The sequence below is a fragment of the Salmo salar genome, chromosome 19, assembly GCF_965601325.2.
Source record: "Salmo salar chromosome 19, fSalSal1, whole genome shotgun sequence".
Classification (NCBI taxonomy): domain Eukaryota; kingdom Metazoa; phylum Chordata; class Actinopteri; order Salmoniformes; family Salmonidae; genus Salmo; species Salmo salar.
In genome coordinates this window covers 28504833-28748625 of record NC_138309.1, presented here as the reverse complement: position 1 = coordinate 28748625, position 243793 = coordinate 28504833, and the positions used below count along the sequence as shown (strand labels likewise).

The 243793-nt window shown below is 42.8% G+C and overlaps 3 protein-coding genes and 24 non-coding genes across 29 annotated transcripts; 1 reads left to right on the top strand and 26 right to left on the bottom strand.

Annotated features, from left to right (window-relative positions):
* Nucleotides 1–462: 462 nt before the first annotated feature.
* On the bottom strand, nucleotides 463–12277 carry LOC106578708 (GTPase IMAP family member 4). 3 transcript variants are annotated; one of them, XM_014157840.3, is made up of 4 exons: nucleotides 12154–12277; nucleotides 10568–11326; nucleotides 7090–7129; nucleotides 463–3682 (listed from the first exon to the last, which is right to left on the bottom strand). In XM_014157840.3, the coding sequence occupies exons 1-3, from the start codon at nucleotides 12182–12184 to the stop codon at nucleotides 7104–7106; spliced, it is 816 nt and encodes a 271-aa protein (XP_014013315.1). In that variant the 5' UTR covers nucleotides 12185–12277; the 3' UTR covers nucleotides 463–3682; nucleotides 7090–7103. The 3 variants fall into 3 exon arrangements, with proteins under 3 accessions (XP_014013315.1, XP_014013316.1, XP_014013314.1); XM_014157841.3 differs by having other exon boundaries at nucleotides 463–3663; XM_014157839.3 differs by having other exon boundaries at nucleotides 463–7129.
* An 8399-nt stretch (nucleotides 12278–20676) lies between these two features.
* Nucleotides 20677–20749, bottom strand: trnar-ccg (transfer RNA arginine (anticodon CCG)). Its single transcript has one exon. It is a non-coding gene; the product is annotated as a tRNA-Arg (tRNA).
* Nucleotides 20750–23201: 2452 nt separating this feature from the next.
* On the bottom strand, nucleotides 23202–23274 carry trnar-ccg (transfer RNA arginine (anticodon CCG)). The gene has a single exon. It is a non-coding gene; the product is annotated as a tRNA-Trp (tRNA).
* A 2452-nt stretch (nucleotides 23275–25726) lies between these two features.
* trnar-ccg (transfer RNA arginine (anticodon CCG)) lies at nucleotides 25727–25799 on the bottom strand. The gene has a single exon. It is a non-coding gene; the product is annotated as a tRNA-Arg (tRNA).
* A 2452-nt stretch (nucleotides 25800–28251) lies between these two features.
* On the bottom strand, nucleotides 28252–28324 carry trnar-ccg (transfer RNA arginine (anticodon CCG)). Its single transcript has one exon. It is a non-coding gene; the product is annotated as a tRNA-Arg (tRNA).
* Nucleotides 28325–30776: 2452 nt separating this feature from the next.
* On the bottom strand, nucleotides 30777–30849 carry trnar-ccg (transfer RNA arginine (anticodon CCG)). The gene has a single exon. It is a non-coding gene; the product is annotated as a tRNA-Arg (tRNA).
* A 2452-nt stretch (nucleotides 30850–33301) lies between these two features.
* On the bottom strand, nucleotides 33302–33374 carry trnar-ccg (transfer RNA arginine (anticodon CCG)). The gene has a single exon. It is a non-coding gene; the product is annotated as a tRNA-Arg (tRNA).
* Nucleotides 33375–35830: 2456 nt separating this feature from the next.
* trnar-ccg (transfer RNA arginine (anticodon CCG)) lies at nucleotides 35831–35903 on the bottom strand. The gene has a single exon. It is a non-coding gene; the product is annotated as a tRNA-Arg (tRNA).
* A 2452-nt stretch (nucleotides 35904–38355) lies between these two features.
* trnar-ccg (transfer RNA arginine (anticodon CCG)) lies at nucleotides 38356–38428 on the bottom strand. Its single transcript has one exon. It is a non-coding gene; the product is annotated as a tRNA-Arg (tRNA).
* Nucleotides 38429–40879: 2451 nt separating this feature from the next.
* Nucleotides 40880–40952, bottom strand: trnar-ccg (transfer RNA arginine (anticodon CCG)). Its single transcript has one exon. It is a non-coding gene; the product is annotated as a tRNA-Arg (tRNA).
* Nucleotides 40953–43403: 2451 nt separating this feature from the next.
* trnar-ccg (transfer RNA arginine (anticodon CCG)) lies at nucleotides 43404–43476 on the bottom strand. Its single transcript has one exon. It is a non-coding gene; the product is annotated as a tRNA-Arg (tRNA).
* A 2452-nt stretch (nucleotides 43477–45928) lies between these two features.
* Nucleotides 45929–46001, bottom strand: trnar-ccg (transfer RNA arginine (anticodon CCG)). Its single transcript has one exon. It is a non-coding gene; the product is annotated as a tRNA-Arg (tRNA).
* A 2452-nt stretch (nucleotides 46002–48453) lies between these two features.
* trnar-ccg (transfer RNA arginine (anticodon CCG)) lies at nucleotides 48454–48526 on the bottom strand. Its single transcript has one exon. It is a non-coding gene; the product is annotated as a tRNA-Arg (tRNA).
* A 2445-nt stretch (nucleotides 48527–50971) lies between these two features.
* On the bottom strand, nucleotides 50972–51044 carry trnar-ccg (transfer RNA arginine (anticodon CCG)). The gene has a single exon. It is a non-coding gene; the product is annotated as a tRNA-Arg (tRNA).
* A 2445-nt stretch (nucleotides 51045–53489) lies between these two features.
* Nucleotides 53490–53562, bottom strand: trnar-ccg (transfer RNA arginine (anticodon CCG)). The gene has a single exon. It is a non-coding gene; the product is annotated as a tRNA-Arg (tRNA).
* A 2445-nt stretch (nucleotides 53563–56007) lies between these two features.
* On the bottom strand, nucleotides 56008–56080 carry trnar-ccg (transfer RNA arginine (anticodon CCG)). The gene has a single exon. It is a non-coding gene; the product is annotated as a tRNA-Arg (tRNA).
* Nucleotides 56081–58525: 2445 nt separating this feature from the next.
* Nucleotides 58526–58598, bottom strand: trnar-ccg (transfer RNA arginine (anticodon CCG)). The gene has a single exon. It is a non-coding gene; the product is annotated as a tRNA-Arg (tRNA).
* A 2445-nt stretch (nucleotides 58599–61043) lies between these two features.
* trnar-ccg (transfer RNA arginine (anticodon CCG)) lies at nucleotides 61044–61116 on the bottom strand. Its single transcript has one exon. It is a non-coding gene; the product is annotated as a tRNA-Arg (tRNA).
* A 2445-nt stretch (nucleotides 61117–63561) lies between these two features.
* On the bottom strand, nucleotides 63562–63634 carry trnar-ccg (transfer RNA arginine (anticodon CCG)). Its single transcript has one exon. It is a non-coding gene; the product is annotated as a tRNA-Arg (tRNA).
* Nucleotides 63635–66078: 2444 nt separating this feature from the next.
* On the bottom strand, nucleotides 66079–66151 carry trnar-ccg (transfer RNA arginine (anticodon CCG)). Its single transcript has one exon. It is a non-coding gene; the product is annotated as a tRNA-Arg (tRNA).
* A 2445-nt stretch (nucleotides 66152–68596) lies between these two features.
* On the bottom strand, nucleotides 68597–68669 carry trnar-ccg (transfer RNA arginine (anticodon CCG)). The gene has a single exon. It is a non-coding gene; the product is annotated as a tRNA-Arg (tRNA).
* Nucleotides 68670–71114: 2445 nt separating this feature from the next.
* Nucleotides 71115–71187, bottom strand: trnar-ccg (transfer RNA arginine (anticodon CCG)). The gene has a single exon. It is a non-coding gene; the product is annotated as a tRNA-Arg (tRNA).
* Nucleotides 71188–73632: 2445 nt separating this feature from the next.
* On the bottom strand, nucleotides 73633–73705 carry trnar-ccg (transfer RNA arginine (anticodon CCG)). The gene has a single exon. It is a non-coding gene; the product is annotated as a tRNA-Arg (tRNA).
* A 2445-nt stretch (nucleotides 73706–76150) lies between these two features.
* On the bottom strand, nucleotides 76151–76223 carry trnar-ccg (transfer RNA arginine (anticodon CCG)). The gene has a single exon. It is a non-coding gene; the product is annotated as a tRNA-Arg (tRNA).
* Nucleotides 76224–81196: 4973 nt separating this feature from the next.
* trnar-ccg (transfer RNA arginine (anticodon CCG)) lies at nucleotides 81197–81269 on the bottom strand. The gene has a single exon. It is a non-coding gene; the product is annotated as a tRNA-Arg (tRNA).
* Nucleotides 81270–91716: 10447 nt separating this feature from the next.
* On the top strand, nucleotides 91717–95217 carry LOC145862261 (uncharacterized). Its single transcript, XM_082965507.1, has 3 exons — nucleotides 91717–91945; nucleotides 92243–92437; nucleotides 94760–95217. Coding segments are annotated over exons 1-3 (405 nt in total). The 5' UTR covers nucleotides 91717–91944; the 3' UTR covers nucleotides 94969–95217.
* Nucleotides 95218–95852: 635 nt separating this feature from the next.
* LOC106578646 (rab effector MyRIP) lies at nucleotides 95853–158370 on the bottom strand. Its single transcript, XM_082965672.1, has 14 exons — nucleotides 158152–158370; nucleotides 126414–126550; nucleotides 114978–115058; nucleotides 114013–114110; nucleotides 113730–113810; nucleotides 113451–113624; nucleotides 110197–110365; nucleotides 109205–109896; nucleotides 107844–108602; nucleotides 104106–104297; nucleotides 100467–100628; nucleotides 99783–99881; nucleotides 99643–99703; nucleotides 95853–98052 (listed from the first exon to the last, which is right to left on the bottom strand). The coding sequence occupies exons 1-14, from the start codon at nucleotides 158367–158369 to the stop codon at nucleotides 98012–98014; spliced, it is 2964 nt and encodes a 987-aa protein (XP_082821798.1). The 5' UTR covers nucleotide 158370; the 3' UTR covers nucleotides 95853–98011.
* Nucleotides 158371–243793: the final 85423 nt, after the last annotated feature.

Genomic DNA, 243793 nt, shown 5'->3' with positions numbered 1-243793 from the left:
AAAGGAAATCATGGAGCGATTTTGTTGGGGATGTTTTTATTATGTTACTTAGATTGACGCATGGGTTAGTCAAAAGACTAAAGGAAAACGGATAACCTATACTTGGAACATTGTACTGAGGAAAATGTTGAATCACGAGCAGGCCCTAAATTTGTAGTCAACACATTGACCAGGAGATGTCAGTCTTGAAACACGCAATCTGCCATCATCAGCATGTGCCTCTGTCTCAATTAGTTATCGGTGATTCCTCGAATCCTATCTCCTTGCCTCCTTAACTGTATTGGAAGAGAATATCTATGGTCTCTTCCCTATGACCTTTTCAAATAGGTCTCAGGAGGAGAGAGCATGCAAGGAATTGAGAAAAGATTAATTGAGAAAGAGCCTGTGGCTGTTTTTCATGACCAATGCTGGTACATTTTTGCTTCAGATACTAACAATAACAAAAATACTGCAGGTCAAAAGTTATCTTCCATTTCATCAAAATATGAACTTTATTTAGATACATTAAAAAAATTGACTTGTCTACTACAGCAAGACAAAATATAACATCAGTGTGTTCACATAAACAAACAAAACAACATTAATTATATATGGAAACAAAAGACAACTTTAGTTGCACTGACTAGAGAAGACACCTACCACAAATCTATTTTATTGACTCAGAATCCTTACAGCACATGTGCATTCATGAAAGTGTAACTCACAGAATACTATGTAACAGCAATACAAATCACCAATATGAATGTTTGTAAAATAGTTTGTATACAATATCAACATAGAAAACAGTCAGTGTTATACCCATCATTGGATGCTAGTTAGTGGATGTAGCTACTACTAGTATTGATTCTCAGTATAGGAAGCAATTATAAGAGTAAAGTTATATCATAATAATATAATGATGACAATAAAGGACATAATAATAGACATCTTTGCCACAATTATTCACAGTACTAAAGGGCAACTGCACTTCTTGATTTGGTTTCAATTTAGATTTGGTTCATTTAAGAAATGCTTAGCAGCCACGACTGAATTCAAACCTGAGTTGGTTTCGGGGTGTGGGTTGATGTGGGTGTCTCGTGTGTTTGCAGGTGGGAAGAGAGACAAATTATTTCATCAATTACTGTAGCTTCAGCTGGTTGGTGTGCGACAGCGGCAAAAATTGGTTTGACTTTGGATAGCCTACCTCTGGGGATAGTTAGGGACCGTCAATATATTACAATGTAAATGGGACAATATTTTCATGTTGCACATCTTTTAGTTGTCTGAAATTCATTCAATATTTGTATATGCATTTCTACAATTTATATTTGGTTTGAGGTTAAGTCATTGAAGTTTAAAGCCATTAACTTAAAAAAAAATATATAATTGTCCCATGTGCATTGTGTAATTTACTGATGATCCCTCACTAGCCCCATAAGAATATCAAATGTCAAACCAAATTGAGGATTGGCATTATGATGGGTTCGTATGCAGCTGTGCTCCGAATTGATGATTATTTGGGTGCTGCCAGCTGTAGGCATGTGGGATGGATTAAAATAAACCCAACCCACAGATATAGGCAATTTTCTAAACAAGAAACCTATTCAATACTATCATCATGGACCACATTGCAATACTGCAACAGATTAGTTAGGAATTAAACATAAAATTACTAATCTGAATAATTAAGAGACCGAACTCAGAGGGTTATGGAAGCAGCATATAGCTGCCACAAAATTATTATATTAAAATGCAAAGTGCTATTGATTTATCATTATCCAATTTGCATTTAAAACACATTTTCAGCAGCAAATCCCTTGCGAAGAAGGTAGGGTTTGATGCATACAAATACATGAGCCTGATAAATAAAAATGCACATTTATCATTTCACACCCATATACAAAACCCAGACAACGATATGTATATTATCTACTAGTAGAGTAAAACAGTACCTGCACTTCAAGTGCTTGATAAAACACTATACACTTTTTTGGTCACAATTGGGGTAGCTTTTAACAAACTTTTTCCTGAACAACATTTATTAAAAATGTAAAAAACATAAGTGTAATCTAGCGTGTACTGTACACATTTGGTTAAGGGACTTCCTCGTCTCTGTCCCAGCCTGAGACTTGTCATGTACAGTAGTTTTCCCATGATCCTCACTTCATGAAGAAAAGGGTAGACATACAGGGCCTATATTGGTACACAATTGACCTCTAAAGTCATGTTTTTTTCAATCCTGTATAAATGTACAGTAACAGTCAAGTTTGGACACACCTACTCATTCCAGGGTTTTTCTTTATTTTTACATCGTAGAATAATAGTGAAGACATCAAAACTATGAAATAACACATATGGAACCATGTAGTAACCACAAAAAAAGTGTTAAATCAAAATATACTTAATATTTTAGATTCTTCAAAGTAGCCACCTTATGCCTTGATGACAGCTTTGCAAACTCTTGCATTCTTTCAACCTCTCCTATCACTTAAACAGCCTGGAGATGTGTTTTGGGCCACTGTCCAGTTGAAAAACAAATGATAGTCCCACTAAACACGAACCAGATGGGATGGCATATCGCAGCATGGTATCCATGCTGGTTAAGTGTGCCTTGAATTCAAAATAAATCACCGGCAGTGTCACCAGCAAGCATCCCCACACCATCACACCTCCATGCTTCACGGTGGGAACCTTATCCTATTCTAATGAACTTATCCTCTGCAGCAGAGGTAGCTCTGGTTCTTCCTTTCCTGTGGCGGTTCTCATGAGAGCCAGTTTCATCATAGCGCTTGATCGTTTTTGAGACTGCACATGAAGAAACATTTCAAAGTTCTTGAAATGTTCCAGATTGACTGACCTTAATGTCTTAAATTAATGATGGACTGATGTTTCTCTTTGCTTATTTGAGCTGTTCTTACCATAATATGGACTTGGTCTTTTACCAAATAGGGCTATCTTCTGTATACCGTCACAACACAACTGACTGGCTCAAACACATTAAGGAGGAAAGAAATTCCAGAAATTAACTTTAAACAAGGAACACCTGTTAATTGAAATGAATTTCAGGTGACTACCTCATTGAGAGAATGCCAAGAGTGTGCAAAGCTGTCATCAAGGCAAAGGGTGGCTACTTTGAAGAATCTCAAATATATTTTCATTTGTTTAACACTTTTTTGGTTATTACATTATTCCATGTGTTATTTCATAGTTTAGTTTTGATGTCTTCATTATTATTCTACAATGTAGAAAATAGTAAAAATAAAGGATAACCCTAGAATGAGTTGGTGTGTCCAAACTTTTGACTGGTACTGTATGTGATTTGCTTCATGTGCAAATAGGATACAATAAAATCCCCAAATATATACATTGCATCAGAACTGACATAGGCCTAACAGTCTCAAAAAGCAAGAACAGCATCATCAGGGATCTCGTTAGAGTTCAGAAATCTACTCATTAATCAGAAAATAGCTTCATTTTCATCAGATGACAACAGAAGTGAAACGCTATTTGGCTAGCAGCCACATCATTTTCTTAGGTTTTGCTTGAAGTTAATCTTACATTTGATCAGAGAAAAGTAGGCTACACCAATAACTGTACTGAAGAAAAGTAGCTACACATCAGTCAGAGTGCGGTCTTCTGATAGAATGCCCGTTCGTGAATTCTCATTGGAGTGTAGAATTGCAACTGAAGCAAAAAAAGAAGCCTGATGCCGAGCAGCAATAACAAGAAGCATTTTAGATCTGTGTTTAAAAAATGCAGCAAGATATTTATGTTTTTTATTTTCTTTCTCCTGTGTGAAAAACGCAGAATTCTGCATTAACGGGCATTAATCATGTTAGCCTACATCCAGTTACAGATAACTATTATATATACTGCTCAAAAAAATAAAGGGAACACTTAAACAACACAATGTAACTCCAAGTCAATCACACTTCTGTGAAATCAAACTGTCCACTTAGGAAGCAACACTGATTGACAATAAATGTCACATGCTGTTGTGCAAATGGAATAGACAACAGGTGGAAATTATAGGCAATTAGCAAGACACCCCCAATAAGGAGTGGTTCTGCAGGTGGTAACCCAGACCACTTCTCAGTTCCTATGCTTCCTGGCTGATGTTTTGGTCACTTTTGAATGCTGGCGGTGCTTTCACTCTAGTGGTAGCATGAGACGGAGTCTACAACCCACACAAGTGGCTCAGGTAGTGCAGCTCATCCAGGATGGCACATCAATGCGAGCTGTGGCAAGAAGGTTTGCTGTGTCTGTCAGCGTAGTGTCCAGAGCATGGAGGCGCTACCAGGAGACAGGCCAGTACATCAGGAGATGTGGAGGAGGCCGTAGGAGGGCAACAACCCAGCAGCAGGACCTCCGCCTTTGTGCAAGGAGGAGCAGGAGGAGCACTGCCAGAGCCCTGCAAAATGACCTCCAGCAGGCCACAAATGTGCATGTGTCTGCTCGAACGGTCAGAAACAGACTCCATGAGGGTGGTATGAGGGCCCGACGTCCACAGGTGGGGGTTGTGCTTACAGCCCAACACCGTGCAGGACGTTTGGCATTTGCCAGAGAACACCAAGATTGGCAAATTCGCCACTGGCGCCCTGTGCTCTTCACAGATGAAAGCAGGTTCACACTGAGCACATGTGACAGACGTGACAGTCTGGAGACGCCGTGGAGAACGTTCTGCTGCCTGCAACATCCTCCAGCATGACCGGTTTGGCGGTGGGTCAGTCATGGTGTGGGGTGGCATTTCTTAGGGGGGCCGCACAGCCCTCCATGTGCTCGCCAGAGGTAGCCTGACTGTCATTAGGTACCGAGAAGAGATCCTCAGACCCCTTGTGAGACCATATGCTGGTGCGGTTGGCCCTGGGTTCCTCCTAATGCAAGACAATGCTAGACCTTATGTGGCTGGAGTGTGTCAGCAGTTCCTGCAAGAGGAAGGCTTTGATGCTATGGACTGGCCCGCCCGTTCCCCAGACCTGAATCCAATTGAGCACATCTGGGACATCATGTCTCGCTCCTTCCACCAACGCCACGTTGCACCACAGACTGTCCAGGAGTTGGCGGATGCTTTAGTCCAGGTCTGGGAGGAGATCCCTCAGGAGACCATCCGCCACCTCATCAGGAGCATGCCCAGGCGTTGTAGGGAGGTCATACAGGCACGTGGAGGCCACACACACTACTGAGCCTCATTTTGACTTGTTTTAACCTGTTATGGATAGGGGGCAGTATTTTCACGGCCGGATAAAAAACGTACCCGATTTAATCTGTTTATTACTCCTGCCCAGAAACTAGAATATGCATATAATTGTTTGATTTGGATAGAAAACACCCTAAAGTTTCTAAAACTGTTTGAATGGTGTCTGTGAGTATAACAGAACTCATATGGCAGGCCAAAACCTGAGAAGATTCCAAACAGGAAGTGCCCTCTCTGACCATTTCTTGGCCTTCTATACCCTCTTTATTGAAAACAGAGGATCTCTGCTGTAACGTGACACTTTCTAAGGCTCCCATAGGCTCTCAGAAGGCGCCAGAACGTTGAATGATGACTTTGCAGTCCATGGCTGAAAAACAGTAGCGCATTTGGATAGTGGTCGATCTGAGAACAATGAGACGGGTGCGCGCGTGCACGTGAAGAGTCCATTTTACATTTTCAGTCTTTGAACGAAAACAACGACTCCCGGTCGGAATATTATTATAAATTGATTTTAAACATTGTTTGACATGCTTCGAAGTACGGTAATGGAATATTTTGAATTTTTTGGTCATGAAACGCGCCGGCGCGTCACCCTTCGTTACCCTTCGGATAGTGTCTTGAACGCACGAACAAAACGCCGCTATTTGGATATAACTATGGATTATATGTAACCAAACCAACATTTGTTGTTGAAGTAGATGTCCTGGGAGTGCATTCTGACGAAGAACAGCAAAGGTAATCCATTTTTTCTTATAGTAAATCTGAGTTTGGTGAGTATCAAACTTGGTGGGTGTCAAAATAGCTAGCCTGTGATGGCCGGGCTATCTACTCAGAATATTGCAAAATGTGCTTTCACCGAAAAGCTATTTTAAAATCGGACACCGCGATTGCATAAAGGAGTTCTGTATCTATAATTCTTAAAATAATTGTTATGTTTTTTGTGAACGTTTATCGTGAGTAATTTAGTAAATTCACTGGAAGTGTTCGGTGGGAATGCTAGTTCTGAACGTCACATGCTAATATAAAATGCTGGTTTTTTATATAAATATGAACTTGATTGAACAAAACATGCATGTATTGTATAACAATGTCCTAGGAGTGTCATCTGATGAAGATCATCAAAGGTTAGTGCTGCATTTAGCTGTGGTTTTGGTTTTTGTGACATTATATGCTAGCTTGAAAAATGGGTGTCTGATTATTTCTGGCTGGGTACTCTCCTGACATAATATAATGTTTTGCTTTCGTTGTAAAGCCTTTTTGAAATCGGACAGTGTGGTTAGAAAAAGGAGAGTCTTGTCTTTAAAATGGTGTAAAATAGTCATATGTTTGAAAAATGTAAGTTTTCGAATTTGAGGAGTTTGTATTTCGCGCCACGCCCTATCATTGGATATTGGAGCGGTGTTCCGCAGGCAGAACGTCTAGATGTAAGAAGTTAAGGACATTACATCAAAGTTGGATCAGCCTGTAGTATGGTTTTCCACTTTAATTTTGAGTTTGACTCCAAATCCAAACCTCCATGGGTTGATAAATTGGATTTCCATTGATTATTTTTGTGTGATTTTGTTGTCAGCACATTCAACTATGGAAAGAAAAAAGTATTTAATAAGATTATTTCATTCATTCAGATCTAGGATGTGTTATTTTAGTGTTCCCTTTATTTTTTTGAGCAGTGTATATTAATGGGAGAGAGATTAAGTCTTAAAGGTTTAAAAGAATCTGGGCCTGTATTCATAAAGCATCTCAGAGTAGGAGTACTGATCTAGGATCAAGACCCCCCCCGTCTCATTCATTATGATCTAAAAAGGGAACTGATTGTAGATCAACATTCCTACTCTGAGACGCTGTATGAATACTGGCCCTGAGGTTGGGGTAACGTATGGACATAGAGCTCTCAAATCAGTACTGTGGTGGCTCACCAGCTCTCCTTCAGTCAGCCAGTCAGTCCATCCACTGAATCTGAAAATGGACACATAACAGACAAGGATTACTTAAGATGTACAGTACCAGTCAAAAGTTAGGACACACACATTCAAGGGTTTTTCTTAATTTTTTACTATTTCCGTAATTTTTTCCTTCTGAATGCGTTTGAGCCAATAAGATGTGTTGTGACAAGGTAGGAGTGGTAAACAGAAGATAGCCCTATTTGGTAAAAGACCAAGTCCATAATATGGCAAGAACAGCTCAAATAAGCAAAAAGAAACGACAGTCAATCATTACTTTAACGACGGTCAGTCAAAATTTCAAGAACATTTAAAGTTTCTTCAAGTGCAGTCACAAAAACCATCATGCGCTATGACGAAACTGGCTCTCATGTGAACCGCCACAGGAAAGGAAGAACCAGAGTTACCTCTGCTGAAGGAGGATAAGTTCATTAGAGTTACCAGCCTCAGAAATTGCTTACCAAATAAATGCTTCACAGAGTTCAAGTAACAGACACATCGTAAACATCAATTATTCAGAGTAGACTGTGTGAATCAGGCCTTCATGGTTGAATTGCTGCAAAGAAACCACTACTAAAGGACACCAATAAGAAGAAGAGACTTGTTTGGGACAACACACGCAATGGACATTAGACCGGTGGAAATCTGTCCTTTGGTCTGATGAGTCCAAATTTGAGATTTTTGATTCCAACCGCCATGTCTTTGTGAGACGCAGTGTTGGTTTACAGATGATCTCTGCATGTGTGTTTCTCACCGTGAAGCATGGAGGTGTAATGGTGTGGGAGTGCTTTGCTGGTGACAGTGTCAGTGATTTATTTAGAATTCAAGGCACACTTAACCAGCATGGCTACCACAGCATTCTGCAGTGATACGCCATCCCATCTGGTTTGCGCTTAGTGGGACTATCATTTGTTTTTCGACAGGACAACGTCCCAACACACCTCCAGGTTATGTAAGGGCTATTTGACTAAGGAGAATGATGAAGTTCTACATCAGATGACCTGGCCTCCACAATCACCTGACCTCAACCCAATTGAGATGGTTTGAGATGAGTTGGACCGCAGAGTGAAGGAAAAGCAGCCAACAAGTGCTCAGCATATGTGGGAACTCCTCCTTGGAAAAGCATTCTAGGTAAAGCTGGTTGAAAGAATGCCAAGAGTGTGCAAAGCTGTCAAGGCAAAGGGTGGCTTAACACTTTTTTGGTTACTACATGATTCCATATCTGTTATTTCGTAGTTTTGATGTCTTCACTATTATTCTACAATGTAGAAAATAGTCAAAATAAATTAAAACCCTGGAATGAGTAGGTGTGTCCAAACTTTTCACTGGTACTGTATATGTAATATCTAGTGATGCACCGATATCCCATTTTTGGCCCATAACGATATTTTCCTTGGCAAAAAAAACCCGATACCGATATTTGAAATTTTAGCGGCCTTTTAAGCATTCTAGTACGGCGCGCAATTGGCCCAGCATCGTCCGGGCCGTCATTGTAAATAAGAATTTGTTCTTAACTAACTTGCCTAGTTAAATAAAGGTTACACACACACACACCACACTGACCAAAAAGTAATTTTGTTGGCATTTACATATGTCCTCATTACCAGTAAAACATAATCAAAACCCATTTCTTTCACTTGCTGTGCTGTTTCGTTGTTCATTTGTTCAGTCGTTTCATTCTCAAACAGGATTTCTATGGAACGTCGTTTGGGTCTTTGCATGTCAAAAAAGATACACATCAAATAACACTATTTGAGTGTCAAATAAGCAAGCAAGTTAACTATATAGCTAGGTGTCATCATCTAAAATAACCCTAATTTATAAGACAGTTCTTATTTGATTAATGGTGGTCGGACCCATCTATGTGAAGCTAGCCTCAATAAGGATTAGCCACAATAGTGGACTTTGCGGTTAGCCTTCAAAATAAAAGTATGGCATAATTCTACTATTTGTATTCATTTGCATCACTGTCAATGACAGTTTTATTTTGAAGGCAAACGGCAAATTCCACTATTGTGCCTAATCATTATTGTGGCTAGCTTCACAACACATAACCCGGTCCGGTCGAGCCTCACTAGCCATATGAAGCTAGATGGCTGCTTATAACGTTAGCTTTGGGCAATAGGGTTAAGTAGCTGACTAGCTATTTATTTTCATGAACTGAAGTTCAATTTCAATAGGCGAACAAAAAGTGGCAACCTAGCTAATACTTACTCACAAGGGTTCCTAAACCATTGCTAAGAATAATGAAAATGACTGCAGTTTCTACTCGTCATTGTTTTCAGGCTGGTTGTATTGGTGCTAGCTAGGTACCAAGCTAAAGCTAGCTACCCCAGAAGTTGCGGTCTAACAAATGATGCTTTATTACCAATGCGGTATTGTAAACACATCGTTCGTGGCCGGTATTTGCTTGTTTGCAGACTTTTTTGTACAGCTTTGACAGTGCTACTGTATCTTTTTTGACACGCAAAGACCCAAACGGCGTCCATAGTATGTATGTCGTGAAGCTAATAGCATTGACGCTATTACTGTGTAACTCCGGTAGGGCAACATCTGAAAAATAGCGCACTTGGTAGTGTGTACCGGTGCCCGACCAGTCGGCAAAAGCCAACATCACCCATGACAGAGAATGGTTGATTGTCAAGGGCAATGAATTCCATTACCATGGCTTTAATGGATTCCGCCTTTGAGTTGTCTCGCTGAAATTTTCTTACTCTTTGAAATGACTGCTCGACTTGTTGACTGCTCAATCCACACAGCAGACATTGTGTGAGCTAGGTTAGGAATGCTGTGTTGAACAAGTAGTGCAAAATTTTACGTGTAGCTATTACGTCATATACCTACGTTATATAGGGACGCACTGTAGCTTTGACATCGGTTTTTAACATCGGCGTTAAACTAGACATCGGGCCGATACCAATGTTGGCATTTTTAGCTAATATCAGCCGATTCCAATATGTTCACCGATATATTGTGCATCCCTAGTAATATCATTGGTATAACTATCATTGTCTTCACGTCTATGTGAAACTATCTTGTTAAAGACTTGTTCATTGAAGTGTTGATATTACTATAGAGGAATATTGCCTTGTCCTGGACAATCATCATGGATTCTTCTCTATTCCCACGCAGCAGACATGAGATAAGAGGAGAGATGGTTAGCAAAGAAAAAGGGAAGGAAAATGAAGGAAGAAACGTAAGGAGGGGTTGAGGGGAGAGGATGAGTCCCAAGTAGTGGGACTAATTCCACACTACTTGGTACAATGTACATAACTACCACATGAGTAATTCAAATACAGTTACCCTAAGTGGAATAATACAACAGTAATGCAAGTACTAGTTTTGCAGAGAAGAGCAAGGATTATACATTTCACCCCGTGTGAGGTTTAGCCTATGATACTGCTGTTACCTGGTACAAGACTATATCTGAGTTGTCAGTAAAGCTGTCACTCACTGTGGGGCGGGTCCATGTCCATTTTGGCCAATCCACCGGCAGAATTCACTTTGGGCCTTGCCCCAAGCTCCCGGTTCTGGGTTTGGTTCTGATTCTGGCCCAGAGGTTTCTCCTCCACCTCCTCTGGGTTATAGATGCCCTCCTCCGCCACCACCTTCTCTATCTTCTCCATAAGCTGCCGCAGCTGGGGGTGCTCCCCAAATATGTAGTTGCTGATGACAAAGTACCGCATTTTGCACTTTTCCAGCACCCACTGCAGATCCTTCCCCTCTCGCTTGATGTGCCTCTCGATGGACATGTTCCTCAGGACATCTGCCCAGGTGAACACCACGATGGTATGCCTCCACACGCACTCCCCGAACAGAGCCAGGTGCTCCTCGATGCGGGCCCGGTCCACCTCGGTAAACATGCCCACAGGGATGACCAGCAAGAAAGCGTGGGGGCCCAGGGGCCCGCACATGGAGGCACCCCGCACCATCTCCTGCTGGTAGACTGGTGGCGTGGACTGAGTCGAGAACCAGCCCGGCGTGTCTATTACCGTCACCTGGCGCCCCTCCACCTCAGTCTGACGCTTGACGCAGAATTCAGCCGCCCGCTCCAGGCGGAACTCCTCACGGCCCAGTATGGTGTTGCCTGTCAGGCTCTTCCCAGGCCACCTCCAGCCCAACAGCACCAGCCTCAACTCATTTAGATGGTTGGCTTCCCGGGCTGCTGCCGCCAGCCTCTTCTCTTCCTCCTCTGGGTCAGGGGCATCTTCTCCTGGGAGTACAAACATCACAAATCATTAGCAAGGACTTTTTAGCTAATACTGTTTTAGTCCCCGTTTCTGCAATTACATGGTGATAAAGGAAGCTTGAAGCAACAAGCCATACCTCCGCTTTAGCATGTTTATCAGTAATTACATATCAAAGCTCTTCCTCTGTATAGACAATATTGGCAACGATGTTCGTTGCTAACTAAATAGATAGACTAGTTACACTGACATGCCAATTAAGGTCACACTACTGGCAACATTTTTATAGGCTAGAAACTTTACAACTACACCGTCAGTGAACCACGCAGTTTAGCTACATAATCTTTAGTTGGTGGTGCATAATCATTTTTAATCAAGTTCAAATCCTTTATAGAATTTTTCAAAAATAAAGCCAGTGTATAAACGAGTCATAGCCTGCCTTTCTGCATCGCGATTAATGAGTAGTTAGTTACTGTATCATTTTCATTCGTTCGTTAGTGTCAACATTCAAATTCAGCCAGCTCATCTCCTGTGTGGCTATGGTTGAAACCGGATCTTGCTCTGTATCAGCCGAGTTATTCTAACATTTGACTCATAGTGTCCCGGTCTGAAGCAGTAAACTAGCTAGCTAAGTGCAACTGGCAAGTGAAACGTGTCACGTTCGGCTCAGAGTTAGCAAAACTGCATAGCTAACCAAACTAGCTAGCTACTGTAGCTAACGTTATTTAGCTTACGTTAGCGATGTTGTTACTGTTAACCTTCAGTGAACTATCGATAACCTTATCTTAATACGTTTTGTTCGATGAGTTGTATCGATTTACTTGAGACACCGTTTGTCTTTTAGAAGACCCACCTGTTGATTGCACTTCTTTCTCTGATTCCATGTCGCTGTTTAGTTATTCCAAAGCTTAATCACAGCTAGATGAGACAGATATTTCACCGGATGCATAAATGTAAGACATCCGGTTGGCGTTTCCTCTCACTACCAAATATGGTAGTGAGAGAATGTCCGTTTGCCGGCAGTGGGAGAAGATTGAGCTAGATGGATTTTGGCTGAAATTCTGCTAATTTTCTCATCAATGAAACATTTGATCTACATACAGTTTTCTGTTTCCAAAACTAGAATCTATAACAAACAGAGTGCACTAAGTTTTGTAGACTTGACTTACCTAATTGTTTATAGAGATTACTTTGTTTAGGACGATTGCACTAGATAGTGAGCGTTTTCCTAATGAACGTCATATCGTAAGGCTCAAATGGTCTTCATCCTCTTCTTGGCGGTAGCTAGCTTGTCCCAAGTAGATATCTAGCTGTCTAGCTAATTCACCAAAAAAAAACTTACTTGCCTTAAATAGCTAGAAATCGATTTCTTTGCAAGTTTTCCTCAATACTAGTACTCCTTCTGTGAATCAACTTTTTTTCACGATAAGAAACATGTCATCATTAAATACCTTGTTTACTGTAAAATGGAAGGGAGGAAAATCCAATTTCCAACAGACGCTGAAAGTTATGTAATAAATAATAAAGATGCATTTGGAGTAATTATTGCATTGTGAGGCACACGTCATTGGTTGTGTAATCAGTAGAGTGCTGTATCCATGACTACCCATCGAATCAATCACCAAAGCAATGTTTACTGTTAGATAAAATATGCTAGCTACCAGTAATGAAACAAATCTAAAGCTGGGTTAAACACAAATAGCATGAGGCAGCATGGCTAGCTAACATTAGTTGACCAATGTGGCCTGCCATATTACATCCAAGGCTATCCCAGGGTATGCTGCACAATCAATAGAAGCCATTTGTGACACTGGGTCATTGCAAAGTATTTTATCGAGTTGTAGAACACCATTAAGTACACCTTAAATTATGGCAGATGTCTGTAAAACATTGTATAGGCAACTACGTATGTTCTGTTGCTCTATGATCAGATTAAGTAAGAATACCACAAAATATAGTCTACTATAATTATATGCATCTTCAGAAAATAGACGAAACTCAAAAGGTTGTACATTTATTAAATGCCTGTTAACATGGTGAAAAATATAGAACATATCAAAACTATGAAAGTAGAGGATTTGATCACCTTGTGCATGCATCCCATCAATAATGGTGCAAAAAAGACATCTATCAGGTTTACGAGGGCAGCAACTGAAAATGTTTCATAGGATAAAGTGTGGGTCTTTACTCTAATGTTTCATAGGATAGGATAAAGTGTGGGTCTTTATTCTAATGTTTCATAGGACAGGATAAAGTGTGGGTCTTTATTTGTAGTGTTTCATAGGACAGGATAAAGTGTGGGTCTTTATTCTATAATATGTTCTCCGTTATTGGGGGTGTTGCTAATCAGGCAATGGTTGTTAAGGTGGTGTCTCACAGAGAGGAGTGTCAGTTTTGATTGAAGAGGAGGAGTGTGACGTAGACCTTACACACTTTTGTAATTACTCAGGAGGAAGATGTGGCTGAGAAACATCAGGCGTAGGGACATCAATCTGCAGAAGTCCTTTGAGGACCTGAAGAAAGGGGGTTACGCTGTGTGCAAGGAGCACTTTGAAGAGTGTTTTATTCCGACTATTGACCATCTTTGTCAATAAAAATACATTTCAGTCATGATACTTTTCTGGAAGACACTGTCCTCCGAGGCAGTACCTACCAGATTAAATTGCATGAATCCACCCCCTCAATCTGCAACAGATGCACGGCGTAGTAGAAAAATAAGTAAGCCAACCACAAAGTTCATAGTAATTAAAGATGCATCGTTATTGTTTTATATCAACAGGTTTAAAGTCTTGAATTGTCTATTTTTTAAGGCGAGGACAGGGAAGCAGATGTAGGAGTTTTAGGTGAGAACAAGAGAGTGAAGGAGAGCGTAGACCCAGCTCCAGCAGATGAAGCAGCAGATGCTGAATTTAGTTCAGGTGGTCTGCAGGAGGTGGGTCTGTCAGGTGACAGGAGGCTTCCTCACAAGCATACAGGAGGAGGCTCGGGTGTCACGAGTGCAATCTTCAAATTCCCTGTCATATATGAGCCAAGGCGCAGCATGCCGGTAATTCCACATCTTTATTGAAGGAAACTGAACCAAAACAACAAACAGGTAAGCAGCAAGAAACGCAGCGCAACTGTGCCGTACACACACAGAAATAATAATAACCCACAAACACAGGTGGGGAACAGGCTGTCTAAGTATGATTCCTAATCAAAGACAACGATAGACAGCTGCCTCTGATTAGGAACCATACTCGGCCCAAAACAAAGAAATACAAAAACATAGAATGCCCACCCCACACCCTGACCTAACAAAATAGAGAAATAAACCGTCTCTCTCAGGTCAGGGCGTGACATCGGGTGACAGAAGGAGTCATCCTCACGAGCATACAGCAAGCTCAGGTGTCAAAGGAAGCAGCATGTAGCACAGGTGTCATGCAGAAGGAGACCATCATCCTGTATAATAATAGTAATACACCCACAGTGATTCATTGCACACACATTGAAACAAAAATATCACAAAGTTAATCTCATACAGATGTTACTTTAATAAGAGAATACAGCTCCTGGAAAAGAAGCCCTCAAAATCACAAAAAAAAACTGGAAAATGCAAAGTAGGCATGCCACAAGACTAAAAGCCACCAAAACCAAGTACGTCGTCATCTTATAGAAATGGACGACATCATTGACCAAACCCGTAGCAGTCTCTGGGCAAATACTGGCATTGTGTAAGGACTAAGACTACTTAGATCTAGTGCCTTTGATTGCATCCTGGAAGGCCATGTCGAGCATGCCTACCCCGTCATAGAAAAAAATATAAAGAAATGCACCATGTATTGAATGCGAGCACAGCTTAGAAAAATAAATGGACGAAGTTAACGAACCAAAACCATAGCACAGCGAAAACTGAAGTGTTTCACCGAATAGTACTTTTCTTTTGGTGCCTGGACTCACTATCCTGGTGAAGAGAACAAAAACATACAGAGAAAAGGGGAGTCATCTATTCCCTTTATCCCAGGGATCATCAACTAGATTCAGCTGCGTGCCAATTTTTTCTTGAGGGGATGGTTCGGGGGCCGGAATGTAATTGCAAATAATTTGTAGACTGCAGAACAAATATGTTGGAATAAAATAATTATTTGAATGTTTACATTTGTGTACGATCAGGTGTCTATTATGCATGGTAATACATTAATAGATTCTTAAATAAAAATCACTTGGAGATGATTTCCTGGTGTTTTTCCAGTCTTTTATGTGCAATAATAAAAAATCGATATTTTAAATTGCCTCAGAAAACTTTGGGGGCCAAATAAAACCACCCATGTGCCAAATTCGGCCCGCGAGCTGGGGGAACATTGCTTTGTCCTCAATGTCACTCAGAAACGAATTCCAATGTCCGCTTGGTAATGGTTCTTTTCAAAACGATTGTAAAATTATTTTGGTTCCAACACCTGGTTCTAGCTCTTTTGAGGTGTAACAATACAGTACTGTAGAGTACATTAATTCATACAAACGCTGTTCGTCCGTGCTCATCCATGTTGTAGCGATTTCTAGCTCTTCAAGTAAACAAATAACTTATGTCCTGTTCTCTCAGATGTGTGGTTCTGAATGATTAGCTAGCTGAACTAGCTAGTTACTCGGGCTATTGTGCAGAATCGGATTTATTGCGCTACAGTTAACGTTAGCTGAGAAATATATAATAGTGTATATATCGAGCTAGCTACTATTTCGCTCTTCTTGCCCAGGAGAAATTATAACATGTATTAAGAGAAGAGTAACGGGTTAGCTATTAATAACCTCATTCAATTATATTTTACCAATAGCCTCCAGTATTGATTCGCAAAATGACAACTGTTAACGAGAATATGCATATTATTAGTAGATTTGGATAGAAAACACTCTAAAGTTTCTAAAACTGTTTGAATGGTGTCTGTGAGTATAACATAACTCATATGGCAGGCAAAAACCTGAGAAGATTCCAAGTAGGAAGTGGCCTGTCTGCGATTCTGTAGTTCTCCTTTTGCTTGTCTATCGAAACTACAGTATCCGTGGGGTTATGTTGCACTTTCTAAGGCTTCGATTGGCTCTCTAAAGCCGCCAGAAAGTGGATTGGGGCGTCTCCTGTCTCTGGGAAAAGTATAGTAACTCAGTTTGTCAGTGGTCTGCCTGAGGACAAAGGGAATGGAAATGCGCATTCACGAGACCTCGCCATTTTTTATTTTCCTCTTTGAATGAATACAGTATTGTCCGGTTGGAATATTATCACTATTTTACTAGAAAAATACCATAAAAATTGATTTTAAACAGTGTTTGACATGCTTCTAAGTACGGTAATGGAACATTTTGAAATGTTTTGTCTCGAAATGCGCTCGCGCGTTACCCTTTGGATAGTGACCTGAACGCAGGAACAAAACGGGGGTATTTGCACATAACTATGGATTATTTGGAACAAAAACAACATTTGTTGTGGAAGTAGCAGTCCTGGGAGTGCATTCTGACGAAGAACAGCAAAGGTAATCCAATTTTTCTAATAGAAATTCTGAGTTTAGGTTGCCTCGAACTTAGCGGGTGTCAAATTAGCTAGCCGTGATGGCTGAGCTATGTACTCAGAATATTGCAAAATGTGCTTTCGCCGAAAAGCTATTTTAAAATCTGACATAGCGATTGCATAAAGGAGTTCTGTATCTATAATTCTTAAAATAATTGTTATGTATTTTGTCAACGTTTATCATGAGTAATTTAGTAAATTCACCGGAAGTTTTGGGTGGGAATGCTATTTCTGAACATCACATGCTAATGTAAAAAGCTGTTTTATGATATAAATATGAACTTGATTGAACAAAACATGCATGTATTGTATAACATAATGTCATAGGAGTGTCATCTGATGAAGATCATCAAAGGTTAGTGCTGCATTTAGCTGTGGTTTTGGTTTTTGTGACATATATGCTTGCTTGAAAATGGCTGTGTGATTATTTGTGGCTATGTACTCTCCTAACATAATCTAATGTTTTGCTTTCGCTGTAAAGCCTTTTTGTAAACGGACAATGTGGTTAGATTAACGAGAGTCTTATCTTTCAAATGGTGTAAAATAGTTGTATGTTTGAAATATTGAAATTATTGCATTTTTGAGGTATTTGTATTTCGCACAACGCGATTCCACTGGCTGTTGAATAGAGTGGGACGCTAACGTCCCACCTAGCCCACAGAAGTTAACGCCCACTACAAAACATTTTAATATCTAATTTATATAACATGTATAACATTAAACTATATATTTGTAACTTACTTTTCTATCTTGGTGGCGTTATAACAGTCTGAACAACAAATAGTTACTTAAAGTTAGCTACATCAACTCAAGCGTTTGAAGTCCGCGACTTTGAAAAACCCATCTCGACACTTGATCCCAACTACTCGGCTCACTTGCCTCCCATTGGAAGCGACAGAATGTGGTCTATCTTAGTAGAACATCTTTGGTTTAATCCACCGAATAAGGATTTCCTGCTTGTTTGACAGTTGGCGCAGAACTTTTTAGTGTGGGTTTCCGGCAAAAACAAAATGCTGTGTTGCGTATTGCTGCCTTTCGCAGGTCGGAGTGCGGATTGCACAGTTTCGTCCACTGCAAAAAAGGGGAAATGGTAAAAACTTAAATTCCATCACCATCTAACCCGGTATCTATACTCTATCCCCCAAAACCCACCACCCCATCCCATGGCTTTGGCCCTAAACAATCGTACACCAGGCCATCAGCCTGGGAGGATGGAACCCCTTCTCTCAAAACTTCCTGTAGATCTTCTGCACTAAAATCTCTCACACCCAAAAATGTGTCTGCTGCTGCAACTACCACATCTATCATCTGTGATTTTCACTCCATCAGTGAAGTGCAGTTGATCACCATGGCTATAAATCCAACCTTACTAAAGCTCATCCTCCCTGGCTCTCTCTCTCTTCAGGCTTACTCACTGGGGCCCTCCCAGTCAACTTACTTACCCTTGGGCTATACTCTACTCTCTTCACTGCCAGCTGCATTCAATAGACCCAGGTGGAACTTGAACCCACACACCCCAGCTTTGGAGGATGATGCCTTATCCATTACGCCACTGGATCACTTAAGCATTAGAGAAAAATACATCTTGGTGGGGAAAATGCTTTTACAAAGTTTTGATGCATGCCAGCATGGGTGGGTACCGTTTGTCACCGTTATAGTTCATTCAGCCTCATTTACTGCCTTTTTTAAAAACAAACTGCAGCTGATATGGCTGACTTGCTTAAACAAATGTGCTTTCTACTGACAATTGAGATGTACAATCTATGCTGGGGACAATAAAAGGCCACTCTAAAATATGCCCTTTTTCACACAACACAAAGCCACAGATGTCTCAAGTTTTGAAGGACAGTGCAACTAGAAGATTGTTTTGCTGACTGCAGGAATGTCCACCAGAGCTGTGGCCAGAGAATTGAATGTTCATTTCTCTACCATAAGCCACCTCCAATGTCGTTTTAGAGAATTTGGCAGTACTTCCAACCGGCCTCACATACGCACGCTATGTGTAAACACGCCATCCCAGGACCTCCACGTCCAGCTTCTTCACCTGCGGGACCGTGTGAGACCCACCAACCGGGCAGCTGATGAAACTGAGGAGTATTTCTGTCTGTAATAAAGACCTTTTGTAGGGAAAAACTCATTCTGATTGGCTGGACCTTGACCAGGGCCAAAAGGTCTCTGTTCAAAAGTTGTGAACTATATAGTAATAGGGTGCCATATGGGGCACATCAAGTGTGTCTGAGGGTGTAGACATGAACTGTGATGGAGTTGTTCATAGATTGGGGTTGTGATATATAATGAAATGACCCACCAAGATAATACCTCATGCTGTTTTTTCCTTTGCTGTTAACAACAGCAGCTACTTATACTGTATGTCATTCTACACTGAGGCTTTCCAGCCAATTGTGTTGAAAATACCTTATATACAGTCGTGGCTAAAAGTTTTGAGAATGACACAAATATTCATTTTCACAAAGTCTGCTGCCTCAGTTTGTATGATGGCAATTTGCATATACTCCAGAATGTTATGAAGAGTGATCAGATGAATTGCAATTAATTGCAAAGTCCCTCTTTGCCACGCAAATGAGCTGAATCCCCCCAAAAACATTTCCACTGCATTTCAGCCCTGCCACAGAAGGACCAGCTGACATCATGTCAGTGATTCTCTCATTAACACAGGTGTGAGTGTTGATGAGGACAAGGCTGGAGATCACTCTGTCATGCTGATTGAGTTTGAATAACAGACTGGAAGCTTCAAAAGGAGGGTGGTTTTTGGAATCATTGTTCATCCTCTGTCAACTATTGTTGCCTGCTATTTGTGTCATTCTCAAAACTTTTGGCCATGACTGTACAGTATAAAGCAAGGGTGCAACTTTGTTTTTCGAAGTGGGGGGGGACATAACTATTATTATAATTTTTTTCCCCCAGTTGGATAAACACTCCAAACAGCCTACCCGACTGCTTGGAGGTGTCCGCATGGTCCTAAAGCACCCCGTAGCCTCGTTTTGTATCACATTCCAATGATAAAACTAAGGGGGACAAAAATGTAATTTCAGAATTTGGGGGGAGACATGTACTCATCTGGTTTAAAGAATCAATGTCTTTTGGGGTCTTTTGCATTTTATTATATTTTATATACAAGTCTACATCTTATTATTTATTTTTTTCCAGACAGAGGTCCTATTTCAATGTCTTCCTTCCCAAAGAGGGCAAAGACTCCAGCCTGCCCATGTTCTTCTGTTCCAAGTGGAGTGTTGGAAAAGTAGAGGACTACGCTTTCTCACTGGCCAGCCTCAAGAACAACAACAATGTACTAACAGCTAAGCTAAAAGAAAACAGCCACTAGCAGCAGGCTCCAAGTACACAAACCTATTCTACTGTTATCATACAAATATAAATCAACATTCAAATCAACATTTATTATAACGTGTAGTTTCACAATCATGTTTGTCACAATACATTTGACAAAAAAAGGAGTCATGACTCGCACACAGCACTGATTCTCTAGATCTATTGGAGTCATTGGAATACTTTGAAGATGTTTTTATTTATTTATGACTTATAAAACTTTGATTTACAACAGTTTTACGTGCTCTTAATTTGCTTAGACAATAAATAGCAGATTGTTTTGTGAAGTAGAGGGCTGGCAGTTTAGTCATGATCTGGAAGACGGGTCACAATTGTCACTTTTCTGGTCTCCTACTATTGACTAATGTCTCTTTCATTTGGAATTCACTATTTTCATCAGGCAATTGGGAATTTAGTACTGATAGTGATTAAAGCTAACAAATTCATGCAAGCAGATCTTAGAAAGAACTTTTGATCTAATGCTCAGCTGCTTTCAACAGACCCAGGTGGGACTTGAACCCACAATCCCCAGCTCCGGAGGCTGATGCCTTATCCATTAGGCCACTGGATCACTTATTCACTAGAGAAAAATACATCTTGGTGGGGCAAACATTTTTACAAAGTTTTGATGCATGCCAGCAAAGCCATTACACAACACAATTCAACATTAAATAATACATTCATTGCACTATAACTGTGACAAACGGTACCCACAAACAGTTAGGCCCTATACACAGCTTTCCCAACAGCAGAGCTTTCTTTTCAGCACCATGGAGTGAATCCTTACCACTGCTACACCTGGCTGGCTATCAGCAGAGCCTTGTCTGGCAGCGAAACAGTTCATTCAGCCTCATTTACTGCCTTTTTTAAAAACAAACTGCAGCTGATATGGCTGACTTGCTTAAACAAATGTGCTTTCTACTGACAATTGAGATGTACAATCTATGCTTGGGACAATAAAAGGCCACTCTAAAATATGCCCTTTTTCACACAACACAAAGCCACAGATGTCTCAAGTTTTGAAGGACAGTGCAACTAGAAGATTGTTTTGCTGACTGCAGGAATGTCCACCAGAGCTGTGGCCAGAGAATTGAATGTTCATTTCTCTACCATAAGCCACCTCCAATGTCGTTTTAGAGAATTTGGCAGTACTTCCAACCGGCCTCACATACGCACGCTATGTGTAAACACGCCATCCCAGGACCTCCACGTCCAGCTTCTTCACCTGCGGGACCGTGTGAGACCCACCAACCGGGCAGCTGATAAAACTGAGGAGTATTTCTGTCTGTAATAAAGACCTTTTGTAGGGAAAAACTCATTCTGGTTGGCTGGACCTTGACCAGGGCCAAAAGGTCTCTGTTCAAAAGTTGTGAACTATATAGTAATAGGGTGCCATATGGGGCACATCAAGTGTGTCTGAGGGTGTAGACATGAACTGTGATGGAGTTGTTCATAGATTGGGGTTGTGATATATAATGAAATGACCCACCAAGATAATACCTCATGCTGTTTTTTCCTTTGCTGTTAACAACAGCAGCTACTTATACTGTATGTCATTCTACACTGAGGCTTTCCAGCCAGTTGTGTTGAAAATACCTTATATACAGTCGTGGCTAAAAGTTTTGAGAATGACACAAATATTCATTTTCACAAAGTCTGCTGCCTCAGTTTGTATGATGGCAATTTGCATATACTCCAGAATGTTATGAAGAGTGATCAGATGAATTGCAATTAATTGCAAAGTCCCTCTTTGCCACGCAAATGAGCTGAATCCCCCAAAAACATTTCCACTGCATTTCAGCCCTGCCACAGAAGGACCAGCTGACATCATGTCAGTGATTCTCTCATTAACACAGGTGTGAGTGTTGATGAGGACAAGGCTGGAGATCACTCTGTCATGCTGATTGAGTTTGAATAACAGACTGGAAGCTTCAAAAGGAGGGTGGTTTTTGGAATCATTGTTCATCCTCTGTCAACTATTGTTGCCTGCTATTTGTGTCATTCTCAAAACTTTTGGCCATGACTGTACAGTATAAAGCAAGGGTGCAACTTTGTTTTTTGAAGTGGGGGGGGACATAACTATTATTATAATTTTTTTCCCCCAGTTGGATAAACACTCCAAACAGCCTACCCGACTGCTTGGAGGTGTCCGCATGGTCCTAAAGCACCCCGTAGCCTCGTTTTGTATCACATTCCAATGATAAAACTAAGGGGGACAAAAATGTAATTTCAGAATTTGGGGGGAGACATGTACTCATCTGGTTTAAAGAATCAATGTCTTTTGGGGTCTTTTGCATTTTATTATATTTTATATACAAGTCTACATCTTATTATTTATTTTTTTCCAGACAGAGGTCCTATTTCAATGTCTTCCTTCCCAAAGAGGGCAAAGACTCCAGCCTGCCCATGTTCTTCTGTTCCAAGTGGAGTGTTGGAAAAGTAGAGGACTACGCTTTCTCACTGGCCAGCCTCAAGAACAACAACAATGTACTAACAGCTAAGCTAAAAGAAAACAGCCACTAGCAGCAGGCTCCAAGTACACAAACCTATTCTACTGTTATCATACAAATATAAATCAACATTCAAATCAACATTTATTATAACGTGTAGTTTCACAATCATGTTTGTCACAATACATTTGACAAAAAAAGGAGTCATGACTCGCACACAGCACTGATTCTCTAGATCTATTGGAGTCATTGGAATACTTTGAAGATGTTTTTATTTATTTATGACTTATAAAACTTTGATTTACAACAGTTTTACGTGCTCTTAATTTGCTTAGACAATAAATAGCAGATTGTTTTGTGAAGTAGAGGGCTGGCAGTTTAGTCATGATCTGGAAGACGGGTCACAATTGTCACTTTTCTGGTCTCCTACTATTGACTAATGTCTCTTTCATTTGGAATTCACTATTTTCATCAGGCAATTGGGAATTTAGTACTGATAGTGATTAAAGCTAACAAATTCATGCAAGCAGATCTTAGAAAGAACTTTTGATCTAATGCTCAGCTGCTTTCAACAGACCCAGGTGGGACTTGAACCCACAATCCCCAGCTCTGGAGGCTGATGCCTTATCCATTAGGCCACTGGATCACTTATTCGCTAGAGAAAAATACATCTTGGTGGGGCAAACATTTTTACAAAGTTTTGATGCATGCCAGCAAAGCCATTACACAACACAATTCAACATTAAATAATACATTCATTGCACTATAACTGTGACAAACGGTACCCACAAACAGTTAGGCCCTATACACAGCTTTCCCAACAGCAGAGCTTTCTTTTCAGCACCATGGAGTGAATCCTTACCACTGCTACACCTGGCTGGCTATCAGCAGAGCCTTGTCTGGCAGCGAAACAGTTCATTCAGCCTCATTTACTGCCTTTTTTAAAAACAAACTGCAGCTGATATGGCTGACTTGCTTAAACAAATGTGCTTTCTACTGACAATTGAGATGTACAATCTATGCTTGGGACAATAAAAGGCCACTCTAAAATATGCCCTTTTTCACACAACACAAAGCCACAGATGTCTCAAGTTTTGAAGGACAGTGCAACTAGAAGATTGTTTTGCTGACTGCAGGAATGTCCACCAGAGCTGTGGCCAGAGAATTGAATGTTCATTTCTCTACCATAAGCCACCTCCAATGTCGTTTTAGAGAATTTGGCAGTACTTCCAACCGGCCTCACATACGCACGCTATGTGTAAACACGCCATCCCAGGACCTCCACGTCCAGCTTCTTCACCTGCGGGACCGTGTGAGACCCACCAACCGGGCAGCTGATGAAACTGAGGAGTATTTCTGTCTGTAATAAAGACCTTTTGTAGGGAAAAACTCATTCTGGTTGGCTGGACCTTGACCAGGGCCAAAAGGTCTCTGTTCAAAAGTTGTGAACTATATAGTAATAGGGTGCCATATGGGGCACATCAAGTGTGTCTGAGGGTGTAGACATGAACTGTGATGGAGTTGTTCATAGATTGGGGTTGTGATATATAATGAAATGACCCACCAAGATAATACCTCATGCTGTTTTTTCCTTTGCTGTTAACAACAGCAGCTACTTATACTGTATGTCATTCTACACTGAGGCTTTCCAGCCAGTTGTGTTGAAAATACCTTATATACAGTCGTGGCTAAAAGTTTTGAGAATGACACAAATATTCATTTTCACAAAGTCTGCTGCCTCAGTTTGTATGATGGCAATTTGCATATACTCCAGAATGTTATGAAGAGTGATCAGATGAATTGCAATTAATTGCAAAGTCCCTCTTTGCCACGCAAATGAGCTGAATCCCCCAAAAACATTTCCACTGCATTTCAGCCCTGCCACAGAAGGACCAGCTGACATCATGTCAGTGATTCTCTCATTAACACAGGTGTGAGTGTTGATGAGGACAAGGCTGGAGATCACTCTGTCATGCTGATTGAGTTTGAATAACAGACTGGAAGCTTCAAAAGGAGGGTGGTTTTTGGAATCATTGTTCATCCTCTGTCAACTATTGTTGCCTGCTATTTGTGTCATTCTCAAAACTTTTGGCCATGACTGTACAGTATAAAGCAAGGGTGCAACTTTGCTTTTTGAAGTGGGGGGGGACATAACTATTATTATAATTTTTTTCCCCCAGTTGGATAAACACTCCAAACAGCCTACCCGACTGCTTGGAGGTGTCCGCATGGTCCTAAAGCACCCCGTAGCCTCGTTTTGTATCACATTCCAATGATAAAACTAAGGGGGACAAAAATGTAATTTCAGAATTTGGGGGGAGACATGTACTCATCTGGTTTAAAGAATCAATGTCTTTTGGGGTCTTTTGCATTTTATTATATTTTATATACAAGTCTACATCTTATTATTTATTTTTTTCCAGACAGAGGTCCTATTTCAATGTCTTCCTTCCCAAAGAGGGCAAAGACTCCAGCCTGCCCATGTTCTTCTGTTCCAAGTGGAGTGTTGGAAAAGTAGAGGACTACGCTTTCTCACTGGCCAGCCTCAAGAACAACAACAATGTACTAACAGCTAAGCTAAAAGAAAACAGCCACTAGCAGCAGGCTCCAAGTACACAAACCTATTCTACTGTTATCATACAAATATAAATCAACATTCAAATCAACATTTATTATAACGTGTAGTTTCACAATCATGTTTGTCACAATACATTTGACAAAAAAAGGAGTCATGACTCGCACACAGCACTGATTCTCTAGATCTATTGGAGTCATTGGAATACTTTGAAGATGTTTTTATTTATTTATGACTTATAAAACTTTGATTTACAACAGTTTTACGTGCTCTTAATTTGCTTAGACAATAAATAGCAGATTGTTTTGTGAAGTAGAGGGCTGGCAGTTTAGTCATGATCTGGAAGACGGGTCACAATTGTCACTTTTCTGGTCTCCTACTATTGACTAATGTCTCTTTCATTTGGAATTCACTATTTTCATCAGGCAATTGGGAATTTAGTACTGATAGTGATTAAAGCTAACAAATTCATGCAAGCAGATCTTAGAAAGAACTTTTGATCTAATGCTCAGCTGCTTTCAACAGACCCAGGTGGGACTTGAACCCACAATCCCCAGCTCCGGAGGCTGATGCCTTATCCATTAGGCCACTGGATCACTTATTCACTAGAGAAAAATACATCTTGGTGGGGCAAACATTTTTACAAAGTTTTGATGCATGCCAGCAAAGCCATTACACAACACAATTCAACATTAAATAATACATTCATTGCACTATAACTGTGACAAACGGTACCCACAAACAGTTAGGCCCTATACACAGCTTTCCCAACAGCAGAGCTTTCTTTTCAGCACCATGGAGTGAATCCTTACCACTGCTACACCTGGCTGGCTATCAGCAGAGCCTTGTCTGGCAGCGAAACAGTTCATTCAGCCTCATTTACTGCCTTTTTTAAAAACAAACTGCAGCTGATATGGCTGACTTGCTTAAACAAATGTGCTTTCTACTGACAATTGAGATGTACAATCTATGCTTGGGACAATAAAAGGCCACTCTAAAATATGCCCTTTTTCACACAACACAAAGCCACAGATGTCTCAAGTTTTGAAGGACAGTGCAACTAGAAGATTGTTTTGCTGACTGCAGGAATGTCCACCAGAGCTGTGGCCAGAGAATTGAATGTTCATTTCTCTACCATAAGCCACCTCCAATGTCGTTTTAGAGAATTTGGCAGTACTTCCAACCGGCCTCACATACGCACGCTATGTGTAAACACGCCATCCCAGGACCTCCACGTCCAGCTTCTTCACCTGCGGGACCGTGTGAGACCCACCAACCGGGCAGCTGATGAAACTGAGGAGTATTTCTGTCTGTAATAAAGACCTTTTGTAGGGAAAAACTCATTCTGATTGGCTGGACCTTGACCAGGGCCAAAAGGTCTCTGTTCAAAAGTTGTGAACTATATAGTAATAGGGTGCCATATGGGGCACATCAAGTGTGTCTGAGGGTGTAGACATGAACTGTGATGGAGTTGTTCATAGATTGGGGTTGTGATATATAATGAAATGACCCAACAAGATAATACCTCATGCTGTTTTTTCCTTTGCTGTTAACAACAGCAGCTACTTATACTGTATGTCATTCTACACTGAGGCTTTCCAGCCAATTGTGTTGAAAATACCTTATATACAGTCGTGGCTAAAAGTTTTGAGAATGACACAAATATTCATTTTCACAAAGTCTGCTGCCTCAGTTTGTATGATGGCAATTTGCATATACTCCAGAATGTTATGAAGAGTGATCAGATGAATTGCAATTAATTGCAAAGTCCCTCTTTGCCACGCAAATGAGCTTTATCCCCCAAAAACATTTCCACTGCATTTCAGCCCTGCCACAGAAGGACCAGCTGACATCATGTCAGTGATTCTCTCATTAACACAGGTGTGAGTGTTGATGAGGACAAGGCTGGAGATCACTCTGTCATGCTGATTGAGTTTGAATAACAGACTGGAAGCTTCAAAAGGAGGGTGGTTTTTGGAATCATTGTTCATCCTCTGTCAACTATTGTTGCCTGCTATTTGTGTCATTCTCAAAACTTTTGGCCATGACTGTACAGTATAAAGCAAGGGTGCAACTTTGTTTTTCGAAGTGGGGGGGGACATAACTATTATTATAATTTTTTCCCCCCAGTTGGATAAACACTCCAAACAGCCTACCCGACTGCTTGGAGGTGTCCGCATGGTCCTAAAGCACCCCGTAGCCTCGTTTTGTATCACATTCCAATGATAAAACTAAGGGGGACAAAAATGTAATTTCAGAATTTGGGGGGAGACATGTACTCATCTGGTTTAAAGAATCAATGTCTTTTGGGGTCTTTTGCATTTTATTATATTTTATATACAAGTCTACATCTTATTATTTATTTTTTTCCAGACAGAGGTCCTATTTCAATGTCTTCCTTCCCAAAGAGGGCAAAGACTCCAGCCTGCCCATGTTCTTCTGTTCCAAGTGGAGTGTTGGAAAAGTAGAGGACTACGCTTTCTCACTGGCCAGCCTCAAGAACAACAACAATGTACTAACAGCTAAGCTAAAAGAAAACAGCCACTAGCAGCAGGCTCCAAGTACACAAACCTATTCTACTGTTATCATACAAATATAAATCAACATTCAAATCAACATTTATTATAACGTGTAGTTTCACAATCATGTTTGTCACAATACATTTGACAAAAAAAGGAGTCATGACTCGCACACAGCACTGATTCTCTAGATCTATTGGAGTCATTGGAATACTTTGAAGATGTTTTTATTTATTTATGACTTATAAAACTTTGATTTACAACAGTTTTACGTGCTCTTAATTTGCTTAGACAATAAATAGCAGATTGTTTTGTGAAGTAGAGGGCTGGCAGTTTAGTCATGATCTGGAAGACAGGTCACAATTGTCACTTTTCTGGTCTCCTACTATTGACTAATGTCTCTTTCATTTGGAATTCACTATTTTCATCAGGCAATTGGGAATTTAGTACTGATAGTGATTAAAGCTAACAAATTCATGCAAGCAGATCTTAGAAAGAACTCTTGATTTAATGCTCAGCTGCTTTCAACAGACCCAGGTGGGACTTGAACCCACAATCCCCAGCTCCGGAGGCTGATGCCTTATCCATTAGGCCACTGGATCACTTATTCACTAGAGAAAAATACATCTTGGTGGGGCAAACATTTTTACAAAGTTTTGATGCATGCCAGCAAAGCCATTACACAACACAATTCAACATTAAATAATACATTCATTGCACTATAACTGTGACAAACGGTACCCACAAACAGTTAGGCCCTATACACACCTTTCCCAACAGCAGAGCTTTCTTTTCAGCACCATGGAGTGAATCCTTACCACTGCTACACCTGGCTGGCTATCAGCAGAGCCTTGTCTGGCAGCGAAACAGTTCATTCAGCCTCATTTACTGCCTTTTTTAAAAACAAACTGCAGCTGATATGGCTGACTTGCTTAAACAAATGTGCTTTCTACTGACAATTGAGATGTACAATCTATGCTTGGGACAATAAAAGGCCACTCTAAAATATGCCCTTTTTCACACAACACAAAGCCACAGATGTCTCAAGTTTTGAAGGACAGTGCAACTAGAAGATTGTTTTGCTGACTGCAGGAATGTCCACCAGAGCTGTGGCCAGAGAATTGAATGTTCATTTCTCTACCATAAGCCACCTCCAATGTCGTTTTAGAGAATTTGGCAGTACTTCCAACCGGCCTCACATACGCACGCTATGTGTAAACACGCCATCCCAGGACCTCCACGTCCAGCTTCTTCACCTGCGGGACCGTGTGAGACCCACCAACCGGGCAGCTGATGAAACTGAGGAGTATTTCTGTCTGTAATAAAGACCTTTTGTAGGGAAAAACTCATTCTGATTGGCTGGACCTTGACCAGGGCCAAAAGGTCTCTGTTCAAAAGTTGTGAACTATATAGTAATAGGGTGCCATATGGGGCACATCAAGTGTGTCTGAGGGTGTAGACATGAACTGTGATGGAGTTGTTCATAGATTGGGGTTGTGATATATAATGAAATGACCCACCAAGATAATACCTCATGCTGTTTTTTCCTTTGCTGTTAACAACAGCAGCTACTTATACTGTATGTCATTCTACACTGAGGCTTTCCAGCCAATTGTGTTGAAAATACCTTATATACAGTCGTGGCTAAAAGTTTTGAGAATGACACAAATATTCATTTTCACAAAGTCTGCTGCCTCAGTTTGTATGATGGCAATTTGCATATACTCCAGAATGTTATGAAGAGTGATCAGATGAATTGCAATAAATTGCAAAGTCCCTCTTTGCCACGCAAATGAGCTGAATCCCCCCAAAAACATTTCCACTGCATTTCAGCCCTGCCACAGAAGGACCAGCTGACATCATGTCAGTGATTCTCTCATTAACACAGGTGTGAGTGTTGATGAGGACAAGGCTGGAGATCACTCTGTCATGCTGATTGAGTTTGAATAACAGACTGGAAGCTTCAAAAGGAGGGTGGTTCTTGGAATCATTGTTCATCCTCTGTCAACTATTGTTGCCTGCTATTTGTGTCATTCTCAAAACTTTTGGCCATGACTGTACAGTATAAAGCAAGGGTGCAACTTTGTTTTTCGAAGTGGGGGGGACATAACTATTATTATAATTTTTCCCCCCCAGTTGGATAAACACTCCAAACAGCCTACCCGACTGCTTGGAGGTGTCCGCATGGTCCTAAAGCACCCCGTAGCCTCGTTTTGTATCACATTCCAATGATAAAACTAAGGGGGACAAAAATGTAATTTCAGAATTTGGGGGGAGACATGTACTCATCTGGTTTAAAGAATCAATGTCTTTTGGGGTCTTTTGCATTTTATTATATTTTATATACAAGTCTACATCTTATTATTTCTTTTTTTCCAGACAGAGGTCCTATTTCAATGTCTTCCTTCCCAAAGAGGGCAAAGACTCCAGCCTGCCCATGTTCTTCTGTTCCAAGTGGAGTGTTGGAAAAGTAGAGGACTACGCTTTCTCACTGGCCAGCCTCAAGAACAACAACAATGTACTAACAGCTAAGCTAAAAGAAAACAGCCACTAGCAGCAGGCTCCAAGTACACAAACCTATTCTACTGTTATCATACAAATATAAATCAACATTCAAATCAACATTTATTATAACGTGTAGTTTCACAATCATGTTTGTCACAATACATTTGACAAAAAAAGGAGTCATGACTCGCACACAGCACTGATTCTCTAGATCTATTGGAGTCATTGGAATACTTTGAAGATGTTTTTATTTATTTATGACTTATAAAACTTTGATTTACAACAGTTTTACGTGCTCTTAATTTGCTTAGACAATAAATAGCAGATTGTTTTGTGAAGTAGAGGGCTGGCAGTTTAGTCATGATCTGGAAGACAGGTCACAATTGTCACTTTTCTGGTCTCCTACTATTGACTAATGTCTCTTTCATTTGGAATTCACTATTTTCATCAGGCAATTGGGAATTTAGTACTGATAGTGATTAAAGCTAACAAATTCATGCAAGCAGATCTTAGAAAGAACTCTTGATTTAATGCTCAGCTGCTTTCAACAGACCCAGGTGGGACTTGAACCCACAATCCCCAGCTCCGGAGGCTGATGCCTTATCCATTAGGCCACTGGATCACTTATTCACTAGAGAAAAATACATCTTGGTGGGGCAAACATTTTTACAAAGTTTTGATGCATGCCAGCAAAGCCATTACACAACACAATTCAACATTAAATAATACATTCATTGCACTATAACTGTGACAAACGGTACCCACAAACAGTTAGGCCCTATACACACCTTTCCCAACAGCAGAGCTTTCTTTTCAGCACCATGGAGTGAATCCTTACCACTGCTACACCTGGCTGGCTATCAGCAGAGCCTTGTCTGGCAGCGAAACAGTTCATTCAGCCTCATTTACTGCCTTTTTTAAAAACAAACTGCAGCTGATATGGCTGACTTGCTTAAACAAATGTGCTTTCTACTGACAATTGAGATGTACAATCTATGCTTGGGACAATAAAAGGCCACTCTAAAATATGCCCTTTTTCACACAACACAAAGCCACAGATGTCTCAAGTTTTGAAGGACAGTGCAACTAGAAGATTGTTTTGCTGACTGCAGGAATGTCCACCAGAGCTGTGGCCAGAGAATTGAATGTTCATTTCTCTACCATAAGCCACCTCCAATGTCGTTTTAGAGAATTTGGCAGTACTTCCAACCGGCCTCACATACGCACGCTATGTGTAAACACGCCATCCCAGGACCTCCACGTCCAGCTTCTTCACCTGCGGGACCGTGTGAGACCCACCAACCGGGCAGCTGATGAAACTGAGGAGTATTTCTGTCTGTAATAAAGACCTTTTGTAGGGAAAAACTCATTCTGATTGGCTGGACCTTGACCAGGGCCAAAAGGTCTCTGTTCAAAAGTTGTGAACTATATAGTAATAGGGTGCCATATGGGGCACATCAAGTGTGTCTGAGGGTGTAGACATGAACTGTGATGGAGTTGTTCATAGATTGGGGTTGTGATATATAATGAAATGACCCACCAAGATAATACCTCATGCTGTTTTTTCCTTTGCTGTTAACAACAGCAGCTACTTATACTGTATGTCATTCTACACTGAGGCTTTCCAGCCAATTGTGTTGAAAATACCTTATATACAGTCGTGGCTAAAAGTTTTGAGAATGACACAAATATTCATTTTCACAAAGTCTGCTGCCTCAGTTTGTATGATGGCAATTTGCATATACTCCAGAATGTTATGAAGAGTGATCAGATGAATTGCAATAAATTGCAAAGTCCCTCTTTGCCACGCAAATGAGCTGAATCCCCCCAAAAACATTTCCACTGCATTTCAGCCCTGCCACAGAAGGACCAGCTGACATCATGTCAGTGATTCTCTCATTAACACAGGTGTGAGTGTTGATGAGGACAAGGCTGGAGATCACTCTGTCATGCTGATTGAGTTTGAATAACAGACTGGAAGCTTCAAAAGGAGGGTGGTTCTTGGAATCATTGTTCATCCTCTGTCAACTATTGTTGCCTGCTATTTGTGTCATTCTCAAAACTTTTGGCCATGACTGTACAGTATAAAGCAAGGGTGCAACTTTGTTTTTCGAAGTGGGGGGGACATAACTATTATTATAATTTTTCCCCCCCAGTTGGATAAACACTCCAAACAGCCTACCCGACTGCTTGGAGGTGTCCGCATGGTCCTAAAGCACCCCGTAGCCTCGTTTTGTATCACATTCCAATGATAAAACTAAGGGGGACAAAAATGTAATTTCAGAATTTGGGGGGAGACATGTACTCATCTGGTTTAAAGAATCAATGTCTTTTGGGGTCTTTTGCATTTTATTATATTTTATATACAAGTCTACATCTTATTATTTATTTTTTTCCAGACAGAGGTCCTATTTCAATGTCTTCCTTCCCAAAGAGGGCAAAGACTCCAGCCTGCCCATGTTCTTCTGTTCCAAGTGGAGTGTTGGAAAAGTAGAGGACTACGCTTTCTCACTGGCCAGCCTCAAGAACAACAACAATGTACTAACAGCTAAGCTAAAAGAAAACAGCCACTAGCAGCAGGCTCCAAGTACACAAACCTATTCTACTGTTATCATACAAATATAAATCAACATTCAAATCAACATTTATTATAACGTGTAGTTTCACAATCATGTTTGTCACAATACATTTGACAAAAAAAGGAGTCATGACTCGCACACAGCACTGATTCTCTAGATCTATTGGAGTCATTGGAATACTTTGAAGATGTTTTTATTTATTTATGACTTATAAAACTTTGATTTACAACAGTTTTACGTGCTCTTAATTTGCTTAGACAATAAATAGCAGATTGTTTTGTGAAGTAGAGGGCTGGCAGTTTAGTCATGATCTGGAAGACAGGTCACAATTGTCACTTTTCTGGTCTCCTACTATTGACTAATGTCTCTTTCATTTGGAATTCACTATTTTCATCAGGCAATTGGGAATTTAGTACTGATAGTGATTAAAGCTAACAAATTCATGCAAGCAGATCTTAGAAAGAACTCTTGATTTAATGCTCAGCTGCTTTCAACAGACCCAGGTGGGACTTGAACCCACAATCCCCAGCTCCGGAGGCTGATGCCTTATCCATTAGGCCACTGGATCACTTATTCACTAGAGAAAAATACATCTTGGTGGGGCAAACATTTTTACAAAGTTTTGATGCATGCCAGCAAAGCCATTACACAACACAATTCAACATTAAATAATACATTCATTGCACTATAACTGTGACAAACGGTACCCACAAACAGTTAGGCCCTATACACACCTTTCCCAACAGCAGAGCTTTCTTTTCAGCACCATGGAGTGAATCCTTACCACTGCTACACCTGGCTGGCTATCAGCAGAGCCTTGTCTGGCAGCGAAACAGTTCATTCAGCCTCATTTACTGCCTTTTTTAAAAACAAACTGCAGCTGATATGGCTGACTTGCTTAAACAAATGTGCTTTCTACTGACAATTGAGATGTACAATCTATGCTTGGGACAATAAAAGGCCACTCTAAAATATGCCCTTTTTCACACAACACAAAGCCACAGATGTCTCAAGTTTTGAAGGACAGTGCAACTAGAAGATTGTTTTGCTGACTGCAGGAATGTCCACCAGAGCTGTGGCCAGAGAATTGAATGTTCATTTCTCTACCATAAGCCACCTCCAATGTCGTTTTAGAGAATTTGGCAGTACTTCCAACCGGCCTCACATACGCACGCTATGTGTAAACACGCCATCCCAGGACCTCCACGTCCAGCTTCTTCACCTGCGGGACCGTGTGAGACCCACCAACCGGGCAGCTGATGAAACTGAGGAGTATTTCTGTCTGTAATAAAGACCTTTTGTAGGGAAAAACTCATTCTGATTGGCTGGACCTTGACCAGGGCCAAAAGGTCTCTGTTCAAAAGTTGTGAACTATATAGTAATAGGGTGCCATATGGGGCACATCAAGTGTGTCTGAGGGTGTAGACATGAACTGTGATGGAGTTGTTCATAGATTGGGGTTGTGATATATAATGAAATGACCCACCAAGATAATACCTCATGCTGTTTTTTCCTTTGCTGTTAACAACAGCAGCTACTTATACTGTATGTCATTCTACACTGAGGCTTTCCAGCCAATTGTGTTGAAAATACCTTATATACAGTCGTGGCTAAAAGTTTTGAGAATGACACAAATATTCATTTTCACAAAGTCTGCTGCCTCAGTTTGTATGATGGCAATTTGCATATACTCCAGAATGTTATGAAGAGTGATCAGATGAATTGCAATAAATTGCAAAGTCCCTCTTTGCCACGCAAATGAGCTGAATCCCCCCAAAAACATTTCCACTGCATTTCAGCCCTGCCACAGAAGGACCAGCTGACATCATGTCAGTGATTCTCTCATTAACACAGGTGTGAGTGTTGATGAGGACAAGGCTGGAGATCACTCTGTCATGCTGATTGAGTTTGAATAACAGACTGGAAGCTTCAAAAGGAGGGTGGTTCTTGGAATCATTGTTCATCCTCTGTCAACTATTGTTGCCTGCTATTTGTGTCATTCTCAAAACTTTTGGCCATGACTGTACAGTATAAAGCAAGGGTGCAACTTTGTTTTTCGAAGTGGGGGGGACATAACTATTATTATAATTTTTTTCCCCCAGTTGGATAAACACTCCAAACAGCCTACCCGACTGCTTGGAGGTGTCCGCATGGTCCTAAAGCACCCCGTAGCCTCGTTTTGTATCACATTCCAATGATAAAACTAAGGGGGACAAAAATGTAATTTCAGAATTTGGGGGGAGACATGTACTCATCTGGTTTAAAGAATCAATGTCTTTTGGGGTCTTTTGCATTTTATTATATTTTATATACAAGTCTACATCTTATTATTTATTTTTTTTCCAGACAGAGGTCCTATTTCAATGTCTTCCTTCCCAAAGAGGGCAAAGACTCCAGCCTGCCCATGTTCTTCTGTTCCAAGTGGAGTGTTGGAAAAGTAGAGGACTACGCTTTCTCACTGGCCAGCCTCAAGAACAACAACAATGTACTAACAGCTAAGCTAAAAGAAAACAGCCACTAGCAGCAGGCTCCAAGTACACAAACCTATTCTACTGTTATCATCATACAAATATAAATCAACATTCAAATCAACATTTATTATAACGTGTAGTTTCACAATCATGTTTGTCACAATACATTTGACAAAAAAAGGAGTCATGACTCGCACACAGCACTGATTCTCTAGATCTATTGGAGTCATTGGAATACTTTGAAGATGTTTTTATTTATTTATGACTTATAAAACTTTGATTTACAACAGTTTTACGTGCTCTTAATTTGCTTAGACAATAAATAGCAGATTGTTTTGTGAAGTAGAGGGCTGGCAGTTTAGTCATGATCTGGAAGACGGGTCACAATTGTCACTTTTCTGGTCTCCTACTATTGACTAATGTCTCTTTCATTTGGAATTCACTATTTTCATCAGGCAATTGGGAATTTAGTACTGATAGTGATTAAAGCTAACAAATTCATGCAAGCAGATCTTAGAAAGAACTTTTGATCTAATGCTCAGCTGCTTTCAACAGACCCAGGTGGGACTTGAACCCACAATCCCCAGCTCCGGAGGCTGATGCCTTATCCATTAGGCCACTGGATCACTTATTCACTAGAGAAAAATACATCTTGGTGGGGCAAACATTTTTACAAAGTTTTGATGCATGCCAGCAAAGCCATTACACAACACAATTCAACATTAAATAATACATTCATTGCACTATAACTGTGACAAACGGTACCCACAAACAGTTAGGCCCTATACACAGCTTTCCCAACAGCAGAGCTTTCTTTTCAGCACCATGGAGTGAATCCTTACCACTGCTACACCTGGCTGGCTATCAGCAGAGCCTTGTCTGGCAGCGAAACAGTTCATTCAGCCTCATTTACTGCCTTTTTTAAAAACAAACTGCAGCTGATATGGCTGACTTGCTTAAACAAATGTGCTTTCTACTGACAATTGAGATGTACAATCTATGCTTGGGACAATAAAAGGCCACTCTAAAATATGCCCTTTTTCACACAACACAAAGCCACAGATGTCTCAAGTTTTGAAGGACAGTGCAACTAGAAGATTGTTTTGCTGACTGCAGGAATGTCCACCAGAGCTGTGGCCAGAGAATTGAATGTTCATTTCTCTACCATAAGCCACCTCCAATGTCGTTTTAGAGAATTTGGCAGTACTTCCAACCGGCCTCACATACGCACGCTATGTGTAAACACGCCATCCCAGGACCTCCACGTCCAGCTTCTTCACCTGCGGGACCGTGTGAGACCCACCAACCGGGCAGCTGATGAAACTGAGGAGTATTTCTGTCTGTAATAAAGACCTTTTGTAGGGAAAAACTCATTCTGATTGGCTGGACCTTGACCAGGGCCAAAAGGTCTCTGTTCAAAAGTTGTGAACTATATAGTAATAGGGTGCCATATGGGGCACATCAAGTGTGTCTGAGGGTGTAGACATGAACTGTGATGGAGTTGTTCATAGATTGGGGTTGTGATATATAATGAAATGACCCACCAAGATAATACCTCATGCTGTTTTTTCCTTTGCTGTTAACAACAGCAGCTACTTATACTGTATGTCATTCTACACTGAGGCTTTCCAGCCAATTGTGTTGAAAATACCTTATATACAGTCGTGGCTAAAAGTTTTGAGAATGACACAAATATTCATTTTCACAAAGTCTGCTGCCTCAGTTTGTATGATGGCAATTTGCATATACTCCAGAATGTTATGAAGAGTGATCAGATGAATTGCAATTAATTGCAAAGTCCCTCTTTGCCACGCAAATGAGCTGAATCCCCCCAAAAACATTTCCACTGCATTTCAGCCCTGCCACAGAAGGACCAGCTGACATCATGTCAGTGATTCTCTCATTAACACAGGTGTGAGTGTTGATGAGGACAAGGCTGGAGATCACTCTGTCATGCTGATTGAGTTTGAATAACAGACTGGAAGCTTCAAAAGGAGGGTGGTTTTTGGAATCATTGTTCATCCTCTGTCAACTATTGTTGCCTGCTATTTGTGTCATTCTCAAAACTTTTGGCCATGACTGTACAGTATAAAGCAAGGGTGCAACTTTGTTTTTCGAAGTGGGGGGGACATAACTATTATTATAATTTTTTTCCCCCAGTTGGATAAACACTCCAAACAGCCTACCCGACTGCTTGGAGGTGTCCGCATGGTCCTAAAGCACCCCGTAGCCTCGTTTTGTATCACATTCCAATGATAAAACTAAGGGGGACAAAAATGTAATTTCAGAATTTGGGGGGAGACATGTACTCATCTGGTTTAAAGAATCAATGTCTTTTGGGGTCTTTTGCATTTTATTATATTTTATATACAAGTCTACATCTTATTATTTATTTTTTTCCAGACAGAGGTCCTATTTCAATGTCATCCTTCCCAAAGAGGGCAAAGACTCCAGCCTGCCCATGTTCTTCTGTTCCAAGTGGAGTGTTGGAAAAGTAGAGGACTACGCTTTCTCACTGGCCAGCCTCAAGAACAACAACAATGTACTAACAGCTAAGCTAAAAGAAAACAGCCACTAGCAGCAGGCTCCAAGTACACAAACCTATTCTACTGTTATCATACAAATATAAATCAACATTCAAATCAACATTTATTATAACGTGTAGTTTCACAATCATGTTTGTCACAATACATTTGACAAAAAAAGGAGTCATGACTCGCACACAGCACTGATTCTCTAGATCTATTGGAGTCATTGGAATACTTTGAAGATGTTTTTATTTATTTATGACTTATAAAACTTTGATTTACAACAGTTTTACGTGCTCTTAATTTGCTTAGACAATAAATAGCAGATTGTTTTGTGAAGTAGAGGGCTGGCAGTTTAGTCATGATCTGGAAGACGGGTCACAATTGTCACTTTTCTGGTCTCCTACTATTGACTAATGTCTCTTTCATTTGGAATTCACTATTTTCATCAGGCAATTGGGAATTTAGTACTGATAGTGATTAAAGCTAACAAATTCATGCAAGCAGATCTTAGAAAGAACTTTTGATCTAATGCTCAGCTGCTTTCAACAGACCCAGGTGGGACTTGAACCCACAATCCCCAGCTCCGGAGGCTGATGCCTTATCCATTAGGCCACTGGATCACTTATTCGCTAGAGAAAAATACATCTTGGTGGGGCAAACATTTTTACAAAGTTTTGATGCATGCCAGCAAAGCCATTACACAACACAATTCAACATTAAATAATACATTCATTGCACTATAACTGTGACAAACGGTACCCACAAACAGTTAGGCCCTATACACAGCTTTCCCAACAGCAGAGCTTTCTTTTCAGCACCATGGAGTGAATCCTTACCACTGCTACACCTGGCTGGCTATCAGCAGAGCCTTGTCTGGCAGCGAAACAGTTCATTCAGCCTCATTTACTGCCTTTTTTAAAAACAAACTGCAGCTGATATGGCTGACTTGCTTAAACAAATGTGCTTTCTACTGACAATTGAGATGTACAATCTATGCTTGGGACAATAAAAGGCCACTCTAAAATATGCCCTTTTTCACACAACACAAAGCCACAGATGACTCAAGTTTTGAAGGACAGTGCAACTAGAAGATTGTTTTGCTGACTGCAGGAATGTCCACCAGAGCTGTGGCCAGAGAATTGAATGTTCATTTCTCTACCATAAGCCACCTCCAATGTCGTTTTAGAGAATTTGGCAGTACTTCCAACCGGCCTCACATACGCACGCTATGTGTAAACACGCCATCCCAGGACCTCCACGTCCAGCTTCTTCACCTGCGGGACCGTGTGAGACCCACCAACCGGGCAGCTGATGAAACTGAGGAGTATTTCTGTCTGTAATAAAGACCTTTTGTAGGGAAAAACTCATTCTGATTGGCTGGACCTTGACCAGGGCCAAAAGGTCTCTGTTCAAAAGTTGTGAACTATATAGTAATAGGGTGCCATATGGGGCACATCAAGTGTGTCTGAGGGTGTAGACATGAACTGTGATGGAGTTGTTCATAGATTGGGGTTGTGATATATAATGAAATGACCCAACAAGATAATACCTCATGCTGTTTTTTCCTTTGCTGTTAACAACAGCAGCTACTTATACTGTATGTCATTCTACACTGAGGCTTTCCAGCCAATTGTGTTGAAAATACCTTATATACAGTCGTGGCTAAAAGTTTTGAGAATGACACAAATATTCATTTTCACAAAGTCTGCTGCCTCAGTTTGTATGATGGCAATTTGCATATACTCCAGAATGTTATGAAGAGTGATCAGATGAATTGCAATTAATTGCAAAGTCCCTCTTTGCCACGCAAATGAGCTGAATCCCCCAAAAACATTTCCACTGCATTTCAGCCCTGCCACAGAAGGACCAGCTGACATCATGTCAGTGATTCTCTCATTAACACAGGTGTGAGTGTTGATGAGGACAAGGCTGGAGATCACTCTGTCATGCTGATTGAGTTTGAATGACAGACTGGAAGCTTCAAAAGGAGGGTGGTTTTTGGAATCATTGTTCATCCTCTGTCAACTATTGTTGCCTGCTATTTGTGTCATTCTCAAAACTTTTGGCCATGACTGTACAGTATAAAGCAAGGGTGCAACTTTGTTTTTCGAAGTGGGGGGGACATAACTATTATTATAATTTTTTTCCCCCAGTTGGATAAACACTCCAAACAGCCTACCCGACTGCTTGGAGGTGTCCGCATGGTCCTAAAGCACCCCGTAGCCTCGTTTTGTATCACATTCCAATGATAAAACTAAGGGGGACAAAAATGTAATTTCAGAATTTGGGGGGAGACATGTACTCATCTGGTTTAAAGAATCAATGTCTTTTGGGGTCTTTTGCATTTTATTATATTTTATATACAAGTCTACATCTTATTATTTATTTTTTTCCAGACAGAGGTCCTATTTCAATGTCATCCTTCCCAAAGAGGGCAAAGACTCCAGCCTGCCCATGTTCTTCTGTTCCAAGTGGAGTGTTGGAAAAGTAGAGGACTACGCTTTCTCACTGGCCAGCCTCAAGAACAACAACAATGTACTAACAGCTAAGCTAAAAGAAAACAGCCACTAGCAGCAGGCTCCAAGTACACAAACCTATTCTACTGTTATCATACAAATATAAATCAACATTCAAATCAACATTTATTATAACGTGTAGTTTCACAATCATGTTTGTCACAATACATTTGACAAAAAAAGGAGTCATGACTCGCACACAGCACTGATTCTCTAGATCTATTGGAGTCATTGGAATACTTTGAAGATGTTTTTATTTATTTATGACTTATAAAACTTTGATTTACAACAGTTTTACGTGCTCTTAATTTGCTTAGACAATAAATAGCAGATTGTTTTGTGAAGTAGAGGGCTGGCAGTTTAGTCATGATCTGGAAGACGGGTCACAATTGTCACTTTTCTGGTCTCCTACTATTGACTAATGTCTCTTTCATTTGGAATTCACTATTTTCATCAGGCAATTGGGAATTTAGTACTGATAGTGATTAAAGCTAACAAATTCATGCAAGCAGATCTTAGAAAGAACTTTTGATCTAATGCTCAGCTGCTTTCAACAGACCCAGGTGGGACTTGAACCCACAATCCCCAGCTCCGGAGGCTGATGCCTTATCCATTAGGCCACTGGATCACTTATTCGCTCGAGAAAAATACATCTTGGTGGGGCAAACATTTTTACAAAGTTTTGATGCATGCCAGCAAAGCCATTACACAACACAATTCAACATTAAATAATACATTCATTGCACTATAACTGTGACAAACGGTACCCACAAACAGTTAGGCCCTATACACAGCTTTCCCAACAGCAGAGCTTTCTTTTCAGCACCATGGAGTGAATCCTTACCACTGCTACACCTGGCTGGCTATCAGCAGAGCCTTGTCTGGCAGCGAAACAGTTCATTCAGCCTCATTTACTGCCTTTTTTAAAAACAAACTGCAGCTGATATGGCTGACTTGCTTAAACAAATGTGCTTTCTACTGACAATTGAGATGTACAATCTATGCTTGGGACAATAAAAGGCCACTCTAAAATATGCCCTTTTTCACACAACACAAAGCCACAGATGACTCAAGTTTTGAAGGACAGTGCAACTAGAAGATTGTTTTGCTGACTGCAGGAATGTCCACCAGAGCTGTGGCCAGAGAATTGAATGTTCATTTCTCTACCATAAGCCACCTCCAATGTCGTTTTAGAGAATTTGGCAGTACTTCCAACCGGCCTCACATACGCACGCTATGTGTAAACACGCCATCCCAGGACCTCCACGTCCAGCTTCTTCACCTGCGGGACCGTGTGAGACCCACCAACCGGGCAGCTGATGAAACTGAGGAGTATTTCTGTCTGTAATAAAGACCTTTTGTAGGGAAAAACTCATTCTGATTGGCTGGACCTTGACCAGGGCCAAAAGGTCTCTGTTCAAAAGTTGTGAACTATATAGTAATAGGGTGCCATATGGGGCACATCAAGTGTGTCTGAGGGTGTAGACATGAACTGTGATGGAGTTGTTCATAGATTGGGGTTGTGATATATAATGAAATGACCCAACAAGATAATACCTCATGCTGTTTTTTCCTTTGCTGTTAACAACAGCAGCTACTTATACTGTATGTCATTCTACACTGAGGCTTTCCAGCCAATTGTGTTGAAAATACCTTATATACAGTCGTGGCTAAAAGTTTTGAGAATGACACAAATATTCATTTTCACAAAGTCTGCTGCCTCAGTTTGTATGATGGCAATTTGCATATACTCCAGAATGTTATGAAGAGTGATCAGATGAATTGCAATTAATTGCAAAGTCCCTCTTTGCCACGCAAATGAGCTGAATCCCCCAAAAACATTTCCACTGCATTTCAGCCCTGCCACAGAAGGACCAGCTGACATCATGTCAGTGATTCTCTCATTAACACAGGTGTGAGTGTTGATGAGGACAAGGCTGGAGATCACTCTGTCATGCTGATTGAGTTTGAATGACAGACTGGAAGCTTCAAAAGGAGGGTGGTTTTTGGAATCATTGTTCATCCTCTGTCAACTATTGTTGCCTGCTATTTGTGTCATTCTCAAAACTTTTGGCCATGACTGTACAGTATAAAGCAAGGGTGCAACTTTGTTTTTCGAAGTGGGGGGGACATAACTATTATTATAATTTTTTTCCCCCAGTTGGATAAACACTCCAAACAGCCTACCCGACTGCTTGGAGGTGTCCGCATGGTCCTAAAGCACCCCGTAGCCTCGTTTTGTATCACATTCCAATGATAAAACTAAGGGGGACAAAAATGTAATTTCAGAATTTGGGGGGAGACATGTACTCATCTGGTTTAAAGAATCAATGTCTTTTGGGGTCTTTTGCATTTTATTATATTTTATATACAAGTCTACATCTTATTATTTATTTTTTTCCAGACAGAGGTCCTATTTCAATGTCATCCTTCCCAAAGAGGGCAAAGACTCCAGCCTGCCCATGTTCTTCTGTTCCAAGTGGAGTGTTGGAAAAGTAGAGGACTACGCTTTCTCACTGGCCAGCCTCAAGAACAACAACAATGTACTAACAGCTAAGCTAAAAGAAAACAGCCACTAGCAGCAGGCTCCAAGTACACAAACCTATTCTACTGTTATCATACAAATATAAATCAACATTCAAATCAACATTTATTATAACGTGTAGTTTCACAATCATGTTTGTCACAATACATTTGACAAAAAAAGGAGTCATGACTCGCACACAGCACTGATTCTCTAGATCTATTGGAGTCATTGGAATACTTTGAAGATGTTTTTATTTATTTATGACTTATAAAACTTTGATTTACAACAGTTTTACGTGCTCTTAATTTGCTTAGACAATAAATAGCAGATTGTTTTGTGAAGTAGAGGGCTGGCAGTTTAGTCATGATCTGGAAGACGGGTCACAATTGTCACTTTTCTGGTCTCCTACTATTGACTAATGTCTCTTTCATTTGGAATTCACTATTTTCATCAGGCAATTGGGAATTTAGTACTGATAGTGATTAAAGCTAACAAATTCATGCAAGCAGATCTTAGAAAGAACTTTTGATCTAATGCTCAGCTGCTTTCAACAGACCCAGGTGGGACTTGAACCCACAATCCCCAGCTCCGGAGGCTGATGCCTTATCCATTAGGCCACTGGATCACTTATTCGCTCGAGAAAAATACATCTTGGTGGGGCAAACATTTTTACAAAGTTTTGATGCATGCCAGCAAAGCCATTACACAACACAATTCAACATTAAATAATACATTCATTGCACTATAACTGTGACAAACGGTACCCACAAACAGTTAGGCCCTATACACAGCTTTCCCAACAGCAGAGCTTTCTTTTCAGCACCATGGAGTGAATCCTTACCACTGCTACACCTGGCTGGCTATCAGCAGAGCCTTGTCTGGCAGCGAAACAGTTCATTCAGCCTCATTTACTGCCTTTTTTAAAAACAAACTGCAGCTGATATGGCTGACTTGCTTAAACAAATGTGCTTTCTACTGACAATTGAGATGTACAATCTATGCTTGGGACAATAAAAGGCCACTCTAAAATATGCCCTTTTTCACACAACACAAAGCCACAGATGACTCAAGTTTTGAAGGACAGTGCAACTAGAAGATTGTTTTGCTGACTGCAGGAATGTCCACCAGAGCTGTGGCCAGAGAATTGAATGTTCATTTCTCTACCATAAGCCACCTCCAATGTCGTTTTAGAGAATTTGGCAGTACTTCCAACCGGCCTCACATACGCACGCTATGTGTAAACACGCCATCCCAGGACCTCCACGTCCAGCTTCTTCACCTGCGGGACCGTGTGAGACCCACCAACCGGGCAGCTGATGAAACTGAGGAGTATTTCTGTCTGTAATAAAGACCTTTTGTAGGGAAAAACTCATTCTGATTGGCTGGACCTTGACCAGGGCCAAAAGGTCTCTGTTCATATGTTGTGAACTATATAGTAATAGGGTGCCATATGGGGCACATCAAGTGTGTCTGAGGGTGTAGACATGAACTGTGATGGAGTTGTTCATAGATTGGGGTTGTGATATATAATGAAATGACCCAACAAGATAATACCTCATGCTGTTTTTTCCTTTGCTGTTAACAACAGCAGCTACTTATACTGTATGTCATTCTACACTGAGGCTTTCCAGCCAATTGTGTTGAAAATACCTTATATACAGTCGTGGCTAAAAGTTTTGAGAATGACACAAATATTCATTTTCACAAAGTCTGCTGCCTCAGTTTGTATGATGGCAATTTGCATATACTCCAGAATGTTATGAAGAGTGATCAGATGAATTGCAATTAATTGCAAAGTCCCTCTTTGCCATGCAAATGAGCTGAATCCCCCCAAAAACATTTCCACTGCATTTCAGCCCTGCCACAGAAGGACCAGCTGACATCATGTCAGTGATTCTCTCATTAACACAGGTGTGAGTGTTGATGAGGACAAGGCTGGAGATCACTCTGTCATGCTGATTGAGTTTGAATAACAGACTGGAAGCTTCAAAAGGAGGGTGGTTCTTGGAATCATTGTTCATCCTCTGTCAACTATTGTTGCCTGCTATTTGTGTCATTCTCAAAACTTTTGGCCATGACTGTACAGTATAAAGCAAGGGTGCAACTTTGTTTTTCGAAGTGGGGGGGACATAACTATTATTATAATTTTTTTCCCCCAGTTGGATAAACACTCCAAACAGCCTACCCGACTGCTTGGAGGTGTCCGCATGGTCCTAAAGCACCCCGTAGCCTCGTTTTGTATCACATTCCAATGATAAAACTAAGGGGGACAAAAATGTAATTTCAGAATTTGGGGGGAGACATGTACTCATCTGGTTTAAAGAATCAATGTCTTTTGGGGTCTTTTGCATTTTATTATATTTTATATACAAGTCTACATCTTATTATTTATTTTTTTCCAGACAGAGGTCCTATTTCAATGTCTTCCTTCCCAAAGAGGGCAAAGACTCCAGCCTGCCCATGTTCTTCTGTTCCAAGTGGAGTGTTGGAAAAGTAGAGGACTACGCTTTCTCACTGGCCAGCCTCAAGAACAACAACAATGTACTAACAGCTAAGCTAAAAGAAAACAGCCACTAGCAGCAGGCTCCAAGTACACAAACCTATTCTACTGTTATCATACAAATATAAATCAACATTCAAATCAACATTTATTATAACGTGTAGTTTCACAATCATGTTTGTCACAATACATTTGACAAAAAAAGGAGTCATGACTCGCACACAGCACTGATTCTCTAGATCTATTGGAGTCATTGGAATACTTTGAAGATGTTTTTATTTATTTATGACTTATAAAACTTTGATTTACAACAGTTTTACGTGCTCTTAATTTGCTTAGACAATAAATAGCAGATTGTTTTGTGAAGTAGAGGGCTGGCAGTTTAGTCATGATCTGGAAGACGGGTCACAATTGTCACTTTTCTGGTCTCCTACTATTGACTAATGTCTCTTTCATTTGGAATTCACTATTTTCATCAGGCAATTGGGAATTTAGTACTGATAGTGATTAAAGCTAACAAATTCATGCAAGCAGATCTTAGAAAGAACTTTTGATCTAATGCTCAGCTGCTTTCAACAGACCCAGGTGGGACTTGAACCCACAATCCCCAGCTCCGGAGGCTGATGCCTTATCCATTAGGCCACTGGATCACTTATTCACTAGAGAAAAATACATCTTGGTGGGGCAAACATTTTTACAAAGTTTTGATGCATGCCAGCAAAGCCATTACACAACACAATTCAACATTAAATAATACATTCATTGCACTATAACTGTGACAAACGGTACCCACAAACAGTTAGGCCCTATACACAGCTTTCCCAACAGCAGAGCTTTCTTTTCAGCACCATGGAGTGAATCCTTACCACTGCTACACCTGGCTGGCTATCAGCAGAGCCTTGTCTGGCAGCGAAACAGTTCATTCAGCCTCATTTACTGCCTTTTTTAAAAACAAACTGCAGCTGATATGGCTGACTTGCTTAAACAAATGTGCTTTCTACTGACAATTGAGATGTACAATCTATGCTTGGGACAATAAAAGGCCACTCTAAAATATGCCCTTTTTCACACAACACAAAGCCACAGATGTCTCAAGTTTTGAAGGACAGTGCAACTAGAAGATTGTTTTGCTGACTGCAGGAATGTCCACCAGAGCTGTGGCCAGAGAATTGAATGTTCATTTCTCTACCATAAGCCACCTCCAATGTCGTTTTAGAGAATTTGGCAGTACTTCCAACCGGCCTCACATACGCACGCTATGTGTAAACACGCCATCCCAGGACCTCCACGTCCAGCTTCTTCACCTGCGGGACCGTGTGAGACCCACCAACCGGGCAGCTGATGAAACTGAGGAGTATTTCTGTCTGTAATAAAGACCTTTTGTAGGGAAAAACTCATTCTGATTGGCTGGACCTTGACCAGGGCCAAAAGGTCTCTGTTCAAAGGTTGTGAACTATATAGTAATAGGGTGCCATATGGGGCACATCAAGTGTGTCTGAGGGTGTAGACATGAACTGTGATGGAGTTGTTCATAGATTGGGGTTGTGATATATAATGAAATGACCCAACAAGATAATACCTCATGCTGTTTTTTCCTTTGCTGTTAACAACAGCAGCTACTTATACTGTATGTCATTCTACACTGAGGCTTTCCAGCCAATTGTGTTGAAAATACCTTATATACAGTCGTGGCTAAAAGTTTTGAGAATGACACAAATATTCATTTTCACAAAGTCTGCTGCCTCAGTTTGTATGATGGCAATTTGCATATACTCCAGAATGTTATGAAGAGTGATCAGATGAATTGCAATTAATTGCAAAGTCCCTCTTTGCCATGCAAATGAGCTGAATCCCCCCAAAAACATTTCCACTGCATTTCAGCCCTGCCACAGAAGGACCAGCTGACATCATGTCAGTGATTCTCTCATTAACACAGGTGTGAGTGTTGATGAGGACAAGGCTGGAGATCACTCTGTCATGCTGATTGAGTTTGAATAACAGACTGGAAGCTTCAAAAGGAGGGTGGTTCTTGGAATCATTGTTCATCCTCTGTCAACTATTGTTGCCTGCTATTTGTGTCATTCTCAAAACTTTTGGCCATGACTGTACAGTATAAAGCAAGGGTGCAACTTTGTTTTTCGAAGTGGGGGGGACATAACTATTATTATAATTTTTTTCCCCCAGTTGGATAAACACTCCAAACAGCCTACCCGACTGCTTGGAGGTGTCCGCATGGTCCTAAAGCACCCCGTAGCCTCGTTTTGTATCACATTCCAATGATAAAACTAAGGGGGACAAAAATGTAATTTCAGAATTTGGGGGGAGACATGTACTCATCTGGTTTAAAGAATCAATGTCTTTTGGGGTCTTTTGCATTTTATTATATTTTATATACAAGTCTACATCTTATTATTTCTTTTTTTCCAGACAGAGGTCCTATTTCAATGTCTTCCTTCCCAAAGAGGGCAAAGACTCCAGCCTGCCCATGTTCTTCTGTTCCAAGTGGAGTGTTGGAAAAGTAGAGGACTACGCTTTCTCACTGGCCAGCCTCAAGAACAACAACAATGTACTAACAGCTAAGCTAAAAGAAAACAGCCACTAGCAGCAGGCTCCAAGTACACAAACCTATTCTACTGTTATCATACAAATATAAATCAACATTCAAATCAACATTTATTATAACGTGTAGTTTCACAATCATGTTTGTCACAATACATTTGACAAAAAAAGGAGTCATGACTCGCACACAGCACTGATTCTCTAGATCTATTGGAGTCATTGGAATACTTTGAAGATGTTTTTATTTATTTATGACTTATAAAACTTTGATTTACAACAGTTTTACGTGCTCTTAATTTGCTTAGACAATAAATAGCAGATTGTTTTGTGAAGTAGAGGGCTGGCAGTTTAGTCATGATCTGGAAGACGGGTCACAATTGTCACTTTTCTGGTCTCCTACTATTGACTAATGTCTCTTTCATTTGGAATTCACTATTTTCATCAGGCAATTGGGAATTTAGTACTGATAGTGATTAAAGCTAACAAATTCATGCAAGCAGATCTTAGAAAGAACTTTTGATCTAATGCTCAGCTGCTTTCAACAGACCCAGGTGGGACTTGAACCCACAATCCCCAGCTCCGGAGGCTGATGCCTTATCCATTAGGCCACTGGATCACTTATTCACTAGAGAAAAATACATCTTGGTGGGGCAAACATTTTTACAAAGTTTTGATGCATGCCAGCAAAGCCATTACACAACACAATTCAACATTAAATAATACATTCATTGCACTATAACTGTGACAAACGGTACCCACAAACAGTTAGGCCCTATACACAGCTTTCCCAACAGCAGAGCTTTCTTTTCAGCACCATGGAGTGAATCCTTACCACTGCTACACCTGGCTGGCTATCAGCAGAGCCTTGTCTGGCAGCGAAACAGTTCATTCAGCCTCATTTACTGCCTTTTTTAAAAACAAACTGCAGCTGATATGGCTGACTTGCTTAAACAAATGTGCTTTCTACTGACAATTGAGATGTACAATCTATGCTTGGGACAATAAAAGGCCACTCTAAAATATGCCCTTTTTCACACAACACAAAGCCACAGATGTCTCAAGTTTTGAAGGACAGTGCAGATTGTTTTGCTGACTGCAGGAATGTCCACCAGAGCTGTGGCCAGAGAATTGAATGTTCATTTCTCTACCATAAGCCACCTCCAATGTCGTTTTAGAGAATTTGGCAGTACTTCCAACCGGCCTCACATACGCACGCTATGTGTAAACACGCCATCCCAGGACCTCCACGTCCAGCTTCTTCACCTGCGGGACCGTGTGAGACCCACCAACCGGGCAGCTGATGAAACTGAGGAGTATTTCTGTCTGTAATAAAGACCTTTTGTAGGGAAAAACTCATTCTGATTGGCTGGACCTTGACCAGGGCCAAAAGGTCTCTGTTCAAAGGTTGTGAACTATATAGTAATAGGGTGCCATATGGGGCACATCAAGTGTGTCTGAGGGTGTAGACATGAACTGTGATGGAGTTGTTCATAGATTGGGGTTGTGATATATAATGAAATGACCCAACAAGATAATACCTCATGCTGTTTTTTCCTTTGCTGTTAACAACAGCAGCTACTTATACTGTATGTCATTCTACACTGAGGCTTTCCAGCCAATTGTGTTGAAAATACCTTATATACAGTCGTGGCTAAAAGTTTTGAGAATGACACAAATATTCATTTTCACAAAGTCTGCTGCCTCAGTTTGTATGATGGCAATTTGCATATACTCCAGAATGTTATGAAGAGTGATCAGATGAATTGCAATTAATTGCAAAGTCCCTCTTTGCCATGCAAATGAGCTGAATCCCCCCAAAAACATTTCCACTGCATTTCAGCCCTGCCACAGAAGGACCAGCTGACATCATGTCAGTGATTCTCTCATTAACACAGGTGTGAGTGTTGATGAGGACAAGGCTGGAGATCACTCTGTCATGCTGATTGAGTTTGAATAACAGACTGGAAGCTTCAAAAGGAGGGTGGTTCTTGGAATCATTGTTCATCCTCTGTCAACTATTGTTGCCTGCTATTTGTGTCATTCTCAAAACTTTTGGCCATGACTGTACAGTATAAAGCAAGGGTGCAACTTTGTTTTTCGAAGTGGGGGGGACATAACTATTATTATAATTTTTTTCCCCCAGTTGGATAAACACTCCAAACAGCCTACCCGACTGCTTGGAGGTGTCCGCATGGTCCTAAAGCACCCCGTAGCCTCGTTTTGTATCACATTCCAATGATAAAACTAAGGGGGACAAAAATGTAATTTCAGAATTTGGGGGGAGACATGTACTCATCTGGTTTAAAGAATCAATGTCTTTTGGGGTCTTTTGCATTTTATTATATTTTATATACAAGTCTACATCTTATTATTTCTTTTTTTCCAGACAGAGGTCCTATTTCAATGTCTTCCTTCCCAAAGAGGGCAAAGACTCCAGCCTGCCCATGTTCTTCTGTTCCAAGTGGAGTGTTGGAAAAGTAGAGGACTACGCTTTCTCACTGGCCAGCCTCAAGAACAACAACAATGTACTAACAGCTAAGCTAAAAGAAAACAGCCACTAGCAGCAGGCTCCAAGTACACAAACCTATTCTACTGTTATCATACAAATATAAATCAACATTCAAATCAACATTTATTATAACGTATAGTTTCACAATCATGTTTGTCACAATACATTTGACAAAAAAAGGAGTCATGACTCGCACACAGCACTGATTCTCTAGATCTATTGGAGTCATTGGAATACTTTGGAGATGTTTTTATTTATTTATGACTTATAAAACTTTGATTTACAACAGTTTTACGTGCGCTTAATTTGCTTAGACAATAAATAGCAGATTGTTTTGTGAAGTAGAGGGCTGGCAGTTTAGTCATGATCTGGAAGACGGGTCACAATTGTCACTTTTCTGGTCTCCTACTATTGACTAATGTCTCTTTCATTTGGAATTCACTATTTTCATCAGGCAATTGGGAATTTAGTACTGATAGTGATTAAAGCTAACAAATTCATGCAAGCAGATCTTAGAAAGAACTTTTGATCTAATGCTCAGCTGCTTTCAACAGACCCAGGTGGGACTTGAACCCACAATCCCCAGCTCCGGAGGCTGATGCCTTATCCATTAGGCCACTGGATCACTTATTCACTAGAGAAAAATACATCTTGGTGGGGCAAACATTTTTACAAAGTTTTGATGCATGCCAGCAAAGCCATTACACAACACAATTCAACATTAAATAATACATTCATTGCACTATAACTGTGACAAACGGTACCCACAAACAGTTAGGCCCTATACACAGCTTTCCCAACAGCAGAGCTTTCTTTTCAGCACCATGGAGTGAATCCTTACCACTGCTACACCTGGCTGGCTATCAGCAGAGCCTTGTCTGGCAGCGAAACAGTTCATTCAGCCTCATTTACTGCCTTTTTTAAAAACAAACTGCAGCTGATATGGCTGACTTGCTTAAACAAATGTGCTTTCTACTGACAATTGAGATGTACAATCTATGCTTGGGACAATAAAAGGCCACTCTAAAATATGCCCTTTTTCACACAACACAAAGCCACAGATGTCTCAAGTTTTGAAGGACAGTGCAGATTGTTTTGCTGACTGCAGGAATGTCCACCAGAGCTGTGGCCAGAGAATTGAATGTTCATTTCTCTACCATAAGCCACCTCCAATGTCGTTTTAGAGAATTTGGCAGTACTTCCAACCGGCCTCACATACGCACGCTATGTGTAAACACGCCATCCCAGGACCTCCACGTCCAGCTTCTTCACCTGCGGGACCGTGTGAGACCCACCAACCGGGCAGCTGATGAAACTGAGGAGTATTTCTGTCTGTAATAAAGACCTTTTGTAGGGAAAAACTCATTCTGATTGGCTGGACCTTGACCAGAGCCAAAAGGTCTCTGTTCAAAGGTTGTGAACTATATAGTAATAGGGTGCCATATGGGGCACATCAAGTGTGTCTGAGGGTGTAGACATGAACTGTGATGGAGTTGTTCATAGATTGGGGTTGTGATATATAATGAAATGACCCAACAAGATAATACCTCATGCTGTTTTTTCCTTTGCTGTTAACAACAGCAGCTACTTATACTGTATGTCATTCTACACTGAGGCTTTCCAGCCAATTGTGTTGAAAATACCTTATATACAGTCGTGGCTAAAAGTTTTGAGAATGACACAAATATTCATTTTCACAAAGTCTGCTGCCTCAGTTTGTATGATGGCAATTTGCATATACTCCAGAATGTTATGAAGAGTGATCAGATGAATTGCAATTAATTGCAAAGTCCCTCTTTGCCATGCAAATGAGCTGAATCCCCCCAAAAACATTTCCACTGCATTTCAGCCCTGCCACAGAAGGACCAGCTGACATCATGTCAGTGATTCTCTCATTAACACAGGTGTGAGTGTTGATGAGGACAAGGCTGGAGATCACTCTGTCATGCTGATTGAGTTTGAATAACAGACTGGAAGCTTCAAAAGGAGGGTGGTTCTTGGAATCATTGTTCATCCTCTGTCAACTATTGTTGCCTGCTATTTGTGTCATTCTCAAAACTTTTGGCCATGACTGTACAGTATAAAGCAAGGGTGCAACTTTGTTTTTCGAAGTGGGGGGGACATAACTATTATTATAATTTTTTTCCCCCAGTTGGATAAACACTCCAAACAGCCTACCCGACTGCTTGGAGGTGTCCGCATGGTCCTAAAGCACCCCGTAGCCTCGTTTTGTATCACATTCCAATGATAAAACTAAGGGGGACAAAAATGTAATTTCAGAATTTGGGGGGAGACATGTACTCATCTGGTTTAAAGAATCAATGTCTTTTGGGGTCTTTTGCATTTTATTATATTTTATATACAAGTCTACATCTTATTATTTCTTTTTTTCCAGACAGAGGTCCTATTTCAATGTCTTCCTTCCCAAAGAGGGCAAAGACTCCAGCCTGCCCATGTTCTTCTGTTCCAAGTGGAGTGTTGGAAAAGTAGAGGACTACGCTTTCTCACTGGCCAGCCTCAAGAACAACAACAATGTACTAACAGCTAAGCTAAAAGAAAACAGCCACTAGCAGCAGGCTCCAAGTACACAAACCTATTCTACTGTTATCATACAAATATAAATCAACATTCAAATCAACATTTATTATAACGTATAGTTTCACAATCATGTTTGTCACAATACATTTGACAAAAAAAGGAGTCATGACTCGCACACAGCACTGATTCTCTAGATCTATTGGAGTCATTGGAATACTTTGGAGATGTTTTTATTTATTTATGACTTATAAAACTTTGATTTACAACAGTTTTACGTGCGCTTAATTTGCTTAGACAATAAATAGCAGATTGTTTTGTGAAGTAGAGGGCTGGCAGTTTAGTCATGATCTGGAAGACGGGTCACAATTGTCACTTTTCTGGTCTCCTACTATTGACTAATGTCTCTTTCATTTGGAATTCACTATTTTCATCAGGCAATTGGGAATTTAGTACTGATAGTGATTAAAGCTAACAAATTCATGCAAGCAGATCTTAGAAAGAACTTTTGATCTAATGCTCAGCTGCTTTCAACAGACCCAGGTGGGACTTGAACCCACAATCCCCAGCTCCGGAGGCTGATGCCTTATCCATTAGGCCACTGGATCACTTATTCACTAGAGAAAAATACATCTTGGTGGGGCAAACATTTTTACAAAGTTTTGATGCATGCCAGCAAAGCCATTACACAACACAATTCAACATTAAATAATACATTCATTGCACTATAACTGTGACAAACGGTACCCACAAACAGTTAGGCCCTATACACAGCTTTCCCAACAGCAGAGCTTTCTTTTCAGCACCATGGAGTGAATCCTTACCACTGCTACACCTGGCTGGCTATCAGCAGAGCCTTGTCTGGCAGCGAAACAGTTCATTCAGCCTCATTTACTGCCTTTTTTAAAAACAAACTGCAGCTGATATGGCTGACTTGCTTAAACAAATGTGCTTTCTACTGACAATTGAGATGTACAATCTATGCTTGGGACAATAAAAGGCCACTCTAAAATATGCCCTTTTTCACACAACACAAAGCCACAGATGTCTCAAGTTTTGAAGGACAGTGCAGATTGTTTTGCTGACTGCAGGAATGTCCACCAGAGCTGTGGCCAGAGAATTGAATGTTCATTTCTCTACCATAAGCCACCTCCAATGTCGTTTTAGAGAATTTGGCAGTACTTCCAACCGGCCTCACATACGCACGCTATGTGTAAACACGCCATCCCAGGACCTCCACGTCCAGCTTCTTCACCTGCGGGACCGTGTGAGACCCACCAACCGGGCAGCTGATGAAACTGAGGAGTATTTCTGTCTGTAATAAAGACCTTTTGTAGGGAAAAACTCATTCTGATTGGCTGGACCTTGACCAGGGCCAAAAGGTCTCTGTTCAAAGGTTGTGAACTATATAGTAATAGGGTGCCATATGGGGCACATCAAGTGTGTCTGAGGGTGTAGACATGAACTGTGATGGAGTTGTTCATAGATTGGGGTTGTGATATATAATGAAATGACCCAACAAGATAATACCTCATGCTGTTTTTTCCTTTGCTGTTAACAACAGCAGCTACTTATACTGTATGTCATTCTACACTGAGGCTTTCCAGCCAATTGTGTTGAAAATACCTTATATACAGTCGTGGCTAAAAGTTTTGAGAATGACACAAATATTCATTTTCACAAAGTCTGCTGCCTCAGTTTGTATGATGGCAATTTGCATATACTCCAGAATGTTATGAAGAGTGATCAGATGAATTGCAATTAATTGCAAAGTCCCTCTTTGCCATGCAAATGAGCTGAATCCCCCCAAAAACATTTCCACTGCATTTCAGCCCTGCCACAGAAGGACCAGCTGACATCATGTCAGTGATTCTCTCATTAACACAGGTGTGAGTGTTGATGAGGACAAGGCTGGAGATCACTCTGTCATGCTGATTGAGTTTGAATAACAGACTGGAAGCTTCAAAAGGAGGGTGGTTCTTGGAATCATTGTTCATCCTCTGTCAACTATTGTTGCCTGCTATTTGTGTCATTCTCAAAACTTTTGGCCATGACTGTACAGTATAAAGCAAGGGTGCAACTTTGTTTTTCGAAGTGGGGGGGACATAACTATTATTATAATTTTTTTCCCCCAGTTGGATAAACACTCCAAACAGCCTACCCGACTGCTTGGAGGTGTCCGCATGGTCCTAAAGCACCCCGTAGCCTCGTTTTGTATCACATTCCAATGATAAAACTAAGGGGGACAAAAATGTAATTTCAGAATTTGGGGGGAGACATGTACTCATCTGGTTTAAAGAATCAATGTCTTTTGGGGTCTTTTGCATTTTATTATATTTTATATACAAGTCTACATCTTATTATTTATTTTTTTCCAGACAGAGGTCCTATTTCAATGTCTTCCTTCCCAAAGAGGGCAAAGACTCCAGCCTGCCCATGTTCTTCTGTTCCAAGTGGAGTGTTGGAAAAGTAGAGGACTACGCTTTCTCACTGGCCAGCCTCAAGAACAACAACAATGTACTAACAGCTAAGCTAAAAGAAAACAGCCACTAGCAGCAGGCTCCAAGTACACAAACCTATTCTACTGTTATCATACAAATATAAATCAACATTCAAATCAACATTTATTATAACGTATAGTTTCACAATCATGTTTGTCACAATACATTTGACAAAAAAAGGAGTCATGACTCGCACACAGCACTGATTCTCTAGATCTATTGGAGTCATTGGAATACTTTGGAGATGTTTTTATTTATTTATGACTTATAAAACTTTGATTTACAACAGTTTTACGTGCGCTTAATTTGCTTAGACAATAAATAGCAGATTGTTTTGTGAAGTAGAGGGCTGGCAGTTTAGTCATGATCTGGAAGACGGGTCACAATTGTCACTTTTCTGGTCTCCTACTATTGACTAATGTCTCTTTCATTTGGAATTCACTATTTTCATCAGGCAATTGGGAATTTAGTACTGATAGTGATTAAAGCTAACAAATTCATGCAAGCAGATCTTAGAAAGAACTTTTGATCTAATGCTCAGCTGCTTTCAACAGACCCAGGTGGGACTTGAACCCACAATCCCCAGCTCCGGAGGCTGATGCCTTATCCATTAGGCCACTGGATCACTTATTCACTAGAGAAAAATACATCTTGGTGGGGCAAACATTTTTACAAAGTTTTGATGCATGCCAGCAAAGCCATTACACAACACAATTCAACATTAAATAATACATTCATTGCACTATAACTGTGACAAACGGTACCCACAAACAGTTAGGCCCTATACACAGCTTTCCCAACAGCAGAGCTTTCTTTTCAGCACCATGGAGTGAATCCTTACCACTGCTACACCTGGCTGGCTATCAGCAGAGCCTTGTCTGGCAGCGAAACAGTTCATTCAGCCTCATTTACTGCCTTTTTTAAAAACAAACTGCAGCTGATATGGCTGACTTGCTTAAACAAATGTGCTTTCTACTGACAATTGAGATGTACAATCTATGCTTGGGACAATAAAAGGCCACTCTAAAATATGCCCTTTTTCACACAACACAAAGCCACAGATGTCTCAAGTTTTGAAGGACAGTGCAGATTGTTTTGCTGACTGCAGGAATGTCCACCAGAGCTGTGGCCAGAGAATTGAATGTTCATTTCTCTACCATAAGCCACCTCCAATGTCGTTTTAGAGAATTTGGCAGTACTTCCAACCGGCCTCACATACGCACGCTATGTGTAAACACGCCATCCCAGGACCTCCACGTCCAGCTTCTTCACCTGCGGGACCGTGTGAGACCCACCAACCGGGCAGCTGATGAAACTGAGGAGTATTTCTGTCTGTAATAAAGACCTTTTGTAGGGAAAAACTCATTCTGATTGGCTGGACCTTGACCAGGGCCAAAAGGTCTCTGTTCAAAAGTTGTGAACTATATAGTAATAGGGTGCCATATGGGGCACATCAAGTGTGTCTGAGGGTGTAGACATGAACTGTGATGGAGTTGTTCATAGATTGGGGTTGTGATATATAATGAAATGACCCAACAAGATAATACCTCATGCTGTTTTTTCCTTTGCTGTTAACAACAGCAGCTACTTATACTGTATGTCATTCTACACTGAGGCTTTCCAGCCAATTGTGTTGAAAATACCTTATATACAGTCGTGGCTAAAAGTTTTGAGAATGACACAAATATTCATTTTCACAAAGTCTGCTGCCTCAGTTTGTATGATGGCAATTTGCATATACTCCAGAATGTTATGAAGAGTGATCAGATGAATTGCAATTAATTGCAAAGTCCCTCTTTGCCACGCAAATGAGCTTTATCCCCCCAAAAACATTTCCACTGCATTTCAGCCCTGCCACAGAAGGACCAGCTGACATCATGTCAGTGATTCTCTCATTAACACAGGTGTGAGTGTTGATGAGGACAAGGCTGGAGATCACTCTGTCATGCTGATTGAGTTTGAATAACAGACTGGAAGCTTCAAAAGGAGGGTGGTTTTTGGAATCATTGTTCATCCTCTGTCAACTATTGTTGCCTGCTATTTGTGTCATTCTCAAAACTTTTGGCCATGACTGTACAGTATAAAGCAAGGGTGCAACTTTGTTTTTCGAAGTGGGGGGGACATAACTATTATTATAATTTTTTTCCCCCAGTTGGATAAACACTCCAAACAGCCTACCCGACTGCTTGGAGGTGTCCGCATGGTCCTAAAGCACCCCGTAGCCTCGTTTTGTATCACATTCCAATGATAAAACTAAGGGGGACAAAAATGTAATTTCAGAATTTGGGGGGAGACATGTACTCATCTGGTTTAAAGAATCAATGTCTTTTGGGGTCTTTTGCATTTTATTATATTTTATATACAAGTCTACATCTTATTATTTATTTTTTTCCAGACAGAGGTCCTATTTCAATGTCTTCCTTCCCAAAGAGGGCAAAGACTCCAGCCTGCCCATGTTCTTCTGTTCCAAGTGGAGTGTTGGAAAAGTAGAGGACTACGCTTTCTCACTGGCCAGCCTCAAGAACAACAACAATGTACTAACAGCTAAGCTAAAAGAAAACAGCCACTAGCAGCAGGCTCCAAGTACACAAACCTATTCTACTGTTATCATACAAATATAAATCAACATTCAAATCAACATTTATTATAACGTATAGTTTCACAATCATGTTTGTCACAATACATTTGACAAAAAAAGGAGTCATGACTCGCACACAGCACTGATTCTCTAGATCTATTGGAGTCATTGGAATACTTTGGAGATGTTTTTATTTATTTATGACTTATAAAACTTTGATTTACAACAGTTTTACGTGCGCTTAATTTGCTTAGACAATAAATAGCAGATTGTTTTGTGAAGTAGAGGGCTGGCAGTTTAGTCATGATCTGGAAGACGGGTCACAATTGTCACTTTTCTGGTCTCCTACTATTGACTAATGTCTCTTTCATTTGGAATTCACTATTTTCATCAGGCAATTGGGAATTTAGTACTGATAGTGATTAAAGCTAACAAATTCATGCAAGCAGATCTTAGAAAGAACTTTTGATCTAATGCTCAGCTGCTTTCAACAGACCCAGGTGGGACTTGAACCCACAATCCCCAGCTCCGGAGGCTGATGCCTTATCCATTAGGCCACTGGATCACTTATTCACTAGAGAAAAATACATCTTGGTGGGGCAAACATTTTTACAAAGTTTTGATGCATGCCAGCAAAGCCATTACACAACACAATTCAACATTAAATAATACATTCATTGCACTATAACTGTGACAAACGGTACCCACAAACAGTTAGGCCCTATACACAGCTTTCCCAACAGCAGAGCTTTCTTTTCAGCACCATGGAGTGAATCCTTACCACTGCTACACCTGGCTGGCTATCAGCAGAGCCTTGTCTGGCAGCGAAACAGTTCATTCAGCCTCATTTACTGCCTTTTTTAAAAACAAACTGCAGCTGATATGGCTGACTTGCTTAAACAAATGTGCTTTCTACTGACAATTGAGATGTACAATCTATGCTTGGGACAATAAAAGGCCACTCTAAAATATGCCCTTTTTCACACAACACAAAGCCACAGATGTCTCAAGTTTTGAAGGACAGTGCAGATTGTTTTGCTGACTGCAGGAATGTCCACCAGAGCTGTGGCCAGAGAATTGAATGTTCATTTCTCTACCATAAGCCACCTCCAATGTCGTTTTAGAGAATTTGGCAGTACTTCCAACCGGCCTCACATACGCACGCTATGTGTAAACACGCCATCCCAGGACCTCCACGTCCAGCTTCTTCACCTGCGGGACCGTGTGAGACCCACCAACCGGGCAGCTGATGAAACTGAGGAGTATTTCTGTCTGTAATAAAGACCTTTTGTAGGGAAAAACTCATTCTGATTGGCTGGACCTTGACCAGGGCCAAAAGGTCTCTGTTCAAAAGTTGTGAACTATATAGTAATAGGGTGCCATATGGGGCACATCAAGTGTGTCTGAGGGTGTAGACATGAACTGTGATGGAGTTGTTCATAGATTGGGGTTGTGATATATAATGAAATGACCCAACAAGATAATACCTCATGCTGTTTTTTCCTTTGCTGTTAACAACAGCAGCTACTTATACTGTATGTCATTCTACACTGAGGCTTTCCAGCCAATTGTGTTGAAAATACCTTATATACAGTCGTGGCTAAAAGTTTTGAGAATGACACAAATATTCATTTTCACAAAGTCTGCTGCCTCAGTTTGTATGATGGCAATTTGCATATACTCCAGAATGTTATGAAGAGTGATCAGATGAATTGCAATTAATTGCAAAGTCCCTCTTTGCCACGCAAATGAGCTTTATCCCCCCAAAAACATTTCCACTGCATTTCAGCCCTGCCACAGAAGGACCAGCTGACATCATGTCAGTGATTCTCTCATTAACACAGGTGTGAGTGTTGATGAGGACAAGGCTGGAGATCACTCTGTCATGCTGATTGAGTTTGAATAACAGACTGGAAGCTTCAAAAGGAGGGTGGTTTTTGGAATCATTGTTCATCCTCTGTCAACTATTGTTGCCTGCTATTTGTGTCATTCTCAAAACTTTTGGCCATGACTGTACAGTATAAAGCAAGGGTGCAACTTTGTTTTTCGAAGTGGGGGGGACATAACTATTATTATAATTTTTTTCCCCCAGTTGGATAAACACTCCAAACAGCCTACCCGACTGCTTGGAGGTGTCCGCATGGTCCTAAAGCACCCCGTAGCCTCGTTTTGTATCACATTCCAATGATAAAACTAAGGGGGACAAAAATGTAATTTCAGAATTTGGGGGGAGACATGTACTCATCTGGTTTAAAGAATCAATGTCTTTTGGGGTCTTTTGCATTTTATTATATTTTATATACAAGTCTACATCTTATTATTTATTTTTTTCCAGACAGAGGTCCTATTTCAATGTCTTCCTTCCCAAAGAGGGCAAAGACTCCAGCCTGCCCATGTTCTTCTGTTCCAAGTGGAGTGTTGGAAAAGTAGAGGACTACGCTTTCTCACTGGCCAGCCTCAAGAACAACAACAATGTACTAACAGCTAAGCTAAAAGAAAACAGCCACTAGCAGCAGGCTCCAAGTACACAAACCTATTCTACTGTTAACATACAAATATAAATCAACATTCAAATCAACATTTATTATAACGTGTAGTTTCACAATCATGTTTGTCACAATACATTTGACAAAAAAAGGAGTCATGACTCGCACACAGCACTGATTCTCTAGATCTATTGGAGTCATTGGAATACTTTGAAGATGTTTTTATTTATTTATGACTTATAAAACTTTGATTTACAACAGTTTTACGTGCTCTTAATTTGCTTAGACAATAAATAGCAGATTGTTTTGTGAAGTAGAGGGCTGGCAGTTTAGTCATGATCTGGAAGACGGGTCACAATTGTCACTTTTCTGGTCTCCTACTATTGACTAATGTCTCTTTCATTTGGAATTCACTATTTTCATCAGGCAATTGGGAATTTAGTACTGATAGTGATTAAAGCTAACAAATTCATGCAAGCAGATCTTAGAAAGAACTTTTGATCTAATGCTCAGCTGCTTTCAACAGACCCAGGTGGGACTTGAACCCACAATCCCCAGCTCCGGAGGCTGATGCCTTATCCATTAGGCCACTGGATCACTTATTCACTAGAGAAAAATACATCTTGGTGGGGCAAACATTTTTACAAAGTTTTGATGCATGCCAGCAAAGCCATTACACAACACAATTCAACATTAAATAATACATTCATTGCACTATAACTGTGACAAACGGTACCCACAAACAGTTAGGCCCTATACACAGCTTTCCCAACAGCAGAGCTTTCTTTTCAGCACCATGGAGTGAATCCTTACCACTGCTACACCTGGCTGGCTATCAGCAGAGCCTTGTCTGGCAGCGAAACAGTTCATTCAGCCTCATTTACTGCCTTTTTTAAAAACAAACTGCAGCTGATATGGCTGACTTGCTTAAACAAATGTGCTTTCTACTGACAATTGAGATGTACAATCTATGCTTGGGACAATAAAAGGCCACTCTAAAATATGCCCTTTTTCACACAACACAAAGCCACAGATGTCTCAAGTTTTGAAGGACAGTGCAGATTGTTTTGCTGACTGCAGGAATGTCCACCAGAGCTGTGGCCAGAGAATTGAATGTTCATTTCTCTACCATAAGCCACCTCCAATGTCGTTTTAGAGAATTTGGCAGTACTTCCAACCGGCCTCACATACGCACGCTATGTGTAAACACGCCATCCCAGGACCTCCACGTCCAGCTTCTTCACCTGCGGGACCGTGTGAGACCCACCAACCGGGCAGCTGATGAAACTGAGGAGTATTTCTGTCTGTAATAAAGACCTTTTGTAGGGAAAAACTCATTCTGATTGGCTGGACCTTGACCAGGGCCAAAAGGTCTCTGTTCAAAAGTTGTGAACTATATAGTAATAGGGTGCCATATGGGGCACATCAAGTGTGTCTGAGGGTGTAGACATGAACTGTGATGGAGTTGTTCATAGATTGGGGTTGTGATATATAATGAAATGACCCAACAAGATAATACCTCATGCTGTTTTTTCCTTTGCTGTTAACAACAGCAGCTACTTATACTGTATGTCATTCTACACTGAGGCTTTCCAGCCAATTGTGTTGAAAATACCTTATATACAGTCGTGGCTAAAAGTTTTGAGAATGACACAAATATTCATTTTCACAAAGTCTGCTGCCTCAGTTTGTATGATGGCAATTTGCATATACTCCAGAATGTTATGAAGAGTGATCAGATGAATTGCAATTAATTGCAAAGTCCCTCTTTGCCACGCAAATGAGCTTTATCCCCCCAAAAACATTTCCACTGCATTTCAGCCCTGCCACAGAAGGACCAGCTGACATCATGTCAGTGATTCTCTCATTAACACAGGTGTGAGTGTTGATGAGGACAAGGCTGGAGATCACTCTGTCATGCTGATTGAGTTTGAATAACAGACTGGAAGCTTCAAAAGGAGGGTGGTTTTTGGAATCATTGTTCATCCTCTGTCAACTATTGTTGCCTGCTATTTGTGTCATTCTCAAAACTTTTGGCCATGACTGTACAGTATAAAGCAAGGGTGCAACTTTGTTTTTCGAAGTGGGGGGGACATAACTATTATTATAATTTTTTTCCCCCAGTTGGATAAACACTCCAAACAGCCTACCCGACTGCTTGGAGGTGTCCGCATGGTCCTAAAGCACCCCGTAGCCTCGTTTTGTATCACATTCCAATGATAAAACTAAGGGGGACAAAAATGTAATTTCAGAATTTGGGGGGAGACATGTACTCATCTGGTTTAAAGAATCAATGTCTTTTGGGGTCTTTTGCATTTTATTATATTTTATATACAAGTCTACATCTTATTATTTATTTTTTTCCAGACAGAGGTCCTATTTCAATGTCTTCCTTCCCAAAGAGGGCAAAGACTCCAGCCTGCCCATGTTCTTCTGTTCCAAGTGGAGTGTTGGAAAAGTAGAGGACTACGCTTTCTCACTGGCCAGCCTCAAGAACAACAACAATGTACTAACAGCTAAGCTAAAAGAAAACAGCCACTAGCAGCAGGCTCCAAGTACACAAACCTATTCTACTGTTAACATACAAATATAAATCAACATTCAAATCAACATTTATTATAACGTGTAGTTTCACAATCATGTTTGTCACAATACATTTGACAAAAAAAGGAGTCATGACTCGCACACAGCACTGATTCTCTAGATCTATTGGAGTCATTGGAATACTTTGAAGATGTTTTTATTTATTTATGACTTATAAAACTTTGATTTACAACAGTTTTACGTGCTCTTAATTTGCTTAGACAATAAATAGCAGATTGTTTTGTGAAGTAGAGGGCTGGCAGTTTAGTCATGATCTGGAAGACGGGTCACAATTGTCACTTTTCTGGTCTCCTACTATTGACTAATGTCTCTTTCATTTGGAATTCACTATTTTCATCAGGCAATTGGGAATTTAGTACTGATAGTGATTAAAGCTAACAAATTCATGCAAGCAGATCTTAGAAAGAACTTTTGATCTAATGCTCAGCTGCTTTCAACAGACCCAGGTGGGACTTGAACCCACAATCCCCAGCTCCGGAGGCTGATGCCTTATCCATTAGGCCACTGGATCACTTATTCACTAGAGAAAAATACATCTTGGTGGGGCAAACATTTTTACAAAGTTTTGATGCATGCCAGCAAAGCCATTACACAACACAATTCAACATTAAATAATACATTCATTGCACTATAACTGTGACAAACGGTACCCACAAACAGTTAGGCCCTATACACAGCTTTCCCAACAGCAGAGCTTTCTTTTCAGCACCATGGAGTGAATCCTTACCACTGCTACACCTGGCTGGCTATCAGCAGAGCCTTGTCTGGCAGCGAAACAGTTCATTCAGCCTCATTTACTGCCTTTTTTAAAAACAAACTGCAGCTGATATGGCTGACTTGCTTAAACAAATGTGCTTTCTACTGACAATTGAGATGTACAATCTATGCTTGGGACAATAAAAGGCCACTCTAAAATATGCCCTTTTTCACACAACACAAAGCCACAGATGTCTCAAGTTTTGAAGGACAGTGCAGATTGTTTTGCTGACTGCAGGAATGTCCACCAGAGCTGTGGCCAGAGAATTGAATGTTCATTTCTCTACCATAAGCCACCTCCAATGTCGTTTTAGAGAATTTGGCAGTACTTCCAACCGGCCTCACATACGCACGCTATGTGTAAACACGCCATCCCAGGACCTCCACGTCCAGCTTCTTCACCTGCGGGACCGTGTGAGACCCACCAACCGGGCAGCTGATGAAACTGAGGAGTATTTCTGTCTGTAATAAAGACCTTTTGTAGGGAAAAACTCATTCTGATTGGCTGGACCTTGACCAGGGCCAAAAGGTCTCTGTTCAAAAGTTGTGAACTATATAGTAATAGGGTGCCATATGGGGCACATCAAGTGTGTCTGAGGGTGTAGACATGAACTGTGATGGAGTTGTTCATAGATTGGGGTTGTGATATATAATGAAATGACCCAACAAGATAATACCTCATGCTGTTTTTTCCTTTGCTGTTAACAACAGCAGCTACTTATACTGTATGTCATTCTACACTGAGGCTTTCCAGCCAATTGTGTTGAAAATACCTTATATACAGTCGTGGCTAAAAGTTTTGAGAATGACACAAATATTCATTTTCACAAAGTCTGCTGCCTCAGTTTGTATGATGGCAATTTGCATATACTCCAGAATGTTATGAAGAGTGATCAGATGAATTGCAATTAATTGCAAAGTCCCTCTTTGCCACGCAAATGAGCTTTATCCCCCCAAAAACATTTCCACTGCATTTCAGCCCTGCCACAGAAGGACCAGCTGACATCATGTCAGTGATTCTCTCATTAACACAGGTGTGAGTGTTGATGAGGACAAGGCTGGAGATCACTCTGTCATGCTGATTGAGTTTGAATAACAGACTGGAAGCTTCAAAAGGAGGGTGGTTTTTGGAATCATTGTTCATCCTCTGTCAACTATTGTTGCCTGCTATTTGTGTCATTCTCAAAACTTTTGGCCATGACTGTACAGTATAAAGCAAGGGTGCCACTTTGTTTTTCGAAGTGGGGGGGGCATAACTATTATTATAATTTTTTTCCCCCAGTTGGATAAACACTCCAAACAGCCTACCCGACTGCTTGGAGGTGTCCGCATGGTCCTAAAGCACCCCGTAGCCTCGTTTTGTATCACATTCCAATGATAAAACTAAGGGGGACAAAAATGTAATTTCAGAATTTGGGGGGAGACATGTACTCATCTGGTTTAAAGAATCAATGCCTTTTGGGGTCTTTTGCATTTTATTATATTTTATATACAAGTCTACATCTTATTATTTATTTTTTCCAGACAGAGGTCCTATTTCAATGTCTTCCTTCCCAAAGAGGGCAAAGACTCCAGCCTGCCCATGTTCTTCTGTTCCAAGTGGAGTGTTGGAAAAGTAGAGGACTACGCTTTCTCACTGGCCAGCCTCAAGAACAACAACAATGTACTAACAGCTAAGCTAAAAGAAAACAGCCACTAGCAGCAGGCTCCAAGTACACAAACCTATTCTACTGTTAACATACAAATATAAATCAACATTCAAATCAACATTTATTATAACGTGTAGTTTCACAATCATGTTTGTCACAATACATTTGACAAAAAAAGGAGTCATGACTCGCACACAGCACTGATTCTCTAGATCTATTGGAGTCATTGGAATACTTTGAAGATGTTTTTATTTATTTATGACTTATAAAACTTTGATTTACAACAGTTTTACGTGCTCTTAATTTGCTTAGACAATAAATAGCAGATTGTTTTGTGAAGTAGAGGGCTGGCAGTTTAGTCATGATCTGGAAGACGGGTCACAATTGTCACTTTTCTGGTCTCCTACTATTGACTAATGTCTCTTTCATTTGGAATTCACTATTTTCATCAGGCAATTGGGAATTTAGTACTGATAGTGATTAAAGCTAACAAATTCATGCAAGCAGATCTTAGAAAGAACTTTTGATCTAATGCTCAGCTGCTTTCAACAGACCCAGGTGGGACTTGAACCCACAATCCCCAGCTCCGGAGGCTGATGCCTTATCCATTAGGCCACTGGATCACTTATTCACTAGAGAAAAATACATCTTGGTGGGGCAAACATTTTTACAAAGTTTTGATGCATGCCAGCAAAGCCATTACACAACACAATTCAACATTAAATAATACATTCATTGCACTATAACTGTGACAAACGGTACCCACAAACAGTTAGGCCCTATACACAGCTTTCCCAACAGCAGAGCTTTCTTTTCAGCACCATGGAGTGAATCCTTACCACTGCTACACCTGGCTGGCTATCAGCAGAGCCTTGTCTGGCAGCGAAACAGTTCATTCAGCCTCATTTACTGCCTTTTTTAAAAACAAACTGCAGCTGATATGGCTGACTTGCTTAAACAAATGTGCTTTCTACTGACAATTGAGATGTACAATCTATGCTTGGGACAATAAAAGGCCACTCTAAAATATGCCCTTTTTCACACAACACAAAGCCACAGATGTCTCAAGTTTTGAAGGACAGTGCAGATTGTTTTGCTGACTGCAGGAATGTCCACCAGAGCTGTGGCCAGAGAATTGAATGTTCATTTCTCTACCATAAGCCACCTCCAATGTCGTTTTAGAGAATTTGGCAGTACTTCCAACCGGCCTCACATACGCACGCTATGTGTAAACACGCCATCCCAGGACCTCCACGTCCAGCTTCTTCACCTGCGGGACCGTGTGAGACCCACCAACCGGGCAGCTGATGAAACTGAGGAGTATTTCTGTCTGTAATAAAGACCTTTTGTAGGGAAAAACTCATTCTGATTGGCTGGACCTTGACCAGGGCCAAAAGGTCTCTGTTCAAAGGTTGTGAACTATATAGTAATAGGGTGCCATATGGGGCACATCAAGTGTGTCTGAGGGTGTAGACATGAACTGTGATGGAGTTGTTCATAGATTGGGGTTGTGATATATAATGAAATGACCCAACAAGATAATACCTCATGCTGTTTTTTCCTTTGCTGTTAACAACAGCAGCTACTTATACTGTATGTCATTCTACACTGAGGCTTTCCAGCCAATTGTGTTGAAAATACCTTATATACAGTCGTGGCTAAAAGTTTTGAGAATGACACAAATATTCATTTTCACAAAGTCTGCTGCCTCAGTTTGTATGATGGCAATTTGCATATACTCCAGAATGTTATGAAGAGTGATCAGATGAATTGCAATTAATTGCAAAGTCCCTCTTTGCCATGCAAATGAGCTGAATCCCCCCAAAAACATTTCCACTGCATTTCAGCCCTGCCACAGAAGGACCAGCTGACATCATGTCAGTGATTCTCTCATTAACACAGGTGTGAGTGTTGATGAGGACAAGGCTGGAGATCACTCTGTCATGCTGATTGAGTTTGAATAACAGACTGGAAGCTTCAAAAGGAGGGTGGTTCTTGGAATCATTGTTCATCCTCTGTCAACTATTGTTGCCTGCTATTTGTGTCATTCTCAAAACTTTTGGCCATGACTGTACAGTATAAAGCAAGGGTGCAACTTTGTTTTTCGAAGTGGGGGGGACATAACTATTATTATAATTTTTTTCCCCCAGTTGGATAAACACTCCAAACAGCCTACCCGACTGCTTGGAGGTGTCCGCATGGTCCTAAAGCACCCCGTAGCCTCGTTTTGTATCACATTCCAATGATAAAACTAAGGGGGACAAAAATGTAATTTCAGAATTTGGGGGGAGACATGTACTCATCTGGTTTAAAGAATCAATGTCTTTTGGGGTCTTTTGCATTTTATTATATTTTATATACAAGTCTACATCTTATTATTTATTTTTTTCCAGACAGAGGTCCTATTTCAATGTCTTCCTTCCCAAAGAGGGCAAAGACTCCAGCCTGCCCATGTTCTTCTGTTCCAAGTGGAGTGTTGGAAAAGTAGAGGACTACGCTTTCTCACTGGCCAGCCTCAAGAACAACAACAATGTACTAACAGCTAAGCTAAAAGAAAACAGCCACTAGCAGCAGGCTCCAAGTACACAAACCTATTCTACTGTTATCATACAAATATAAATCAACATTCAAATCAACATTTATTATAACGTGTAGTTTCACAATCATGTTTGTCACAATACATTTGACAAAAAAAGGAGTCATGACTCGCACACAGCACTGATTCTCTAGATCTATTGGAGTCATTGGAATACTTTGAAGATGTTTTTATTTATTTATGACTTATAAAACTTTGATTTACAACAGTTTTACGTGCGCTTAATTTGCTTAGACAATAAATAGCAGATTGTTTTGTGAAGTAGAGGGCTGGCAGTTTAGTCATGATCTGGAAGACGGGTCACAATTGTCACTTTTCTGGTCTCCTACTATTGACTAATGTCTCTTTCATTTGGAATTCACTATTTTCATCAGGCAATTGGGAATTTAGTACTGATAGTGATTAAAGCTAACAAATTCATGCAAGCAGATCTTAGAAAGAACTTTTGATCTAATGCTCAGCTGCTTTCAACAGACCCAGGTGGGACTTGAACCCACAATCCCCAGCTCCGGAGGCTGATGCCTTATCCATTAGGCCACTGGATCACTTATTCACTAGAGAAAAATACATCTTGGTGGGGCAAACATTTTTACAAAGTTTTGATGCATGCCAGCAAAGCCATTACACAACACAATTCAACATTAAATAATACATTCATTGCACTATAACTGTGACAAACGGTACCCACAAACAGTTAGGCCCTATACACAGCTTTCCCAACAGCAGAGCTTTCTTTTCAGCACCATGGAGTGAATCCTTACCACTGCTACACCTGGCTGGCTATCAGCAGAGCCTTGTCTGGCAGCGAAACAGTTCATTCAGCCTCATTTACTGCCTTTTTTAAAAACAAACTGCAGCTGATATGGCTGACTTGCTTAAACAAATGTGCTTTCTACTGACAATTGAGATGTACAATCTATGCTTGGGACAATAAAAGGCCACTCTAAAATATGCCCTTTTTCACACAACACAAAGCCACAGATGTCTCAAGTTTTGAAGGACAGTGCAGATTGTTTTGCTGACTGCAGGAATGTCCACCAGAGCTGTGGCCAGAGAATTGAATGTTCATTTCTCTACCATAAGCCACCTCCAATGTCGTTTTAGAGAATTTGGCAGTACTTCCAACCGGCCTCACATACGCACGCTATGTGTAAACACGCCATCCCAGGACCTCCACGTCCAGCTTCTTCACCTGCGGGACCGTGTGAGACCCACCAACCGGGCAGCTGATGAAACTGAGGAGTATTTCTGTCTGTAATAAAGACCTTTTGTAGGGAAAAACTCATTCTGATTGGCTGGACCTTGACCAGGGCCAAAAGGTCTCTGTTCAAAGGTTGTGAACTATATAGTAATAGGGTGCCATATGGGGCACATCAAGTGTGTCTGAGGGTGTAGACATGAACTGTGATGGAGTTGTTCATAGATTGGGGTTGTGATATATAATGAAATGACCCAACAAGATAATACCTCATGCTGTTTTTTCCTTTGCTGTTAACAACAGCAGCTACTTATACTGTATGTCATTCTACACTGAGGCTTTCCAGCCAATTGTGTTGAAAATACCTTATATACAGTCGTGGCTAAAAGTTTTGAGAATGACACAAATATTCATTTTCACAAAGTCTGCTGCCTCAGTTTGTATGATGGCAATTTGCATATACTCCAGAATGTTATGAAGAGTGATCAGATGAATTGCAATTAATTGCAAAGTCCCTCTTTGCCACGCAAATGAGCTGAATCCCCCCAAAAACATTTCCACTGCATTTCAGCCCTGCCACAGAAGGACCAGCTGACATCATGTCAGTGATTCTCTCATTAACACAGGTGTGAGTGTTGATGAGGACAAGGCTGGAGATCACTCTGTCATGCTGATTGAGTTTGAATAACAGACTGGAAGCTTCAAAAGGAGGGTGGTTCTTGGAATCATTGTTCATCCTCTGTCAACTATTGTTGCCTGCTATTTGTGTCATTCTCAAAACTTTTGGCCATGACTGTACAGTATAAAGCAAGGGTGCAACTTTGTTTTTCGAAGTGGGGGGGACATAACTATTATTATAATTTTTTTCCCCCAGTTGGATAAACACTCCAAACAGCCTACCCGACTGCTTGGAGGTGTCCGCATGGTCCTAAAGCACCCCGTAGCCTCGTTTTGTATCACATTCCAATGATAAAACTAAGGGGGACAAAAATGTAATTTCAGAATTTGGGGGGAGACATGTACTCATCTGGTTTAAAGAATCAATGTCTTTTGGGGTCTTTTGCATTTTATTATATTTTATATACAAGTCTACATCTTATTATTTATTTTTTTCCAGACAGAGGTCCTATTTCAATGTCTTCCTTCCCAAAGAGGGCAAAGACTCCAGCCTGCCCATGTTCTTCTGTTCCAAGTGGAGTGTTGGAAAAGTAGAGGACTACGCTTTCTCACTGGCCAGCCTCAAGAACAACAACAATGTACTAACAGCTAAGCTAAAAGAAAACAGCCACTAGCAGCAGGCTCCAAGTACACAAACCTATTCTACTGTTATCATACAAATATAAATCAACATTCAAATCAACATTTATTATAACGTGTAGTTTCACAATCATGTTTGTCACAATACATTTGACAAAAAAAGGAGTCATGACTCGCACACAGCACTGATTCTCTAGATCTATTGGAGTCATTGGAATACTTTGAAGATGTTTTTATTTATTTATGACTTATAAAACTTTGATTTACAACAGTTTTACGTGCGCTTAATTTGCTTAGACAATAAATAGCAGATTGTTCTGTGAAGTAGAGGGCTGGCAGTTTAGTCATGATCTGGAAGACGGGTCACAATTGTCACTTTTCTGGTCTCCTACTATTGACTAATGTCTCTTTCTTTTGGAATTCACTATTTTCATCAGGCAATTGGGAATTTAGTACTGATAGTGATTAAAGCTAACAAATTCATGCAAGCAGATCTTAGAAAGAACGTTTGATCTAATGCTCAGCTGCTTTCAACAGACCCAGGTGGGACTTGAACCCACAATCCCCAGCTCCGGAGGCTGATGCCTTATCCATTAGGCCACTGGATCACTTATTCACTAGAGAAAAATACATCTTTTTGGGGCAAACATTTTTACAAAGTTTTGATGCATGCCAGCAAAGCCATTACACAACACAATTCAACATTAAATAATACATTCATTGCACTATAACTGTGACAAACGGTACCCACAAACAGTTAGGCCCTATACACAGCTTTCCCAACAGCAGAGCTTTCTTTTCAGCACCATGGAGTGAATCCTTACCACTGCTACACCTGGCTGGCTATCAGCAGAGCCTTGTCTGGCAGCGAAACAGTTCATTCAGCCTCATTTACTGCCTTTTTTAAAAACAAACTGCAGCTGATATGGCTGACTTGCTTAAACAAATGTGCTTTCTACTGACAATTGAGATGTACAATCTATGCTTGGGACAATAAAAGGCCACTCTAAAATATGCCCTTTTTCACACAACACAAAGCCACAGATGTCTCAAGTTTTGAAGGACAGTGCAGATTGTTTTGCTGACTGCAGGAATGTCCACCAGAGCTGTGGCCAGAGAATTGAATGTTCATTTCTCTACCATAAGCCACCTCCAATGTCGTTTTAGAGAATTTGGCAGTACTTCCAACCGGCCTCACATACGCACGCTATGTGTAAACACGCCATCCCAGGACCTCCACGTCCAGCTTCTTCACCTGCGGGACCGTGTGAGACCCACCAACCGGGCAGCTGATGAAACTGAGGAGTATTTCTGTCTGTAATAAAGACCTTTTGTAGGGAAAAACTCATTCTGATTGGCTGGACCTTGACCAGGGCCAAAAGGTCTCTGTTCAAAAGTTGTGAACTATATAGTAATAGGGTGCCATATGGGGCACATCAAGTGTGTCTGAGGGTGTAGACATGAACTGTGATGGAGTTGTTCATAGATTGGGGTTGTGATATATAATGAAATGACCCAACAAGATAATACCTCATGCTGTTTTTTCCTTTGCTGTTAACAACAGCAGCTACTTATACTGTATGTCATTCTACACTGAGGCTTTCCAGCCAATTGTGTTGAAAATACCTTATATACAGTCGTGGCTAAAAGTTTTGAGAATGACACAAATATTCATTTTCACAAAGTCTGCTGCCTCAGTTTGTATGATGGCAATTTGCATATACTCCAGAATGTTATGAAGAGTGATCAGATGAATTGCAATTAATTGCAAAGTCCCTCTTTGCCACGCAAATGAGCTTTATCCCCCCAAAAACATTTCCACTGCATTTCAGCCCTGCCACAGAAGGACCAGCTGACATCATGTCAGTGATTCTCTCATTAACACAGGTGTGAGTGTTGATGAGGACAAGGCTGGAGATCACTCTGTCATGCTGATTGAGTTTGAATAACAGACTGGAAGCTTCAAAAGGAGGGTGGTTTTTGGAATCATTGTTCATCCTCTGTCAACTATTGTTGCCTGCTATTTGTGTCATTCTCAAAACTTTTGGCCATGACTGTACAGTATAAAGCAAGGGTGCCACTTTGTTTTTCGAAGTGGGGGGGGCATAACTATTATTATAATTTTTTTCCCCCAGTTGGATAAACACTCCAAACAGCCTACCCGACTGCTTGGAGGTGTCCGCATGGTCCTAAAGCACCCCGTAGCCTCGTTTTGTATCACATTCCAATGATAAAACTAAGGGGGACAAAAATTTAATTTCAGAATTTGGGGGGAGACATGTACTCATCTGGTTTAAAGAATCAATGCCTTTTGGGGTCTTTTGCATTTTATTATATTTTATATACAAGTCTACATCTTATTATTTATTTTTTCCAGACAGAGGTCCTATTTCAATGTCTTCCTTCCCAAAGAGGGCAAAGACTCCAGCCTGCCCATGTTCTTCTGTTCCAAGTGGAGTGTTGGAAAAGTAGAGGACTACGCTTTCTCACTGGCCAGCCTCAAGAACAACAACAATGTACTAACAGCTAAGCTAAAAGAAAACAGCCACTAGCAGCAGGCTCCAAGTACACAAACCTATTCTACTGTTAACATACAAATATAAATCAACATTCAAATCAACATTTATTATAACGTGTAGTTTCACAATCATGTTTGTCACAATACATTTGACAAAAAAAAGGAGTCATGACTCGCACACAGCACTGATTCTCTAGATCTATTGGAGTCATTGGAATACTTTGAAGATGTTTTTATTTATTTATGACTTATAAAACTTTGATTTACAACAGTTTTACGTGCTCTTAATTTGCTTAGACAATAAATAGCAGATTGTTTTGTGAAGTAGAGGGCTGGCAGTTTAGTCATGATCTGGAAGACGGGTCACAATTGTCACTTTTCTGGTCTCCTACTATTGACTAATGTCTCTTTCATTTGGAATTCACTATTTTCATCAGGCAATTGGGAATTTAGTACTGATAGTGATTAAAGCTAACAAATTCATGCAAGCAGATCTTAGAAAGAACTTTTGATCTAATGCTCAGCTGCTTTCAACAGACCCAGGTGGGACTTGAACCCACAATCCCCAGCTCCGGAGGCTGATGCCTTATCCATTAGGCCACTGGATCACTTATTCACTAGAGAAAAATACATCTTGGTGGGGCAAACATTTTTACAAAGTTTTGATGCATGCCAGCAAAGCCATTACACAACACAATTCAACATTAAATAATACATTCATTGCACTATAACTGTGACAAACGGTACCCACAAACAGTTAGGCCCTATACACAGCTTTCCCAACAGCAGAGCTTTCTTTTCAGCACCATGGAGTGAATCCTTACCACTGCTACACCTGGCTGGCTATCAGCAGAGCCTTGTCTGGCAGCGAAACAGTTCATTCAGCCTCATTTACTGCCTTTTTTAAAAACAAACTGCAGCTGATATGGCTGACTTGCTTAAACAAATGTGCTTTCTACTGACAATTGAGATGTACAATCTATGCTTGGGACAATAAAAGGCCACTCTAAAATATGCCCTTTTTCACACAACACAAAGCCACAGATGTCTCAAGTTTTGAAGGACAGTGCAGATTGTTTTGCTGACTGCAGGAATGTCCACCAGAGCTGTGGCCAGAGAATTGAATGTTCATTTCTCTACCATAAGCCACCTCCAATGTCGTTTTAGAGAATTTGGCAGTACTTCCAACCGGCCTCACATACGCACGCTATGTGTAAACACGCCATCCCAGGACCTCCACGTCCAGCTTCTTCACCTGCGGGACCGTGTGAGACCCACCAACCGGGCAGCTGATGAAACTGAGGAGTATTTCTGTCTGTAATAAAGACCTTTTGTAGGGAAAAACTCATTCTGATTGGCTGGACCTTGACCAGGGCCAAAAGGTCTCTGTTCAAAGGTTGTGAACTATATAGTAATAGGGTGCCATATGGGGCACATCAAGTGTGTCTGAGGGTGTAGACATGAACTGTGATGGAGTTGTTCATAGATTGGGGTTGTGATATATAATGAAATGACCCAACAAGATAATACCTCATGCTGTTTTTTCCTTTGCTGTTAACAACAGCAGCTACTTATACTGTATGTCATTCTACACTGAGGCTTTCCAGCCAATTGTGTTGAAAATACCTTATATACAGTCGTGGCTAAAAGTTTTGAGAATGACACAAATATTCATTTTCACAAAGTCTGCTGCCTCAGTTTGTATGATGGCAATTTGCATATACTCCAGAATGTTATGAAGAGTGATCAGATGAATTGCAATTAATTGCAAAGTCCCTCTTTGCCATGCAAATGAGCTGAATCCCCCCAAAAACATTTCCACTGCATTTCAGCCCTGCCACAGAAGGACCAGCTGACATCATGTCAGTGATTCTCTCATTAACACAGGTGTGAGTGTTGATGAGGACAAGGCTGGAGATCACTCTGTCATGCTGATTGAGTTTGAATAACAGACTGGAAGCTTCAAAAGGAGGGTGGTTCTTGGAATCATTGTTCATCCTCTGTCAACTATTGTTGCCTGCTATTTGTGTCATTCTCAAAACTTTTGGCCATGACTGTACAGTATAAAGCAAGGGTGCAACTTTGTTTTTCGAAGTGGGGGGGACATAACTATTGTTATAATTTTTTCCCCCAAGTTGGATAAACACTCCAAACAGCCTACCCGACTGCTTGGAGGTGTCCGCATGGTCCTAAAGCACCCCGTAGCCTCGTTTTGTATCACATTCCAATGATAAAACTAAGGGGGACAAAAATGTAATTTCAGAATTTGGGGGGAGACATGTACTCATCTGGTTTAAAGAATCAATGTCTTTTGGGGTCTTTTGCATTTTATTATATTTTATATACAAGTCTACATCTTATTATTTATTTTTTTCCAGACAGAGGTCCTATTTCAATGTCTTCCTTCCCAAAGAGGGCAAAGACTCCAGCCTGCCCATGTTCTTCTGTTCCAAGTGGAGTGTTGGAAAAGTAGAGGACTACGCTTTCTCACTGGCCAGCCTCAAGAACAACAACAATGTACTAACAGCTAAGCTAAAAGAAAACAGCCACTAGCAGCAGGCTCCAAGTACACAAACCTATTCTACTGTTATCATACAAATATAAATCAACATTCAAATCAACATTTATTATAACGTGTAGTTTCACAATCATGTTTGTCACAATACATTTGACAAAAAAAGGAGTCATGACTCGCACACAGCACTGATTCTCTAGATCTATTGGAGTCATTGGAATACTTTGAAGATGTTTTTATTTATTTATGACTTATAAAACTTTGATTTACAACAGTTTTACGTGCGCTTAATTTGCTTAGACAATAAATAGCAGATTGTTCTGTGAAGTAGAGGGCTGGCAGTTTAGTCATGATCTGGAAGACGGGTCACAATTGTCACTTTTCTGGTCTCCTACTATTGACTAATGTCTCTTTCTTTTGGAATTCACTATTTTCATCAGGCAATTGGGAATTTAGTACTGATAGTGATTAAAGCTAACAAATTCATGCAAGCAGATCTTAGAAAGAACTTTTGATCTAATGCTCAGCTGCTTTCAACAGACCCAGGTGGGACTTGAACCCACAATCCCCAGCTCCGGAGGCTGATGCCTTATCCATTAGGCCACTGGATCACTTATTCACTAGAGAAAAATACATCTTTTTGGGGCAAACATTTTTACAAAGTTTTGATGCATGCCAGCAAAGCCATTACACAACACAATTCAACATTAAATAATACATTCATTGCACTATAACTGTGACAAACGGTACCCACAAACAGTTAGGCCCTATACACAGCTTTCCCAACAGCAGAGCTTTCTTTTCAGCACCATGGAGTGAATCCTTACCACTGCTACACCTGGCTGGCTATCAGCAGAGCCTTGTCTGGCAGCGAAACAGTTCATTCAGCCTCATTTACTGCCTTTTTTAAAAACAAACTGCAGCTGATATGGCTGACTTGCTTAAACAAATGTGCTTTCTACTGACAATTGAGATGTACAATCTATGCTTGGGACAATAAAAGGCCACTCTAAAATATGCCCTTTTTCACACAACACAAAGCCACAGATGTCTCAAGTTTTGAAGGACAGTGCAGATTGTTTTGCTGACTGCAGGAATGTCCACCAGAGCTGTGGCCAGAGAATTGAATGTTCATTTCTCTACCATAAGCCACCTCCAATGTCGTTTTAGAGAATTTGGCAGTACTTCCAACCGGCCTCACATACGCACGCTATGTGTAAACACGCCATCCCAGGACCTCCACGTCCAGCTTCTTCACCTGCGGGACCGTGTGAGACCCACCAACCGGGCAGCTGATGAAACTGAGGAGTATTTCTGTCTGTAATAAAGACCTTTTGTAGGGAAAAACTCATTCTGATTGGCTGGACCTTGACCAGGGCCAAAAGGTCTCTGTTCAAAAGTTGTGAACTATATAGTAATAGGGTGCCATATGGGGCACATGAAGTGTGTCTGAGGGTGTAGACATGAACTGTGATGGAGTTGTTCATAGATTGGGGTTGTGATATATAATGAAATGACCCAACAAGATAATACCTCATGCTGTTTTTTCCTTTGCTGTTAACAACAGCAGCTACTTATACTGTATGTCATTCTACACTGAGGCTTTCCAGCCAATTGTGTTGAAAATACCTTATATACAGTCGTGGCTAAAAGTTTTGAGAATGACACAAATATTCATTTTCACAAAGTCTGCTGCCTCAGTTTGTATGATGGCAATTTGCATATACTCCAGAATGTTATGAAGAGTGATCAGATGAATTGCAATTAATTGCAAAGTCCCTCTTTGCCACGCAAATGAGCTTTATCCCCCCAAAAACATTTCCACTGCATTTCAGCCCTGCCACAGAAGGACCAGCTGACATCATGTCAGTGATTCTCTCATTAACACAGGTGTGAGTGTTGATGAGGACAAGGCTGGAGATCACTCTGTCATGCTGATTGAGTTTGAATAACAGACTGGAAGCTTCAAAAGGAGGGTGGTTTTTGGAATCATTGTTCATCCTCTGTCAACTATTGTTGCCTGCTATTTGTGTCATTCTCAAAACTTTTGGCCATGACTGTACAGTATAAAGCAAGGGTGCAACTTTGTTTTTCGAAGTGGGGGGGACATAACTATTATTATAATTTTTTTCCCCCAGTTGGATAAACACTCCAAACAGCCTACCCGACTGCTTGGAGGTGTCCGCATGGTCCTAAAGCACCCCGTAGCCTCGTTTTGTATCACATTCCAATGATAAAACTAAGGGGGACAAAAATGTAATTTCAGAATTTGGGGGGAGACATGTACTCATCTGGTTTAAAGAATCAATGCCTTTTGGGGTCTTTTGCATTTTATTATATTTTATATACAAGTCTACATCTTATTATTTATTTTTTCCAGACAGAGGTCCTATTTCAATGTCTTCCTTCCCAAAGAGGGCAAAGACTCCAGCCTGCCCATGTTCTTCTGTTCCAAGTGGAGTGTTGGAAAAGTAGAGGACTACGCTTTCTCACTGGCCAGCCTCAAGAACAACAACAATGTACTAACAGCTAAGCTAAAAGAAAACAGCCACTAGCAGCAGGCTCCAAGTACACAAACCTATTCTACTGTTATCATACAAATATAAATCAACATTCAAATCAACATTTATTATAACGTGTAGTTTCACAATCATGTTTGTCACAATACATTTGACAAAAAAAGGAGTCATGACTCGCACACAGCACTGATTCTCTAGATCTATTGGAGTCATTGGAATACTTTGAAGATGTTTTTATTTATTTATGACTTATAAAACTTTGATTTACAACAGTTTTACGTGCTCTTAATTTGCTTAGACAATAAATAGCAGATTGTTTTGTGAAGTAGAGGGCTGGCAGTTCAGTCATGATCTGGAAGACGGGTCACAATTGTCACTTTTCTGGTCTCCTACTATTGACTAATGTCTCTTTCATTTGGAATTCACTATTTTCATCAGGCAATTGGGAATTTAGTACTGATAGTGATTAAAGCTAACAAATTCATGCAAGCAGATCTTAGAAAGAACTTTTGATCTAATGCTCAGCTGCTTTCAACAGACCCAGGTGGGACTTGAACCCACAATCCCCAGCTCCAGAGGCTGATGCCTTATCCATTACGCCACTGGATCACTTATTCACTAGAGAAAAATACATCTTGGTGGGGCAAACATTTTTACAAAGTTTTGATGCATGCCAGCAAAGCCATTACACAACACAATTCAACATTAAATAATACATTCATTGCACTATAACTGTGACAAACGGTACCCACAAACAGTTAGGCCCTATACACAGCTTTCCCAACAGCAGAGCTTTCTTTTCAGCACCATGGAGTGAATCCTTACCACTGCTACACCTGGCTGGCTATCAGCAGAGCCTTGTCTGGCAGCGAAACAGTTCATTCAGCCTCATTTACTGCCTTTTTTTAAAAACAAACTGCAGCTGATATGGCTGACTTGCTTAAACAACTGTGCTTTCTACTGACAATTGAGATGTACAATCTATGCTTGGGACAATAAAAGGCCACTCTAAAATATGCCCTTTTTCACACAACACAAAGCCACAGATGTCTCAAGTTTTGAAGGACAGTGCAACTAGAAGATTGTTTTGCTGACTGCAGGAATGTCCACCAGAGCTATGGCCAGAGAATTGAATGTTCATTTCTCTACCATAAGCCACCTCCAATGTCGTTTTAGAGAATTTGGCAGTACTTCCAACCGGCCTCACATACGCACGCTATGTGTAAACACGCCATCCCAGGACCTCCACGTCCAGCTTCTTCACCTGCGGGACCGTGTGAGACCCACCAACCGGGCAGCTGATGAAACTGAGGAGTATTTCTGTCTGTAATAAAGACCTTTTGTAGGGAAAAACTCATTCTGATTGGCTGGACCTTGACCAGGGCCAAAAGTTCTCTGTTCAAAAGTTCTGAACTATATAGTAATAGGGTGCCATATGGGGCACATCAAGTGTGTCTGAGGGTGTAGACATGAACTGTGATGGAGTTGTTCATAGATTGGGGTTGTGATATATAATGAAATGACCCAACAAGATAATACCTCATGCTGTTTTTTCCTTTGCTGTTAACAACAGCAGCTACTTATACTGTATGTCATTCTACACTGAGGCTTTCCAGCCAATTGTGTTGAAAATACCTTATATACAGTCGTGGCTAAAAGTTTTGAGAATGACACAAATATTCATTTTCACAAAGTCTGCTGCCTCAGTTTGTATGATGGCAATTTGCATATACTCCAGAATGTTATGAAGAGTGATCAGATGAATTGCAATTAATTGCAAAGTCCCTCTTTGCCACGCAAATGAGCTGAATCCCCCCAAAAACATTTCCACTGCATTTCAGCCCTGCCACAGAAGGACCAGCTGACATCATGTCAGTGATTCTCTCATTAACACAGGTGTGAGTGTTGATGAGGACAAGGCTGGAGATCACTCTGTCATGCTGATTGAGTTTGAATAACAGACTGGAAGCTTCAAAAGGAGGGTGGTTCTTGGAATCATTGTTCATCCTCTGTCAACTATTGTTGCCTGCTATTTGTGTCATTCTCAAAACTTTTGGCCATGACTGTACAGTATAAAGCAAGGGTGCAACTTTGTTTTTCGAAGTGGGGGGGACATAACTATTATTATAATTTTTTCCCCCCAGTTGGATAAACACTCCAAACAGCCTACCCGACTGCTTGGAGGTGTCCGCATGGTCCTAAAGCACCCCGTAGCCTCGTTTTGTATCACATTCCAATGATAAAACTAAGGGGGACAAAAATGTAATTTCAGAATTTGGGGGGAGACATGTACTCATCTGGTTTAAAGAATCAATGTCTTTTGGGGTCTTTTGCATTTTATTATATTTTATATACAAGTCTACATCTTATTATTTATTTTTTTCCAGACAGAGGTCCTATTTCAATGTCTTCCTTCCCAAAGAGGGCAAAGACTCCAGCCTGCCCATGTTCTTCTGTTCCAAGTGGAGTGTTGGAAAAGTAGAGGACTACGCTTTCTCACTGGCCAGCCTCAAGAACAACAACAATGTACTAACAGCTAAGCTAAAAGAAAACAGCCACTAGCAGCAGGCTCCAAGTACACAAACCTATTCTACTGTTATCATCATACAAATATAAATCAACATTCAAATCAACATTTATTATAACGTGAAGTTTCACAATCATGTTTGTCACAATACATTTGACAAAAAAAGGAGTCATGACTCGCACACAGCACTGATTCTCTAGATCTATTGGAGTCATTGGAATACTTTGAAGATGTTTTTATTTATTTATGACTAATAAAACTTTGATTTACAACAGTTTTACGTGCTCTTAATTTGCTTAGACAATAAATAGCAGATTGTTTGGTGAAGTAGAGGGCTGGCAGTTTAGTCATGATCTGGAAGACGGGTCACAATTGTCACTTTTCTGGTCTCCTACTATTGACTAATGTCTCTTTCTTTTGGAATTCACTATTTGCATCAGGCAATTGGGAATTTAGTACTGATAGTGATTAAAGCTAACAAATTCATGCAAGCAGATCTTAGAAAGAACTTTTGATCTAATGCTCAGCTGCTTTCAACAGACCCAGGTGGGACTTGAACCCACAATCCCCAGCTCCGGAGGCTGATGCCTTATCCATTAGGCCACTGGATCACTTATTAACTAGAGAAAAATACATCTTGGTGGGGCAAACATTTTTACAAAGTTTTGATGCATGCCAGCAAAGCCATTACACAACACAATTCAACATTAAATAATACATTCATTGCACTATAACTGTGACAAACGGTACCCACAAACAGTTAGGCCCTATATAAAGCTTTCCCAACAGCAGAGCTTTCTTTTCAGCACCATGGAGTGAATCCTTACCACTGCTACACCTGGCTGGCTATCAGCAGAGCCTTGTCTGGCAGCGAAACAGTTCATTCAGCCTCATTTACTGCCTTTTTTAAAAACAAACTGCAGCTGATATGGCTGACTTGCTTAAACAAATGTGCTTTCTACTGACAATTGAGATGTACAATCTATGCTGGGGACAATAAAAGGCCACTCTAAAATATGCCCTTTTTCACACAACACAAAGCCACAGATGTCTCAAGTTTTGAAGGACAGTGCAACTAGAAGATTGTTTTGCTGACTGCAGGAATGTCCACCAGAGCTGTGGCCAGAGAATTGAATGTTCATTTCTCTACCATAAGTCACCTCCAATGTCGTTTTAGAGAATTTGGCAGTACTTCCAACCGGCCTCACATACGCACGCTATGTGTAAACACGCCATCCCAGGACCTCCACGTCCAGCTTCTTCACCTGCGGGACCGTGTGAGACCCACCAACCGGGCAGCTGATGAAACTGAGGAGTATTTCTGTCTGTAATAAAGACCTTTTGTAGGGAAAAACTCATTCTGATTGGCTGGACCTTGACCAGGGCCAAAAGGTCTCTGTTCAAAAGTTGTGAACTATATAGTAATAGGGTGCCATATGGGGCACATCAAGTGTGTCTGAGGGTGTAGACATGAACTGTGATGGAGTTGTTCATAGATTGGGGTTGTGATATATAATGAAATGACCCAACAAGATAATACCTCATGCTGTTTTTTCCTTTGCTGTTAACAACAGCAGCTACTTATACTGTATGTCATTCTACACTGAGGCTTTCCAGCCAATTGTGTTGAAAATACCTTATATACAGTCGTGGCTAAAAGTTTTGAGAATGACACAAATATTCATTTTCACAAAGTCTGCTGCATCAGTTTGTATGATGGCAATTTGCATATACTCCAGAATGTTATGAAGAGTGATCAGATGAATTGCAATTAATTGCAAAGTCCCTCTTTGCCACGCAAACGAGCTGAATCCCCCCAAAAACATTTCCACTGCATTTCAGCCCTGCCACAGAAGGACCAGCTGACATCATGTCAGTGATTCTCTCATTAACACAGGTGTGAGTGTTGATGAGGACAAGGCTGGAGATCACTCTGTCATGCTGATTGAGTTTGAATAACAGACTGGAAGCTTCAAAAGGAGGGTGGTGCTTGGAATCATTGTTCATCCTCTGTCAACTATTGTTGCCTGCTATTTGTGTCATTCTCAAAACTTTTGGCCATGACTGTACAGTATAAAGCAAGGGTGCAACTTTGTTTTTCGAAGTGTGGGGGACATAACTATTATTATAATTTTTTTCCCCCAGTTGGATAAACACTCCAAACAGCCTACCCGACTGCTTGGAGGTGTCCGCATGGTTCTAAAGCACCCCGTAGCCTCGTTTTGTATCACATTCCAATGATAAAACTAAGGGGGACAAAAATGTAAGTTCAGAATTTGGGGGGAGACATGTACTCCTCTGGTTTAAAGAATCAATGTCTTTTGGGGTCTTTTGCATTTTATTATATTTTATATACAAGTCTACATCTTATTATTTATTTTTTTCCAGACAGAGGTCCTATTTCAATGTCTTCCTTCCCAAAGAGGGCAAAGACTCCAGCCTGCCCATGTTCTTCTGTTCCAAGTGGAGTGTTGGAAAAGTAGAGGACTACGCTTTCTCACTGGCCAGCCTCAAGAACAACAACAATGTACTAACAGCTAAGCTAAAAGAAAACAGCCACTAGCAGCAGGCTCCAAGTACACAAACCTATTCTACTGTTATCATCATACAAATATAAATCAACATTCAAATCAACATTTATTATAACGTGAAGTTTCACAATCATGTTTGTCACAATACATTTGACAAAAAAAGGAGTCATGACTCGCACACAGCACTGATTCTCTAGATCTATTGGAGTCATTGGAATACTTTGAAGATGTTTTTATTTATTTATGACTAATAAAACTTTGATTTACAACAGTTTTACGTGCTCTTAATTTGCTTAGACAATAAATAGCAGATTGTTTGGTGAAGTAGAGGGCTGGCAGTTTAGTCATGATCTGGAAGACGGGTCACAATTGTCACTTTTCTGGTCTCCTACTATTGACTAATGTCTCTTTCTTTTGGAATTCACTATTTGCATCAGGCAATTGGGAATTTAGTACTGATAGTGATTAAAGCTAAAAAATTCATGCAAGCAGATCTTAGAAAGAACTTTTGATCTAATGCTCAGCTGCTTTCAACAGACCCAGGTGGGACTTGAACCCACAATCCCCAGGTCCGGAGGCTGATGCCTTATCCATTAGGCCACTGGATCACTTATTCACTAGAGAAAAATACATCTTGGTGGGGCAAACATTTTTACAAAGTTTTGATGCATGCCAGCAAAGCCATTACACAACACAATTCAACATTAAATAATACATTCATTGCACTATAACTGTGACAAACGGTACCCACAAACAGTTAGGCCCTATATAAAGCTTTCCCAACAGCAGAGCTTTCTTTTCAGCACCATGGAGTGAATCCTTACCACTGCTACACCTGGCTGGCTATCAGCAGAGCCTTGTCTGGCAGCGAAACAGTTCATTCAGCCTTGTTTACTGCCTGTAGCAGCTACAAACTGTAGCTTATATGGCTGACTTGGTTAAACAAATGTGGTTTCTACTAACAATTGAGATGTAGAATCTATGGCATAAGGAAACGACAAGCGGATAAAAAGCAATCCGTAATTTCAATTAAGACATTAATGAGCGAGCTAGGATTTACGTAGTTAATATAACTATTTCTTCAGCACTTTTGAAATGTACAGAACTCAGAACATGGGCCGTTCTTACAGTATTCTCCCTGTACACCAAGTCAGAACCGTAGGATAAATAAAGGGGGATACAAGCAGACAATGAAAGCTCTTACAATATTCAATGATTACATTTCTCTAAAACAGGCTTTAGGCTACATGTGCACCACCAATTCAGAACAGTGGGCTAAGTTATGAGGTGGGAAAGGGACCAAATGATTAGGGTGAGGCACATGAGCTACTAACAGCTTACTACACAACATACACTTAGTATTACTTTCTTGGCTAGAGTATACATATCTTCCTGGCATATTACATAATTTATGCAGCAGCATACAAGACATTATTGGACTCATCTTGTTGTGCTGTGCTCACTTGAACAGGAAGGTGGCGCGGCAGTCCTTGTTGTGGGCTCTAAAAAGAGGCCCGAGTTCCCGACTTGGAATCCTGAGTTGGATGACCATTAGTTTTTTCCCCGTACCAGTGGTCTTGAACTCACTGAAGTCTGAGATTTCCCAGTTCCAAGTTTCCAGTTGTTTTGAACGCGGCAGAAGTCATGCTGGTTTGACAGCCAAACTAGAGAACATTACCAACCCCTACACTCCGTATTTTCCGTTAGCTTCCCCACCACCACAGAAAGCACTGAGCTATGCTGAAATTTTGGAGCTAACTTACTCAAGAAAGCAAAAAATAGACCATGTTTACATGCAGCTTTCTTAACTCAATGATTATTATTATTTTTTACATTGTTTGCAAACTGATATGCGTCACATTTTAATCCCAAAATAACATGCAAAACAGGCACGCTAAAATTCTCAGTACCTGTTCAGACTGATCAAATTTCCAACAGTATTTTCATCCATCAAGCACACTAATTACACTGTTTTGTCATTTAAAAAAAATATTCTTACATTTATGTTTTTTTGAGCTGTTCTAGATTAGTTGACCCCTACATTTATTACATTGTGCCCATGAAACATTAGGTTCCTGGAACAACTTGGTCAAATTCAGAAGGATAATAATACCAACACCAGCTTTAGGGGGGTGCAGGTTTGCCCACCCCAAAATATCATGTTGCCCTAAAAATGTATTATGTCTGAATCATGTTAAATCGCTAAAATTGTAGTAAGCAAGCTTTGAAACAGTGAAAAAGACATATCATCCCTTAACAAGTCCCGATTATTAATACTAGTTTCTAACGTTGTGTTCGCACATCCAATAACTTGCAGGTACTGGGTACAAAGAATAAAGTTATGAAATAAAGATCGATACCTGCACACTGAAGCTGCAGTTTATCTACGCTGGTGTCTATATTTATTTCTTAAGGATATTAATAATGCTACATGGAGTTGTGGTGTTCCATCCATCTTTATATTTGTAATAGTTTTAATACATCAATAAACTGTATGTTTTCCATCTTCCTGATTTAACCTACAGATATGACACACAAATGTACACTCCTGTAATCTGTCAGCTATTTTTGTGTATTTAGGCCGGGATTCAATCCGATTCACGCTTTGTCGAAAACCACACCATTTATAGGACATTTCTGATTGAGCTGACATATGCAGCATTTAACAGGAATGTGGACTCCGCGAACACGGGAACATTGTACCTCTTAATTCCCATCCTGCATGCCCTATCCCAGCCACCATCCCAGGAGGACTTAGGCCGGGATTCGATTCAATCCGCCCTTTTAGGTTATTAACATTTTAAATGTGATTTTCCTGCATTTTGTAGACCGATTTAACTGTAAATGGTGCAAATGTCAGCAAAAAATGAAATTACCTTTAAATGTCAAGTGCACTATTACGCAGATCTATCGCTGATCAGATTGAATCCCGGCCTTAGCAACATGACTTTCAATCACACCAGACCATATACTCTAGTAGTGTTTCCATAGCATTTAATATCCTGTTCAATCTGACCCACCAGCACCCCCACTAAACAAACAACACCTACTTCAGTTAGCAGCAAATAATTGGTAATTGAACTGACTGAAGGAAAGCTGCCATTCTAGACTGGGGAAACCAGAGAAGATCAATGGTGGACCCCTTCCCACTCTCTGTGTAGGCCACGATTTATGATCAGTCTCATTAACAAAAACACCATGGCACAAATGGTCAACACTGTTAATCACCCTGCAAGCAAGATTTCCTCAGTCAACTAAGAAATTTACGGTGTCCATATTAGGACAGCCTGCCTCACACCATAATAGTGCAACTCAACAACAGCTTTAGATTCCTTAGATGATTTCTTGGAGTGGACGTTCTGATCACTGATCTTGAAAATGACAAGATGAGTGTTAACGTGGATTTGTATGTCTCTCCTTCTCTGTCTCACCGCACATACAGAAATGTAGATGGAGGGAGCCAATAGCATGTTCATGTTCATCTCATACTTGTTGACATGACACTAATGGGCAAAGGTCCCTATGGGCTCTGGTCAACGGTAGTGCACTATAAAGGGAATAGGTTTCCATTTTCACTATCCTTCCACAGCTGTAGCCTCTCCTATAGCGTTGTCAGACACACAGCATAGGTTAATGTGACGTTTTGACTTAATTCGTGTGAAATGAGTGTGTGGTAAAACTTTGAGGATTTCACCAAACGTTGAGAAAGGCCTATGACGTCTTTAGCCCAGATTGTGAGAGGAGAAGGCCAGTGGTTCTGGATGATCAGGGATCAGACTCAATATCAAACAGATCTAATGTTTTTATGCTAAAGGGGCCCAACATAATCTACGGGGCACAACATGTGTTCTCATTATATGTGCATATGTTCTTTTTAGCTATTTGTGTGGTTAATGTTTTTGGATATACCGTATAAAAACATAGTCAGCTGCTCTTATTATCTGACATAATAGTTAAGTCTTATTATTTTTGTAAAATGATGGCCTCATATTTTGGAAGCAAAAAAATATGAATTATTAACAACAGTTCAAATACATTTTGGACATGACTGCACAGTTGCTCAAACCTTGGGCAAAATCTGATAGTGGTTGAGCATCTGGTGGAAGCTTATATTTGTTCTGTTGCAAATGAGATCTCCTTGTCAGAAATCAATAATATGCAATATGCATATTCAAGCATTAAGCCACACCTGAGCCATGATTACACATCCTCCGGTAGTAATTTGGTCATTATCACAGCCATCCTCTCTTGTTGGGTGAACTCTTACTTACATCATAGCATCTGATCCCCTTCAACAGGGCAATAATGGCTGTCCTAATCTATGGAGGAGAACCAAACTGCCTTCCCCCAAAGTGAATAGTGCATCACCCATACTAAACAGGCCAATGAAGTACTACAATATCCAACAATAGATTTGAATTAAGAGCTTAGAATTATAGATAATGCCACTGTCTCAATTATGTGCTTATGAATTCTGACATTTAAAAAAATAAAAATTGTGGGGATAGATTTTTTCTTACAAACCACACCAATAATATTTAATCAAGGGGTGACCAGGCCCTCTTTTGAATCTAATCTTTATTTAGACATGTCCTCTCACTGGACCTACTGTAGTCATGGGCCTGAGGCCAAAACTACCATCACATTTTTGACATTTCAGTTTTACTCTGAACATCTCCTCAACCGGACTGCCACCTGTGACTCATCTCTTTCACCTAGCTGTGCTTTTGTCACCACATTATGTCATCATGTTTGAACACTATGTTTGGACCTTTGCAAACTCATTGACACCACACTCAATAGAGAGGTGAAGATGGCGCCGGAGGGTAGGCCTGCCGTCTTCTCGGCTCTTAACCAACCATGCTATTTTGTTTGTTTTTTCGCGTTGTTTGTAACTTGTTTTGTACACAATGTTGCTGCAACCGTCTTTTATGACCGAAAAGAGCTTCTGGACCTCAAATTGGATGAGGAGTTCTTCTTCAATGAGTCGGACGCGAGGGATATACTACGGACACCCGACCAGGCCCAGATCCCCGTAATTCGCTGGAAAAGGAAACGTAGGTTTCGCAGAAAGAGATTAGGATGCCTTGAGTGGATCAGGCGACGAGTAGCTAATCTGCCCTTGCCTTCCATTCTACTAGCTAACGTTCAATCACTGGAAAATAAATGTGATGAACTGAAAGCACGTATATCCTACCAACGGGACATTAAAAACTGTAATATCTTATGTTTCACCGAGTCGTGGCTGAACGACGACATTAATAACATACAGCTGGCGGGTTATACACACTATCGGCAGGACAGAACAGCAGCCTCTGGTAAGACACGGGGCGGGGGCTTATGCATATTTGTAAACAATAGCTGGTGCACGATATCTAAGGAAGTCTCAGGATTTTGCTCGCCTGAGGAAGAGTAACCCATGATAAGCTGTAGACCACACTATCTACCTAGAGAGTTTTCATCTGTATTTTAGTAGCTGTCTACATACAAACACAGACCGAGGCTGGCACTAAAACCGCACTCAATCAGCTGTATTCCGCCATAAACAAACAGGAAAATGTTCATCCAGAGGCGGTGCTCCTAGTGGCTGGGGACTTTAATGCAGGGAAACTTAAATCAGTTTTACCTAATATCTATCAGCATGATAAATGTGCAACCAGAGGGAAAATAATTCTATACCACCTTTACTCCACACACAGAGACGAGTACAAATATCTCCCTCGCCTTCCATTTGGCAAATCTGACCATAACTCTTTCCTCCTGATTCCTGCTTACAAGCAAAAATTAAAGCAGGAAGCACCAGTGACATGGTCTACAAAAAACTGGTCAGATGAAGCAGATGCTAAAATACAGGACAGTTTTGCAAGCAAAGACTGGAATATGTTCCAGGATTCTTCAGATGGCATTGAGGAGTACACCACATCAGTGACAAGCTTTATCAATAAGTGCATCGAGGACGTTGTCCCCACAGTGACCGTACGTACATACCTGAACCAGAAGCCATGGATTGCAGTCAACATTCGCACTGAGCTAAAGGGTAGAGCTGCCGCTTTCAAGGAGCGGGACTCTAACCCGGAAGCTTATAAGAAATCCCGCTATGCCCTCTGACGAACCATCAAACAGGTAAAACGTCAATACAGGACTAAGATCGAATCGTACTACACCGGCTCCGATGCTTGTCAGATGTGGCAGGGCTTGCAAACTATTACAGACTACAAAGGGAAGCACAGCTGAGAGCTGCCCAGTGACACGAGCAACGCAGACGAACTAAACTACTTCTATGCTCACCTCGAGGCAAGTAACACTGAAACATGCATGAGGGCATCAGCTGTTCTGGACGACTGTGTGATCACGCTCTCCGCAGCCGATGTGAGTAAGACCTTTAAACAGGTCAACATTCACAAGGACGCTGGGCCAGAAGGATTACCAGGACGTGTACTCCGAGCATGCACTGACCAACTGCCAAATGTTTTCACTGACATTTTCAACCTCTCCCTGTCTGAATCTTTAATACCAACATGTTTCAAGCAGACCACCATAGTCCCTGTGCCTAAGAACACTAAATGACTACCAACCCGTAGCACTCACATATGTAACCATGAAATGCCTTGAAAGGCTGGTCATGGCTCACGTCAACACCATTATCCCAGAAATCCTAGACCCACTCCAATTTGCATACTGCACCAACAGATCCATAGATGATGCAATCTCTATTGTACTCCACACTGCCCTTTCCCACCTGGACAAAAGGAACACCTATGTGAGAATGCTAATCATTGACGACAGCTCAGCATTCAACACCATCGTGCCCTCAAAGCTCAGCACTAAGCTAAGGACCCTGGGACTAAACACCTCCCTCCACAACTGGATCCTGGACTTCCTGATGGGCCGCCCCCAGGTGGTAAGGGTAGGTAACAACAAATCTGCCATGCGGATCCTCAACACTGGGGCCCCTCAGGGGTGCGTGCTCAGTCCCCTCCTGTACTCCCTGTTCACTCATGACTGCACGGCCAGGTACGACTCCAACACCATCATTAAGTTTGCTGATGACACAATAGTGGTAAGCCTGATCACCGACAACGATGGGACAGCCTATGGGGAGTAGGTCAGAGACAAGACCATGTGGTGCCAGGACAACAACCTCTCCCTCAACGTGATCAAGACAAAGGAGATGATTGTGGACTACAGGAAAAGGAGGACCGGGCACACCCCCATTCTCATCAACGGGGCTGTAGTGGAGCAGGTTGAGAGATTCAAGTTCCTTGGCAACCACATCACCAACAAACTAACATGGTCCAAGCACACCAAGACAGTTGTGAAGAGGGTCACGACAAAACCTATTCCCCCCAAGAGACTGAAAAGATTTGGCATGGGTCCTCAGATCCTCAAAGGGTTTTACAGCTGCACCATCGAGAGCATCCTGAAGGGTTGCATCACTGCCTGGTATGGAAACTGTTCGGCCTCCAACTGCAAAGCACTACAGAGGGTAGTGTGAACGGCCCAGTACATCACCAGGGCCAAGCTTCCTGCCATCCAGGACCTCTATACCAGGCGGTGTCAGAGGAAGGCCCTAAAAATTGTCAAAGACTCCAGCCACCCTAGTCATAGACTGTTCTTTCTGCTACCGCACGGCAAAGCGGTACCGGAGCGCCAAGTCTAGGTCCAAGAGGCTTCATAACAGCTTCTAACCCCAAGCCATAAGACTCCCGAACAGATAATCACATGGCTACCAAGACTATTTGCATCACCCCCCCCCCCCCCCCCCCCATACGCTGCTGCTCTGTTATTACTATGCACAGCCACTTTAATAACTCTACCTACATGTACATAATTACCTCAATTACCTCGACACCGGTGCCCCTTGCACATTGGTACATTGGCTCTGTACCGGTACCCCCTGTATACAGCCCCGCTATTGTTATTTACTGCTGCTCTTTAATTATTTATTCTTATCTCTTACTTTTTTAGGGATTTTCTTAAAACTGCATTTTTTGTTAAGGGCTTGTAAGTAAGCATTTCACCTGTTGTATTTTCGCATGTGACAAATAACATTTGATTTGAATATCACTTTATTGATCACTCATGTTTTGCATTGATCAATTTGATAATGTACATATGTGAATCATGCACATCACCATAGAATGTAGGCCTATGACAGGATATAACCATTTACCATGTTATATTGAAGTAACTGTCCAGTGCTCCAGATTTCAGTTACCTATAATGAATTACAATATGAGTGAATTTTATTAGACATACACAAGTTTATTTATTGAAAATGATACTCATTGATCAGTTTTCCACTATATGGTTGGTGCTATGACAACGAAAGGACTTGTCGATACTAATCAAGATGATTGACGCATACCCGCCTCCACAACTCTGGGCCACTGTCTTGTACTTGAAGTGAAGGTCCCCAAAGGGTAGTCTACTAAGTTAATGTTGTCCACATGTCATTGACTACTTGATGGAGTGCACCGCGGCGTGCCATGACCGAGGAAAACTCCAACCCAAAAGCTCCATTAAATTACTTTTTTATTCTTAAAGGAAAGAAGAGGCAAGAAGGAGTGGACGAGGAGGAAGTGGTGGGGTGACTTTATCCACCGGAGTATCCTATGTGACGTTCTTGATACATCATCTGATATGGGCAGTCCGGGAATATATAAACTCCCGCTCACACCCTTCCCGCCAATGAAGAACCCCAAACGAGGAAACCCTCCACCGACAAAACCTCTACAAAGCTACACAACTTTACAGTAAGTTTAAGCTAGTTGTGTGCCGTCCACAAACCGCTAGACTTTTATATATAAAAGGTGAACACATATTTAGGATTGTAAATGATTTATTCAGTTATTAGGTAACCTTGTGTCAGAGTAGATAATTAATTGGTAGACATATCTGTCTTTTTTAAGATTACGCAATCGTGCGCAATTACGCGTGAAACAGGCAAATTGAAAAGTTAGGACAAGATGACATTGATACAAGTCTAAAGTCGGGTTCAACCATTTATCTTTACCTTTATGTCGTTTTAAAACAAAACGGTCCACGTGCAGTGCCTTGCTGTCCATCTACAATGATTCCTGAGACAAGAGTGGCGTGCCGGATGACGGTGAGAGAGTGCGTCCTGGGGACTCGGTGGCTGACGGCTGCGCTCACGGTGCTGCTGCTGCTCTCCACGACCGTCACCTGTGTACACAGTACCACAGTGGAGCACGACTTTCATATCGTCCACAATGTCGACAATAGAAGTAAGTTGACACTCGTTTTATATAAATAATATATAAATAATATTTCAGATTTCTAACCTATTACAAATGGTTTATAAAAGGTGGGGTAAAATGTGTTAATAAACGAATACAATCATAATAAACAAATGTAATATCACACTGATAACGTGATATGATCCACAATGATTCTAAAAATACATTTTGTTATATCATAATATTATCTAAGGTTTTTAACATTATTGATATGGGGTTTATAAATTAAATAACCACAGTGTAACTGTCTTATAAACCCTAAAATCCAGTAAATGGACCTCCACTGCCTGATGAAAAGGTGACATCTACTTTCTGGTTATTGTTCATAGCCTAAATGGTATTGTTCATACCAGGTTATTGTTCATAGCCTAAATGGTATTGTTCAAACCAGGATATTGTTTGTAGCCTAAATAGTATTGTTCATACCATATCACTTTATTGTTTATACATGTTATTGTTCATACCACGTTATTGTTCACACCACGTTATTGTTCATATCACGTTATTGTTCATACCACGTTATTGTTCATACCACATTATTGTTCATACCACGTTATTGTTCATATCACGTTATTGTTCATACCACGTTATTGTTCATACCGCGTTATTGTTCATACCACGTTATTGTTCATATCACGTTATTGTTCATATCACGTTATTGTTCATATCACGTTAATGTTCTTTCCATGTTATTGTTCATACCACGTTATTGTTCATACCACATTATTGTTCATATCACGTTATTGTTCATATCACGTTAATGTTCTTTCCATGTTATTGTTCATACCACGTTATTGTTCATACCACATTATTGTTCATATCACGTTATTGTTCATATCACGTTATTGTTCATATCACGTTATTGTTCATATCACGTTATTGTTCATATCACGTTATTGTTCATATCACGTTAATGTTCTTTCCATGTTATTGTTCATACCACGTTATTGTTCATACCACATTATTGTTCATATCACGTTATTGTTCATATCACGTTAATGTTCTTTCCATGTTATTGTTCATACCACGTTATTGTTCATACCACGTTATTGTTCATACCACATTATTGTTCATATCACGTTATTGTTCATATCACGTTATTGTTCATATCACGTTATTGTTCATATCACGTTATTGTTCATATCACGTTATTGTTCATACCGCGTTATTGTTCATATCACGTTAATGTTCTTTCCATGTTATTGTTCATACCACGTTATTGTTCATACCGGGTTATTGTTCATATCACGTTATTGTTCATACCGGGTTATTGTTCATACCGGGTTATTGTTCATATCACGTTATTGTTCATACCGGGTTATTGTTCATACCACGTTATTGTTCATACCACTTTATTGTTCATATCACATTATTGTTCATACCCGGGTTATTGTTCATATCACGTTATTGTTCATATCACGTTATTGTTCATACCGGGTTATTGTTCATACCACGTTATTGTTCATACCACGTTATTGTTCATATCACATTATTGTTCATATCACGTTATTGTTCATATCACGTTATTGTTCATATCACGTTATTGTTCGTACCGGGTTATTGTTCATATCACGTTATTGTTCATACCACGTTATTGTTCATACCACGTTATTGTTCATATCACGTTATTGTTCATATCACGTTATTGTTCATATCACGTTATTGTTCATATCACGTTATTGTTCGTACCGGGTTATTGTTCATAGCCTAAATGGTATTGTTCAAACCAGGATATTGTTTGTAGCCTAAATAGTATTGTTCATACCATATCACTTTATTGTTTATACATGTTATTGTTCATACCACGTTATTGTTCACACCACGTTATTGTTCATACCACGTTATTGTTCATACCACGTTATTGTTCATACCACGTTATTGTTCATATCACGTTATTGTTCATATCACGTTATTGTTCGTACCGGGTTATTGTTCATATCACGTTATTGTTTATACCGTGTTATTGTTCATACCACATTAGTGCTCATACCAATACCAAAACATTGTGTCCTTTACAACATTACTACTAGTTATGGAACAGCAATATGAAGGGTTATTAGGTCTGACTATCAAATGTGACATACTGTTTAGGCATAACATAACTATGTAGGCTACTTTGTGGACAGGCATTTGTGTGTGCTTGTCAGAGAGTTTGAGTGTGTGTGTTTCTGTCTGTCTGTGATTGCGAGCACATGCTTGTATATACTGTGTGTGTATATATACTGTGTGCGGGATGAGTGGAAGCATCAACTTAAGGTTTGAATATATATATATATTGCTTCCACTCATCCCGCGTCTTTTCTTTGACAGGTCCAGAGATAGATCCATTGTGGTACGTGGGGCGTGGGGTGAGGCCCATCGGGCGCTTTGGGAAGAGGCAGAGCAGAGGAGGGGGCAGCGGTGGGCTAAGACACCCTGAATATGTGATAAACACCCTGGAGCTTCTCCTCAACACCATCAGGAACCAGGAGAGCCTCGGGAAGACACTGGGAGGGGAGGACGCCGACTGGTTACCGTGACAACATGCTCGCCACCCACCGTCTGTGTCTGTGAAAGTGTCTTTTTTTTATTTAATCAAGGATTGTCCCCCTTTCTCAGTCTCTTTCTCATTTTCTTTCTTCCTTCCTGTCTTTCTTCTTCTCAAGGTTCTCTCAAGCCTATGTCTTAGTCGAAAGGACCTCTAAACTGGCTGACCCCAAAAATAAGTTGTATTCTGTACATACTGAGAAATGCAATCTATATTGATTAATAAATGAAGATGTCTCTAACTATGTTTTTGGTAGATTGGTGCTGTTACCGATTATTGTTTAATGAAAATCAGAACGTAAATCAACAGAAATGAAAAGATGCTCAAATTCCGATATGAATCTTTCTGCGGATTCGTATTTTTTTTTACCATGAGGTAAATAGGTATGAATATTGCTGATAAAGGGATTTTCTTTCTAACATAAGATAAGTAATACTTTATTAATTCCCAAAGGTTAGAAATGACAGGAAACTCCAGAGATCATTCAGGTATGCAAACTTTTATTCATTTAGTATTACACTTTTTCTCATTCAGAGCAATTTGGCACAGAGAGAATACATTTTTTGCTTCTTTTGCTTTCCCCAACACATGATATGGATTGCAACAAACGATTGCACATGAGTGAATAGTCCATCAAAGCTGTGCATAGTGAACTTCACTGCAGTCATTCAGTCATGATGGCAGCTAGATCTCCCACAGACAACACAGAAGGATCAAGTTTATGATTGGGCAATTATATCTTATATGTCATATCCATTTTTTACACATATACATACATATATATATATATATATATATATACACATACATACATATATATATACATATATATATATATACATATATATACATATATATATATATATATATATAAACAAATTCTGAGGTGAGATCACTTTTTTTTTTTACAATATAAAAATACAGGACATTGATAATAATGAACCCCTTGGCTGTGCTTCTCATGAGAATTTTGTACATCTATTTAACATGCGTTTATACACAACACATCTCCAGGAACAACGACAACATACAGGAACGATCTGCAAAACCTGCAAAATGCGATCATAGGATGAATAGATGGACTCACCAGTGGACAGTGTTCAAATAGAACCTAATAGAATCAAATATCATCTAAAAACAACAGAAGTCCCAGCAGTCCAGAGGTATGGGAATAACCTGTTATCAAAGGACAACTAGATGACACTTTATACTAGTTCTGGTCCAGGGTGTTATGTGTGACCTGAAAAAAGGCTGCACATAACACCATGGACCAAAGCAAACGTCATACTATTTTACCTGTCATTACCGAGCAGTAGATACGAACAGAAACCCTACGCAACCTTGTATTTCATATCCTCTATATTAATACTTTCTGACTTTCTCAATATAAAGAGCAAGGCCTGTATTTGTAGATCACAATGAATTCAGTTACATGGACAGGGAAGATCTGATCCTAGATCAGTACTCCTACAATGAGACGCTTGATAAAAACAGGCAGAGCACTCAAGACTCTTTGGAGTAATGTCACACACTGCATCAACTACTATTTATAGCATCTCCCATTTTATCATGAATATGAATACCATTAGCAACTTTAAAAATCACACGTTTTTAGACAATTAATGCAGCCATACATGTAAAGCACTTTGAAGACGGAAACATGACACGCTTTCAGACATAACTGATGAGAAAAGCTTTCAGAAGGGGAGAAAGCTTACACCATTTTCCGCTCACTTTGTTTTAGTGAAAATGATAACAATCTTGAAAAGTAAAAAAAAAATCAATTGCTTGTAATAAAATCATGGTTTTCATGGCATTTTGTCATACAGCCCATTAAACTTCATTATGTATAAATCTTTACAAGATATTTAACGCAATGTACAATTACTGGAGCCATAGAGCACAGGTGACAAATCAGGATCTATGTCAAATAAAGGCCACAAAGCTGAAATAAATGAAATATAAAAATAACAACAACTAACGGCTTAGAATGGTGACAATTTCATACACAGGTGTTTTTATCTGGTAAGAAACACGTGTTCATTTCATCAATTAATGGCTTCTTTGGGTTCACAAATGCTTTACAGATAGGTAGCCTACTTGTGTGATAAATGCTTCATTATTTGTAAATGCAATTAAATGTAAATATTTCATTACATTACTACCAATATAGCAAAAACTTTCTCCAAATATGGTAACTAAGCACGAGAGTAATTAGGTAATCACAAAATCACCTTCAAAAGGTTGAGGTGTGTTCACTTGTTACCTTAACGACAATTCTTAATTAAGGAACAGGAGAGGACACCAGATGTTTTTTCAAGTAATCTTCTTTTGTAAAATTTGAAAAACATCAGACCATATCTTAGTGAATGAGGATTGTTATTTGCTAGTTTCAGGGAAATGATTACTTTTGCTCTACAATTCATCAAGACATTTCATCGGTGAGAGAAAGTAAAACGGTAGTATAAAACAAGGTTTTGCCTCTATAGGGACACATACCACAGAAGTATTTCACGTGTTTTTTTCACATCTTCATTGTACATTAGTTCAAACACCTACAACACTCTTGCAAACAGTTAGAAAAAAAGACTGACAGAGGTTTTTTTTATTTTCTGTACTACAATGACTCTGAAATGACGTCTTCTTTTGATAGTAAGACAGTGAGTTGTCTCGGTGAGGAGTGTTCGTATGCTGATTTTAAGGCAGAGACACGCCGTCTATCAACCCACCACGTTATGGGTGTCGTGGTGTGGTGGTTACAGTGAGTGAGGCCCAGGGGGGGCGGATGGAGTAGGATGGGACAGGAGTTGGGTCAATTCTGGCCTGGGGAGGCAGGGTATGGGTTGTTTTTAGGGGGTGACAGGATGGGGAAGTGCCTGGCTGAGGAGAACGCTGGGTTGGGTGCACAGGGCAGGTGTTAGTCCCTGCGTAGCCCGAAGCGGACGCTGGATCAAGGCACTGGATTGGAGAGGCCCCGCGGGGGTCCACGGGTGCTGGGGTGCCCTCGAGGGACTTTTTGTGCTGTCGGTATGTCACTACGGCTGAAGTGCTCTCACCTGCTGCTCAGACTCCTTATCTGGAAGAAGACCAGCAAATACATATAGACATATACTTGAGCTATTTAGGTAAGGAAAGTATTCAATAGTCAAAATGACAAATGAAGCTATTACATAGTAAAACGTAAATGTAGTTTACATTGCATATACACTGAGTGCACCAAACATTAAGAACACCGTCCTAATATTGCATCCCCCCATCCTTTGCCCTCAGAACAGCCTCAATTCGTCGGTGCATGGATTCTACAAGGTGTCTAAAGCGTTCCACACGGATGCTGGCCATGTTGACTCCAATGCTTCCCACAGTGGTGTCAAGTTGGCTGGATATCCTTTGGTTGGTGGACCATTCATGATACACCTGGGAAACTGTTGAGTGTGAAAAACCCAGCAGCATTGCAATTCTTGACACAAACCAGTGCGCCAGGCACCTACTACCATACCCTGTTCAAAGACACCTAAATATTTTGCCTTGCCCAGTCACCCTGTAAATGGCACACATACACAATCCATGTCTCAATTGTCTCAAGATAATTGTCTCCTTCTTTAACTAACTTGTGTCCTCCCCTTCATCTACACTGATTGAAGTGGATTTAGCAAGTGACATCAATAAGGGATCGTAGCTTTTCACCTGGTCAGTCTATGGAAAGGAAAGAGCAGGTGTCCTTTAAGTTTTTGTTACACTATTTGGTCGTATTTAATCAGAATTGGGCATGAAATTCAGAAGTTCCCCCAGACAGAGAGAGAAACAGTAAAACATGCATCCCTTCCTGAAAGAATACTTACATCAGCTCTAATCTAACGACGATCTCTTTAAAAGACGCTCTGTCGATCTCTTTCTGAAATCAACACTATATGACTATGAGACTTCTTCTTTGATCTTGCCTCTGTTGTGTTGTGCTTTTCTTTGAGACTAAAGCTAAAAACAGAGTGAATCACTGACACAGTGAGGCTGCTTGATGGCGCCAAACAGAAACAAAACCACCATTAATAATTAATGAAATAATTACTAACATGAAAAGGAGTGTGTCCCATTGGTTGATGACGCAGCAGTCCGATTCGTCTCTGATTCTCTGTGCTCTGTCTCTCTTTCCTAATGGAACCTTTCTCTTTCTTCCCTCTCTAGCTGGTGCATTTAGTCTGGCGTCCATTCAATCTTTTCCTTTAGATCCAAATGTGTGATGTTAGCCTTCCAAGTGTGAATACAAGTTTTTTTCCCCCCCAATCCAACATCCACACACTAAAAAGGGTGCATTACTCTGCGGAGCGGACAACATTGTGTTGCCACAGTGATGTGAGACAAGATCGATGTAAAACACACATGAACGCATTAAGAGGGTGTGTGTGTTTTACGACTGTTAAAAGGCAAAACTTGCTCCTTGAGACAGTGTGACATTACACAGTCTGAAAGATTTGAGATTTTATGAAGTGACAACGTTTGGGTCATTTTGCGCCCTGGTACTTTTTCAATCAACAAGGGGAGTCAACCCTATAAACTTAATTAAACAAAAGTAGGAAATGGAAATGGAGGCGTCAATAGATTAAATAGAACTAAACAAATTGTTCAGAAGCAAACCAGGTTTTCTTTGTGAGCATTTCAACAAGTCCTTTACCTTTGGCTGGAGGGGCAGGTAGCTTTCTCCTCTGTTGACGTGACGTATTGAGGGTTTGAGGCTGCAGAGAAACAGTATATGAGTACAGTGGCCATTAGGCTGTGTATGTGTGTAAGAATTGTAAGGTGGAAAAATACTACCTTAGGTTTTGGCTTGGGGAACTTGGAGAAACGATTGCAGGCGGTGACGTTCAGTCCAGCTGTTTTTAAAGATAATATCCTCACCTCGATGTCTGATATCTGGAGGGAAAAGACGAAAAACAATTCAGAAATAGGATATCAGACCTGAAGTAAAACTATATTTGCTGTACATGTAGTGTAGATCAAGGCTCAGGCAAGCAGATCACTTCAATTCACTTTGCTACTGAAGGACAATTTAGAAGACACCAGTGGAATATAATTACATATCCTTCACACTCTCTCCAGTCTCCACATTTAAGCCTGCGTTCTAACAGGACCATCAGACCTTGGTCGCGTTCCAGGCCGACCACACTGTAGACGTGCCACGTCATCGACTGCACAGTTGGGCATCAAATTGCTCTATCATAACATCTGGTTGAAAGCCTAGGGTGATCTAGTGGTCTAAGACACAGCGTCCAGGGCACATGCCAACCAACTTCCCTTCATCCACTCTCTCTTTTTGCTCAATAAATTCAGAAAATACCTTAAACATACAGGATACTGTATATGACAAAATATTATTTGATTGGCTCATATGTCACACCTACACAAGTGCTGTGAAATCTGACATTCATCTGCAATGTAATCAGCATGGAACACAGCCAATGAAACAACTGGGCGTTTGGATATGAATGGACCCCCTACCTGAAGCTCAGACTGCTGCACCTGGGTGGCGGCAGTGGCCACCTGGTCCTCCAGGAAGGCCAGCTCTCTGTCTGAGGTGTCACTGCTGATGTCCCGGGCCACCTCCTCCAGGTCCCCCAGTGCCCCCTCCAGGCCGTACACCGCCCCCGCAGCCAGGTACACCTGCAGGTACAAGTCACATGTTACAGAAGAGCTCAATGGGCACAGGTGCTGAGCATAACAATGTTGGGATCCCACAGGGCTCTATCCTAGGGCTTGTCTTGCTTAGCCTCTACATTAAATAATACAGGTTGTAGTCACTATATGGTCATGCTAAGATGGACAAAAGTGGCTCAGATGGTGACTTCCAATGGGCAAGTACACATAGGTTATCAATTCTTTTGATCGAGGGTTATGGTTCAGGTTAGGGTAAGGATTATGTTTTGGGTTTACAAAGCGCTGCACTTTGGTCCTTTCTAGAGTGGCCAGATAGTGACAACCACCAACATTCAGATGTATGTAGAGTTGAAGTTGGAAGTTTACATACACTTAGGTTGGAGTCATTAAAAGTCGTTTTTCAACAACGCCACAAATGTCTTGTTAACAAACTATAGTTTTGGCAAGTCGGTAAGGACATATACTTTGTACATGACACAAGTCATTTTTCCAACAAAAGACAGATTATTTCACTTATAATTCACTGTATCATAATTCCAGTGGGTCAGAAGTTTACATACACTAAATTGACTGTGCCTTTAAACAGCTTGTAAAATTCCAGAAAATGATGTCATGGCTATAGAAGCTTCTGATAGGCTAATTGACATCATTTGTGTCAATTGGAGGTGTACCTGTGGATGTATTTCAAGGCCTACCTTCAAACTCAGTGCGTCTTTGCTTGACATCATAGGAAAATCAAAAGAAATCAGCCAAGACCTCAGAAAAAAATTGTAGACCTCCAGACATCCTTGGAAGCAATTTTCAAATGCCGTACGCAAGTATAAACACCATGCAGCCGTCATACCGCTCAGGAAGGAGACGCGTTCTGTCTCCTAGAGATGAACGTATTTGGTGCGAAAAGTGCAAATCAATCCCAAAATAACAGCAAATGACCTTGTGAAGATGCCGGAGGAAACAGGTGCACAAGTATCTATATTCACAGTAAAACAAGTACTATATCAACATAACCTGAAAGGCCACTCAGCAAGGAAGAAGTCACTGCTCCAAAACTGCTATAAAAAAGCCAGACAGTTTGCAACTGCACATGGGGACAAAGATCATACTTTTGGAGAAATGTCCTCTGGTCTGATGAAACAAAAATAGAACTGTTTGGACATAATGACCATCGTTATGTTTGGAGGAAAAAGGGGGAGGCTTGCAAGCCGAAGAACACCATCCCAACCGTGAAGCACGGGGGTGGCAACATCATGTTGTGGGGGTGCTTTGCTGCAGGAGCGACTGGTGCACTTCACAAAATAGATGGCATCATGAGGGATGAAAATTCTGTGGATATATTGAAGCAACATCTCAAGACATCAGTCAGGAAGTTAAAGCTTGGTTGCAAATGGGTCTTCCAAATGGACAACGACCCCAAGCATACTTCCAAAGTTGTGGCAAAATGGCTTAAGGACAACAAAGTCAAGGTATTTGGAGTGGCCATCACAAAGCCCTAACCTCAATCCTATAGAAAATGTGTGGGCAGAACTGAAAAAGTGTGTGCGAGCAAGGAGGCCTACAAACCTGACTCAGTTACACTTGCTCTGTCAGGTAGAATGGGCCAAAATTCACCCAACTTATTGCGGGAAGCTTGTGGAAGGCTACCCGAAACATTTGACCCAAGTTAAACAATTTAAAGGAAATGCTACCAAATAAACTGCTCAAAAAAATAAAGGGAACACTAAAATAACACATCCTAGATCTAAATGAATGAAATAATCTTATTAAATACTTTTTTCTTTACATAGTTGAATGTGCTGACAACAAAATCACACAAAAATAATCAATGGAAATCCAATTTATCAACCCATGGAGGTCTGGATTTGGAGTCACACTCAAAATTAAAGTGGAAAACCACACTACAGGCTGATCCAACTTTGATGTAATGTCCTTAAAACAAGTCAAAATGAGGCTCAGTAGTGTGTGTGGCCTCCACGTGCCTGTATGAGGTGGCGGATGGTCTCCTGAGGGATCTCCTCCCAGACCTGGACTAAAGCATCCGCCAACTCCTGGACAGTTTGTGGTGCAACGTGGCGTTGGTGGATGGAGCGAGACATGATGTCCCAGATGTGCTCAATTGGATTCAGGTCTGGGGAACGGGCGGGCCAGTCCATAGCATCAATGCCTTCCTCTTGCAGGAACTACTGACACACTCCAGCCACATGAGGTCTAGCATTGTCTTGCATTAGGAGGAACCCAGGGCCAACCGCACCTGCATATGGTCTCACAAGGGGTCTGAGGATCTCATCTCGGTACCTAATGGCAGTCAGGCTACCTCTGGCGAGCACATGGAGGGCTGTGCGGCCCCCCAAAGAAATGCCACCCCACACCATGACTGACCCACCGCCAAACCGGTCATGCTGGAGGATGTTGCAGGCAGCAGAACGATCTCCACGGCGTCTCCAGACTCTGTCGCCTCTGTCACATGTGCTCAGTGTGAACCTGCTTTCATCTGTGAAGAGCACAGGGCGCCAGTGGCGAATTTGCCAATCTTGGTGTTCTCTGGCAAATGCCAAATGTCCTGCACGGTGTTGGGCTGTAAGCACAACCCCCACCTGTGGACGTCGGGCCCTCATACCATCCTCATGGAGTCTGTTTCTGACCGTTTGAGCAGACACATGCACATTTGTGGCCTGCTGGAGGTCATTTTGCAGGGCTCTGGCAGTGCTCCTCCTGCTCCTCCTTGCACAAAGGTGGAGGTAGCGGTCCTGCTGCTGGGTTGTTGCCCTCCTACGGCCTCCTCCCCGTCTCCTGATGTACTGGCCTGTCTCCTGGTAGCGCCTCCATGCTCTGGACACTACGCTGACAGACACAGCAAACCTTCTTGCCACAGCTCGCATTGATGTGCCATCCTGGATGAGCTGCACTACCTGAGCCACTTCTGTGGGTTGTAGACTCTGTCTTATGCTACCACTAGAGTGAAAGCACCGCCAGCATTCAAAAGTGACCAAAACATCAGCCAGGAAGCATAGGAACTGAGAAGTGGTCTGTGGTCACCACCTGCAGAACCACTCCTTTATTGGGGGTGTCTTGCTAATTGCCTATAATTTCCACCTGTTCCATTTGCACAACAGCATGTGAAATTTATTGTCAATCAGTGTTGCTTCCTAAGTGGACAGTTTGATTTCACAGAAGTGTGATTAACTTGGAGTTACATTGTGTTGTTTAAGTGTTCCCTTTATTTTTTTAAGCAGTGTACTAATTGAGTGTACGTAAACTTCTGACCCACTGGGAATGTGATGAAAGAGATAAAAGCTGAAATAAATCATTTTCTCCTCTATTGTTCTGACATTTCACATTCTTAAAATAAAGTGGTGATCCTAAATGACCTAAGACAGGGAATTTTTACTAGGATTAAATGTCAGGAATTGTGAAATACTGAGTTTAAATGTATTTGGCTAAGGTGTATGTAAACTTCTGACTTCAACTGTAGGCTGTGGTTCTTACGTTTTCCTCCATCTTTGTGAGTTTCTGGTCCAGCTCCCTGGTCTCTAAGCTGCTGGAGAAGGATTCAGACGCACTCATGCACTCTGAGGGAGTGACGCTATCGCCCCCCGCCTCACCAATCAGCTCCTCGGTAGCGTTGAGCACCTTCAGGACCTCTGTGGTGATACTGCACAGAGATGCGGCCGAGTACTTCTGTTCAACACACACAGAGATACGAGTCATAGGCACAAAGATGACTACCATTAGTGAGTAAAAAACATATATCAAACAGTGAAGAGGAGGGTCCGAATGAGATGTTTACAGCATGGTCCTCAATGACAATGACAGAAAAAGTCAGCTTTTACACCTCCAATCAACACACACACAGACACACATCACGACTCACGCTCGACCTGCACGGAGCGATCAGGTGGGAGGAAAAACAGTGTGAGGAAGAAGAGTGAGGTTTCGGGTGGAAGAGGAGGAGAGCTGTTGACCTTTTCTGTTAGAAGATTCCGCTATTTAATAGGTTTAAGTTATAGAGGTCACTTTACCTTTGATATTTTTACTTTTACTCCACTACATTTGTAAAGAAAATATTGACATTTTACTCCATACATTTTACCTGACATCCAAAATGTACTCGTTACATTGACAGTGGACCTAACATGAGGCAAATGAAAGTGCAGTCTCGGCTTGAACCTACACGACATAACAAGCCACACTCCAACTGTACAGTACAAACAAGAACGGTACATCTGAAAAGATGACAAGGAGAGAGGGAAGAGAGAGAAGGAGAGATAGATGTAATTCAATATTGAGCTAATCGTTGGCTTGAAGCTTTGATCTGTGGGACTAATGAGTGCATTGATCCACCCGCTTTCTCTCTCTCTAAGACGCGTTAGCTGGCTAGCGACGTGTATGGGCTTTGAAAGGAAAGGTACAGTGTGGGTGTTAGGGGGTGTTAGTGGGTGGCACTTGAGTCGGAGATGAGACGAGATGAGAGACGGCTCCTTCTGAACACTCGGCGGTGACTTTGAGAGCAAAGAGTTACGGTACTGACTGAGTAGGTAAATGGAGAATGGGAGCCGGAGTGAGAGTCTTGGCCATCACCCCCATTACAAAGAGACATCATTACCACATGGCTCCATTTCCTACTGCGACATTTGTGTTTAGAAAGCACTTTAGAAAGTCCATCCACACTCGCATTCCTGAGATACCATGCAGCGTGTGCTTGTGCAAAGGACGTCGACGCTGCTTGCTTATCAGCGAGTAACATTTCCTCCCAATTTGGGCCCATACCTGGTGCAAACTCGTGACCTCTGCCTCAAAACACACGTGACCGTGCTCCTGCAAGCGTCTCAGTCGACCGTGCCACCTCAAGAGCAAGTTAATGAAGCGAAGCAAGCTGGAAACTTACAGCTGAGGAGTAAGTTTCACACGTGTTCCACTGGGGCTTTATGAACATGCCGCAGATCTATACTTTTGACACTTAGTCATATCTCAAACAAGTGGAGAGTTGTGCAGATATACTTCAGTGTCCTTGTTATTCCAAAAGAGGAAAGGTGACAGCAACTTCCACAAATGGCCGCAACAGCAAAGTTTTTAAATTCATGATGCTCTTATTTATACAAAATGAATATGTCAGCTTTTTTTAAAATATAAACACGAGCAACATGATTTTAAAACGTTCTCGTTGCGGTCATTTGTGGAAGAAGATGCTGTCACTTTTAATCTTTAGGAATACAAATGGACATGACTTTACCCAGATGAGCACCCCATTGCAGAGAAGCCTTTTAGTAGTGTGTGGGATACCATGGTATATAAATCCATCCATATTTATCTCTTGACATACTGTACCTCAAATGGAGAGCTGTGGTTTCCAGTGGTGGAAAAAGTACTCAAGTAAAAGATATCTTAATAGAAAATGACTCACGTAAAAGTGAAAGTCACCCAGTAAAATACTACTTGAGCAAAGGTCTAACAGTATCTGGTTTTAAATATACTTAAGTACAGTGGTGGAAAAAGTACTAAATTGTCATACTTGAGTAAAAATAATAAATGAAAGTAAATGCTATACATCAAATTCCTTATATTAAACAAAATAGACAAAACGATTTTCTTGTTTTTGTACATTTACGGACAGACAGGGGCACACCCCAAGACTCAGACATAATTTACAAACACAGCATTTGTGTTCAGTGAGCGCCAGATCAGAGGCAGTAGGAATGACAACACGTTATATTGATAGGTGCGTGAATTGGACCATATTGCTGTCCTGCCTGAGCCTTCGAAATGTAACGAGTACATTTTGGATGTCAGGTAAAATGTATGGAGTAAAATGTCAATATTTTCTTTACAAATGTAGTGGAGTAAAAGTAAAAAATATCAAAGGTAAAATACAGATACCCCCCAAAAATACTTATTAGTACTTTAAAGTATTTATACTTAAGTACTTTACACCACTGGTGGTTTCACACCTTTTATGTAACTGCCATTCATACCCCAGCCTCTGCCCTTTACAAATGCCTAAAATGTATTGAAGGAAGAATAAAAGAGAAAAGCACTAGAAAGGAAACACGTATATTAGCTAATGCAATCGGCTTCGTAGGTCTGAATTCAATCCAGCACCATCAGCTTTTCACTCAGTTATTTCACTCCCCATCTATCCTTAGCGGCTTTGAATAACATTTAGAAGTGTCCAGAAGTCCCTAAAATAGGCCACATCTAGATAAGAACAAATTGGCGTCACAAATGGTACCCTATACTCTACATTTAGCGCACTTACATAAGGAATAGGGTGCTATTTGGGACACAGACAACTGAAGTAGAGCAGAGAGAGAGAGAGAGTGACTAATACCATTATGGTCCCTGACAAAACAACCATGTCTCACTTAATGATGCCTTACTTGTGACAGTGTGTGTGAGTAAGCATTGTAAAAGGAGGAATCATCAGATAGGTGCACGTGTGCATGGCTGTGTGTGTGTGTTCGTGTGTGCTGTCTACGTCCATCACAGTAATTTGATAGTTTTGGTGTTGTATCATGTGAATGTTAAGTTTGGGACTGTTAGTCATGACTCATGTTGCATAGAAGGTCTATATATGTGTGGGTGTGTGTGTGTGTGTGTGTGTGTGTGTGTGTGTGTGGGTCTGTGATGTCCTGACCGGGGCCTGTGTTATAGAGACAGTAGATCTCACCTGCTGTAAGAGAGAGGAGAGCAACTGTAGCCTCTGCTGTAGTTCCAGCCAATTCTGCCCCTCCTGACAGACAAGACAGACACGCATGGACGGACGGACGGACGGACGGAGAGACAGACAGGAGAAAGGGAGAAGGAGAGAAGTGGGACATGGATGGCACAGCAAAATATAGATGAGAAGAGTTGAGAAGAGGTAGGCGAGATGGGAGAAAGAGGTTAGGGATGAGTAGAAGGTACAGACAGAAGAAAGGCAGGGGAAATAAAGGAGTGAATGAGAGAAATGAGACGTAGGAGTACGATACAGAGACAGTCTAAGATCAGATTGAAAGATAACTAAGGGTAGCCCCCTGCTGTGTTTAGGTGAGGACAAACAGGACATTGATGGTAGGCTAAAGCCATAGATGTACTAGAGAGCTCATCTATCTTAACCCATGGTAAAACAGGCTTTGGGCCAAGTATCCCTATCCTTGTATACATATCTCCAAATTTCATCCCTCTATCCAACTATGGTTAAAGTGAAATATGAAACAATGAGTTCCTGTTCTGCCTCTCTCTGCTCACCTGGCCGTCACACAGCACCCCCTCCTGGACAGATGGGGTAATAACAAGCGAGATGGGCGTGGATCCGGACTTTTCATTTTGGTCTTCCACTTGTTCCCCCTTTTTCTCGGTCTTTCTGTCCACCTCTTTTCTTTGTGGTCTCTTACTTTGCCTGTTCTTCTCCACTCTCTTCTCTTCTCTGTCATCTACTTTCTCTTCCAAACTCTTTCCTCCTCTCCCCAACCTCCTCTCCTTCACTCTCTCCTCCTCTCTTAATGTCGGCCTTTCCGTTAGTCTCTCCCTATTTTCCAGTTCCGGCCCTTTCACTGACTCGATTGTCTCTCTCTTCGCCCCATCCTGACTTTTACTGCTCGGTCTGTCTCTCGGTCTCTCACTCTGTCTCTGCCGATCTCCTTCTCTCGCATTCTGCCTCAGCTTCTCTTTCGGTCTGTCACTTTCTCGGTCTCTCCCTCCAGGACTTTTGATTGGCTCGTCCTCGGATGAGCTCACTACTTCTTTGCTGTTGGCTCGTCCAACCAGCTGGCTCAGTTTGGAGCTGAACTTCTGCTCCAGTGTGTCTCCAGAGCCGGGCCCAGTGCTGCTGGTGGACAGGGGGTCAGGGGTCATGGGGTTACGGGCCGCAGAGTTAGGGCCCACAGTGTCCTGGTCCTCGGGGGTCATGGCCTCAGAGGAGGCTTTGGGGATGGGCACCACATCAGGGGCGGCCATCTCCTCACTCATGCCCCTCTTCAACAGGCCGTTCAGCAGGAAACTGTTCTCCTAAGGATGGAGAGAGAAAGAGAGTGACAGAGACAGAGCGCGGAAGAGAGAGAGAGCAAGAGAGAGAAAGAGAGAGAATAAAGAGAGTATTAGGGAGAGAGACCTTAAAGCGTATTTCTTTCTTTATGATAGTGTTGTAGTGCCACATAGTGTTGTGGTAATGTTTCTCAATGGTCTTACGAGGGTTGACCAATGACTTTACACATTTTTTCAGACATTTATAACAACTAGAATGTGGTGGAGTAAAGATTGGTGTAGAGAACAAGATTGGTGTAGCTGTTACACGCTCCATATCTTCACATTTGAGTAATTTTGAGTAATTTAGCACAGGGTTTTCCTGCGCACGTTTTTGCCGTAGCCGTATCACTACACAGCTGATTCAAATAACCAACTTTGATTATTTGAATCAGCTGTGTAGTGCTAGGGCAAAAAACGTGGACCCTAGTGGGGGCCCCAGGACCGAGTTTGGGAAACCCTGATTTAGCAGACACTGTCAGCAGAGTGACTTCCTGTCAGTGCATTCAACTAAAGTAAGACAACCACATATCACAGTTATTGCAAGTTAAACCGTCCTCAAGGCTTTGTGAGTGTCGTCCTCCCACCTGTACAGATTGTGCGTAGAGGGGCTGTGTGTGTGTCTGTGTGTGGGCCTGGTTCCCCGCCACTTCCCTCTTGTTCTTCCTGCGTCTCCGAGACCTCCTGACCTGGTCGCTCTGCATGCTGTCCTCTGCCTCGCTACTATCCCCAGTCACCTTGGGGTTAAAGTTCACATCCAGCGCCTCCGGGTGGAGCGGGTACGAGGGGAAGTTCTGGTGTTGATGATGATGATGGTGGTGGTACTGAGCCTGCTGGGGATGAAGATGCGGGTCCGAGTTAGGACCTTTTTTTTTCATCACGTTATGGAGGGGTTTGCGGGGGCGGGCGGAGGGTACCGACGAGGACTCTGAGTCAGAGTTGATGGTCTCAGTGTTGGTGTACTGGCCCGAGGAGGGCGAGGTGACCGGGAGGTGGACAGGGGTGTACGTCCACTCCGGGTCGTGTTGGGAGTCCGTGTAGTACGTCTCGTCTGAGAGTTTCCGCCGGAACTGGCGGAGCGCGGACCCCCAGCCCCCCTCGTCGTTCTCCTGATCGGAATCAGAGCCCATCTCGTCATAGGCCGAGACCACGCCAGACTCTTTCTCCAGGACGCTGAACACCAACGACTTTCTCTTGGCCAGCAGGCTGGGACGGGAGTACTGAGAGCTCTGCAGCGCAATCCAGTTCCCGTCAGGGCTCTGCAACACCGAAGACGCACCTGAACATACAAGCACAGACAAACATATAAAAACTTTACATGTGTGACAAACACAGCATTCTTCCTGTGAGCTAAGCGGTATGGAATTGTCCTGTTGCATGTAACATACTGTAGTTGACTGTACAAATAAGAGACGTGAAATGAGTGACATGTCTTTGCGTGTAACAGTTTGGACATGTCTCTGGGTTGAGTGTAGAGTGTTATGTGTCTGACTATCAGGAGGACTGCCATGGACGTGCCTCTGTCTCTAATGTGTGTGTGTGAGACTGTATGAAGGAGCCGTGTTTCAGTTTGTCTTACTGGAGTTGTCCAGGCGGTCCACACTCTTCCAGCTGGGCAGTGAGGAGGCCCTGGCCGTCTCCTTCTTCAGAGAGGCGTAGTCCTGTACCCCGCCCCCTGCCCCCATTAGTGCCTCAGTGACCTTCTCTGGGGAGTCATCACTGGTCAGGGAGAATGCCGACCGCGACCTCTGTACACACGCGCGCAAAACACACAAAAATACAAACACATGTTAATGACATGCTATGCACTTTAAAAACGACGAGTGCTGACAAGATAACACAGAACGCTGGGGCTACCAGCCAAGGACAGCTTCAAATGGAACTGGCACAGCGGCAGAATTTTGTTCAGAGCAGCAATTTTCCCACGCTTCCGTTCCAGACAAACAACATTTGAGGATTAGGTGGGAAAGATTTGCTTGTTTGGGTGGCTACGTGGATAACAGTGACTACGTGCTGTTATTGACTGTTCCAACTGAACGGGGACTAGTTTGTTTGGTTAGAATCTCAGAAGGTATTCAAAGGAAATGGCAACTGGAGTTTGTGTTCCTCCGGGAGCCTGGTACACCGTAAGACTGACTTCCAGTGTGCGTCCCAACCAAATGGCACCCTATTCTAAATAGTGCACTACTTTTGACCCAGAGCCTTTCCATTTGGGACGACGTGCCAGTCACATGGATGTGATTCCTATAAAGAGTCAGCAGGGGGCATCAGAGAACTACAATACGGACAAGAACAGCGGAGGAGGGACTCATCTCTGTTCACTGACATACACACTCCCTCTGAGCTCATTCATAGCCTGTGTGTGTGTGTGTGTGTGTGTGTGTGTGTGTATGTGTATAGAGAGCGTTGATAAAGGGAGCCCATCCCTCTGTGGACCAGGGAGTTGAGGAGAATCCCTGTGAATTCCGCAGCACTTTGATCATGTGTGAATGTAACAGATTGGGAACGTGGCTTTGATTCCACACTGCTGTGCCTGCCTTACACCCACGGGACGATGACAAATCTCAGCAAGCTCCCCTCTGACTACCCCTTTGAAATTCTGCCAGGCGTGTGTGTGTGTGTGTGTGTGTGTGTGTGTGTGTGTGTGTTTGTGTAGAGGTTTCCCAGGTAAGTTACTGTACAGCTCACAGGTACAAACCGGTGACAACCCTCAGTGGAAAAGCAATCATGCGAAAATCTGCCAATATAATGGAAACACTTAAGTAAATGAGGGACGCAAAGTATATTAAAAGCATGTGCTTCCACACAGGTGTGGTTCCTGAGTTAATTAAGCAATTAATATCCCATCATTCTTAGGGTCATGACCCCATAGGATGACATTGCCCCCATCCACGGGGCTATGCCACCATCCACAGTCACTGAATGGCTTGATGAGCATGTAAACCATATACCATGGCTATCTCAGTCACCAGATCTCAATGGAATGGAATTTCTCACAGAAGAATGGTATCGCATCGCTCCAATAGAGTTCCAGACACTTGTAGAATCTATGTCAAGGTGCATTGAAGCTGTTCTGGCTCGTGGTGGCGCAACGGCACTTTATGTTGGCCTTTCATTTATGTTGGCAGCCAGCCCTCAACCCTGTCTGTCCTCATATCTCATCACTAGGGACAGGAGTTTTTCCTGTCCATGTGCCCTGACCAGGCCCCAGCTACAGACTATATTTAGGGCCTAGTTTTTCCTGGGTCAGGTCAAATGGTCAGGAAAAAGTGTAGTGTATTGTAGTGTAGTATAGTGGAGCTTACTGTATTGTAGTGTAGTATAGTATATTATAGTGGAGCTTACTGTATTGTAGTGTAGTATAGTATATTATAGTGGAGCTTACTGTATTGTAGTGTAGTATAGTGGAGCGTACTGTATTGTAGTATAGTATAGTGGAGCTTACTGTATTGTAGTGCTGTATAGTGGAGCTTACTGTAGTGTAGTATAGTGGAGCTTACTGTATTGTAGTATAGTATAGTGGAGCTTACTGTATTGTAGTGTTGTATAGTGGAGCTTACTGTAGTGTAGTATAGTGGAGCTTACTGTATTGTAGTGTTGTATAGTGGAGCTTACTGTAGTGTAGTATAGTGGAGCTTACTGTAGTGTAGTATAGTGGAGCTTACTGTATTGTAGTATAGTATAGTGAGCTTACTGTATTGTAGTGTTGTATAGTGGAGCTTACTGTATTGTAGTATAGTATAGTGGAGCTTACTGTATTGTAGTGTAGTATAGTGGAGCTTACTGTATTGTAGTATAGTATAGTGGAGCTTACTGTATTGTAGTGTTGTATAGTGGAGCTTACTGTATTGTAGTATAGTATAGTGGAGCTTACTGCAGTGTAATGTAGTATAGTGGAGCTTACTGTATTGTAGTGTAGTATAGTATATTATAGTGGAGCGTACTGTATTGTAGTATAGTGGAGCTTACTGTATTGTAGTGTAGTATAGTGGAGCTTACTGTATTGTAGTATAGTGGAGCTTACTGTATTGTAGTGTAGTATAGTGGAGCTTACTGTATTGTAGTATAGTGGAGCTTACTGCCGTGTAATGTAGTATAGTGGAGCTTACTGTATTGTAGTATAGTATATTATAGTGGAGCGTACTGTATTGTAGTATAGTGGAGCTTACTGTATTGTAGTATAGTGGAGCTTACTGTATTGTAGTCTATTATAGTGGAGCGTACTGTATTGTAGTATAGTGGAGCGTACTGTATTGTAGTATAGTGGAGCTTACTGTATTGTAGTATAGTATAGTGGAGCTTACTGCAGTGTAACGTAGTATAGTGGAGCTTACTGCAGTGTAGAGTAGTATAGTGGAGCTTATTGTGGAGTAGTATAGCCTAGTGTAGTGAGGTGCATTGCGTTGCAGTGTAGTGTAGTGTAACGTAGTGAAGTGTAGTGTAATGTAGCGTAATATAGTGTAGTGTATTGCAGTGAAGTGAAGGGTAGTATAGTGTAGGGTAGCATTCGGTAGCAAACGGTAGTGTAGTGTAATGAAGTGTAGGGTAGGTAGTGTAGTGCAGCATAGTGTACTGTAGAATACTGTAGTGTAGTGCGTTGCGGTTCAGTATAGTACAGTGTAACATAGCTTAGTGTAATGTAGTGTAGTAAAGTGGATTGTAGTGTAATGTAGTGCAGTGTAATGTAGTGCAGTTAAGTGTAACGTATAGTAATATAGCGCAGGGTAGCGTAGTGTAGTGTAATGTAACGAAGCAAAGTGTGTAGCGTAATGTAGCATTACGGAATGTAGCGTAGCATAGCCTAGTGTAGTGATGGCTTCCACCCAGACTGACCCAGAGGGAGTAGGAGCTCTTGAGGTGGGCCTGGTTGGCCTGGGCCATGGTGCTGTGAGGGTGCTGGCTGGGGGAGGACAGCTCACTGCCCTGAGGCTGGCCCTGGCTCTGTCTCTGGGGCCACACAAAGTCATACTCTGTCTGCATCTCGGAATGCTTCCTCCTCTGGATGATCTGGGAGAGAGGAGAGTGGGGGAGAGAGACAGATACAGAATGAAAGATGGCAATGCTAATGTGATGTGATGTCACCAAAAACTTCACACCAAACATAAAAGGTACTTTTTGTACGATGGTTGTGGCCAGTTCCTCTATAAGCTCTTCTTTGTGGTCCCGTAGGTACCGAGCCTCATTCTGCTTCTCCTGCAACACAGAGACGTCAAAGCCCGGTCAGAACTACAGTAAAACAAGCTTTTCTACAAGCACTAAAACCAAACCTCATCCCAATAGCTCCAAACCAAAAGAGACAGAGAGAGAGGAGAGAAAGAGAGAGAGAGAGAGAGAGAGAGAGGGATGGATGTATCGGGAGAGAAAGAAGGGCGGAAGAGAAGGAGTGTTGTCTCACCAAGCTGTCACTAAATTCCTCTGCGTTGGCGATGGCTTCCTCTATGGCCTCCTCAGCAACGCGCAGGGCAACCGTGAGGGTCTCTGCCATGCTGTGTCCTGCCAACACACGCACCAACACACGCACCAACACGTTTACTTACAGCCCTCTCAGGAGAGGTCATTACCTAAATGGCAGATTTAATTAGAGATACAGTATACTAGACAAACAAAACATTACCGTTGCAGAGAAAATGCAATTTGTGCTGTCTGAGTGTGTGCGTGTGCACGAGTCTCTCGCTCTCTCTCTCTGTGTGCGTGTTGACTCATGTCAGGGCTGTGGTGACTCGTGTCAGGGCTGTGGTAGAGTGCTGCTGTGTTGACTCGTGTCAGGGCTGTGGTGACTCGTGTCAGGGCTGTGGTAGAGTGCTGCTGTGTTGACTCGTGTCAGGGCTGTGGTGACTCGTGTCAGGGCTGTGGTAGAGTGCTGCTGTGTTGACTCGTGTCAGGGCTGTGGTGACTCGTGTCAGGGCTGTGGTAGAGTGCTGCTGTAGTGACTCGTGTCAGGGCTGTGGTGACTCGTGTCAGGGCTGTGGTAGAGTGCTGCTGTGGTGACTCATGTCAGGGCTGTGGTGACTCGTGTCAGGGCTGTGGTGACTCGTGTCAGGGCTGTGGTAGAGTGCTGCTGCGGTGACTCGTGTCAGGGCTGTGGTGACTCGTGTCAGGGCTGTGGTAGAGTGCTGCTGCGGTGACTCGTGTCAGGGCTGTGGTGACTCGTGTCAGGGCTGTGGTAGAGTGCTGCTGTGATTACTGTGATTCACAAACACAAGTGGCCGACTGGGAGGGTCACAGACCTCTGGAACAAGAGGACCACGCAGCAGTGTGTATGTGTACTGCTGTGGCTATATGCAATAAGCTACTATGATGAAACAGATATAGCTAGTATGACCATTAATCATTGGTTGGGTTCTATATGAGGTTGTGTACCTTCACTCTGCCTGTAGAAGGTTGAGTCACTGCCACAGACGCTGCCATCGTTGTCATTGCTTCCGTCGTGCACACTGCTTTCTACAGGGGAGACAGAGACAGAGTGAGAGAGATGCACAGAGAAAGAGAGAAAAGAAGGAGAGAGAGAAGAGCGAGCAATTCACTGCTTCTGCAGGGGAAACAGACACAGAGGTTAGAGGTCAGAGGTTAGCTACGGACTGTGCTGGGAGGAACCTCGGCTCACACTGAGAGAACCGGACCTCAGCCTCATCAGGAGAGGAGAGCAATGATATGAAACAGGAGGAAAGTGTAGAGCAGAGAACCTACGACACTGCTTCAATTCATTTCAACATTTCAGCCGTGTGTAGTGTACTGTAGTGTACGTGTGTGTGTATGAACCGTGGGTGTGTTCGCCTGTGTAGTGTCATCTCTTCATAAACCACACCCCATTGCAGAGGGCCATTTGTTGGCAGACATGTATCCCATAGGGCCATCTGTTATCTCCAGGAGGTCTTTCAATGACTTTTTAGTTCCTCTCACGGGAACAATCGACTTCCTTCAATTAGCAGCTAAGATCCACAGCTCTGGGACGAACACCAGTGATACAGCTGAAATGATCACCCTGCCACAGCCTGTGCCTCTGAAGTACTGGGCTGAAATGTGTGTGTGTGTGTGTGTGTGTGTGTGTGTGTGTGTGTGTGTGTGTGTGTGTGTGTGTGTGTGTGTGTGTGTGTGTGTGTGTGTGTGTGTGTGTGTGTGGTGTGGAGAGGATGTGACGACTTCAGCGGTGACACAAAACACTCGGAACCTAGCAGTGGGAGTCGCGGCAGGCCACTAGGACTCCTCTGAGTGTCTGTGTGCAGTGAGGCTGAAACTGCAGTGACATTTGGGACTAGGCGAGCAGACAGACTTGACTTGTGTTTTAACAGTTTTAGTCCTATCCAGCTTAGAGGGAGTGGTCAGTCTTTCAGTTCTTCTTTGATCCGACAAGAACTCCCACCAATGTCATCTTCATCATCATCATCATCATCATCACTGTACTGTGTCCTCCCGGACTTCCTCTTCCTCCCCTGTTCCTCCTCCTCTTTCTGTCATCTTTCGACCATCCTGCCACTCCTCTCTGGAGTATGTTTGTCCATTTGACTGCTTGTTTTTTCCCCCTCTGATAATAAGTGAGATTCGTGGCCCCACAACTCCACCACAGCATATGGTTTAAATCAGCTTCCTGAATGAGTCTCGAACGCTTCAGGTCAGCTTCATTAAATGCCACTCCAAGGCCTCGCTCTCCTCTGCTCTGTTTTAGATGCAGGGTGTGTGTGTGTGTGTTTGTGTGCCTGCTCATTGTGGCTTAAAGGAGAGAGACAGCCAGCAACAACATGCAGTATATTACCCAGGATAAATAAAGCCTGAAATCATGGATGCAGTAGGACGGGGAGATACACTGGCACCGCCGACGATGACCGCATCCTAATGAAGGAAATGGAGCAACAACAACGCCCTGTAAACAAACAGGATCACAAGATGGAGACTGTGTGGTATTTTGTTTACTGACACAGTGACACTTTTCTGTTTCTTTCTTTCATTTTCTCACTTTCCTTCTCTTTTTGTCTACATCTCTCTCATTCACACACACACACACACACACACACACACACACACACACACACACACACACACACACACTTACTTTCTGAGGATGTGACAACTAGATGTATGGAAAAGTGAGTGATTCCCTGGGTAACAACAGTGACATTGTTGCAGGTGACCCTGTCTGTCATCTTTCACAGCAAGAACATGTCCAGCGCGTGACGCTTCACCGTCCAGGCAGACAGTCAGACAAACCGAACACGTGAAACCCGCAGATTTAACCATGACACAACACCCCGCCACGACATGCACTGTCATGACCCTCTCCTGAATTGTTTCGACCATCCTAAGCCTTCACGCCGAACAGAGCCCCTCCCCACCTGCACTGGGCGTGTCCTCCTCAAACCAGGAAGCTTACGTCATCTCATGTCAGTTTATTACCGAGCGATGGAGAGAGATCTATCTTCACTGTTCCTGTTTCATTTCTTCTCATTGACCACGGTCTCACCTTTTCCCCACAGACGGCTCGGGAGGGGAGTCACTCGATATCACCATGACTACCCTGCCGACGGCTACACCGGGCTGTGTGTGTGTGTGTGTGTGTGTGTGTGTGTGTGTGTGAGAGACACTCTTGTCGGTAAAGCTCTACTTAAAGGTGAAGTTCCTCCAGCAGCAGTCCAGACAGCTAGCTTTCAATTATACTAGAGCATCTGCCATCGCACGCTTTCCCACACATACACACACACACAACGCAGCTTTCAGCAATGACTGGGCCTTCATTTACACCATGACAGCTCACACACCAACAGTAAGAGAAAGAAAGACAGACGAATAGAGAGAGAGAGAGAGAGAGAGAGAGAGAGAGAGAGAGATTGAGAGAGCCAGAGAGAGGAAGTGAGAGAGAGAACAAGCGAGAGAGGGAAAGAGAGAGAGAGAGTTTGTGAATGAGAAATGCACAGACTGGGAGTAAACCTGACTGCTCCATCTGCTGCATGTTGTAGTGAAACATACTGGCCACCAGGAACACTGCAGATCAGGTGCCATTAGGGGTTGAGATGAGAAGGGCATGGTGGATTTCTGTTCTGTTCTCCACCTACTAATTCTGTTCTGACACCGACAACGCCTCTACAATAGTGTGTGTGTGCGTGGTGGTTTTTGTGTGTCCTTAAACCTCTTCAAACGTCTGACAGACAGTTAGTGACAGATGAATGTGTCTTTCACATCAGAGTCACTTAAGGTCACATCATGACATCACCTCAGGCTTCTGTGGGACCGTAGCACTACGCTATGCCATCCCGTAAACAAACAAGCACACACACACACACACAAACCCGTGCGTGCACACGTACGGACACACAGACCACACACAAAAACACAAATGTGCATAAACACACACACAAACAAACATGCACACACAATCCATTCACAAAAACACACACAACTACTCAAGTCCTGACAGACATATCGCAGATACACTCCTGGTGCCGCATGCCACCAATGTGACAGCGTTTGGCATTGCATGTTTCGCCACAGACACACACACCACACACACACACACACACACACACACACATTTCAGGACAGGGCTGTGTGTGAGTCACTAATGTTCCAAGACCAGAGACAGCAGCAGGAAGCAGGAGAGAGACAACCAAGGTCAACAGTCACTGATTCACTGGGTTGTCTAGGGCTATACGTATAGTACCTATAGTACAACCACAAGGCACTCACCGAACCAAATGATCTCATGGTATTTGTCACGTTTCAGGCCGACTACATTGTAGCCACTGCATTGCATGAAGCAATGGTTGCATGTCACGCCGCTGACTGTGCATTCAGGCATCAGATTGCTAAATCATATTGTCGGGATAGCTCATAATGTTAAACGCCTGTCCAGGCGTGGTGCGATCTGGCAGGCGTCTGCAATGTAGTCAGCCTGGAATGCGGCCATCGTGTTTGTTTGACTTCACTTCCCACGGGACCACAATTTGTTGAGTCAACATTGTTTCCACATCATTTCGCCGTACCTTATCGAAACGATCACGTTCCATCAGCGTTGCATCACTGAATTCATGTTTGTTGACAACACAATCAAATATCAATCAAGGCTGGATGTTGATCTGATGTTAGAGTCCCTAAGGTTGTGCCGACGGAGAAGGGCGACATCTGACGAGTTCCAACCCAACTTTGCTATAAAGTGACTTCAATTAATCATGTTTATCTTTACTTTTTTTGTACAGAAAGTTCATAGTATTATCACATATGATCCCCAAGCACTTCTGGACATCAGATCGACAGCTACTAACCTCGATTTCGACTTCAAATATGACTTCAACCGACTCAGCTGTTCCACTGTTCATACCGGACCCTATTCCTTTGTTCCATGAGCTACCAAAACACGGCAGGCATAGATGGGGGAGACGAGGTGGATTCCTGGTGAAATTGAGGTGCAGAGAAAACCGAATGGCGCTCCCCTCCGTTCTATTGGCAAATGTCCAGTCACTGGAGAATAAGACGGATGAGTTTCGTTCGAGAGTCTCCCATCAGAGAGACTTGAAAAGCTACAATACTGTGTCTTACTGAAACGTTGCTGGATGATGACGCTATGCACGTACAGTAGTACTCTGTGGATTCTCCATGCAGCGACTGGATCGGACTGCGGCTTTGGGGAAGTCGAAAGGAGGTGGAATGTGTTTTTTTTAATAAATAACAAATGGTGTGCTGCTTCAGGTGTGAAGGAAATCTGGAGCTTTTGCTCACCTGATATAGAACACCTGATGGTAAGCTGCTGACCCTTTTATCTACCAAGAGAGTTCTCATCCGTAATTATCACCGCTGTCTACATCCCTCCACCAGCCAACAGCACTCTGGCACTCGACAAACTGTATGGGGCCTTAAACAAACAAGAAACCGCTCACCCAGAGACAGCGTTTCTGGTGGGTGGAGACTTTAACAAGGGGAGACTTAAAACCCTCCTACCTCACTTCTATCAACACGTCTCCTGCACCACTAAGGGTGCTAAAACTCTAGAGCACATTTATTCCACCCACAGAAACGCATACAGATACATACTTCCTCGTCCTCCCTTCAGCAAATCTGACCATGACTCCATTATCCTGCTTCTTGTTTACAGACAAAAACTCAAACAGGAAGTACCAGTGGCAGGGCTTGCAGATGATAACGGGTTACAAAAGGAAACCCAGACTTGAGTTGCCCAGCAATGCATAACTCCCAAATGAGCTAAATGCCTTTTGTGCTCGCTTCGAGGAATATAACACTGTGCCTTGCGTGAAAGCCCCTGTATTTTTCGGATGACTCTGTGACCTCGCTCTCCGTGGCCGATGTGAGCAAAATGTTTAAACAGGTTAACAATCACAAGGTCGCCGACAGAAACCAGGGGCCATTCTCAAAGCATGCGGAGATCAGCTGGCAAGTGTCTCACAGACATTTTCAAATCTCTCCTTGTCCCAGTCTGTTCCCAAGACCTCCAAGGTAACCTGCCTAAATTTCCATCGGTAATTATGAAGTGCTTTGAAAGGCTGGTCATGACACACATCCACACCATCTCAGACACCCTAGACCCACTCTAATTCACATAACGCCCCAACGCAACTGTACTTAACACTGCCCTCTCCCACCTGGACAAGAGGGGAAATAATTATGTGAAAAGGCTGTTCATAGACTATAGCTCAGCGTTCAACACCATAGTCCCCTCCAAGCTCATCTCTAAGCTAGGGACCCTGGGACTGAAACCCTCCCTCTGCAACTGGATCCTGGACATCCTGACGGGCCGGTCCCAGGTGGTAAGGGTAGGCAACAACACCTCCGCCACGCTGACCGTCAAGACGAGGGACCCTCAGGGTTGTGTGCTTCGTCCCCTCGGAGACTCCCTGTTCAGCCACGACTACATGGTGGTAGGCCTGATTACCGATGGCGATGAGTCAGCCTAAAGGGAGGTCAGAGACTTAGCAGTGTGGCGCCAGCACAACAACCTCTCCCTCAACGTCAGTAAGACCAAGGAGCTGATCGTAGACTATAGGAGAAAGAGGGGAGAGCACGCCCCCATCCACATCGATGATGGGGCTGTTGTGGAGTGGGTAGAGAGCTTCCTTCGCGTCCACATCACTAAGGACTTAACATGGTCCACACACACCCGCACAGTCATGAAGAGGGCACGACAACTCCTCTTCCCCCCTCAGGAGGCTGAAAAGATTTGGCATGGGCCCTCAGATCCTCAAAAAGTTCTACAGCTGCACCATTGAGAGCATATTAACTTGCTGCATCCCCACTTGTAATGGCAAATGCACCGCCTTTGACTGCAAAGCGCTACAGAGGGTGGTGCGGACAGCCCAGTACATCACTGGGGCCGATTTTCCTGCCATCCAGGACCTCTATATCAGGCTGCGTCATAGGACGGCCCGAAAAATTGCCAAAGACTCCAGTCACCCAAACCATAGACTACAGCCACACCAGTGGTATTCGGCGCATGGAACAACAAAATGTAACAGGAGTTGTAATGATTGGGGAACGTTATCTTGTGGTTCTGTGAATGTTATCACGTTGTTCTCCATAAACATTTACGGTGCGCCACTATCCCAGGAATGCTATCTTGCTTGTGCTGTAGAGTTTGTTCTTTTCACAGTGTGGTGCTGGCTCTGTTTGACAATTCCCGGGCCACACTGAGGCTGGAAAGCAGAGACCTCTAGGACACACATACGAACAGACACATGCAAACATGCCCGCACACAGAACAAGCTGTTCTCTCTCATTCTCTAATACAGAGAGTGGGATTTTTAGAGGTGATAAGGACTGGCTGTTTCTTAGGCTGTGTTTAGACAGGCAGCCCAATTCTGATCTTTTTTTTTTTCACTAAATGGTCTTCTGACTACATCAGATCAGCTTGGAAAAAGATTGGATGTGAAAAGATAGGCAGCCATAGCGAGTCAGAGCTGGGATGCATCCCAAATGTCACCCCATTTCCTCTATACTCTAGTGCACTACTTTAGACCAGAGCCCCATACAGAATAGCCATTTGGGACTCAAGCAGGAAAACATGATGCGCTCTCTTTGACAGTGTGTTGATTGCTTAGTGAAAGTATTGCTTGAGTCAACGTGTTGCATTTCCGAAAAAAGCAATCCCGTAGCTGTCACATAGTGCGTACAAAGACGGCTCAAACTTTCCACATCTTTCGATAAATACTGAACAAAAATAGACCTTGGTGAGAATTGGTAAACATAGATCTTTTCAAATAGCCTATTGTCCATAGATGGACAGGTCTAGGATGAATGTGTAAGTCTAGGATGACGGGTCTAAGGTTGAGTGTGTAGAGTAGTAGGGTATATGTGGTTGGAGGGAGACCCTGACATATTGCATGTGACTCCCTTCACCTCTTCTCCAATGCTTTGGGTTATACATGGCCCATTGTGTGGCTGCTCCGACCAACCCTTTATCAATGTTTAAAACGAGCACACACGTATGGACGAACGGACACTCGCACACAAAGGCAGGAACAGACGCACACACACAGGTCCCTAGGGCCACATCCATATAAGTTCAGCAGAAGTCTGCTTGTAGGTCACACAGATTTCAAATGTCACTGTATACGACGGACTTGAAAAGGTACAAATACCTCAAGTTTAAGTTCCAGCCATGTTGGAGTGAAGGTCTCCCATCATTCTCAAAGGGAAGTGGCGCAGTTCACCCAAATTATAAAACAACGTATTGGTTTCGTTTCCCTGTAAGCAGTTTATGGATAAGGTAAGACGGCAATCAGTGCTTTGGTTTTCTTTACCTGGCCACTGTTTCCAAATCCTCACTTCTTTGCATTTTTTTCCCAAAAACCATGAGTCGAAGTCTTGTTCTGCTTACAGGGTACAGACACCAGTATATCATTTTGTAATTTGGGTGAATTATCCCTTTAAAATGGCAACGGCGTTAAAACTAACCTTCATTTACCTGTGATTTTCAAGTGGACGGAAAGTGATCTATTACTTTCAAATCCTATCTTCTCTTTTTCGAAGGCGTTTGACTTTTCCTCTAGTTTGTCAAAAGCTCCTCAACTCAAACCAACAGCTGCAGTCAAATAGATCTCCCCACTTTCAGATCAATCGAGGTATAGTTTTTTATGTCAATAAAATGTGCCTTCATACATTGTGGGCTCAGATCAGTGGTGTAAAGTACTTAAGTAGTACTTTAAAGTATTTTTACTTAAGTCGTTTTTTGGGGGGCATCTGTACTTTACTTTACTATTTATATTTTTGACAACTTCTACTTTTACTTCACTACATTCCTAAAGAAAATAATGCACTTTTTACTCCATACATTTTCCCTGACACCCAAAAGTACTTGTTACATTTTGACAGGAAAATGGCCCAATTCACGCACTTATCAAGAGAACATCACTGTTCATCCCTACTGCCTCTGATCTGGAGAACTCAGTAAACAAATGCTTAGTTTGTAAATGAATGTCAGAGTGTTGTAGTGAGCCCCTGGCTATCCGTAAATAAATAAAAAAACTAGAAATTGTGCTGTCTGGTTTGCATAATATAAGGAATTTGAAATTATGAAGACATTTACTTTTACTTTCGATAGCTCAGTACATTTTAGCAATTCCATTTACTTTTGATACTTAAGTATATTTAAAACCAAATACTTTTAGACTTTTCCTCAAGTAGTATTTAACTGGGTGACTTTCACTTTTACTTGAGTCATTTTCTATGAAGGTATCTTAATTTTACTCAAGTATGACAATTTAGTACTTTTTCCACCACTGGCTCAGATGAATATCCAGTATTTCTACAGCACCATGGCCTTGACCCATTATGGGTACATCTTTACAATCCCTTTTCAATCTAATATACGAGGAGGAGGAGGGAGAGCACACTCAGAATGGTGAGGAGGACATTCTCAGGGACAACACACATGGCCGCACAAACACGCACGCGTCAGTACGGTGTGATGCAGTGGTGCGTGTTTGTGACTCTCATGCAGTATAATCTGTTCAGCTCATCTGAAATGGGAGCCCGGCGGCAGCTAGCAGCTAATCCTATTTTGTCCCTGTGTGATATAAGAGTGGCAGTGAGAGGAGGAGAGAGGGAAGGGGAGGATAGGGGATCAGATGGGGACAGCTGGGAAGACAGATTGGGACAGGAGGGCCTTTTGGACTGTACAGTGACACAGACAGACAGTGGAACTGATTGGACCAACAGCTACCAGTCAGGTGGACAAAGAGTCACCAGTCAACACAACAGTAGTGGAGCTTTGATACTCCTAATGCTTCAAACAGTGATATACAGTACCAGTCAAAAACACCTACTCATTCAAGGGTTTTTCTTTATTTTGACTATTTTCTATATTGTAGAACAAAAGTGAAGACATCAACACTATGAAATAACACATATGGAATCATGTAGCAACCCAAAAAGTGTTATATACAAAAATATATTTTATATTTGAGATTCTTCAAAGTAGCCACCCTTTGCCTTGATGACAGCTTTGAACACACTTGGCATTCTCTCAACCAGCTTCACCTGGAATAACTTGCAATAGTCTTGAAGGAGTTCTCACATATGCTGAGCACCTGTTGGCTGCTTTTCCTTCACTCGCTGCAGAATGTTGTGGTAGCCATGCTGGTAAAGTGTGCCTTGAATTCTAAATAAATCACAGAGAGTGTCACCAGCAAAGCACCCCCACACCATCACACCTCCTCCCCCATGAGTCACGGTGGGAACCACACACGTTGAGATCATCCGTTCACCTACTCTGCGTTTCACAAAGACACGGCGGTTGGAACCAAAAATCTCAAATTTGAACTCATCAGACCAAAGGACAGATTTCCACCGGTCTAATGTCCATTGCTCGTATTTCTTGGCCCGAGCAAGTCTCTTCTTCTTATTGGTATCCTTTAGTAATGGTCTCTTTGCAGCAATTCGACCATGAAGGCCTGATTCACACAGTCTCATCTGAACAGCTGATGTTGAGATGTGTCTGTTACTTGAACTCTGAGAAGCATTTATTTGGGCTGCAATTTCTGAGGCTGGTAACTCTAATGAACTTATCCTCTGCAGCAGAGGTAACTCTGGGTCTTCCTTTCCTGTGGCGGTCCTCATGAGAGCCAGTTTCATCCTAGCGCTTGATGGTTTTTGCGACAGCACTTATTTGAGCTGTTCTTGCCATAATATGGACTTGGTCTTTTACCAAATAGGGTTATCTTCTGTATACCAACACAACTGATTGGCTCAAAAGCATTAAGGAAAGAAATTCCACAAATGATATTTTAACAAGGCACACCTGTTAATTGAAATATGTTCCAGGTGACTGCCTCATGAAGCTGGTTGAGAGAATGCCAAGAGTGTGCAAAGCTGTCATCAAGACAAAGGGTAGCTACTTTGAAGAATCTCAAATATAAAATATATTTGGATTTGTTTAACACTTTTTTGGTAACTACATGATTCCATATGGGTTATTTCATAGTTTAGAAAAGAGTAAATGTAGAAAACAGTTAAAATAAAGAAAAACCCTGGAATGAGTAGGTGTGTCCAAAATTTTGACTGGTACTGTAACTGCTATGAGTAGCAGCTGCTCCGGAAGGCTGGAGAAGAAAATACAGTGGCCCTATTCCTGCCATGACGAGCACTATTAGCACTGCCACTAATAGTAAGGCTAAACGGCCAAGTTGGACTCTTTTGACAACGCCAGCCTGTTCCACATCAGCATTGGAAGTCAGGGAGGTGTACCCCTCTGTTCAATCACCTCATCCCATTAAAGGGTCAATCTGGGATTTGAAAATACATTTTTTTTTACTTTTAAATTGTTGATATAGAGAGCTATTAATTATTGACGTATATAAAACTTTTAAAAACCCCATCGCACCGCTGTTGTTGTTTGAATTCCAGATTGCCCCTTTAAACCGCTGTGCTATACCACGGTAATATCCCCTAACTGTATACACTCCCTCTGACCAGGCTGGTGAGGGTAGGGGGAAACAATGGCATCTGGATTATGAGAGGATGAGGGCAGATAAAACGTGTCTCCACTGTTCCCACAGCAGGAACTAATCATTCAGAGGCCAAAGTGGCCCAGGCCACTGAGGGGATTATGACCCAGCCAGCAGAGCAGCTGCCGCCCCATCACCACCACCCCATCCAGGCCGAGCAGCATGGCCACTCTCTTCTCTCCCCCATTAGGCTTACTGAGCAGCAGCCTTAACGCTTGCTGTCTGCTAATATTACACAAGGATTACCCCTCTCAAACCTCAGGGATTAGTACCATCTACTGTGTCCAGGAGGCTGGCCAGTGGTGGATGATGAGTGTGTTGAGGTATGAAAGAGAGATGACGTGTGTGGGGGAAGTGGGGTGAGGGAGTGAGTGTGTGGGTAGAAAAAGAGAATGTGTGTGTGTGTGAGAGACAGTCGGCGTTAGAGCGAAAGCGGGGCTGTGTATATCCAATGGCCATTGGTTCTGTTTCTCACCACGTGACTTGTGAGGAAAGTGACTGTGGTTCTCTCTACTGCATGTGCGCGAGTGGAAATGTGACGCGAGACCTTTTGCCCCTGTAGTTAAGTTACTGACTGAGAGCTATTAATGCGCATTAACCAACATAGCACATATAATGGGCCAGGCAGTAGTATAGACAGGGGCCGTAGAAGCCCAGAGAGATATTTAGTCATTAAATTAAGCTGGACCAAGGCACTCTTCATATAATTAAAATACTTTTTTGGGGTGGAATGTTCGACAGATATTTCAAACTCCGGAGATTTGACACTGTTCCACACAGGAAGACAGAGAGAGGGAGAGAGTTTGCTTTGGACTGACGCAGTCATGAAAGGCCACGAGGAGGCTTTTACATGTACCTGGTAGATCCAAGATGCCTCCTCTCTCCACTACGTGATTCCTGTAGAGCGTCTTCAGAACCTTGGCACTGCCGAACCTCTTGAAGCGGCTCTTCACGTTGTTATAGTACCATTCTAGAGACTGGGTCCTCAATATCCTGGAGAGGAGGAGGAAAGAAAGAGAGAGAGAGAGAGAGAGAGAGAGAGAGAGAGAGAGAGAGAGAGAGAGAGAGGGAGAGAGAGAGAGAGAGAGAGAGGGAGAGAGAGAAGGGAGAGAGAGCGAGAAGGGAGAGAGAGCGAGAAGGGAGAGAGAGCGAGAAGGGAGAGAGAGCGAGAAGGGAGAGAGAGCGGGAAGGGAGAGAGAGTCAGTGAAATTAAACATGGCACAGTAAAGAGGACGGAGAAAAAGCATAAAGAATCCAAGAAAAATGCCTAATCACGGCCGAGTCATACTTTGGCACAGCGTCAACAAAGCCATGTGAAAACTCTGTTTAATTTGATGTCTCCGTGTTACTGTGGCATAGCGATAACTAGTGCTTATCTCTTTCAGACAACGCTCTGGGAAACAAACTCTTTCCCTTGTGAACAGAAGTCAGTGAGAGAAAGCTGGCTTCGGTCCTGTTCCCCATCCATGGGCTGCATCTCAAAATGGCACCCTTTTCCCCTACTTACATTACAATGAGCCCGTCCTGCTATAGCTCCTCCCACCAGGCTCCTCTGAAACCTATAGGGCTCTGGTCAAAAGTAGTGCGCTATATAAGGGTAGAGGATGCCATTTGAGATGCAGCCCATGGTGCTATGCCACCACGACTGGCATTGTATTTACTGAGCCGTGTAAGCAGTCAACAGTCCCATTCACAGCCCCTCTCCAGCACTTCTATACGAATAATTGCCTTGTTAAAACGATGATCCAATGCCATTTGAGGGTATTGTGTGTGTGTGTGTGTGTGTGTGTGTGTGTGTGTGTGTGTGTGTGTGTGTGTGTGTGTGTGTGTGTGTGCAGTTAATTCGGAAAGTATTCAGACCCCTTGACTTTTTCCACATTTTGTTACGTTACAGCCTTATTCTAAAATGGATTAAATAAAATGTTTATAACTTTACCAAAAATTCTAAAAACCCGTTTTTGCTTTGTCATTATGGGGTATTGTTTGTAGATTGATGAGGGTAAAAAATGATTTAATCAATTTTAGCATAAGGCTGTAACGTAACCAAATGTAGAAAAAGTCAAGGGGTCTGAAAACTTTCAAATGCACTATGTGTTGTGTATTGACTGTGCGTGAATGTGTATTGTGTGAGTATGTATTTTATTTTTTACTTAAGTTGGCAAGTCAGTTAAGAAAAAATTCTTGTTTACAATGACGGCCTACGTCTGCCAATCCCTCCCCTAACCCGGCCAATTGTGCGCCGCCCTATGGGACTCTATGGGACTCCCAATAACGGTCGGTTGTGACCAGGGTTCAAACCAGGGTCTGTAGTGACGCCTCTAGCTCTGAGATACATTGCCTTAGACCGCTGCACCACTCGGGAGCACGTACGTGCGTTTTGTGTGTGTGTGTGATTGGATGCCCCATCCTTTTCCCCATGGCCTGGTGTGGATCTGGAGCCGGTATGTGCTTGAAGGGGCGTTAGCTGCTCATACTGACCCGACTGCTGTGGCCTGTGTGTTATGTAAGCAGTCATTTATGTTGGAGTGTGTTTTGGTTTACGAAACATGACGAAAGCGCTCGCCTTGCGCCAGTGTTCCATCGGATTGTGTGAATCTCTGCCAACTTCGTGTTTAATCTCTCCCAAACCGCCGCCCGCCCTATTTCTTTCACACCGTGGAAAAACCCTTGTCACACACTGTTCACGTAATGACGGACAAAACGTACTCACACACACACACACACACACACACACACACACACACACACACACACACACACCACACACACACACACTACATACACCGAGTGCTGTGGCTTATATGTTTTTTCATTCTATATCGGGGTGGTTTCTGCATAGAAAAGTATTGGATGGGCTGTTTTTTCATTCTATATCGGGGTGGTTTCTGCATAGAAAAGTATTGGATGGGCTGTTTTTTCATGTCGCCTATGTCCAAGTCCACCCCCCCCCACAATTTTTTATTTTTTTTATAATAATCATTTGAAAATAATTTTTGTGATGGAAAACATTTTTTTAGTGTAAACTTAAACCAGATATGCAGTCTATACTGTAGATAAGCATAAGCCATGGCAAAATGTGTAGAATCGCAGGAAATGTGCTTTAAAACAGCGACAGTGTGTCATTGCGGCTAGCAGGAGGGCCTCGAAAATGTTTGGTCAGTGACCACACCATAGGCCACGCCCATGGCCCCGCTCATCGCCAGAGGCCCATTTTGATCCAGAAGAAAACCTGTATATAGGTTATATATATAATTATATCCCTCACTGCCCTGATGGAAGTGAGTCAGAGTGTGTGTGTGTGTGCCAGACATCAGTGTGTGTGTGTGTGTGTGTGTGTGTGTGTGTGTGTGTGTGTGTGTGTGTGTGTGTGCCAGACATCAGTGTTTGTGTGTGTGCCAGACATCAGTGTGTGTGTGTGTGTGTGTGTGTGTGTGTGTGTGTGTGTGTGTGTGTGTGTGTGCCAGGCAGCAGTATGTGTGTCTCTATGCCAGCATGAGACAAACCAGATACATACAGTATATACTCTGCTAATAGAGGAATCATGAGTGCCTTTGAAGGTCCTTGGGTTTTGTAGGCTCTCATCCCTCCCTCCCTCTGTTCTCTGTGGACTTATTATCCTCCTCTCCCTCTATCAGCTGGCCCGCCAAACGCGCCGGCCTCCTTAATTCACACCCGAGGTAACCCAGGTTCCAGTAATGGCTGCCGGGAGCAAGCGAGAGCAGAGCGCCCAACTGAAAAGGCCCGGCTGGTTTTTATCTCTGGCTACTTGCTTCTCTTCTGCACAGCCAAACAGGAAATAAATGAACTCAGACGAGCAACTGAAGAGAAACAGGGGAGAATACACATGGTTTCTGTGCGATAAGGCTTAAGTGACACCGAAGTTGAACTAGGACCCCAGGAGGTATACACTGAGGGTACGAAACACTTGAGTATACAAAATATTAAGGACACCTGATTTCTCCATGAGGCAGACTGACCAGGTGAATCCAGGTGAAAGCTAAGATCCCTTATTGATGTCACTTGTTAAATCCACTTCAAAATCAGTGTAGATGAAGGGGAGGAGACAGGTTAAAGAAGGATTTTTAAGCCTTGAGACAATTGAGGCATACACTACATGACCAAAAGTATGTGGAAACCTGCTCGACGAACATCTCATTCCAAAATCATGGGCATTAATATGGAGTTGGCCCCCCCTTTGCTGCTATAACAGCCTCCACTCTTCTGGGAAGGTTTTCCACTAGATGTTGGAACATTGCTGCAGGGACTTGCTTCCATTCAGCCACAAGCATTAGTGAAGTCAGGCACTGATGTTGGGCGATTAGGCCTGGCTCGCAGTTGGCATTCATCCCAAAGGTGTTCGATGGGGTTGAGGTCAGGGGTCTGCGCAGGCCAGTCAAGTTCTTCCACACCGATCTCAACAAACCATTTCTGTATGGACCTCACTTTGTGTACAGGGCATTGTCATGCTGAAACAGGAAAGGGCCTTCCCCAAACCGTTGCCACAAATTTGGAAGCACAGAATCATCTAGAATGTAATTGTATGCTGTATCGTTAGGATTTCCCTTCACTGGAACTAAGGGGCACTAAGAAACATGAAAAACAGCCCCAGACCATTATTCCTCCTCCACCTAAACTTTACAGTTGGCACTATGCATTGGGCTTTCTCCTGGCATCCGCCAAACCCAGATTTGTCCGTCGTAATGCCAGATGGTGAAGCGTGACTCATCACGTCAGAGAACGTGTTTCCACAGCTCCAGAATCCAATGGTGGCGAGCTTTACACCCCCCCCCCCCCCCCCCCCCAGCCGACGCTTGACATTGCACATAGGCTTGTGTGTGGCTGCTCGTCCATGGAATCCCATTTCATGAAGCACCGTTTCCACTTCACAATAACAGCGCTTACAGTTGACCGGGGCAGCTCTAGCAGGGCAAAAATTTGACAAACAGACTTGTTGGAAAGGTGGCATCCTATGACGGTGCCACGTTGAAAGTCACTGAGCTCTTCAGTAAGGCCATTCTACTGCCAATGTTTGTCTATGGAGATTGCATGGCAGTGTGCTCGATTGTATACACCTGTCAGCAACGGGTATGGCTGAAATAGGCGACTCCACTAATTTGAAGGGGTGTCCACATACTTTTGTATACAGTACATTCGGAAAGTATTCAGTATTTTTTTACATTACAGCCTTATTCTAAAATGGATTATAAATAAAATGTTTTCCTCATCAATCTACACACAATACCCCATAATGACAAAGCGAAAACATGTTTTTAGACATTTTTGCAAATGTATAATTTTTTGTTTTGTTTAAATAAATACCTTCCTTACATAAGTATTCAGACCTTTTGCTATAAGATTAGAAATTGAGCTCAGGTGCATCCTGTTTCCATTAATCATCCTTGAGATGTTTCTACAACTTGATTGGAGTCCACCTGTGGTAAATTCAATTGATTGGACATGATTTGGAAAGGCACACACCTGTCTATATAAGGTCCCACAGTTGTCAGTGCAAAAACCAAGCCATGAGGTCGAAGGAATTGTCCGTAGAGCTCCAAAACAGGATTGTGTCGAGGCACAGATCTGGGGAAGGGTACCAGAGGATCTGCAGAGAAGAATGGGAGAAACTCCCCAAATACAGGTGTGGAAGCTTGTAGCATCATACTCTAGAAGACTAGAGGCTGTAATCGCTGCCAAAGGTGCTTCAACAAAGTACTGAGTAAAGGGTCTGAATACTTCAGTTCTATATTTTTAATACATTTGCAAAACATTTTTTTCACTTTGTCATTATGGGGTATTGTATGTACACTGATGGGGGGGGGGGACAATTGAATCTATTTTAGAATAAGGCTATAACATAACAAAATGTGGAAAAATTCAAGGGGTCTGAATACTTTCCGAATGCACTGTAGAGTGTATGTGTGCCATTCAGAGGGTGAATGGGCAAGAAAATATTTAAGTGCCTTTGAACAGTGTATGGTAGTATTTGCCGGGCGCACCGGTTTGGGTCAAGAAATGCAACGTTGCTGGGTTTTTTACGCTCAACAGTTTCCCGTGTGTATCAAGAATGGTCCACCTCCCAAAGGACATCCAGCCCACTTGATACAACTGTGTGAAGCATTTCAGTTCTGCATCAGTGGGTTCAACTAACAGCCCTCCACTCCCTGCGCCTGTCATTCAAGACGAGTAGTGAAACAGATGGGGGAGAATCTACAGTTCAGGTTTGGCATCTGATCCATCTCTCCTCCTCCCTTACAGGCTATTCAAGTGTTAGGCTACACGACACTAACCCTCTCAAATGAAGTCAAATCATGTCAGTACACTAACCTTCCCAAATTAAGTTGGCTCTACTGTTTTCATGTATTTTCAGAGAGTGTTGTGATTTATGAAACATGACATTCTGTCTCGTGGGTTTATCCGATATGAGGAAGTCATAAGTCAGAATTTCAGAGAGTGAAGTGGATAAGGGAAGGAGGTTTCGGTCGGCACCCTACTGCTGCAGCACAGCTACTTTGTGCGAATCCATATTCCGTAATGAGGTTAGGAGAATAAAAACGTTCCAGACTCGCATGAATAAGAGAGTGGGATTCTTCGGGAGTGTCTCTCTCCCCCAACCCCAAACCCCCAGCACCCTGCCTTGGAGCTTGGGAGGGAACAAGCTTTCCTCCCCCTTCTTTGCTCTCTCTCTCTCCCTCTCTCTCTCTCTCTCTCCTTCGATCAATTTTCACATCTAAATGCGATCTAAATTAAAAAATGTGTAAGAGAAAACAAGCCTCTGATGCTGTTCCAAGCACCCCACTTCCCCTGGCAAAAGGAACTATTACCATAATTGACTTGTAATGAATCCCAGTGGATTCTGTCCAGGGTGTGGAGCAGGGAGAGGGAAGGCGAGGGGTGGGTAAAAGCGGCGCTTCTTTTAACATCAAAGATCAAATCGAATCTCTTTTCTCTGCTCTGAACCCGAACAGAAGATCTCTCTATTTAACGAAACAAAATAAGATGTGGTGGTAAAATGAAGCAGCTCTGCGTTTTATGATTAGTTTGGGGTTTTAAAGTTTGAGGAGGAGATCATCTCATGATTTGTACATCTTAATGAGTCTGCTGTGAAATGTTTGAAGGGTTTGAGTGTTCGTGGGATCTGACCATTTCATTCCATGGAGAGGTTCAAGGTTCAAGTTACGTGTCAAAGAAAGTTTTTTTTCACTGTCTGCGAAAAAGCACGAAAAAAACATCTATCAACTCAGCAAAAAAAGAAACGGCCCATTTTCAGGACCCTGTCCTTCAAAGATAATTCATAAAACTCCAAATAACTTCACAGATCTTCATTGTAAAGGGTTTAAACACTGTTTCCCATGCTTGTTCAATGAACCATAAACAATTAATGAACATGCACCTGTGGAACGGTCGTTAAGACACTAACAGCTTACAGACGGTAGGCAATTAAGGTCACAGTTATGAAAACTTAGGACACTAAAGAGGCCTTTCTACTGCCTCTGAAAAACACCAAAAGAAAGATGCCCAAGGTACCTGCTCGTCTGTGTGAATGTGCCTTAGTCATGCTGCAAGGAGGCATGAGGACTGCAGATGTGGCCAGGGCAATAAATTGCAATGTACGTACTGTGAGACGCCTAAGACAGCGATACAGGGAGACAGGATGGACAGCTGATCGTCCTCACAGTGGCAGACCACGTGTAACAACACCTGCACAGGATCGGTACATCCGAACATCACACGGGACAGGTACATGATGGCAACAACAACTGCCCGAGTTACACCAGGAACGCACAATCCCTCCATCAGTGCTCAGACTGTCCGCAATAGGCTGAGAGAGGCTGGGCTGAGGGCTTATAGGCCTGGCCAAAAACATCGCCTATGGGCCCAAACCCACCGTTGCTGGACCAGACACGACTGGCAAAAAGTGCTCTTCACTGACAAGTCGCGGTTTTGCCTCACCAGGGGTGATGGTCGGATTTGCGTTTATCATCGAAGGAATGAGCGTTACACCGAGGCCTGTACTCTGGAGCAGGGTTTCGATTTGGAGATGGAGGGTCCGTCATGGTCTGAGGCGGTGTGTCACAGCATCATTGGACTGAGCTTTTTGTCATTGCAGGCAACCTTAATGCTGTGCGTTACAGGTGGTACCCTTCCTGCAGGCTCATCCTGACATGACCCTCCAGCATGACAATGCCACCAGCCATACTGCTTATTCTGTGCTTGATTTCCTACAAGAAATGAATGTCAGTGTTCTGCCATGGCCAGCGAAGAGCCCGGATCTCAATCCCATTGAGCATGTCTGGGACCTGTTGGATTGGAGGGTGAGGGCTAGGGCCATTCCTCCCAGAAATGTCTGGGAACTTGCAGGTGCCTTGGTGGAAGAGTGGGGTAACATCTCACAGCAAGAACTGGCAAATCTGGTGCAGTCCATGAGGAGGAGATGCACTGCAGCACTTAATGCAGCTGGTGGCCACACCAGATACTAACTGTTACTTTGGATTTTGACCCCGCCCTTTGTTCAGGGACACATTATTCAATTTCTGTTAGTCACATGTCTGTGGAACGTGTTCAATTTCTGTCTCAGTTGTTGAATCTTGTTATGTTATAAATATTTTGAGTTGATCAAAAAATTTAATTTCTGAAGTTCTCTCTCTTTTTGTGTTGGAACCACCCTTCATCTTTCAAACAAAGATTACAAAAAAAACTTTACTAGAAATGTTACACAGAGATCTAAACGTTTGGGTGGAAACGGAATTCAATAAAACCAATTCCATTTACAACCACACAAACCTACAATTGAACAGACATATTGTTAATGTGATTGGAATCATAACCAGGCGGTTATGATCGCGGCACCACAGAAAAGGTCAAAACGGTCACCATCAGACCAATTCTTTCACAAACAAAAGAAGTTCTGCAAATGTCTGAATCATGTAAAGCCTTACGTAATATTGTTTGGCTCTAAACCAACACATCAGAGGTCAGGTCGGAGCCTGGGAGCAGCTATTCATAATAACACAGTTAAGTACATAAGAAATGCTATTATTCTATGAAAAAGAAATACCCTCCCATCCCATATTATGCCATTTCTTTCTTTTTACTGTGTGTGTGTGTGTGCGTGTTTGTGTGTGTATTAAGAGACATAGACCTGTCTATCACTAACCGCTGGTATTGAAGCAGTATGAGCCACTCCCTGTCTGAATGGAAACCACAGACACTGACAGATGATCGACAGCTCAACCTCACCCCGAAGAAAGGAATGCATGCTAAGCCATCACAAGCAGTGGCATGGCCTATTTTAAAGGCCATCACATTTAGGCCATCCTTAGATGCAATGTAACACGTTTCAAATGTTATTGTGCCCCTCAATGTAAACAAAGCATGGTGAAGAGGCAGACTGGAAAAGCACTGAGCCCCTCTAGCAGCTGACCTCTGACCTTTGTGTGTATGTCTGTATACATGAGCACGCATGCGTGCGCACACACACACCCACCCACACACCCCCTGGCCAGTTTAGAGGGTCCAGGGTGTTCCGTCTTGCTAACTTAACTCACTTGTGACTTAAAGTCTAAATATAGGAGCAGCACATCCACACTTCTGCTCAGGCACTGCTAGGCAATTCTCTCACCCAAACGTTCATCTTCTCGCTCTCCTTCCTCCCCCTCGACCCCATAGCACTGCAAATGGCCATGGCAGCAGCTGAGAGAGCCCGGGAGCCGCATCCCAAATGGCATCCTGTTCCCTATATAGTGCACTACTTTTTCCACCTGGGCCCATAGGGCTCTCGCCAAAAGTTGTACCCTATGTAGGGAATAGGGTGCTATTTGGGATGCACACAGGACAGACTGTTCATATTGGGCCCAATCCGAACTTTAGATCAAGGCACTTAAAATGAAATGAAAACGGTCTGAGATAAAGAAGAGAAGGGGGGGTTAATATGAATGGGATTATAGAAGCCAAAAGCCTCCTTCCAAAGTACCTATCGCAACTGGTCTGGGAGAGGCTGGACAGTGTATGAGATTGTGAGAGAGGTGTCTGTATTTAGGGTGTGTGTACTCTTACATGCCTCTGTGTGTGTGTGTGTGTGTGTGTGTGTGTGTGTGTGTGTGTGTGTGTGCTTGCGAAGCTAGCATCCGATGAAGCAAGCGGCGCAGAACGGAGACAAAATTGTGTAAGGAAGATATACGGCAGCAACATTTTCCGTTGCCTCTTCCCATTCGTTCAGTACGCGGCCAACCGTAGTGTGTGGCTAATGGTAGCCGCGAGCTACGCTAGCCTTGTTTAGAGCTATGACATCTAATGAGGCGAGCACAGCAGAAGCTGGAAGAGACGGGGGGGGGGGGGGGTGTAAACAAATTAATGGCCACTCCTAACACGTTATAGAAGCGATAGCACGGACACGCTATTAATACAGCAGGCTAGTCCTATTCCAATCATGTGGGGAGGTCCCTGGGAGGCCGGTTTGACTTGGCGGTGGTCACTGGGCAAGGCAAGGTTGAAGACCCCTGCATAACTGTCTCGGATCTTGCATTGAACCTATAGCGCAACGTCACTCAAGAGGTGGAAATCTATTCTGCCCGACCAAGCAAAAGAGCAGTAACTGTTATTGACATTTTTTTATTCATTAAATACATGCTTTATCATGTGGGCAACACCCTGCCCTAAATGTGTCGTGTTATGGAGAAAATGGGGGTGTGGGGGTGATGTTTACAGTAACTGCAGAAAGTTACAGTGAAACCAAGGAAAAAGGCACTTAACTGCCATCACTCACGTCAGTTACTGCCTTTTGCCTTGGTTTCCCTGAGCTTTGGGCTGCAGTGTCTACGGTTTACCTTGGTTTTATTTCATATATGGCTGTCAGTGTATCAAACTATATGACATTGAAAGCCATATATTAACACAACATTGTATAAAAAAAATATATAATAATTGTCATGGAAACGCATTTCAGTATCAATCAAGAAGGCAGTAGCTGCCGTCTAGGGTCAAAGGTCATGTCAGAGGTCAGGGTCAATATGAATAAAAAATGACCTCATAGTAACACCACATCTCCAATGACCAATTCATTAATTTGAATGGATAAAAAAAAAAACAATTAAGTAATTTTTCCTCAGTTTCACTCTATGAGCAGTTACTGCTCTTTTGCTTGGTAGGGCAGCATTGTTTTGTTATAAAATGGCTATCCTCTTACTGAAACCAAACACCTTAGCCGGAAAATGTAATACTGGCGGGAAATAAAAGGATCTGAGATTACATAACTGCCAGGTTGAAAAGGCAAGATTCGGGATCCTCAGGGGCGAGAACCGTGATATGTGGAAATGAGATATGTTAAATTAATTATGTTATATACGGTCTCTGGGAAATGTCATAAGGACAAACCAACCACAAGCCCAATGCTTTGATGCAATGGCACCTTCTGTAGGACATACAGTGGGGGATAGCATATACTGGTACCTACCCTGTAGACAGGTAACGTCCCCTTCAGAGAGGGGAAAACTGTGCATACTGAAGGTGACATTTTGGCTCCAATTGTAAGAGCCTGGTGAACACAGGGACCTGACATGACAACCAGAGAGCTAACATGACAGCCATGCCCTAAACATATTGTCAGCATCATAACTAGTTTAGAAAGAGGAGACAGAGAGAGGGAGACAGAGAGAGGGAGACAGAGAGAGGGAGACAGAGAGAGAGAGAGAGCAGAGAGAGACAGAGCAGAGAGAAAGAGACAGAGAGAGACAGGGACAGAGGTCATGGGGACAATATCACACACCCCAGAAGCATGGGACATTTGTTCCTCAGTTCTCCTATTCTTTAAGCCTCTTTTCACCGCTGCCATGATTCCCAGTGTGTGTAATCCATGCGGACCGATGTTCAAATGGATAGAAAGAGAAAGAGAGAGAGAGAGTGGCCGCAGAAGCTAGCCATCTTTCACCTCAGGGCTAAAGTTCCTTCAAGTGATCTTCCTCTGCCCTCGCTCACTCCGTTGGTAACAAACCATTTATATTCTCCCTTTGAAGGCAAGCCTTTGCCTGACAAGCCAGCCAGCTGGTCGGCCTGTCGGGCCAAAAGTGGTTTCTTACCAGAAAGGGAACATCTAGGGGATCGTGCTCATCCTGGATGTGAGGCAGCCCCAGAAATGAATCAGATGAATCATCCACTATCAGAGCATCCAAGGCTAAACTCCTTCAAACTCTGAGATCTGGCCAGATCACTTGGCAGCGTCACATTACCGTTTAGATGACCCTAAAACTGGGCAGCGATAGAGTGGGAGAGAGCAGGGGTGGTCAAATCAAACTGAGATGTAGGAAGTGGAGCGCTGCCTCCTGAAGCCCAAGGGCATGATGGGTAGCTGTCAGTAAACTTCCTGTGTGGCTTCCAGTGTCGCAGGGTGGAAATGTCCTTCAAAACAGCTGTGGGGTGTCAGGGACGCTATCTGTCCCAGTTAGAAACCACCCCACTGATTTTAGAATCCTATACGGTTTCTCTCAAGATTTATTTAGACAATGTAGAAACAGATGGATAAGACAGGCCAGGAGAAGAGAAAGTCAGAAAATCAAACCCACCACCATCAGGGTTGTAACATGTCTGCATACTGCAACGTATCAAACGGGAAAATACTTTATTTCCAGATGTTTCATATGTTCCATACACTGACAGTGTGTTCGTGTATCTATGTAATTTCTCAACAAAAATGACTATCATTGTGTTCATGTTACATGGTCAGTGCGGGATATATAACAGTGTAAATCGTAAGCTATTGTACTGTGGCTCATGTACACACACACACACACACACACACACACACACACACACACACACACACACACACACACACACACACACACACACACACACACACACACACACACACACACACACACACACACACACACCGAGAGAAAAGCACTCAGCTGTGCTTTAAACAATCCTCTCTCGCAGCTCTCGGCTCCCTCTTAACAAAGCAGCTTTTTCCAGCTTCAGTAGTATTGAGCTGCTCCACCAACACACAGTGAAAAGCCTTGCCCTGCAGAGACGAGTGTGTTTTCTCTGGTCCAGGCTTAGAACACTTTAATACTCCCTCAATGGACTAGCTCACAGAGAAAGACTCCAGTGTGTGTGTGTGTATGTGTGTGTGTGTATGGATTACTCATAAAAGCATATCTATAATAGGAATGAATAGAGATGTAATATATGTGTGTGTGTGTGTGTGTGGTGTGTGTGTGTGTGTGTCTTTTTCCCATCAGAATAATTCCTCGACGCTTGTCACCCTAAGCCCACATTCTCCAGTCATTTGAGTGCATTTTACATGAGGAGGCATTTCCAAAAATAGGCCCATAAACTCAGGCATGTCACTGCAGCCCTGCCAATTAAGAAACCAACAAATGGCTGCTTCTCCCAAACAAGCACCTACTGTAGCCTCCCGAGTCCCTAGGGTTCACTTTCCTTCAAGTTATACACACAATGCAAGCCACAAGCCAAAAACACTACGGGGACAATTTCTCCCTCTCTGTCATTCCCTGCCTCTCTTTCCACTCTGTCACTCCCTGTCTCTCTCTCCCTCCCTCCCTCCCTCCCTCCCTCCCTCCCTCCCTCCCTCCCTCCCTCCCTCTCTCTCGGTAACTCTCTCCTCCTCCCTCTGCATGATCCCAAACTATCTCCCTTGGCAGTGGAACAGATCTGGGTGCATATTAACTCCATATTCTTTGGGAAATAGAATTGCAATAAAAAGGCACTGGCAACTGACCACAAAACGGAGGTCTCTGGAGTTCTATATTATATAGCTGCGGTATATGAATAAGCAAAAAATAAAGTATATTTAAGCAGTAAGGCCAGAGAGGGTGTGGTATATGGCCAATATACCACAGCTAATGGCTGGTCTTATGCACGATGCAACACGGCGTGCCAGGACACAGCCCTTAGCCGTGGTATATTGGCCACATATCACAAACCCCTGAGGTGCCTTATTCCTATTATAAACTGGTTACCAACACAATTAGAGCAGTAAAAATAAAATGTTTTGTCATACCCGTGGTATACTGTCTGATATACCACGGCTTTCAGTCAATCAGCATTCAGGGCTCGAACCACCCAGTTTATAATAATTGATACAACATGGACAGTGAATTCCAGCCCCAATGTTATCTGTGTGTATGTGCCAAATGTCACCTTATTCCCTATGGGCCATGGACAAAAGTAGTGCACTAAACAGGGAATAGGGAGTCATTTGGGATGCAGCCTGTGTCAGATAGAGATATAGAGTGGACTCATTCTATTTCCTGTCTGGCTCCAACTCGTCCATAAGACAGCAGTCAGTCACAGAGACCTAACTCATCAGTCTGCTTGGCCCATGTCCTGAGCTGTCCTGACAAGCAGCGAATGGCCGCTAGTGTGTGTGTGTGTGTGGGTGTGTATGATTGCGCATCTATGCCCACAGGGGCTGAGTCTGTTCTGGCATGGCATGTATGCTCAGAGACACATCTCTGTCTGCATCCCAAATGACACCCTAATCCCAATATAGTGCACCACATTTGACCAGAGGCCATAGTGTACCATGTAGGGAATAGGGTGTCATTTTGGATGCAAGCCTATCTGCCAGTCCATAGCCAAGCCTGGTTCATTCACTACTCACTCAGCTCAGTCAATAAACAGACTGGGAGAGACAGACGAGGATGGATCAATGACTGCACCAGACAAGCTGTAGATACCATGCATATTTCTCTCTCTCGCTCTCTTTCTCTCTCCAAATGGAGCAGTGTTCCATATATGGTTGAATCACCATTAGGAAATCCCGGTTGAGATTACACATGCATTCTCCCCTTGTCTCTGTAAACACAGGCCTTCTGAGAGAGAATTCACGTCTCAAAAGACACCCCATGCATGTACGTTTATGTAGATGTAGATGTTTCGAACGCTCCCTCTCGTCACTGACGACAAAGGATGAGCTCGCTCTCTCTCTGCCTTTCTCTCCCGCTCTCTCCCTCACTAGAGTCCCTGTGGCTGGCTGTCTGTGCATTCTGTCCCATCTCAGAGAGGGCAACAGGAGAGACAGATGGAGGGACAGCATCCATGCACACAAACCGAGAAAATCGCCCACTCAAATTATTTCTATAATAGGATAGGAAGATTGGCTGGGCAACACCAGATCTGTTTGAGAGCAGGACAAGGACAACTCAGAATGAAGTTATGCAGGCACTAGGCGGCCATTTGCAAACCTGACAATTGCATTCCACTCCATTTCGTACGGTTGCATTCCAAGAGGCAAACGGTAAACATGTAGTTTAATCCCGTTATAAACCGTGACAGATTAACAAAACAAGGATGTTTGGGAGGAGGATTGTGGTAAACTGAGATATATGGAAAATAGCTTGTGTGTGTGTTAGTCCATGAGCCAGACCCCCAAATTTGGGCCGTCGGGCTCAATTGGGGTGACGATGTCTCATGGACTTTTTTATTTAAAAACTTTATTTAACCAGGAAAAGCCCATTGAGACACAGGTCTTTTTTTGCAAGGGAGACCTGGCCAAGAACGCAGCAGCAGTCAAATATGCCTAGAGTCTCTGTGTTACCACACTTTCATCCCTCCATCCACACAATTCTTCCATAGGGATTTTACCCTATGACAAACAATGTCAGTTACTGCTCACGTATACTCTTTAAAACATATATCACTGGAAAGCTTAGATAATAGTCAGACTCATTTTCAAGAATGCTCAAGTCAACATAACTTTGACCTCTTTGGTACATTTCAGAATTATCTGTATAAATTACTTTAAAAATGAAACCCTGATACATTTTAAGCTTTGTTTGACATGTGGTTCTGAAAAGGTCCTGAAATTACTGTACCTTTCAAATGATATAGAATTTAAACAACTTTGTGCAAAATTGTGCCATTGACATTAGAACGTTGGAAGCTTAGCCATTGACATTAGAACGTTGGAAGCTTAGCCATTGACATTAGCCATTGACATTAGAACGTTGGAAGCTTAGCCATTGACATTAGAACGTTGGAAGCTTAGCCATTGAAGTCCATGTAATGAGGCAGCTATGTTTTGGGATTGCATCTTTGGAAATAGAGGCACTAAATTTCACACACACATCTAGAACAGGGTTTTAAAAAGATTTGTAGACACAGGACCATTACAGGATTCCCACATAAACCACACAGAAGCCTTTTTCCAATATGGCTGCCAAAAAACTCAATACAATCTTATTTCATCAATTTCGCATGACCATACCTGTAAGAAATATCATAGTATATCCAATAATACCTTAAAATGGTTGTGGTGATGGAGAACTCACATCCAAATTAGCCAGGTGTGCCAGAAATACAGTACCAGTCAAAAGTTTGGACACACCTACTCATTCCAGGGGTTTTATTTTTACTATTGTCTACATTGTTGAATAATAGTGAAGACATCAAAACTATGAAATAACACATATGGAATCATGTAGTAACCAAAAAAAGTGTTAAACAAATCAAAATGTATTTTATATTTGAGATTCTTCAAAGTAGCCACCCTTCGTCTTGATGACAGCTTTGCACACTCTTGGCATTCCCTCAACCATCTTCATGAGGTAGTCACCTGGAATGCATTTTGTTGTGTCAAGGTAGGGGTGGTATACAGAAGATAACTCTATTTTGTAAAAGACCAAATCCATATTATGTCAAGAACAACTCAAATAAGCAAAGAGAAACGACAGTCCATCACTACTTTAAGACATGAAGGTCAGTCAATGCGGAACATTTCAAGAACTTTGAAAGTGTCTTCAAGTACAGTCGCAAAAACCATCAAGCGCTATAATGAAACTGGCTCTCATGAGGACACACAGGAAAGGAAGACCCAGAGTTACCTCTGCTGCAGAGGACAAGTTCATTAGAACTACCAGCCTCAGAAATTGCTGCCCAAATAAATGCTTCACAGAGTTCAAGTAACAGATACATCTCAACATTAACTGTTCAGAGGAGACTGTACGAGTCAGGTCTTCATGGTCGAATTGCTGCAAAGAAACCACTACTAAGGGACACCAATAAGAAGAAGAGATGTGCTTGGGCCAAGACACACGAGCAATGGACATTAGACTGGTGGAAATCTGTCCTTTGACCTGATGAGTCCAAATTTGAGATTTTTGGTTCCAACCGCCGTGTCTTTGTGAGACGCAGAGTAGGCGAACGGATGCTTTCCGCATGTGTGGTTCCCACCGTGAAGCATGGAGGAGGAGGTACGATGGTGTGGGGATGCATTTCTGGTGACATTGTTAGTGATTTATTTAGAATTCAAGGCACACTTAACCAGCATGGCTACCACAGCATTCTGTAGTGATATGCCATCCCATCTGGTTTGCGCTTAGTGGGACTATCATTTGTTTTTCAACAGGACAATGACCCAACACACCTCCAGGCGGTGTAAGGGCTATTTGACCAAGAAGGAGAGTGATGGAGTACTGCATCAGATTACCTGGCCTCCACAATCACCCGACCTCAACCCAAATGAGATGGTTTGGGATGAGTTGGACCGCAGAGTGAAGGAAAAGCAGCCAACAAGTGCTCAGCATATGTGGGAACCTTCAATACTGTTGGAAAAGCATTCCAGGTAAAGCTGGTTGAGAGAATACCAAGTGTGTGCAAAGCTGTCATCAAGGCAAAGGGTGCCTACTTTGAAGAATCAAAAATATTTTTTGATTTGTTTAACACTTTTTTGGTTACTACATGATTCCATAGGTGTTATTTCATAGTTTTGATGTCTTCACTATTATTCTACAATAATAGATCTACCCCACAGTTCTCACTGGGGAGCCAGGCCCAGCCAATAAGAATATGTTTTTCCCCACAAAAGGGGTTTATTACAGACAGAAATACTCCTCAGTTTCATCATCTGTCCGGGTGGCTGGTCTCAGACAATCCCGCAGGTGAAGACGCCTAATGTGGAGGTCCTGTACTGGAGTGGTTACACGTGGTCTACGGTTTTGAGACCGGCTGGACGTACTGCCAAATTCTCTAAAACAATGTTGGAGGCGGCTTATGGTAGAGAAATGCACATTTAATTATCTGGCAACAGCTCTGGTGGACATTCCTGTAGTCAGTACACCAATTGCACGCTCCCTCAAAACTTGAGACATCTGTGGCATTGTGTTGTGTGACAAAACTGCACATTTTAGAGTGGCCTTTTATTGTCCACAGCACAAGGTGCACCTGTGTAATGATCATGCCGTTTAATCAGCTTATACCTTGGATGGATTATATTAAAATTACAGTGAGGGAAAAAAGTATTTGATCCCCTGCTGATTTTGTACGTTTTCTCACTGACAAAGAAATGATCAGTCTATAATTTTAATGGTAGGTTTATCTGAACAGTGAGAGACAGAATAACATATACCACAGCTGTCAGCCAATCACCGTCCAGGGCTTGAACCACCCAGTTTATAATATTATTTCATACAGGTATGTTCATGCAAAATTGATCCAATAAGAACCCATTGAGATGTTTGGTGGCCATATTGGAAAAAGGCTCCTATGGGGTTAATGTGTGAATCCTGTGACGGCCCTGTATCTACACATCTTTTTAAAACCTTGTTCTAGCTGTGTGTGAAATGTGGGGATTCTATCACCAAAGTTACAATCCAAAAGGGCAGATGAATAGACACTTCTGCATCATTCATGTAAACGTGGTAAAATTGAGTAACAGTGGTCATAGGGGGAAGAGCTGTAAGATTCTGTTCTGGTATAAATTGCACTGATCGCTATTTGTGACCATCTGAGCATGTGCAATAGGCACCCATGGTGATTCCCTCCAACTTCAGGAATGTTCAATACTAATTGAGAGACAGAAGAGGGAGAGAGATGAGTGAAAGAAGGAAGAGGGAGATTAGAATAAACAGCAATTAAAGGGTCTCAGAACTCACACACACCTGGGACAGTGGGATATCAGCATTAGCATATAGAGCTAATTGCTATGCATGCACAATGCCTCACTTTCCAAGAAGAAAAAAAAAAAAATCCATGAGTGTGTATGCTGCATTTCTCTGACCCGCTCCATGCGTGTGCGTCTGAGTCCTAATACACCGTATGTGTGTGAGATAGAGGTGCATCTCGAGTGTGGAAACCCACTGTTAGCCACAGAACTAGAGTTTCTAGGTATTTAGCCCAATTCAGTCAACTGAAAAATGACAAGAACGGCCACAAGGTCTCTCTCTCTCTACGCTTTAGGTCATTTTCAATAAGACATCACAATACGTTTGATTTGGCTCCTGGGGGGCAAGGAGAGCGCCAGCTCCGCTAAAATCATTGACAACTATGTCTTGTTTCTCAGGATTGTTATATAAATGTTATAATGATTTGGTTTTAATATCATCCGATTGAGCATAGTCAGAGCTACAAATGTCTAATTATTCCATACAAAACAATTGCGCACATTTAGCTCTATCATCATCAGAGTTATACAGCAAGTACCTGCATGCTTTTCATGACCAGTAAACATCAATTGATCATGCAATTCCAGATACGTGAAGTTACCTTATCCATTTAGCATGTGGCTAGCTAGCTAGCTAGCTAAGCAAACATCATCATTTAGCTTGCTTCATTAGAGATTAGGCTTTTGGGAAGAGCTTGACATCGGCAAGTCCTCGTCCTGGTACAGTTGCCAGTCGTTCTACGGTCATCACCACTATAGATGGAAAGCAAATCAAACAATATTTGGATATAGCCATCTTGTTTATCCCCTCAAAGTTAGCTTGTTAACTAGCTATATTGACGTGATCTGTTATTAGCTAGCTAGTCAATTTGACGTGGCGCATCAATCAATGTAGCCTATCGTGTTTCTCAGCAGTGTTAAAGTTGCTTCCTGTTCGTTTCTGGTATCAGAACAAAATAGTCAGCACATAGTAACTTCTGATTTAGCTGTACTTTAATTAATGCAAACACGTGTATGGTAAATATGTCGTTCGTATACGGTCTCTCTGTGACACCTCACAGGGCAAACAGAGAAGAGGGCGTCACATTCTATTGTTCTCTCTTTTATACTCTGACAGAGATAGTTCCCGCTCAATGCTGGCCTGTCAGAGGGAGGAGGAGCGTGGTTTAAACTTGCACTTCCTGTTGCCGGTTGTAGTTCTTCTTGTCTTCAACAGTTGATTTACCCGTATTTTATATACGTAACATTGTAGCATAGCTTCCCCAGTATATTATATAAGTTATGCATACAAATAGTCAGTTCAACCCCGACAGCAGCAATCGTGATTCAACACTAAACATGATGTTGAAAAGGGGATAATGTTAGCTAACTTCGCTACGTAGGCCTACATTAGGTCTACTTTACCGCTATACGTTTGGCCAACTGTACAACATTTCTACCAGTAGTTTGCAAGGTAAACATTATCAGCTAACAGTACCACGGCAAATGTGACCTTCTGCTGCTTGACAGGCATTGGGCACAAAAGATGGAAAATGAACCTAAACCACCCATACTTGTCAAGTACAGTATAGTTGACTTATTTTATATCACTCAAATGACCAATTAATGGTGACTGCTATTGAGCGATATCGTGAGACTGCCCTACGTATCTGAACATTACATGATCAATTGATGTTTAGCCTACTGATCATGAAAAGCATGCAGGTACTTGCTGTGATGACAGGCTAAATGTGCGCAATTGTTTTGCATGGAATAATCGGTCATGTGTAGTTCTGACTAAGCTCTTCAAGAGTTGATGACATTACAACCAACGGCACGCAGTTTGTCCTTGTTAAATAAATTGTCTAACTATTTGGTCTCCTTACCCCCGGAACAGGCAAATCGAACTCTCTGCACCCTATTGTGACGTTTTATTGATACAGTGGGGGAAAAAAGTATTTGATCCCCTGCTGATTTTGTACGTTTGCCCACTTACAAAGAAATGATCAGTCTATAATTTTAATAGTAGGTTTATTTGAACAGTGAGAGACAGAATAACAACAAAAGAATCCTGAAAAACACATCTCAAAAATGTTATAAAATGATTTGCATTTTAATGAGGGAAATAAGTATTTGACCCCCTCTGCAAAACATGACTTAGTACTTGGTGACAAACACAGAGGTCAGACGTTTCTTGTAGTTGGCCACCAGGTTTGCACACATCTCAGGAGGGATTTTGTCCCACTCCTCTTTGCAGATCTTCTCCAAGTTTAAGGTTTTGAGGCTGATGTTTGGCAACTCGAACTTTCAGCTCCCTCCACAGATTTTCTATGGGATTAAGGTCTGGAGACTGGCTAAGCCACTCCAGGACCTTAATGTGCTTCTTCTTGAGCCACTCCTTTGTTGCTTTGGCCGTGTGTTTTGGGTCATTGTCATGCTGGAATACCCATCCACGACCCATTTTCAATGCCCTGGCTGAGGGAAGGAGGTTTTCACCCAAGATTTGACGGTACATGGCCCCGTCCATTGTCCCTTTGATGCGGTGAAGTTGTCCTGTCCCCTTAGCAGAAAAACACCCCCAAAGCGTAATGTTTCCACCTCCATGTTTGACGGTGGAGATGGTGTTCTTGGGGTCATAGGCAGCATTCCTACTTCTCCAAACACAGCGAGTTGAGTTGATGTCAAAGAGCTCCATTTTGGTCTCATCTGACCACAACACTTTCACCAGTTGTCCTCGGAGTCATTCAGATGTTCATTGGCAAACTTCAGACGGGCATGTATATGTATTCTTGAGCAGGGGGACCTTGCGGGCGCTGCAGGATTTCAGTCCTTCACGGCGTAGTGTGTTACCAATTGTTTTCTTGGTGACTATGGTCCCAGCTGCTTTGAGATCATTGACAAGATCCTCCCGTGTAGTTCTGGGCTGATTCCTCACCGTTCTCATGATCATTGCAACTCCACGAGGTGAGATCTTGCATGGAGCCCCAGGTCGAGGGATATTGACAGTTCTATTGTATTTCTTCCATTTGTGAAAAATCGCATCAAATGTTGTCACCTTCTCACCATGCTGCTTGGCGATGGTCTTGTAGCCCATTCCAGCCTTGTGTAGGTCTACAATCTTGTCCCTGACATCCTTGGAGAGCTCTTTGGTCTTGGCCATGGTGGAGAGTTTGGAATCTGATTGATTGATTGATTGCTTCTGTGGACAGGTGTCTGTTTTACAGGTAACAAGCTGCGGTTAGGAGCACTCCCTTTAAGAGTGTGCTCCTAATCTCAGCTCGTTACCTGTATAAAAGACACCTGGGAGCCAGAAATCTTTCTGATTGAGAGGGGGTCAAATACTTATTTCCCTCATTAAAATGCAAATCAATTTATAACATTTTTGACATGCGTTTTTCTAGATATTTTCGTTGTTATTCTGTCTCTCACGGTTCAAATAAACCTACCATTAAAATTATAGACTGATCCTTTCTTTGTCAGTGGGCAAACGTACAAAATCAGCAGGGGATCAAATACTTTTTTCCCCCACTGTAAGGGCCTATAGGCATGCCCAAGTGCAGCAGGGAGAGTGAATACGAATTATCCTATTCTAATATAACTGCTGCATTGTGGTGACGAGGGAAGGGATTTATGCAATTATGCAAATGTTTGCATTGGAACAGGATCAACTCCTGCCTTACCCTCCTCTGTCTCCCTCACTCCCTCTCCTCTCCAACCCACTCTCTCCTTCCTTATCTTTACCTCTCTCTCCCTACCCCCTCTCTCCCTCCAGCTCTCTCTCTCTACTCTCCCTGGCTCTCTCCTTCTTCAAAGGGGTCTCTCGGGGGCAGAAGGGAGGGAATGCGTGGTGAATATGAATGCCGAGGTGTCAATATCTCATTTTGGGTTGTGCGCTGGAGAGCACGCTGTGGCACAGGATCAGATGGAACCGCCTTGCCCTCGGGAAGACTGGTGCACGAGCCAGGGAGGGAGGCAGGGAGGGAGGGAGGCAGGGAGGGAGGGAGGGAGGAAGAAAACAAGGGAGTGACAAAAAACAAGCGAGAGTGAGAAAGATATTTCTAACCCAGCAGCACCTCAGGATTCCCTCCCTGCTTGCTATTTATCAGAGAGGTATATGAGAGAGAGGGATAAAGAGAGAGAGAGAAAGCAAGGACACAAATGAAAGAGAGAGAGAGCGATGAGACTACATGAGAGAGAGGAGTAATTGCACAAGTCGTATCAAAGACCTCCCAGTGTAAAAACAAGAAGAGCAGTAGAAGAGGTGGAGAGCCGAGCCATTGATCTGCCAGTCACAGCTCTGTTGAATCACCTGGAGACAGACTTCAGCGGGCCGATCAGCACGGCAGCAGGATATGAGATACAGCACTCTGGGGTTGGAGAGACACCAAAAGACTCTGATGCCAACTCTGGTACAGATCACATATAAAGCAAACTGGATAGCCAATACTATACGTGGGCTGGGAGCATATTTATGCAGTTTTTCCAGAAGGACTGGGTCCCCTTCCAGTCTTTTTTGGGGTGTAAGCACTAGTGTTATTCTGGTAAAATTGTGTTTCCATAGGTCTCCCACTAAGGACTTGTGACAAGCAGAATCCACAACCTCGGGAACACTCTACACAATTGCTTTTGAGAGTGTAGAAATTGTACTTGTTTTACTGCGAGGCAAAACAAGTTAAAATCATTTCCCATTATCCCATAAAACAACAAGGGCTTAGCAGTCGTCCTGGTATCCCATAAACTGATTTAAGAATCATGAGATTCCCAATCGCCTGTGTGTGAACAGGGAGGCCCAGCCGCAGCACAGACTGAACCATCTGAAAGTGCCCTTTCACGTGGAGAGCTCCAGTATGGCAGCCAGTTTCCTAATTCACTGTGCAGAACTAATACAACTGAAGTCACCTGAGGACACACAACGGGCGTCAGAGCACACAGCACAAGTGCAGACGCGATGTTGACAGACTCAGTTTCCTGACTCACAATGCTGAATTGGTGAAACCGGAGGCACAACAGGAGCCACAATGGAGTTGGGGCCACAGCTGTGAGTGGCAGAGGCTTGACTCTCTGGGTTTCACTCTGTCGCACACACACAGACACCAGGGAGGTCCTGCAGACTGACAGAGAAACCATGGCACCACTATATTATCCCACAACAATGAGTCAGGCATCTCTGCAAGGTGACACAACCACACACAGCACGGACACACTGCAAACCAAAAAAACACACAGACACACACACACTGGCTTGGCACCTGCCATTGCGGATGGATGCCTGTTTGGCTGGCAGTAGTAACAGCAGCGGGTTATCACCTGCTCCAGACACACACCTGAGCCCCTACAGAGAGACTCTGATAGAACACATGGGGCCAACAGAGCAACAGTCACAAGAACTGCAGGGAGGACAGAGAGCACGTATACGTACGCACCTGACTCACACACACACACACACACACACACACACACACACACACACACACACACACACACACACACACACACACACACACACACACACACACACACACACACACACACACAGGAAGATTGCCTCTAGGCTAGAGCGTTCAGCTGTAATTAGTTTTGAGGAAGCTCCTGCACGAATTCAATTGGTAAAAATGAACCAGGTCTGTGAATTAGGCTGTTTCAATTTCTGAAAGACGGGCTGTTAACTGTATCTTAAACGAGCACTGACAATTCCACCGTCTTCTCTGGTCAATGGCTACCATGTCAGACAGGGAGAGTCTGTAAAGGAGAGGAGCGAGGGAGAGACAGTGATAAAGAGGGAGGACGACAGCGAGAGAAAGAGATGAGGAAAGAGGGAGATAGCGAGAGATGAGGAAAGAGCTCGAGCAAGAGAAAGCTGAGGAACTAGAGAGCGAGCGAGAAAGAGAGAGATGAGGAACAGGAAAGGGAGAGAGAGACAGAGAGAGACAGAGAGAGAGAGGAGGAGATAATTACTGCTCTAACTCAAGTGGACTGAGGCTGCAGGTATAGTGCTCAGCTCCACTCCGCAATTGGCCAGAACCGTTTCAATTGACTAAAAGCTTCCTGGGAAAGGAAATAGAGTGAGTCTCTGAACCTACCCCCAGCTCACAGCACAATGCCACATCTCCTTAACCCCCCCACTCTGCTTCCATCTCAATAGATAGAAAGACTGCAACTGCTCAGGTCAGTGCAACATACACACTTGAATACACCCACACAAAACATGCACACACACCCACACAAAACATGCACACACACACACACACACACACACACACACACCCAGGAGATGAACAGTCTGTTATCTACTCCCCCCACCTCCACCCAGACAGCATTTAACACAGCTACACGAGAAAAAGGTGGCCTTTAAGATGGGTACTGGGGATGATGCTGGGGCTGCGGAGAAGGACATGATTACATTTGAGCGGAGAGAGTCTGCTCTCAACTAGCTAGACTGCCTGCTTGTCTCCCAAATGACACCCCATTCTCCATTTAGTGCACTACTTTTGGGGGAAGGGAGGGGCGCAACTTCGGAAGCAGTCGGTCTGTCAACTTCCGTTAGTCTCCGAGGATGTTCTCCATTAGATTAAACCAAATCACATCGGCTGCTCTTTCGCTCATCACAAAGATGCGTGTGCATGTCTGCATGCTACGGTAGATCCCATAATGCACCAGCTCTTCCACGCACATATATCTGCATGGCTGCTTTAGGATGACATTACACAATCCATATCCTAATGACAATACTCAGAAACGTCATGTCTTTGTACACACACAACCCACCCCCCTAAACCCACACTCTCCATTCAGTGCAGTCTACTCTATAGAGTGACGCAGAGTGGGTCCATCCAGTCCGATTGAGAGCGGGGAACGCGGTTGAAATGCAAATGTGGAGAGAACGGTGACTTCCTCTCACAGATGGATGTGGGGAGAGCAGCACGCGGCAACTTCAGAGGGAAAAAATACACAAAGAGGATTTCATATTAATTCGCCAGAGTGTCTGCTCCGCTGGAGAACGGGGAGGCAGTTTGTGGCTTTGCATCACTCGCTGTCATGACACCAGCCTTTCTCTCTCTTTCTACATCTCTCTCTCTCTCTCTCTCTCTCTCTCTGCCATTTTCCCTAAGAGAGGTAGTAAAAGTCTATGTGTCTGTGACTCTAGGGAGGAAAAGGCTTCCCAGACAGTGAGGACGTGTGTCTATTTCTCATTAGAAAGACAGAAAGTTCTCTGGCCAGTCAACCACCGTGTCTGTGTGTGTGTGTGTGTGTGAGGGAACTGAGGGATGGACCACACGGTTAATATAACCGTATAACCACACGGTCACGCTTGGGACGCTCAATGCACCTGCTCACTGGTAAGGGCATATGTGAGTGTGTGAGTACGTGTGCATATACTAGTGTGTGTGAGTTCAGGGACTTACAGGCAGATAGTGTGACGGGCCTGTCACTACAGTGAAGACCCACAGGACAAGAAGCTAGCATCAATCTGATTACCTTTCCACATGGCCAAGCCCAGTTACCTGCCTGACACCATCTATGTCTTAGCTCCAGTACATCTCTACCTGGGTCGTATTCATACGTCACCTTTATTTAACTAGGCAAGTCAGTTAAGAACAAATTCTTATTTACAATGACGGCCTACACCGGCCAAACCTGGACGACGCTCGGCCAAATTGTGCGCCGCCCTATGGGACTCCCAATCACGGCCGGTTGTGACACAGCCTGGATTCGAACCAGGGTGTCTGTAGTGACGCCTCGAGCACTGAGGTGCAGTGCCTTAGACCGCTGCGCTACTCGGGAGCCCTAAGAAAACGGACTGAAACATGGAAGAACTATCTGAACTTGTCCAATAAGAAACACTTGTTTCGGTTTTCTGTTGAAAAACGTTTTGCTACGGTGTGCACTAAGGAATACGACCCTGGTGAAGACAATTGCAGCCAAAATGAAGTCTGGGTATTATTCTGATGCACATACCTGTAGGACGAGCATAAACTGTGTACAGAAAATGCTTTTGAAGCGATGAAAAATCATCATTTGGTGTAAATCAACGAGTACGTTTCTATAACTCAAACCATATTACGAATTGATGTAATCAGGAGAGAAATAGCTACTGTGTAAATACTCCAATGTGGGTTTACATATTAAAAAGTCCTAACATTTTGAAGCCCTGAAACAGTTGGCAGAGCTCATTTCATACACCCTTCCTCTTTCTGTGAGGCTGTGGGAGCGGCCTGACATGCAGTCCAGAAGACAGCCAGCCACACGGACAGGCTGTTTCACACATACAGTCTGTCCAACACCTCCAGCAAATACACTACAGTACCCCTCTAATGGGGAGGAGAAAGATAAGCAGCCCACAGCGGCAGTCACTAGCCAACCAGATCTGATGGCCTGACATCAGGCAAGGTGATGAAATAGTAGTGGCTTTTTATGGTAGTAGTTTGTTACAGTTGGCTAGTATATCAGTGTGATAATTCACCAGACAGTGGGGAACCATGGACGCTCGGTCCTTGTTGAAGATAACGGAAAGGAGAGATACCGAACGATAGCTGCATCGACTGCTGTCAAGAGTGTGTGAGAAATATCCACATCCCAAATGTTCACACCCGCGCTAGACCAACAGTAAGTACTATGAGCGAAGAAAGAAAGCACGGTGCGGCTTTGATCTTCTAAATTGCACGGCGGCAAAAATCGCTTAAGCTACACAAGCAATTGGATTGACCGTAATCGAATCGATGTTGTGATTCCCGTGCGTGTTTAGTACGGACACACGGTTTAAGAACATGCCTATGGGCCCTGGTCAAAAGGAGTGCACTATACAGGGAATAGGGTGCCATTTGGGATGGAGGCCGTTTTATGCGGTAATTTACTATTGAAAGTGACACTCAACGCGTTCATTACCTCGTAATGTGGATTGAGAAATCAAATGGAACCCTGTTTACAACTCTGTATAGAAAAGAAACAGACAGAAATACTCTATTACAGGGGGACAGCTTCCATCCTGAGCCATTAAAAAGAGGACTTCCTAGAAGCCAGTTTTTCAGACTGCGCCGTATATGCTATTCCAATGATGATTATCTAGAAAAAGCAGCGGAGATGCGCACTAGGTTTCTAAGAAGAGGCTATTCGCCACAATGTGTGGATGAAGCTCTTCATTTGGCATTGGGAAAAACACGAGATGAATTGTTACAAAAAAGACCAGCTAAAGCAAAAGAACACTCCGTTATGTTCACAACCACATATACTTTGAATTCGCGAAAAGTGGGAGGTGTGGTTAAGAAACATTGGCATATTTTATCATCGGACCCAGCTTTGCCGGCTGAATTCAAGAATCCACCACTCATTGTGTATAGGAGAGGTCGCAATTTGCGCGATAAATTGGTTCATGCCAACTGCCAGCCACGAAAGAAAATCAGCCAGGCTCTTTTACGCGCGCTACCAAATGGTAGCTATAAATGTAGAGGATGCGCACAGTGCAACAATATGATGAAGTGTGAATATTTCTGCCTCCCCCACACAGGAAAACGGTTTCAAATAAACAATATCATTACGTGTACCACCACCCATGTTATTTACATTATTAAATGTCCATGTGGGCTCTGCTATGTCGGTAAAACCTCCAGCTCTCTCAAACAGAGTATTAGTGAACATAAAAGTTAAATCAGGAGAAACGACAGGGATTATCCAGTCGCAGTACATTTTAATGACCTAAAACATGACATTTCTACCTTTAGATTTTGTGGTATAGAGAAAGTCAAGATATCAGACAGGGGAGGTGATATTAATAATACTCTGAGCAAAAGAGAATGTTTTTGGATTTTCACCCTCCAGACATTATTTCCTAAAGGACTTAATGATGAAATGCCTATGTATGTTATGTTGTGAATTTAAAATATGTTCCTATTTAAGATTACTTTGTTTTTTCGTATGATGTACCCAATGATTAATGAAAACTTGCTATGTCCTCGTTGTGATTTTATGGACGTGTTTGGTACGTCTTGTCTATACACTTTTGTAATATTTGTGAAATGCATATTGTTATGTTTGGTAGCACTTATTTATTTTTCCTTTGCCTCCAACCCCTTTCCATACGTGGAACGGATGTGGGTGGGGCTAGGTCTACATAGAGGTGCTGTTTTCTGAAAATTCACAAAAGCTCTGACGAAGGCCGTTAGGCCGATACGTAAGCTTATTAAATATCAGTGATACTATCAAGAACAGTGTGCGGTTTCCTTTTTTCATTCATCCTGTTTCAACTGTTGCCATGCACCTGTAACAAGATTGCTCAGATGTGCGAGTGCCTTTTTGAATCTTGTCTTATGCGGTAATGAAAAGTGGAGCCTTTATATACATCCCATCATGATGGTTGTTGATATTATGATAGCATTTAGTATCATTTACATCAGTGACTCAGGCTGAACGGTAATGAGCGTATTAAAGAGCTGGACGCATCAAAGCCTCTACTCATCTCACTAACATTAACAAGTTGGAGAGAGCTACAGCCCTTTGCCTTAGGGTAGTATCAGGGAGAGGAAGGATGAGGGGGAGAGAGAGAGGGAGGGGGAGAGAGAGGGGTGGAGAGAGATGGGGGATGGAGGGAGAGAGACGGGGGATGGAGAGAGATGGGGGATGGAGGGGGAGAGAGAGGGGTGGAGAGAGATGGGGATGGAGGGAGAGAGACGGGAGGGGGAGAGAGATGGGGGATGGATGGGGAGAGAGGCGGGGTGGAGAGAGATGGGGGATGGAGGGAGAGAGAGGGAGGTGGAGAGCGATGGGGGATGAGGGGGAGAGAGAGGGGCGATGGAGAGAGATGGGGGAGGGAGGGAGAGAGAGGGAGGGATAGAGGGGGGTGGAGAGATGGGGAAGGGAGGGAGAGAGAGGGAGGGGTAGAGGGGGGTGGAGACATGGGGGATGGAGGAAGAGAGAGGGAGGGAGGGAGGGGTAGAGGGGGGTGGAGAGATGGGGGATGGAGGAAGAGAGAGGGAGGGGTAGAGGGGGGTGGAGAGATGGGGGATGGAGGAAGAGAGAGGGAGGGGTAGAGGGGGGATGGAGGAAGAGAGAGAGAGGGTTAGAGGGGGGTGGAGAGAGATGGGGATGAGGGAGAGAGATTGAGAGGGAGAGAGGGGAAGAGGGGGGGGTGGAGAAATGGGGGATGGAGGGAGAGAGGGAGGGGGGGTGTAGAGAGATGGGGGATGGATGGAGGGAGATAAAGATGGCGGGAGGGAGGGAGTGAGGGGGTGGAAAGAGGGAGGGAGAGAAAACAGGGAGGGAGTGACAAGTGGGGTGAAGAGGGGGGGGTGTAGAGAGATGGGAATGGAGGGAGTTAAAGATGGCGGGAGGGAGGGAGTGAGGGGGCGGAGAGAGAGGGGGGATGAGGGAGGGAGAGAAAACAGGGAGGGAGTGACAAGGGGGTAAAGAGAGAGTGGGGGGTGAAGAGAGAAACAGAGCAAGAGAGAGAGAAAGAGACCAACCAACCTCCATCCCGATGGATAAAAAAACAACAGTTTTGTCTCGTAAACCCAGTTTGGGGCTACGTGTCTAATTCTATACCACGCCTTGGCATGTTCCACATCACACACACACACACTGTGACGTCACTGTCATAGATGGTACGATGTGGAACACATTAGTTTTCCATGTCAGGGACTCAGGTGGTAGAGAAGACTGACTGGGCCATCCTTCAGGCATTTCCATCCATGTATCTAAAACCAACCAGAAGGCTGACACACACACACACACACACACACACACACACACACACACACACACACACACACACACACACACAACACAGTGTGATGCTGGAGCGGACGTCGATTAAGGCTGCCCCCTGCACCCCTCTGATTCAAAAGGGTTGGGTTAAATGCGGGAGACACATTTCCATTGAATGCTTTTAGTTCTGCAACTGACTAGATATCCCCTTTATGACATGACACAAACACACATCATGCGAAGTCTATACACACTTAGTTGAAGACACAGACAAGCAGCTTTCCACCCACCCAGCTCACACACCCATGAAAAGCAGTGTTCAGATTTTCATCAAGCTCCCAGTATAGAGTATAGCCTGTATAACACAACATACTGTAGTACTCAGCTCAATTCATCATCCTCCCAGTATAGAGTATAGCCTGTATAACACAACATCCTGTAGTACTCAGCTCAGTTCATCATCCTCCCAGTATAGAGTATAGCCTGTATAACACAACATACTATAGTACTCAGCTCAATTCATCATCCTCCCAGTATAGAGTATAGCCTGTATAACACAACATACTGTAGTACTCAGCTCAGTTCATCATCCTCCCAGTATAGAGTATAGCCTGTATAACACAACATACTGTAGTACTCAGCTCAGTTCATCATCCTCCCAGTATAGAGTATAGCCTGTATAACACAACATCCTGTAGTACTCAGCTCAGTTCATCATCCTCCCAGTATAGAGTATAGCCTGTATAACACAACATACTGTAGTACTCAGCTCAGTTCATCATCCTCCCAGTATAGAGTATAGCCTGTATAACACAACATACTGTAGTACTCAGCTCAGTTCATCATCCTCCCAGTATAGAGTATAGCCTGTATAACACAACATACTGTAGTACTCAGCTCAGTTCATCATCCTCCCAGTATAGAGTATAGCCTGTATAACACAACATACTGTAGTACTCAGCTCAGTTCATCATCCTCCCAGTATAGAGTATAGCCTGTATAACACAACATACTGTAGTACTCAGCTCAGTTCATCATCCTCCCAGTATAGAGTATAGCCTGTATAACACAACATACCGTAGTACTCAGCTCAAGTTCATCATCCTCCCAGTATAGAGTATAGCCTGTATAACACAACATACCGTGTACCGCTCACTCACCCCCGGGGCCTGCACACCGTGTCCAGCTCAGTCCTCCCCCAGTATAGAGTATAGCCTGTATAACACAACATACTGTAGTACTCAGCTCAGTTCATCATCCTCCCAGTATAGAGTATAGCCTGTATAACACAACATACTGTAGTACTCAGCTCAGCTCATCATCCTCCCAGTATAGAGTATAGCCTGTATAACACAACATACTGTAGTACTCCGCACAGTTCATCATCCTCCCATCATCCTCCCATGCAGCTCAATACGGTGAAGCCTTGTTAGTCTAGCTTCATGTTGGCGTTGGAGTTTGTCTGTGCTCTGACGGGAAGCATGCACACACACACAGGAAGTCTCTCCTCCGGACATATACAACATGGACATACACTGACAACACCTGGCTGTAGTATCCAAAAAACACCTTTCTTCCCTCTCTCACTTCATACACTCTCCTTTCCTCACAACCTACTACACCCCCCACGTCCTTTCCCTCGTTCCCGAGAGCTCTCTCCGACACCAGCATGACGCGCTGTTCACTCCCCCTCCTTCTCGGCTCCTTCCCCTTCTCCCTCCCTCTCTTTCTCTCCTAACTAACTCTGGTCAGCGTTGACAGACTGTAGCAGCACAGCAGTATAGTATCCACCTCATTCACTCTTCCCTCCCTGCCCTTTCTCTCTCCCTCCATCCCGCTCTCCAACCCAGCTATCTGCCTCTCTCTCGCTCCCACCCCTCTACCTCCCTCACGCCTCCCGTTTTTCCCCCTCATCTCCCAATCCCACTCTCACTTTGGTGTCCCCATCTCTCCCTCCCTCCATCCATCCCTCCCTCCATTCATTCCAGTGAGATAGACAGAATTCAGACCACAGTAGACTGACCTGGTCTTCTGGCAGACGGTACAGAGCCAGGCTTTCTCCCGCTTGCTGTAGGTGCGGCAGGTCTTGCAGATGTTGTACTGGCAGTCCAGACACGGGCGCTTGGGGTTGACCAGGAAGGTGAAGGGAGAGCAGCAGCGGATACAGCAGTGCTCATTGAAGCGGTGCTGCTTGGAGAGGATGGAGCATCTACTGCCTTCCTCCGCCAGCTCCTGCTTCATCTCACTGCCCCGAAGGAGAGAGAGACAGGGAGGAGGGAGAGTGGGAGGGGGGGGAGAGGGAGGGAGGGAGTTAGCGAACGGAGAGGTGGAAAGTGAGGCGGCGGAGAGAGGAAGCCGAGGCGGAATAATTGGACTCCGTAACAAATGAACAATTAAAAGGGGGATAATAAAGGGAAGACGGAGAGTGTTAAGGTGGCGCCTGACATTTCCAATCGGAGAGACTGTCACTCCTCGTCTCAAAGGCAACGGGATACTGAGAATGACGGCAGGCTACACACGTGTGTTTGGTGTGTGTGCATTAGTGAGTGTGTGTGTGCATTAGTGAGTGTGTGTGTGCGTGCCTCCTGTGTCTGAAAGTTGTAACTCTTAATGGAACAGGGCTCATGTACAAAAATCTACAGGCTTGGTAGCTGCTTTCCTCCCTGTTCCATATTGTTCCTTACTAGAGCTATTCTCAAACTGGTTGCAATGCAGCTACCAACAAAAGCCTCGCAATACCAGAATTTGCACTTAGCACTAGATAGTATTTGTCATTATGCCAGCATTATTGAATGTATTATAATGTAGTAACAAAATAACACGAATAGCAAGGACGGAAAAAAGGTCGATTTTCAGCTTGTGGTGATTGAAGAGACCCTCTACCTCCGACTCCTGGGTCGTATTCACAAGAAACCAGACGGATGAAAACGGACCGAAACGGAGAGGGACTACCTAAATATGTCCAACAAGAAGCTCTTGCAAAACGGTTTGCTGCGGTGTGCACTAATGAATACGACCCTGTTCCCCAACTATATTCCCTCTACTGGCGTCCCATCAGATGAACTCCTTTCCCTGTTAACTAGCAGAAATAGGGGGCTCATTAGTGTTCCCTCTCTTGTCGCCTGTGTATCGTGCTCCCTCTACAACCCCTAATGACACAGTATATTAAGCTATAGGACTACCCCGATTGTAATAAGGATGATGATGATTAAACAGTGCGATATTAAACAGGTATACAGCCGAAGGTCACTGGGGAGCTTTTAGCAAAACAAACACACGTACACACTGAATGCCACGCTCAGGCGTTGGGTAAATAGTGTTAATGACGAGTATGTGATCCAATTACACCACAATTATAGAGGCTAGGGCTTTGGTTCAATAACAGTGGTCCTGCTGTACACTAATGAGGCGGACGAACGGCCATACACACGGGTTATTCCTGGTATGCTTAGTTAATTACACAATTACCTTTCTGTAGGCTGGATGTGTATTGATTACTAATGCAGCTTTCTGTGTATCTGTGGTGGTCGCTGTGTTGCAGTTTCATGGTCTGGGGCTTGACCATCGGTGACTGGGATTCTCCTTCTCGTGACTATAAGGAGAACATTAGCAGCACTGGGTGAGCAGAGCAGCGAGGATTCTGTTCTTTATCATTGGGAAGGGCCAGCCACACCAGGGCACACACAGTCTACATCAACTGGTGAGCTGCGGGGGAGCAAGCGTTGAGTGAGTGTGAGCAGACAGGCAGGCAGGCTCCACTCCAGCTCCGATCACAGGCTACACATCGCGGAAGCGTCTCGCTTGCCTTCCTGTAACAACCATTAAGAAACACAAACTGCTGTACGAAATGGAAAACAATACTAGTATTGAGTTTAATAGTAAAACAACAGTCTAGCTATGTGTCTCTCTCACCCCTTGAGTATAGAAAGTAGGCTGGTGTCGTTGAATTTGTTTCCTAGCTCTACCCTCCCACTTCCCCCCCTGCATCCCATAGCCAGGTTCTGACAAGTCTCCCTTTAGTTTTCACTATGCAATAATAAAAAACGACAAAAATGTTACTGGGTGATTACAAAAAAGTAGCTGAGAGCCTGACTTACCATTAAATGATATAATAATTAAGTAGTGAAAAACAGGTTTTGAGTAGAACTTGTGAGGTAGTGATGATTAGTAAATTAGTTGGAGATATACCGCCATCTGGTGGGGACTAGAAACAATTGCATAATAAGACCAACTATAAATTGATGGACTCGTGACTCGACCATTGGTGACTCGACCATTGGTGACTCGACCATTGGTGACTCGGACTTAGACTTCAGCCATAGGGACTCGTGACACGACTCGGACTCGAGCACAGAGGACTTGGGACTCGACTCGTACTCTAGGCTTAGTGACACGACTACAACACTGGGTGGTTGCCCTAGCAACAAGCTCTCACAGTTTCACTTCAGAATATCCAATGTTTGTCCATAAGGTTTCGGATAGGGTTAAAACATTAAGTTTAGGCATTCATTCAGAATAGTTAAGGTAAGGGTTAGGGAAACATTTCAAAATGGTTTAAATAAAGTGTGCCTAGCACTGATTGAACACGCAACCCTCGGAGTCGGTACTTGCGGCTTACGCCCATCCCCAGCACCCTAGCAACAAACTGCAAGACCACTTGGCGGTAATAGCGCTCAATGTTGCCCCTGGTGGCTGGTTTTGCAGTAATCTCCCAACGTCCTGGGTACCTGGTCGGTAGTCCAAATTTCGCCTTGGACCTTGAGCGACCTGGCTGTGTACTTGTCAGATTCTTATGGGGCTAGTAGAAAGGTGAGAGACAGGGTGAGTTTAACTCATGGTTGGAGAGTCAATTATTCACACACCTCTCCTCTCCTCCGGGATTTACTGTGCTCAGGGTAACTCTTACACTGCTTCTATTGATCCTACATCTACGCACACACACACAACTAACCCTCCATCATCTTTTTATATCCATCCAGATACTTTTATCTGTCATTTTATTAATTATTTCTCCCCAGTGAAAAGCCACATAGTGCAATGTGATCTTCTAAATCCAGGTAGTATAGAGCACATATCAGTACTGCAGAGATAGTGAACGCAATCTGCGATGGGGTCCAACCGTTTGTGTGTGAGTGTGTGTGTGTGTGCGCGTGTGTGTGTTTGTGTGCCTGCGTTTGACCCAGGTAGCGGCTTTGACCCATTTTAGTGAGGCTCCCTATTGCTTAATGCCTAGCGCTGAGGGGCCAGATGGATGATACTGTAGCTCTGGATGATAGCTCGGTAACAGTGCAGATAGGCCTATAGGCTAAATGAGCACGGTAATACACACATATACAACAAGGACAGAGAGCCCTGTAACTCCTGGTGTCCCATCAGATTAAAGGGATACTTCAAGATTTTGGCAACAATGCCCTTTATCTACTTCCCCTGAGTCAGATGAACTCGTGGAATACAATTTGTATGTCTCTGTTCCCAGTATGAAGGAAGTTGGAGGTAGTTTGCTGAGGGCACCTATTGGTAGAATGGTACAAATAAAAAAAGCTGACATTGAATATCCCTTTGAGTTAGGGGTGGGCGGTATACCGGTATGAATGTGAATACTGGTATGACGTTGTGCCATGATATTAATTTATCATGATATGGCAAAATCCATAAATGTCAAGTGATACAGCCTAGTTGGCTATTTCAAATTGTTTATCTTTTACTAAAAACAGCCTTCTTTTAGCAAAGAAAAAACTAGAAGCATGGAGGTCACATGCAATCTGCCTGCCAATCAAAGTCAACAAACAAGCATGTGCAACTGCAGAGTAAGCAAACATTTAGCGAAGTAAACTCCTTTCGTTAGCAAGTGTCCAAAAATCAAGCAAGCATGAAGACAAGGAAAATAACCCTATTGAGGTTGATTTGCAGGACGACGAAGAATTGGTTAGAAAAAAAAGGGGGCCTCCTCTGCAGTGTGTAACTGGTTTGGCTTTAAGATATCTGACCTCGACCAGCAAACAGTACTGTGTAAGCTGTGTCGACGCATTTGTGCTAGTCAAAAAGGTGGAAACACCAGTATTTTTTTCACAACCTGAAAACCATACATGTGCGCGAATATGAAGAATCTACCAGAATGTGTGCAACAAATCCCCGGAGCAGCGGAGCAAGTCCCAAGACATCTTCAAGCCAGACCCGCACTCCGCTATCACTCAATGCACCATTCGTTAGTGGTACTCCCAATGACAAGAGCAACAAGTGGAATGAGATAACGAGTGCAATTACCTATCACATAGTGAAAGACATGGAACCAATTCAAACTGTGGAGAAAGACGGCTTCAGAAACTTGATTCGAACGCTAGACCCAAAATACGAGATCCCGAGCTGTAAATACTTCAGCAAAACATGTCTGCCAGAACTCTACACAGAATGTCGGAACGGAGTTGCCAACAAAATCTGTAACGCAGGATTCTTCTCTACCACTGCCGACTTATGGTCAAGCTGAACCACAGAGCCATACATCAGCCTCATGATTCATTACATTGACGACAACTTGAAACTGCAAAGCAAATGCCTTCAGGCCTCTTATTTCCCAGACGATAATTGCAGCTGGGCTGAGGGAGGCACTTTCACCCTGGGGCTTGAAAGAGTCGCGTCAAGTATGTATGTATACCGACAGCGGATCGAACATGGGTCAAAGCATTGGAGCTGAACAAAATGGACTAGACTAGGGTGTTTCGGACACGGGCTACACATTGCCATTGGTAAGTTAACGTCCAAAACTCAGAGATCGGTAGAAAAATAATGTAACTTAAAAACAACTTTAAATGCAGAATAACTACTGTATTCCTTATCTCCTCTGTTTAGTTATAGCAGATTACACTGCCTGATCCTTCTTATACGTTAAGTCGAATATATACAGCTATGTAAATCTATAGTATTTGTAAATGTGTGCACTATCCAAACATTACATGTGATTTCATTTAATTGATACAGCCTATGGCGTCAATATATAAATCTATCCTCTCTTTCAATAACAAATAGCCTACTCAATAAATGATCCCGTTTTCTAAAGCAACGTAGCTCACTTAATCACAACAGTTGTATGTAAAGCTATAGATGGATTACATTTGTAATCATGTCCATGCTGTAAATTGCTGTAATTACAGCAGATGCAATGTTATTTCTTTTGAATAATTGTGATTTAATATGTAATTTATTTATTTTCTTTTTTCATTATTTTTTTTTTCAGAGGAGCGTCCAAAACGAACATCAGTTTCCCGGACCACAGGAGTGTGTGGCACATTTTCCTATAGTTGGAAGAAGCAGAAGGCCCTGACATGTGCAAAGGACAAACTGAGCCTGATCCTCCACAAGATCACGGAATCCTCGACAATTTGGGGATCTCGACTGCAGAGGAAAGAGTCCTGGAGCAGGAAAAGGCCATCACAAAAGTCCTGGCAGCAGACAAAAAAAAAACATGGCACCTTGCACCCTCCTGGCAAAACATTGAGGTCTTTGAATCTATCACGGCAGCACTTAAGCCCCTCAAGGATTTCAGATGCCCTGTCAGGAGAGACATATGTGGGTGTGTCCTATCTGAAGCCTGGCCTCCATTTGTTCAAGACGAAGGTTCTGAAATCAAATGAAGGCGAAGCCAAACTGACCCGAGAGATTAAGATGAGGGTCCTCAATTCCCTGAATGGCAAATACACCGACCCTGAAACAGATGAGCTGCTCACCATGGCTACCTTTCTGGAGCCAAGGTTCAAGGCCACCTACATGACCACTGAGAAGCTGGTGGAGGCGAGAGCTGCCTCTGAGACAGACGCCCTCCTGGTAGGGAACACAGCCGTGGGAGACTTCTCTCTTGAAGAGGACCAGAGTGAGAGAGAGAAGCTGCCACTGCTCCCACAATCAGCAAAGAAGTCCAAGAGCATTGGGAGCTTCTTTAAGAAACCAGTAGTGCACCTGCCTTAAGAACCCAGAGACAGGTCATGGAGCAGGAGCTGGACAGCTACACTCTGATGGCAGCAGACAGTGAGGCTGATCCTTTGGAGTGGTGGCAAGTTCACGCATCCAACTTCCCACAAGTGAGTTGTCTGACAAATAAATACTTATGCATCCCTGCCACAAGTTGGCCCTCAGAGAGCATTTAGCACCGAGGGAAATGTGGTCACATGCCACAGGGCAACTTTGAAGCCAGAAACTATCAATAGGCTGGTGTTCCTGACACGGAACTTGTGAAGAGGGAGGCAGTGAATAGTTACATGGTGAACTGAGAAATATACAGACTGGTTAATGCTTGAAGAAGTTAGTTTGAAAAGGTTTACAACTTGAATTCATAATGACCGGTGTTATGCTGGGGAAAAAAAGACAACACTTATATTTGGCAGGAAAAAGTATTAAAAAAAATTAAATATTTTTTTATTTAATTAACTTGTATACCTTTGTTCATGTTTAATGTTTGCAACAGGTTTACCACAGAAATAAAATGTGCAATGTCCCCTTTCTGTTTCTATAAGGTTAAAAGCAATATTTTGTAATTTATTAACTTTGAAGGGCTCAATCTACCAAAAAATATTGTACAGTACATTGTGATATTATCGGTTTACAGTTGACATAGGTAGGCCCTCATTCACCATCATTGTAAAGCCCTCGTTATTTCGTTGCTTTGACAAAGTCATTTTTTAAGATTAGGATTTATTTCATGTGATTTAGTGTTTCATTTACGTCTGTCCCTCATTAAGGTCAACCCTGAACTGAACACTCGTTTTCATACGATGAAACTATTTTCAAAAGAAACATTGAACATCAAATCATACAGTAAAAGCAGGTTCTACTCTGTTTGGACATTTTCTGGTGTTTTGTGGTGGAAAACTGAGCAGCTCAAGCGTAACATGTCAACCCTGTTACCAATAGATAGACAGGCTAGACATGTTTTAACAATATCCTTTTTATTATGAAGCTTGCATTCAATTGCCACTCCCTCTTACACACAAGTTTCCATTGCCCCTGTCACAAGGGGATTCATGGCTGATTTTAAGAAGAAATCGTCAACCTTGTTACTTTATTTGGCACTTATAGTAAAAAAAAACTAATTGACCGGAGTTTTTACATTTTTATGAAGCAATTTGTTTTACCAAGTTACACGTCACAAATGGCACTGAATTGGTGGAACGACCCAATCATGTATCTATTAATGGTCGGTATTAGTGAGTGTGTATGTGAGTGCGTGTGTGCAGTCTGTACCTCATTCCTCTTGAATTATCCAGTAGGCTACTGCAGACTAGCCCTGCTGATCCTGTGTATAATTCAAGAGAGGTGAGCAGCGGCCTCTGGGCCCATACTCTGTTCCAAAGTAGGAGTGCTGATCTTGGAACAGTTTTCTTTTGGATCATAATGAAGGAGATTTATATGGACAGAGAGGACCTGAACATAGATCTGGACGCCTACTCCGAGAAGCTTTATGAATACGGGCGCAGCAGTCTTTTGTTCAGAACTATTCGTGGATGTAGTGTTAGACCCAGAGTTTAATTGAGGTCTTTGATGGAGGTGAGATGCTATAGCCATTGCTTGACTAACCCTGTTATATGCTTCAACATCTGATCTTAACTGATGGAGTGAATAGATTCCTTTGGTACAGATGTAGGATCTTAATTTGATCACTCTTTTGTTGCTGAACATTTTCCTGCACAGCTGGAAATGCAAACTTGTTGTGTATTCTAGGTTTAAAAAAGGCTTCTAAAGTTTAAATTCCCGCTTAACCTCTCTAGGGTAGGGGGCAGTATTTGCATGGCCGGATAAAAAACGTACCCGATTTAATCTGGTTATTACTACTGCCCAGAAACTAGAATATGCATATAATTGTTTGATTTGGATAGAAAGCACCATAAAGTTTCTAAAACTGTTTGAATGGTGTCTGAGTATAACAGAACTCATATGGCAGGCAAAAACCTGAGAAGATTCCTTAGAGGAAGTGCCCTCTCTGACCATTTCTTGGCCTTCTACACTCTCTTTATTGAAAACTGAGGAACTCTGCTGTAACGTGACACTTCCTACGGCTCCCATAGGCTCTCAGAAGGCGGCAGAACGGTGAATGATGACTTTGCAGCCCATTGCTGAAAAACACTAGCGCATTTGGATAGTGGTCGATCTGAGAACAATGAGACTGGGGGCGCATGCACGAGCCGACACCATGTTTTTATTTTTTCGTCTTTGAACGAAAACAGGGTTTCCCGGTCGGAATATTATCGCTTTTTTACGAGAAAAATTGCATAAAATTAGATTTTGAACAGCGGTTGACATGCTTCGAAGTACGGTAATGGAATATTTAGAATTTTTTTGTCACGAAACACGTCGGGCGCGTCACCCTTCGGATAGTGTCTTGAACGCACGAACAAAACAGAGGATATTTGAACATAACTATGGATTATTTTGAACCAAACCGACATTTGTTATTGAAGTAGAAGTCCTGGGAGTGCATTCTGACGAAGAACAGCAAAGGTAATCCAATTTTTCTTATAGTAAATCTGACTTTGGTGAGGGCCAAACTTGGTGGGTGTCAAAATAGCTAGCCCGTGATGGCGAGCTATCTACTCAGAATATTGCAAAATGTGCTTTTGCCGAAAAGCTATTTTAAAAATCGGACATAGCAATTGCATGAAGGAGTTCTGTATCTATAATTCTTTAAATAATTATGTTTTTTGTGAACGTTTATCGTGAGTAATTTAGTAAATTCACCGGAAGTTTGCGGTGGGTATGCTAGTTCTGAACGTCACATGCTAATGTAAAAAGCTGGTTTTTGATATAAATATGAACTTGATTGAACAAAACATGCATGTATTGTATAACATAATGTCCTAGGAGTGTCATCTGATGAAGATCATCAAAGGTTAGTGCTGCATTTAGCTGTGGTTTGGGTTTATGTGACATATGCTAGCTTGAAAAATGGGTGTCTGATTATTTCTGGCTGGGTACTCTGCTGACATAATCTAATGTTTTGCTTTCGTTGTAAAGCCTTTTTGAAATCGGACAGTGTGGTTAGATTAACGAGAGTCTTGTCTTTAAAATGGTGTAAAATAGTCATATATTTGAGAAATTGAAGTAATAGCATTTCAAAGGTATTTGAATATCGCGCCACGGGATTCCACTGGCTGTTGAGTAGGTGGGTCGATTTCGTCCCACATACCCTAGAGAGGTTAAACATTTCAGACTTGATTTGCCATAAAAAAATATATATCAACCCCTACAAGAAAATGCCATTAATTATAATACACATTAATTCCCATTTCTTGTTGCTGCATGATTGTTTTCCTGATGTAGCAAATTGGCTCAAATTAAGATCCTACATCTATAGATCTTCAAAAGTGGACTGAGATTTTTAGCCGACCTTAACCTTGAAAGTGAGGTTAAAGACATATTATGTAACTTCAGTGACTACTAAGTATTTTTTTTATACCTCCCGCTTTGGGCTGGATGTCAATGTGTAGTTCATACATACATAATTAATCTGAGGAGAATTACATCAATTAACCACGAAATCCCCAATTTGAAAGCAACTTTTTCTGGAAGCTGTGCTGTGCCATTTTCCCCCACGTGGGCCCGCCCCCTAGCAATTCAAGTTTATGTCAATGAGCTTCAGCCCCTCGCCATTTGAGTGAGGGGCTGAAGATGCACACACAGCAGTGAGAGAGAGAGCAATGACGTGTTGCACATATCTGCAAATATGTGACATAGTACGCAATCTTCGGGGGACCACTTTTGGCTCGTGAGCACTACTTTCAGAACTACTGGCTAAGAAGTATATAAAAGTTACGGAGAATCTCTTTAATGTTAAGCCTAGTAGAATGACCATTCTTCTTCAGACCTTTTCACACACACAACAGAAACCATGTGTAAAAGAAGGAAGGATGCATTTTCAAAGTATTGGAACAGGGCTGCAGAGTGTGCAGAGTGTGTATCAGGGACACACACTAAGTGTAACCCATCCCAGAGCTAAACGCTAGCGTCTGGGAACCATCAATCCAGGTGGAATAACAGCAGGGAGACCAGCCGGCAGACATTTCATCATGGAGCACAGCCTGGGGATTTACAACCTCTCTCCCCCAATGGTTTATTCTACAGAGTATGCCTCTGCACGTTAAATAGACCAGCCCAGAGAAATGGATACACACACACACACACACACACACACACTAGAATTACATATAGAATTTATAGGATCTCTATGTTCACACATGTTTGGCCCACACACAAACACCCATGTGCACGTATGCACACGCACAGTGATCGACCAAGTGAGCTTGGTCCCTTCCCACAGCTCCTTCTTCCTCAGCGGTTGAGACGGCTGGCTGATGGGCTTTCCACAGAAGAGATGAAAAGCCTGGTGTTGCGTCCCAAATAGTAACCTATTCCCTTTATAGTGCACTATAAAGGGAAAGGGAGCCATATGGGACGCACACAGCCGTAATCAGTCCTCCGGCGACCTGACCGTGCCGCCCTCCCTACACTAACCCCAGGTTAACGTTATAAGGCCATTCTGTGTACTCACGCACACGCATGTACTGTATGTCTGGGGTCACACTACACCACGGGGGAATGTCCCCAACCTTTCATGAATAAAATACCAGCAAAGAAGGAGAGTTAAACATGTGTGTGCATATACGTGTATAAGACATAAGACCGTGTTAAGTGTTAGGGAGCCTTAATAAGCCCCTGTGTGATGTTTAAATGGGGGAAGAAAATGTATTAGCTTGCCTTTACTATTTAGTAGGGCAGAGATGATATCGTGGCAAGGACACAAAACGGATTTAACTTCTTTAGGAAAAGAGCACTGATGTTGGAAACAAACACGTTGTCATCCGGAGTCACGTATTTATTTTGCAAGCCATAACACACAATATTTTACATACAGCAGGTTTTTAAAGGACCAAAGAGTTCGATCTGCTTCGTGGTTTCATTTTTGCTATTGAAAAAAATATGATACTGGTATCGTCACAGCCCTACTATTTAGTCAATAATTCATTCTCCCTCTTTTTCCCTATGCGTCGCACGGTTTACTGCTGCCGTCTGTAGACTGACTGAATGGGGATGCGTCGCACATGGCACCCTATTCCCCATTATAGTACGTACGTAGGCTGCACTCGTGAAGGTCATAAATGACCTTTTAATGGCGTCAGACCAAGGCTCTGTATCTGTCCTCGTGCTCATAGAGCTTAGTGCCGCTTTTGACACCATGGATCACCACATTCTTTTGGAGAAATTAGAAACCCTAATTGGTCTACATGGACAAGTTCTAGATATTAGTTTGTCTCTGTGGATGCTGTTTCGGTGTTCCTCAAAGTTCCGTTTTAGGACCACTATTGTTTTCACTATATATTCTACCTCTTGCTGATGTCATTCGGAAACACAATGTCAACTTTCACTGCGATGCAGGCGACACACAGCTCTACATTTCGATAAAACATGGTGAAATTGCCAACCTTGGAACCCTGTGTTTCAGACATAAGGAAGTGGATGGCGGCAAATGTTTTACTTTTAAACTCGGACAAAACAGAGATGCTAGTTCTAGGTCCCAAGAAACAAAGAGTTCTGCAGTTTAATCTGACAATTAACCTTGGTGGTTTTACAGTCGTCTGAAATAAAACTGAAGGACCTCGGCGTTACTCTGGACCCTGATCTCTCTTTTGTCTAACATATCAAGAATACATCAAGGGCAGCGTTTTTCCATCTTCCTAACATTGCATAAATCTGAAATGGTTTGTCCAAAAATTATGCAGAAAAGCTAATTCATGCTTTTGTCACTTCTAGATTAGACTACCACAATGTTCTACTCTCTGGCTACCGGATAACACAAAATATCTTCAATTAGTGCTAAATGTGGCTGCTAGAATCTTGACTAGAACCAAAGAATTTGATCATATTACTCCAGTGTTAGCCTCTCTACACTGGTTTCCTGATAAGGCTAGGGCTAATTTCAATGTTTTACTGATCACCTATAATCATTACATGGACTTGCTCCTACCCATCTCTCCAATTTGCCTCCTTATTGTCCCTACAATTTCTAAGCAAACTGCTGGAGGCAGGGCTTTCTCCTATAGAGCTCAATTATGAAATGGTCTGCCTATCCATGTGAGAGACGCAGACTCGGTCTCGACCTTTAAGTCTTTACTGAAGACTCATCTCTTCAGTAGGTCCTATGACTATAGTCTGGCCCAGGGGTGCAAAGGTGAACGGCAAGGCACTGGAGTGACGAACCGCCCTTCTCTGCCTGGCCGGCTCCCCTCGCTCCAGTGGGATTCTCTGAGTCACTGGCTTACTAGTACTCTTCCATGCCGTCCCTAGGAGGGATGTGTCACGTCGTGACCATCTTTTTGTCCGCTATTACTTGACTTGAAAGGGTTGAGTCACTGACGTGATCTTCCTGTCCGGTTTTGCGCCCCCTTGGGCTCGTACGGTGGAGGAGATCTTCATGGGCTATACTCAGCCTCGTCTAAGGGTAGGTAGTTGGTCTGTTGATATCCCTCTAGTGGTGTGAGGGCTGTGCTTTGGCAAAGTGGGTGGGGTTATATCCTACCTGTTTGGCCCTGTCTGGGGGTTTCATCGGATGGGGCCACAGTGTCTCCTGACCCCTCCTGTCTCAGCCTCCAGTATTTATGCTGCAGTAGTTTATGTGTCGGGGGGCTAGGGTCATTCTGTCACATCAGGAGTATTTCTCTTGTCTTTTCCGGTGTCCTGTGTGAATTTAAATATGCTCTCTCCAATTCTCTCTTTCTCTCTTTCAGAGGACCTGAGCCCTAGGACCATGCCTCAGGACTACCTGGCTTGATGACTCCTTGCTGTCCCCAGTTCACCTGGCCGTGCTGCTGCTCCAGCTCCAACTGTTCTGCCTGCAGCTATGGAACCCTGACCTGTTCACCGGACGTGCTACCTGTCCCAGACCTGCTGTCCCAGACCTGCTGGAACCCTGACCTATTCACCGGATGTGCTACCTGTCCCAGACCTGCTGTTTTCAACTCTCTAGAGACAGCAGGAGCGATAGAGATACTCTCAAAGATCGGCTATGAAAAAGCCAACTGACACTTACTCTTGTGTTACTGACTTGTTGCACCCGCGACAACTACTATGATTCTTATTATTTGACCATGCTGGTCATTTATGAACATTTGAACATCTAGGCCATGTGCTGTTATAATCTCCACCCGGCACAGCCAGAAGAGGACTGGCCACCCCTCATAGCCTGGTTCCTCTCTAGGTTTCTTCCTAGGTTTTGGCCTTTCTAGGGAGTTTTTCTTAGCCACCGTGCTTCTACACCTGCATTGCTTGCTGTTTGGGGTTTTAGGCTGGGTTTCTGTACAGCACTTTGATGTAGCTGATGTAAGAAGGGCTATATAAATACATTTGATTTGATTTGCTTTGGCAAAGTGGGTGTGGTTATATCCTGCCTGGTTTGCCCTGTCCGAGGGTATCGTCGGACAGGGCCACAGTGTCACCCTACCCCCGCTGTCTCAGCCTCCAGTATCTCTGCTGCAATAGTCTATGTTCCAGGGGGCTAGGGTCAGTCTGTCCAATTTGGTGAAATTCTCCTGTCTTATCTGGTGTCCTGTGTGAACTTACTGTAAGTATGCTCCCTCTATTTCGCCTATCTCTCAATTTAAGGGGCTTTATAGGCAAAGGAAACATATGTTTGTGAAATAAACAATACAAAATTAACAGTAAACATTATACTCAAAAGTGTAAAAAGAAAATACATTTCAAATGTCATATTGTCTATATACAGTGTTATGTGCAAATAGTTAACGTACAAAAGGGAAAATAAACAAATATAGGTTGTATTTACAATGGTGTTTGTTCACTGGTTTCCCTTTTCTTGTGGCAACAGGTCACGCATCTTGCTGCTGTGATTGCACACTGTGGTATTTCACCCAATATATATGGATTGGATTTGTTTTAGATTACACAGACCCACAAAGAATTCTAAGGGAAATGTGTCTCTAATATGGTCATACATTTGGCAGGAGGTTAGGAAGTGCAGCTCAGTTTCCACCTCATTTTGTGGGCAGTGTGCCTTTCTCAATTGCAATACTCACTGAGTCTGTACATAGTCAAAGATTTTGGGTTAGTTACAGTGGTCAGGTATTCTGCCACTGTGAACTCTGTTCAAAGGCCAAATAGCATTCAAGTTTGGAAATTTACCAAAAAAAAACAGATCAATGTGTCAAGAAATTATCTTTTTGTTTTCTCATGATTTGGTTGGGTCTAATTGTGTTGCTGTCCTGGGGCTCTGTGGGGTCTGTTTGTTTGTGAACAGAGCCCCAGAACCAGCTTGCTTAGGTGGCTCTTCTCAAGGTTAATTTCTCTGTAGGTGATGGCTTTGTTATAGAAGGTTTGGGAAACACTTCCTTTTAGGTGGTTGTAGAATTTAACGGATCTTTTCTAGATTTTAATAATTAGCGGGTATCGGTCTAATTCTGCTCTGCAAGAATTATTTGGTGTTTTACGTTGTAAACAGAGGATATTTTTGCAGAATTCTGCATGCAGAGTCTCAATTTGGTGTTTGTCCCATTTTGTGAATTCTTGGATGGTGAGCGGAGCTCAGACCTCACAACCATAAAGGGCAATGGGTTCTATAACTGATTCAAGTATTTTTTGCCAGATCCTAATTGGTATGTTGAATTTTATGTTCCTTTTGATGGCATAGAAGGACCTTCTTGCTGATGTTTAGACAGAGGTATGTATAGTTTGAGTGCTCTAGGGCAACGGTGTCTAGATGGAATTTCTATTTCGAATCCTGGCAACTGGACCTTTTTTGGAACACCATTATTTTTGTCTTACTGAGATTTACTGTCATTGACCAAGTCTGACAGAATCTGTGCAGAAGATCTAGGTGCTGCTGTAGACCCTCCTTGGTTGGAGACAGAAGCACCAGATCATCAGCAAACAGTAGACATTTGACTTCAGATTCTAGTAGGGTGAGGCCGGGTGCTGCAGACTGTTCTAGTGCCCTCGCCAATTAGTTGATATATAATGTTGAAGAGGGTGGGGCTTAAGCTGCATCACTGCATCCCTCTCCCTCACTCCCTCCCTCTCTCTCGCAACTGTTGTCTCAACCTCAATGCTCGGCTATGAAAAGCCAACTGACATTTACTCCTGAGGTGCTGACTTGTTCCACCCTCTATAACCACTGTGGTTACTAACCCTAACTCTGCTGGTCATCTATGAACATTTGAACATCTTGAAGAACAATTTGGCTTTAATGGCCATGTACTCTTATAATCTCCACCCAGCACAGCCAGAAGAGGACCCCTCAGAGCCTAGTTCCTCTCTAGGTTTCTTCCTAGGTTCCTGCCTTTCTAGGGAGTTATTCCAAGCCACCGTGCTTCTACATCTGCATTGCTTGCCGTTTGGGGTATTAGGCTGGGTTTCTGTATAGCACTTTGTGAGATCTGTTGATGACACTTTTGACTAGGGTCCATAGTGCTATGTGCGATTTGAGGGACTTCAGCCTGGGACTTCAGGCAGCAGCAGTGTTAGGGACAAATTTACATGGTTCAGGAAAAACTACTGGTCCGGAGATAGAGCAGAGAACCCATGGATTACACCTTCTAGCTTACCAACATCTTTCACCTTCTTCTGAGCAGAAAAATTACTTCAAGAAGACAAGTGCACAGAGGCAGAAATACAGACAAAGGCATTATTGCGTGTTTGTGTGGGACTGACAGACGGTAAGTAATGTGCTGCTTTCGTTTTGATTTCTGTTTTTGGAGAGCTGTGGCAGAGGAGCAGACCTGGGACTTGGCTTGTGTGAGTGTGTGGATGATTGCTGCTGCAGCTGAGAGAACGAGAAAGAGAGCGCGAGAAACAGAAAGAGAGACATATACACTACCTTTCAAAAGTTTGGGGTCACTTAGAAATGTAACCAGAATAGAAAGTTGGAGGCCCCGGTGCACAACTGAGCAAGAGGACAAGTACATTAGTGTTTAGTTTGAGAAACAGATGCCTCACAAGTCATCAACTGGCAGTTTCATTAAATAGTACCCGCAAAACACCAGTCTCAATGTCAACAGTGAAGAGGTGACTCCGGGATGCTCAGTTGTGCGCCTCCCACTCCTCTTTCTATTCTGGTTAGATTCAATTTGGACATAAAATGTGGTTTTCTTTCAAAAACAAGGACATTTCTAAGTGACCCCAACGTTTTGAACAGTAGTGTGCATGTGTGTTTGTGTGGTGTGTGTCTACTCGGAGAGAGAGAGCGAACAAAGAAACACTTCACAGACTCCAGGCAATTACCACCTGTGCAAGCAGATGCTAATAGGCAGTCATTAAATTCCATTTTAAAGACGTTAACTTAAATCTATATTCCACTGTATATACTGTAAGTCTCTGGTGCTTGAGACAAAAATAGTACCATCATCATCTGCATAATCAATCAATACTGCAGGGATCAACTTGATTCAGCCGCGGGCCAATCTTTTCTTGAGTGTTTGTTCAGGGGGCTGGAACATAATTACAAATAATTTGTAGACTGCAAATTGCCCGCAAAAAGCCCAAACATTTATAGTATTTGACTAAAACATACGATCCCATACAGTATCTTTATTATGCGTGGGCATACTCCGTGATAAACCCCCCCCCCCCCACCTCAATGTATAACACATGTGGGATGCCACGTTTCATACTACCCTTCCTCAAGCTTCAAAGCACACAGTAGAGTTGTCTAACAAAATTGTCATTAATCTTAATTTTTCCTTCACAATGGGCCTTTTTACACTATACGATTATGTGATGTAAGACCCTACTTTCTTCAACATCAGATTTGCAGCTTCTTTATTAGCTTTGGATGTGTGGCGTCCAGAAAATACTTCCTATTTGTCTATCACCTCCATTCAGAGCAGGCCAGACTAGACGATCCCCACTCGCCCTCTTCCGCAGTGTATCAGTAGATATAGGCACATGACAGCCATAAATCATGCAGTGTTATCGGTGCTCAACTATCAGGGCTGTCTGCAGGCGGTTGATTGAGGTGGTCTGGCTGAGGAAGGGAGTGATGGCGAATGCTTGTTGGACTCCTTTCCCGGGACTCTCTCTCGTCTCACTGAGCTGGGCTAAAACGATTGGTGTGCTAATGTGTTACGCTAAAGTCAAATATATCAACTATAATCCCGGAATATCATTTTGCATTGGAGCTAGCAAGTTAAGCTAACACACCCCAGGTTACAGAGCACATACAGAGGGTTTCTCAATATGCATACTACCCTGCTCCACCCTCTCATGCGCCAAGTACATTCTCTGAGGACGTTCTCGAGTATGTTCTTGTGAGGACGAGAGTGTGGAGAATGCATAAAATACTACATTTGAGAAACATGAAGTGAAAATAGGTTGACATTTTTGATAATTTATTACAAATAAAAAACGGAAATACCTTATTTACATAAGTATACAGACCCTTAGCTATGAGACTCGAAATTGATCGCATGTGCATCCTGTTTCCATTGATCATTCTTGAGATGTTTGTACAACTTGGAGTCAACCTGTGGTAAATTCAATTGATTGAACATGATTTGGAAAGGCACACACCTGTCTATATGAGGTCCCACAGGTGACAGTGCATGTCAGAGCTAAAACAAAGCCATGAGGTCGAAGGAATTGTCAATAGAGCTCAGAGACAGGATTGTGTTGAGGTACAGATCTGGGGAAGGGTACCAATAAACATCTGCAGCATTGAAGGTCCCCAAGAACACAATGGCCTCCATCATTCTTAAATGGAAGAAATTTGGAACCACCAAGACTCATGACAGCTGGCCGCCCGGCCAAACTGAGCAATCGGGGGAGAAGGGCCTAGGTCAGGGAGGTGACAAAGAACCCGATGGCCAATCTAACAGAGCCCTATAATTCCTCTGTGGAGATGGGAGAACCTTTCAGAAGGACAACCATCTCTGCAGCACTCCACCAATCAGGCCATTATGGTAGAGTGGCCAGACGGAAGCCACTTCTCAGTAAAAGGCACGTGACAACCCGCTTGGAGTTTGCCAAAAGGCACCTAAAGACTCTTAGACCATGAGAAACAAGATACTCTGGTCTGATGAAACCAATAATGAACTCTTTGGCCTGAATACCAAGCGTCATGTCTGGAGGAAACCTGCCACTATTCCTACGGTGAAGCATGGTGGTGGCGTTTTTTTGCGGCAGGGACCGGAAGACTAGTCAGGGTTGAGTCAAAGATGAACGGAGCAAAGTACAGAGATCCTTAATGAAAACCTGCTCCAAAGAGCTCAGGACCTCCGACTGGGGCGGAGTTTCACCTTCCAACAGGACAATGACCCTAAGCACACAGCCAAGACAGCGCAGGGGTGGCTTCGGGACAAGTCTCTGAATGTCCTTGAGTGGCCAGGCCAGAGCCCGGACTTGAACCCGATCAAACATCTCTGGAGAGACATGAAAATAGCTGTGCAGCAACTCTCCCCATCCAACCTGACAGAACTTGAGAGGATCTGCAGAGAAGAAATGAGAGAAACTCCAAATACAGGAGTGCCAAGCTTGTAACATCATACCCAAGAAGACTCGAGGCTGTAATTGCTGCCAAAGGTGCTTCAACAAAGTACTGAGTAAAGGGTCTGAATACTTATGTAAACATGGTATTTCATTATTTTATTCATATCATTTAGCAAACATTTCTAAAAAACAGTTTTTGCTTTGTCATTATGGTGTATTGTGTGTAGATGGATGAGGGGAAAAAACGATTTAATCCATTTTAGAATAAGGCTGTAACCTAACAAAATGTGGAAAAAGTCAAGTGGTCTGAATACTTTCTGAAAGCACTGTAGTGGTCAAACCCTAAAACAGCCAAATCTCCCCAAAATACATAAGACGCAACAAAAAACACTATTTACAAAGCTCTCCGCCTAGGCTACCTTACAGCGCCATGGCAACCACAGAACTCTACAAATTCTTCGTGGCTAACCAATTAGCCTTATTGACTTACTATGGGCTTCGATCTACGTACACTACAGTGGGTCTTGTAGGCAGGTAAACATGATAAATTAAAACAGTATGTTATTTTTTACGTATCAAGATAAAATATTGTGAATGGGCAAAATTTCGGTGTTAATTTTCTCTCGCTTCAGCTAAAATAATTCAAGACATTTTGCATCATTTTTTTCATGGCTGTGTCATGTGCATTCCACTGAAGCTTGCATCGATGCATGTTTCAAAATATGTACAAAACGGATTTCACAGTCGGGAAGTGCCCTCCGTGCACCGTTGTGCATATACGGAGTGCGGTAGTATGCATATTGAGAAACACCCAGAGTCTGTCGCCCCCATACAGCACACAGCGTAGATCAGGGCTTCTTCTCTCTCTACTTATTCATTACAGTTGTCATCTGTCAAAGCTGTGTGTGACTCCAAGCTGACTCTTTCAACTAGCTTCGCTTTGGAGATAGCGAGCTAAGCTAACCACCCCAGGTTACAGTACAGTGCTTCTCTCTGCAGCCCCCACACACCACAAAGCCTAGATAAGGGCTTCCTCTCTCTCTCTCTACTGGAACTAACTCACCCCATGTTACAGCTCTCTTTACCCTCTTCCCAGCACACAGCCAAAATAAGCCTCATTACATTTTGTATTGAAATCCCAGTTTACTTTGAGGGGCAAAATAATGACAACTGTCAAAAGATATACAAACTAACTGATTTGCTAAGCTTCATCTCTAGCATCAACGATGCCATCCATGGTTTGCTTGCACAGCTCATGTTAAGGCCAGAGCCAGAAGACACTTATTGCTAATAATCCTCTTGGTTATTAGCTAGCCATTTTGTGTTTAAACCTCAGTCAGTCACTCTCTCAGCAGCCAGTGACAGGGGGAGTTGGTGCTGGGCTAATTGACCTTGAGATGAACCGTGAAGTGTTTAAAGCTCCAGTCTCCTCCCCACCTTCTTCTCCTCCACACCTCCTATCCACTAAGATCTCTCTCTGGGTGGACGACTAGTGCTGTACTCAGCAACCACCCAGCAGTAGAAGCCTACTACTGTACAGTAGAGAGAAATTGGCTGATTTGAAAGATTGAAGAACAAAAACCTCTGGGGATATTCTTATGGTGAAAAGAGAGCGAGGTCTCTAGGGAGAGATAAAGCACAGTTCCCATCCCTCTTTGGCTGCAACCTATTCCCTATATAGTGGACTACTTTGACCATAGTCCTATGGGTTTCCCTATGGGCCCTGAACAAAAGTAGTGCACTATATAGGGAATAGGGTGCCCTTTGAAACGCAAACTATGTCCCTGTTCCGTGACTAATGGAACCTGTCCCAGGGGGAAGGGAACAAGGCACAGCACGTGTCATTACCCAGTTTCAAGTTTTACTGCCACATGCACAAGTACAGTGAAATGCCTTTTGTGCGATGCACTAATAAATATATAGTACTATAAAATAGGGTAGAACGAAAACACATGAGAAATAGAAATAAGAAGAACATGAGAAAATACGCGAGTGTGTATGTGCTTATCTTAAGGGTGTGTATATATATCTACATATATATCTATGAGTCCTGTGAGTGTGCATAGAGTCAGTGCAAAAATAAAAATACAATAAAACGGCTTGGTGGCTGGAGTCTTAACAATTTTCCGGGTCTTTCTTTCACACCGCCTGAAATAGAGGTCCTGGATGGCAGGGAGCTAGGCCCCAGTGATGTACTGGGCTGTCCGCACCACCCTCTATAGCGCCATGCGATTGAGGACGGTGCAGTTGCCAAACCAATTAGTGAGGCAGCCAGTCAAGATGCTCTCAAAGGGTGCAGCTGTAGAACTTTAGGATTTGAGGGTCCATGCCAAATCCTTTCAAATTTCTGATGGAGAAGAGGTGCTGTCCCACCTTCTTCACGACTGTGTGTGTGGATGATTTTAAGTCCTTAGTGATTTGGACACCGAGGAACTTGAAGCTCTCGACCCACTCCAATGCAGCCCCGTCATGCCAGATTCACAAAACACTTCTTATGCAAAAACAGAAGATGCTTCTTAAGAAAAAAATAAGTTCGTAAGATAGTTTTTAAGTGCAATTCCTCAACATTATCTTAAGATTTTATGATCTTCTTATAAATCTTGTTTGTTGCTAGGCAACAGTTTAGCATAATGGCAATAATGTTAGCATATTTATTACTGAGATTACTGTTCTAAAACGTGTTCTTGGGTTTAAAATAATCAACACTGAAACTTTCAGATGAAGTTTGAGAGTGAATTAACATGTTCAATTGCTTTCATGAGTTTTTTTCTCTCACTGCCCTGAGTTTAAGAAAAGGGTTTAGCTATCTTGGAATGAAAAACATTTCCAAGAACATTTAAAAAATAAATCTTAACTTTTTGCTTAGAAATAGCACAAGAAATGTTCCAAGAACCTATTTAAAGAATAGCAACTTTGCTTAACTCTCTTCTTAAGTCTATAGTTAAGGAAAATAATGTTAGTTAAGAAGAAATGTCTTCTTAAGAAGGTTTTGTGAATCTGGGCCCTGGAGTCAGCCCATCAGGAAGTCCATGATCCAGTTATAGAGGGAGGGAATCCGTCCCAGGCTCCCACGCTTGGTGACGAGCTTGGAGGAGACTCTGGTGTTGAAAGCTGAGCTGTAGTCAATGAACAGCCTTCTCACATAGGCATGTGAGAATGTAAAGGGCGGTGTGGAGTGCAATTGAGATTGCGTCGTCTATGGATCTGTTGGGACGGTATAAAAATTGTAGTGGGTCTAGGGTGTCTGGGATGATGGAGTTGCTGTGTGCCATGAACAGCCTTTCAAAGCATGTAAGATTACAGATGTGAGTGCTACAGGGTGGTTGTCATTATGACAGGTAGACTTAGAGTTTTTGGGAACAGGAATGAATGGTGGTCAGCTTGAGACTTGTGGAGGCTACAGACTGGGACAAGAGGAGGTTGAAAATGACAATATGCCTGCCAGCCAGCGGTCCTGCGCATGCTCTGAGAATGCGCCCTTGAATACCGTCCAGCCGCGCGAGTGTTGACCTGATTAAAAACCTTACTCATGTCAGCCTTGGAGAGCAAGATAACCCAGTCCTCTGGGTCAGCAGGGGGCCCTCACGCACGGCTCGATGTTGTTTTTGTCCAAGCGTGCATTAAAATGCATTAAATTAGTCTGGTAGAGAGGCATCGTTGGGCAGATCACGGCTGGGTCTTCCTTTCTAATTCATAATGGACTGTAGCCCATGCCACATGTGGTGGCCGTCAGAGAATGTGTAGTAGGATTCCACCTTGTTCTTTTGCTTGTTTGATGGCTTTGCGGAGGTCGTAGCGGGACATCTTGTATTTGTTTGTGTCCTCAGCCGTAGCCTCAGAGTTAAATGCGATAGCCCTGTGTGTGGTAGCCCTGTCCTTTAGCTTAGCACCAACCTCAGTGTTAATCCAGGGGTTTTGATTGGGGAAGCAGTGAAACTTCACAGTGGGGACAACGTTCGCGATGCATTTCATAATGAAGCCGTTGACTGAGGTGGTTAGCTCGTCGATGCTATCGGCGTAGTCCCAGAAAATATTCCAGTCAGCGCTGGCAAAGCAGTACTGTAGCATAGCCTCTAATTCAGAGGGCTATTTCTTAACGGAGCGCGTCATGGGTACTTCCTGTTTGAGCTTCTGCTTGTAGACAGGAAGCAGGAAAATAGAGTCATGATCTGATTTGCCGAAGGGGGGGGGGGGGTCAGGGATGGCCTTGTATACTTGGTTGTCGGTGGAGTAACAGTGGTATAGGACTTTAACGCCCCCTAGTGGCGAAGAAGACGTGTTGATAGAAGTTGGGCATCGTGTCTTAATGATGTGGAATTAAAATCACCGGCAACAAGAAAATAAGCTTGTTATTTTTTGTGCTTGTTTATAGATGGAGGATGGACTAGAGCAGGGTTTCCCATGTTCAGCGTGTGTAACATTTTATTTCACATGTGAAGCCATGTGGTTTCACTTCACGTGGTGATATTTCACATGAAGTTTCACAGGTGATGCCCTGCGAACAAAACTGAGTCGTTAGGATGTCCCCCGCCCCCGGAACGTCACGCAAGTGTTTTCAACTTACAAATGTGACACAATTTGACACACATGATTACATTGTGTATGTTTATTTTTACAGCTAACCTCACAGCTAACCTCACAACCTCGTAGGGTCCGCTGGCCAGGAGCGCTGCTCACACACACGCGGTAGGGCAAAGAGTGGGATCTTAGAGAAGCTTACCAGGTGGAGATAACGCTTCATCAATTACTGTAGTAGGCTGCACCACTGTTGTCATGCTCTCACAAACATGCTAATAAAGGCAAACACACGCATGTACTTACTCACTCACGCAGGCATGCATGAACACATGTACATGTCATTCACACACAATACGACCTATGGCGCAATAACAATGACTGACGATGGGTAAGAAGCTGGTTTGTACTAGTAAATCCTGATTGTGCAGTCATCACATATTCAATTTCCAATTTTATCCCAAAAGTCTAAACGAGGCCCATAACTTATCACTGAATTGGGAATATAGGACGTGTTGCGTATTATTTAAATTAATCCCAGTTTGTGTAACATTATGATATATCACTGTCCATCACTTTTCCCTATACAGTGCACTACTTTTGACCAGGACCCATGGTACGCCTGGGGTGTGGTGTGACTGATTGTGTGACGCATGTCCTGACAGCCCACACACACCCATCCCTGAAGAGCGGATTAAGTACTTTTTCCATCGCATCTTTCGCTATTCAGATTATATTCAGTTGGACCAGCACACAGTAGAGAGACACACACAGAGAACAGGTCATGTGTACTGCTTACAGTATTGATTTGGCACTTTGACTGTACTATGACAAAACCATGTCTGTCAGCTGTGAGAAAGTGCATCAGTCTGTCTGTGTGCATCCCAAATGGCAGCCTATTCCGTATTTAGGAATTCCCTGGTCAAAAGTAGTGAACTATATAGGGAACGGGGTGCCACTTGGGACACGTGGTGTCTGTGTGCATATCTAGAACACCCACACAACCCACCAGCCAGCCAGACAGGGTCATACCAGTGGGTGTTTGTGTTGTGTCTGCTAGCTTTGTCTAATATGCCTCAGAGCGTAGTAGCATTCTGTTAATGCTTAAATCAAACCATATTGCTTGGCTGTTACAAATGGCCAGCGTGTCTCTACCTCTAAAATCGATAACTTGTAATGTTTAAAACTCAATAGCATATTTTTCACTCTTCAGATCTTGATCTAAAATTGCTTCTTGTGGGTGGGTGAGAGAAGTCCTTCTCCCTCCCACTCCAGGTGCTCAGTAATCAAACGTGCTCAAGGGCTGTGCATCCGTCCATCAGTCTTGCCGGTGCAAATTAGTGTCTTAAAAGGGCTGTGCTGCTCGCTCAGGCCTACCCTGAGTGCTGGCAGAGGCTGGGCCTAATTGATCATTTGAGGGGGGGGGGGGGGGGGGGGGGTTGTCTACTGTCAGAAATCAGGGTCACCCTCAGAGACCCAAAACAGGGCTTTATGAGGGGTGCAACACTGGCACACACATATGGACGGCTGCACGCACAGCGCCAGCCCATCCCCTTCCAGTACTGGACCTGTCACTGCCTCTAGAGAACATGACTGTAAGGCAGCTATGTTCACCAGCCCATCCCCTTCCAGTACTGGACCTGTCACCGCCTCTAGAGAACATGACTGTAAGGCAGCTATGTTCACCAGCCCATCCCCTTCCAGTACTGGACCTGTCACCGCCTCTAGAGAACATGACTGTAAGGCAGCTATGTTCACCAGCCCATCCCCTTCCAGTACTGGACCTGTCACCGCCTCTAGAGAACATGACTGTAAGGCAGCTATGTTCACCAGCCCATCCCCTTCCAGTACTGGATCTGTCACCCCCTCTAGAGAACATGACTGTAAGGCAGCTATGTTCACCAGGCTGTACTCCATTGTTTCAGTGAGTCAAGTCTATGACAACACTATCAAAGCCGGTCAGTTTTCCTCCTCTCCTTCGACGACACGTTCCACACACAGCTCTAGGGGTGAGTAGCGACAGTCAGTCAGTGTGCCTCTACTCTGTGTGGAGCGGATGGAGTGTCCCACAGTAGTCTAGTTTCACTGTGCCATAGATGGTAAGTAGATGAGTCAGTCAGTGTGTCTGTGGAGCGCATCGTCCCATAGTACTCTGCGTTGGCTCAGTCATGTGTAATGTGGACCGTCAATTAGGATAAGGACACCCTGGACAGGAAGTGAGCACAGTAGCCATTAAATCGCAGCGACCACCGCCACAGCCAATCCCTGTCTCGCTAATTGAATTGGTATCTCCCAAATATAACTCTCTCTCGCTCCCGCTCTCATATTTTCATTGCGTACAGCACTCGTCATCACAGGGGAATAATGAGGAGTAATGTAGCTTGTCCATCTGTCTTTGTCGCTACTAAAATAGCCACGGTCCCTAGTGTCTCCCTCAGACCCCTGTATGTAGGCCTACTAATGTAACTCACTGCCTGTATCCCAAATAGCACCCTATACGTACATACTGCACTACTTTTGACCAGAACTCTAGTGTGCTACAGTGAGGGAAAAAAGTATTTGATCCCCTGCTGATTTTGTACGTTTGCCCACTGACAAAGAAATTACCAGTCTATAATTTTAATGGTAGGTTTATTTGAACAGTGAGAGACAGAATAACAAACAAATCCAGAAAAACGCATGTCAAAAAGTTATAAATTGATTTGCATTTTAATGAGGGAAATAAGTATTTGACCCCCTCTCAATCAGAAAGATTTCTGGCTCCCAGGTGTCTTTTATACAGGTAACGAGCTGAGATTAGGAGCACACTCTTAAAGGGAGTGCTCCTAATCTCAGCTTGTTACCTGTAAAAAAGACACCTGTCCACAGAAGCAATCAATCAATCAGATTCCAAACTCTCCACCATGGCCAAGACCAAAGAGCTCTCCAAGGATGTCAGGGACAAGATTGTAGACCTACACAAGGCTGGAATGGGCTACAAGACCATCGCCAAGCAGCTTGGAGAGAAGGTGACAACATTTGGTGCGATTATTCGCAAATGGAAGAAACACAAAAGAACTATCAATCTCCCTCGGCCTGGTGCTCCATGCAAGATCTCACCTTGAGGAGTTGCAATGATCATGAGAACTTTGAGGAATCAGCCCAGAACTACACGGGTGGATCTTGTCTAGAGGTCGACCGATTATGATTTTTCAACGCCGATACCGATTATTGGGGGACCCAAAAAAAACTATACCGATTAATCAGCAGATTTTTCCAAATTTGATTTATTTGTAATAATGACAATTACAACAATACTGAATGAACACTTTTATTTTAACTTAATATAATACATCAATCAAATCAATTTAGCTTCAAATAAATAATGAAACATGTTCAATTTGTTTAAATAATGCAAAAACAAAGTGTTGGAGAAGAAAGTAAAAGTGCAATATGTGCCACGTAAGAAAGCTAACATTTAAGTTCCTTGCTCAGAACATATGAAAGCTGGTGGTTCCTTTTAACATGAGTCTTCAATATTCCCAGGTAAGAAGTTTTAGGTTGTAGTTATTATAGGACTATTTCTCTCTATACGATTTGTATTTCATATACCTTTGACTATTGGATGTTCTTATAGGAACTTTAGTATTGCCAGTGTAACAGTATAGCTTCCGTCCCTCTCCTCGCTCCTACCTGGGCTCGAACCAAGAACACATCGACAACAGCCACCCTCGAAGCAGCGTTACCCATGCAGAGCAAGGGGAACAACTACTCCAAGTCTCAGAGCGAGTGACGTTTGAAACGCTATTAGCGCGCACCCGGCTAACTAGCTAGCCATTTCACATCGGTTACACCAGCCTAATCTTGGGAGTTGATAGGCTTGAAGTCATAAACAGCGCAATGCTTGAAGCACAGCGAAGAGCTGCTGGCAAAACGCACAAAAGTGCTGTTTAAATTAATGCTTATGAGCCTGCTGCTGCCTACCACTGCTCAGTCAGACTGCTCTATCAAATCATAGACTTAATTATAATATAATAAACACACAGAAATACGAGCCTTAGGTCATTAATATGGTCGAATCCGGAAACTATGATCTCGAAAACAAAATGTTTTTCCTTTCAGTGAAATACGGAACCGTTCCGTATTTTATCTAACGGGTGGCATCCCTAAGTCTAAATATTCCTGTTACATTGCACAACCTTCAATGTTATGTCATAATTACGCAAAATTCTGGCAAATTAGTTCGCAATGAGCCAGGCGGCCCAAACTGTTGCATATACCCTGACTCTGCGTGCAATGAACGGAAGAGAAGTGACACAATTTCACCTGGTTAATATTGCCTGCTAACCTGGATTTCTTTTAGCTAAATATGCAGGTTTAAAAATATATACTTCTGTGTATTGATTTTAAGAAAGGCATTGATGTTTATGGTTAGGTACAGTCGTGCAACGACTGTGCTTTTTTCGCAAATGCGCTTTTGTTAAATCATCCCTCGTTTGGCAAAGTCGGCTGTCTTTGTTAGGAAGAAATAGTCTTCACAGTTCGCAACGAGCCAGGCGGCCCAAACTGCTGCATATACCCTGACTCTGTTTGCAAGAGAAGTGACACATTTTCCCTAGTTAAAAGAAATTCATGTTAGCAGGCAATATTAACTAAATATGCAGGTTTAAAAATATATACTTGTGTATTGATTTTAAGAAAGGCATAGATGTTTATGGTTAGGTACACGTTGGAGCAATGTGTACCTAAGCGATTATATGCAACGCAGGACAGGTTAGATAAACTAGTAATATCATCAACCATGTGTAGTTAACTAGTGATTATGCTTGATTGATTGTTTTTTATAAGTTTATTGCTAGCTAGCAACTTACCTTGGCTTCTTACTGCATTCGCATAACAGGCAGGCTCCTTGTGGAGTGCAATGTAAAGCAGGTGGCTAGAGCGTTGGACTAGTTAACCGTAAGGTTGCAAGATTGAATCCCCGAGCTGACAAGGTAACAATCAGTCATTCTGCCCCTGAACAAGGCAGTTAACCCCCCGTTCCTAGGACATCATTGAAAATAAGAATGTGTTCTTAAACTGACTTGCCTAGTTAAATAAAGGTCTAAAAAAAATATTATTATTTATTTATTTATTATTATGATTTTTTAATATTATTATTATTTTTTTATTATTTTTAAATCGGCATCCAAAAATACTGATTTCTGATTGTTACGAAAACTTGAAATCGGCCCTAATTAATCGGTCGACCTCTAATCTTGTCAATGATCTCAAGGCAGCTGGGACCATAGTCACCAAGAAAACAATTGGTAACACACTACGCCGTGAAGGACTGAAATCCTGCAGCGCCCGCAAGGTCCCCCTTCTCAAGAAAGCACATATACATGCCCGTCTGAAGTTTGCCAATGAACATCTAAATGATTCAGAGGACAACTGGGTGAAAGTGCTGTGGTCAGATGAGACCAAAATGGAGCTCTTTGGCATCAACTCAACTCGCCGTGTTTGACCCCGAGAACACCATCCCCACCGTCAAACATGGAGGTGGAAACATTATGCTTTGGGGGTGTTTTTATGCTAAGGGGACAGGACAACTTCACCGCATCAAAGGAACGATGGGCGGGGCCATGTACCGTCAAATCTTGGGTGAGAACCTCCTTCCCTCAGCCAGGGCATTGGAAATGGGTCGTGGATGGGTATTCCAGCATGACAAAGACCCAAAACACACAGCCAAGGCAACAAAGGAGTGGCTCAAGAAGAAGCACATTAAGGTCCTGGAGTGGCCTAGCCAGTCTCCAGACCTTAATCCCATAGAAAATCTGTGGAGGGAGCTGAAGGTTCGAGTTGTCAAACGTCAGTCTCGAAACCTTAATGACTTGGAGAAGATCTGCAAAGAGGAGTGGGACAAAATCCGTCCTGAGATGTGTGCAAACCTGGTGGCCAACTACAAGAAACGTCTGACCTCTGTGATTGCCAACAAGGGTTTTGCCACCAAGGACAAAGTCATGTTTTGCAGAGGGGGTCAAATACTTATTTCCCTCATTAAAATGCAAATCCATTTATAACATTTTTGACATGCGTTTTTCTGGATTTTTTGTTGTTATTCTGTCTCTCACTGTTCAAATAAACCTATTATTAAAATTATAGACTGATTTCTTTGTCAGTGGGCAAACGTACAAAATCAGCAGGGGATCAAATACTTTTTTCCCCTCACTGTATATAGGTAATAGAGTGCCATTATGGAACATGGACCCCGTTTATCTTAAAGACGCAACAACCACCAAATGATTTATATTTACATCACCGCGGCAACAGAAGATATAGTATATACCCACAATTACAGTAAATATCCAAAACGCTTCCTTTGAAATAAGTGACTAAAGTCATGAATTACTCTGGTGAGCTCGGTTGAAGTGGGGCAGGCGAGAGATATTCTGAGTCACAGGTTATGCTGCAACTGTTGTGCGCTCTAGATGAATCATCTGGTGGGGTCAGACTAGCAATCTAGCAATGCCAGCGTATTTACCATGCCCCCCCCCCCCCCCCCGCCGTCGGGAGCGATCACCATTATCCCTCTGTGTCGGCCCCACGTCCCGGGCCATTCAGGAGCCCACACGTTAATAGCTGTGAATGTCTCAAACTCTCCAGCCCACCCCTCTCTCATTTCTCCCCTCTTTCCCTCTCACTGGACTTCTATCGATGGGTGACACTTTGGCTGAATGTTTAGCATATCTGGTTTGCTTTCCTCTACAGGTGACAAGAATCACTTATCTCACCGAGCCTGAGTAACAGAGGGAGGGAGGATTAAAGAGAGATGGTCACAGTAGTCAAAAAGCTATTTCTCGTTGGCAGTTGGTTTTTGAGGCAGTCCGTTACATTGGCATTATGAAAGCCTGGAAAAAGGACGACGGTCAAACTCATATTTACATACAAATACTGTATATGGTAATGGATTAAATACAGGGTATGCGTGCGTGCGAAAGGGGGAATTAAGCAGAAGAGTTGAGAGACAATATAATGAACGTCAAAAGAAAAAAAGAATGGGGGACGTCTTCCCACAGTGTAATTAAAACAGAACACTGGAACATTTAAGTAGAATGTTGCATTTCATCATATTGCATTAGAGATGTAAAAAAAACTCTCAGGTGATATTGTAAACACTTTGTGTATTTGACTTCTGCATTATGACCTTCCAATCAGCCACCCAAAACAGTTCAATGAGACCAGTGGAGTCGACTCTTTATCCATCAGTCACTACGTTAAGTCAATTTACCGAGGCAACACAAACCTGACCACCGCTCTGTCATTGACTTAAGCACCCCTGCCAGTCATCCATCTTCTGCCATTGTTAACCAGACCTTCTAGTAGAATCTATAATAGGGCACTGTGTTTTGGACTATCATGTCACATGACCTAGATTTATGTGGGGTGACAGGTAGCCTAGTGTTTAGAGCGTTGGGCCAGTAACCGAAAGGTTGCTGGATCGAATCCCCGAGCTGACGAGGTAAAAAAAAATCTGTCGTTCTGCCCCTGAGCAAGGGAGTTAACCCACTGTTCCCCCGGGCGCCCGAAGACGTGGATGTTGAAAAAAGCAGCCCCCCACACCTCTCTGATTCAGAGGGGTTGGGTTAAATGCGGAAGACGCATTTCAGCCTTTTCCAGAAATGAGAATGACACCAAAAATGAAAGCAATTGTCTGAGGATGTTCCTGCCCCATCTAACATAAATAGAAAAGGGGACAGTTCGATGAAAAATCTTTAAATAAAAAGGTTAAAATCAAGGTCATGTGACATAATTGTCCAAAACACAGGGCCCTAACTATAGGTCATATTGTGCGTGAAATGGCATTTACTGCAGATTGGATACGCAGTGTGTGCCCTTATCAGCTTGTTTGTGAGAGCATGACAACAGTGGTGCAGTCTACCACAGTGATTGACGAAGTGTCATCTCGCCTTGGTTCTGCCTGTGATTTCACTCTCTCCTCTACCACACACACGCACAATCGCACACACAAGTACGCGTCATTCACACAATAACGATTCCCACATTGACACAGTCACACAACTCCCAGATGTAAAATAAGTGCTGGGTCTCGGTAGTAGGCTCACACCCCCCCTGGATCAAAAGCTGACAGGCAATCTATGTGGCACGCCATCCGGCATCCTTCTGTGAGCAGCATACTACACTATAAATGGGCCTCAGAAAGTTCTACAAACCAGAGACAGCAATGGCTGTCTTCTTCACAGAGACAGCAATGCTAACATCAGTTTCAATATCAACTCCTCTGAGGATATAAACGTATCTAATGTATTAAAAGGGGCAATCTGGGATTCAAAAAGCAGCAAAGCGGTCATGTGCACATCTTAAAATGTCATATTAGTTATTCAAAACACAACATAGGACATAAGAAAAAAAATACAGTGAATTGGTTAAACTTAACAACGATGCAGAGTGGGAACCAAAGAAACATGAATGAAAAATAACAAAACCAAAACAAGACAGAAGCAACTTCAAACGTTTTTTGTTGTCGTTGTTGCTATCCACAGATGAATTTGCCATCGTTCATAGTAGAGCTCCGCTATTATGATGACAGAGAGTCTTTTAAACTTGATTTACAACCCAACTCTCTGGGGAAACACCGTGGAAAACAACAGAGCAGTGTGTGTGTGTGTGTGTGTGTGTGTGTGGGTGTGTGTGGTTTCACAGAACAGTTGGAAACAAAGAGCAGCAAGGTTATGTATCCAGTCTCTCTTTGACTTAGCTTAGTTAAAAAAACACTTCTGTTGTGTGTCGCATTTTAATTATTCCCCAAGGAAACAAAAAGAAGAGCGCTCCGCAGCAGCAGCAGGATATTCTCCCCTGATACTCTAGTCTACTCCTTAGTGTGATGCCAATTCTGTCTCAACACAACTGTAGTTTATACCTATTTGAGGAGATGTGGTTTGTTACCCATTGGTTACAGGGTCCGTGAAAATACAGAAAGCATGACTAGGTCTCGAGGTGGGATTTAATATACCATGCGTTTTACCCCCTACCCTTTTTAGATCCACAAAAAAGTTGGTATTAAAAAAAGCTGCCTTTGTAAAATAGTGGGATTTTCATCTGTGGCTGGGTCTCTATGGCTGTGTTTACAACGGCAGTCCAATTCAGATTTTTTTTCCCTCCCTCTCTCTAATTGGTCTTTTGAACAATCACATCAGCTCTGAAAAAGATCTGATGTATGATGTGATATGATGTGATTGGTCAAAAGACCAATTAGTGGAAAATATCAGAATTGGGCTGCCTGTGTAAACGCAGCCTATGTATAAAGCAGGTATGTGTCCACATAGACAGTGGGCTCAGAGTGTGTCCACAAAAGCGAGTGGGTTGATTGTGTCCACCTCTGTATAGCAGGTTAATAGTGCGTCCACAATAGAGAGACGGTTGAGGGTGTTTTGACATCTATCTACAGGTTGACAGTGTCCACATAGAGACTGGGTTGAGCATGTCCACTTCACTACTGTACATTGAGATAATACAGTATGTGTCTGGCTCCAATACCGTACCTGTCTATGAGGGGATACCGGTACAGAGTCAATGCAAATAGTCTGGGTAGCCATTTGATTAGCTGTTCAGGAGTCTTATGGCTTAGGGGTAGAAGCTGTTTAGAAGCCTCTTGGACCTAGACATCGTGCTCCGGTACCGCTTGCCGTGCGGTAGCAGAGAGAAGTCTATGACTAGGGTGTCTTGAGTCTTGGTAATTTGTAGGGCCTTCCTCTGACACCGCCTGGTATAGAGGTCCTGGATGGCAGGAAGCCAAATCTTTCAGTCTCCTGAGGGGGAATAAGCGCTGTCGTGCCCTCTTCACGACTGTCTTGGTGAGTTTGGACCATGACAGTTTGTTGGTGGTGTGGACACAAAGCTCTCAACCTGCTCCACTACAGCCCCATTGATGAGAATGGGGGCGTACTCGGTTGCTAATCCTGGCACCACACTGCCAGGTCGCTGAACTCCCTATAGGCTGTCTTATCGTTGTCGGTGATCAGGCCTACCACTGTTGTGTTGTCGGCAAACTTAATGATGGTGTTGGAGTTGTGCTTGGCCATGCAGTCGTGGGTGAACAGGGAGAACAGGAGGGGACTGAGCACGCACCCCTGAGGGGCCCCAGTGTTGAGGATCAGCGTGGCAGATGTGTTGTTGCAGAGGGAGTGGCCCGTCAGCTGCAGAAGGAGGTGTTTAGTCCCAGGGTCCTTAGCTTAGTGATGAGCTTTGAGGGCACGATGGTGGTGAATGCTGAGCTGTAGTCAATGAATAGCATTCTCACGTAGGTGTTCCTTTTGTCCAGGTGGGAAAGGGCAGTGTGGAGTGCAATAGAGATTGCATCATCTATGGATCTGTTGGGGCAGTATGCAAATTGGAGTGGGTCTAGGATTTCTGGGATAATGGTGTTGATGTGCCCTGGGTTTACAGTAGCCCTTAAAGTGTGGTGAAAGACAGTCTGCATCCAAAATGGCAAGGGAATAGGGGTCAAAAGTAGCGCACAATATTGGGAATATGGTGCCATTTCGGATGCAGCCAGAGAGGCTGTGGAGGGGTGACATGAGGTTACTCTGTGACAACCATCTGCAGTGACAGGTGATCTAATGACATCAATGTCTGCCGCCACGGGCAACACAATGTTAACTGACAGGAGATGACAGACACAGGCAGACAGACAGAGGATCACTGAGGGAGACAGGAAATGAGAGAGGGAGATGGGGAGAGGGGGGGAAGAGAAAGAAGAGCCAAAGAAAGGGGGGGCAAAGAAAGAAGGACAGAGAGAGAAAAAAGGACCGAGTGAAAGAACAGGGAGAGGAAAGAGGGAGACAGAGAAAGCAAGTTCAATGAGAGAGAGAGAGAGAGAGAGAGAGAGAGAGAGAGAGAGAGAGAGAGCGGGTGAGTGCCGACGAGAAAGAGAGTGAGAGTCCTGACGAGAGAGAGAGGAGAGCGCGCGAGTGCCGACGAGAGAGAGAGAGAGGCTGACAAGAGAGAGAGAGCCGACGAGAGAGAGAGAGAGCCGACGAAAGAGAGAGAGCGCCGATGAGAACGAGACATTATATTGACAGGAAGTATGGCTGATTACTACAAATCACTAGGGCTTCTACTGCCAGCAGGGAGACTGGACTAACAAGCTTCTACAGCTCAGCACAGGATCCCAATAAGGAACATGGTTGATGGCATGCTTTGTAACACAAAACATTATCATGATGAAAGTGGACAATTTAGACCCACACCGTATATGAAACACTAGGAACACCTGCTCTTTCCATGACAGACTGACCTGGTGAATCCAGGTGAAAAGCTATGATCCCTTATTGATGTCACCTGTTAAATCCACTTCAAAATCAGTGTAGATGAAGGGGAGCAGACAGGTGAAAGAAGGATTTTTAAGCCTTGAGACAAGGGCTGCATTTCAAACACTTAACAGACACACCCTCTCCCCTCAGCCTTCAAATAAAGTGGACACTTCTGGTGACGTATCATGACCTCTGACAAGTTTACACTTGCAGGGAAGGGGAGGAAGGAATGAATTTGAAATTGTCCGCCCCTGCCCGTAAATTCAGAACTCGTTTGTTTCACAATGATTGTGTTTTCAGCCACCGGTAGCTTGTGGGTGCTCTATATGCGCTACAGTCAATTATGATTGCATGTCTACTTATATTAACTATATAATTATTAATATATGCCTACTGTATGATAGCTAGCAAATGAATTAGCTAACTAATGTTAGCCTGCCTAGCTACTTCTGAAGGAAACCTTTTTATTTCTATAATTTACAAAGCTAACCAAACAAAAACATCATTACTTTTACGAGACGTGTTTGTGCATTACTAGCACAATTTCTAACTTATTTACATTCGTTTTTACTTACACTTGTATGTTGACTCCATATTGACGTTGTCCTTTTAGGTTTTGGCAGACTTTTCTTAGCTGATGTACTATCATCGCGAATTGAATTATAGGGCGTTTCAGGCCCCGAAGTGAAGATAATTGTACACTCGCAAACTCCATTAGAAACGAGGGCTGAGGGGCTTACGTTGCAAACTTCCCTTGCTTGGCTAATCATTTGGACCGACGTCAAATATGGCTGCGGGGATTCCCCCAACGGCATAAGGCGAGGGTAAGTGGACGAGGGTGTGTCTTTTATGAGTTTGAAATGCAGCCATGGACAAAAGATTTAAGTGCCTTTTACGGGGTATGGTAGTAGGTGCCAGGAGCACCGGTTTGAGTGTCTCAACAATTGCAACGCTGCTGGGTTTTTCACGCTCAACAGTTTCCCGTGTGTATCAAGAATGGTCTACCACCCAAAGGACAACCAGCCAACTTGACACAACTGTGGGAAGCAGCCCTGTGGAACGCTTTTGACAACTTGTAGAGTCCATGCCCCGAAGAACTGAGGGGCATGAAGGAAAAAGGGGGTGCAACTCAATATTCCTAATGTTTTGTACACATAATGTATACATGCCTCCTGTAAAACCCAATGATCTGTGAACAATACATGATACAGACAACACCTTGGTGTCGTCATACTTTGAAATACACATTTTACAATATCTCAGAAGTACTCTTTTTGATTGAGCTTATTTTTAGACACATTGTGTACAACAATATACTCTTCCAAACACATCAAATTCCAAGAGTGGACTCTCAGATACTTTTAAAGTTATGATGAATTTTATGAGCACCATCAACATAGTGAATGGGAAAATGGATTCAAAAAGGGACCTCCCTCTGCTGGTGATTTGCTGAATCTGTGATTGGTTAATTACCAATAACGTCAATTTCTATCAATAAAATTGATCATTTCTTCAAAAGTAGCAGAGAGCTGCGTTGCGGTAAACGCAGATGGAATCACAGAATCCAGACATTACAAAGGAATTCAACAATATTCAAAAATGTTTTGAACTTAGTAGGAAATCAACTGAAGGTATTGACGTTAGAAAATTTGCCCAAATTAAATCATAAGACATGAACAAAATGCATCAGTGATCCGTATTTACCTGCAACTTTCTGAAACGGCACAGGAATGCCCGACTGTGGGTGTTGTGTAGGGTGTCCCACTCTGCCCAGAGCATGTGAAAAAGCGCTTTGGTGATGAAATATCACTTCCTTATGTTATAAAAATAAATGTTACTAAGACAAATGATTATTTGTGTTCTGAATCGTTCATATCGTCAACATTATATCCAAAAAGTTGGATTTCGTAACCTACCACTGGGTGATTCGACCCCTGAATGCTGATTGGCTGACAGCTGTGGTACATCAGACCGTATACCACGGATATGACAAAACATTTATTTTACTGTTCTAATTACGTTTACGTTTTACTGTTCTAATTATTTTACTGTTCTAATTACAGACGACCCCACCTCATTAACAGGTGCCGGAGCCCCTGTCTCCATGGCAACAGCCCACATAGTGACGTGGGGGGGGGGGGGGGGTAATTAATGAGGGTTGGTTTTGAACTCACACCATGGTACCGTGGGCTGCACCGTCTTTCACGATAAATGACCTGTGTCCAACACACGCACTTGTACACACACACACACACACACACACACACACACACACACACACACACACACACACACACACACACACACACACACACACACACACAGCCCCTCTACCGTCGCACACCGTGTGAAAAGCCTTCAAAACTCACCCCGTGGTGCCCTGACTGGGTCGTACTCCTTTGTAAACCTCTGCTACACACTGTCGCTCAACAGCTCCAGTCCTCACACACCTCACACCCCTCCAGGCTGACTGACGACACTGTGACGGCAACACTGACTCCCTCTCCACACACTGTGCTACAGAACCCTGAAAGGGTATACAGGGCTGGGCCAGAGGGATACCGTATCAGGAGGGAGAAATAGGTGCAGATGGATTTCTTCAATAAAGAGAAATCTGTGCCATGTAGCCTCTAGCTACACACACATACACACATAGAATTACACAATAGGCCAAGCTTGACATTCAGCGGTGTGCAGACAATTGGAGTATAAGCCTAGAACACTGCCAGACTGCTTACAACTCCCAGACTCTGTATCTTTTGTCTCAGCGCTGAGCAGTGATACGCATTACCATTGTCTATACTTAGGAGATTCAACCATGTCTTCCCAGAGGGAAATCAACATAGAAGGTAAAAAGGTAAAATAACGACAGAGGGAATAAAATATGGTATGTAAATGAAATCTGTTGCATATTTCCCGATTTGTTTTATGTTTTAGCTTTTTATAAATATGTTTTATCTTGCACGGGGAAAAAAATATATAATAAAAAAGCAGGAGACGAGTTCAGTAAATCTGGTGTGGTATTGTTCAGCTGTGCAGTCAGTGGCTTCGTCCAAAATGGCACCCCATTCCCTATATAGTGGACTACTTTTGACCAGAACCCTATGAGCCCTAGTGCACTAAATAGGAAATAGGAATGCCATTTGGGACGCACGGTCAGGGTTATTCTCCAGGGCCGTGAGGATAAAGCCCTGCATTCAAAGGATTCACCAACAATTAGGGGATACTTAGATGCAGCAAAAGAGAAAAGAGAGAGGAAAGAAAGAAAGAAAGCACATCAATATTGCATGTAATGTTCATCAATTAGACGTTGCCTCATAAGAATGTATATTACTTAAAAAAAAGAAAAACGTGCATTTGTTCAAAGCTTAGGCTTTAGTCGAGCACACAGCTGCAGGAAGAGGGGAGAACTGAAGGGGAGGCTGGGAGAGCCTCAGTCATTATTCATGTGGACATTATGAGGAACAGGCAGTAGCTTTTGAATATGATATGAGAAGGGCCTAGCTAGCTGGCTGGGTCGGTGGTATACTACAGCAGAGGGTAAGGCCTACCAAAACCAAAATTAGAGAGACCTTACATCTTTTTTTCCCCACTCACCTTCCATATTTTTTTAAAAAATCTTGTTTGAGACAGCTATCTCTCCGGTGGGGAGATTATAATGTGTCCAGACCACAGGCTCTTCATAAACCACTTATCTTGAATATATCCCTTATTGAAACAGTCACAAAGACCATTCATTCCTGTTAAGACTATAAGGACAATAATGAACTATTGTTGAACAAAAATATCTTGATATCATAGAACATTTAAATGTAATTCATCATAACATCTATAGCCAGGGGCGTTCAAACAGATTGCTCTGAATTACGTTATTCCTGACAACTCAATAAACCCATCATTGCTTTTTTACATTCATTGAAAACAGTAACTACCCTCAATGCACTCTGAACACCTCATGATTCTAAGATCAAGAAATTGTATTCAAATTAGCTTCTGAAGTTTAGTAATTGCATGGCCGTCAATGGTAAAACATGACAGGTTTCCATTTTCTGAACAGTTTTCGTTTTGGAGATACAAGTTATTCTTTTAACAGCAATGCAATGTAAGACATAGGGCAGATAAAGCCTAACGATGCAGTGTTCTATAATCACTGCAGAGCAAACTGCAGTACTCTGTGACCCACAGCTCTGATGTCATGTCATTGTTAACAGAAGCGGAGCCAATCGAACCAACGTGCACGGCACCTACAACACCACTTAAATCACTAGCATGACTGGGCGTGCTAATTGCTCTCTCTAGCTCTACCCCCTTCCCGCTCCATCTCTCCTTAACACCCCCCCCCCCCTGGTGTATCCTGTTCTGTTGGCTAGCTCCGTGATGTCGGTCTGTCTGCCTATCCGCCATGGTGACACTTCTGTGGGGTTTGAAACTAGAACTGTTTAGCTCCCTACAATTAATTATTCCAGTCATCTCACATTGGTTACAGTGGTGACCCTACATAAAGCCTAGTCATTTATGTGAGGAAAGACTCTATTGACAATGGTGCTGGCTCCACCAAGTCCTCACGCATTGGGCAACTGAGATATATTGTTATGCTTTTATTGTTAATCTCTGGTAATGTGCGACCTAACTCTGGGCCGGTAGGTGCCATGCAATCTCTACCGACTCCCTATGATTTTAAAAACAGAGCAGGTTTTGGTCTCTTGCATGTTAATGTCAGAAGTCGATTTCCAAAAATAGACATGATTAGAATATGGGCCAAAACGACAAATGCAGACGTAATGGTTTTTAATCAGAAACTTGGCTAAAGATATGTGTCAAATAACTCGATTTATATTGACGGTACACGGTTCTTAGAACGGATCGGATGAGTAGAGGAGGAGGGGTTGCAATTTATCTGAAATCCGAGTTTAACACCTCTGAAATTCTCTCGATTACCAAAGCCAAACATTTTGAATTGCTTGCGGTTAAAGTGAACATATATAAGGACTCCCACATCACTGTAGTCGGCTGCTACAGACCGTCCTCAGCTTCGGGAGACGCACTTAACTCTCTTCCTGATGTCCTGCACAAGCTAAATGACTCTGAATTCATTATTTTAGGAGATGTGACCTGGGACATGCTTACATCTGTCTCTGACTCTTTTAAAGACCTGTGTGACTCTCTGAATCTCGCTCAATTAATTAATGTGCCTACAAGACCGAATCCCAGTGCACCCAACAAATCAACGCCATTGGACATTATTCTTACGAATGCCCCTCACAAATAAACATCGACTGGGATATTCTGTAATGATCTCAGTGATCCCTGTGCAATTGCTTGTGTTAGAAATACAAAATTGACCAAAGCCAAACCCTGTTATATTTTTTAAATACATTTTAGACAGTTTGATGAGCAAGCGTTCTTACATTATCTATACCATAATATCTGATCGCGTCTGATTCCCGATGTTGACACTGCCTGGGACTATTTTTATATGAAATTTGTGTCGATTTGTGATAAGCATGCCCCTGTGAAGAAATCTAGAATCAGCGGAAGGGACAATCCCTGGTTTTCAGATAACTTAGCAGAATTAATTAGAAAGAGCAATATCTCTAGGGGCTCAAGCTAGACATACAAATTCTCCTGTTGACTGGGCCTCCTTCAGAGCGCTAACAAAGAAATGCACAGGATTGATCAGGAAGTCCAAATCATATGACTATTTAAATGCAGTCACAGAGAACCTAAACAACCCTACCAAGTTCTGGAAGCTAATCAAATCAGTGTCAGGCTCTAATGTATCCTCTGGCCTTCCTGACCATTTAATGATGGATTCTAATCAAGCGAAGGATAAAGCCGATATTGTAGGGGTTTTTAACAAGCACTTAATATCTGCTGGTCCAGTTTTTGATAATGTTGGGGCCCAGGCCTCTAATGTAAGCTCTGTTACAGTCAACTATGATATAGGCCCTCATGTGAACCATTTTAACTTTGAGCCTGTTTCTTATACTGAGGTCTATAAAGCACTAAAGACAATAGACACTAAAAAGTCTGCCGGTCTAGACAACCTGGACCTCTACCTCTTAAAGATCGCAACTGGTATTATTACTGAACCTGTGGCTCACATTTTCAACTTGAGTCTCTTGACCAATTCCATAGCTAGCATTTGGAAACCAGCTTATGTCCTCCCACTGCTAAAGGGTGGAGATCCCTCAGATACTACTAACTATCGTCCTATCTCCAAACTCCATATCCTGGCCAGTCTATGAATCCCTACTGAACTCACAGTTAAACTTCTTAATTGAAAAGCATATATTGAGCAGGGTTCAGTGTGGCTTTAGATCGGGGCACAGCAACGCAACTGTAGCTATGGCAGTGGTAAACGACAGTGGTAATACAGTGGTAAACGACAGTGGTAATACACTTGATAAAAAGCAACATTGTGCTGCTCTGTTTGTGGATTTATCAAAAGGCCTTTGATTCAGTTGACCATGAATTGTTGCCAGCTAGACTCAGTAACGTTGGTCTCAGTGAAAGGGCAGTAAACTGGTTTAGGAACTATCTTTCTGAGAGAACACAATGTGTACAGTTGAAGTCGGAAGTTACATACACCTTAGCCAAATACATTTAAACTCGGTTTTTCACAATTCCTGACATTTAATCCTAGTAAAAATGCCCTGTCTTAGGTCAGTTAGGATCATCACTTCATTTTAAGAATGTGAAATCTCAGAATAATAGTAGAGAGAATTATTTAATTCAGCTTTTATTTGTTTCATCACATTCCCAGTGGGTCAGAAGTTTACATACACTGAATTAGTATTTGGTAGCATTGCCTTTAAATTGTTTAACTTGGGTCAAACGTTTTGGGTAGCCTTCCAAAAGCTTCCCACAATAGGTTGGGTGAATTTTGGCCCATTCCTCCTGACAGAGCTGGAGTCAGGTTTGTAGGCCTCCTTGCTCGCACACTTTTTTGCTTTTTCAGTTCTGCCCACACATTTTCTATAGGATTGAGGTCAGGGCTTTGTGACAGCCACTCCAATACCTTGACTTTGTTGTCCTTAAGCTATTTTGCCACAACATCGGAAGTATGCTTGGGGTCATTGTCCATTTGGAAGACCCATTTGCAACCAAGCTTTAACTTCCTGACTGATGTCTTGATGTTGCTTCAATATATCCACATAATTTTCCCACCTCATGATGCCATCTATTATGTTAAGTGCACCAGTCCCTCTTGCAGCAAAGCACCCCCACAACATGATGCTGCCACCCCCGTGCTACACGGTTGGGATGGTGTTCTTCGGCTTGCAAACCTCCCCCTTTTTCCTCCAAACATAAATGGTCATTATGGCCAAACAGTTCTATTTTTGTTTCATTAGACCAGAGGATATTTTTCCAAAAAGAACAATCTTTGTCCCCATGTGCAGTTGCAAACCATAGTCTGGCTTTTTTATGGCGGTTTTGGAGCAGTGACTTCTTCCTTGCTGAGCAGCCTTTCAGGTTATGTCGATATAGGAGTCGTTTTACTGTGGATATAGATACTTTTGTACTTGTTTCCTCCAGCATCTCCACAAGGTCCTTTGCTGTTGTTCTGGGATTGATTTGCACTTTTTCACCAAAGTACGTTTATCTCTAGGAGACAGAACACGTTTCCTTCCTGAGCGGTATGACGGCTGCGTGGTCCCATGGTGTTTATACTTGCGTACTATTGTTTGTACAGATGAACGTGGTACCTTCAGGTGTTTGGAAATTGCTCCCAAGGATGAACCAGACTTGTGGAGGTCTACAATTTTTGAGGTCGGCTGATTTCTTTTGATTTTCCCATGATGTCAAGCAAAGAGGCACTGAGTTTGAAGGTAAGCATTGAAATACATCCATAGGTACACCTCCAATTGATTCAAATGATGTCAATTAGCCTATCAGAAGCTTCTAAAGTCTTGACATCATTTTCTGGAATTTTCCAAGCTGTTTAAAGACACAGTCAACTTAGTGTATGTAAACTTCTGACCCATTGGAATTGTGATACAGTGAATTATAAAATGTGTTAGTCTGTCTGTAAACAATTGTTGGAAAAATTACTTGCGTCAGGCACAAAGTAGATGTTCTAACTGACTTGCCAAAACTATAGTTTGTTAACAAGAAATGTGTGGAGTGGTTGAAAAACGAGTTGATGACTCCAACCTAAGTGTATGTAAACTTCCGACTTCAACTGTATATACTGACAATCACAAGTCTAGCTTTCTTGAGATTAATAGAGGTTTGCCCCAGAGTTCCATTTTAGCTCCTATGTTGTTTCCAATTTTTATTAATGATTTGGAAAATGGGATGCAACAAGCAAAGTTACATCTATATGCAGATGATACAGTTATATATTCATGTGCTCCTTCTCTGGTTCAGGCTGTTGAAGAGCTCCAGACTGCTTTTCAGTCATTGCAGGCCTCCCTTTATGGTCTCAATCTGGCCTTGAATGTACAAAAAACTAAATTCATGACCTTTACCAGAGCTTGAACTCTGCCAGAGAACGTTAGCAGTGTCACATCTGGTGGCTTATCCATTGAAACAGTGTCATCCTACAAATACCTAGGTATTTGGTTGGATGACAAGTTGTCCTTTAAAGTTCATGTGGGTAATCTTGTGACAGCTTAAATTGAAATTGGGTTTTTGTTTTCGTAATAAGGCTTGCTTCCCACTTATGGCTAGAAAGAAGCTTGTTCAGGGCACTTTTCTCTCTGTAATTGATTATGGTGACTTGTTGTATATGGATGCAACCTCCTCCGTCTTACAGAGACTGGACTCATTATCATGCATCCTGCGCTTTATTACAAATGCCAAGTCACTCACCCACTATTGCACATTGTACCAAATGGTAGGTTGGACCTCACTTTATACACGCAGAAAGATACATTTGTATGTGTTCATCTACAAATCCCTTTTGGGTAAACTCCCCGTTTACCTCTGTAGTCTGGTCTCCATCACCACCAGCAGTTACCATACCTGGTCTGCTAGGTGGTTGCTACTTAAAGTCCCCAGGACATTCACAGTATTAGGCAAGACTGCCTTCTCTTCTTGTGCACCAGACGCATGGAATAATCTACAATCCATGCTTCATCTAGATATGTTAGTGCCACTGAATGAATTTAAAATACTGATGGGAGAGAGGAGCAAATGCCTTTTTTAGGCTGGATCATGTTGTATTGTATTGTTATGTTTTAATTATGTAATGTATTGATCGTTGCTACCTTCTTGGCCAGGTCTCCCTTGAAAAAGAAACGCTGGGTCTCAATGGGCTTTTCCTGGTGAAATAAAGGTTAAAAAAAAATGTCTGTGCCAAATGGCACCCAATTCCCTATATAGAGAATAACTTTTGACCAGGGACCATAGGGAAGAGGTCAAACGTAGTGCACTACTGTATGTAAGTAAAAGGGTACCATTTGGACACACAGACCTAGTCACGGTGCAATTATACAACACGGCCTGCTCTCGGAAAGTTCAACAAAGTCTAGGCTAGTTCAGTAAAACAGCCTGAGGTTCTGTTTGTGCTATCACACCAACTCCTTGTCCTGTTTGGCTTGACAATGACAGAATGGAGTTGGCTAGAGTGCAAACAGATTTGGAACTCAAGCTAGTAAAACATGAGCTATGGAATGAATCTACTGTAAAGTAATGGCACTTGGGATTGAGAGTGTAAAGATTGATTGAAATACTGTACTTCAACACCTCTCAATAGACTATGTATTACATGTTACGTGTTGCTTGTCCTATGTTGCTCTGCATGTGCTCACTGCTCATTGATTGTCTGTATTGTTATTGTAATTGTTGTTAATAACCTGCCCGGGGACTGCAGTTGAAAATTAGCCGGCTGGCTAAAACCGGCACTTTTACTGAAATGCTGATTAATGTGCACTGTCCCTATATAATTGAAAATAAACTCAAACAGCTGCGATTGGCAACTGGTGGCCCCCCTTTTATAAGCCTGGGGATCAACTACCCCCCCCCACAAAAATACACTATATATACACAAAAGTATGTGGAGACCCCTTCAAATTAGTGGATTAGTCTATTTCAGCCACACCCGTTGCTGACAGGTGTATAAGAATCGAGCACACAGCCATGCAATCTCCATAGACAAAAATTGGCAGTAGATTGGCCTTACTGAAGAGCTAAGTGACTTTCAACGTGGCACCATCCCAGGATGCCACCTTTCCAACAAGTCAGTTCGTCAAATTTCTCCCCAGCTAGAGCTGCCCCGGTCAACTGTAAGTGCTGTTATTGTGAAGTGGAAACGTCTCGGCGCAACAACTGCTCAGCCTCTAAGTGGTAGGCCACACAAGCGAAACAGAACGGGAACGCCAAGTGCTGAAGCACTACCTCTGGAAACAACGTCAGCACAAGACCTGTTCATCAGGAGCTTCATGAAATGGGTTTCCATGGTTGAGCAGCCACACACAAGCCTAAGAACCACATGCGCAATGCCAAGCGTCGGTTGGAGTGGTGTAAAGCTCACCTTCATTGGACTCTGGAGCAATGGAAACGTGTTCTCTGGAGTGATGAATCAAGCTTCACCATCTGACAGTCCGACGCACGAATCTGGGCTTGGCAGATGACGGGAGAACGCTACCTTCCCCAATGCATAGTGCCAATTGTAAAGTTTGGTGGAGGAGGAATAATGGTCTGGGGCAGTTTTCCATGGTTCGGGCTAGGCCCCTTAGTTTCAGTGAAGAGAAATCTTAATGCTACAGCATACAATGACATTCTAGACAATTCTGTGCTTCCAACTGTGGCAACAGTTTGGGGAAGGCCCTTTCCTGTTTCAGCATGACAATGCCCCCGTGCACAAAGCGAGGTCCATACAGAAATGGTTTGTCAAGATTGATGTGGAAGAACTTGACCGGCCTGCACAGAACCCTGACCTTAACTCCATTGAACACTTTTGGGATCAATTGGAACGCTGACTGCAAGCCAGGCATAATAGGCCAACATCAATGCTTGACTTCACTAACGCTCTGGTGGCTGAATGGAAGCAAGTCCCCTCAGCAATGTTCCAACATCAAGTGTAAAGACTTCCCAGAAGAGTGGAGGCTGTTATAGCAGCAAAGCAGGGACCAACTCCATATTAATGCCCATGATTTTGGAATGAGAGGTTCAATGAGCAGGTGTCCACATACACGACACCATTCTGTATACTTCAGGCCCTTTTTTGGACACTGTGCTAACTAACCTCCAGACGAGCTTCAATGCCATACAACCCTCCTTCCGTGGCCTCCAACTGCTCTTAAATGCAAGTAAAATGAAATGCATGCTCTTCAACCGATCGCTGCTTGCACCTGCCCACCTGTCCAGCATCACTACTCTTGACGGTTCTGACCTAGAATATGTGGACAACTACAAATACCAGGGTGTCTGGTTAGACTGTAAACTCTCCTTCCAGACGCGCATTAAGCATCCCCAATCCAAAATGAAATCTAGAATCGGCTTCCTATTTCGCAACAAAGCATCCTTCACTCATGCTGCCAAACATACCCTCGTAAAACTGACTAACCTACCGATCCTCGACTTTGGCGATGTCATTTCCAAAATAGCCTCCAACACTCTACTCAACAAATTGGATGCAGTCTAACACAGTGCCATCCATTTTGTCACTAAAGCCCCATATACTACCCACCACTGCGACCTGTACACTCTCGTTGGCTCTTCGCTTCATACTCATCGCCAAACCCACTAGCTCCAGGTCATCTACAAGTCTTCGCTAGGTAAAGCCCCACCTTATCTCAGCTCACTGGTCACCATAGAAGCACCCACCCGTAGCACGTGCTCCAGCAGGTATATTTCACTGATCACACCCAAAGCCAATTCCTCCTTTGGCCGCCTTTTCTTCCAGTTCTCTGCTGCCAATGACTGGAACGAACTGCAAAAATCACTGAAGCTGGAGACTCCTATCTCCCTCACTAACTTCAAGAACCAGCAGTCAGAGCAGCTCACAGATCATTGCACCTGTACATAGCCCATCTGTAAATAGCCCATCCAACTACCTCATCCCCATACTGTATTTATTTATTTAGCTCCTTTGCACCCCAGTATCTCTACTTGCACATTCATCTTCTGCACATCTATCACTCCAGTGTTTAATTGCTATATCGTAATTACCTCGCCACTATGGCCTATTTTATTGCCTTACCTCCCTTATCTTGCCTCATTTGCACACACTGTATATATACTTTTTCCCCCTACTGTATTATTGACTATGTTTGTTTATTTCATGTGTAACTCTGTGTTCCTGTATGTGTCGAACTGCTTTGCTTTATCTTGGCCAGGTCGCAGTTGTAAATGAGAACTTGTTCTCAAGCAGCCTACCTGGTTAAATAAAGGTGAAATAAAAAAATAAAAAAATACATTTGTTGGAGTATTTCTCCTGTCTTATCCAGTGTCCTGTGTGAATTTAAGAATGCTCTCTCTAATTCTCTCTCTCTCTCTTTCTTGGAAGACCTGAGCCCTAGGACCATGCCTCAGGACTAGCTGGCCTGATGACTCCTTGCTGTCCCCAGTCCACCTGGCCATGCTGCTGCTCCAGTTCCAGCTGTTCTGCCTACGGCTATGGAACCCTGACCTGTTCACCGGACATGCTACCTGTCCCAGACCTGCTGTTTTCAACTCTCTAGAGACAGCAGGAGCGGTAGAGATACTCTCAATGATCGGCTATGAAAAGCCAACTGACATTTAAATCAGGTGTGCCATGTTTCATACCAAAGAAGACTCAAGGCTGTAATCGCTGCCAAAGGTGCTTCAACAAAGTACTGAGTAAAGGGTCTGAATACTTAAGTAAATGTGACATTTCAGTTTGCAAATAAAATGTTGCTTTATCATTATGGGGTATTGTGTGTCGATTGACGAAAAAATAAAGATTTAATCCATTTTAGAATAAGGCTGTAGTGTAACAAAATGTGGAAAAAGTCAAGGGGTCTGAATACTTTCCGAATGCGCTGCACGTACGTGACTGACTGCGTGTGTGTGTGTTTGTGTGCGTGTGTCCTTTGTGTGTGGAAAGAGCTGATTAGTTTTCACAGATCGTTTCAGCCTGGAACCGTAAGTTGTGGGAAATCACTTCTATTCTATCCCATTTACATTTACATTTACATTTTAGTCATTTAGCAGACGCTCTTATCCAGAGCGACTTACAGTAGTGAATGCATACATTTCATTTCATACATTTTTTTTTCTCCTGTGCTCCCAAATAAACACACACGCAGACACACACAGACAGGGGAGGGCCATGACTATAGGACTCATTAACTTTTCAGCAAGACGTCTCTGTTAAACCACCTGACATGATGTTTTCGGAGGCCTCATTGATGTTTGATGAGTGCAGTGCATTATCACTTTCAGCAAACATCAAATCAACGTCATTGAATGATGTTAGGAGAGAGACCTTTGTTCATTTAAGTGGGCTACCAGCACCGGATCTTAACACGCTACTATGCACAAGGTTTCCCCCTTTCTTTTTTTGCACCAGACTACATGTCATGGCCACAGAAAATAGACAGGGCATACATAATTACACTCACTTCAAAACAACACTAAAGCATAAATCATAGAACGAGACATTGGGAGTGCATGGTCAATTCAAGGATTTCCCCCCACACCTTTCCCTGTAATGAGGCCTCATTCCAATAGAGGGGGCTGAGAAACAATGCGAGCATGAACACAGACCCAAGAGCTTGACTTCTCAAACATTACAGCATTTTAAGTAATGGAGGACAAGAAAGCAGGGATTTCAAGTACAAAGGAAATGTCGACCTAAATAACAGACTATGGACTAAACGACTATTAATAAGATTCTCGAGCAGCTTTGATGCTGCCGGCTTCTCTCGTCTTGTTGAGCAGAGAGAAACAGAGCTCTTTAGATCACTGGGTGTCATTAATATTAGCCAAACACCGATGAAGAGCGAGAGAGAGACAGCGAGAGAGAGGAACACTGAAAGAGAGCAAGAGAAAAGAGAAAGAGGGAGACGGAGAACAGAAGAGGTGACTGTCCTCTTAAGCTGAGCAGAGAGAAACAGAGCTCTTTGGAGGGTAGCTTCATTAAGTCATTACTGCAGTCAATGTGACAGAAGAGGTACAATGTGTTTCTTATTTGTGTAATGGGTTTTTCAGAGCAAATATCACAAAACTTGATACGGCTGATACATACATTTCCAGACACACAACACTGGTTAAAAGGTGGACAGAGGAGCCTGGGTGTTGTTGACTGTAGCTAGGTTTCCATCCAATTCGCAACAGATTTTCATGTGAATATTCTAGAATTCCCACTGGTGGTATGTTTCCACCAAATGGACTCGTTGCGAATCGAAATCAGTGCGCGACGAGGTAGTGCACACAAAATGTACTTCACACTTATGTTTCCATATACTGAAATAAAATCTAAAAAGTTCAATGTGTTTCCATCACATTTTCAACTCTACTGCTAGTTACATAGAAAATGTGTCTGTTCTGGTCTTAGCACCGTCGCTCTAGCCAACAGCTCACAGATACAGTGCGTTTAGGTCGTACGGGTTGGCTAGTCTACATGATATTATTATGGATTATTTTTATTTGTCAAAGGGCAGTCAAGGATCGATCACGTCACCAGAACAAGACCCTTGACATTTATTGAAAAGCAGCATTTATTTGAAAAGCAGTTCATCATAACTCATTTCATCTGTAGCCTAATAAACTGCATGGTTTCCCGAGTCATAGTGGGAGGACCACACACCATATCATCGTGTGACTCCAAATTTACTTCAATTTGAAGGTTATTATATAAATATTTGCGCATAAAGTCGTTTCCACGGCCATTTACCGCATAATTAATACAACCGACAAAAAGATCCCACCATATCGAACAAACAAATTATCTGTCGGTATTTATAAAATGACGGTGATTTATTTTGTAAACGATATGACTTGCCTCACATTTGAACTGTGGATGGAAACGTGGTTAGTGAGTGAGATGAAGCTGTGTGGCCAGCAGGGGAATCCAGACCTGACAACCTGGACAACAGTGCTCTCTATGGGCTCTACAGAGCAAGATCAACCCACCTCCAACCCATGGATGAACAATGACAGACGAACAAGTACAGACGTCGCAATCTGAAAACCCACTGATGAGCTATGATAAGTGGGTTTATCTGGGCATTTCTTTAAGCACCATAATCCACAATAGATCCTGGCAACCCTTTGTTTGGGAGGCCAGAAGGGAAGTGGCAGACTCCATTAACATATTTTGTGAAGTAACTCATAACCTGGCAACCCAGTAATGCACTGTTCAAACCCCACAACACTATATTAAAAGCTCCATCCACATCCACTGAAAAAGTTCATTTTAACACTGCTACACTCAGTCAACATCAGCTTTGCTAGCCTTAACCACAGTTGTATCTTCAGTGCTACAGGCCAGTCTCATTGTACACAACATGACCAAAAGTATGTGGACACCTGCTTATCGAACATCTCATTCCAAAATCATGAGCATTAATATGGAGTTGGTCCCCCCCTTTGCTGCTATAACAGCCTCCACTCTTCTGGGAAGGCATTCCACTAGATGTTGGAACTTGCTTCCATTCAGCCACCAGAGCATTAGTGAAGTCAGGCACTGATGTTGGGCGATTAGGCCTGGCTCGCAGTTGGCATTCCAATTCATCCCAAAGGTGTTCGATGAGGTTGAGGTCAAGGCTCTGTGCAGGCCAGTCAAGTTCTTCCACACCGATCTCGACAAACCATTTCTGTATGGACCTCGCTTTGTGCATGGGGGCATTGTCATGCTGAAACAGGAAAGGGCTTTCCCCAAACTGTTGCCACAAAATTGGAAGCACAGAATTGTCTAGAATGTCATTATATGCTGTAGTGTTAAGATTTCCCTTCACTGGAACTAAGGGGCCTAGCCCGAACCATGAAAACCAGCCCCAGACCATTATTCCTCCACAGTTGGCACTTTGCATTTGGGCAGGTAGCGTTCTCCTGGCATCCGACAAACCCATGCATTTCCACTGCTCCAGAGTCCAATGGCAGCGAGCTTTACACCACTACAGCCGACACTTGGCATTGCGCATGGTGATTTTAGGCTTGTATGCGGCTGCTCAGCCATGGAAATCCATTTCATGTAGCTCCCGACAAACAGTTCTTGTGCTGACGTTGCTTCCAGAGGCATTTTAGAACTTGGTAGTGAGTGTTGAACCGAGGACAGACAATTTTTACGCGCTTCAGCATTCGGTGGTCCCATTCTGTGAGCTTGTGTGGCCTACTTCGTGGCTGAGTCGACAGAAATTTGACGAGCTGACTTGTTGGAAAGATGGCACCTTATGACGGAACCACATTGAAAGTCACTGAGCTATTCAGTAAGGCCATTCTATTGTCAATGTTTGTCTATGGAGATTACATGGCTGTGTAATCAATGTTATACACCTGTAAGCAATGGGTGTGGCTGAAATAGCCAAATCCACTAATTTGAAGGGGTGTCCACATACTTTTGTATATACAGTGTATATGCTCACCAACGTCCCAAATGGCACCCATAGGGCTCTGGTCAAAAGCAGTGCACTATATAAAGGGAATAATAGGGTGCCATTTGGGACACAACCTCGAGTAGCATCATGGATGGCGCCTGCACACTATGGAAGACACTAGACCCTATTAGATGTAGTACCGTTGTGCTCTCCATTTTTGGTGATGCTGACAAAGTTGAAGTTGGTGTTCGATATAAGTGCCTACCACACACACACACACACACACACACTCACGAGTGCTTGACACACGCACTTTAATTAAATCCGAGCTTTGCTTTACCTACTACAACGCTACACCCCTGGTCCCAGCCAAAGAGGTGCATGGGAATATCCTTCGTCAGAGAGCCAGGGCCCCAAAGCACTAATTCATGAGTCATAGGATGCTCCTAATCAGATATCCTCTGTCAGCAGAAGCGCTAAAGGAAAAATCCAATCATACGATTGATCTGACGCAAGCAAGATCACGCCATGGCAAATAAAAAGGTAATTTGTAGCACTGTCTGTGAAACTAATGGTGTGGTTAGTAGGAGTGGGCGGAAGGCCCGGAGATTTGGCTCATATTAAATACAGTACCTGAGCTGATATTTGAGGGCCATTTATTCAAATTTTACCCACTGTTGGGTACAGCTAAAGAGTGACTGCACTTTCTGATTTGGCCACGTTTTAGATTTGGTTGATTAAGAAATGCTAGAAACCATGACCGAATTCAAAACGTGAGTTGGTTTTGGGGTGTGGTTTGATGTGGGTGTCTCTTGTGTGTGCGTTCGCAGGTGGGAAGAGTTGGAATCAATTATTTTGCCAATTAGCGTCAGCCGCCTGGTGTCCGACCGTGGTATAGTTGGTTTTACTTCAGATAGCCTATCCTCCGGGGCTAGTTAGGGACCGTCAATAAATTATAGACTGTCTCATTTACATTGTATATCTCTGGCACTCTTTTCCCTTTCTCATTCTCCTTCCTTCTATTGTTCTCTTTCTCCCTCCTTGCCTTTCTATATAAAGCCAGTAGTTCCCTGTATGTGTGTGCTCCTGACAGTGGCCAGGCCATACTGTATCGGACAGCCAACCCCCAACCCTCCTTCAGTGATTGTAATGTGCAGTAATCGGGTTGCATGCCCCAGACATTGACCTGGCTCGACCCGGAGATGGCGGGAGCAAACACTTCTCGACAGACTGAACCCAAACAACCTCATAACACTGCTCTGTATCTCCATTCACGATCTCTGTGCCCAGATAAGATATGCAGCTCATTGGCAACACAGATTAACAGCTGTCCTTTTTATTACCCATTACGGGCTTCTCCAGTTAATGCCGTTAGGCAGCTGCAAAAGGAAAATAATGTACAATGTGTTTGTGATGAGTGTTAAAAAGGTATCCTGATTGGAAAAGCTTGTAAAGTGAGGTACCACACAACTGAACAGAGTATTTCTCAGGATGGTTTTTTTTATTTATGGAGAGGACAGGTGTGTCACATAGACACACTGATCATGTCACAAATGGAACTCTATTCCCTATATAGTGCACTACTTTTGACCAGGACCCATGGCCATTTGTGATGAACCCTCCATTATTACCTGAATTAAAGAAGCACAAACACCATGTTTTTACAAGTCAAGCTATTTCGAATTCTGACGCAGCCCATCTGGCTCTGCTTAGACCACTCCACAAGACAAGAGGGGAGAAATATACAACTGGAATCTGACATGTACGATCAGTGGAGTAGCTGAAGACTGCAGAGAGAGAGAATGAAAGAGAGCTCGAGCGAGGAGGAAAGAAACAGCTGTGGATGTTGCTGGACCAACTGTGATTATCAGTAGCACAGAGGCTGTTCTCACACCACAGCAACTGCTGCTGCAGAGATTATATATATATATATATATATATATATATATATATATATATATATATATATATATATATATACATACACACACACACACACTGTTGTCCTCATTCATTTCTTACTTCATTGTCCTGTTATTTGTTATTACTCATTGCGTACTATTATCTTTCCTACTATTATCTATCTGCGTCATCATTGACTTGATGTGTCTATATGTTTGCTTTGGCAATGTATGTGGTAACACTTGCCATGCCAATAATGCCTTTTGAATTTAATTGAATTGAGAGAGAGACAATGAGACAGGGAGACAGAGAGAGAGCGGTGTGTGTGTCACACACCACTAATGTACAGAGAAATCTCCTGTCTAGTTTGAGCTGAGGGGACCATTGTATCTCCACGGGGAGTAGGGTTATATATAGGCAACGGGTTTGGTGCAACTTTCAGTTTGAAACATCTTCAGGATGTATACAGTAAAGTACACAGTACAGTCTCTAGAGTGTGTAGGATCTCTCAAACTAGATCCATGCAGTATATAGAATCAAGAGTTTGTTAGATCTAGCCTGCATCGATATATTGTGTTCAATGCGTCACAATTGCTTAGATGGATTGCATACTATTCATAGTGTTCAGACCTAGGTTCAAATACTATTTGATATATCAAATACCTTTGTGCTCGACTGAGCTTTTCTGGCTTACTGGACCAACCGCAAACCCCGTCAATCTGGCACTCCAGGTAGGCTAGAGCAAACGCTGAAAGAATTTGAAAGATTTCAAATACTATTTGAACCCAGGTCTGGTAGTGTTCAAGATGTATTCCCAACCTATTAAGAATGTACGGCTGACCCACCCACTCTCCTCGTATCAAGTAAAAGAATGAGGAAGATGTTGGTGTTACCGGGATGAATAATCCGCTCTACGCTGAAAGACAGGACAGTTCTCCATTAACATCCAGCATCTTCCTCTTGTCTGTCGTCACTATCCATCGCTCTTTCTTCCCCCTGTCTGTCTGGTCTTCTCGGTCATTGCAGTCCCTCCCTCCTTACAGAGGTTTGGCCTGTGTTCCAAATGGCACCCTATAGACACATTTCCCAGCCCCGGTGTGAAAAGTTGCATATGCATCAGAAAAAAGTTTACAGGGAAGTGGATACGATCACATGCAACTTCAAATGCAGCACTTGCAAGTTAACAAACACGTAAATCAGATGGTTATCGTCTAAAACATCACAGATGTTGTAAGAGGATTGATTACCTAGCAAGCTAGCATGCCAGCAATGCAAGGTAAAATATCACAGAGCTAGACAAAGCCAAAAGAATAATAGACTTATTGAAAATAGCCTTAGCCACCAGTCTTGTGTTTTCATGGTCTTCACTCACTAAGTTTGTAAAGGTCCCGACATCATGGTTCAAGTTCTATTTGTCATATATACACAGTATAAGACAATATGTACAGTACCATTCAAAACTTGACACCTACTCGTTCAAGGGCTTTTCTTTATTTTTACTATTTTCTACATTTTAGAATAGTGAATACATCAAAACTATGAGATAACACATATGGAATCATGAAGTAACCCAAAAAAAGTGTTATATTTATTTATATTTGAGATTCTTCAAAGTAGCCACCCTTTGCCTTGATGACAGCTTTGCACACTTTTGGCATTCTCTCAACCAGCTTCACCTAGGATGCTTTTCTAACGGTATTGAAGGAGTTACCACATATGCTGGGAACTTGTTGGCTGCTTTTCCTTCACTCTGCGGTTCAACTCATCCCAAACCATCGCAATTGGGTTGAGGTGGGTGGAGATTGTGGAGACCAGGTCATCTGATGCAGCACTCCATCACTCTCCTTCTTGGTCAAATAGCCCTTACACAGCCTGGGAGGTGAGTTGGGTCATTGTCCTGTTGAAAAACAAATGATAGTCCCACTAAGCAAAAACCAGATGGGATGGCGTATCGCTGCAGAATCCTGTGGTAGCCATGCTGGTTAAGTGTGCCTTGAATTCTAAATAAATCACCGACAGTATCACCAGCAAAGCACCCCCACACCATCATACCTCCTCCTCCATGCTTCACGGTGGGAACCACACACTGCACGCTGAGATCATCCATTCACCTACTCTGCATCTCACAAAGATACGACGGTTGCATTCAAAAATCTCAAATTTGGACTCAGATTTCCACTAGTCTAAATGTCCATTGCTCGTGTTTCTTGGCCCAAGCAAGTCTCTTCTTATTGGTGTGGTTTCTTTGCAGCAATTCAACCATGAAGGCCCAATTCACGCAGTCTCATCTGAACAGTTGATGTTGAGATGTGTGTGTTACTTGAACTCTGTGAAGCATTTATTTGGCCTGCAATCGGAGATGCAGTTAACTCTAATGAACGTATCCTCTGCAGCAGAGGTAACTCAGCATCTTCCTTTCCTGTGGCGGTCCTCATGAGAGCCAGTTTCATCATAGTGTTTGATGGTTTTTGCAACTGTACTTGAAGAAACTTTCAAAGTTCTTGACATTTTCCATATTGACTGACCTTCGTCTTAAATTAATGATGGACTGTCGTTTCTCTTTGCTTATTAGAGCCATTCTTGCAATAATATGGACTTGGTCTTTTACCAAATAGTGCTATGTTCTGTTTACCACCCCTACCTTGTCACAGCACAACTGATTGGCTCAAACGCACTAAGAAGGAAAGAAATTCCACAAATTAACTTTTAACAAGGCACACCTGTTAATTGAAATGCATTCCAGGTGACTACCTCATGAAGCTGGTTGAGAAAATGCCAAGAGTGTGCAAAGCTGTCATCATCAAGGCAAAGGGTGGCTTCTTTGAAGAATCTCAAATATATTTTGATTTGTTTAACACTTGTTTGGTTACTACATGATTACATGTGTTATTTCATCGTGTTGATGTCTTCACTATTATTCTACAATGTAGAAAATAGTAAAAATAAAGAAAAATCCTTGAATGAGTAGGTGTGTCTAAACTTTTGACTGGCACTTCCCCGTTGTCGTGCTGCTAGTTGTGACTTGGCTACCTGCCAAACTTTTAGTTTTTTTTTACTTTTAATTCCGTTTAAATCAAAACTCTGCATTTAACACATTTACCAACATCTTTGTTTTTCCCCCTTGCACAACTGTTTTCATTCAACTTTTTCACCCTTTAGTACCTGGATACCAAAAAACGAGCGTTAATTTCCAGCGTGTGAGTGTGACTCCAGGAACAGCCGGTGACTTGCCACTGACAACCAAACCAGCCATCACCCGTCCTCCTGCGCTTCTTTCTCGCTCTTCACATTCAAATGAGAGACAGACAACACAGTTGTGCAAGGCTCTGGTAGGGACGTCCGAGCCATGGAAGGAGCATGTAAGTCGATGGCCGTGCCGGGAAATGTTCCCTTGGACTGTCAGCGTTCAGCAGTGAAAACTCCTTTGAATCTGTTTGGAACTCGTGTGCTATTAAGTGTATATTTTTAAAAATATATCTAATTTCACCTTTATTTAACCAGGTAAGCTAGTTGTGAACAGGTTCTCATTTACAACAAAGCAGTGCGACACAAACAACACAGAGTTACACATGGAATAAACAAGCATACAGTCAATAACACAATAGAAAAAAAGAGTCTATATACAGTGTGTGCAAATGGTGTGAGGAGGTAAGGCAATAACTAGGCCATAGTAGCGAAGTAATTACAATTTAGCAAATTAACACTGGAGTGATAGATGAGCAGATGATGTGCAAGTGGAAATACTGGTGTGCAAAAAAATAATAATATGGGGATGAGTTAGGTAGATTGGGTGGGCTATTTACAGATGGGCTATGTACAGCTGCAGCAATCGGTTAGCTGCTCAGATAGCTGATGTTTAAAGTTAGAGGAAAATATAAGTCTCCAGCTTCAGCGATTTTTGCAATTCGTTCCAGTCATTGGCAGCAGAGAACTGGAAGGAAAGGCGGCCAAAGCACATGTTGGCATTGGGGATGACCAGCGAGAAATACCTGCTGGAGCGCGTGCTACGGGTGGGTGTTGTTATCGTGACCAGTGAGCTGAGATAAGCCGGAGATTTATCTAGCTTAGACGTATAGATGACCTGGAGCCAGTGGGTCTGGCGACGAATATGTAGCGAGTGCCAGCCGACATATAGGTCGCAGTGGAGGGTGGTATAAGGGGCTTTGGTGACAAAACGGATGGCACTGTAATAGACTGCATCCAATTTGCTGAGTAGAGTAGAGTACTGGAAGCTATTTTGTAAATTACGTCGCCGAAGTCGAGGCCCGGAAGGATAGTCAGTTTTACGAGGGTATGTTTGGCGGGGTGAGTGAAGGAGGCTTTGCTGCGAAATAGCAAGCCGATTCTAGATTTAACTTTGGATTGGAGATGTTTAATATGAGTCTGGAAGGAGAGCTTACAGTCTAGCCAGACACCTAGGTATTTGTAGTTGTCCACATATTCTAAGTCAGAACCGTCCAGAGTAGTGATGCTAGTCGGGAGGGCAGATGCGGGCAGTGAACGGTTGAAAAGCATTCATTTGGTTTTACTAGCGTTTAAGAGCAGTTGGAGGCCACGGAAGGAGTGTTGTATGGCATTGAAGCTCGTTTGGAGGTTAGTTAACACAGTGTCCAAAGAAGGGCCAGATGTATACAGAATGGTGTCGTCTGCGTAGAGGTGGATCAGGGAATCACCCGCAGCAAGAGCGACATCGTTGATATATACAGAGAAAAGAGTCGGTTCGAGAATTGAACCCTTCGACATGCTCGTAGTTGTCACTGGAAAAGGTCCGATGGAAACCTTCATTTGTGAAAAACGTATTGAAGTTGATGCACCTAAAGAAAGGATTATTACTCTTCATGAAGAAATAAAACATTTGACCAAGCGCCTTGAACTGAATAAGGATTCCATGCCACTATAGGCATCTTTAAATGCTTCCTATCAACACATCCAAGAGGAACATACAGTAATGGGACCTTCCTGGACTATGATCAATTTCTGCCACTGCACCCCTCTACTAGCTTGAACCAGAAAATGGCTGCTCATTGTTCGACTCCAGGTGAGCGTAAACGGATGTGTGTCAGAACCAGAAAGAAGGAGAAGAATCGTTCTCGGCGCGCCTGCCTTCTTCGCCCGGGTCTGGACGTAAGACTTTCGAATCGCTTTGAGCCCCTGTACCAGCTACCTCTCCCTGTCCTAGTCAATCAACTGCCTGGGCACAGCCTGAACCACTGTGGCCCCCTCCGCTAGGCCGTGCTCTCTGGATCAGAGCTCTATCCCTTTGGCTGTTGTAGCCTGCACGTAGCAGGTGTCTCAGCAGCCCTCTTCTCAAGTCAGTTCTGTGGCTCTGGCCTCACAATCAGCTTCGAGACACGGCAGAGGCCGGATCATTCCGGTGGTGAAGTATACTGTATATCTGTACCTGGGGCAAAGACTATGTTTTCTTGGGGGCAAAAGTTCAGGATATGACTTTGTTGCTTCCCGAGGCTGTGTGTCAGTCATCGGGGTCTGATACTGTCATGGTTCATGTGGGGTCAAATGACATTATGAAGAGCAGGCCAAACAACACCCCATAATATCTGGCCCTCTGCCCTACCTAAATCATGGCATTGAACGGTTCAGCAGACTTTTAGCCCCCCATAAATGGCTACGAGACTATTGTAGTAACATTTATTGACAATTTTGATTTCTTATGGAAACAAAGCTAGTATTAAATTCTTTCACAGCATTTTAAGGCTGCGTTGAGACAATGACTTATCAATGACCCAAGCCCAGCTCATGCTTCAGCAAATGTACATTATCCCAGGGGCATTGGAAGACACAATGAAGTGACCTAATTTATGTCCCTCTTACTGCCCTGAATGCCTCTGCTGATCCTACAGCTATTGTATGCAGTAATCATATGCCTATGAACCAGAGTTATACTGTTAGCTCTGAGGTGGTGTGCCCTAGCAGGAAGTCCACTGTGTGCAGTTAACCCTGCACTAATATAAATAACCAGAGCATGTCTACCTCTGCTAAACTTCCCAGTAAAGCAAGAAAAACAATCAAGCATCCAGAAAAGTATTAAACATAGCCCACATTATCATATGTAGTAGCTTAAGAAACAACGTTCATGAAATCTTTGATAGTAACAGATGACATTCAGACTCTGACAGTCTCTGAAACTCACTTAGATAATGCCTTTGATGATACAGTGGTAGCAATACATGGTTATAAGATCTACAGAAATTACAGAAATGCCAAAAGGTGGAGGTGTGGCTGTTTATATTCAGAACCACATTCCTGTAAAGCTTAGAGAGGATCTCAAGTTAAATACTGTTGAAGTAATATGGCTACAGGTTCATCTGCCTCACCTAAAGCCCATTCTGGTGGGAAGCTGCTATAGACCAAGTGCTAGCAGTCAGTATCTGGATAACATGTGTGAAATGCTTGACAATGTATGTGATATCAATAGAGATATATTTTCTGGGTGATTTAAATATTGACTGGCTTTCATCAGGCTGCCCACTCAAGAGAAAGCTTCAAACTGTAATTAGTGCCTGCAACCTGGTTCAGGTTATCAATCAACCTACCAGGGTAGTTAAAACAGCACAGGAATGAAATCATCAACATGTATTGATCACATCTTTACTAATGCAGCAGAAACTAGTTTGAAAGCAGTATCCAAATCCATCGGATGTAGTGATCACAATATAGTAGCCATATCTAGGAAAACCAAACCTGATTCAAGAAACTAGGGGTATGTCACAAGTCACGACTTCACAGGAGAGCTGTTTGAGTTAAAAATATATATATTTTTAATCAAAATGCGTTTTGGCAGAAATGCCTTCTTGAACATGTTAACTTTCATGTGCCTTAATAACAAACTCGGATGCCATCTGTAAATACAAATACAGTTGTTAAATTACGAGCCTTGTTGGTTAAGCCACAGAAAAAGTTAGCAAACTTCCCACTAGCCATGATTGGCTGAGATAAGGAGTGGGCTGGACATTCCCGAGAGAGGAGTTCGGATTGGTCTGCCATAGAAGCTCGTCAGTCTGTGTTGGTAATGTATACAGGTAAGATAGTCTAGCGTTAGCTAGCTACATTGTCAGATATTACATGTTCTCATTTTGACACAAAGTGGTTTCATTTCAAGCTAAAGTGTACTGTTAGCTGGCTGGCTCCCTAGCTGATGTTATTCTTCGTTTTCCAGATTCGTTTGCTGTTCTAGTTAGAGCCTAATGTTAGCTAGCTAACATTGGACATGGTTGTTTAGCTCCCAGCACTGTAGCATTGTTCATTGTTGTTTAACTAGCTAACATTAGCTGGCAGGCTCGTTAGCTAACGTTATGTGACGTGTGTGAACTTACATGTCAAGCTAAAGTGTACTGTTAGCTAGCTAGCTAACGTTAGCTGTCTGGCTCCCTAGCTGAAGTTATTATTAGTTTCCCAGAGGCGTGTGCTGTACTAGCTAGAGCCTAATGTTAGCTATTGAACATGGTTGGTTAGCTCCCAGCACTGTGGCATTGTTGGCACTGTTTGTTTAACAAGCTAAGGTTGGCTGGCTGGCTCGTTAGCTAACGCTACGTCACGTGTACAAAACCCGTCCAATATGGCCGGTGTCAATAAACATCTGCAAAAGCGTAATGAAATTGTTGCCAGCAGAGCTGGTTAGGCTGTTTTCATGTTATCCAGAGGTAAGCAAATCATCGGCCAGAGTGTCAAGTGCACTTTGAGAACAAAACAAAATGGGTGTGGCTAAAGCTTAGGGTGAGGGTATGAATGATGCTGAACAGGTGTAGACAAAGAGCTCTTCACTAGATAACAAAACATTCAAAGTTGATTTTCTCATAAGTGAGTTTACAAGTTGATCAACTTTCAAAGCAGAATTACAGAATTATTACTTTCCCATTGTTCTTCAAATGCAGTGTATGATATACCATTTTGTAGCTCTCTACTTTTATATAATGTAAATAACACAATTTCAAATTTTGCTACATAAGAATGAATCCAGGTGGTGAGTCACAGTGTATAAGAGGTCATACAATAAGTTTTGTAGCGACTCCTATGTTGATGATGTAAAGAATATTTGTTGGTCCGTGGTATGTAATGAGGAGCAACCAGACGCTGCACTTGACACATTTATGAAATTGCTTATCCCAATTACTAATAAGCATGCACCCTTTAAGAAAATGACTGTAATAATTGTTAAATCCCCGTGGATTGAGGAGTAATTGAAAAACTGTATGGTTAAGGGGGATGAGGCAAAAGAAATGGCAAATAGGTATGGCTGTACAACCAATTGGAATGCGAACATTACTGCAAATTGAGAAATCATGTGACTAAATTGAATGAAAAGATAAACGACAAAGAATGTTAGTGAAAAGCTTTGGAGCCCTTAAATGACATTTTCGGCAAAAAGGCAAACTCTGCTCCATCATTCATTGAATCAGATGGCTCATTCATCACAAAATCCACTGATATTGCCAGCTACTTTAATAATTTTTTTCATTGGCAAGATTAGCAAACTTAGGCATAACATGCTAGCAACAAACGCTGACACTACCCATCCAAGTATATCTGACCAAATTATGAAAGACAAGCATTGTAATTTTGAATTGCGTAAAGTAAGTGTGGAAGTGGTGAAAAATGTATTGTCTATCAACAATGACAAGCCAACGGAGTCTGACAACTTGGATCAAAATTAGTGAGGATAATAGCAGATAATATTGCCACTCCTATTTTCCATATCTTAAATGTAAGCCTACTAGAAAGTGTATGCCCTCAGGCCTGGAGGGAAGCAAAAGTTATTCCCCAACCTACGGATAGTAATGCACCCTTTACTGGCTCAAATAGCCGACCAATCAGCCTGTTACCAACCCTTTGTAAACTTTGGTAAAAAATGGAGTTTGACCAGATACAATGCTATTTTACAGTAAACAAATTGACAGACTTTCAGCACACTTATAGGCAAGGACATTACACAAGCACAGCACTTACAAATGACTGATGATTGACAGAGAAAATTATAAAAAGATTGTGGGGGCTGTTTTTTAGAATTCAGTGTGGCTTTTGACATTATCGATCATAGTCTGTTACTGGAAAAACATATATATTGTGGCTTTACACCCCCTGCTATATTGTGGATAAAGAGTTACCTGTCTAACAGAACACAGAGGGTGTTCTTTAATGGAAGCCTCTCCAATCCAACATAATCCAGGAAGAATCAGGAATTCCCCAGGGCAGCTGTCTAGGCCCCTTACTTTTTTCAATCTTTACTAATGACATGCCACTGGCTTGTACCTCAACTAAATCCTGCAATGAATAATGTGGTAATTGAGCAAGTTGAGGAGACTAAACTGCTTGGAGTAACCCTGGATTGTAAACTGTCATGGTCAAAACATATTGATGCAACAGTAGCTAGGATGGGGAGAAGTATGCTCTCAACTTTTTGAGGATCTGAGGGCCCATGACAAATCTTTCCAGCCTCCTGAGGCTGTGTTGGTGTGTGTGGACCATGATATATTGTTAGTGATGTGGACACCGAGGTACTTGAAGCTCTCGACCCACTCCACTACAGCCCCGTCGATGGGAATGGGGGCGTGCTTGGCCCTCCAATTCCTGTAGTCCACGATCAACCCCTTTGTCTTGCAGATGGTGAGGGAAAGTGTGTCATTGCTGGGAAGGGATTCACAGAGCACACAACAACCACTCCAATTATTTACTGAGTCATGGCGTCTGAGGAGGAGATGATTAAAAGGCCTAAAGTTACCGTCGCTACTACCACTTTATGATTTCGCTTTAAATAATCTTTATTTTCTCTCTGCTGATATTTTACTTGCTTTGGTTTCCAGTTTGGTTTCTCTCGCCCTCTCTTGTTCACATCAACCCTTCTATTTAGCAAGCAGTTTAGCTCTGTTCTGGAGGCATGGCCTATAGAGTATTAATGTTTTCTGCAATAGCCTCTCACAGGATTACTTCACTGTAACTCACTCTACCAATGACCAAACCCATTTCAAATCCCCCTGCTTTTTCCTCAGCAGTTTGTCACCACACAGTAAAGCTCAGCCATTGGAAACATAGGATGTGTCCCAAATGCATCCTATTCCCTACATAGTGCACTATATAGGGAATAGGGTGCCATCTGGAATGCACAATTAGCATAAACAGATCCTCTACACTGCAAGAAAGTCTGCCCAAAAATCAACAGCCCGGCTGTCACACACCGTTTCCGGAGTTTATCGAAAAACTGTCCATTCATTTCCTTCTAATTCTCTTTACCTCTCCTTTTCCTCCTCCTCTCAATCTGTTTAGGATTCAGTTGTTGCCAGAGGATATTGATATGCCTATAGTGTGCAACGGCAAGAAACACCTCAGGAGAGCAACAACAGAACAAACGAGTGAAGATATAACCGCTGGTCCTGCTCACACTGCCCTAACCTGTGCTTTGAACACCTTCTCCCCTCTCTCTCCAGATGAAATCTCGCGTCTTGTGACGGCCGGCCGCCCAACAACCTGCCCGCTTGACCCTATCCCCTCCTCTCTTCTCCAGACCATTTCCGGAGACCTTCTCCCTTACCTCACCTCGCTCATCAACTCATCCTTGACCGCTGGCTACGTCCCTTCCATCTTCAAGAGAGCGAGAGTTGCACCCCTTCTGAAAAAACCTACACTCGATCCCTCCGATGTCAACAACTACAGACCAGTATCCCTTCTTTCTTTTCTCTCAAACTCTTGAACGTGCCGTCCTTGGCCAGCTCTCTTGCTATCTCTCTCAGAATGACCTTCTTGATCCAAATCAGTCAGGTTTCAAGACTGGTCATTCAACTGAAACTGCTCTTCTCTGTGTCACGGAGGCTCTCCGCACTGCTAAAGCTAACTCTCTCTCCTCTGCTCTCATCCTTCTAGACCTATCTGCTGCCTTTGATACTGTGAACCGCCAGATCCTCCTCTCCACCCTCTCCGAGTTGGGAATCTCCGGCGCGGCCCACGCTTGGATTGCGTCCTACCTGACAGGTCGCTCCTACCAGGTGGCGTGGCGAGAATCCGTCTCCGCACCACGTGCTCTCACCACTGGTGTCCCCCAGGGCTCTGTTCTAGGCCCTCTCCTATTCTCGCAATACACCAAGTCACTTGGCTCTGTCATATCCTCACATGGTCTCTCCTATCATTGCTATGCAGACGACACACAATTAACCTCTATGGGCTAGGTGGGACGCTTGCGTCCCACCTACTCAACAGCCAGTGTAATCCCGTGGCGCGATATTCAAATACCTCAAATGCAAAAACTTCAATTTTTCAAACATATGACTATTTTACACCATTTTAAAGACAAGACTCTCGTTAATCTAACCACACTGTCCGATTTCAAAAAGGCTTTACAACGAAAGCAAAACATTAGATTATGTCAGCAGAGTACCCAGCCAGAAATAATCAGACACCCATTTTTCAAGCTAGCATATGTCACATAAACCCAAACCACAGCTAAATGCAGCACTAACCTTTGAGGATTTTCATCAGATGACAACGCTAGGACATTATGTTATACAATACATGCATGTTTTGTTCAATCAAGTTCATATTTATATCAAAAAACAGCTTTTTACATTAGCATGTGACTAGCATGTGACTAGCATTCCCACCGAACACTGCCGGTGAATTTACTAAATTACTCACGATAAACGTTCACAAAAAACAAATTATTTTAAGAATTATAGATACAGAACTCCTCTATGCACTCGCTATGTCCGATTTTAAAATAGCTTTTCGGTGAAAGCACATTTTACAATATTCTCAGTAGATAGCCCGGCATCACAGGGCTAGCTATTTAGACACCCAGCAAGTTTAGCACTCACCAAAGTCAGATTTACTATAAGAAAAATGTTATTACCTTTGCTGTTCTTCGTCAGAATGCACTCCCAGGACTTCTACTTCAATAACAAATGTTGGTTTGGTCCCAAATAATCCATTGTTATATCCAAACAGCGGCGTTTTGTTTGTGCGTTCAAGACACTATCCGAAAGGGTAAATAAGGGTGACGAGCATGGCGCATTTCGTGACAAAAAAATTCTAAATATTCCATTACCGTACTTCGAAGCATGTCAACCGCTGTTTAAAATCAATTTTTATGCCATTTTTCTCGTAAAAAAGCGATAATATTCCGACCGGGAAATCGTTTATTACAAAGAGAGTGAAAGTAAAAGCATGCTATCCCCTCATGCACGAGCCTCAGTCTAATGGCCCTCTGATAGAGCACTTGCCAAACGCTAAGGGCTAGGGGGCAGTATTGACACGGCTGGATAAAAAAACGTACCCGATTTAATCTGGTTACTACTCCTGCCCAGTAACTAGAATATGCATATAATTATTGGCTTTGGATAGAAAACACCCTAAAGTTTCTAAAACTGTTTGAATGGTGTCTGTGAGTATAACAGAACTCATATGGCAGGCCAAAACCTGAGAAGATTTCAAGCAGGAAGTGGCCTGTCTGAGAAGTAGTGTTTCATCTTGGCTCTTTTTATTGAAGACTCAGGATCTGTGCAATAACGTGACACTTCCTACGGCTTCCATAGGGTCTCAGAGCCTGGGAAAAAGCTGAACGATATCGAGGCAGGCTCTGGCTGAAACACTTTATCGCTTTTGGCAAGTGGCCACTCAGAGTACTATGGGCTTAGGCGCGTGCCCGCTTCAACCGAATGCTTTCTTTTCCTTTGTCTGTTTACCTAAAAGCAGATTCCCGGTCGGAATATTATCGCTTTTTTATGAGAAAAATGGCATAAAAATAGATTTTAAACAGCGGTTGACATGCTTCGAAGTACGGTAATGGAATATTTAGAATTTTTTTGTCACGAATTGCGCCATGCTCGCCACCCTTATTTACCCTTTAGGATAGTGTCTAGAATGCACGAACAAACGCCGCTGTTTGGATATAACGATGGATTATTTTGGACCAAACCAACATTTGTTATTGAAGTAGAAATCCTGGGAGTGCATTCTGACGAAGACAACAAAGGTAATAAAATTTTTCTTATAGTAAATCTGACTTTGATGAGTGCTAAACTTGCTGGGTGTCTAAACAGCTAGCCCTGTGATGCCGGGCTATCTACTGAGAATATTGCAAAATGTGCTTTCACCGAAAAGCTATTTTAAAATCGGACATATCGAGTGCATAGAGGAGTTCTGTATCTATAACTCTTAAAATAATTGTTATGCTTTTTGTGAACGTTTATCGTGAGTAATTTAGTAAATTCACCGGCAGTGTTCGGTGGGAATGCTAGTCACATGCTAATGTAAAAAGCTGGTTTTTGATATAAATATGAACTTGATTGAACAAAACATGCATGTATTGTATAACATAATGTCCTAGGGTTGTCATCTGATGAAGATCATCAAAGGTTAGTGCTACATTTAGCTGTGGTTTGGGTTTATGTGACATTATATGCTAGCTTGAAAAATGGGTGTGTGATTATTTCTGGCTGGGTACTCTGCTGACATAATCTAATGTTTTGCTTTCGTTGTAACGCCTTTTTGAAATCGGACAGTGTGGTTAGATTAACGAGAGTCTTATCTTTAAAATGGTGTAAAATAGTCATATTTTTTAAAAATTGAAGTAATAGCATATCTAAGGTATTTGAATAACGCGCCACAGGATTCAACTGGCTGTTGAGTAGGTGGGACGCAAGCGTCCCACCTAGCCCATAGAGGTTAAATGTAAATATAAACCTTACATGCATGAATAGTTGAGGCAACCCTAGGAGAGCTGTTTACCTCAAACAAACCAAACAAGGCAAAGAGAAACGTAGAAGCTTTTTTTTATTATACCTCAGAGAAAGAACCTTAATTTCAACTCTAACTCACCTCGACAGACTCTTACTCATAACCATGATGAAACTTCTCCATCAAACCGAGACAGCAGAAAAGCCTGGAGCTCAATCCCAGCTCTGTCCGGTTGTGTTTGAAGTTAGCCCAAGTCCTTCCTCTCTTCCCCTCTCCTCTTCGGTTGGATCTTTATCTTGCAGGGAGCCTGAGACTATATATGCTTCCCAAATGGCACTCTATTCCCTATCTAGTGCTCAATAGGGATCCAGTCAAAAGTAATGCACTATATAGGGAATAGGGTGCTCTTTGGGAAGCAAACAGACTAATCACACACTTGCACTAAATCCCGAAAAAGCCACTCCAAACCCAGGATAATGAACTATGTCACATCATTCGAACCTCTCGGCGGTGGCTAATACTGACTGGGATATACCATAAACCCCCCTTTAATCCAGGAGCTGTAAAGTTCAATTTTTATTAAACTTAATTCAACATGAAACGACCTGCTGGCCTCGCATGGATGAATGGCTGTTGGAGAATAGCTGAATGGCGGGTGTGTGTCCTGACCGGAAGTGAGAGACTGATAATGATTCAGATAGTAGCCAAGCTCTCCCTATCTGTCTTATACTTCACCCACTCTGACTGACTGGACTAGCTCTGCTTTTCTCAGGCAGAGACAGAGGTAACAGCACCACAGTTAACTTCCACAAAGCTGTGAACGATCTGAGAGACAAGGCAAGAAGGGCCTTCTATGCCATCAAAAAGGAACATAAAATTCGACATACCAATTAGGATCTGGCTAAAAATACTTGAATCAGTTATAGAACCCATTGCCCTTTATGGTTGTGAGGTCTGTTGTGCGCTCACCAACCAAGAATTCACAAAATGGGACAAACACCAAATTGAGACTCTGCATGCAGAATTCTGCAAAAATATCCTCTGTGTACAACGTAAAATATCAAATAATGCATGCAGAGCAGAATTAGGCCAATACCCGCTAATTATCAAAATCCAGAATAGATATGTTCAATTCTACATCCACCTAAAAGGAAGAGATTCCCAAACCTTCCATAACAAAGCCATCACCTACAGAGAAATTAACCTGGAGAAGAGCCCCCTAAACAAGCTGGTCCTGGGGCTCTGTTCACAAAACAAACAGACCCCACAGAGCCCCAGTACAGCAACACAATTAGTCCCAACCAAATCATGAGAAAACAAAAAGATAATTACAAATAAACGGAGCAAACTAGAATGCTATTTGGCCCTAAACAGAGTACAGTGGCAGAATACCTGACCACCCTAGAGATTCTGGGTTCGAGTCCAGGCTCTGTCGCAGCCGGCCGCGACCGGGAGACCTATGGGGCAGCGCACAATTGGCCCAGCATCGTCCATGTTAGGGGAGGGTTTGGCCGTCAGGGATATCCTTGTCCCATCGCGCACTAGCGACTCCTGTGGGGGGCCAGTCGCAGTGCTCGCTGACACAGTCGCTGGGTGTACGGCATTTCCTCCGACACATTGGTGCGGCTGGCTTCCGGGTTAAGTGGGCATTGTGTCAAGAAGCAGTGCGGCTTGGTTGGGTTGTGTTTTGGAGGATGCACGGCTCTCGACCTTCGCCTCTCCCGAGTCCGTACGGGAGTTGCAGCGACAAGACAAACTACCAATTGGACACCACGGAATTGGGAGAAAAAATAAATAAATACCTGACCACTGTGACTGACCCAAAATGAAGGAAATCTTTGACTAAATGTACAGACTCAGTGAGCAGAGCCTTGCTATTGAGAAAGGCGGCCGAAGGCAGACCTGGCTCTCAAGAAAAGACGAGAGATGAGTTTGGATTGGTCTGCAGTGTAGCATCTTGTGTCTATAAAATGAGCTGCTCGTTATGCATAGATAATCCTTTCTACTGCAGTTTTTTTTAAAGATATAACATTAGCCATGGAGAAGTGCAAATATGTTGCTACTGCTCTCAATAACATTGTTGCCGTGAATTTATTAGGTACTATCAACAAAGGTCAGTGGGAAAAAGTTGTGATGGACTACTTTCTGGAGGACGATGTTGCCATGCTGACTCTCTCGGACTCTGAACATTTCATAAAAAGGGGTTTCAGTCTGCCATGAAGCTTTCATCCATGTATACGGGTAAGAATCTAGCTACAGTTTCAGATATTATACGCTTCTAATTTTCTCAGAAAATATTTTTCATTGCAAGTTAAAGCTTGCTGTTGGCTAGCCAGCTGGAGTTTGATGGAAGGCTTGCTAGCTAACATTGAACATATTTGGTTGATTTGGTTTAGCTAGCTATGACAAATCGGTTTGTATTGCTAGTAACGTTACTCTATGGATTGTTAATTTAGTTCATTTGTTTAGCTTGCTAGCTAACGTTAGCGGAGGTTATATGGCTGGCATTCAAGCCATCATTAACTTCCATGTAGCTGGCATTCAAGCCATCATTAACTTCCATGTATGAAGTGTGTGTAATGTTAGTGATGTTCTCATAATGCCATTTTGCATTGCTAGCTATAGCCTAAAGCTTTCCTGTATATAGACAATGACATTTGAAATATCTTTATTCTTTTGGAACTTTTGTGAGTGTAATGTTTACTGTACATTTTGTATTGTTTAGTTCACTTTTGTTTATTATCCATTTCACTTGATTTGGCAATATAAAACAGATGTTTTCCATGCCAACAAAGTCCCTTAAATTGAAATTGAGAGCGAGAAATTGAAAAAAATTTAGTCGAGAGGGAGAGAGAGAAAGGAGAGATGGAAAAAGAACAAGAAAGAAAAACACTATAATGACAAAGCATATCTTGAGGTGAGGCGCCCTGTGAACAGAGCAGAAGAGAGCCGCTGCTTGACATTTGGCTCTCACTGTAGTGGAAAAAAGTAATTCCAGCAGCGGTCAGCCTGTTCCTTGTGACATGATCAAAATAAAACCCAAAACTTTTGTACTCAGTCTGTTCGAAGACTTGATAGCCTCAGAATAGCCTCAGAGCCTGTCTTGGAAAAAGCCAATATCATATCTCGTATACTGCATCTTTCTGCGATGAGCAAGGGCTTATCAACTACAGTATGTATGCATCCCAAACGGCACCCTATTCCCTATCTAGCGCACTAGAGCTCCATAGGGCTGTGGTCAAAAGTAGTGCACTACAGTGAGGGGAAAAAAGTATTTGATCCCCTGCTGATTTTGTATGTTTGCCCACTGACAAAGAAATGATCAGTCTATAATTTTAATGGTAGGTTTATTTGAACAGTGAGAGACAGAATAACAGAGAAAAAAAACGCATGTCAAAAATGTTATAAATTGATTTGCATTTTAATGAGACCCCCTCTCAATCAGAAAGACCCATCCACGACCCATTTTCAATGCCCTGGCTGAGGGAAGGAGGTTCTCACCCAAGATTTCACAGTACATGGCCCCGTCCATCGTCCCTTTGATGTGGTGAAGTTGTCCTGTCCCCTTAGCAGAAAAACACCCCCAAAGCATAATGTTTCCACCTCCATGTTTGACGGTGGAGATGGTGTTCTTGGGGTCATAGGCAGCATTCCTCCTCCTCTAAACACGGTGAGTTGAGTTGATGCCAAAGAGCTCCATTTTGGTCTCATCTGACCACAACACTTTCACCCAGTTGTCCTCTGAATCATTCAGATGTTCTTTGGCAAACTTCAGATGGGCATGTATATGTGCTTTCTTGAGCAGGGGGACCTTGCGGGCGCTGCAGGATTTCAGTCCTTCACGGCGTAGTGTGTTACCAATTGTTTTCTTGGTGACTATGGTCCCAGCTGCCTTGAGATCATTGACAAGATCCTCCCGTGTAGTTCTGGGCTGATTCCTCACTGTTCTCATGATCATTGCAACTCCACGAGGTGAGATCTTGCATGGAGCCCCAGGCCGAGGGAGATTGACAGTTTTTTCGTGTTTCTTCCATTTGCGAATAATCGCACCAAATGTTGTCACCTTCTCACCAAGCTGCTTGGCGATGGTCTTGTAGCCCATTCCAGCCTTGTGTAGGTCTACAATCTTGTCCCTGACATCCTTGGAGAGCTCTTTGGTCTTGGCCATGGTGGAGAGTTTGGAATCGGATTGATTGATCGCGTCTGTGGACAGGTGTCTTTTTTACAGGTAACAAGCTGCGGTTAGGAGCACTCCCTTTAAGAGTGTGCTACTAATCTCAGCTCGTTACCTGTATAAAAGACACCTGGGAGCCAGAAATCTTTCTGATTGAGAGGGGGTCAAATACTTATTTCCCTCATTAAAATGCAAATCAATTTATAACATTTTTGACATGTGTTTTTCTGGATATTTTTGTTGTTATTCTGTCTCTCACTGTTCAAATAAACCTACCATTAAAAGTATAGACTGATCCTTTCTTTGTCAGTGGGCAAACGTACAAAATCAGCAGGGGATCAAATTATTTTTTCCCCCACTGTATATATAGTTTGAGGTTGCAACATTGTATATGAGCATGGGCAGCACCATTGAAGTCATCTCAATTTTGAAGAAGAATAATTTTCTTCTTCTTCTACTACTACATGCATTCTGCCACCTATAGTGTGTTTGAACATGTTTAAAGCCAAGGTTGACGATTTACTGCCACCTGCAATTATGGAATGTTTTCTCATAAGTATAATTCATTGGCTGATCCCTCCTGATGACCTCGATGGAATTATGTGATCCTTCCTTAACCCATAGGAAGTCCCACCCAGTTTACTATTTCGAAATGGTGAAAGTCCTCAATGGCGCTGCCCATGCTAAAACTGGCTTTTGGGCCCTAAAGTCCTCTCCCTGTATGTGACATATTTACATTTTAGTAATTTTAGCAGATGTTCTTATCCAGAGTGACTTACAGTTAGTGCGTTCATCTTAAAATATCTAGGTGGGTCAACCACATATCACAGTCATCGTAAGAAACAATTTCCTCAATAATTAGCAAAGTTAGAGCTAGTAAGGGAGGAAATAAGTCAAGTGCAAGAGACCAGAGGTGGCAGAACAGAGTGCTCGGGTTGGTATGTAGGGTTTGAGCATAGCCTGAAAGTACTGTAGGAAGGGACACTTTGTAGGGAGGGGCACTTTCTCTTGATGCTCCGCAGGTAAGTACCATGGTCTTGTAATGGCTGTGAGCTTCAACTGGAGTGTGAGGAACACCAGGTGGGGTGCAGCGTTCTGGATAAGTTGCAGGGGTCCAGACGGGAGATGACAAGTACCTGAATTGGGACCTGTGCCGCATCCTGTGTGAGGTAAGGTCATCTACGGATGTTGTAGAGCATGAACCTGCAGGTGTGAGCCACTGCTTTGAAGTTTGCAGAGAATGACAGGGTGTTGTCCAGGGTCACGTTAAGGTTCTTTGCACTCTGGGAGGGGGACACCATGGAGTTGTCAACCGTGATGGAGGGGGCTTGGAGCGGGTAGGCCTTCCCCGGGAGGAAGAGCAGCTCAGTCTTGTCGAGGTTGAGCTTGAGGTGGTGGGCTGACATCCAAGCTAAGATGTCTGTCAGGTACGCAGAGACGCGTGTCGCCACCTGGGTGTCAGAAGGGGGAAGGAGAAAAGTAATTGAGTGTCATCCGCATAGCAATAATAGGAGAGAACATGTGAGGATATGACAGAGCCGAGTGACTTGGTGTATAAAGGGAAGAGGAGAGGGCCTAGAACCGGGCCCTGGGGGACACCAGTAGTGAGAGTATGTGAGAGTACATGGTGCAGAGACACTCTCCATGTCACTTGGTAGGAACTGCCTGCCAGGTAGGATGCAATCCAATTGTGTGCAGAGCCTGAGACGCCCAGCCCTGAGAGGGTAGAGAGGAGGATATGATGGTTCACAGTGTTGAACGTAGCAGACAGATCTAGGAGGATTAGAACAGAGGAGAGAGAGTCAGCTTTGGCAGTGGAGAGCCTCCATGACACAGAGAAGAGCAGTCTCGGGTGAGTGACCCGTCGTTAAGCCTGACTGCTTAGGGTCAAGAAGATCGTTCTGAGAGTGATAGAGAGTTGGTCAGAGACAGCACGCTCAAGTGTTTTGGAAATAAAAGAAAGGGATACTGGTCTGTAGTTTTTGACATCGGAGTTGAGTGTTGTTTTCTTGAGGAGGGGAGCAACTGGGGACATTTTGAAGTCAGAGGGTCAGGGATGAGTTGAGTGAAGTGAGGAATGGGAGAAGGTCTCCTGAGATGGTCTAGAGAAGGGAGGAGGGGATAGGGTTGAGCGGGCAGGTTGTCGGGCGGCCGGACCTCACTAGCTGCAAGACTTCATCTGGAGAGAGAGAGGGGAGAAAGAGGTCAAGGCGTAGGGTAGTTCTGTGTGAGTAGGATCAGTGGACTCAATAGACCTCTACAGCACCATATTTATTTCCTTTAAACTAGTGTCAGATAGTGGGAAAATAGGATGAGGAGACCTCTTTGTCCAATTCTAATTTCCCAGTGCTGTGAGAAGCAGTTTGATGTTTTGCGTAATTAGAAAACAAACGTATGACATAGAAATTCATTTGGAAAAAAAAATACAGCAGCCTATATAAGGATAGTGGAGTCATCAGAATAAATAAACCTTAGGTATCTGAGTGTGTCTCAACTCTATCTGGTTCCCCAGTTAAGTGTAGGTTACAGGCTGTTTTCAGAGACGGGCTCAGGTGTCACATCTAGAGGGCAAGGCCTTGTCAACAGACCGACACCGCGACGTGCTGACAAGGCTGCTTTTCTGTTTGGCTGTCAGACTGTGGTCCTAACCTCTGTTTCCTCCTCTCTTTATCCTTTTATCTCTCCATGTACCTGACTGTCCTGTAAAAGAGGGACTCATTTATTCACTGCACCCTCTCTGAAAGCAGGCAATACAAACCAAAGGCTGAGCTTTGTCTATGAGAGAGGACGGGAAAGAGGGAGGGAGTAATGATGAAAAATACTAACTTATTTGTCCTAAATTACTATTCTGTCAATCAGATCGGATTTGGATTTAAAAGCAGAAAGCACACCCCCTGTGCAGATATGTCTTCAGGTGAACATGTGTCACTGTAGGCTAGGTGTGGATGTCGTTCCATTAACTGTATTTGGGGAGTTTCTCCCATTCTTCTCTACAGATGCTCTCAAACGCTGTCAGGTTGGATGGAGAGAGTTGCTGCACAGCTATTTTCTGGTCTCTCCAGAGATGTTTGATCAGGTTGATTCCGGGCTCTGGCTGGGCCACACAAAGACATTCAGAGACTTGTCCAGAAGCCACTCCTGCGTTGTCTTGGCTGTGTGTTTAGGGTCGTTGTCCTGTTGGAAGGTGAACCTTCACCCCAGTCGGAGGTCCTGAGAGCTCTGGAGCAGGTTTTCATCAAGGATCTCTCTGTACTTTGCTCTGTCCATCGCTCCTTCGATCCTGACTAGTCTCCCAGATCAGTCTCCCAGACCCTTCTGCTGAAAAACATCCCCACAGTATGATGCTGCCACCACCATGCTTCACTGTAGGGATGATGCCTGGTTTCCTCCAGACATGACGCTTGGCATTCAAGCCAAAGAGTTCAATCTTGGTTTCATCAGACCAGATTATATTGTTTCTCATGGTCTGAAAGTATTTAGGTGCCTTTTGGCAAACTCCAAGAGGGATATCATATGCCTTTTACTGAGGAGTGGTTTCATCTGGCACTCTACCATAAAGGCATGATTGGTGGAGTGCTGCAGAGATGGTTGTCTTTCTGGAAGGTTCTCCCATCTCCACAGATGAGCTCTGGAGCTCTGTCAGGGTGACCATTGGATTCTTGGTCACCTCCCTGACCAATGCCCTTCTCCCCCAATCGCTCAGTTTGGCCCGGCGGCCAGCTTTAGGAAGAGTCTTGGTGGTTCCAAACTTCATCTATTTAAGAATGATGGAGGACCCTGTGTTCTTGGGGACCTTCAATAAGGCAGATTTTTTTTGGTACCCTTCCCCAGATCTGTGCCTCAACACAATCCTGTCTCGGAGCTCCACGGACAATTCCTTCGACCTCATGGCTTGGTTTTTGCTCTGACATGCACTGTCAACTGTGGGACCTTATATAGACAGGTGTGTGCCTTTCCAAATCATGTTCAATCAATTGAATTAACCACAGGTGGACTCCAATCAAATTGTTGAAGCATCTCAAGGATGATAAATGGAAACAGGATGCACCGGAGCTCAATTTCGAGTCTCATAGCAAAGGGTCTAAATACTTTAGGTATTTCATTTTATATATATATATATATAAAAAAAATAAAGGGAACACTTAAACAACACATCCTAGATCTGAATGAATGAAATAATCTTATTAAATACTTTTTTCTTTACATAGTTGAATGTGCTGACAACAAAAATCACACAAAAATAATCAATGGAAATCCAATTTATCAACCCATGGAGGTCTGGATTTGGAGTCACACTCAAAATTAAAGTGGAAAACCACACGACAGGCTGATCCAACTTTGATGTAATGTCCTTAACCTGTTGGGGCTAGGGGGCAGTATTTGCACGGCTGGATAAAAAAATGTACCCGATTTAATCTGGTTACTAATCCTACCCAGTAACTAGAATATGCATATACTTATTATATATGGATAGAAAACACTCTAAAGTTTCTAAAACTGTTTTAATGGTGTCTGTGAGTATAACAGAACTCATTTGGCAGGCAAAACCCTGAGACATTTTCTGACAGGAAGTGGATACCTGATGTGTTGTATTACCTTTAAACCTATGCCATTGAAAAACACAGGGGCTGAGGAATATTTTGGCACTTCCTATTGCTTCCACTAGATGTCACCAGCCTTTACAAAGTGTTTTGAGTCTTCTGGAGGGAGATCTGACCGAACAAGAGCCATGGAACGATGATGGCCCATTAGACACCTGGCGCGCGAGTTCATGTTGGGTACCCTCGTTCCAATACGTTATAAAAGAGAATGCATTCGTCCACCTTGAATATTATTCATGTTCTGGTTAAAAAAGGCTCTAATGATTTATGCTATACAACGTTTGACATGTTTGAACGAACGTAAATATATTTTTCCCCCTCGTTCATGAAGTGAAGTCCGGCGGGCTTAGATCATGTGCTAACAAGACGGAGATTTTTGGACATAAATAATGAGCTTTTTTGAACAAAACTACATTCGTTATGGACCTGTGATACCTGGAAGTGACATCTGATGAAGAGAATCAAAGGTAATGGATTATTTACATAGTATTTTCGATTTTAGATCTCCCCAACATGACGGCTAGTCTGTATCGCAACGCGTATTTTTCTGGGTGCAGTGCTCAGATTATTGCAAAGTGTGATTTCCCAGTAAGGTTATTTTTAAATCTGGCAAGTTGATTGCGTTCAAGAGATGTAAATCTATAATTCTTTAAATGACAATATAATATTTTACCAATGTTTTCTAATTTTAATTATTTAATTTGTGGTGCTGACTTGACTGCCGGTTATTGGAGGGAAACGATTTCCTCAACATCAATGCCATAGTAAAACGCTGTTTTTGGATATAAATATGAACTTGATAGAACTAAAAATGCATGCATTGTCTAACATAATGTCCTAGGAGTGTCATCTGATGGAGATTGTAAAAGGTTAGTGCATCATTTTAGCTGGTTTTATGGTTTTGGTGACCCTGTCTTTGAATTGACAAAACATTACACACAACTCTTGTAAATGTACTGTCCTAACATACTCTAAATTTATGCTTTCGCCGTAAAACCTTTTTGAAATCGTAAAACGTGGTTAGATTAAGGAGATGTTTATCTTTCAAAGGGTGTAAAATAGTTGTATGTTTGAAAAATTTGAATTTTGACATTTATTTGGATTCAAATTTGCCGCTCTTGAAATGCACCTGCTGTTGATGGAGTGCACCACGGGTGGGACGCTTGCGTCCCACATAGCCCATAGAGGTTAAAACAAGTCAAAATGAGGCTCAGTAGTGTGTGTGGCCTCCACGTGCCTGTATGACCTCCCTACAACGCCTGGGCATGCTCCTGATGAGGTGACGGATGGTCTCCTGAGGGATCTCCTCCCAGACCTGGACTAAAGCATCCGCCAACTCCTGGACAGTCTGTGGTGCAACGTGGCGTTTGTGGATGGAGCGAGACATGATGTCCCAGATGTGCTCAATTGGATTCAGGTCTGGGGAACAGGCGGGCCAGTCCATAGCATCAATGCCTTCCTCTTGCAGGAACTGCTGACACACTCCAGCCACATGAGGTCTAGCATTGTCTTGCATTAGGAGGAACCCAGGGCCAACCGCACCAGCATATGGTCTCACAAGGGGTCTGAGGATCTCATCTCGGTACCTAATGGCAGTCAGGCTACCTCTGGCGAGCACAAAGAAATGCCACCCCACACCATGACTGACCCACCGCCAAACCGGTCATGCTGGAGGATGTTGCAAGCAGCAGAACGTTCCCCATGGCGTCTCCAGACTCTGTCACGTCTGTCACACATGTGCTCAGTGTGAACCTGCTTTCATCTGTGAAGAGCACAGGGCGCCAGTGGCGAATTTGCCAATCTTGGTGTTCTCTGGCAAATGCCAAACGTCCTGCACGGTGTTGGGCTGTAAGCACAACCCCCACCTGTGGACGTCGGGCCCTCATACCACCCTCATGGAGTCCATTTCTGACCGTTTGAGCAGACACATGCACATTTGTGGCCTGCTGGAGGTCATTTTGCAGGGCTCTGGCAGTGCTTCTCCTGCTCCTCCTTGCACAAAGGCGGAGGTAGCGGTCCTGCTGCTGGGTTGTTGCCCTCCTACGGCCTCCTCCACGTCTCCTGATGTACTGGCCTGTCTCCTGGTAGCGCCTCCATGCTCTGGACACTACGCTGACAGACACAGCAAACCTTCTTGCCACAGCTCGCATTGATGTGCCATCCTGGATGAGCTGCACTACCTGAGCCACTTGTGTGGGTTGTAGACTCCGTCTCATGCTACCACTAGAGTGAAAGCACCGCCAGCATTCAAAAGTGACCAAAACATCAGCCAGGAAGCATAGGAACTGAGAAGTGGTCTGTGGTCCCCACCTGCAGAACCACTCCTTTATTGGGGGTGTCTTGCTAATTGCCTATAATTTCCACCTGTTCCATTTGCACAACAGCATGTGAAATTTATTGTCAATCAGTGTTGCTTCCTAAGTGGACAGTTTGATTTCACAGAAGTGTGATTGACTTGGAGTTACATTGTGTTGTTTAAGTGTTCCCTTTATTTTTTTGAGCAGTGTATATATAAATAAAAACTGCTAACATTTCTAAAAACCTGTTTTTACTTTATTATGGGGTATTGTGTGTAGATTGAGGGAATTAAACAAAAATCCATTTTAGAATAAGGATATAACGTAACAAAATGTGGAAAAAGTCAAGGGCCTGACTACTTTCCAAATGCACTGTATAATGTAAATGTACTTGGATAGTAAAAGTTATTCTGCTTCTAGTCCAACAAATTACTACGCAATAGCAATTACAACATTAGTATTCATTTTACACAGTATACATTTCAGTTCCCTATTTTATGAAATTAGTCCTACAACCATCCAGAAATTATACATTCCATGATATCTAACGAATCATTAACTAAGACCCTCTCCACAAGCGACTAAACAGCCTTGTACTTGTTTGGCGTTGACACTTGAATTTTTATCACCACTTCATTTCCAAAGGTTGACTAATTAAATTCACCGCCATAAAACCTACACCGTTCAGTAATCAGCTCAAGATTTGTTATCTACATGGGAGGGGGGAGAGAACACGCTTGAGCCAGCACATCCAGAGACAGAGAGAGATACAGAAAGACCGGGAGAGAGAGCGAAAGACTGGGGGAGAGAGAAAGTGAGAGAGAGAGCTACAGACATGCTCAACTTGAACTCCTGATTTATTTATGTTTTTAGAATGAGATAAGCACTCGAATCTAAAAATAAAGAGAAGTGATGAACAAGAACTCTATTCAATCAGAATAGGGAAAAAAGTAACTTTGCGCCCCAAATTAAAGAAGTTGACTCTCGCTAGCTAGCTACACAATAAAAACCTAGCCAGGCTAACAAGCTAGCCAGAAAAATTGAGCTACAACAAATCTAGAAAGGGGAGTTGATACAACTACATCAAACGACCAAACTGAGTGAGTAAACCAAAAAAAGAGAACGGACTCCAACTTTAAACATGTTCTGTTTTTATGTGTGAAGAATTTTCACTCTTTTTGCAGTTCTTTGAGCTAAATTAGAGCTAGATAGCAACAGACAAACAAACCCGGTTGCCATGGCAACAGAGCAGCAGCAGCAGTAGAGTCCCCAGGCACCATGTCCCCACTCCCCCTCAGCACTGAGACCATTCTCTACCCTCCAGAGGCCAAAAATGACAACGAGGAAAGCTTTTAAACAGAACCTTCTAAAGGGGAGGTAAGAAACCCTTTTCACAGACCTCTCCAAAAACGGTGATGTGAGTGATCTCATCTTTCTCACTGACCAGCCAAAGACAGGGTGCTCAGCAGTGTGCCCTCACTACCCATCCACATAAAGAGGGAATCTGTAATGGGTGAAAGCTGAAAGTCAAAGAGACAGACGACCCTGACATCACCATGATAACAATCAACTTTTACAAGACTGGGACTGTCATGGTGCCAGGTAACATTAGACTGGACTGTCATGGTGCCAGGTAACATTAGGCTGTTTGAAACAGACGAACTGTCATGGTGCCAGGTAACATTAGGCTGTTTGAAACAGACGAACTGTCATGGTGCCAGGTAACATTAGGCTGTTTGAAACAGACGGACTGTCATGGTGCCAGGTAACATTAGGCTGTTTGAAACAGACGAACTGTCATGGTGCCAGGTAACATTAGGCTGTTTGAAACAGACAGACTGTCATGGTGCCAGGTAACATTAGGCTGTTTGAAACAGACGGACTGTCATGGTGCCAGGTAACATTAGGCTGTATGAAACAGACTTTCAGACCATTAATTAAGGAGAGAGCGGAGAGAGAGGACACCACTAGTGACATGCCCTCCCACAAGACAAACTCCACTATCCCCACCCAAAAAGGCACATCCAGCACAGTAGAGAACACGCTCCAGGAGGAGAGCGACCCCCTCAGTGCAGAGCAGGCTCAGGCCCTCCTCACCACCATGGCTGCCATGACGGATGAGTTCACCAAACTGGAGGGGGAGGTTGTCCTGCTCAGGGAGAGTGTAAGCAAACAGCAACCAGACATCCAGACCTTAGAGGAGCTCCTAACCAAGGTGTTAACAGCAACCAGACATGCACACCTAAGAGGAGCTCCTAACCAAGGTGTTAACAGCAACCAGACATGCACACCTTAGAGTAGCTCCTAACAAAGGTGCAGACAGAGCAGGACAGCAGCCTTGCAACACAGCTGAAAGAGGTACAGCAAGAGAGGGATGGACTCACGAGAACTGTCTGATATAACAAAGGAGGTGAGCTCCAAAAAGACAGGCAGAGCAGTAATAACAATCTGACCTCACTAAGAGAGGAGCTGCAGGAGAGAAAGACAACAGAGGACAGGCTGCAGGAGAGAAAGAGAACAGGCTGCAGGAGAGAAAGACAACAGAGGACAGGCTGCAGGAGCAGCTGGTGTAACGGAGTCAGGTTTGTAGGCCTCCTTGCTCGCCCACACATTTTCTATGGGATTGAGCTAATGCAGTGGACGTCATTTCCGGTCACAACTTGCAGACTTTTTTACGTGCTGCTGTGCGTTTTGTTGCCAACCTTACTTCGCTACAACTTTTTAATTACCGTTTATATTTTTCGTTTTTCCCTCACTCAACTTTTTTCATTCAACTTTCTCACTCCGGACGTTTTATCTGGACATGGTTCGTCAGGACTTCCAACAGCCGAAGCTAAGTAGTAACATTAACATGATGCCTTCTAATTGCAGTCGTTGTACTCAAAATATACAGAACGATCGCCTTACAGCGAGGATAGCTGTGCTGCAAGCCCAGCTTCAGACGCAATCGTTAAGCAAGGGTAATTTCAGTGTAGGAAAGGATGAAACAGCGTCTGTGCCACCTGTAAGTACAGATAGTAATGTTAGTATAAATCCCCTCGCACGGTCCCCGCAGCCGGACAACTTTCTCACGGCTTCTGGAGGGAAATGCTGTAGGAATGCTCAACCGGTGTCGCTCATTCAGCTGACAGAAACTTTCAACCGGTTCTCCCCATTAAGCAGCGGGTCGGAGTCAGAGGCCGAGCCTTCTCTGGTCTCTCCTCCCGTTATGGGGTCCGAGACGCCGAAGCTTCCCACCATTAGCTCTGACAAATTGAAAACCCTAGTCATTGGAGACTCCATTACCCGCAGTATTAGACTTAAAACAAATCATCCAGCGATCATACACTGTTTACCAGGGGGCAGGGCTACCGACGTTAAGGCTAATCTGAAGATGGTGCTGGCTAAAGCTAAAACTGGCGAGTGCAGAGAGTATAGAGATATTGTTATCCATGTCGGCACCAACGATGTTAGGATGAAACAGAGGTCACCAAGCGCAACATAGTTTCAGCGTGTAAATCAGCTAGAAAGATGTGTCGGCATCGAGTAATTGTCTCTGGCCCCCTCCCAGTTAGGAGGAGTGATGAGCTCTACAGCAGAGTCTCACAACTCAATCGCTGGTTGAAAACTGTTTTATGCCCCTCCCAAAAGATAGAATTTGTAGATAATTGGCCCTCTTTCTGGGACTCACCCACAAACAGGACCAAGTCTGGCCTGTTGAGGAGTGACGGACTCCATCCTAGCTGGAGGGGTGCTCTCATCTTATCTACGAACATAGACAGGGCTCTAACTCCCCTAGCTCCACAATGAAATAGGGTGCAGGCCAGGCAACAGGCTGTTAGCCAGCCTGCCAGCTTAGTGGAGTCTGCCACGAGCACAGTCAGTGTAGTCAGCGCAGGTATCCCCACTGAGACCATGTCTGTGCCTCGACCAAGGTTGGGCAAAACTAAACATGGCGGTGTTCACTTTAGCAATCTCACTATTAATAAAGACCTCCTCCATTCCTGCCATTATTGAAAGAGATCGTGATACCTCATCTCAAAATAGGGCTACTTAATGTTAGATCCCTCACTTCCAAGGCAGTTATACTCAATGAAGTAATCACTGATCATAATCTTGATGTGATTGGCCTGACTGAAACATGGCTTAAGCCTGATGAATTTACTGTCTTAAATGAGGCCTCAACTCCTGGTTACACTAGTGACCATACCCCCCGTGCATCCGGCAAAGGCGGAGGTGTTGCTAACATTTACGATAGCAAATTTCAATTTACAAAAATCACTTTTTATAGCTACTGTTTACAGGCCTCCTGGGCCAGATACAGCGTTACTCACTGAGTTCCCTGAATTCCTATCGGACTTGTAGTCATAGCAGATCATATTCAAATTTTTGGTGACTAATATTCACATGGAAAAGTCCACAGAACCACTCCAAAAGGCTTTCGGAGCCATCATCGACTCAGTGGGTTTTGTCCAACATGTCTCTGGACCTACTCACTGCCACAGTCATACTCTGGACCTAGTTTTGTCCCGTGGAATAAATGTTGTGGATCTTAATGTTTTTCCCCATAATCCCGGACTCTCGGACCACCATTTTATTACGTTTGCAATCGTAACAAATAATCTGCTCAGATCCCAACCAAGGAGCATCAAAAGTCGTGCTATAAATTCTCAGACAACCCAAAGATTCCTTGATGCCCTTCCAGACTCCCTCTGCCTACCCAAGGACATCAGAGGACAAAAATCAGTTAACCGCCTAACTGAGGAACTCAATTTAACCTTGCGCAATACCCTAGATGCAGTTGCACCACTAAAAACTAAAAACATTTGTCATAAGAAACTAGCTCCCTGGTATACAGAAAATACACGCGCGCTTCCAGAAAATTGGAACGGAAATGGCGCCACACCAAACTGGAAGTCTTCCGACTAGCTTGGAAAGACAGTACAGTGCAGTATCGAAGAGCCCTCACTGCTGCTCGATCATCCTATTTTTCCAACTTAATTGAGGAAAATAAGAACAATCCTAAATTTATTTTTGATACTGTCGCAAAGCTAACTAAAAAGCAGCATTCCCCAAGAGAGGATGGCTTTCACTTCAGCAGTAATAAATTCATGAACTTTTTTTTAGGAAAAGATCATTAGAAAGCAAATTACTGACTCCTCTTTAAATCGGCGTATTCCTCCAAAGCTCCGTTGTCCTGAGTCTGCACAACCCTGCCAGGACCTAGGATCAAGGGAGACACTAAAGTGTTTTAGTACTATACCTCTTGACACAATGATGAAAATAATCATGGCCTCTAAACCTTCAAGCTGCATACTGGACCCTATTCCAACTAAACTACTGAAAGAGCTGCTTCCTGTGCTTGGTTCTCCTATGTTGAACATAATAAACGGTTCTCTATCCACCGGATGTGTACCAAACTCACTAAAAGTGCCAGTAATAATGTGTACCAAACTCACTAAAAGTGCCAGTAATAAAGCCTCTCTTGAAAAAGCCAAATCTTGACCCAGAAATTATAAAAACCTATCGGCCTATATCGAATCTTCCATTCCTCTCAAAAAAATGGAAAAAGCTGTTGCGCAGCAACTCACTGCCTTCCTGAAGACAAACAATGTATACAAAACGCTTCAGTCTGGTTTTAGACCCCATCATAGCACTGAGACTTCACTTGTGAAGGTGGTAAATGACATCAGACCGAGGCTCTGCATCTGTCCTCATGCACCTAGATCTTAGTGCTGCTTTTGATACTGTCGATCACCACATTCTTTTGGAGAGATTGGAAACACAAATTGGTCTACACGGACAAGTTCTGGCCTGGTTTAGATCTTATCTGTCGGAAAGACATCCGTTTGTCTCTGTGAATGGTTTGTCCTCTGACAAATCAACTGTAAATTTCCGTGTTCCTCAAGGTTCCGTTTTAGGACCACTATTGTTTTCACTATATATTTTACCTCTTGGGGATGTCATTCGAAAACATAATGTTAAATTTCACTGCTATGCAGATGACACACAGCTGTACATTTCAATGAAACATGGTGAAGCCCCAAAATTGCCCTCGCTAGAAGCCTGTTTCAGACATAAGGAAGTGGATGGCTGCAAACTTTCTACTTTTAAACTCAGACAAAACAGAGATGCTTGTTCTAGGTCCCAAGAAACAAAGAGATCTTCTGTTGAATCTGACAATTAATCTTGATGGTTGTACAGTCGTCTCAAATAAAACTGAAGGACCTCGGCGTTACTCTGGACCCTGATCTCTCTTTTGAAGAACATATCAAGACTGTTTCAAGGACAGCTTTTTTCCATCTACATAACATTGCAAAAATCAGAAACTTTCTGTCCAAAAATGACGCAGAAAAACTAATCCATGCTTTTGTTACTTCTAGGTTGGACTACTGCAATGCTCTACTTTCCGGCTACCCGGATAAGCACTAAATAAACTTCAGTTAGTGCTAAATACGGCTGCTAGAATCCTGACTAGAACCAAAAGAATTTAGCATATTACTCCAGTGCTAGCCTCCCTACACTGGCTTCCTGTTAAGGCAAGGGCTGATTTCAAGGTTTTACTGCTAACCTACAAAGCATTACATGGGCTTGCTACTACCCATCTTTCCGATTTGGTCCTACCGTACATACCTACACGTACGCTACGGTCACAAGACGCAGACCTCCTAATTGTCCCTAGAATTTCTAAGCAAACAGCTGGAGGCAGGGCTTTCTCCTATAGAGCTCAATTTTTATGGAATGGTCTGCCTACCCATGTGAGAGACGCAGACTCGGTCTCAACCTTTAAGTCTTTACTGAAGACATATCTCTTCAGTAGGTCCTATGATTGAGTGTAGTCTGGCCCAGGAGTGTGAAGGTGAACGGAAAGGCTCTGGAGCAACGAACCACCCTTGCTGTCTTTGCCTGGCCGGTTCCCCTCTCTCCACTGGGATTCTCTGCCTCTAACCTTATTACAGGGGCTGAGTCACTGGCTTACTGGTGTTCTTCCATGCCGTCCCTAGGAGGGGTGCGTCACTTGAGTGGGTTGAGTCACTGACGTGGTCTTCCTGCCTGGGTTGGCGATACTCTCAATGATCGGCTATGAAAAGCCAACTGACATTTACTCTTGAGGTGCTGACTTGTTGCACCCTCGACAACTACTGTGATTATTATTATTTGACCATGCTGGCCATTTATGAACATTTGAACATCTTGGCCATGTTCTGTTATATTCTCCAACCGGCACAGCCAGAAGAGGACTGGCCACCCCTCATAGCCTGGTTCCTCTCTAGGTTTCTTCCTAGGTTTTGGCCTAAAGGGAGTTTTTCCTAGTCACCGTGCTTCTACACCTGCATTACTTGCTGTTTGGGGTTTTAGGCTGGGTTTCTGTACAGCACTTTGAGATATCAGCTGATGTAAGAAGGGCTATATAAATACATTTGATTTGAATCACCACTCTATGACCTGCCCTCACACAGCAGAGGAGCCCAACTCAACCAGCCAGGCCTCCCCAGCTCTGCCTCCTGCACGCCTCCACCCCAGCCCACAGAACAGCTTCCCACTGAAAGCGGCACTGGCACAGACCAGCCACACCCCAGCTCCAACACCCACCAGCCCCTCACTCCAAAACTAGTGGACCAATGGAGACTCATTGTCTACACCTCCCTCTAAACCCCGCCCTTCATGGAAGAATTATGCCAAAACTCACAATCGAAAAGACTGGCAGTGAAAGAAAAGAAACAGACATTGAAATCAAAGATACGAGTAGCGTAACCAAAAGGTAGTACATGCAGGCAAGAGCGTAGGCAAAAGTTTAACCAAAAACTATTTTTTGCATTCGTTTTCAAATATATATTTTTTTATCATTTGTCAAAGAGTTTTGCTCTCGCTTTAAAATTATTAGCTTACAAGTTTTGGGTTTTGAGGTCTTATTTTTGTTTACAATTCTATACATTTTGCTTTCAATTGTTTGATTTCAACATCCATTATTTCACCAGTATGCGAAAATATGTTTACATTGAACTTAATTTTTCATGTTCACGACTTATTTTATTTTGAATTCAATACATATGGCGTGAAATTGATGCCATACTCAACAGGCCTATAGATGGAGTGCAAACAGTACAGAAGTCTATCAAAAAGCAATTAGTAGCCAAAAGATAAAATTAGTCCAGGAGAGATTGTTTGCCTTAACATTGTCCTACAGCAATGAATCTGAAAATTTGGCCGCTTGGAACAAACTTTATATTTGACAAATAAGCCTTCTTGGCTAATCTAAAGAAACATAAGAACAAACCCCCAAAAATAGATAATGAAAAATG

Coding starts and splice junctions, on each gene's coding strand:
- LOC106578708 (XM_014157839.3), bottom strand. CDS start 12,184: ATGGAATCAGAGAAAGAAGTGCAATCAACAG. Junction 11,327..12,153: donor GAAAGAAGTGCAATCAACAG/GTGGGTCTTCTA, acceptor TTGTACTCCCAG/GAGAAGATGCCCCTGACCCA. Junction 7,130..10,567: donor GGACATGGACCCGCCCCACA/GTGAGTGACAGC, acceptor GTCCATTTTCAG/ATTCAGTGGATGGACTGACT.
- LOC145862261 (XM_082965507.1), top strand. Junction 92,438..94,759: donor CCACAATGTCGACAATAGAA/GTAAGTTGACAC, acceptor TTTCTTTGACAG/GTCCAGAGATAGATCCATTG.
- LOC106578646 (XM_082965672.1), bottom strand. CDS start 158,369: ATGAAGCAGGAGCTGGCGGAGGAAGGCAGTAGATGCTCCATCCTCTCC. Junction 126,551..158,151: donor ACCGTCTGCCAGAAGACCAG/GTCAGTCTACTG, acceptor CCTCCTCTCCAG/GATATTGAGGACCCAGTCTC. Junction 108,603..109,204: donor TCTACGCACAATCTGTACAG/GTGGGAGGACGA, acceptor CTCCATCCTTAG/GAGAACAGTTTCCTGCTGAA.